The sequence below is a fragment of the Nelumbo lutea genome, chromosome 4 (genome assembly GCF_056320005.1).
Source record: "Nelumbo lutea isolate HS-2025 chromosome 4, American lotus-T2T, whole genome shotgun sequence".
Classification (NCBI taxonomy): Eukaryota; Viridiplantae; Streptophyta; class Magnoliopsida; order Proteales; family Nelumbonaceae; genus Nelumbo; species Nelumbo lutea.
In genome coordinates this window covers 99,893,893-100,182,250 of record NC_142687.1, presented here as the reverse complement: position 1 = coordinate 100,182,250, position 288,358 = coordinate 99,893,893, and the positions used below count along the sequence as shown (strand labels likewise).

The 288,358-nt window shown below is 37.6% G+C and overlaps 5 protein-coding genes, 1 non-coding gene and 1 pseudogene across 15 annotated transcripts in view; 4 read left to right on the top strand and 3 right to left on the bottom strand.

Annotated features, from left to right (window-relative positions):
• LOC148862184 (auxin response factor 17-like) overlaps positions 1–8,567 on the bottom strand; it is a 12,250-nt gene extending 3,683 nt beyond the window's left edge. For both annotated transcript variants that reach the window (XM_088984746.1, XM_088984747.1), the window contains exons 1-9: positions 7,304–8,567; positions 6,540–6,652; positions 5,762–5,860; positions 5,624–5,680; positions 5,380–5,535; positions 5,206–5,290; positions 2,736–2,826; positions 1,337–1,501; positions 1,135–1,257 (exon numbers count right to left, since the gene is read on the bottom strand). In XM_088984746.1, the coding sequence (XP_088840872.1) occupies positions 1,135–1,257; positions 1,337–1,501; positions 2,736–2,826; positions 5,206–5,290; positions 5,380–5,535; positions 5,624–5,680; positions 5,762–5,860; positions 6,540–6,652; positions 7,304–7,346 (932 nt within the window). In that variant the 5' untranslated portion in view covers positions 7,347–8,567. The remainder of the gene's footprint in view (positions 1–1,134; positions 1,258–1,336; positions 1,502–2,735; positions 2,827–5,205; positions 5,291–5,379; positions 5,536–5,623; positions 5,681–5,761; positions 5,861–6,539; positions 6,653–7,303) is intronic.
• A 64,190-nt stretch (positions 8,568–72,757) lies between these two features.
• On the top strand, positions 72,758–90,994 carry LOC148862182 (Galactosyltransferase family protein). 3 transcript variants are annotated; one of them, XM_088986217.1, is made up of 8 exons: positions 72,758–72,871; positions 73,052–74,536; positions 87,233–87,465; positions 87,952–88,242; positions 88,827–88,955; positions 89,371–89,544; positions 90,291–90,398; positions 90,489–90,994. In XM_088986217.1, the coding sequence occupies exons 2-8, from the start codon at positions 73,633–73,635 to the stop codon at positions 90,693–90,695; spliced, it is 2,046 nt and encodes a 681-aa protein (XP_088842343.1). In that variant the 5' UTR covers positions 72,758–72,871; positions 73,052–73,632; the 3' UTR covers positions 90,696–90,994. The 3 variants fall into 3 exon arrangements, with proteins under 3 accessions (XP_088842343.1, XP_088842342.1, XP_088842341.1); XM_088986216.1 differs by having other exon boundaries at positions 72,758–72,923; XM_088986215.1 differs by having other exon boundaries at positions 72,758–74,536.
• On the top strand, positions 74,696–74,797 carry LOC148862183 (U6 spliceosomal RNA). The gene has a single exon (XR_016097012.1). It is a non-coding gene; the product is annotated as a U6 spliceosomal RNA (small nuclear RNA).
• Positions 90,995–98,080: 7,086 nt separating the features above from the next.
• LOC148862181 (CSC1-like protein ERD4) lies at positions 98,081–203,273 on the top strand. 2 transcript variants are annotated; one of them, XM_088982979.1, is made up of 7 exons: positions 98,095–98,172; positions 98,292–98,696; positions 101,865–102,007; positions 104,718–104,990; positions 152,830–153,674; positions 201,495–201,750; positions 202,709–203,273. In XM_088982979.1, exons 2-7 carry the CDS (start codon positions 98,429–98,431, stop codon positions 203,090–203,092), a joined length of 2,169 nt encoding a protein of 722 aa, XP_088839105.1. In that variant the 5' UTR covers positions 98,095–98,172; positions 98,292–98,428; the 3' UTR covers positions 203,093–203,273. The 2 variants fall into 2 exon arrangements, with proteins under 2 accessions (XP_088839106.1, XP_088839105.1); XM_088982980.1 differs by having other exon boundaries at positions 98,081–98,696.
• A 3,849-nt stretch (positions 203,274–207,122) lies between these two features.
• Positions 207,123–210,612, bottom strand: LOC148862180 (phospholipase A1-Igamma1, chloroplastic pseudogene; annotated as a pseudogene). The gene has a single exon (XR_016112477.1). The product of XR_016112477.1 is annotated as a phospholipase A1-Igamma1, chloroplastic pseudogene (transcript).
• Positions 210,613–213,797: 3,185 nt separating this feature from the next.
• On the top strand, positions 213,798–256,981 carry LOC148862179 (imidazoleglycerol-phosphate dehydratase 1, chloroplastic-like). 4 transcript variants are annotated; one of them, XM_088984282.1, is made up of 9 exons: positions 213,798–214,121; positions 214,211–214,341; positions 214,478–214,582; positions 214,696–214,788; positions 235,483–235,557; positions 240,976–241,038; positions 246,838–246,947; positions 256,170–256,241; positions 256,667–256,981. In XM_088984282.1, the coding sequence occupies exons 1-8, from the start codon at positions 213,893–213,895 to the stop codon at positions 256,195–256,197; spliced, it is 834 nt and encodes a 277-aa protein (XP_088840408.1). In that variant the 5' UTR covers positions 213,798–213,892; the 3' UTR covers positions 256,198–256,241; positions 256,667–256,981. The 4 variants fall into 4 exon arrangements, with proteins under 4 accessions (XP_088840408.1, XP_088840412.1, XP_088840410.1 ...); XM_088984286.1 differs by having other exon boundaries at positions 213,814–214,121; positions 214,220–214,341; positions 256,689–256,981; XM_088984284.1 differs by having other exon boundaries at positions 213,814–214,121; positions 214,220–214,341.
• A 3,079-nt stretch (positions 256,982–260,060) lies between these two features.
• Positions 260,061–264,672, bottom strand: LOC148862178 (uncharacterized). 2 transcript variants are annotated; one of them, XM_088982958.1, is made up of 7 exons: positions 264,512–264,672; positions 263,794–263,968; positions 262,828–263,550; positions 261,529–261,973; positions 261,308–261,389; positions 260,888–260,974; positions 260,061–260,452 (listed from the first exon to the last, which is right to left on the bottom strand). In XM_088982958.1, the coding sequence occupies exons 1-7, from the start codon at positions 264,626–264,628 to the stop codon at positions 260,249–260,251; spliced, it is 1,833 nt and encodes a 610-aa protein (XP_088839084.1). In that variant the 5' UTR covers positions 264,629–264,672; the 3' UTR covers positions 260,061–260,248. The 2 variants fall into 2 exon arrangements, with proteins under 2 accessions (XP_088839084.1, XP_088839085.1); XM_088982959.1 differs by lacking the exon at positions 260,888–260,974 and having other exon boundaries at positions 264,512–264,670.
• Between the last annotated feature and the right edge of the window lie 23,686 nt (positions 264,673–288,358).

The window sequence follows — 288,358 nt, the reverse complement described above, 5'->3', positions numbered from 1 at the left end:
GTAGCATCTCCAATTTTTAGAATGTAACAAAAGCTCACAAACATAAAACAGCGTAAAACAGGAGTCCTAACTACCATATTCACAGCTTTGAACAATAAGTTGGCACATAAGGTTGCACTCCTCAAAGCTTATTTCACAATAAATAAATAAATGATTAGTTACAGCAAAAACTTGACCATAATTATCAAGGCATCTAGGTGATTCTGGGTGACAGTGGTGTGCCTAGTCACCCAGACAATAAGATTTTATAAAATAAAAAACTAAATTTTGGTTGGTTTCCCTAGTTTTATATACCAATCAGCATACATATTAATTGGAAAATAGCATTTCTCTTTATTAAGAACATTACAATTTCCTATCAAAACATGACAAATCATCATATCTAAAAGGCAATAGCATTTTAAATATATTAATTTCAATATTTTCAAAAAGAATAGTAATATAATATGGATTTAATAGAGCAATTCAAAATCAAATTAGCAACTGAAGAAAGCTATTATTTCTTTTTGATAAAAATTCAAGATAGAAAGTATAAGAGAAAAAGACAAGGATGAACCAACTATTCTATTAAATGTAAAAGAGAAAAAAATAAAAGAAAAATAAACCTCTTTATCCTTCTTTCTTTCTCTTCCCAAAACCCTTGAATCTTTTAAATTTCAATAGTAATATAAGTTATTTATGTAGTATGTAATAAAATGTATAAATACAAATATTATTAAGATGTAGCCTATAGTAATAATATTATAATAAGATGCCTGTCTTATGATTTTTGTCACCTAGGTGGGTGACATAAGACATTGATAAGGTGCCCAACCAAGGGAAACTAATCGCCTAGGTGATACCTTGACATTTAGAACCTGACTCACTTTACATTCATAAGCATTTTTCAACATCACAGATACAAACATTATTTTTGTGGTTTTGCCCAGGACATTTCATAGAGCACCCTCAGATGGTGTCCAAATTCAAATACCCACATCATCTTCCTCTTTATGCATACAGGACATGGTGGACCAAAGAGCATTATCAAGCTCCCCATGGAAAAGGGAAATAAGAATAAAATAAAATAAATGTTAAACACGTAGAGAATAAAAAGGACAAAGATAAGAAGGTAAACTTAAGAATGAGACCAACCGTCGGACACTTGATTCTTCAGTCTCAAACAGCATCCTGAAGCGCATACCAACAGAAACACGTGTGTGATAGACTGCTTTGACATATTTGGAAAGAGGTATAACAAATTCTGATGGGCTTGCCCTGAAAGGAAGGAAAGGCACAATTGAACAAACAAAAAAAAATGAAACTTCCAATTTTTCCAAACCAGAAGTCACTCTACCTTGGGTTATAAAATATAGTGAAACGACTGTTTGTTGCAGCTGCATGAGCTGCTGCTGCAAGGAGCCCTATGTGCATGCTGTCACTTGATAGAACTGATGAAGGCATCACAGTTTGTGGCCGATTGGCCCGCCGGATTCCAAGTAGTAGCTGGTTCTTTTCGTTCCTTTAAGGAAACATACATTAGTGTCAGCAGTTAGTAATACCATAGATCAATGATCAATAACTGATGTAGAGATTCAAGATAAGCAAAGTCAAAGTGGGAAGGTGATGATAGAACACTTTTGTTGACAATCCATAGATATCAAGAGATTGGAGAACTATCCAATCAGGTAAGTTTTTCAGTATCAAGCATAGTTTTCAAAGCGCCAAGGCAAGGCTAGGCAAGAAGGAGGGGGGGGGGGCGCTCGTCACATGGTCACCTAGGCAAGTACCTTAAATAAAAATTAAGGATCCTAGAGTAATTACCTAAGTTTCATAGTAACCACGAACCAGCAACCTTAATAAAAAATAAAAAACAAAAAGTATGAACTTTGTATTAAGACATAGAACATCAATATATCCACAAGAAAGAAAAAGAAGAAAGAAAGGATAATAGAGAAAATACAAGGGCTGAGCCACCATTTTGGTCCTAGGAAAAGAACAAATGGGTAGAAGAAGAAGAATGTACCAATTGGACAAAACTTCAAGTTCTTCCTTGCTTATCAATTTCGATTTTGAAGTTCTCAAGGGTTCAACACATCAAACACCAACATGTGTGTTGATTGAACCCTAACAAATAAGAAAATGATAAAGAGAAACTAGAATATAAAACCTACGAAATGAATAATTTAGTTTAATAAATATGTACGTTATTATTGTACAATATAATCTAAAAAATAAGGAATATACAAAATAGTTCACAGTGCCATGTAAGAAATAGCATGGCATTTAAGAATTATGACTTCAAGGCCTCTAGTCTTCTCCTTCATCTTTTCTTTTCTTCTTTTCCTATAACAAAAATAGGGGGTTCAGCCCCTATATTTTTTGAATTTTCTTTTCTTTCTTCATTTTCTTTTCAAGAATATGTTGATTTTCTATACTTTCACATGAACTTTATACTTTTCTTATGAAAATTATGGACAATTATTAAGGAAATATGGTTGTGGAACATAGGGAATTACCCTATGCTATATATTTTTTACTTAAAAAAAAATCCATCACCTAGGCAACGCCTAGGCGCCCCCTATCGCCTAGCCTCGCCTTGGAACCTTGAAAACTATGATCAAACTCCCACATGCAGAGAACATCAACAGTAAGTAGAAAGGTTATTCCTCTGGGTGATTCTTTACCAATTCAAGCAGTCCATGGGAAACAAAAAAATGAAATCACTGATAGGAAATTTAAGGAAAAGAGCATACCAGATAAAAAGGACAGAGTCACCAGCAACAAGTCTTTTTGCACTTACAAACACACTCCAACCTGTTGTAAGAAGATGCCTCTTGGGCTGACCTGCATTAGAAGTGAAATCAACTAATGAATATTTGTTTCTCTCTTCTTTACAAACCCACCACCTTCCTTTTTTGGTTATTGAAGTTTGCATTGTTTTCTACAGCATATAAGAGAAGTGGTCACTGAATGATGTAGCCAAGGCAAAGAAAGAGTTGGGATACCATTGGCATCATAAGATTACCAATTGTCTGAGATTTGTAGATGAGATTCATGACAGCAGGAAAACGATTATTGCTCATTATTATTTCAAGAAGTATGCTTACTTTACTATGTAACTAAGGTTAATGAAATTAAGGATATATATTTTCTAAATATGCAACTGCCAAAGATTTACATGAATATCTTTTAGTCATTCATGTCCTAAGCAGTGTTTTAGAAAGAAAGTGATACCTTTCTCAGCCTTTTGGCTAAGATCAAGTTTTAGAAAATGCACCTAGGTTCATAGGTGATGATCATTTTGCAGGGAACACATGACCTGAACCTAGGAGGATCCAGTGCCTGGTGTAATGATAAAATCTCAGGCTGAGAAGAGTGAGAACGCAGGTTTAGGTCTGAGAGCAACTACTATATATAAAACAAAGGTTAGGTCCAAATCCGGTCTACCCACCTCTCCCAAAAGCCAGATCAATGTTGGGCAATGGGCCTAATGGCCCCACCTTACCTAGTGAGAGTCTCACCTGGCTTGCTATTGTAGCTTGATGAATTAACTTTGATAAGAGCACTTCATTTTCTCCCTTATAGTTTTTCTTACAAGTTGTATGGTATGAGAATATTCCAGAAATAATGGCACCAACATCTTAAAAAGCACAAGATTTTTTAATTGTTCAAAACCACACAATATTTACATGGAAATTTAAGCTGAATTGCTGTGGTCCAATTGAAATTGGCGACTCCATTAATGCTGAATTGCACTCACATAAGGGCTGGGTGTAGCTGTGTGTTTAGGCTATAGAGAGCTTGATATTGAAAGAAATCAAAGGTTGTAATTGGATGGTTGAAAGGTAAGTTGCTTGCATATACACCCCCCCCAGCACAGGGAGGCAAGTTCTTCAGCATCCAGGTTGAGCATCTAGTTTAAATAGGTCAATGGAAGTACAAATTCCTCTGCTGGTTCCCTTGCAAGGGAAGATGTTAAACAGGATTTGTCCATATTGGGAGGCATCTGACTTGGAAAGCAGACAACTGTAATAAAAAGAATGCTGAACTCTGGTATACATACACCGATACACACACACACACACACTCAGATTTATAGGAACTAATAAGAAATACTTTAGAGGAGGCCTAAGAGTTTGTTAGAGCTATTAAATAGGATTAATTAGGACTAATAGGACCTCAAGACTGAAGTTGTTATACATAATACATATACACATATATATATAAAGGGCAACCCAGTGCACAAAGCTCCGGCCAATGTGGGGTCTGTGGAGGGACAGATGTATACAGCCTTACCCTTGCAAATACAGAGAGGCTGTTTCCAATATTTGAACCCTGGTCACCCAGGCCGCAATGGAGCAACCCAAACATTGTGCCAAGCCCCACCCTATACATACATACAGTCATACACATACATATATATACATGTATGTATGTATGCATGTATGCATGTATGTATATGTATATTATGTATGTACAAGGGGCTATTGCCTGATACAATGGTAAAATCTTGAGCTGGCAGACATGAGAACGAGGTTTCAATTCTATTCAATTAATTGTGATCATATCTATACTTCAAAAATATTGTAATTGTTATCATAAATCTTACAGAAAGTTGAATTGAATCATGAATCTTATCATAAATCAAAGATTATTAATTTTTTTACAAACCTGTCAAAAAAATGAAAAACAAATATTACTAAGAAGGATAAATGTACATAGAAAAGAGATATTTCCCTATTTATTTTAATCCATATTTAGCATTTGTGTCCTTAAAAGTTAAAACAATAAAATTTACCACTTCTACACTAGAAGACGATATAATCAACCTCCATTTGAAAGTCAATTAATCCACATACAATTGTATAAATCATAAAATTCATGAACCAAATCATAGGATTCAAATGATAATCATACAACTTTACGGAAAAGGTTTCAGACATACAAGCAGTCCAAAATTATCCAGAATACAACAAAAAATCCCAACTCCAACCCAGTAGTTCCACCAGCAACAAAACATTCAACATCTCAATACTTGAAAAATGTTACTAACATGAATAAGTTGCCTCAAGAGACAAGAGTGGATGCTACACACATTTTAAAAACCAAATAGATAAATTTCAGATTTAAGAGTTCACCAGACATGTAAGCATAAAGCAGCAGGAGTGACAAACAAGAAAGTTCACAAATAGAATCATTTTCTAATAGTATCAGAAAACTAACCGCGAAAAATATGTCTGAATTTCCATTCATTATCATGGAGATCCCTTGCAATCAACTCTTGAGCAGGAGGTTGCAGGGAGAAGTCCTAAAGTAGTGATATACAATAGTCAAGAGACCAGCTTAGATGATAAAAGATGTATGGAAAACTTCAAAAAGATATCACATATAACCTACCAGTGGGGGGAAGACTTTTTCAGCTGCTCGGCGAGGCACAGAGAATCCTCCATGAGTACTAGTGTCACTTGCAGTCAATGTCTTGCAAAAATAGTTTGTTGGCTGTTTGCTGGGTGCACCCAATTCAGCAGGTAGGTATGCATCCTTTTGCTCTTGCTAAAGAAAGAAGAGAAAAGGTAAATGAATGTGCACAGGCAAAAAAAAAAAAAAAATCATGAACAGAAATCAAGACAAAGGATGTTACCAGACTCAGCGGTTGCAAGGTCATCTGAGCATATACTTCATCAGTCTCCACATCTGCCTGAATTTGACAAATTTTCAAATTTTAAAGAGCAGGCTTTAAGAATATCCAGAATCAATAGTTCAGCAGAACAGAACTTACATGCATGGTCACATTGTGAAGCTGACAGATTAGCTGTGGTGGTAAGTTTGGGTAATTAGGGATATGGGCATCCACCTCCTTGTTGGTAGATGCAGCCACCTGCATGGGACCAACAACAATTTTCTCAGTATTTAACATTAAAGAGGTGGACTTAAATTACCAATGAGACATTCTGTAATATGCGTGACTTTCTTGAGTAACATATAAGGCAATGGCATAATGATGTACGAATGGCCATAAGCTTTTGAATGTAGAATTAGTGTGTGGATAGAAGAGCAGTCTTTGCAGGGTTGTTATCCTGATGAAATGAATATAGGCATGAAATAAACAGTAGAAAAAGTAGAGTAAGATGAGCCTTAAGCTCAAGCTAGGGAATTGTCACTATAAGAAGTTGGTCAAATAGAAAATGGAACTTAGAAAGTGCATACAAACATGGAACTCTGACCTGATTACTTCCAGCACTATTCAAGGATTGCAAATGCAAAAACTGCATACATACATGCATATAGAGACAGACATGGATAAAAGATATCACACATACATCAATGTTTCTTTCCATAATAAACAAAATACATATAAACCAGCAGGCAGCTAGGAAAAATGCTGCTTTGTCATAAATCCTAACAATTCAGCAACGATCTTGCTCCAAACAAATATAAATTATTAACATTGATACCAATCTATTCTTTTTTTTTTATTTATTTCCTACCAATCTATTCATATTCCATCAGATAGGCAATGACAATGACATTTGACGAGACCATAGATGTAGACTAACCTGCTCACTGTGACCCTGGGGGAAGTAGACCACACGGCTTCCAACAGGAGGCAAAGAAACAAGAGGTCCCGCACATGCATGCCATAGCTCAGAATTCAGACATCTCTTTTCCCCTGCAGAACATTTCGCAGAGACTGATGAAGAAACAAACTTGGTTTTGTACATTTAACAAAAAGGGGTAGGATAGTTAGCAATAATATCAAAGACCAAGGTCATGGAGATGACCTCCCCTATTTCTCTGCTAATAGGACAATTTTCTGTCTAGATATATAATTCAAACGGCGCTATCGTGACCACAATCCCCCCAAATATAGCGAACGATAAAATTTTGCAACAGAACGCCGGCCGGAAGGCTGAATTTGGAAAGAGCACAAATGCATATAAAATAATACAAACTACAAGGTTTTGCACTCTATCTACATATTTGTATTTTTACTCCTTACAAACGGAACCGAAGTAAAAAATTAACTTCAGAGAGGAATTGGCAAATTATCACGGTAAAAAGCGCTTGGCTGGAGAGACCGTGAAATCCTAAGAACCCTGTCATCACACCAAAAACCCAACAAATCATATTCTAACAAAGTAGGGGGAAGAGGTTACTGTGGTGGTAGAAGAGGAGGAGGAACGAGAAGAGGAGTGCCCACAATCAATGAAGCACGACGCCCGAGGGTAATTAACCAGAAAGAGGAAAAGAAAAACAGAAGTGCAAATACAAACTCGAAAACCACCAAGATATACAAAATGTATGGCGACTGTAAGCTTACCTTCCTGCGTCTGATGGGTGAAACCCGACGAAGAGAGTCTCATTTCTGCGGGTTCGATGAGACTTCCGCACAAGTCTGGTTACTTGCCAACCAACTCAGGATCCAAAAGGGTTGCCGCTAACCTCAATAAACAAGCAAAATCTTCGTAAACAGACACCCCTTCAAGCAAAAACCCGCTACCTCCCCTTCCTTCTCACAGAGAAAATCAGCTTCCCTCACTCCCTTCTCGCCACAAACTACCATAACTCTGCTTCAACCCCTCGCCCAACCACAAAGCCCGTCCAAAATTCCAATTAGTTCTTAGTGTCCTCGCTCTGTAAATCCTCCAATCCACCAGAAATACCAAACGAGAAACCAGACGCCAAACATCCGAAACTGAAAGAGAACCAGCTCCAACCCCCTACCACCCCAAGGTTCACCCAAAACCGGGTCCGCTACAAAATATAATTCTCTTCAGCCTCATTCGTTCCAGATCGTCTCCGGCCAAACCCCAAGCTTACAATCTCCAATCCACAGCTTCACGCAACGACCTTCATGCAGAGAACCCACGCATTTCAACTAAAATCCAGGTCCCGCTCCCAAAATAAAGCAAAAATGAAATCACCTTCACCACTTCCAAAACACTCTTCTTCTGATCCTCTCGGCTACCAAGACCTCTTCCTAGGGTTTTCAATACTCACCAGTCACCACCCACTAACCCCTTCCTTGCCTGCCCTTCAGGATGCTAATAAGAAAAAAAAAAACAAAGCCAAAGACATGCATTCCAGTACAGAACCCCCCCACCCCCCCAAAAAAAAAAAAAAAAAAACAGAACAGATGAAACACACAATCCCTTCAGATCTCAGCCTTTTAGACTCCAAACCATGAAAAAACCCACACCACCCGAAGTGCACCAGAAATTCTAAGCAAGCTCCACTTCAGGCCAAAATGGCTTCTTAAACCCTAGGTACTCTAGATCTCCACCTGAAGTACACCGAGACAGCTCCGGATTCGTCAATTCTGGCAACGAATCGTGCATTTCAGGACGAATTAGACATCCAGGATGGGTTTAAGAGGAGAATGATCGGAATTTACAGAGCATTTCTAGACGCTCCATCACCGAAATTCCCCTTTTTAGGTTCTTTTCAAGCTTAGTCTTTTTTTCTTTCTATTGCTTTTTTCAGTAAGAGAAGCGAGCTGCTGCTTCTGCTAGTGCTGCTGCTTCTGCTAGTGCTGCTGCTTCAGATCTCTTCCTTTACCTCTCTCTCCTTTAAACCAATGAATCACTACAACCGCCATTATTTTCCGCTGGTTTTTTATACTTAGAGAGAGAAAGAAGAGAGATAGAGAGAGCGATGAGGAGAGAGAAACAGAAACATAGAGAGAGAGAGTCAAATTAATTTCTTTTATTTGTTTAAAATAATTTCTATTTTTTGCTTTTACTGTTTTCGACTTTATTGTTCATATAGTTCATACGGACAACTTACGTACTAGTTCAAACATGGATAAATTACCAAAATACCCTCTATTTCTTAATCTGCTTAACAAGAGTAAAATCGACGCAAAACGACGCTACGGCAAAATAACGACGGAGAAGTAGCTTTCTGCACGGTCGCCTTGCAAAAGCGCCATCTGGAAAAAGGTGAAGTGGCTGAACTGAATCACTTAACGTTTTTCTCTTCCGTGGATAAATCAGCAACAATAGCATTTCCTGTACATTCCCCGCCATCACAGCGTGACCCAAAATGGCCCATTTGTGGCTACCAAACATAAATATTCTTTTCTTCACATATCAGGGTCACAGCTTGGACCGGGTTAGCCCCAACCCAACTCAAAAAAACAAAAAAGTCAAATAAGGTTGGGGCGGGTTAATGTTCTGATATTTTTTTTTTATTTTCTTTTTAGGGTTGAAGAATATGAACCTAATTTTACAAATTTTGTATAGATTTCCCTACCTTTTCTTACATTTTCCTTCAAACCAAACATAACCTTAGGGTTAAAGCTTTGGACAACCTGATATAATACAATTTTAATATGAGTTCAAATTTATATGTATAAATATGATATAAATATATATGTCATCATCAACAACTTGGGCCGAGGTTTCTGTCAAGATTTTAATGGGCCCAGCCCAAGGCCTGAATCCGAAGAAATGTAAAATGCTAATTCAAACCAACCCCAATTGTATCCTTAATATGTGTATATATATTTTCTGATGTATATGTATCAATAAATTTAAGTTTAATTTAAATGCAAAAAAATAAAAAAAAATGATACAAGCATAATAGGACAAGATGTCCAAAAATATAAGTGCAAAAAGGGTAGGGTAAAAGATGAGGTAAAGGAATCTTAAGAAGGGCTCCAATAAGTAATTAAATGAGAGACAATAGACTAAAATGGTTTCGTCAAGGAGACCATGTAGACCACTTGATATGGTCCAATAAGCATTCATAATTTAACAATTGATAGGGCATTGAACCGAAAAAAAAATGGCAAAAACAAGACCCTTGTAGCTGACCCCATATACTTAAAGACAAGGCTTAGATGATGATGATGACAACAACTGTATAGTAAGAAATATATATGTATGTATGTATCTATATATCTATCTATCTATCTATCTATCTATCTATATATATATATATATATATATATTTGCACAAATACCATAATTATGTACTTGTAAAAATATCTAATTGCATTACTAATTTTGAGACTAAGGCTGAGTTAGGAAAGAGTACAAATGCAAATATGTACTGTGCAAATACATACAAAATAATGCAAAATATAAGGTCTTGCACTCTACATATTTGCATTTATACTCCTTCCAAATTGAGCCTAATGCTACATTTGGAAACAAAGCAAATGGAGTGTAAACCCCGGTTCAGGGTAAATTTGCAGTCTAGTTCACTTTTGCTTGTGTTTGGCAACATTAAGTTTATGCATTGACAAATGACAAATCAATGCATATATCAATTAATTGACAAAAGCTCTCATTTCCTTGCCCAATATGAAATTGTGTGATCGAATTCAGTAATGCATTGATCTATATTATCAAAGAAGCCGACGATGTCCGCTTTAATTAGTCGATCAACCCACCTCAACATGGGCATAGAATGTTAGAGCCCCACGCCCTTTTCTTAAACCATGTGAGTAGGTTAGGAAAATGCTTTCAAAAACAAACCCTACTTAACAACAGGGAGAGAGCATCCATCACAACTAGATCAATCTTATGAGGTTGTCAATTTCATATAGATCAATGCATTACTGAACTATGCCTCCAATTCAAAAGGCATACCATAGGGCAGTCCACTATCTCCTATTCTTATGAATGTCTTCATGCGCCAATTCGATTTAATGATCTAATCCATTCTAGAGCAGGAGGACAAACTCAGGTATGTTAGATACGCGGACAATATGCTCTTCGGTATTCTACAAGGGGTAGACTCGAAAAGCGTAAGTCAATGCTTCCAAAAGCTGTTTCGTGAAGCCTTGGATACCACCAAGTTAGAAGCAACTAGTCATGAGCTCATTAGAGGGACTACAACCCTTTGTGCGGCTCTAGTCTTAGGAGTGTTGGTGTCCATCAAGTGGGAGGGAGCCTTAGAGATGAGGGCGCCCATCAAGCGCTTTAAGCGAAAGCTAAATCAAGCGCTTGACAATGGCATAAAGGAGATGCAAAAGAAGCAACTCAACCACTTTTTGAAGCTCCCTAGGGTTTTCATTTATCTCTTGCTCTACTCCTGTTGTTGCAATGCCAAAGAAGTGCTACTTTATTTAAAAGATCTATGGTTGAGTCAAATCAAAGCCTTTCAGCAACAATGCAAAGGCAAGGAAAAAGAGAAGAAGATTAATCTTGACCGTATGATGAGTTATTGCTACAATGGGTTTGAATGTTGTATGTTTCACTAGAGTTGCAAGATTCATGACGACCTGATGGTCAGACCCCAGTTGAATCGAAATTCAGTGGCCTTTCCAATTTAGAATCAGTTTTCAATTTTTTTTAATTGGGTGACCACAAGTGATTCCGATCAACCATTAAATGATATATTACTATTAATTCACAACACTATTTGCATTTTTCACTATTTTATATGGGAAAATCTATATTGTTAGAAAGACATGGTACTAGAAGAGCTTTGACCCATCAAAATCCATCCATGAATTTTGATAAATATCACTTCATTGGTTACCACATTTATGATACTGGATGATTGGTAAAAAGATTTTTCAGATATGATGCCTTTCTGGTATCAAAGTTGCATATTGATCTTTGTAGGTAAAAGCAAACACATTTAAATATCATCATATCAAATCATATCGGATATTAAAAAGTGAAGTAGTGGATTCGAGTTGAGTTGAGCCGAACATTTGAGTATTCGAGCTCAGCTCAGTTTGATTGCAAAATTCATAGGTTCGAGCTTGATAATGAACCGAACCATAGGGTTCTTATCGATTTGGAGTTCTCCACAGACTACATAATTCACAGGTTTGAATGTGAAGTTTTGGTTTATTCACCCTTAATGGGGGCAATGCCGCAGGGTTCTTGTCGATGCAATCAATCCTTCCAAGTTCCAAGTTCCAATTGTAGTTTGAAGAGAAGAACCCCAAATAAGAAGAAGAAGAAGAAGGAGCAAACCGTTGTCGCTGGATATTGGTTGTGAAAGCACTGAGAGCGGTGACTACTTAAAAGAAACCAAGAAGCCTATGAGTTCTTGTCGTTCGACTCTATTTGATACTGATTGTGTTTCGACTTTCATGGATTTTGTAGCAGAGAGTGAGAGAGATTCGGAGGCGTCAAAATGCCTGTAGAGGAGAACAAAACTCTGAGAGCTGAGAGCCTGAGACCGAAAGGCTCCTCCCACTTTCGAACAATATTGGCCTAACTAGGCGAGAACTGAGAGCCTGAGACCGTTGACCAATGAGAGTTTGTGAGAGCAAAGGAGAACGAAACTCTGAAATTGAAGTATGAAACTGAAAGTGAAGAAACTAGAAAGAAAGGGTTTAGGTTTTGACTTTTGATCGAAGAGGGATATTTTCTCCCTTTGTCTCTAATCTATTTTTACAAAGAAAAAGCATATTATGTCTAGGCACAATGATGTAATTGTGCCCCTACCAATAATTTTTCTAAAATAGTATGATACATATACACTTATATACATAATACATATAATTTAAATATATATATATATATATAACATACATATATAGAGGCTCGATAGGCTCGCAAGCCTAACGAGCCAAACTTTAAAATGTCTGAGCTCGGCTTGATTGATAGACGAGCCATATATGAGACTCGAATTCGGCTCGAAGCTCAATATGGGTCAAGCCGAGACGAGCTTGAATAGCTTTTGAAAAGCTCGGTTCGTGTCCACCCCTAGTGGATACCCATATTCAATCCAATCATTCTTTATTTTCTCCACATTCCCCCAAGTTCCAAGCTTAAATTTCTGGTTGGACATGAGAAAGAAATGATGGAAATGGTGTAATATGAGAATGTAGCTAAATCATTCCACAAGTTAATAATAGGAGAAAATCTATTATAGAAATCTTAGTGAGCTTCCTAGAAAGCCTTTCCTTAGGCTGTGTTTGGTTGCAGTGCAAATAAATTTTCACCAAAGCAAAATTAAAGTAGTGCAAATGATTTGGATGCAAATTCTGATTTATTTTTGTTTCGAAATTTATCTTATTTCATTTGATTGCAGTACAAATGATATAAAATAAGACCTGAAACAAAATTAGACCAAATTTTGCATTATTTTCTTTTGCACTCTCATACATTTGTATTAATGCAAATAAGATTGCACTGCAACCAAACACAACATTAGTAAAACATGAAGAAAATGCATGGAACCTGGCCGAATATCCACAGTTAGTAGCTATCTCATCTCAGCGCACAAAGTCTGTCTATGGTTGCATTAATTGTGGGAATACCCTATCTTTTCTCCCTAATCTAAGGACTACAAAGAAAGTTACATGGAGGTGAGATTTGAAGAGCAATGATGTAAAAGGCAACACTAACTAGGCAATCATGTAGCTATTTAGATGATAGGAATCTAAGCATAGCACTTTGAAAAGAAATCACAAAGATGGTGATTTTGTTTTCAAAGTGCAAAAAGCACAAACATTTCCAATTCCCTCCTGAATTCTTATTGCCTGTATTGAACTCGTTTATTGCATTAATGAAACCCATAGGCCTTTATTTTTAAAGGAAAAATGAGGATACATTGCTAAAAAGCATGCTCCTATAGGCTATAGTCAGCCAAATTTAGCTTGTCAACACCCATTTTATCCCCAGCTAATTAGTTCTTATTAAGGTTTACTAAGGTTCATGTTCACTCTAATCATAAATATCTGCATCTATATATAATAGAAAAAGGAAATGTAAGTGAGGGGTCCTCTCACCATAGAGCTCACCCATACCTCCTCCTCCTCCTCCTCCTCCTCTCTCTCTCTCTCTCTCTCTCTCTCTCTCTATTTTCCTCTTAAATCTCTCTTAATCCCTTTTGGATCTCTCTAATAAAGTAGGGGAGTAAATTAGATGAATTGGGTTAAGGGTCAATTCTAAATATGAACCCTATTTTCCCACCCAATGCATGGGGTGAACCAGTCTTCTTCTTCTATAAAAGTCTAAACATAGCTCAAATCAAATTCAAATTTGAACTCAAACCTAGTATTATTTTATCCAAGTTGAGCTAAGACATGACAAAGTTTGGCTCAATTGCACCCCTACTTTGAGGGTAGAAAATGTAATTTAAACTATTACACTTCATTTAGTTCTCTCTCATTAAATTGTTAACTCCCATTCTCCCTCCTTAGAGCCTTTATTTGAAGTATTTTTGTTTATCATGAATAAATTCTACTAATTAAATCTATGCCTAATAATCTTAACAATACAAAACCTATGTGTTCAAAAATCAAATTTGCTCCTCATAGAGCACACCTCACACCAATATCACTGCACATCACAGCCCTACATTGGGAACATCTTTCCATGAATAGCAAAATCAAGTATGGGAGATGTTCTCAATATTTGATTGAAAGCATTGTGATGAGCAAATCCGAATTCATTTGTTCAAAACTAACATGAAAATTAAGTTGTCCTTTTATCTGTGTGGTGGGTACATATTTCAACTATCTGGGTCAAATGGGTTAATGAATGGTCTCATAGTTAATTACTAAAAGGTTTAAAAAATAAATAAAAATAAAAATTACAAGAAAAAAATAGGCACATCTCTAAAATATATATTTGCCATGTTAAAAAAATATGATAAATAATAAGTATTTTTATTCATGATGGAAATAAAATATAAAATTTAAAATTGACCTAGAAGCAAAACCATTTTCCTATTCAAGTGATGGGTCAATGCTTCAACCTTTTAGGTCAAATTGGTCAACCTACATTGTCATAATTAAATAACAAAAATTTTAAAAAAGATAGAGACAAAAATTATTAAAAAATTGTAGAAAAACATTTGGGTACATCTCTAATATTATGTATTTCATCATGTTAAACAAAAATGAGTGTGATAAATCAGAGTTATTTTTATTAAATAAAATATAAATTTAAACTATCTCAAAAAGAAAAACTATATTCCATCTAATTAGTGGATAGTGAAACATACGGATGTAAATTGGGTGAACTCAATCTAAGTATGGACCAACCCAACTTGAAATTTTAGACAAATTAGCTTGGATTTTTGGTCTCAAGCTAGGCTTTGGCCTAGGCTAAAAGTTTATTGAGCTCTTCCATTTTTCAAGTTGTGCCCAAGCCTAGCCTTAGGTAGCTTGAGCTTGGCTTAATTAGGGTGCAATAGAGACAAGCGAAGTTGAACTTTGGCATGTCTTGGCTCAACTTGACTAAAATGCTACTAGGTCCGAGTTCAAGTTTGGTTCAAACTATATTTTTCTGGTTCGAGCTTGATTCAATTAAATATTTGACAAGCTCGAGTTTGGCTCAAAAGCATGAAAATGAATAATTTTTTTTTTATTTTATAAATATATGATATATTTTTTATAATATATAGGATATTCTTATATTATATATAGAATATATAATATATTTTTTACATTCTATAATATGTATGTATGTATGTACGTATGTATGTATGCATGCATGGATGGATGGATGAGTGTGTGTGTGTGTGTGTGAGTGTGTGTGTGTGTGTGTGTGTTAATCGAGCCAAGCTCACAAGCTTTCAAGTTGAACCTTTTGTTAGTTGAACTCGAGTTTGAATAACTAATCGAGCTTACCCTAATATTTGAATTCAATTTGAGCTCGACTAGAATTGAACTCAAATTGAGCCTACTCTAACTCGAGCCTGAACCATTCAATTAGAGCTTAATTTGTTTGCAGACCTAGGCTTGACTACACAATTTGCACCCTAATGATCCAACCATTTGGGTAAAATGCGTCAACTAATGGTTTCATAATTAAATAATAAAAATAAAATATAGATAGAATTTCAAAAAACAAAAAAATATATATAAAATGCATCTAAAATACTATAAAATTGTCATATTAAATGAAGATAAGTGTGATAATCAAGATTTGCTTTTACAATTAATTATGGAAATGCAATAGAAAATTTAATACTTACCAAAAATGAGATTGTTTTCTCTTTCAAGTCAAATATGTCGACACATGATATCATAGTTATATAATAAAAACTCAAAAATATAGAATAAAAATTATAGAAAATATAGAAATTTGTCAAGAATCTTGTGTGTATCTCTAATATTATATGTGTATCATACTAAATAAAAATAAATATGATGAATAAGAAATATTTTATAAAAAATAACAATAAAATGCAAAATTTAAATCCACCATCACAATATGCTTTAATTGGGATTCTAATAAGGATACTTTATCTGAAATTAATTATAACATACAACATGTTTACATTTACTAGTATAAAAATAGTGAATCATTTCTTTAATTTTGCCATCCAGATTATCTTGTTAGTTTGAAAGCAACATACAAATCCCAATGGTTAATTTAATTCCTCAATCTTTTGAAGGGATGTGAGATGTGTGTTCTTTATGTATCAAAAGGTTCACATGCAGCTTAAACTCTCTTGTCAAAGCATCTCTTCATTAATGAATGAGCAATGTCTAATCATTCTTACATCAGTCCTTTCTCAATGTTGGGAAATAATTACTACTAGATGCTGTCAACTATGATGTTCTCATAGGAAAGTGAATGAGAACATCATGAATGAAAAAGTAAATAAATAAGTAGACAAATTTTGTGAAGAATGAATCCGGTCTGAGAGCTACATTTGCAATCCTAATAAGACGAAAGGAGAGAAATGAAGTGATAGTTTTGAAACAAATTATGAAAATTGGCAACTAAGTTAGATATTACTTCGATTTTCTCTTTGTTATTTAAAAGGTTTAATCACATCTAGGGATAGATATTACTATGATTTTCTCTTTGTTATTCCCATTGTGTAATATATCTTTAATTATTGTATTGTTTAGCTATTTCTTCCTATTTCTTGCCACATTTTAGAAAACTGGTATTAAAATAGTTGCTCAAATAATGAACACATGAAATTGAAATTTGAACCTCATTAGCAATTTATTATTTTATCATAGGTGTGAACTGAACTTTACTTATTTGAAAAAAAATATTATATTGAAAATATTTAAACCAGTAGTTCATATTTTCATGCCTTTTATGAGGGTGTCTTTGTCGCAGTTTTCTTTATTTTGAAAAGGAAAAATTCATAATACCGGAAGAGCTTTGGCCAGAGCACCCCCTGAGTTTTCATGAATATACCACCTGTATTAATTAATTGGTTATCTTTTTATGATACAGGTCGATTGGCTTTAATTTTTTTTTTTTTTTCTGGTACTATAGTCAAAATACTTTTAAAGAAGCAAAATCATTTATACCGGCAAACATCCCTTAGGAGTGGTGATTAGGGAACATCCTCCCCTAATGAACAGGACAAAATGTTTATTTGGAAAGAGAGATGAACCCCATGTACTAAATTTTAAAATACATATATATACTTTTTGTCTTTTTCCCAAAGGATGTGTCCCATTTATCAAAAAAATTGATGTGCGCTAATCATGGAGATCACATCTGCTAGTGACAACACTTCCTTTGATCTCCAAAGAAATGTAGACACATGATGTTTTGAATTTATGGAATGTCCATGTTTAGTTGAGGAGTCTCAAGGGATTTTGCTCCACAACCCCTCTTTTGAGATTTGCAGTTATGATATTAATTTAAATTTACATATAGGTTCTGTTTGGAAACAATACAAATGGAGTGTAAAGCTCGTTCAGGGTAAATATTAATTTTGGTTCAGTTTTGCCGGTGTTTGGCAAGAATACAATTATGCATTGATAAATGACAAAAAAACATGTTTTTCAATACATATTTACATTCAAAGTGAGATGTAAATGTACATCGATAAAAAAAGAAGTAAATTTGCATATAATGTGGGCTTTTGTTAAAAAAGGAATATACTTTTTTGGGATTCATGTTTACATTCATTACAGCGAAAAATCTGTTTGGTAAGAAGATCAATTTGTTAATACAAAACTAACCCAATTTTATATTTACATGAACCAAACCATTTTACACTGCATATTTACCTTCACAATGGGGCCATATTCAATACAATTAAGTTTGAAACTGTTTTCTTAATTTTATTATCATGTTATTATATTCCATCATCATCATCATCATCATCTTCACATTTTTTAACCACCAAGTTATTGTTTGAGCGGTTCGTTTATATTAATACTTGGTTTGGATGTGGAAAGCAATGACTCATGTGAAGACATCTTTGACAAACTAAATTGGATATGTATATGTAACTAAAAAACTAAAAGAAGAAAAATATCAAGAACAAAAGAGTTGCTTTAAGAATCAATATTCCACCTACTTTTGCTAAAGAGTGTGAAGCGTTGGTCTTACTGGAAGCTATTAAGCTGGCTTTATTCTTACAATTTGATTATGTTATTTTTGAGGGAGATGCACACTTATGGTTACATCCTCTCTCTGGTTGACGTGATTTATTCAATGTTTTGCACTTTATCCTCTATATCAATTATTTTATTCAGTGTTTTCAATCCATTATTGATCCAGACGGTCATACCGATGAACCAATGACTTAGACAACTGATTAGGTTATGGGTTTTTGAGTGTCTTAAATGTTTTTTTATGTATCATGATAAGGACTTTTTAAATTAATCATAACTTTAGAGTTTAAATCACATCCCGATGATAATATTCGGAATGATGATGTTATCATTGGGAGATGTTCCTAATATACGACGAGGATGTGTTGTGGGACATTGTGGGAGCAGTTTTGTGGGTGGCTGATTCGGTCTCATAACGTCAATTTGATCTCATCACCATGTTGCCACATATATATCTGATTAGGCAATTAATATTTTTTTCCTGAAAAATACTAGATCTAAATTTTTCTTAATTTTCCCAGCAATTTTGATGAATGGCAAATAAATTAATCAGAAACATTTTTTTTTATCACAAAATTTACTTTCGATGAAAAGGCAGTCACCATAAATTTTATTAAAATCTTCAAAGGCGTAGAAGCCTTATAAATAAAAGCTTTATCCATCTAAAAAAAGCTATTCAGCAAGTCTCCAGCTCACAATATATAAACAATCAAAGTCTGGAGAACATTAGGATTCATACCATTTTCTTCATTATCTACTAGAGCTTCAATTAGGAGGTTGTTACTTGAGTCGGTAGATGCATGAACCTCAAACATGGTGATTCAAAGTTTCAAACCATGTTTTCTATTTCCCCAAATTAATAACAAACTGGGTATCTGGGCTCTCCGAATACTGCTTTGTGATTTTGAGATTCAGCTTTTTTGCTTTTGATGAGATGCAATGGATGTGGTATGGTGCTGATCCTCTTATCTATTCTGAAACTTGGAATTCTTGTTGCAATTGGTTTCAATCAACATCAAATGCTCATGAAAATAGTTTAGATAAAAGGCTCCAAGTGAGTAAGGAGTCCACCATATGGAAATCGAAGGCACGCAGTTAGAGAGGGTGTAGAAGGGGTCCCACCTTCCTTTCTTCGTCCTTAATTCATGGGAAAGTTTCGGTCCAAATCCAAACTAAAACCAATTTTTTTCTTGGGCTCTCTTTTTTTGAATTAAAATAAAAGAATAAAGCTTTGGAAGGATAATATCGCTTTGAGAAAGCTAGAATGGTTGGTGGGGTGATGGACTGTGGAGTGATCACATGGCCAAGCCTAAAGGTCCCTACATGGTGGCCCACCAAGGAAAGGTCTCTGCAGGGTGGGCCACTCAGATTGGCCATATCATCTACCCAATGCATGGCAGAGTTGATGTGTTTGGTGTGGTTAAAACCAAACAAAAGGAGACCCAAGTGACCACCAGCCCAGGAATTTAGAATATTGCCCCTTTCTCCTCAGTAAATGGGCTATAATCAACAGAATTCACTAGACCACCATGAGTATGAAAAAGGGAAGCATTAGTGGGACATGGAATTTCATGTTGCCTTGATTTGGGGTACAAAAGTGATATGCGTTCCCTGTGGCCAAACGTACAAGGTAAATACATAGATGTGACTCCGAGCTGGTTTGCTAGTTGGGTCGTTCAGCAAACGAGGTTGAACCATGCATCTAAGGATTTTTTTCATGCGGTAAATTGACTTTGAATTCTCTTGTTATTTATATGTATATCTATATCTATATATATTAAATGTGTCAAGTAGAATTTTTCTGTTTTTTGTTTTTTTTTCAAAGGTATTTATCTTTTTTTTGAAATTTTTTAATTTTAAAATTGAACATAATAACTTAAGTGGCCGATCACCATTAACACTTCTAACTCCCCTCGCTAACTTACCATTGATTATGCTATTAACTCTCTCATTCAATAACTTATGCCACTATTTCTCTTTCCTGGATATTACTCCATTAAATTGACTAAAATTTATTAATTTCATTATCTATATCTATATCCTTTTCAATTTAATTATAATTTTATATACATTAGATGTATCAACATTTAAATTGTAATTATTAATAAAAATTAATTATATTGAAATAGAGATATTCAATGATGCATTATTTAGCTAAATAAATATTATTTACTTCACCCAACAAATAAAATTGACGTTTTAAAAATTGACTTGGAGGCTGAATGGTTTTTGCATATAGGCCACATGTCAATGGTTCGACTGTCCAAGTTGATGAGTCAAATCATGACATGTCATTCATATATATATATATATATATTGTAGAATGTAAGGTTTATTTGTTTTTAATTTTTTATAAACATAAGAGCCAAAATTTGAAATTTAAGGTCAACAATTGAGTCTTTTTTTTTATTTTTATTTTGTATAGACAACCTAACAAGGTTATCCTTCAAAAGTTTGCAATACATTGTATATTGTAACTTCTGATCTAATGATTGGGTCAAAAGGGTTAATGGTTCAAAACACAAAATTTATAAGGGAGGTATTTACACTTTTTTTTCCAAAATTATAATAAGATCAATCATAACACAAAGGTGTTTTTATAAATGTAAGAGGATGTTTTTTATAATTTTACCTAAAAATAATATGAAAATAATAAAATAAACCAACAAAGATTAATAAAAAATCAACATTAAGACACAAAAAGTAATACAAATTTATCAATAGCATAGGAAATTGGCCACTCTCACTAAAGTGCAACTTAGATTGTGATTGGATAAACTAAACATAACTCAAAAATAATATTTAAATTAGACTTAATTGGGCACTACTTAATTGAAAATGTCATGAAGCTCCGCCTTCAATTTTATTTATAAACAAAGCTTGTGCATCACATGGGCCATGACTACTTCTCTATTAATAATGGAATGATAAAATGAGATTCATGTAGCTGATCTCGTATAGTTGGAACAACGCTTAAATGGTGATGATCTTTTATTAATGGGTCAAGTTCAAAAACAATTCCTGTCACGTAACCAAAATAGGTCTTTTTTTATTAAGTTTAATTAGGATTAGGGTATCAATATCTTAAAGAGGATTGGAAATTCAATTTTAAAATGCATATCAAGATATAGGAAACTCTTAGATACAGTGGAATGATATCAATAACACTAAATCAAACAGAAACATACAACTTTATAATTTATGTAAAGTGTAAAGTATACCTCAAACCTTGGTGTTGTGCGCCAATTGAGTAGTGAGCTATTTGTGATGTTGTATTCTCAAAAAGAAAAAAAAAAAGGAGAATTATGGCCTGGGAAAAGTCCCGATTAGTATCTTATACTTTGGGCCTAGTGCCATTTTGGTTTCCCGAATTTTAAAATGCAACAATTCAGTATTTGAACATTTAAAATGTGCCAATTTAGTATCTATCGTTAACCAACCATTAATTGAAATTTAAAAAGACACAAGTGCCCTTTGAGTATCATCTAATTTTTTTTATCAACCATCCAAATGTTGACAAAAAATGAATAGTCTCAAATTCTTGTCTCTTTTATTCAAAATAGTTGGGGTCACCAAAATGGCCATTGAGATGTGATAAAAATTTTATTGAATAGATGAGAAAAGGATTTGGGATCGTTCATTTTTCTGTCAACGTTTTGGACTGTTAATGAAGAAAATTAGATGACACTTGAAGGCTATTTGTGTCTTTTCAAATGCCACTTAAAATCTGGTTAACAGTAGGTACTAGATTGGCACGTTTTGAAAGTTTAGGTATTGAATTGTAGCGTTTTAAAGTTTGGGGACCAAAATGCACTAGGCCCAAAGTACAGAGTACTAATCAGGAATTTTCCCTTGTAGTCCCTATGGAGGAATAGGTGTTAGGTGTATTCATAGGTTGGTCTGGTTCGTTTCCAAGTTATTTAGCCAACCGAACTGATCTGGTCGGGTTAGGGAATTAGTCAATCAAAATTGATCAACCAACGATGAAAAATGGCCAACGGTTTGGTTGGTCGATTCAAAAAAAAAAAAAGAAATGAAATTTAAATTTAAAGAAATATAATGATATTATTAAAAAGTAAATTCAAATAAATTAAAAACTATATATATAATCGGATCGGTTTACAAATGATCAAGCAAAAACTGACGTGACCTCTTGGGTTAGCATAAAACCTAAACCGACCGATTCGGGTCGATTTGATATCAATGTGATGAACAGCCATAGCAGGCATACGTTTAAATACAAAAAAAAAAAAAAAAAAAAAACCCTTAGTGTTGTGTTTGTTTGTTTGATAGAAAATAAGAGAAACTAAAAGTTGAGACAAGAGAGAGCTTTTAAGGAATTTCACAAGAATCCTTAACAACTTTTCCTCGGCTTACTGTTTCTCTCCCGTTTACCATCAAACCAAGCAGAACCTAAGCGAGCCTGAGTGTAATTATCTAGTCAGACCAAAAAGCCCAAGTAACGATACCCTCGATTCAATTTCGGATTTATACATGGGTCTAGGATGAGCCGAAATCGGATCCATTGGTCATACTTATCGTTTAGCCGCGTAGGAAAGTTGTCTAGTTGGCCTTGGCCCGATTAGAGAACCGTTTTTTTAAGGGTGTATGGTAAAAGAGGGGGGGGGGATGGTGATATTTCATATCTGTAGAGAGAGGGAGAGGACGAATAAGGGAGTCATTTTCAGGGTGGAGCCCAGGAAAGTGTCAAGTTGCAGAGGAGGAGTACCACCATTAGCTTCACTGGTCGCAATCAGCGTACGACGGAGAAGAAAAAACACCCACACAATAATTTTTTCTAGTGGCAAAAACGGTAAATAAAGGCCGGGTCTCTGTCCAAACTGTACAGTTCACACGAGGGTTGCTTCGAGACATTGACCACTGGGTCACAGCCCCTAAGACAGGAACCGGTCGGTTATTTTCCATGAAACCATGAAGGATGGATGGATGGTTGGTTCAATGTTCAATGTTCAATCTTCATTTTTTTTTTCTTTTTTTCTTTTTTTCTTTTTTAAATTTATTATAGGGTTCATGTGCTTTTGCTTCGTAGAAGCCAGACAGGTGTCACATATGGACCCTGGGTACACACTCGGATTGGCCCATCTGGGAGATCCTTTTTGGTCAAAAACTTTTATGGATTCATGATTGTGATATTCGACCAGCCAATTTTTAGGGTTTTCTTGTTCCAAGGGGGCACGGCTGTCTCGCCACTGTCACCCATCAAAACCCAATCTGGACCCTTGTTTGTTGTACCTGTTACAGGTTGAATGGCTGTAGTGGTGGTGGTGGAGATCCAGGAGATGGCTCTGTAGCCATGTAGAGCCATCATCTCATCTTGCCACGTGGCAAGTTTAAGCCCTGTTGTTGAATTAACTGATGTTTTGCACTTTATGCCCCTTTACGTTATTCTTGGTACTTGATGATTAATGCTCTTTCTTTTACTTTTCTTTTTTCTTTTCTTCATGTTGCCACGTGCCCTTTTATTAAAAGTCGTGGGACCTATCTTCGAGCGGGTCCCATTGTTATCATATGATAGTGTGGTATTTGGTGCAACAGGTGGCAATTTAGTGGGGCCCTATGTCCTAACTCCTAAGTTTGAAAAGAATGATGAAAAGAGAATCCTTCTTTTTTGGTGCAAAAGATTGAATTTGGGCAGCAAGACCGATAAAAGGATTTGAGGCCCTATTGGGTAACTATGTGTTCACATTTAAGGGATCAAGACCTACCATTAAATGGGTCCCACTGACCTTAACAGATTGATTGGGCCAAAATCCAGATTGAAGGATGACTGAAAGAAAGTGTATCTTTACTGCCAAACAATTGCCCGTGACAAAACACCAACCATCACTTGATCCTGATTCTGAGTTCGAATAAGAACATGTGGCAAGTTAGATCCCCTTGGACTCTTGGAGGGCAGTTTCGTGTCTTACAACCCTAATCCCAAATCCACCGCACTCACTGCATTTGACATCTATCCACGGTGTAGATTCATCTCACCTGTACGATGAAGTTATGAATTTTGGGATGGGCTGCACAGTTATTTTCTCAAAATTGTTTGGATGAAATTCCTCCACCCTCCTGAAATTTGTGGATTTAGTCCAAAATTTTAGATTTATATTTTTACATAAAATTAATAAAAATGAAAAAAGGGTCATTTCCTAATGTTGATCTTAGCCATCTGAGGTCTTGGGTAAGAGTGAAAAGAATACAAACCAAAGTAGAAAAGATTTAAATATAGAAAATACTTTAAAATATTCATAAAACATAAAATTATCAAATTTTTGTTAATTCATTCAAAATAATAACAATTCCAGATTTTCAGTCCCCAAAATGGATGAATTTAAAACTTGTGAAATTTAAAAATCGGTTTCATATGCTAATAAGCTAAAAACATTTTAACAACCATATCCCTCCATGAATTGGCAGTACTCTGTACTGTGTACTCCCTCCACAAATCTGGCACTTTCTAGCTTGTTCACAAGAATCCCTTGGCGATATAGTTACAACCTTCATTAGGAAATTAATTTGATAGTATTTAGTTGGCATATTCATCCTTCATATCTCATAGGTATGTATGATGCATTGAGGGTTTTTACGGGTCGGGTTGGGTCGGTTTATTGATGTTTTTCTAATCTATTCGACCTGGTTGGTTTATCTAGAAATGAAATCAAAACCGACCCAGTATTAAGTAAAACCGACTTGGTCGGTTTGGGTCGGTTTTGTGAATGATTCTCTCGGTGTGAATGGTAAAGGATTCAATTCTAAGAAGCAAAGGCTGGATGCCTAAAAATTTAAAATGATTTGATGGATTAAAGCTGAAATTTTATATATAATTTGTATATTTTCGAAATAAAGCTGAAATATATATACATAAGTCGGTTCGGGTTGATTTGGTTTCGGTTTTCATATACGAAAACCGAAACCAAACCGAATAATCAGTTTATGTTTTTTTGTAACCCGAAACCGACCAATACTAGAGAAAAACTGGCCAACTCAGATTGGATCAGACCAAGTTGATCGGTTTGGATCTTGTTATGAACAGCCCTAAGGGATATGAATGATACATGATCGTTGATGATCTTCATATTTAATGAACTGTTTGGTAATGGCCAAAGTAGCTGAGTCGAATGACTTGTTGCTTTGTCATCTAATAGATAAAATAATAGTCGTTCAATCATCAATGAATTCAAATCTTTTTGATGGTTCAAATGGCCCTAAATTTGTATCTCCCCCTAACCGTATATTGGGACTTCCTCTCACAAGATCGGTCCCCACAATATTTACAACCGTGCATGAATGAAAACATAGAAATAGGGAGGGAGATGTTTCCCATGCAGGGAGTGCAAGAGTTATGAGGTTAGTGTGAGCAAGGAGAAAATCCCAACTCATTTGTACAAGCCTCCAAACAAGCTATCTACGTACACATCTTTGTTTGACAGCTCCAAATGTCGCTAGATGATGCAGTGCAAAATTATACTTGTAAGGGATATATGTATTGTACTGACACCCAAGAGAAACTCCTATAGATAATGCAGAGCAAAATTACACTTGTATGGGATATATGTATTGTACTGACACCCAAGAGAAACTCCTATAGATAATGCAGAGCAAAATTACACTTGTATGGGATATATGTATTGTACTGACACCCAAGAGAAACTCCTATAGATAATGCAGAGCAAAATTACACTTGTATGGGATATATGTATTGTACTGACGCCCAAGAGAAACTCCTGCTACTAAAGTCCGTTGCTATTCAGACATAAATAAATGGTGTATCGATGCATTGTATGAAAATGCTACAATATAACTCAAACATGAAGGATTCAGTGATATTTTTAATATTGTTAATAAGAAATGTTTAAAGAATTAATCGATACGTCCAATGCACATGTTCAGTTCAGATGTTACGATGCCATTAAACATTCTTTATTTTTAATTTTGTTTTGATGTTTTAATAGGGGGTCGGTTTTAGTACTCTTTAAGTGATTTGATATAAAATACGTCTTATACAAAGGTGAATCGGCGAATCAGTAAAAAATAAATAAATTGTGTGACATTTTTAATATAATTAATTGAAATTTTGATTTAATATGCAACAAATATTAGAAATGCACTGCAGTTAAACTCTCGTTGATCATTGATTTCTTTCTTCTACTTCATTTTGCCACTATATCTGCTGTGTTCAAATGAAAGTAATGCAAATTCCGGTTGCATTTTTCTTTAGATTTTACACTCAACTCAAGTGATATTTCAGGCAAAAACAAAAGTAGATTAGAGTTTACACCTGCTCTGCTCTTAGGCTCAGTTTTGGAAGACAAAAGTACCATAAACCCTCTAAACCCCTAAGTCCTAAACCGGCTCTTGGTTTTATACTCAAATTAATAAAGATTTAAAAATACCGTATTTACACTCGAATTCAAGATTTAAAATACTCTAGACAAATGACGCATCAATACACTCAAATGCATTTCTATCTCAATCTAAACCTCAAAATCTGACCAATGCAATCGCCCATTCAGCATTGCACCACTGCATTTGGAGCTTGTGTGAGTCAATGAAGCCTCCCCCTTCTAAGAATGAATTTTGATACAAGGACAGCTTTTGGGGTATCAAACAAAAGTGACGTCCGGAGTTTACTCCTAATTCCTCACTCCTTAGAATGGGTAAAATTTTTAAGTGATTTAGGCTTAAACTGAGGTAAATTTAATAGTGAAAAGACAATCATACTCTCACATAAATAAAAATTAGTAATATATATATATATATAAATTTTTTGATACTTTATTACTATGTGGGGAGTTCTTTAGTGTTTTTAAAAAATACCTTTTTGACTGTATTATTTATAAAATTACAGAGTGCTCAGATCGCCAAGCTTTCATTTGAACTCTCCAGCATTAATGCACTTGTCAGTTTATGATGGGCCCAAATTGTTACCGTGGACCACTCTCATCTATACTATAAACATTATAAAAGTAAGAAAATAATTTTATAAAAAAGAATAAGATCGTCCGCGTGCACTGCACATGTCATTTAGAATAACGGCTACAGTCGTCAACAACTGGGGCCAACAATCCCTAGATGGGCTGAGCCTAATATACTATAGCTAGGTGGGCCATAAGCTGATGCATTGCACTTTGATACTTGGATTGTGGGGAGCCTACACTTTTTCTTTCTTTTTTTTTTGGGTGGGGGGTGGGGGTTGGGTGTGAAAACCCTACAACAAGTTATACAACATTTTATATTCATTCTATAAAAAAATAAAATAATATATTTAGCAAAGAAAAGGAAAAGATAAAAAACAAAGCTAAACTGAAACAGGTGTTTGGGATTCATAGAAGTCGCTTAAACACTTTTATGGATTCTTATAAAAAGCAATTTTTATGGATCAGATTGTGAATTTGTCTAAATTCTGGAGTAACAAAAATGAGATATGCCCTTTTATCAATTTCTCACTACCCAACTTGGTTAACTTAATTTATTAAGATTAGCTGTATATACTCAGTTTGGAAAGTAGTAAATATAAATTTGTACAATGAAAATATAAATAAAATAATATAAAATACAAGATTTGAACTCTACATATTTGTATTTATACTCCTTCCAAATTGAATCTATAAGGCTCAGTTTAGAAAAAGTACAAATACAAATATGTAGAGTGTAAAACCTTGAATTTTGTTCTATTTTGTATGTATTTGCATTGTACATATTTGTATTCGTACTCCTTCTAAGTTGAGCCTTACAAGGTTTTATGCTCCACATATTTGTATTTGTATTTCTTCCAAATTGAACCTGTAGAGAAAGGGAAAAGCCTCTATTCAGATCTTTATCAAACTCCCCAAGTTAAAGATTTTGTTAATTTGACTTAGAAAAGCCTTTCTTAATGGGCTCCAGCTTGTATATATTTCTATTATCATGATTAAGTTTTTAAGTCCCAACTCACTTATTGAAGCAGGTAAACCTAAACGTATATAAAAAATAAATCTCCCTTTGTGTTTTGGGCTTCTTAGGTTTGATATAGGCATTATTTGATTAGGCTTAGTTTGATTGTGGTGTAAATTTCATTTACATTGACTTAATGCATGGGAGTGCAAATAGGTTGAATATAAATTCTGGTTTACTTTTGCTTTAAATTCTGGTTTACTACTTTTGCTAGTGGGAAGTAGTAAAATGATGTCCCTACCTTATATGAAAGAGAATAGTGGTAGGAGAAAGATTATTTCTTTAAAAATGAGGTAGGAAGCTAGGTGATATAATCCCTACTATATATGAGAGAGAATTGAGGTAGATGGAAAGTGGTGCAAATTTTGTATCAACCTTTCAGATGCAAGATTTGCATTGCTAATGAGTGAAACTGTGACAAAAGTAAAATTTGTACCAGATCATGAGTGAAAGTGTGACAAAGGCTCAGTTAGAAAGGAGTACAAGTATAAATATGTAGAGTGCAAAAACTCGTACTTAGTATTATTTTGTATGTTCTTACACTGTACATATTTGTATTTATACTCTTTCCAAACTGAGTCAAAAGAATGCATTTTACATCAGATATCAGTATAAATCAAATTTATGAACAAACGGATGCAAAAGTAAACTTAGTGCAAAATTTGTATTTAATTCAAGTTTGCATTGCAAACAAACAGGGCCTTAGAGACCTAAATAACCTTTTACTTGTAGGGAGAGGAAATAAAAAACCGAAGCTAGAGTCCCTTGATGCGACCTCTCATTCAATTAAATCCAGTTGAAATAAACTGCCAGGGATTGTCTCCCTGATATGGGTCTTGACTGTTGCCTAGCCTGTTGACAGGCCACTGATACTCGAGAATCAAACTTCTAAGTTATGCACCCAAGAATGAACTGAAGAAAGCAGGGATTTAATAACTTTTCTGTTCTTTTATGTATTAATTGTTACATGAGTGGAGTTGAAGATTTTGTTAATTAAGACTTAGTCTTTAGATTTGGAAATGCAAACCTCATGCGATCTAAAAATATATTCACAAGCGAAGCAATTAAAAGTCATTAACATATGCCTTTAAATGGTGATTCAAGCACGTGGGGTTAGAAGGGGGAGAGAGAGAGTTCTTGATTTATAGTAGAAAAAGGGGTAAAGCACCATTTAGAATTGGCTATATTATTGTTGGAAAAGGGGGTTCTAGTTCTATTAGTGTAGTTAATTAAGGGTGTCAATGGTATTCGAAAATCTGATTTCGAATTTGAGATCTGATATAATCGAATCAAATTTGGATATTTCAGATGTTTAATCAGTTGAATTCAGATATCTTATTCATATCGAATAGCTAATCAAATTCTTATCAGATACAACTTGATTCGATTCGATAAATATCTGAATTTGCCCAATTATTTAATTCTTATATGTAATATATAAAATATTTAAATGTCTAATATAATTTTTATATATAATAATTAAATTATATGAATAATTTATATATTTATATATTTTATATAAATAAAATATTTATTTTATATATTTATTAATTGTTTATAATAATTAATTAGTCAAATTCAAATCAAATTGAATATTTGAATATTTAATCAGATTCGAATTCAGAAATTAATTTTCAAAATCCATCAGATATTGATTTTTCTAATAATTCGAATTTGGATATTATTTGATCCGATTTGAATTCAATCCGTTTACACCCCTACAGTCAATTTAGGGCATCAATCCATCAACAAATGGAACCTCATTCCTTACATATACTTACTATTCTATAGTTTTTTTTTTTTTTGTTCGAAATTCGTCTGCATGATGACGAATGTTCTCAAACATATTTAGATTCCTAATATATAAGCAACCTCCGCCTATACAAACATTTTTAATGTCTTCGTCACTGATTTTATGACAATGTATAGTCTAAAGCTATTTTATAACTCCCATGAGCTGCATCAAAAAGTCTTCTGAATTGCAATTATGATTACCTTATTCCCCTAAACTATTTTAGATAAAAAAAATCAGGTTATCCCATTCCCCATTTTCAAGGTAGAAAAGTTATTTATCCACTTGAAAAATAGGTATCGCTTACCTGATCAATAGGTATCTTGGTCAATGAGAATCAAAATCTTATTGACCTATTTTTCTTCCTCTCAAAATCCAAAAAGTGATCAGGCTGGTGTGTATCTTTTGATGTATATCATCTTGGTGTGTGTATATAATATGATTACTAATATATTGAATACTTTGAATTGTTTAAAATGCACAAATTCAAATGAAGTAATGATAATTAAAGTACAAGTATAAAAATTATCAGACAAAAACAACAAAAAACAAAAACAGTATAGATTATTGAGCGTGTTGATATTCCATCTCCTCTTGCACTCTTATTATTATTATTATTATTATTATTATTATTATTGTTGTTGTTGTTGTTGTTGTTGTTGTTGTTACAATAACAATAATAATTATTATTATTACAAGCTATTGTTTTTTGGTTATTTATTGTATTCTTAAGTAAAATAAGTTCTCTAATAATTATTGTAATAATAATTATTATTATTACATAAATAGATCAGATTGGATTCGGTAAAGGGTATATCTGATCCGATTCGATAAGAAAGTCGACTGATCTGAATCCAATAAAAATCCATTAGATTTTCAAGAGTATGATTCGAATTCGAACTTGAATATCTTATCGGATATCCAATTCAATTTGCATTGTAATAAAAATTTATATGATATAACATAAATAATTTATTATGTTGTTTATATAATATAATAATATATAATATATAATTATGTAAATAATATATAGAATATACATAATATATAATATTTCATAGCTAACGGGTCGTCATATCAAGTTGTGACGGATCAGATCGTGGTATATCCAAATTCGATCAGTTAACTAAATGGATCAACTTTTCTGACCCGATCTGATTTGTCAGGATCAAGGGGGAATCTGAAACCGGCTCTTATTGGATCAGATTTGGATTCAAATTGGATTTAATCCGACTTATTTGCAGCCCTACCACAAGGGTTGGAATTATCATTTTCATCAACATGTGTCAATATAATATTACAAAATTATCATATATATAATTATCGCTTCCACAAGCAAATATAAGTACTTTATTAGTTAAACAACTCACTAAATATTGTAACCCAAATAAATACTTAAAATAAGTGTAAGTGGTTTGGAAAGGACCTTTCAAGTCCCAAACACCAAAAAGTATTTATTCAAATAAATAATTAAAGATAAGTACTTATAAAAATAAATAATTATTTCTTTTTCTATTTTTTTTATATCTTTTAAAGGGCTACACAACTGGGGATCATCCCCCAACCCAGGTGTAGGCGAGATCTAATCCCAAGTCTCAAAACCAAAACCGATTATAAGCCACACACATGAAACAAAACTGTGAACTTGGTGATATGATTCAATAGCATTAGGATAACCATTGATGGAAGCCAACAAACAAAGGAACATGGCATAGCCATTATTTAAGATCAAAATATAGAAATCTAAATGCTCCCTTTCTCCTTATGGCTAAGTGGCCTTTTACACACAGTATGTCAATGGAGATGCCCATAAATGCTGATTTCTGATCCACTCTTAGCTAAAACCGAAGCTTTTCCTTGTCGCATTCAGTGATTTTGGGAGGGGTCTGATAGTTACAAGAGAACAATCTCTTAACATTTCATGTCCTGCCAGCTTCTAGACTTCTATTTCAGAACCTAAAAGTAAAGGTGATGGTCCGTGCAACTAATCCTGCATGGCTGGACGTTTGATTCATGTCATTCAACACATCTTCATTTGTTGCATTTCCATTTTCAGGTGCTGTTTGCGTGTATGACCTGAGTTCTTGTTGGTATTTGTGAGGGGAATGAGGATGAGATGTTGATGCAGAGCACAATTAAAATGTGATTTTTTAACACAAAGTACATATTTGGAGCTCAAGTTTATGTCATTATTCGTGGATGTTAATGCATGTATCTATGTTTTTTCTTTTTTTTTTTTTGCATGTATGAGGTACATTGCATTGCATCAGGATAAAGATGCATTTGATGAGTGATGACTGCAAATGTGTATTGTTACAAATGCATCTGGGATCTGGGAACTGGAACCGCATTTTTTTTTTTCACAAATTGGTCCCTCTTAGACCCAAATCATATTCTCACGTTTGCCAGAATTAGATTTTACCATTTCACCATGATCCTAATAATCCTAATAATATGAAAATCCAAGTATGCAAAGAGAGAGAGAGAGATAATTTAAAATAAAGTTATTCAACCATTTAATAGATTGTCAATGCTCATTTTTTTTCCCTTCTTCCTTATCTCTTTCACAATCTAATCCAAAGGCTTTCAATTCATTGTGCTTATGAAGTGTGTCTAAGTTTTCTGTTTGAGATCAATTTTGTTTCTTTCCATTATTGTTAATGTTTGAAGTAAGTTTCATTTTTCCTTTTTCTAATTTTCTTGTTTCCTCGGTGCATCTTTACCTTCTTACTACTAAAGCAATAATAATAATAATAACTAAGGCCCCATTTGGCACAAAAGATCTAGCTGCTAAAAGACGCAGCCCCAAAGAAATGCAAAAACTCCAGTTTGGGCTATTATCGCGAAACTCCAAATGGAGCTTTTCAATTTATTTCTTCTCATCTTCATGTGGAAAGGCGTACCTCCAACCAAAAAACTGTGGGTTGCTAAGATCTTTATGTAAAAGCCCACTACATCTTTTTGTCATCAGATCTTTTAGAAGATCTTTCAAAAAAGATTTACCAAATGACACCTAAAAGTAGAAATACTAGTTATTTTTATCAAAAAATCTACAAAGTTGATGGAGGCCCATCCCAAGGCCCATCTCACCCGTAGGGGCGGCAGCTCCTAGGATAAGGTCAAGAGTCCAAGATAAGTCAAGAAAGGATAATTCAAAATCCATCAAGACTTAATCAAAGACTCCAAGACTTATCAAGAATCCAAGATTATCAAGACTCTTCCAAGATTAGTAAGAACTCAAGACTCCAATCAAGATCCAACAAAGACTCCAAGAAGCATCAAGAAATCCAAGACTCTCAGATTCATGCATAAGGAGAGCCAGGGAGATCGGACGGTGGAATATCAAGCCCAAGAAATCCAAGAGGGTTCGACCTTATCAAGACAGCCCAAGAGGATCAAGATCAAGATTCATGTCCTTTCCTAGTCCTTTTACAATTTCCAAATGTATTATAAATACTGCTATTTTCCCAAAGTTATTCATCAATTCATACTTCAGATTTTCAGAATTTCTTCAATTCCTCTTCTTCCTATTTTCGCCACCTTTTTCTCTCTCCTAGAGAAATCGGTGTTTTTCGCTAGGTGCTAGCGGACGCTCGGTGCTTGCATAGCCAGCTCCAGTTCTCATTGCTTCCACGCTGCGTCAGGTGGTATCAGAGCAGGGAATTCGCCCAGTCATGTCCAACCCAGACGGTAGCAGTCGCAACCCACCCCGTGACGGAGATCATGGGTTCCCAGCTGTTTGGAGAGCAATCGAAGAGCAGCGTATAGCCACACGTAACATCGAATGGCAGTTGGCAGAGGTGACTGAACAACTGCAAACTTTGTTACGGGAGGTTGTCCCATGAATCCGGGAAAATCCACAGTAGATCGCAGGAGACAACCACGACAGACCACCCGTCGCTACTGCGTCCCGACGTCCAGTTCTTGATGACGACAGTGATGATGATTTTGAATTTGGTGGTGCTCCAGTTCTTCCCGGCAACGACAGAAATGGTAGAAATTGGCACAATCAAGGTAATTTCAAGCCCCGTTGGAATAATGATGAATTTAAACTCAAGGTAGATATTCCTACTTTTAGTGGAGATCTTGGTATAGAGGGACTTCTGGATTGGATCACAGAAGTCGATAGGTTCTTTGATTACATGGAAATACCAGAGGAACGAAGGGTAAAATTAGTAGCTTTCCGATTAAAGGGAGGCGCATCTGTTTGGTGGGAACGGATGAGAGAAGGAAGGGGTCTTGTTCGAACTTGGAGGCGCATGAAACAATTAATCAGAGGTAGATTTTTACCCCCTGACTATGAACAATATATGTTTGAATCTTATCAGAGGTGTGCGCAGGGTTCTCGCAGTGTTAATGAATATACATCTGAATTTTTGAGATTAGCTGAAAGAAATCAATTATCTGAAAGTGATAACCAGCAGGCAGCCCGTTATCTAAGCGGTTTAAGACATCGGAGATAAAATTGGTGTACAGATGGTTCTTAGTGTGCAGGAAGCAAGGAACCTAGCCTTGAAAGCAGAATTAATGTTCCAGGACAAGGCACGCAGTGATAATTATCGCCGGTACAGCGGGAGCGACAACAGACCGGCAACTGTCAACAGGAACAAATCAGTTCCGGCAGTACCACCTTCTCACCTAGCAAGTACAAGTAACGTCGGTAAGGCTACTACAGGAGGACATATTCAAGGTAATCCTTCCAACCCTCCTAAACCCAGTAACCCTTATGCAATGCCTGCTCCTATTAAATATTTTAAATGTAATGAGGTTGGACATAGATCCAATGACTGTCCCAGGAGGAAGGCAGTTAATATGGTAGAAAGGGAAGATAAAGAAGATATTGAGGAAGAAGTATATTGTGGACCTGTGGGGAGGATGAAGAGGGTCCATATGAACATGAGGAGTATACTTGTGTGGTAAGAAAATTAATGTTGTCCAAAAAAAATAAGGATACTTCTCAACGGCACAGATTATTTCGTACCATATGTACTGTCAAGGGAAAATTATTTAATTTAATTATTGACAGTGGTAGTCAGGAAAATATTATTTGCAGGGATGTCATCCAATAATTACAACTGATTCCTGAAAAACATCCCAACCCATACACAATTGGGTGGATCAAGGAAGGAGGCGGCGTACGAGTGGAAGAACGCTGCAATGTACCTTTTTCAATTGGTAGGTACCATGATGAAGAAATTATGATATTGTAGATATGGATGCTTGCCATATTCTGTTAGGGAGGCCTTGGCAATTTGATACAGATGCAAGGCACATGGGTAGGAAGAATACCTACCAACTTGAAAAAGAAGGTACACGTTATACTTTGTTACCCATAGCAGAAAAAAATATTACAAATACTCCAAAGGCACATGAGAAAAATTTCCTTATCATCACCCATCATCATGCGAAATTTGTTAAAGAATGTAAGGATACTCATGAGATACATTTGTTAGTAGTAAAAAGGAGAAGATGTTAATAATGAAAATACAATTCCAACTGAAATACAAGGACTATTGGATGAATTTAATGATGTAGTTCCAGAGGAGTTACCAAATGAACTCTTTCCCATGAGAGATATACAGCACCATATTGATTTTGTTCCAAGTGCTAGTCTACCTAACCTCCCACATTACAGGATGAGTCTTAAGGAGAATGGAATTTTACGAGAAAAGGTAGAAGAATTATTGAAAAAGAGACACATTCAAATCAACATGAAGGGAAAATAAATTATATGCTAATTTGAAGAAATACATCTTTATGAATGATAATTTATTATTCCTAGGATTTATTATAAGCAAGGGTGTGAAAGTAGATGAGGAAAAGGTGAAAGCCATTAGGGAATGGCTGACCCCATCCACTATCACAGATGTCAGGCGATTTCATGGGTTGGCAACCTTCTATAGGCATTTTATTAAGAATTTTAGTAGTATCATGGCTCCCATTACTGAATGTTTGAAAAATGGGAAATTTCAATGGGGAGAAGAACAAGAGCAAAGTTTTGATCTCATAAAAGAAAAGTTATGTACTGTTCCTGTTTTTGCCTTATCTGATTTCAATAAATTATTTGAAGTTGAATGTGACGCCAGTGGAATTGGCATAGGGGCTGTATTGTCCCAAGAAAAAAGACCCATTGCCTTCTTTAGTGAAAAATTATGTGAAGCCAGGAGAAAGTGGTTTATTTATGACAAGGAGTTTTATGTTGTGATAAAAGCCTTGAAAACATGGGAACACTATTTAATTGCAAAAGAATTTGTTCTTTACACTGACCATCAAGCACTAAAATATCTTAGTGGGCAAAAGCAATTAAGAAGTGATTTACATGCCAGATGGTCTGCTTTCCTAGACAAGTTTCCATATAAAATTGTGTATAAGACAGGACAGCAAAATAAGGTGGCTGATGCACTTAGCAGGCGTGTAGCTCTCATCAAGACCCTCAGCATTGAGATTGTGGGTTTTGAGTGCCTAAAAGACTTATATGCCTAAGATGGAGACTTCCAACAGGTATGGGAGAAATGTGTGAATAAGCAATCAGCAGAAGACTTCTTTATTTATGATGGGTTCCTTATGAAAGGGGAACAGCTGTGTATCCCCCGCACCTCCCTCCGTGAAAAGATCATCAGGGATTTGCATGGGGGTGGATTAGTAGGACACTTGGGAAGGGACAAAACAGTAGAAGCCGTTAAGGGGCGATATTACTGGCCGAAATTAAGAAGGGACGTGTCTACCATCGTAAGCAGGTGCTATGTTTGTCAGACCACTAAGGGACAAACCCAGAACACAGGTCTCTACATGCCCCTACCCGTTCCTACTACTATATGGGAAGATTTGTCCATGGATTTTGTGCTAGGCTTGCCAAAGACCCGGAGGAACATGGACTCCGTCTTCGTGGTGGTTGATAGGTTCTCAAGAATGGCTCACTTCCTCCCTTGCAAGAAAACAACAGATGCATCCGCAACAGCCAAATTATTTTTCAGGGAGATTGTTCGCTTACATGGGGTACCCAAGACCATCACTTCAGATCGTGACACACGGTTCCTCATTCATTTTTGGATGACCTTGTGGAGGTTGTTTGATTCATCACTTAATTTCAGCAGTACAGCCCATCCGCAGACAGATGGACAAACAGAAGTGGTAAATCGAACCTTAGGGAATTTAATTCGCAGCATATGCCGGGAACGACCGAAACAGTGGGACTTCGCCATAGCACAGGCTGAGTTCGCCTATAACAATGCAATGCATAGTTCTACAGGCAGATCCCCATTCTCCATCGTGTACATGAAGGTCCCTAACCATGCGCTGGATCTAGTAAAACTACCGAAGGTACCCAGCGCCAGTATCTCAGCAGAGCAGATGGCAGAACAAATCTAGTCCGTCCAAAACGCCGTGAAGCAAAAGCTAGAGCAATCCAATGCCAAGTACAAGATGGCCGCAGACAAACACCGCCAACCTCAAGTGTTTGATGTAGGTGATGAGGTTATGGTCTTCTTTAGGAAGGAAAGAATTCCCGTAGGTATCTACAACAAGTTGAAGCCTCGGAAGTATGGTTCATACAAGATCGTGAAGAAAATTAATGACAATGCCTATATAGTGGATCTACCAGATCATATGGATATATCCAAGACCTTCAATGTTGCTGACCTTCACCGGTACCTGCCAGAGATAACACTTGCCTATCCTCGTCATGACTCGGGGTCGAGTTCTCTCCAAGTGGGGGAGAATGATGGAGGCCCATCCCAAGGCCCATCTCACCCGTAGGGGCGGCAGCTCCTAGGATAAGGTCAAGAGTCCAAGATAAGTCAAGAAAGGATAATTCAAAATCCATCAAGACTTAATCCAAGACTCCAAGACTTATCAAGAATCCAAGATTATCAAGACTCTTCCAAGATTAGTAAGAACTCAAGACTCCAATCAAGATCCAACAAAGACTCCAAGAAGCATCAAGAAATCCAAGACTCTCAGATTCATGCATAAGGAGAGCCAGGGAGATCGGACGGTGGAATATCAAGCCCAAGAAATCCAAGAGGGTTCGACCTTATCAAGACAGCCCAAGAGGATCAAGATCAAGATTCATGTCCTTTCCTAGTCCTTTTACAATTTCCAAATGTATTATAAATACTGCTATTTTCCCAAAGTTATTCATCAATTCATACTTCAGATTTTCAGAATTTCTTCAATTCCTCTTCTTCCTATTTTTGCCACCTTTTTCTCTCTCCTAGAGAAATCGGTGTTTTTCGCTAGGTGCTAGCGGACGCTCGGTGCTTGCATAGCCAGCTCCAGTTCTCATTGCTTCCACGCTGCGTCAGGTAAATCAAAATATATAATAATTGGCCAAATGCTTATGTATGTATGTTTTTCATCTATGTGGAATTCCTTTCATGGGTTCTTATTTGTATGGCTATATAAAATGTTGCATTGGCAGCAATATCCCCTAAATATTTTAGTGAAATTATAAACAACCTCACTTTACAAATTTTTATTTATCTTATTTTATTTTGCAAAACCCTCACTTATCACCCACCTATCCCCTTGAATTGTGTTAGATAAATAGTAACAAATTTGGGAGGTAAAGAATCAATGATTTGCCCAATACTTTACTGTGCCACTTTTTTATGAAGTAAGAACCAACCCAATAAGTCATTTTAGATTTACCACTTTATCTAGTTAAGAAGGGCCCGTAAGATAATATCTGTACCCACTAGACAACCCTAACTACTATAAGAACAAGAGTCTGTTATTTTTTTATTTTAACTTCCAGACAATTAAAATATTAATTTTTTGAGGCTTTTTTAAATGAGTTTGTGCAAGTCTTTATCTTACACTAACATGTTTGGACGCATGCTTCTTTTATAGTGTATCTTTTCATGGGTCCACCATGTTTGTAGGGTGAAGAGTTATCCAAGAGTTAACATAAACTCATTTACTAGAATATTTTTCTCTATTTATTTTCTTTAAAAAATCTCAAATAATTTTTTCTTTTATATATATATATATATAAAATCCCAATGGTCAGCTGTTAGTGATCAAGGAGGGTCTAGACTCCCCCAAGCTCTACAACCTAAAGCTAGTTCATTTTGTGGGGGAAATTGCCACCATACATTCTTCTTCCTCTTGAGTAAATCCTTTTTAGTTTTTCTTTCTTATGTAGATTATTACCTTTTTCCTTTTTCTTTCTTTTTCTCCTTTTAGACTTTTCCTCTAATATGATTCTGATTCTTAAATGTCAAATATGAACCTCAACTTTCTCTCTTAAAAGGAATTTATTTCAGTGATGAGTTGCTTACAATGAGTCCTTTGTTGTTATCGGATCGGAATCCACTTAACACCCATCTTATACTAGTATTCTTCCCATCTGCACCAATCCAATGGGTAAAAACCTCCCAATAATGCGTGGGGCCCTTAGTTGAGTCATGATAGGAATTTTAGAGCTCTATTTTCACCATGGTTGCTGGGTCTACTTTGTTAATGCGTGTATACAGGTTGTTGGTAAGATATTTTTATTTGGTCACGTGTTGCACCACGTGTCCAATAATGGTTTTACATAAAAATTCTATGCCGCTCTTGCAGCAGAAAAAAAAAATGTAGTACAAACAGCTCCTTCCTGCTATGTATATTAATAATTTGGCAAGGCGTGTAGCATCCAATGTCTAATGTTTTTTCCTCTCTATGTTATGTCTATAAATGGATCATCAGCTTGAACTTGGACCAGGAAAAATCAAATTTAATTCATTTAACAGTTCGATTTTAATAACAGAAAAACTTGTAACCAATCAATCGGTACCATTAGTTTTTATGGAGGGGCCGGGTTTGATTGGTCAAAGGCGGGGTCCGATATCATTTGGTCATTGTGTGCATTTTGAACCAAACTCGTTCCGAATCCAACCCATTTTTAAAATGGTAACCAATCAAGTAGATTTTATGGATGGGGCGGGTTTGATTGGTCAAAGGCGGGGTTCGATTACTGTGTGCATTTTGGACCAAACCCGCTCCGAATCCAACCCATTTTGGGTCATTATTTTGATATCTTCTACTAGCTGAATCGTACGTTAGGGAGTCTCACTTTAGTACCCCAATATTAAAATGTAACATTGTATTGCTTGAACTTCCCAATACTTTAAAATTGAATCGGTTAAAATGTAACATGGTTTTTAAAATTGAATCGGACAATGAATCGGTTAGGCGTCCAGTTCCTGGGTTGAATGGTCTGATCGTTCGAATTGAACGGATGACCCGTTTTGACATAAAAATAAAAAATGACCAAAATTATTGACGGTTTGAACAGTCCGGCCACCCGAGTTAGCGATTTGTTGACTAAATCAATGGTTTTTTGGAAAATAATAGTTCTAGGGTAAAATGGAACCAATCAGATTTTTCTAGTCCGACCGTCCGGTCTGGTCCGGTCCCGTTTTGAAAACCAAGCTAGATAATAAAATTATCATACCACCATCCTCTCTTTCTCTCTTAGCTCTTGATGGTTGCTCCATCTATAACTTATCCATAATTTTCAAAGGCCAAAAAAAAAAAAGAAGTTAGATTGTGATGAAAGCAATTTGTAAGAAACTTTATTATTATCAACGGGGATTCAACTAAAAATAATGATATAACCAGAAATAAGGACTGGTTTCTTAATTACGGCCTATTCATTTGCTCTGAAATCTGACATCTGAAAGTGTAATATCAATATCACTAATATTGATATTGGTGAACTTTTCTTTCCTTTTGAACTCTGAATGTAGAGAATGTTATTCTGAATTCTATCACCAAATTGATATTGGTGAATTTTTCTTTTCTTTAAACTCCGAATGAATACAAAGAATATTGTTATGAATTCTGAAAATTATCAAATATCTATTTTGAATTTGAAATTAACTCAAATTTTGAATTAAAAAAAATAATAACTGGTTTTTTACCTAGTCATTTCTAATTTTCTACTTCATATTGTTGGTACGTTCTTTTGAACTTCTATTATTACTGCAATGAAAGAAAGAGGAGAATCTCTAAAAGTATAGGGTTTTGATGAAAACAATCCAAGATGAGCAGAAATTAACTCCGTATTATCAGCAGAACTCTATTAATTGGTTGTGGTATCTTACCAATCACCACTCAGTGGAATTTCTTTTTAGTGAAGTCTATTAACAAACGTTGAGATAAGATAAACTTTCTTCAACCCTTAAACAAAAACTGTGAAATGAAACTTGTGTACGGTGCCTTTCTAGCATGCCCCAAATCCCACTTGCCTTTTATTATTCCTCATCTGCTTCTTCAAACTAAAAGGATAGTTCGGTCAAAAAAGTTGGATTTTTCCATTTTTTTTTTTCACCCAAATCTTCTGTGCTTTCTCCTCATTGCTTTCATATTCGGGTCTTCTACCAGTGAGTTAATTATCTGCCAAGTTTGGATTTATTTTGGAACAATCTGTCAGGGAGTTTAACATAATGTTTTGATTCAGTCTCGAGGAATAAGACGATGAACAGTAGTGCCTTTTTTTTCATCTTCAATTTATGTGAAGGGTTATTTTGGGATGGTGAAAAATCCAGAGAACCAAAATTGGTTGTCACAGTGTCATTTAAAGGGCGGTTTTCTTTGGCCTTTTTGAATGGTTTATCCAGAGCGCCTCAAAAGAGTTGAGCTAGTTTAGCTGAATTTTCAGTTTACCCCTTCCAAATGGGCCTTATATCAATGGAGAGTTATCCACTTACCCCCTTACAATGGGAACCTTAGTGAAATGTCAAAGGTTTCAAACTTACTAAATTAATGGCATTTTATTAGATTTTCAAACCAATGAATAAAAACATGATATTTTCTTGGGTAAATTACAAAGACCCCCTATACTATGGGATTAGTGACAAATACCCATTGAACTTTTATTTGCAACAAAAACCCTTTTAATTTTTCACTTTGCCACAAATACCCCCTCTGTTAGAGTTCTAATAGTTAACTTTAAAAAAGATTTTCCTTCAACTGTTAATTTTATTTTTAAATCTCCAAACTACCATTTTCTTATTTATTTGAGTGATTTATGATTTGATTAGCTTATATATATATATATATATATATATATATATATATATATATATGTAATTTGATTAATTTTCTAAATCCCCAAACTATCATTTCTTATTTATTCGTTTGTTTTTTTCGTGACATTCATGTGAGTGAAATAAATCAAAGATTAAAAAAAAAACTTTTTTTATGCCAATGAAATGGTTTTTGTTATTTTAGCTAGTTTTATTTGGGGGTAAATGGAAGTATTTTTGGTCAATTAAGATTTAAGAAAAAAAAAAGAGAATTAAGTGAATATTTTAATGATTTAATGCATTCCATCACCTGATTTAGCGGCCAGCGAGTATTTATCACAAACAAAGCAAAAGTTTCTTTGTTACAAATGAAACTTTAGGGGGTATTTATCACTAACCGCATAATACAAAGTGGTTATTAATTTACCCATTTTTCGGTTAAGTTAGCAGCAACATTAGATGTATCAATTCAATTGAATCATCACACTAAGAACCCCTGAATATCTGATGTATTTTAGACTGGATGGTTGAACTGTTTGACTCACTTAAATTAAAAATGTAAAGAATAAGAATTTAAAAATTGAAAATAATTGTAGATTATAAAGATATTTTCCATCACAGAGAGCATGACACATGTAATGCATGTGAATGGATAAATTTGACCTAGTAAACATTTTAATAAATGGGCAACCGGAAAATGCCGGTTACCGGTGGTTCTGGTGGTTTCCAGTTCAGTTAGAATCTGACAACAATATGACATATATGGCTTTTAACCAAAGAAACCCTTCATTCAGTCAAAACAAAATATATGGTTGTACTGATTTAAATCCATCCTAATTAATGACTGTGCCTTATAAATTGGGTCACCATGTTGGATTCCACCCCTACATATTAAACCCGACCGGTCCACTGAGCAATCTGGTACGCATTGGCACCTTTATTTATGTTGGAGCCCTTTGGAACCACGTGCCCTGAAAAGGTCCAGTTAATGAATCATTGAGCTTTATGTGCAGAAATAACTTAGGTTGTTTGCTTAAACAACCCTAAAATTAGGGTTGCCCTAATGGGGGCATGGGGTGGGTGCTCCCTTGTACGATCATGGAAGATTTGTAAAAAAGTATATGTTTGAGGGCAATAATGAAATTGTGTAATGTGTATGGATATGTGGAGCGTTTGGGTCTTTTGCATATGGATGCTCATTGAAAACTTAAAAATTGAGCCAAATAGATGAAATCGAACAAAAAATTTTGATTGGTTCAGTATTCTTGAAAAACTAAGGTACCAGTTCAATTTCACTTAACCAATATAAAAAACCATCGGTGGTTAATCAAACTTATAGGTATATATATATATATATATATATATTTTAAGTATTTATATTATATATTTATATATTTATTTATAATATATACATAAATATCAAAAAACCAAAAAAAATGAAACATTGAACTGGTTGAAAACTGAACTGATCAATCGATTAATTGATTGGCTTTGGTTCGATTTTGCATGGTTCATGGTTTTCCAAAAACTGATGATACCGATTTGGTTTCGATTCATGGTTTGGAAAATAGGTCCATGATTCAGCTATCGAACCATGAGGACCCCTAGTGCACGTAAATAAAAGAAATTGAAGAAGGAAATTTTTTTTGGGTTGTCATCAAGTACCTAGAAATTAAGAATTGCATTAATTTTCTTTTCCACTTCTCTCTATCGATATTTATAAAAGTGATATGGCCATATAGGTAAAAAAAGCAATAGCACACTAGCTACTACTAGATTTGCAGGTTCCACAAGTTTTGTGCCTAGATTTTGATGCATCAAGGCTGAGCAACATAAACGAATCGGGATCTATTTCTCACAGAGTGCACCTCACACTAACCTTACAGCCCCATCCCGCCGTGTATTGGGAACATCTCCCCATGAATAACAACATAAAGTACAAGAAATATTCCCAATAGGGGTGTCAATGGACTAGTTTTGGATTGGACTTTGTCCAAACCAAAATCAAATTGGACAGATTGGATGGAACTCGACTTCAATTAGTGCAAGGCCCATTTGAACACCTTTTATGGCCTTGCATTGGGAATATCTCCCCATGAAATGAAGTACATAGGTATGGAGATATTCCCAATGCAAGGTTGTAAAGGTTGTTCGAATGGGCCTTGCACTGACTGAAGTCGATCTCTATTGGACAGATGAACAAGACATATTGAGTTGGACTGCTAGTCCAAAGTATTTATTCGATTGGATTGGACATGGTCCATCCATAATGAATTTATATTGGATTGGGTTGGATTGAGACAATATCAGGTCCATTGATAGAAGATAAGAATATAGGCGTGAATGGGGCCAAGTTGGGTTAAAACCAATCTAAATTAAAACAAATTGGTCTAGACAATTGGACTGATCCAAAACATTCATTGGATTGGATTGGACCTGGTCCATTTGTAATGGACTCACATTGGACCGGATCAGATTGGACCAAATCCAGTCCAATTGACACCCCTAGTTCCCAATAAACGGTGGGATGGATCTGTGAGGTGCTCTCTATGAGGAGAAGATTTAGACTCAGCATAAACACTCTTTGAACCACTGCGCATTGTTAGTCATCTATAGCACCATCATGGTCTACACTCACGCCGAGCCTAGATCTACTCCTCACACCAATCTCACAACATGTCTCATCCGCACATCAAGAACATCTTTAATACTTGTTTGTTGTTATTCATAGGGAGATATTCCCAATACATAGTGGAATGTGCTATGAGATTAGTGCGAGGTGCTCTTTGCAAGGAGCAAATCCTGATTCACTCATGCCATGTTCAGTTGGCCAAGACTCACCGACTCGGTCTCACTCCATGGGAAGGGTCTCACTTAGTCTTGAAGATTGTGGTTTCTGTCAACTCATCCAATGATCATACCAACCTTATCTATCACATCTCTCATGTGGAAAAATACTATTCCAGAGTTGTGAGCATTGTAGTATGTAGTAATGTTCAAAGACTAAGGGCATGTTCTTTTGCTTTGAAGTCTGACATCTGAAACTGCAATAATTACATTAAGAGGCATATTGTTATTGATGAGCTTTTCTTTCCTCTGACTCTAAATGCAGAGAATGTTGTTCTGAATTTTGAAAATGATCAAATATCCATTTTGACCCCATATGTGAGAGTTTTTGTTTGTCTTTTTGGGGATATAATTGAAAAACACAAAGTTGTATGATTGCACTTTAAGAGATAAGAGGAAACAAACAACCATTTTTTTCTTAAATTTAAAAGATTATTTTTAAGAGATAAGAGTTAAGAAGAAGCGAATAAACCCTAAGGGTCCATTTTGGGAAGGATGAACTGAAGATTCAATTAAGCTGGTTCAACTATGTCTATAAATGGATTAGATTCAGATTGGATCTAGTTGTATCCACATCCACATGTAATTATGAAACTTTTGATCCACATCCCTATCCAATTATCATGTTGAATTTCATATCGGATTTGGATTTAATTTGCAACCATTTTAAATACATCAAGAAATTAATATAGTTTAAAAAAACTAATTATTTTTAACTTATATATGTATAATAAAGGTATATAAATACCAAATATTAAATTTATCAATTATAAACTTTATATAATTATACATAATAACTATACACACACACATACATACATAGAGTTATAATTTTTTTATTAAACTCAAATTTTAATTGGGTTGGATGGGATCAAATGTGCATCTAATCTGATTATTAATTGAATGCAAGTTTTAATATCCAAATTTGGGATAATTGAATTTGAAGCCAAATGGGGTATTGGACTTTTAGAGTATATTGATAGCCTTAGGTTCATGTGCTTTGAAGCACTCTAGATAAATTATTGAAAGGGGTGTCTAGAGTTGTTGCTCGTTACATTGGGTACAACAGGTTATCAATCCTAAGTCAACACACCGAGATAAAGCAAGAGTGACCAACATATAGGTTTCCATGACTAATGAATCAAAATCACCTTCTAGAGGATTCTTTTCTATAGATTCTAAGTACTATGAGTAGAATCCTACCTATTGTTTTTTTATTATCCCACTTCATCATTTTCTTGGTGGCCTTGGCCAAGTGGGCTTGGGCCAAGTCCATCTACTTCTCCCAACTTTGGACAACATGGTAGGCTATTGGATTCTTCCCTATGTAGCCAACCAAAAGCACCTGGGGTGTCATTGGCTTCCATCATGTGGCAAGATCAATGGGTCTTTGGTTGGTTGCATAACATATACTAAAAGCATAACTTTATCTCCCACTGTCTTTTTTGTAATCATAGGGTTTATTTGGATTTTTCTCAAAGTTAAACTATTTGAAAGGGGTGATCATCAAAAACTAAAAAACTAAAACGAACTGATGCAATCAAATTGAAAAATCTAGTTAACCAAACCAATTGATTTGGTGTTTTGGAAAAACCAACTAGTTTGGTTTCGGTTGACCAGTATGAAAATCATCAATTAACCAAATCAACCAATATATATGTATAATTATATATTTATCTATGACATATTATAAATTCAAGAAAAAACAAAAAACAAAATCGAAGAACCAAACTGATAAAAAACTAAACCAATCAATTGGTTAACTGATTGGTTTTGATTCGATTTTGATTTCAAAATTTTCAAAAAATAGATGATACAGGTTCGGTTAAAAAAAAAGTCCCATGATTCAATAAACTGAACCATGAACACTGTAATGCTTGACTATTAAGTCAAATTGTATGTTCCAACTTTTGGAAGTTTACTTCATCCCATGGATTGACTTGTTTTGCTTGCACATCATGTGTTCCTGTTGTTTAGCAACAAAGCCTTCAAGCTTTTGCATATAGATATTTTCTGTAAAATCTCCATTTTGATAATGTTGTTTTGATAAATCATTTGAATATGTGCCTAAATATATACTCTATACTTGTTTTGAGAGAATGCATATTTTTAGGGAGAATATTGATTGAAATTTGCTATACGTGCAACATTGATGTGAACCTATAATTGTTTATAGAGTTCGGTTATGATATGGAAAAAATATGATATCTGAAAAACTTCTTATAGATGGATTTTGATTGGTCAAAACTATTTCCATACCATATATTTTCGGCATCATAGATTTCCCCTTGTTTATATCATTTTTCATAAATGGTTTGTATTGTCAAAAGGGAGATATTAATCACCATTGAACATGCAAGCGTTTTGTACACATGGATATGAGTTCCATGTGTAAGGAAAATTGGTGTGCTCACTTATGATTGGTTATATAGCCCCTTACACACGTGGCAAGTAGCAAATATTAGGTGTTTAAAGAGGTTGAAGCACATCCTATCAAATGATTGAAAAACAATTGATTTTGGCTCTTTGGATTTCTCATTGAAGATATTTTATAGGTTATTCGTATTCGCAAATCATATAAGGCATGTATTGGAAAGCTAGATGATGATATGCTTTAACCCTCTTTGGATTTCTCCTCTTCTCATTGTAGAAGGGCAACCGTGCATGGCAAGATCATCAGCAAAAGCTAAGATCTGAGAAATAATAAGAGGCTTATGTAAACTTTTTTTGTATGAGTTACAAAGCAGGTTTTTTGCTATTAAATGCAAAAAATATTCTTTTGAAAATAGGAGTAACTGATAAAAACATCACCTGGGATCTTCAAGCGCTGTACTTGAATTATTATTACTTTTTGAAAATTTAAAGTTGCTTTAAGTAAACAGAGAAGTAGTTAAGCCAGCTCATGAACTTGCAAAGAGAGTTAGGCTTAAAACCACTTATGTTAATAGTACCAACCCCGCAATGTACTTAATATTTTTTGGATGGTTGTAAAAGGGGGACTCAATTGTAGCCATGATGTTTTTAGTAGATCCTTTTTATTAAGAAAAAAAAAACCCTCTTAAACAGGCTTTCAAATAGTGATTTCTAACATTATGAGTAGGTCTCACCTAGACAACCCATAAGTTATGTTTGGTGAGAACCTCTAGAATCCCAAAATAGTTATTGTTTCTCAGCTAGAATTAGGGCTTTTTGTGAGGGATTTTGCGTTGTTTTAGCTATATTAACTATTACTTCAAAAAAGATACCTGACTTAGCTTCATTAGAAAATTTATTTTGTAGCTTCTTGCCTTCTATAAGCCTATTTTCGACTTTATGGGATTTTTCCAAATACGACTTCATAACATTCCAAATTCTTTAGCTCATGCAAAGCTTAAAATTGTTGAAAGTCCTCCCAAAAGGGAACTTAGTGACATTTTCAAAACAGCTCAATAAAATAAATGCAAATCAATCAAAATTTCAGCCTTGACAAATGAACCAATAATATTAGTAGTGTGTTGCATGTGCAACAACCTTTCTTCAGATAACTCATATGCCAAGAGTAAAACATCATTTAATATTTTAATTATATGAAGAATTATGTAAGCTTGCAAAGGTATCAATTTGTACAGGTTCGAATTGGAATTTGATTCATTTACACTTTTAGTTTATTAACATAACCAACATCCAAGTCTGATCTAAGTCAGATCATTCAATGGATAATATTTGAATTTTGAATCAAATTTGATATTAATACTATAAAAAACGGAAACTGATATTGACAAGATTACTCCACCAACTAGAGTGTGACATGTAGTGGCTTCGGAGGGTAGTCTCATCCTTTCGTAGGTCTCGGAGAGCAATTACAAAATTTCATCATCGATCTTAATGGTAAGCCCCCTTTGAGCGTTATAACCTTAGTCAAACACTTGGGTGGCTCATTAAATGAAAGAATGAAAGAATAACACTCGGCCACATGGTCACTATTCTTAATGGAGTCAATAGTCAATGGAAGCCAACATGTGAAATTCTTATAAAGTCTCCTTAATACCACATTTAATGGGGTCTTGTCTATAAATAGAATGGAAAGGTAATTGGTATCTCTCTTATGCACTCAGATTCTCTTCTTCTGGCTTTCACCTCAACACCTCGGCTAACTTAATTGTCAATGTCACTACCTTGGGATAATATCAAAGGGCCTCTATCGTCTTTTGCACTTATAAGTGAGGCCTTCATCCATATTTTCTTTGGATGTTCTTGATTTACTCTTATTGCTAACTATGATAACATCAATTGGCATCGTTTGTGTGAATGACATACATTTGAATCAATATGGTCTATTAGCGAGATGTACATATTGATGACTCCAAATTAGAGACACTCCTTTCTTCAAGGCGAAACTCCCCATCAACTTCTCAAGCTCGTGTTACTCAAGAAAAATTCCACTCATTGATGGAATGTCTCAGCAAACTAAGAACCGGTCGAATATGTAATATTGTTGGCATATCCTCCCCAAATCAATGGTGACCTGACCTCTATAGTGCAATAGTCTCACCCATCATGGGAACTCTCTCTCTCTTGATGGCCTCATTCTCCTTAGGGGATAAACTAACTTACCCCACTGGACCTGGACCAACATAGACTTGTACGTAAGGACCTCCACCATGGAGGGCCGACTTGAAATCATAGTCTCCAACTCTAATCCTAGTTCAGTAGATCATATGCCTCTCAGTCTGATTAGAAGACGTAATGAAAAGGAGAAGACTTATTGAGAATTGGAAAAACAAAAGCAGAAGATGAGCTGAAGCAAGCTGGATGATCACTCAAGCATAATGGATGGAGGAGCAAATGGCAAGACATTCGGTGAATCGCCCTCTTCTATTATAGGCGATTCAATGATCAGGATGAATCTTGTATCAGCAACGAGGATTGCATCGTTTCATCTCCCTATACTGACAAATGCCACATGGTGTAGCTTGAAAGGGTAGCTATGAAATTTCACCCTTAACCTTAATTGCGAGCCCTCTCTAAGCATTATAATCTCACTCAAGCACTCAGACTTGTTAAGTTCTAGAGTAACACTCAACTACGTGGTCATTGTTCTTAATGAAGCCAACAATCAATTCAAGTTGACTTGTAGAACCATTACAAAGCACTCGGGATTTTATACCCACTATCTACCTGCCGTCAATTGGAGCCATACATCTCTATTATGAATTAAGAGATGTGTGGCTGCAACTCAGAGCGGGCAGAAACTGGGTAGGAAAAGTGAGTAGGAAATCGGGACTCGTTTCAAAATTCCCCTAATACCACATTTAATTGGGTCTAATCTAAAAGCAGCATGTATCTCTCTTACTCTATTTCTCTTGCTCTTGCTTGCACCTTGTCACCTCAACACCTTGATGCTCTAATCACTTCAGTTGACTTAATCGTCGGAGTCATTGCCTCTTGACGTCTTTTTGTGCTGGTAAGTAGGACCCTCGGCCGTATTTAACTTAAAAGTTCCCGATTTACCCTCATTGCCAACATTAATGACATAAAAAATAATTGTGTAAACAAAATTTTCTTATGGTGTCTTGATTCTCTGATATATGACAAATGGCTAACAATGAACCATCATGGAAAAAGGGTCCACGATTCATATACTTGGGTTCTTAGCCCATGAACCTAAGTGTATAGTTTCTCTCTCTCTCTCATAACTGCAGTTTCTAAAAGGGATGATTGACTATTGCTCAATCATTCAATTCATGGAGAGATCCAATGCATCTTGGTCTAGAGTATTCTAAGTCAATATATAGCTAGATTAGGTTGGCACTTTTCAGAAATTGGGTTGATGGATTGGACAACTTAGCTTAGACCAATTCAATCACTTCTATAAGGGAATGCATGTGCTTTATTTATTTATTTTTCCTTTTTTTTGGTAAGACGGTGTGATTGGTTTTTTCTCTATATTCTATTTAAAACATGGTTTGAAAATTATTTTATAAATATATTATTTGGTCTAGTGTAATGGTAAAATTCCACCTCATCACAAGCATGAAAACATGATGAATTTGTGTCTTACAGTTGTCACTTTGTGCAAAAAGAAGAAAAAATAAATAAAGGGAGGAGGAGGAGGTTAGGTTCATATCTAGTTCATCACTCCCACAACCCCATATCAAAGTTCAAAGCATCAATACTCTCAATAAACAAGATTGTATTTTGATTGAAGCTTTTGTTTTTTTGATTTGGTAGTTTGAAAGTAGATGCATCACTACAGTTATTAAGGTTTTTTTTTTTTTTTCAAATCGTCTAATTCCTATCCATCTTGGACCCTGAAAATCAATATGTATTTGTTGATATCCACTGATAGCGCTATTTTGAATATTTCCTTATATATAATTGGAACCAACATTTGGTAATGGTCTTTTTCTTGCTACCATGGCATTTGTTTTATATACTCATCTGAATATCGTGTTCTTGAAGATTCCACACTATAACCTTGAACACATGAACTTTAAATTTAGCAGAGATTAATTAGTTACAAATAGGAACAACTTATTGTGAAATTTGTTGCATTGAATGCTCATTCATGAAATGGGTGTCTGGTCATTCTGTACTAGTGAGCCTTATTGGCATATACATATATAATATGTATGACTGTCACACAGAGCAAAGATCAATTGATCTACTTGGTTGATAGTTTCAGATTTTCCTAAACCTAAGAATTCTTTTTTTTTTTCTTCTGAAAATGGGTTTTGGGAAGGTATTAAATGAACTTTACTTGGTAAGCTTGAATTGTAATACTAGTTTGGATGAATTTGTGCCACTTTCTAAGAATCAGAATTTATTCCTTAGAGGTCATCTTAAATGTGTGAAGATTAAACTTTGATCAAATCGAGCTAATTTGGAAATTTGTTTGAAAATAGAGTGCTACAATAGCTTTGTCATGGATAATTATATATAGAATTACGCTTCATTTCTTCAAATAAGTGCTTATTTGAAGAAACCCAAATTTTTAGGCATATCTTTAAATACAAATAAGTGATTATTGAAGAAGTACTTATTTGCATTTGACATGTCATTTTAAAATACCTATACTATCACTGTTTGAAATAAGTATATTTTCACCGAATGTTTATGAACACTTATTTTTCAAATAAGCACTTCCAAACACTGCCTTGTGGAATTGTAACATATTACGACGTTTGTTGATGCCTCATGGTTTTTCAATCAAACTTTGGTGGTAGGTAGCCCTTTTCTGACAGCTCTCATTTTAGTGGCAAGTAGCTCTCTCCACAATGCTTCTAACCCTAGCAATCGGTAGCCATTTCCATCACGTCTCTTGCTTTGGTGGTAAGTAGCCCTTTCTTTTTGGTGATTGTCACTCTACTCACTCACTCTAGGTATCCTTTTTGTGATTTGGACCTAAGATTTGGTATTAGTCTCTAATACCAACTGCTATTTACTTTTTTTCCCGCAACTGTTATTTAACAATACATCAAAAGCCTTAAAATTATTGAAATGTATTATGTATGTTAAGTCAATATGTTTAAGTTTTAGGATCGTAAACACTATATTACTTATATTTATTTAGCTTGTTTTATTTAAGACATATGTAATAGTAAGATTTAGATGGTGTTTGGTAAAAATGAACTTTGGTCTTTTGAAAGCAGCAACAAAAAAGAAAAAAAGATTTAAATTTGGTTTTGGATTATGAATAGCTGGATATGCTTTTCTACTTTGTACCATTGAATGCAGTTGAAACTTGAAATACTTAAATACCTAAGAGAGTGCTTGGTATAAGATTAACCCAAATTTGTTCTTGGTATAAATTTGTATTGATCAACCCAAAACTCAACCATTAAGGCTGTGTTTGAAAATGATGCAAATAAAATATAAATCAGGGTAAATTTGCACTCTGGTTCACTTTTGCCTTTGTTTGGCAACATGGCATTTATGTATTGATAAATGACAGAAAATGCATTTTTCAATGCATATTTACACTGAGAATAAGATGTAAAGTACATAAATAAAAAAGAAGTAAATTTGCATTCAAGTGGCTTTTGATAAAAAAAAAAGGCATATACTTTATTGGAATTTGTATTTGCATCTATTATAGTTAAAAGTCTGTTTGATAAGAAGATAAATTTATCGGTGCAAAACTAACCCAATTTTGCAATTTATATGAACCATTTTACACTCTACATATTTGCATTCACACTTATTTACATCATTTCCAAATGCAGCCTAAACAACACCACTGTACCAAAGACAAGCTATATATTGTAACATTTCTATTGGTTTCTCTAACATTCAGTTGAAAACCCACTTGACGTATGTTTCTTCCCTTAGTCCTTATATTCTTCGCTTGTTCGTGGCTTCTTTTGTTATCTGACTTACTAATTAGATCATCCCAATACCTATTCACTCCACTTAGGTTCAGTTTGGAAAGAATACAAATGCAAATATATACACTGCAAATACATACAAAATAATATAAAATATAAGGTTTTACACTTTTCAAATTAATATTTGTACTCCTTCCAAACTGAACCTTAGTTACATTTATGGCAAAGCTTAGGTTTTCTTAGTTTTTAAATGCTGGGCTTCTAGTTTCTCTGGCTTTATATGTTGATGAAGAAAAAAAAAAAGAAAATATGTGATAATGAATCTAGACTGCAGGTCACACCACTATATATCAATAGCATCTATACTATGCAATAACGCTATTCACGGGTCGGGTTGGGTTGGGTCAGTTTAGTAGTGTTTTTTCAACTGATCCAACTTGGTTGGGTTACCTATAGACCAAATCGAAACCGACCCTCTATTAAGTAAAACCGACTTGATCGGTTTGGGTGTCAACCAACTCCAAGCTTGCACAATGCACATGAAGGAAAAGTGCTAATATTATATATAATATTTTAGAATATATTTTCTTGAAATATATATTTAAAATCAAAACATATATACAAATATATCAAAGTATATATTTTCTAATTTCTGAAAATATATATTTGATATATTTCAGAATATATATTTTTTAGATATATATTTATTATTTAAACCTAAAATATCTATATTTGACAGATATTTTTTCAGAATATATATTTTTTCACATAACTCAGTTCGGTTCGATTTTCATATATGAAAACCGAAACCGGACAGAATTATCGGTTTGTTCATTTTTGCAACCCAAAACCGACCGATAGTAAAAAAAACGGCCAACTCGAGTTGGGTCGGACTGGATTGGTCAGTTTGGATTTATTTGTGAACAACCCTACTATGCAAGATGAAAAGATATGGAGATTTTGAAAATCTTTTGACTGAACCCAAACTCAGTGATTGGATTTTTTTTTTTTTTTTCTGTTGAGAAGGATTTCATTCAAGCAGAAACAGCATATACAATCAAGCAAGCCTTTTAAATATGTAAGACAGTGGTTCTGTGACCGCCGGCATGCAGATGTTTGGGCTGGGCTCTTTACGGAGGCGGTTTTGCATGTGTAGCGAGTGGCCAACAGCTAAAGCGGCGGTTTTGCCACCATTGGTCTAACCTATTTTTCTTGGAGTTAGGAGTGTTAATAGACCAATAAAATATATTGAATTGAAACCAATAGTCCAGAGTTGATGGTCCAAAGTATTTATAGATTGAATTGGATCTGGTCGGATTGACCTAATATCCGATCCACTGATAAAAGATAGAATACAAGTGCCAATAGACCATATTTGAGTTGGAACCAATCTAAATTAAAACACAGATTAAATAGTCCAGATATTGAATTGAACTGGTCCAAAATAGTTTAATGTATTCATCAGAGTGAATTGGACCTGGTCCATCTGTATTGGACTCATATTGGATTAAAACAGATTAAATCAAATCCAGTTCAATTGACACCCCTCTGAGGCTCTCACCACTGAGCAGCCACAGAAGGAACCTAATTAAAAAACAGTACACAGCACAACTAAACAGGGACAACGAAACAAAACAACAACCAGAACAAAACACTAAACACAGACACATTAAAACAAACAACTCGAGTTGAAATCATCCAATCCTCGACTCTCTTAAACCACTAAATCAACTAGCCAGGTTAGGACCTCACCTAGCAGCTGTACCATGAGCTGCTCTATTACCCTACTGAATGAAAGTCTCCTTGGGACACCCTTCCCCAGTTTACACAATAACAAGATTTGACTACAATCACTATCAACTTTCTACTCTAAAAGCTGCAAGCTTCAAGATGAAAATAGTTGGGCAACCTCCGATTGCAAGAATTGATACTATATGATATTATTATAATATTTTAATTCTATTTTTATGGCATGGATGTGAAACTAAAGCAAATATCAGCATTAATATTTGGCTCTGTTTGATGTATCTTTACATGCGGGCTGTCAGCCTTTTAAAAATCTGATGGCTCATGTTTGCATCTTCCTCCAATTGATTGGAGGAAGATCTTTTTTGTCAAAAAACCATGGCCCGAAAAGATGCAAGAATTTCGATTCCAGCTTATTTCAGGAAGCTAGAAATAGAGTTTCTCGCATTTTTTGCCTTCCCAGCTTCTTGCAAGAAGTTTGATTTGGGCTTATAAAAAACGACTCCAACTAAATGATCTTTGAACTTGCAAGATCTTAAAGAAAAAGCTCACCATGTATTCTAACTTTTAGATCTTTTGATAAATCTTACAAAGAAGACTTGTCAAACGACACTGACCTACTTTACCACCTCTCCCCCTCTCCCAAACAAAGAAAGAAGGAAGAGAGGAAAAAAATATGGTTTTCAAACTGTAGTTGATTTGGACAGTCGGACCATTTGGCCCAGGAACTATTCAAGCAATCAGTCTTATTTTACTCGAAACCCGGTTCCTAGTAAAAAACCATTGAAAAAGTCAATGACTCATTGATCGACCTGTTCAACGATTTTTTTTTTATTTTTTATTTTCTATTTAGTTTTTTGTCAGTACAAACCATTCATTCGAATCGGATGATCGGATCATCAACCTAGAAACCGATGATCAAAATGATTCCATTTCTAGATCGTTTTTTAGAAGAATGAGAAAAAAGAAAGAAAGATGATGATTAGACCTTGTCTCCTCCCTATTTCTACCATGTGGAGGAATGATATGGCCAATCCATATAATTGGACAAATGAATTGCCGAGGTCCCATGCATCTCCATATTTTCCCCATACCCAATCCATAATAGAGCTTTGACCAAGTGGTGATATTAGTTAAAGTTTTATTTATTGCCCCTCAAACGCAATGGTCAACACACACTCCAATCACAAATAAATACATGTACATCTGTTACTCTGTTAGGGTTGGGTGTCGTCAGTGATCTGTTCAATTACTAGATGTACAGATTCCTTTGGTTGGCCCTTTCCAAGCGCCCATTTGTACCAGTATGGCCTGATATGATGCGTTTGTTTGCAATTGGGGTGTTAATTAGCACAATATACACATCTGGAATCCCTTAAAAATGACTCAATAGTCAGGAATCTACCTTGTATAGAAAATAAGTTTGGAGTCCAAAAGAACCTAACTATTTAATTATCCCTACCCATATTACATTTGTCAAACAAATTTCAGCCCAAAAGACCTTGTCATGACTTTAAAATGAGAACGGATTAACTGAACAAAATGACTGTTTAGGGGGGCTTAATGATCGATAAAACCCCACACCAGTTATAAATATATGGGTCCACAACCATTCAATCTCTCACTTATCATTTATGCATGGCGTCTTCTGTTGCCAAGTTCCGTTAGTTAGGGAAGCATCCAAATATAAGTTAAGGGGACTAAAAATGTTGCCACTGTAGAAGGCCCCACCCACACCAAGGCCACCCCTAATCCATAAACGGTTTGGATCAGTCATCTTATCCATCCAAGTGGCAAAAGTTGGATAGGTTGTGTAGAGAAACTCCCTTGTTGACCTGATCAGAAGAGCTTTTTTAATTTTATTTTCTTAATAATAATAGGATGGAGATGAACTACTTTTGAATGGGAACACTATTTGCTTTTTAGTTGGTAAGAGTACCAATTCTCATCATTTAAGGTTCTCATTCAAAACAAAAAATGAAAAATTAAGGAATGGAGCAAAACTGGAAGGATATAAGCCAATCATAATGCTTATTTTTTTATAGCTATTCATGTTTTTAGGTGATTAATCATTAATTATTATTAGGGATACAAATAAGATTGCCCCACATAAAAAATTTCAACTACATCATTCCCATTGAAAATTTAACAAATTCAGCCCAATCTGACCCAAGTTGCATAAACAGGCATGAAGTCAAATTGATGAAGTACTAAATTAAGATTGGTGCATTATAGGGCAGACAGTTTGAGAACAGGTAGACACCAATGGAGATGCAATGCCAAGGGAGCTTGCTTAATGTGGACCCCATATAATTAATCATTTGCAAGTAAAATAGTGAAGAGTTAAGTGACAAGAAGGGTTGAAAGGGACACTAATAATGATGATTAAAAAGAAAAATGGGTTAAGTGTGTTTCCTCTCTCTCTCTCCTTGATTGATCCCTAGAGCAAAAGATGCCCGACAGTAAAACCTAGCCTACAGTTTGACCGGACTTTTGTTACTTTATGTTTTTCTTCTGGTTTGTTCAATGCATATGGAGAGGCAAACAAGAAAGCAAGCAATCTTTGTTTCTTTTCTTGATCTTATTTTGGGTGACAGGGAGTCTCCAACAAACATCCTCATTAGAGCGCATGTTCTCATGATGCCCCTACTGACCAACCTCTTTGTATCATCATATCTGCATCATCTGGGTCAGTTTAAAAAACAAAAGAAATGAATGATAAAGAGTCCCTCCAAGTCTGAAGAAGTCAAATCTCTCTCTCACACAAACACTGTGAAACCCATTTGGCAATGGGCCCATCATTGTTGGTCACCCATAGTGGGCCCACCTCTATATGGCTTCACCCATTTGTTCAAACTTCAATCAACTTGATTTTGGAGTTCAGAGAGAGAGAGAGATCTAGATGATTGAGTAAGAAGAAATAGGTTTGAGATCTTCCAGTCTCCAAAGAACCCAGCTAGATATTGAAGCCCACATGGAAGCAATATCAAGGATTAAAAGAATAAAAAAAAAAAAAAAAAAGGTCTAGTGGGGGAAGGGTTGTCCCTAGTCTCGTAGAATATACAGTCAAAACTCTGGAAGTCACTAGGCTCAAAATAAATAGTTGGTTTTCAATTTGAAAGGGAAATCTGCTTACATAAGAGAAATCCAACTACAGCCAAATGGGCCCTAATTTCTCTTCGCATGGTAACCGCTGAGACTTTTCCCAAATCCCACTTAATTGTTTCTCTTATTGCTTATCATTACATTAATATATTATTTGTATATTGTGGGAAGGCTAACATGTATTGTCAAAGAGAGAGAGAGAGATGCTTATTGTAATGCAAATGAAAAGCGCATTGAGAAGAAGGTTGTGTATATTATACTACAACTTGGACAGGCTCGTAGGGACTGGACCAAGGTAATGGACTTGGGTATCTTGGCCCACCCTAACTTCCTCACACCTTCATAAGTTGCGAAAATTCTAATATAGTTCTAAAGAGATCCCACCCGAATTTCTAAAATAGTATCCTATTTAAAACTCTATTGCACACAGAGAAAGGAGACCCAATAAGTCTTTCTTGTGACAACTTGTTTGATGACCCAAAAGACAACCAAAATTTGGCACCATTTTTGCTAGAATACTCAATAACTCAAGGTTAAAAATATCACAACATATTAGTGCATATGGACGAATATGTATTGGTTTTCAGGGTCAACGATACACTAAATACTTGATCCTCTCTAGAGATGGCCTGGTTCAAAGCTTGAAACCTAAAACAATTTCTATCTATGTATCTATGGGATGCACATAGATATACTTAAATCATCCATATAAGAAGTGACTTGTTGCAAGTTGAAAGGGCTGAATGGTAAAACAAGATTTATGTGGGATAAGGCTAGGATGGATGATTATGATGATCTATGTGTATCTCCCCTTTGAATCATGTTATCGTGTATATGAGTACTTTGAGCCTTGAGAATATTGTGTGAGCAAGATAGGTGAGCCTGAAGAGTTTTGTCAATGTGGGAAAGGAGAGGAGAGTCCACTTCTATTAAAACTTTGGAACTTCAATAATAAATTCAAAAAATGGTTGGAAGCTGAAAATATAGATAAGGTAGGGCCTAGGAGGAACCAAAAGAAATCACCCAAGAAAAGAAAACTAAGGCGATACATTAAGAAAACCATTTTCCAATGTGGTGGGCATGAGTTGACTTGTGACTCGGCCTGAGTCAGCCCACCTCACCTTGGCTTAAATAAAAAAGCTCTCCTAGAAATGGACGAATTCAATGGTCCTTGCATTGGGCAAATCTAGAGAGTTGTTATTTTCTTATTCCTCTCAATCTATATTGAATCTCAGCAGATCTATTACTATATTCTAAATTGTAGTTGTTTACCTCAGCCTACTCTATCTTGCTTTCTTACCTCCTTTAGATTTTTTTTTTTTATTTAATAAATAAAAAATAATATAAGGGCTATTCACAATTGATTCAGTTTTCTTTTTATTAGGAAACCTGTAATCACTCCCCTATAAACTATGGTTATCTTTTAACACCAGGCCGTGCATCGCATGGGGCTCTTCTAATTTCACCTAAATCCACGAAGATATAATTAATGTAACAGAGAAATAATAGTATTCGAACTTAAAAGTTAAGGCTCAGTTTGGATAGAATACAAATGCAAATATATACAGTGCAAATACATATAAAATAATACAAAATTTAAGATTTTGCAATTCTATATATTTGTATTTATACTCCTTCCAAACTGAGCGTAAAGTATTAAGATATTGTAATAATTAAGTTTGTATTTTATTATGAATTGCACGCTAGTGAGTTTTTCTTTTTTTTTTTTCTGGTAGGCATTGCATATTAATTATCTCCACTTGTTAAGAAGATTTTATTATATTCAAAATTGTGTAAGCTACTTTTCTTTTATTTAATCGCTGATTATAGTAGTTTTCATAAAATTAGGGTTGTTTATTGTTATGATTAACAATTTGGACATAATTAAATTAATTTTATGTCCAAAATAATAGAATTATTGATCAGAGAGAGGGGGGCGAGGATGCAACTTGGTGGGTTTGACTGGGTTTAAGGCCAATTCAGACCCAACCAATCATGACCTCAGAATTGGGCCCAGCCCTACAGGAGGCCCATGTTCAAGTTTGCCAATCCAAGCTCACTGGGCTCAGGTTAGAAGGGTTTGTATAGTTGTATCGCTCTGGTTTCAAGGCCCTTATTCATGTATACATGAGAGTCATTGTATGATATAATACTTCGGATGCTTGCCTCAGTCTCAGACCACCATGTTAGAAATTTAAGGGTAAACTACTTCTGTTAAGTTTGAGTAGAGAGCAAGCGTAAAATTACAATCCTAACCTAATTTTTCACACACACTCTCTCTCTCTCAAAGTGTTTTTTTTTTTTTCATGTTTGTGCATTAGTATGAGACTGGCATGAACATATAAATATTAGTGTACATAACAGTGTGAATATATACATGACATACCTACACAATTTGCATATAGATTTTCTGGTGAAGTTACCAAAACTACCTTCACCAGAAAATCTGAATTCTCAGTTCAATAGTAGTAGATTTTTTTTTCTTTGGAAAATCCTCTCAAACGGGCACATATTATCTGACGAGTGACGATTACATGGCTCTCTGTTTGATTTTAGATGTGATATTAAGCATGTGCTTGTGATGATGTGCAATCTAGTAGCTCCCTATTAGAGGGCAGTTCGGATGCTGAGTTGGCGAGTTCATCGGGCTGATCTGCAAAAAAGACAAAATCAGAATGCTTGGACTGCTTTACCCGGGGTGGGCACTCTGATGCTTAAATTAACAAATTGAAAATTTTGGAGAGAACTAAAAATCAAAAGAGCTAGAGATCTACGAGAGCTAAATCGCACATACCTCTTAAAGTTGGAAATGAGACCTTTACATAGGTATTGTTTGGTGTGAGCTCCACGCACCACTTTTGAGATCTCTGGGAGGACATGGCTAACCGGTCTAAAGTCCTCGGAAGTAGTTTCACATGCAAACTAGGCTTTTGTGCCTTCCTTCAAAACATTTGGTATGGGAGCAGACTTCCGGAGGACCCAGGAATGATGGGACACCAGCGGAGGAGGTTGGCGAGCATGTCTCGCAAGTCGCCCCCTGGACCTCAGTTAGGTTGGCAAGTTCTCGAGGGAGGTTGCCCCCCACACTGAGATCACTTCAACTGGTACTAACGAGATACCACAAGTCAACAAGTCCTCGTGGAGGTCGCTTCTCACGTCGAGGTCCCTTAAACCGATAATGATGAGGTACCACAAGTCGTCCCTGGACGAGGTGCTTCTAGCCACCCTACCGAGGTGCCCAAGCTATGTATAAGGTGTCACAGACTGATTCCAGGGTGTTTCTCCTTGACACAGTGAGATACATGTCTATCTGCATGGCATTGAGGTGTCAAGTGGTGAAGACAAATGCCATGTGTCGCCAGGTTAGCGGAGGGCCAAATCTCCCATCATAAGTGTTAGATAGTTTTGTATGCCCTTAGCTTCAATCAAAATGATGTACTTTATGAGTTTATTGTAAATGAATAAAAGTGCATATTTGATTCATGTTCTCTTGGTATGTTTCTGTGTAATACCCTTAAACTGGACAATTAATGAGACTCGTGTTAATTTAGAATGTTCACAGCCAGTGGACCTTGGAGATACCGGGGTGAGACCCTAGGCACATACAGTGTAGGATTAATTGAATCTTTGAACTGGACCAGATTTCTAGTATTGCCCTGGACCTTGGAGATTGATGGGCAAAACTGGAAAGTTGCACCCGACCCCTAGACTCGATTATGATACTGCACTAGGTGTCAGATTAGACTGTCTTTGATGTACCAATCAGTGAGATCTTTCGTGGGGGTCAAAACCTGGGTATGTTGGGACAGTCTGAGAATTCATCTGAGTGGGTGATCATAGTGACAAGATTAGCCCCTTTGTCAGACAAAGGTAATGATCGGGGATGCACTCTCACTAATGGAAACTAAGACTGTCGGCAACCGATTTCAATCGTTGAGATTTGTTTTGAAAAATATATTTTATATGAGATATAAAAGTATATATATTATGGTTTCGAAATGATTTGCAAAAGGTTTTAATTCCCGGGATCCATATAAGCAAAGAGTGCAACACTGTTCCTTGCAGCCGAGGGAGAGGTCCTCTCTTGTCGAGCAGTGTATGATCATTATGGGCTGAGAGGTTAAGTGTAAGACCATTGAGGATAATACCTGATGAACTAATCTTGCATCTGCCCACAGTCCCTAGGTGTTACAAGGTAGCTTGGCCTAGGGACCACTTAGGGTAAGTGTTGGGCCCATAGAGCCCATCTGATGGGTTTTAGGGGGTGCACTGTCCATAACAGTGTATTCGGCCAGGCCTTGTAACAAAGGCTGGGCTGAACCCATGTGGCTGATGTGTAGATCAATGTTTGAGTCCCACACCATACAAGGAAGCCCAATTGGGCAGCAGTTTGGAAGGCTGAATGAATACATAACCTTAAATGGGCCTTAAGCCCATTTCGAACTGGGCTAATTTGATTAGTCACTTAAGGGGCGAATTCTGAGATGGATCAGCTGATAGGATTGGGCCCACACCCTATCCACTTAGAGAGTCCAAGATCTAAATAAGACTTAGATCTGGAAACTTTCTAATTAGATTAGGAGATGGTTTATCTAATCTGTAGATAAGATAAGGGTTATCCCTTATCTTAAAGGGACTTCTAATCCAAATATGATTTGAGTTAGCAACTCCTAATGGGATTAGGAGCTGATTCCTTTGGGGAATTCGATTCCTAGTTGAAGGGAGAGAAAAAATTTTGAAATTCGCCCCCTTATTCCGCAATCTTTGGGCGTCCATATGATGGATTTCCTATCCCTTCAATAAGTTCTTTTCCTTTTTCTTAATATTTTTGCCTTTTGTGTCCTCACAATGTCCTCACAACACTTGCACCCATGTATTGGGAATATCTTTGCACTTGTATGTTTCTATTTATAGGGAGATATTTCCAATGCATGGCTGCAAGGGCAGGAGGACCATGGTTTTCTAAATCGGACTGGAAAAACCGGGAACGGGTCAGGTGACCAGTTCCATTTTCCCCAAAAACCCGATTTCCCCCCAAAACTGTTGATTTTGGACAACGAACCGCTGAACTGGGCAATTAACCGTTCAAACTGTTCGAATGGTTTTGACCATTTTTTTTTTTATTTTTTATTTTTTTGTCAGAATGGGCCAAGCATTTGGTTTGAATGATCGAACCGTTTGACCCAATAACCATACCCCTCACCGGTTCGGTCTCCCGGTCGGTTTTAAAAACCATGGTGACGACAATGTAGAGACTAAATCTGAATTGGTTCCAATTCTTAAATCCCTTTACTTGCTCTCTTTCATAACAAACCCATTTTCTTTAAAATTCCTCTCCTATCTCTCCTTTCTCTCCCACCGCCAAAGCCTATTCTCTTACATTGCAATTTTTATTTTTGTATTCCTGTTATTTACGCCTGTGTACCTGTGCAAATGCAGGGGCTCTCCTGCCAACAAATATTATAGTAGGTTGGATGGGCTCCGGTTTGATTGGACGAGAGGCTATAATATGCTTCAACCCTAATCCAACTTGAGTTAAAGCTTCCTGAAGTGATCAACTGCAAATTGAAGGGACGAGAAGGGGTAGGGGTAGGGGTAGGGGTAGGGTTAGACAAAAAAAATGGACGTAAATCATAATTAGAAATTATGATGGTGTTTGGAAGTGTGGGCATTTATTGGGACCGATTTTCAAGAAAAAATGCCCATGCTTTAAAGACCCGTTTTTCATAAAAAAAGAAAAAAATATATAATTTAATTTTATCTGGGAGTGTTTCTGCCACGACAGTGAGCAACATTATGTTGTTTGGTGAGGTGATTTTCATCACTGTTTTTCATGTATGTATTGACAGGTAAGCACCACATAGAATACATGTAAACGTGAATCAGTTAACCGTTGGGGGAAACGGTTCATCGATGCATGAAACGCCAAATTTGACGTGACGTTTCATGCATCAGTGGGGTTTTGATTTACAAGGCATGCCCGGTTTTTCAATAAACGCCTAAACCAAACAATGAAATATATGGTCGTTTGTTGAAACACCTATGTGGATCTGATGTGGCATTGATTTTTTGAAAAACGGCCATAGTTCCAAATATCCCTATTTAAGTGCTCATAATTTAACATTGGATATGACTTGCAGAACGGATTGATGAAACAGGATTCATGTAACGAGCCCCATGTAATTAGAATAAGGCTTGGATAATGATGATCCATCAAGTCTCAGTTTTCAGGCCAAGACAAAAGCCAGAAACCAGAAATCCAAGTCTAGCCCGTGCAAAAGCTAGGTTAGACAAGTGCTCTAATTTTGTGAGTTGAAACTCTATTCTCATTTAAGGCCTTTTTAACCTTAAAACCACGTAGAGGTGCAACATGGGCTATCGGTTCAGGCCCATTGCAGTATAAACTCCTCAAATCAGATACCCGACTTGTAACCCTAAAACCACCCAATAATCATTTCTCATTTTTCCCACTTCAACCAGCCCATTCTATCCAGTTCTTGAAACCGTGTGGTAAACCTAACAAGCTAACCATGTTTTATTATAGGTTAAATTACTAAAACCTCCCGTGAAGTTTCTGGTTGTTGCTGAAACCTTTTCTGAAGTTTAGTAATTGCAATTACCTCCCTTGAACTTTTTGACATAGTTGCATGTAGATCCTCTTTGTTAGGATCTTCTAAAAAGAAGTATGAAAATGTCCAAAATACCCATGTGGTTACTTCTGACCAAAATGCATATTCTCCAAATTTTATCCTCATATGAATTGCTAGTCCAAACCCTTCCAATCTTTTTTTTTTCAAATTGATTTATTTTTCAAGTTTGCCCTTTATATCAATCATTCAAAGGCAAAGTTGCAACTTTAAATTCTATGTTTATTTATTGTTTATAAAAATTGTATTGTTTTTTTTTTCTGTTAAAACCAGATTCAATAATAATTGCATGGGTATTATGAACATTTTTATACTTCTTTTTAAAAGATTCTAATAAATAGAGTCTATTTGCAACTGTATCAAAAAGTTCAGGAGAGGTTATTACAATTATCAAACTCCAGGGACATTTCAGCAATTTACCTTTTATTATATTTGGATAAGTAGAATTGGGTCACTTGTTAACTTTCCACCTCTAAAAGAAATTATTTGCATATCATACTATTGGCTTTCGAAAAAAAGAAATGAAAATTGTTGGGCAGATTAAGGTAGAAATCATAATTTGAAGCCCAGCCCATACTCTCTATCTCATGGAAAGCCCATTATTTTGCCAATTTCTTTATAAACTTCAATGGTTTCAATTGCTTGAAACCCATCTAATACCAGATGGACTACAGAGTTGATGTGCATTGGGCACTGGACGCTTGGCCAATCCATATAGTACCCTAGCTAATCAAGTTGTTCTGTAATCTGTAGAAGGGGAAGAATAGCTCAAGGTGTATTTAAGATTTTTCCATATTTGGGCCAGAGCTGATACATTGAGTTGAGCATGAAATGAACCCCACCTGGCCCTATTCAAATCATTGCATGATGCTGCTTTTATTATTTATTTATTTATTTATTTGGTAATACATCCAAGGAGCCATTTGGAGTAGAACAGCACCACATTTATAACGAGTCTGGATCTTCAGTCCATACAAATTCTGTCCATGTCTACCCACATAACATCTCAGTCATACATGAAGAGCATTCCATCCTCTTACATAGTATTATGTAGGGGGAGATGTTTCCAATTTATGGGGGTAGTGTGTTGTTGGTGGACGTGAACAGAACTCTCGTGGACAGGAGATCCGGAGTCATTTATAACTCCCCTTCCCCAAGTTTGGTGTAGTGGGATTCTTATCCCCATCTCTGCTGGAATAAACCAGCTAACACGCTAACTGAGCCACCCCTCAGTTAGTACTGTGGTTTGTCCTATAGAAGAAGGGTAGAACTTGTATTAGGAAGGAGATGGTTAGAAAATTTTTCTTGCACTATCCAGTCCAGAGGCCTGATGGACCTGCCCATGCATTTCCTTATGAGTTTTGGGTCAGGTAGAGCCTGGCTTTAACATTTGCATCTAGAACTAGAGAGCTGATGAGCCTGGCCTCTTGCTGAGCCAAGTCCAAAGTGGGATTTGGGCTAGGCTAGTGTGGGCATTCTGGAATCAAATAAAATAAGGTCCCGCCTACTTTTGAATTATTTCAGCCTAAATATCTATATCTATGTTATTGCTATAAAAAGTAGGAAAAGCCTTGAGTTTTTAACTAAAATACCCCAATTTTTAAATCCATTCTCTATTGTAAAAGCAGAAAACATAATTCATCCTATTCCCTCTCATTAAGACCTGTATTTCGGGCATTAAATTCAATTCTATCTCATTTAATCTCATATTTAAGACATTAATGTTTCTTACCATTTACTTTCACTAATTTTCATAAAACTCACTAATTAAATCTATACTTCATAATTTTAACAATATAAAAACCTATGTTTTTAAAGCTAACCCAAAAATGAAACTATTTTTCCATATGGGTAGTGAGTCAATGGTTGGACCTTCTAAATCAAATAGGTCAACTCATGCTGTTAATCCTTAAATTTCGCAAAAAGGGCACAACTTTAATATTTATTTATCATATTCAACAAAAATAAATATGATAAATATGGAGATATATATTAATGACGAAAATGGAATATAAAATTAAAACTGACAAAGAAAGTAAACTATTTTTCCAACCCAAGTGGTGGGTTAGAGGTCCAACTGTTTGGGTCAAATAGATTAATCTATCATGTCATAATTAAATAATAAAGTTTTAAAAAGTAAACAGAAATACAAATGTATAGAAAAAATTGGACACATGTCTAATATCATATATCATCATAATAAACAAAAATAATTTTGAAAAACAAGCAATATTTCTATTTATAATGAAAACAAAATTCAATATTCCAAACTGATTAGAAATGAAACATTTTTTTTTTGTTTGGGTGATGATTTAGTGGTTCAACTGTTTGAGACAAATGGGTCAATATTTCTCACTCTGAGCACTTATCACAAATATCGCCTAGCTAATTGCCTTCCTACTTAGAGCTACTAGAACCTAGTTTTGATGCTTAGGCTTGTACTAAAATGTAACATCAAACTTGGTCAGGAACTCTTGCCATTGAGCTTTAAGATCCTTTTGTGTGGTGAATGAAAGTGAAATAGCAAACAGATAAGCAATCAACTTCATTGTAACCCCAAGATCTCCATGATGTATTTGACTATTTAAATTTTCTAATATTTCATACATGTATAAGCTTGATTTACATGCTCAAAACTAAATTCTTTTATTTAAAAATTTTAATAAATTACACGACCAAAGTTGCAAAATTGATTCCTCCAATAGAAGTCATGTTGCTTCCTTCATTTGCAGCGTTCTAACACTCAGTTCTGGATCTATTGGACACTAGAGTGTAGATTGAATCTTCCTTTAGGGATAAATGGATTGGACTTTTCTAAGCTTTCTATTATTAAGATTTCTATTATCTTGTATATTAAAAGGAGAAAAGTTCTTAAGGGGGGGGGGGTGTGAGATCTTATTAAGATTTCCATTATCCAGGATTAAAGAAGGAAGGAAAAAGAAGGGAAAGGAAGGGAAAAGAAAGATTTTCCCCATCCATTGTTTGGTTAACCAATGGAAAAGGTAGGAAAATTTAATTTTCCCTTATTTGATGAAAAAAGCTGATAATCAAATTTTGATGAAAAATTATTAGATAATTATATATAAAATACTCAATGACAAATACATAACCAAAACATGTGGAACCCAAACCAAGAAAGCTAAAAGGAACAACGTGGGCTGTACAACAATTACAGATGAAAGATACACCCATCTTCAGTCATTTCTTCAACTAATCTCCATTCCAAAACGAGATAGAGAAAATGTATATAATATTTATATACAAGTATATCAAAATTGTCATGCCTAATGACAACTAGAACAATTGACAATAGAACATAGTTCAAACAATTAAAAATTTATCAAAATTATCATGTCAAACTATAAGGTAAAAAGCTGGTTAAGTTCATAGACCCATGCCAATTATGCATAAATGGCATGCTAGCTACACGATCAACCAATCCTTGTTGGATTCTAGCATAATTTCATAAATGTCAAGTCATGAAACCAGTCCTCGGATAAAAAATCAAATGCACTCAACAAGAATGAGGAAGATATTCCCTCCAAACTCATAACATCTCGGAAGAGAGCATCTATCAAATAATCCATATCCATGTGCAAGAGCCTTTGCAAGTTTTTTCAAGTTTTCTACAACATTTCCAAGTTTTTTTTCGAGTTCTAGTTTCCTCTTTCCTTTTCCTTTTGATGACGATGATGGATTTGTTGCTCTTGCTCGTGGTGAGAAATATCCAATTTCATCACCAATGTCATCTAAGGACGTGGGAGCTTGACTATCAATACCATAAGTCACAAAAGTTGAAGTTACTTTGCATCCGTTCAATTCCCTTGCAATAAAAGCTCCACTTATAGTAAATTGATCATTTTCACAAACAAGTGTCAAACCATTATAGTTATCAAAATTTTCCCTATGATATTGTCTTGCCTCTCAACGATACTATGAAAAAAGTCCATTCATCATGTTAGATAATGATAACAAAAGAAACCTAATCAAGCATTATATAAAATTACATACCTCAATATAGGAATTTCATATAGGGTTGTCAACGGGTTGGGTATGGGTCAAAACCAGTTGGGATCGGAACCGACTCAACATGAAATGCTGAGGACCCAAACTCGGAACCAGACCCGACAGGGTCTATGATTTTTGGACCTGGAATCGAATCGTTCGGTTCTTGGGACAATCGGATTTGACCCGACAGACCCGATTATAATAAATAAAAAATTTGTTTAATATATATTAAATATTCTATATATATTATATGTATAGTATATATATTATTTAATATTATTGGGCCAAGTGAATCAGTTCGGGACTAAGTGGAACCGGTTTCAAACCGATAGTAATTGGGACCCTATATCAAGACTCAGAATCGACCCATTGGTTCCAGTTCCCTGAACTAGAACCGGCCCAATCGGGTCTATCAGGTTGGACCCGACCAATTGGTAGCCCTAATTTCACACCTCTTGCTTAGGATCCATTGTACGTGCTTGATCATTTCAACTGAAGGATGTTGAACGACATATTGAGCGAGTGAATGGGCCACCCTACTAAAGGATCGAGATGTATAAATGAGCTTAGCATTAAGAAAATCTTGTAAGAGGTCTCTACATTTTAACACGATAATGTATTAGCTTCAATACACACGACCCAAGGGATATGGGCTCTGTATCCCCTATGACTGGTATTGATATGATATGTCTAATACAAGGCATATCATGTCGATATTTAAATCCTCGATAGAATGCTAAGATCTCATGGTGGAACAAGTTGTCACCAATACCCAAGGTTCCCAAAGTGGAAGAAATTTAGGAATCTTGTTCATAGTCCAAACTTGTTCAATTTAGTTCAATTCTTGTCCAAAGACATTACAATTGTTGGATGAGAATATGTCGATATTTAAATCCTCGATAGAATCCTAATATCTCATGGTGGAACAAGTTGTCACCAATACCCAAGGTTCCCAAAGTGGAAGAAATTTAGGAATCTTGTTCATAGTCCAAACTTGTTCAATTTAGTTCAATTCTTGTCCAAAGACATTACAATTGTTGGATGAGAATATGTCGATATTTAAATCCTCGATAGAATCCTAATATCTCATGGTGGAACAAGTTGTCACCAATACCCAAGGTTCCCAAAGTGGAAGAAATTTAGGAATCTTATTCATAGTCCAAACTTGTTCAATTTAGTTTAATTCTTGTCCAAAGTCCTTACAATTGTTGGATGAGAATATGTTTAAAATCCTTCTCTGTGCTGACCCTAACCCCGGAGAAAGGAAAACCCAATCTCTCAAACGCCTAGAACCCCATGGCGACCTGTGACCTTCCCCGTAAGCTTCGAACCACCTAGACCCCTCAAACACCCAGAACCCCTCGACAACTTGTGGCCTCCCCATTATTAACAGCAAGAACCCATCAATCTTGCACAATACTTTGCAATCGAAATCGATGACTTAATTGTGTGATGGTGAGTAGTAGTCCCAATAGACCTTGCTAGCCATATAGAATTTTGCTTCCCCCACCATAAGCTCTAGAACACTCAATATGGTGAGGGAACCAGCTACTAGATGTCTGTATGGCGGTCGGTGGTGATGAGAAAACAAGATTTGGGGCTCATTCCTTTTGTTGTTTTCAAAAAACTAATCAAAACGACCCTTCGTTTTGATAGTGAAAAAACTCTCATAAGAAGTTGTCTTTCCTACAAGAGCATTTCTATTCTCATCTAACTATGATTTCTCCAGGTACAAGAGCACTGCCACCTTTTACAACTTCTATTCAATTCAGTGAGAGAGAGAGTGTACAATCAATTAGGGGTGGCAATAAGTCTACTCAAGCTTGACTTGGCTTGGTTTCAATTGAGCTTCGAGCTAAGCTCGAACCCAATTTATAGGTTCGTTTATTAATTGAGTTGGGCTTGAGCCTAATAAAGATTGGCTTGTGAGGCTCGCGGGCTGAGCTTAAATAGCTACATACATACAATAATCATAACAACAACAACAACAACAACAATAATAATAATAATAATAATAATAATAATAATAATAATAATAATAATAATAATAAATTATAAAAAATAATATATATATAATATTTTATTTTTATATATAATAATAACTAATTATTATAATTCATAATTTTTTAAATATCAAATAAAAAATATTTTATATATATAATTCTTTTTTTTATTTTTATAAAACATTTTTCTCAAGTCAAGCTCGAGCTTACGAGCTTTTAATTCAAACCGAGCTCGAGCTCAAGGTTCTAGCTCGAACTGAGCTCGAGCTCAAGGTTCTAGCTCGAACTGAGCTAGAGCCTTGTAGCTATTTGAATTCAGCTCGGCTCGAATCCACCCCTACAATCAAAGAGAGAGGGAGGGATTGTGTACCAACATCATTTCAATGGTGTTTGCTATTGTAGATGTTTTGACAACAGGGAGAGAGGCGGAGTGTGTACTAGGTTGAGTGAGATAGGGGAGTGTGTCTTAAGAGAACCCAAACCATCGAATCCGATGCTTCTTCTAGCTTCTCCATAGCTAGAAGACGGTGACAATGCAAACCTATGCGGTGTGGGGGTGGAAGCTACTTCTTGGCTACTCCTGAACCCTAACCTTACTAAGCTCATGAAAACATCAGATTTGAAAACCAATGTAACTGTCCCGCTCACGGGCAATGATTCTTACCTAGCTTGCAGAAGAGGGACAAAGGGTAATATTTTTTAAAGACAATTATAAAAAACAACAGGGGTGGTTTAAGACAATAGTTAAACAATAAGAATGCAATTTGTCAATTAACTAAACAATAAGGATAGTTTAAGAAATTTGCTTTTTTTTTTTTTGCACTCCAAGGTCTCCTGAAGTTGTCAAAGGCTCATTTGCAAACACTCCTAAGTCATTGTCAAATGTTTATCCAAGAAAACCATAGAGCATATTGCATAGCAATGCCTAATTCGTTTTTGTAATGCAATGAGCTCTCTTCCTTTTGCAATATCTTTTTTTTTTTTTTTTGAATTAGGTTTTAATTTTGGACAAATCCTAATGGAGGTTTTGGAATAAAAGGAGTTTAAGGATATGAATTTTTCATGCTCTTGTAAGTAGAGGTGTAAATCGGGTCGTGCTGCCTATGGCGTAGTACGGCCCAATCTGATTTTGGACCAACCTAGCACGATGGCACATGGACCGTGTCAAGCCTGGCATGATGGCCCATGCTGTGCTGGGCCTAGGGTTTTAGGTTCGTGGGCTGGACCGGTATGGCACGACCAAACAGGCCGTACCGCTCGCGACCTGCATGTCGGCACGACCCATATATACTTTATATATATTATATATATAACATTTATATATTTTATATATTTATATATAATATATAAACTATAGTTATATAATAATATATAGTATATAATATATTAATAAAATAAACAATTATTTTCAATTTTATTATACTAATTTATTTAATTATTATATATATAAGTAATTGTATACATCAAAATTCATATAAAATTAAAATTTTAAGTTTTTTTTCAACTTTTTAAATAAATAGACAAAAATAACTTTGGTCCGATCCATGGCCCGGTTTGGGCCTAGGCTTGGCCCACGGGCTAGCTCGGCCTGCGGCATGGCACGATACGACACGGCATGGGCCTGCATGGGTTGGGCTGTAGGCCGTGCCAAGCTGACTCCCAAACTATTCACTGGGAAGGGTGGCATGACCCGTGACGGCCCGTAGTCCAACACAACACGACCCGCACTTTGCACAAACCGTGCCATACCGGCTTGGCATAGCCCACTTTACACATCTGATTCTAACAACAGACTCAATAGTGCTTGGTCAGAGGAGAGGAGGTTGGAGGGCTTTTGTTGTTTGATAGATAAAGGGCAAAATTGGGTTTTAAAGAAGTTATAACAATCACGTGCAAACACATGTGACGGAATTCGACGGCGAGGTAATGGTAGGGGCAGGTTTTGTTAATATCCTGAAAAGCTAGAGATATTTTAACAGATTTTATAAAATATTAGGGGTGTATAAGCCTATTTTCTAGAACTTGTGCGTAATTTAAGAGATTTCCTCCTAAAATTATGCGTTTTCAGACCGTACAATTAAGTGAAATTTAAAATAAAATTAAAAATAATTAAATAAAATTGAGAAAATAGGGAATATTTTGGACTCTGGTTTTGTCGTGCATATCCCTCTTGAGTTCTGAAAGCAACAGAGATGGATTTTCATGGCGAAACTTAAAATGGAAGGGAAAAATTTGGTGGGTACTGGGGTTTCGAATAAAGAAATGGTCCTCAGGCATTAATGGAAATGTAGAGTTCCTGTTTGTTTCTGTACTGCAGTTTTCTTCTTGTGACTTTCACATGTTCTAGGGTTTCATTTCATTCAGTTTCTGTTCTTTTTGGCACCTCACTAATCTGATTTTAATTCCTGGAATCAGTGCTTTTGGAAATGGTGGTTCTGGCGTCGGAGCAGATTTCTTTCTCGTAATTCCTATGGGTTTGGGTTTGGGTTCGTGAAGGTTGTTGAAGGATCGGTGGTTGATATCGATTTCAATTTGTCCGAGATTGGTTTTTTTATCGGTTTTGTCCGTAGATGGCAGCGGGTTGGGAGACATTGGTGGATTAATGCATGAAACTTGTATTCTGAAATTTCTAGGGTTCATGCCACTTTTTTTTTTGAAGCATTTGGTGACCTCGTACAATGTTGCTGAAGTTTCTGTTGGTTGGTAAAGTTGGAGCCTTTTGAATCTATAAAGGCTTTCTACCTGGTTCTTCCTTTTTTTGGGTCGTTTTCTATAACGTTTTTACTGAATTTGTAGCTCCATTGATAGATTGGTCTGGTGGGTCCCTTTAAAGAACTAGAGTTTCTCAATTGGGTGTGGCTTTTCCAGTTTTTCTGTTTGTGGATTCAGTTAATTTTTGATTTTTTTTTTAAAGTATGGTTTACAACTAGAGAGAATGATTTGAAGGGATTTCAGATACCTGTGAGGAACTGGAGGTTCTCTTTCGATAACTGAAGATGAGGAGACCCAAGGGCGACCCTCCTGCTGGGAGGAGATTCAAGTTGTCTCATCTTCTGTTGGTTGTAGGGGCATTATACTTGCTTTTTATGTCCCTCAAGCTTCCTCGTTTCTTGGAGATTGCAACTGTGTTGAGCGAGGATGACAGTTTTGTTGGGATGGATCGATTGACAGAAGCTGAGGAAGGTGGGGATATAAGCAAGCCCCTCTTTAGTTCAGTTTACAAGGATACTTTTCATAGGAAATTGGAAGATGATCAATACAATGCTGCACCACAAATGCCTAGGAAGGAACCATTTCGAGAGCAACAGGGTAAGTCCCTGTCTATCAAGCCTCTTCAGTATCACTATGGTCGGATAACAGGGGAAATTATGAGGAGAAGGAATAAAACAATGGATCTCTCTGTGCTAGAAAGAATGGCAGATGAGGCATGGACATTGGGCCAGAAGGCATGGGAAGAGATTGAGAATTTTGATTCAGAGGAAACTAATCAGAGCTCTCTGGTTGAAGCAAACCCTGAGCCATGCCCTTCATCAGTATCAGTGAGTGGAGAAGAACTTGGTAATGGAGAACATGTCATGTTTCTTCCTTGTGGTCTTGCTGCAGGCTCTTCTATAACGGTGGTTGGGATACCTCATAATGCTCATGAGGAGTTTTTGCCTCAGCTAGCAAGGTTGAAGCATGGAAATCCTAAGGTCTTCATTTCACAATTTATGGTTGAATTGCAAGGGCTGAAAGCAGTTGAGGGAGAGGATCCACCAAAGATTCTTCATTTGAATCCTCGATTGAAAGGTGACTGGAGCCATCGACCAGTCATCGAGCACAATACATGCTATAGGATGAAGTGGGGAACAGCTCAGAGGTGCGATGGATTGCCATTCAAGAATGATGATGACCTGCTGGGTAAGCTCTTCTCTTGTTCCTTGTCAAGTTATTTCTTTTCTGCAATCAATTTGTTAGCCAACTAATCTACAAGTAAAGACCTTCTAGTTTTTTGTAAAAGGATTTATTATAAGGTAATAAGTTGATTCAGAGGCAATGCCAAATATGATAGAGAACTAGGTCTCTTTGGAGAAATCCGATAAAATGGAATTATACAGGGAAGATTAGCATAGTCCCTGCACAAGAATGATAGGAACAAGTCAAGAAATGGTCCATAATCTTTTTCTTGTATAATGTTGTAAGTGATATCAGTCAGAAAAAAGAGCTTTACAACCAAAGCACATATTTTGGTTTTGTCAAAGAATAATGATAATAATTCAGAGCAGTGAGGTGAAGTATACTCATACCAAGATGAAAAACTGATGAAGGCAACTCATTAGATGAAGTGGTTAAAATAGACGGATTTTTCATATAGTGCAAATTCATTGCCTATGTAATTCTTGATGGCATAGATTTTTTTCTTTGAATTAGAAAAAAAGAAAGAAGAAAAAGATTGTAATTATCCAAAGTCTAAACCTGGTTTAAAGGTGCTGAGCAGGGAAGGAAAAGGATGAGGGTATAGTGATTAGTATTAATATGAGAGAGATACTAAATTATGAGGGTGTTAAAGTTCCTACTGGAGGGAGATTTTTTTGAAACAAGTTTATGATACTTTAATTTATGCAGAGGCTTATTAAAGAGGCAATCTGAAAGTGCACCTATAAGTAGTGGGCTGTTTGAGGATATGTGAAAACAGAAACACCTGTTTTATGTTTGGAAAGTGGGGTTTTATTGTATTGGGGATATGGATGGTTATATAAGTTTGGTTTTGCAACCTATTCAAAAAACAAAATGCTGGTTCTGTAGGGAGAGCCGGAGAGGTGACAAGTGTTTGAATGATTTTACTCTTCTCCTCAGTGGTTTCATATCCCTAATGCTTGTATTCTCTTTTGCTTTTAAATAAAATTTTCTTCTACTATAAAAGGTGATTGGGAACTACTAATAAGATCCTTTTGGGTTGGCACCTCAGTCAATAACAAGCTTGGCCATATGGACTGGCTTGTAAAGATAATTTTATAATTAGTGATACCTGCCATTCTAAGGCCATTGATGATTGATCTCAATGTGGTGTTTTTTTATCATCAAAGGAGAATTTTATTTGAAATTAAAGTTAAAAAGTTTTACAACTTTGTATATGGGACTAGAAGTCCCACAGTATTACATGTTTCGGTCCCTTTTTACATTGCAGCCGAAAACGATTGTTGCCTCAAAGCCCCTCGTTTAGCAAGATAATCAGCTAGCCCATTTGCACTCCTTCTAACCCATTTGAATTCTGCCTCTATCTCCCTTGCAACCTTTTCCACTTCCCTTATCAATTGTTTGAAAGTCCACGGAATAGTTCTATTGTTTTTAACCCAAGAGATGATCACCTTGGAATCCCCTTCAACCTCAATATGCCTCATTCCTAGTTGCTTGGCTATCTTCAATCCATGTAGCAATGCCATTAACTCAGCTTTTAGAGAGTTGCCCATGTCAATAGGTCCAGAGAATAATGCCAATATTCTCCTTTTAGAATTTCCGATTACTCCCCTGATACCTGACAATCCCGGATTTCCAAATGAGCTTCCATCAAAATTCAGTTGTACAAGGTAGGTTAAGGTAGTTTGGTCCCAGTAAAGGAGGGGCGGGAGTAATGGGTGGGCACAAAATTTTACCAGCTAAAAAACAAAAAAAAAAAAAAGAAAAAAGAAAAAAGAGCCTACAAAATTCATTTAGCTAAGTCTAGAACCTCTATGCTTCAACCTATGTAACAAGGTATTGGTGTGCACCACTGATTTTTCAATATAATGGCTTTGAAAATCTGAGTTAGACATTAATGTAGAATTGCTTGCATGTTGTTCCCATGTGACAAACTTTATAGACATGGGATCTGAACACCGTTTATTACTTGATACAAGATATTTTATTGTAAGTACAAGAAAATGAAGATATACATGTAAGAAACTAAAACTTTATGTTTTCTTCATTGTTTAATAGAGTTGCTAGTGTAGTTAACTAGATATGTCATTAATGCGATTCAGGTATTACATGGTTTCACTTGTCTAAACTGATCCTTTGAGAATTGAAACTCCCCAAGGTACCTATCTTGGAACAGATTAAAAATAAAATGCCCATCATCACAAAGAAGAATACATATATGGATTGGGTACCTGGGGACTGTCTCTTTGCTTGAATTTCTTATGCAAAATAATGCTTACAAATGTAAGCTTTTTAAAAAGCTGAAATAAAATAGTAAGAATCTTGTAATAATACAAACCTAAGTCTTTATCTTTTCTCTAGCGCTCTTCTTTTTTCGGATTTGAGCACATCTACATTTTTGCTCAAAACCTACATGTGTAACAAGGAACATAGTAGAGATATAGTGCAAAGGCACTGAAATCATCACAATAATTGACAAGAAAAGCCCATTATCCTGGAGATTCAAAAGAGTTTCCAACTTTCCATTGTCGATACAGTTTATACTTTATATTATTAGTATCCTTTTTATAGATGGTATAAATTCTACATGAATTCTTTATTTTTCATTTTAAATAAATAGTTCTTATCAGTTACTATCCTAATGTGGTTGGTTAAGGGGTTTTTTTTTGGGAGTATTAGTTAGTGTTTAAAAGATGCTTCTAGGCACACAAGCGAGGCGCATTTTAAGGCATGCACCTCATCTAACCCATCATAGTCCCTTTTAAAAGATGTGCACCTTGTGCGGTTCTACCTCAGCCCAAATTCCTTTTTAAATGTTCTGTTTTTTTTTTGTTTTTTATTTTTTATGGATTGTTATGTGTTTTACCCCTTTGTAATGGTTTGTCAATTTCTAAATTACCTTTTGTACTAGTAATGACCTTAGTTCTTGCAAATAGGATCTCAAGTACCTTTTTAATACCCGAAGCCTTATTTCTTGCAAATATGATATCAAATATCAAGTTTCCACTAGAGAAGCAACAATGATACAACTAATATCTGATCATTAATTGTAAAACAAAATGAATTGGGTCTAAAATCACAAAACCAACCCCTCTATATATCATTGTCATCATCATCATCATCTAAGTCTTGTCCCAACTATATGGGGTTGACTACATAAATCCCGTTTCTCCTTTTCTTTTTGCTTAGTGCTATATCTGTTGTTACATTATGAGTGCTTAAATCGTTTCTTACTACTTCATCCAATTCACCTTTTGGACAAATCCTGGGTGAGTGAGTGGTGAGACACATTCTCAAACTTAAATGGGTAAGGACCATCTCTCTCTCGAAAGACACAAATGAGCCAATGATCTGTGGTAATTGTCACAAGAAATCTATCCAGTTTAAAGCAAATGGGTTTCTCTTGGAAATTGGACCAAGTGTATTTTATTTCCCCTAAAGAGACTTCTTTAAGCTCATATGACCCAATAAAGCTATTATATTTTCTCATATTTGTTGTCATCCTTTGCCTAGGATTATTAGACTCATTTGAGAACTTGATCACATTAAAGTCTCCGACCAAACACCAAGGTCTACCTCTTAAACCTCTGATATTTACCAACTCCCACATCATATTTCTCTCTATATAAGAGTTAGGGCCACAAGACATTTGTTAGTGCCCAAATAAAACCATCATCCACATTCTTAAATTTTAATTAGATAGTAAAGTTCCTGCTAATTCCTCTAAGCAATCCATTGATTCTTCTTGCCACAATGTGATTGTACCTCCAGATGCACCCCATGATGGTGAATAGGCCCACTTAATTCCCCTCAGCCTTCACTCCCCAAATGCTTCTGACCCACTTCCTTTGGTGTGGTCACCAAATTTGGGGACCCAGCTTCACTTGGTGCCCTTCTCTCTCCCTCCTTCGTATTCTCCAGCTCCATCGTCCTCTTCACCTTTCCTTGTCTTGCATTTCCTCCTTTCCTTGTGTGTCTTCTTTTGTGTTGGAGACCTTACTTGACTCCCCTTCAGTGGTATCATCATTCCCATGTTCCTTCTCTCCTTCCTCATCCATGCCCTCGTCCGAGCTGTCCTTCAATTCCATGTCTACAAGACCATCCATCTTTTTTGATGAGCTTCCCTTGTCCACTTCTGATTTGAGAACCCATTTTACAGTTTTTCCACCTGAGGTTCAGTTGTCAATGATTTTGATTTTACGAAGTATATGTTATTTTTTATTACTATTAGAGTTACAAATCCCTCCAGTTTAGGTTGGGGGTGCTTTCTTTTCTTTTTAATAAATTTTTTATTTATATAAAAAAACTAAAGAGGCATAAGATCAAAAACCACAGAACCACAGACTCTTTATGGTATGGCCAATTGTCCTAATGTGCTCCTTACTTTGTCCCACCCTTGATTCCCCTGTAATCTATTCTATGTAATCCCCAACAAATATTGTGTTATGCATGTCTTGTAATTTAAGCCAATAAGGTTTTTTTTTTTAAACATTTAATTTCTTTTAAAATTTAGGTTTACACTGTTTCCTTTATAGTTTTTTTTTTTCAAAAATTTGTGCCTTGCTTCAAAAAGGTGTGCCTTGCCTTGTATCTTCTGACTAGGGTGCCAGAAGATCCTTGTGCTCTTAAAACACTGGTATTGGTTTTTAGGAAAGTTGTAATTGTAAGTTGATTATTAGTGGGTACAATTAACAAATGTTTTCATTATTGTGGAACTTTAGATATGGAATGAGAGTCTATTTAGAGAGATTTTTTACTTCACACCATCTTGTTCATTCTTCTTTTTTTCCCCATTTCTTTCATGCATTCATGGGGGTGGGGGATAGAGCCGTGGACAAAGGATTGGATCTAGAAGCATTTCTATTTACCATCAAACTAGCCCAAAGTTTTGCATGTTATAACATGATTTGTGCAAGTTATAACTTACTGATTAGGATTTTATTTAATTTAGAGTTTTACTTGAATCAGGATCTTGTTACATAGCTTGTTTTAAGTCAAATTATTTTCTTTTTTTTTTATCAATAAAGTCAGAATTATTTTCATCTAGTAAGGTAGAGTATTGGAGTCTATAAATAAATGTAACCACCATCATTAAGGTAGAGTATTGATAGTGGCCAAGGCAATCCAGGACTATTAGGCATTGGGGGGGTTTTGAGAAATGAGGATGGCAGCATCATCTCTTTATTTTCAGGTCCAGTGGGTATAGAGGACTCTACAAGGGCTGAGTTGTTGGTTGCAGTACAAGGAATTCAGATTGCCAATCAACTTGGAGTAGAGAATCTGCTAATTGAAGGCGACTCCAAGGTGATTGTGGGTTGGCTGATGAACCCAGATTCAGTTGTTTGGAATTATAGGGACCTCATAAAAAAGTTAAATACTTGGCAAGGCATATAACTCTTAGAATTCAATGGGTGGGCAGGCTGGCAAGTACTTTGGCTGACTCTCTTGCTAAACAAGGGTCTTCTAGGGATGGGTTATTTTGTTTTTTGTGATCCTTTGTATTGATTCTCCAAGGGAAGCTTGGAAAGTTCTATTATGCTTGGTTATTGAAATTAATTCTTCAACTATCCAATAAAAAAGTCACCACCATCATCTAAGCCTTGTCCCAACTATGTGAGGTCAGCTACATGGAACTTGTTTTGTCATTCCATTATGTTCACATGAGATGACAAATTGTGGTCCATGACCATGAGAGTTTGGCAGAAGTTTTAATGCTGGCTGCCAACCTGACACAACCCTCCTCCTTTATCTGGATTTGGGATGAGCATTGTAAGACAAACTCACAGTGGAAGAGTTGGTCTATAATTAAATGTCAGGTCAATCAAATTATTATTTTTATCTTCTCTCTAATGTAATGAGAATTGCTGGCTGTACACCTTTTTTTATTGGGTTTCTGAAGATCTATAATTGAACCCTTGTTCTTAAGTGCAGATCAAGATTATAGTGGCCCTGTAATTAAAATTAAGATCTTGATTTCTTCCATCAGCCTTTCATCAAGCAACCCTAATGTGTCCAGTTTCTGCCTACCTTGTAATGAACCTAGTTGGTTCTGTTTAGTGCCTACAGAAAGTTCCTGCATTGCTTGTGATAATAATTAATCCTTACTTCTATGCCACGATACCTATGGTTCCATGATATTTTCAATGTCATTCGAGACTATTACAATTTTTTGTTATAAATTTTGATTCAAGATTAAACCTATAAAAAAAAATGATCCAAGATTAACTGTACCAAAATGGAAAAGCTTCTATTAAGCAGAACATATGGAACATGCAAAAACACTAGGAAACATGGATTTCTGCCTTGTCACCAGCCTTAAAATGGACATTCATTTGCAGAAACATGGAGACTCAACAAATTTTCTAAGCCTGGGTTGGGGTTAAGGGTGGATTTGAGCCGGGCCGTGCCAAATATCTGACTATTTGCACTTGGCTCACCAAAAAAAATGTTAGGCTTGAGCTTGAATTTGGCTCGTCTCAGAAGTTCATACAAGCTCGTACATTTGAGCTTGGCTTGGCTTGAGCTTTATTGTGAGCCAAACTTCCTATAAAAAATAAAAATTATACATATAAAAAATTAATTTTATTTTACATGTGTTGTGAGGATTATTTAATTGTTATTTTATAGTTGTTGTTAGTGGGTTGTCCTTTTAAGATGCTGTCAGTTAGTTATTTTCTTTCTTTCTTTATTATTAGTTTGTTTCTAGGGAGTGCCGCCAGGGGCATACTTGTAATTTCCATTCTATTTATATTAAGTTAATATAAATAATGAACTGGCGGCAGCCAACATAGGTTTTTTCTTTTTCTCTCAATCATGTCTTCCTCTTCTTCTCTTTCTCTCTCTCCATGAATGATTACACGGTATCAGAGCAAGGTTCTGGGCTATAAAAGAATTTCGGTCTCTCCTATTTGAACCTGCTTTGTCCTCTTTTCCTTCTTTGATTTCTTGGACATGGAAGACAGAGAAACCCTAGCAGACTACTTGCGGCTCTTCCTTTGGGTTCTTCCTTGGTCGTAATATCAAGGAAACCCTAGTCAAAGCAGGGTGATGCAGATAGAAACTCCCTTTCTTCTCTGTTCGATGCTGTGAAGTCAGTTTTTGGTTGGCACCTTCGTACAGGTGCTGGATAGGGTATGTGTTCTTGTTTTTTTTTTTTGTTTTTGGCCAATGGTGTGAAGGCCTTATTCCTTGGTTCTATACATTTGTTTGGATGTTGGATTGTTAGACTGTATGGGTTGTAGTCGGATTGATAGTATACTATTCTAACGTCTGCCTTGGCTGGTGTTGGATTGATTACCGGGCTGGTTTAATGACTGAACCATTACAGAGTTGATTTCAATAGTTTTTTTTTTTTTCTTTTTTCTTTTCCACATCTCAGAAGTAAATTTCTTGAGGGTTGGTATTCTATTTGTGGCTGTCGTGTAGTTGTGTGGGATTTGGACTGATTTCAGCAGTATTCTATGGCAAACTATGATTCAACTTCATCGGGGGTTACACCGACCTGTAGCACAACTGGTAGGAGGTGAAAATATGATGCTTCCCATGCCCATTACCCCTTTAAATGGTCTAAACTACTTGGAGTTGGCTAAAAGTGTAAAACTTTATGTAATGGCAAGGGGAAAAGTTGGTTACATAAATGGAAGGGTGAAAGAATCCAAGAGTGAGACAGTTGAACATGATAGGTGGGACCAAGAAAACAGTATGGTGATGTCTTGGCTTCTTGCAGCCATGGAACTTGATGTGAAGAAGAACTTTATGTGGGCAGACACTGCTAGTGAGATCTGGGAACAGGCCAAAATTACCTATTCTGAGCAAAGGTGTTATTCCAAGGTTTACCAATTGCAAGCTGAATCCTGAACTTGTAAATAGGGAAATTGTAGTTTGTCTTCCTATTATTCAGTCCTTACTTCCATATGGAAAGAATTGGATCATTATCAGGCTATAGAGTGGAAACATGATGACGATGCTAAGGCCTGCAGGAACCTGGTTTTTCAGCAGTGTGTGTTTGCCTTCTTGTTGGGACTGAACCCTGCTTATGAACCCTTGAGAGTTCAGATCCTAGGAAGCAAAGAGTTGCTGTCGGTTCACGAGGTATAAACCCTTGTTCATTCGGAAGAAAGTAGGCGGAGTGTGATGGTTAGAGCCGAGGGGGAGCAACAAGTTGCTTTGGCTGCAATGAGTAATAGCAACATGGGGAAGAAAAGTGACACCAAGAAGGCTGATGATAAAGACAAGTTGTTTTGTACCCATTGTCGGCGCTCACGGCATACACATGACACATGTTGGGACATTCACGGGAAACCCAAGTGGGCAGTGAAGAACCAAGAACAGGGTAAAGGGCAAGGTCAAAAGAAGATGAACACAACACATAATGCAACACATGTGGCAACCCAAGATACTCAGGTTGCCGGTACTACTCGGGACCACCTTAATAATTCTGACCCCAAGGAAGATATAATGAATTCCTTCAGAGACCACTTGGAGTCTTATGGTAGGGCTTTGCGACAGATGGATAGCTCAGTCACTGGTATTCCTACTTCATTTGCATCTACATTAGGTAATATGGCTTCTGCATTCCATGTCACTCTCACTGGTTCCCCTTGGATTATTGACTTAGGGGCCTCTAGCCACATGACCGGTAAGCCAAACTTGTTTCAAACTTGTAGCCTTTTGTCAGGAAGGGATAAAGTGAGGCTTGCAGATGGCTCATTCTCCTCCATTGTAGGCCAGGGATCAATATCTCTTCCCCATGGCCTTAACCTGAATTGTGTATTGCATGTCCCTCAACTTCCTATAAATTTGCTTTCAATTAGTAGTATCACAAGCTCTTTAAACTGTAGTGTAACCTTTTTTCCTAGCTCGTATGTTTTTCAGGACCTAACTTTTGGGAGGACGATTGGTAGAGGGAGCCTAGTGGATGGTCTCTACATTCTCGACAATAAAGCTGGTCTCTCGGTGTCATCCTCAGAGTCACATAGTTAGTCAAATAAGAGTCACTTTTTTTTTGTGGTATAGTCGGTTAGGTCATGTTTCTTTTGAAATAGTAAAGTCTTTGTTTCCTGTTTTATTTAAGTCATGTTCAGTGTCAAAGTTACAGTGTCAAACGTGTCAGTTGAGTAAACAATGTAGAACAACTTTTCACTCAAATAATAAAAGATCAAGTGTTCCTTTTCATATTGTGTATTTTGATGTATGGGGGCCTACTATTGTAATCTCTGAGGGCGGATATAAGTATTTTATCACATTGATTGATGACTACTCTCGCTATACATGGGTATTCCCTATGTGTAGTAGAGATGAAGTTCTAAAGATTGTGAAAGACTTCCAGAGGATGGTATTTACGCAATTCCATGTTGAAATACAGATATTCCAATCCGCCAATGCAAAAGAATACTTCCATGGTGAGCTCAATGAGTTCTTTGCCTCCCACGGATCTATTCATAGGAGCTCATGCACCAGAACACCACAACAAAATTGTGTTGCAGAAAGAAAAAACAAACACCTCCTTGAGGTAGCTCGCGGGATGATGTTACACATGAATGTTCCAAAAAGATTTTGGATGGATGCTATACTTGCAGCTGCTTATGTCATCAATTGCATGCCCTCCAAAGTGCTGAATTACATAGCCCCTCATCAGTTGTTGTTCCCTCAGTTCCCTTTATTTTCCATTCTCATGAGAGTTTTTTGTTGTTGTGCCTTTGTCCATGATTTGTCTCCGTCTCGAGGTAAGTTAGACCCTCGGTCCATTCCTTGTATCTTGCTGAGGTATCCCTCATCTCAAAAAGGGTATCAGTGCTTTGATCCTGTTAGTCATAAGTTTTTTTTTGTGTTTATGGATGTGTCATTCTTTGAGTCTGAACCATTCTTCCTTGCTTCTCTTCAGGGAGAGAGTAGTAGTGTGGAAGAGGAGAAGCAGGTTCAGGTCCGCCAAGTCTCTCTTTCTTCTATTCCGAACCTTGCTCCCTTTCGTGTCTTCCAACGGACACGTCGTAGAGATCAGCAATATGATAGAGATGTGGAGTAGCCAAACATTGAGCAACCGACACCGTTAGACTCCCAGGAGGTAAGTCCAATCCCTGTTGCACCTATTGATACCCCTATTACTGTGGATGACCTTGACATTCCTATTGCTCAAAGAAAAGGAGTCAGGTCATGCACTACCAAACACTCCATTACCTAGTTTGTCTCCTATGATCACATTTCCCCCTTATACCGAGCCTTTTTATCCGCAGTTGATTGCATCTCTGTTCCCGGAAATGTTGCAAAAGCCTTAAAATGCCCCGAATGGACAAATTCCAAGGAGGAGATTAATGCTCTTCATAAAAATCAGACTTGGGAATTGGTGTATCTTCCAAAGGGGAAAGACCCCGTGGGGTGTAAGTGGGTGTTTACGGTTAAACACAAGGCAGACGGAACAGTTGAAAGGTACAAAGCAAGATTAGTAGTTAAAGAGTACACTCAAGTGTACAGGGTTGATTATGATGAGACTTTTGCTCCAGTAGCTAAGATGAACTTAATTAGGGTTCTGTCATTAGCTGCTAATTTTGACTGGGAATTGCATCAATTGGACATAAAGAATGCTTTTTTGAATGGTTACTTAGAGGAAGAAGTATACATGGTTCAACCCCTTGGATTCTGTGCCAAGGGAAGTGAAAATAAGGTGTGCAAGCTAAGAAAGTCTCTTTATGGTTTAAAACAATCTCCCAGAGCTTGGTTCAGTATGTTTCACATGGCAGTTCAGCAGGTGGGCTTCAAACAATGTCAGTCTGATCATACACTCTTTGTGAAGAGATGTCAGGAATATGTTGCTGTATTGGTAGTGTATGTGAATGATATCATCATTATAGGAAGTTGGAGTTCAGAAATACAAAAATTGAAACAATTCCTTGCATCTAAATTTGAAGTGAAAGATTTAGGTCCCCTGAAGTATTTCCTTGGAATTGAAGTCGTTCGCTTAGAAAAGGGTATCTTCATTTCTCAAAGGAAATACACCATTGATCTATTACAGAACACAAGCAAATTAGGTGCAAGGCCAGCAGATACTCCCATGGATGTTGATCACAAATTGGGTGACTGTGATGGTGAACCTGAAAGATGTGAAATAGTTCCAAAGGTTAGTGGGAAAGCTGATTTATTTGTCCATGACCCGTTCAGGCATTGCCTATTCAGTTGGGGTTCTAAGCCAATTCATGCACTCTCCTAAGAAACCACACATGGAGGCAGCAGAGAGAGTTCTTAGATACTTGAAAAAGTATCCCGGAACAGGTTTACTATTCAGTAAACATAATCACCTAAAGGTGGAAGTCTTTATAGATGCTGATTGGGTAGGTGCTGTGGATGACAGAAAGTCCACGACTTGGTATTGCACATTTGTGGGAGGAAACCTAGTGACCTAGAAAAGCAAGAAGCAAAGTGTGGTAGCAAGGTCAAGTGATAAAGCTGAATATAGAGCTATGGCACATGGGGTGGCTGAAGTCCTTTGGCTAAAAAATCTTCTAGGGGAGCTTGGGTTCATAATCCTATGTCTCTTTACTGTGACAACAAGGCAGCCATAAACATCGCTAGCAACCCTGTCCTACATGAGAGGACCAAGCACATTGAGGTGGACAAACACTTCATAGGGGAAAAATTGGAAAAAAGGGAAATCCGCATCCCTTATGTCAACTTCAAGGAACAACTCGTTGATGTCCTCACATAAGGGTTTCCATACTCGCGGCACAATGAGTTATGTGACAAGTTGGGCATGATAGACATATTTAGCCCAACTTGAGGGGGAGTGTTGTGAGGATTATTTAATTGTTATTTTATGGTTGCTGTTAGTGGGTTGTCCTCTTAAGATGTTGTCGGTTAGTTATTTTCTTTTTTTCTTATTAGTTTGTTTCTAGGGAGATCCGCCAAGGGCATACTTGTAATTTTCATTCTTTTTATATTAAGTTAATATAGATAATGAACTGTCGGCAGCCAAAATAGTTTTTTTTCTTTTTCTCCCAATCATATCTTCCTTTTCTTCTCTTTCTCTCTCTCGTCTGTCTCTCTCCATGAATGATTAAAACATGCAAAAAAAAAAAAAAGTAATCATATTTTACATGCAATCAGATCGAGCTCGATTGGTGAATCAAAAGTTAAAGGAAAGCTCAATTTGGCTCGAAGCTTGATTTTGAACCGAGCCGAATTGAGCTTTTCATGAGCCGAGCTTGAATAGCTTGTGAAAAGCTTGATTCGTTTCCACCCCTAGTTGGGGTAAGGCTGTGTGCTCAAAGTCTTTAGAATTAGTTAAAAAAAACCAAAAAATCACTTATGTTTTCCATTGGAGCTTGCCTTGAACTTTTGATTCACCATGCTTTCACTAAATGCCATATCACATTTTCTTTCTTGCTAAGCTTAGTGTCCTCGTCTCATAGGCTTATGATTCATCATGGTCATCTATGTTCTCTCACAATCTTTTGTAGTTATTAATGTATCCACTTTATTTTGGTTTAACTTTAATGCATCCATTTTGTGGCATGATAGATATCCCAAGCATATGCATGGTGTAAAGGAGAGGGAACCTTTAGATATTCTATTCTTTATTTATGTTATAATTTACAGTTTCACTGGCAGTAAAGCCTATCATTTTCTTTTTTATCTACTGATGATCTCTCTCTCTCTCTCTCCCATTTCTCTGAGTTTTTCCCTTATTTCTTAACTTATGCTGGACAGTTGATGGATTTGGAAGATGTGAGAGATGGATGCGGAATGATATTGTAGATTCAAAAGAGTCCAAGACAACATCATGGTTCAAACGATTCATAGGACGTCCCCAGAAGCCAGAAGTGACATGGCCATTTCCTTTTGTGGAGGGAAGATTATTTATCCTGACCATACAAGCTGGTTTGGAAGGATACCACATCAATGTTGGTGGTCGACATGTGACTTCTTTCCCTTATCGTATGGTATGTAATTTATAACATCCAAATGTATTTGTACAAGGAAACTGATTTGCCAAGATGGGTGAATAAGAATTAGTTGGCTCCCAGTTGGGTTATAAATTTTTGGTGCGGGCAATGAGTCCCAAGCTGGTTATATGCCTCCAATATAGGTAATGCCCTAGAAAAAATGACCAATCAAATTACCTAACCATCTGATCTATCTCATTATGGTGGGGTCTAAAGAACATAAAGAATGCTGAAGAATGGTGAATTAGATAGGTGGCCAAGACTCCATGTTGGGACTAACCAGCAGTTGGTCCTGCATCCTTTCATCATGTTTGACTCATATGGTACAGTTACTGGGATACCTTTCCCATCCTCCTGTGATGTTGCTGATGTTCCTCTCTTATATCAATTTTCACATGAATTTGAAATCTATTTTTTATATGCTTTCCTTTGTATACTTTGCACTGAAAATGCAGTTCTGACTAAGTGTGGTTCTTTCCTTAGGGGTTTACTCTTGAAGATGCAACAGGATTAGTAATTAAAGGTGATGTTGATGTGCATTCTGTGCATGCAACGTCTCTTCCCAGTTCTCATCCTAGTGTCTCACCTCGGCAAATCTTGGAGATGTCAAAAAAGTGGAGAGCTCCTCCTTTGCCAAGCACTCCTGTTGAACTTTTTATTGGGATTCTCTCTGCTACAAATCACTTTGCAGAGCGTATGGCAGTTAGAAAGACCTGGATGCAATCTTCTGCATTCAAGTCTTCAAAAGTGGTGGCTCGTTTCTTTGTGGCATTGGTAAGTTGTTGTCCATGTTATGTACCTAAGTTTAACCAGTATGATACTGATTAACAATATTCTGCTCCTATGTGTTAGGAGAAAAGATTACCGTGATGGAAATGGAAATGCAGATTCCTCTACTTCCTAGGTTTCGCAGTTTGGCTCTAAAATATAACTGCATGCAATCAGGAAGCAAATCTGTTGTTTTTTGCCTGTGTTTTTGTGGATTCTGGAATCCAGGGTCTAAGGGTCAATTTCTGTTTCTGCTCCTTGAATCCAAACAGTCTTGGTAGAATTTACTTCCCATTTGAACTTAGGTTTGGAAGAGGATGAAGAGAGTTGACCTAGATAGTATCAAAACTAAGAAAATGTGTTGTTACCCCAGTACCATACATTCATAATTGATGCATCCTTGATCAGACCCATATGGAATCAAGTTCATGACTTAACTGGACTCGGTGTGAAAAAGGAAAATGATACGCTATTCTGGTTTGAGCCCTTTGAGACACTATTCTTGTATTTATGCTGGTGCAAGTATTTTGCACTTTGAATGTTTATAGGGTTCTGTTTGGTTTCTACTCATCTGTAAGATCAAAATGTAGAATCCAAGGAAGGAGGTGAATGCAGTGCTAAAGAAAGAGGCAGCTTACTTCAGTGATATTGTGATTCTGCCATTTATGGATCGCTACGAACTTGTGGTTCTTAAAACAATTGCCATCTGTGAGTTTGGGGTAAGTTAAATTCCAGTTCATCTCCTAGCCATGGTTTTAAATGTCTGAAGTTTCAGGAAATTTTGGTTGTAACAAAGCCACCAAGCACCAACAAAATATCTAAAGTATATTAAGTAGTTTTATTTTGGCTTGAATTTTGCCTAAATTTTTGGGAATTTGGCCATTAATTTTCCTGAAAATTGGAATTTTAAATATAACATTACTATGGAATACAAAAACTACCAAAGATTAATTTAACATTTACCATAAAAATTTCACCACAGCCCAAGGGTCGTACATGCCCAAAATTCCAACATTTAAAATCTTTCTTTCTAGCTGTCTTATATTGAATCAGTCCTGTGATGATGGTTCCTAACTTCATCCTGTTCTCTCTTGAGTTTTTCTCACCCTAAATGTTCCAATCGTTCTTTTGCAGGTTCGCAATTTGACTGCTGCATATGTCATGAAATGTGATGATGACACATTTGTTAGGGTGGATACTGTATTAACAGAAATTCAGGGAATCTCCCAGAAGAAGTCCCTTTATATGGGCAATCTCAATCTCTTGCACAGGCCTCTCAGAAGTGGAAAATGGGCGGTCACTTATGAGGTATGTGATCAGGATCCGTTTATTAAAATGTTGAAGCAATATCCTATTTCAAATTGCTGATTTTAATAATTCAATCTAGCCAATATTTGCACTGAGCCACAATGTTTTCGAACCACTGTTGACCCAGAGAGTTGGACCATTCGGCCCAGGAACTGTCCAGGCAACTGGTTTCCATTTTACCTCAAACCCGGCCCCTGGCCAAAAACTGTTGAATTGGTCAATAACCTGTTGACCCGGGTGGTCGAACTATCAACCCGTTCAACGGTTTTTAGCCATTTTTATTTTAATTATATTTTTTATTTTTTGTCAGAATGGGCTGTCCGTTTGAACCAGACAGTCAAACCTTTGACCTGGAAACCAGTGGACAGAACGGTTCTGGTTCCAGGTCGTTTTTTATGACATTGCTGAGCCATATCACTACTGGATATCCAAAATATGAAGCTGATAAATGGAAATCTTCAAATTTGACCTGGAAGAATTTTTTCAGTAGGTTTCTTTCCATTACACTGGTGTGATAAATGCAGAGTTACTTGCTATTTTCAAATGGAACTTTGGAACCTCAAATGATTTAATTTGATATTTGAAATATGGCCACCTTAAAATTTGCTTGACAAGTTGCGTGAGAATGCCTCCCTTGATAGTAAGTAGAAATTGGATGAAAAGAAAGTTTCTAACAGTGCGGAGTATGCCTGCATTAGATTTCAAGTAGAATCCTTTTTCTGTCTGATGCATTATTTTAATGACAGGAATGGCCGGAAGAAGTATATCCTCCTTATGCCAACGGACCTGGATACATTATTTCAATCGACATTGCCAGATTTATTGTTGCTCAACATACCAATCATAGCCTAAGGGTTTGTTAACTCGGGAAACCATTATTTCCTTTAATTGTGCCTATTCCTTCTGTTGTTTTCCTTCTGACTGAATATACTTTTGTTCTGCAGTTGTTCAAGATGGAAGACGTGAGCATGGGAATGTGGGTTGAGCAATTCAACAGTACAAAGTTTGTCCAGTACTCCCACAATTGGAAATTTTGTCAATATGGGTGCATGCCAGATTATTATACTGCACATTATCAGTCACCGAGGCAGATGATCTGTTTGTGGGACAAGTTAGCAAGAGATCGGGCTCACTGCTGCAATTTTAGATGACATTCAACAGCTTTGATCATTGAAGATTTCTTGTAGCCCTCCCCCTCATTTCTTCCCACCGTTTTCCCCTCAAATTTTTTGGCGCGGTGTAATATTTCATGCAATTTTGGTCTGCTTCTGGGTCTTTACGTGTTGATCGGTCACTGCATTTACTTGGAAGAGTGTTTAGGTCATGGCCACAGTCCCTGCATGTGGCTCAATTGCAACTGAGGCCATTGTAAAAGTATATTGTATATGGTCTTAGGAGGTTGACGTTTTGATGTAACACTGTAATAGAGAGAGAGGGAGCCGTTCTATTATGATCATCTTTGTGCTGATTACCCAATGTTTTTACATGAACTAGTTCAATATTTGCACGTACATTTGCATTTTATCGGATGTAATACATCATGTAATTATACACGAATCACGATATAGGCCTACCCTTTAGGCCTTTACTTTGGGGTGGTAACACTGTTTTATAAATAAATATATGGGAAAAAATAGTCTCGTAAAATGATAGGATACCGAGTGGTGGCTCAGTTGGCATTTTAGCTGGGTAGTCCAGCGGAGATGTGGATTCGAGTGACACTTAGTGTATCTTTTTTATCATTTTTGTTATTAAATTGGATGTTGGGTATTTTTGTGTATCGCACAGGTTCATGCTAGTAAATAATATAATACTAGGAATCATAGGGGTTAGTAGTTAAATAGATATAAACAATAAGAGCGAGTAATTGCTAACAAGAAACCATTTATAATAAAATAGTACAATCAAATATTGCAGCCTGCTATCAGGTTAGTGGCAATGTTGTTATATAAACAAATATAAACACTAGAAATAAATAACTACAAAAATTTAAATGGCAGTGAAAAGTAAATCAATAGTAAAATAATGGCAGTTGTACCGGTGGTGTATTCTTGAAATAGTAGTTGGAGAGAGGGAAGACTAATCACTAATGGGTAGATGAGAAAAAGATCAAACACAAGAAGATAGTTGAGACAAGGACTAGCTATTCAAGTTGAATCAACTTGAGATTCAAGCTGTTCGCTAAACTACTACCAAAATCCCAAGGATAAATCTAACTGCTTAAAATGTAAATATAGTTGAATAATAAATAAATAATAGAGACAAACAATTAATAAATGTTAAATGTAAATCCATTAGAATAAATGGTTAGCAATTGGAAGAGGTTGGTAAGCGATAAAATCCAAATTGAGAGTTAATGCAATTAATAAATGGTAGTAGGGTTAGTAGCTTAGTAATTGCACTAAATGATCTTGTCTCTTGCATATCAATAGAAAGAAAATAATAATAATAAATGCAATATCTTCAAGATCTCAAAAGCCCAAGTTATTATAGTTATGAGAGAATGTTAGTAAATAGATAAACTACAAAACTTGAAGAAAATAAAACATACTCACAAAAGCACACACATTTTTATAGAGCTTTGGCCATCCCTACTTACATCCTCTACATCAAATTACCATTGATGATTTCCACTAACCAATTAGACTTCCTAGGCATCAACAAAGCCTTTACAACTAGCAGGCTTTCACAGGTGCTTGCAAGACTTAAATTAGTTGGACTTCATAGGTTGCAACAAGACCTATCTAGTAGGAGTTCTAGGTGCTTGCAAGGTCTTGTATTTGGGCTTAACAAATGTGATAACAAAACCTTAATGGTGTTCAAAACTTGAACACCTACTTGCTTACAAATATTTATTTTTTAGCATAATAGTAGGTTTACAGCAAGAGATGCCTCTGAATAGGCATATATACAAAACTTAAATTATTCAGTTGCTAGGGTTTTTCTACAAATACTCAACTCAGTGAAGAGATCTACAATAGATAGGGGAGATTGTACAAGTTCAAGGGCTTCTCAACTTTTCTCATCCTTAAAAATATTGAAGCTTAGGAATATATTCAACAAAATAATTCTAGTTAACTTGCTCTCTTTGAGAAACAACTATACATATGTATAAGAAAAGCACAAATTGTTTTTTTAGCTGAATTTTAATCTCTTGCCTTTTATTTATAGAGGATTAGTGAGCAAGCGATTGTTTCAAATTTCCTTTAACATGTTAGAAAGATTTTCGTAGATGACAATAGCCTTTTGAGCATTCACAGTCAAATTTCTTCAAAGTAGTTGACTATCAAAATTGCTAATTGGCTACTTCACAAAGGGAGACATTTTTTCTTATAAAGTCGATTGGTTCCCCTATATTAGTCGATTGATATCATTTTTGAACTTAGTCTGTCTGAATTAGTCAACTATGATTCTTTGGGCAATCAACTACTCTTTTCAAATAGGGCATATTTATACCAAGGCTGTCACGATTAGTTGACTATGCCTTTTGGGACAATCGGCAATGTCTCTCAATCAAGCTAAACTTGCCTCCGTTGTCACAGCTAGTCAACTATACACTTCTAAGTAGTTGACTACTCTAAAGAGCTAGTATAATCTTGCTTAACAACACTTAGAAACCTTGGGAATTCTTATCCAAAGATTTGGGTTCTCTTCCATTGACTTTCAAAATATATTTTTCTATAATCACGTATTTAAGTCCAAGAAAGCTTAGGAACCAAACCCATTCTAGCCATTAGTCTCTAAGGTTGCTTATACTAAGTTTAGTCTTGTTGAAAATCAAGAAAGTGCATCATATGCAACTAATTACATCAGGATCCTAAATGATTGACATAAATTCAGCATAACTTGACATAGTCTTCTCTTTAATGAGTTGTTGTAGCAGTTGACCTTTGAGTAACTCCAAAATCATTTAGTTCTTCAATAGCCTTAATATGTGATGAGAATAAAAATTATCATATTTTTATCCATTAATATTCAGTCTTTTACACTTATTTAGTACTTAACTGGACTCACGATTCTTGTATTTCGATTTAGGGCACGAAAGAAGGAGTAGGGTGAAAAATAAGACTAATCGGGTAATTTTGCATAGTTTTGGTGCCATGCAGTAATCTGGGCATAACTCTCCCATCCGGACTCCGATTAAGATGATTCAAGATGCATTGGAAAGAGAAGGAAAAAATATACAACTTTATTGCTTTGAGTTTTGATAGATTTGGAATGCATCGAGGTCAAAATCGAGCTCGAAGTCTAAACCAATTCATAGAGAAGCCTAGTTCGCAGCAGAAACCCAATTCACAGAGAAGCCTTGCAGCAGCCCAATACGAATGCAAGAATAAGACACATCAAAGAGTCCTATCAGATTCAATTTTCTATTGTATTTCTAGAAGGATAAAAGAGATTAAGATTACCAGTTAGGAGATAGGAATAGATTAGATATAATCTAGGCATTATCTATTAGAGAACTAAACTCCCAATGAAGAAAGAACTCCTTAGAGGAGCATGAGACAACTCCCTCCTAAGTTTATATAAAGGGGGTGGACTAGCACCCAAGGCACCACTCAACCTTGGGGGAGAAGACCTCAACTCTTCTTCTCTCTTCTCCTCTCTTCTTCGTTCTCTGATTTTTTTTTTTGGAGTTTTCACCATGACCATGCGTGGCTAAACTCTTGTACTTGGTCGAAGGAAGTAAAAGCCTCAGAGTCCACCAAACTGTGAAATCTAATTTAGTTTTTATTGTTTAAATTCATGCTTGGGATATCGAATGTTCTTCTATGTTTATATCTATGATTGTTTCGTTTGATTGCTAGGAAGGCCTACTAGTTTATTATTCGTTACAATCTATTGCTAGATTAGATATCAAATCCGTAATTGTTTGATCCCTTTAATCTGCGAAGCAACTAGGGTTTAATGATTTGCTGCGTCAGAAATTGTTAGATCATAGGAAGAACAGTCGACTAAATTAAATGCAATCGCTTGTGCTTGTGTTGTTTAGATTCATCGATCTCTAATACTTAATGCTATTGCTGGATTAAATCTTTAACGCTAGTTTAGGGGTTGTTCAGTAGTAAGGGTTAAGATGATCACTTGTTTTCCGATTAACTGATAGTAGGAAGATGTAGAAAATTAATTCCTACGATGAATATTCAAAGTCTGAATTGATTTATCTTTGCATCGATGAGCAGTAGTGTAATTCTGATGGTGGATGTTATCCTAGACCAAGATTTGTTCATTGATTAATTTCAGCACTCAAAGTTACCTATACTCTCATTTAAATTATGTTCTTTATCAATTCTGATTTTCTTTATTTTAAATCTGATTTTCGTTACACACACCCCACCTCCATTTTTGATTCACGTACCACATAATTTGGGTTAGATACTCTATGTGGGAACGATCCCTACTTGCACTACTACATTGTTTTAATATTTTTTGGAACAAAGAAGCTTAGTAAAGATTGTTGTACACTTAATCACACCATTAGTACTATTAATGAGTTTATTATTATCAAAACACATAGGGTCAATGGTACTTATTCTGATTCTCTTGTTACTCATTGAATCTAAGCTTCTTGGGCCATCTAAGGAAGGGCTTATTGCGAACCTCAAGTAATTAAGTGTCTACAAAGCATTCAAGTGTGTAGTGGTAATAACTTGGAGCCTTTTACGACTGGATTAAGGTTGTCGACTTGGAACAAGCTCCTCCTATGGTCGTCTCTGTCTTGATCTCTACGGTTATTTCTGTCTTTTTTCCTTTGATCAGATCTTTCCTCTTCCATTGCTTAGCACTTATGTCTTCTTGGCATTGATGTAGTGATGTTGAGGTCCTCTTATTCTTATTGTTGCTTATGAAGTGGTTCACGAATAGGTTGGTGAATTGGTCTCACAATCCAATTAACTTGGGCAGTAATATAGAAACCACTATCAAGCTACACCCATGGATGTAGCTCGGAAAATTGACTTGTAGTAATTGTTAAGGAGCATGAGGGCCCTAAAGTTACTTATAAAATGGTTCATGAACAGGTTGGCAAATTGGTCCCACAATCTAATCGACTCAGGTGGTAATTTAGAAACCACTATTGAGATACCTCTGTGAACATGGCTTGGAAGGACCTATAGGTGATTGGACTGTAGTAGTTGTAGAAGAGCATGAGGGCCCTAAAGTTTTGCAAATGGTCTATAGGGTTTCTTTTTCCGTTGTAGGCCTTTATGGTTGGTGTCTTGAAGTTGGATGCGAGTGGCTCTTCTCGAATATATGCAGTGAATAGTGGATTCTTAGAGAGTTGTTGTCCAAGGTTGAATTACGTTTTTCTTTCTTCATCGATCACTGAGAGTCAAGCTCACATGTCTTTGAGCACTATTTTTGAGGACTAGTTGTGCATGTCTATAATTGAGACAGTCCTGAAGATTATTGGAGGGGGTTTTTATTGGATCGTCCCGAGCATCGTACTGCTATTGTTCTGGCTACAGTTGTTGTTGCTTGCTTGGTCATCTGGATGGTGAGCGGGTTTTGGATCCCGACCTTGTTGTTGAGGTGCTTCATGGCTACAAGACATTGTCAACCCATTGTTGAAGACTCTAGAATTGTTCCTAAGTGATGGGTTGGTTCTCTTGCGATGCTTGTGGAGGGTTGGGTTGTTGGTTTTATGGTAAATTCTTTGCAGATAGACTTGCTAAGAGTGAGACAAGGCTTGTGAATCCCTATTAATGTGTGTATAAGTCTTTGAGCAACAGATAGAAGAGATGGAGGAGTTTGTAAGTCAGATGAGCCAAGGAGGTCGTATGAACCAAGCAACTTCTGAAGGCACTTGCAAGCAAGAAAGATAGAGAGTCTTGGGGTGTCTTTGGGGGAAAACTCTCTGCTCTGATGTTTAAGTTAGTAAGTGCACAAAGAGACATCAAACCGGAAAGTAAAAGACGAGGTATGAAAGCCAAGAAAGGGCTAAAATATGCACACTGTTTTTTTTTTTTTTTAGGGATGTCTCACTTATTTATAGAGGAGTCATTGTGCTCGTCGAGGAGTCCTAATCTTGTTGGGAGATGACTGCCAGGTCTGACCTAAGCTTCTCATCATTTATGCTTATCGGTGTGAAGGCGTATTAGAGGCATTTGGGTGAGACCAGTCGGTTAGATTGACAGTCCGGACTGGTTTGGGTCATCAAGAAGTTACTTGATTGTTTCATTTAGGGACACGTGGTAGCTTGGAATTAGACTTCACAAATGGGTCTAATCACATTCCCTAACAAGCCCCCTCAAACGCATGGGATGAAAGATTTGCATGTATTTGGCATAACTAGTGTAATAATAATATGAGGATGTATCCAGATCTCCAAATGATGATGATGTTGTAAGCTAATGATGACATGCCATTGTAGTAATCCTTCTACATCTTCACGAGAGAAAGCCTCCATAGGATAGAAGTTTTAATCCATGCCCTATAATTTAGGGGTAATTTAAGGGATTTACCCCATGTATTTCTAAGTGGTTGTCTTCAGATAAGAAAAATTTGGGGATTCCTTGTCCTAAACTTGTTCCATTGCCATTCCTAACCAAACCAAGAGTCAATATGCAAGTATTGTAAACACGTAACCATGTTTAGGAATACTAGGAGTAGGGGGTGTTAGACAATGTTAGTGGTTTATAATTGCCACCTCAGCAAAAATATATGCATTTCTTTCGAATCCGGATCACCTGCCAATAAAATAGGTTTCAAACCTCTACCAACAAAGATTTCACACCACACATCTCATACATGATGAATCTCACTTTTATGATGAAATGCGACGGTGATTAGATCAAATTGGTAGAGGGTTGGAACGCGTTTTATTAGCACAAGATCCTGACTCATTTCTCTCTGTTTTTCACACACGTATTTGCAGTTTGCAGCGGATCCCAAACCCGTCGCGTGGAGTGAAGAGTGAACTGACCATGTCAACGCACGGGGACGGGGTCATCGGCAATTGAAACAAGAAAACAAACTTATGAATGTCAACTGGTCAAAACTCAAAACGTCCCGTGTTGGCAGGAGAGTAGAATAGATATGTCAACACCTGTCAGCTTTGCTTCCTAGGTCGTAGCTCGTAGGGTAGCCCCTGAGGGGTATGCCTTAGTTTCCTGTAATTTACAAAACCACCCTTTGAGTTTGATGTGCACAATCAAAAACAAATAACCGGGTCAGACCAGACCAGACCGGCCTTGCACCCAATTTGGCCCCCAACGACAAGGAACGGTTTCTATTTTCCAGAAAAGAATAGCCTTCTGGTTCGATTTGTCTCTGCTTCCTGGTTTGAACCGAAGAACCAACCAACCGGGTCTGACAGAAAGAACCGTTACCTGAGACTTCGGTTCTACCTGCCAGAGTCAGGACACCGGACATTATGTTATATAAAACAACGTCTAAGGTCAATACTGTCAGTTTGTATTAAAATTACCGGCAATTCGGACATTTTAGGTGGTTTGACAGTTAAGCAGGGAGGACATTTCAGTAATTTGAACCCATTCACACAATCATATCACAACCACACCCTACCACTCTCTCTCTCTCTCTCCGTCTTCCTTTCGTCAGTTCGGAACTTCGGATCTCCTTTCTTCCCCTTTCTCTCCTTTTCCCTTCTCGCCTCTTTTTGCAGAGGTAAAACTAATAAATGAAAGAAGACCTGAGAACAGCTAGCTAATCATCTCTACAGTTTTTTTCTTTCTCCATAAAACATGTATTATAATAATAACAACTATCATCATCGATCTCTGCAGCTCTCGCTTTCATTGAACAATTCAATGGCTATTGTTTTTGGATTTTAGAGAACCTGCTTTTCTGGGTTCCACCCACCACGGAAAAAGGAAGAAAAAGCTGAGGTAGAACAAGAAGTGAAGCACAAGGGAATAGGAGCATGGATTTAAGTTCATTTCTGACGTCTCTCGGAACTTCATTCCTAATATTTGTGGTGTTGATGTGGATATTCGCATGTCTTTCGAGCAAACCCGGGAACGATGTTGTATACTACCCAAATCGGATTCTCAAAGGCTTGGAGCCTTATGAGGGTGCAAGGACGAGGAGCCCATTTACTTGGATTTGGGAGGTTCTGTGTTCCACTGAAGCAGATATCATTTCCATGTCTGGCATCGACACGGCCGTTTATTTTGTCTTCTTGAATACCGGTTAGTCTCTCGTTCTTCCACTTTCCTGTTTTTTCTTGTTTAATCTTTTTTTTTTTATGTTAAACGGATTTGAATAATTCTTTTTCTTCTTTTATTTATGGTGATTATATTTAATTCTAGGCCTCTCTCTTTATCTTTTAGTGCTGCTGGTGTTTATTTGTTTTTCGTTTACTTGTAAGGTTGGGTGGTGTCAGAAATTTTAACTTATTTTTTTGTTGTTTTTTAGTTTAGATGGATTACTTTTTGTGATGATTTTTTCATCATCAAGTTGTTTGTTCATTTTCACTCTATTATACTGGGACGGGTTTTTGGAGGTTCCATTTTTTGGTACCTTTTATATGTTCTTTTGAAAATTTTAATTGCAATATATTACACTCCCTCCTTTTTGTTGGATTTTTGACTTTCTTGTGACTTTTTTTTTTAATTGTTTTCCCCACTCCCTTCCTTTAGAAGTTTTGTTCTTTCTTTATTGGCGTTTCTAAGTTTTTTTTTTTTTCTTTTTGTTTGACCAGTTGTACCCAACATAGATCATATGATATTATGACTTATGTACCATTATAGGTCTGCGTTCTGCATTTTCTTTCGCAGTTAATACTATGAAACAAAAATTATATTGCAATTAATATTCGCCCTTATTTTTATTCAAAAATTCACTTAATAGTGCTTTTCTTTACTCTTTAGTTTTCTATTCTCTAGTTTTTTGTTGGGACATTTTCTCTAGTAAATAGTGTTCTCTTCAGTACTTGTCTTCACATTTTGGTGAGGTTTTCATGCCGAGTACTTTAAATTATTGTCTATAATTTTCCAAGAGAAAATGTTTTTGATGTTTCTCAAGGTATCTTTTTTTCATGTCCACTACTAATTTAAAGTATAAACTGCTCAGAGGTATTGTTCTCTACTCATACATTGTTTCATGTGTTTTTTTTTTTTTTTTTTTTTGCTGTTTCTAGTTAGTTATTTAATTAGGTGGAAGAACAGAATGAAGATTCATTTTTTAAACTTTTGTGGCCTATCATCAGTAGCATATCTTATGTAAAGAAATAGGATAGGAAGATTGACCACAAGTTTCCCCCATCATATGATTGGAGGTGCCAGAATCAATGATACAGAGATGATTAGGTGAAGAACAATAATAGGTAAACTCACCAAACAGGCTGAAAACAGAAAACGCAGAGGACAGAGCTGCTTGATCTTCTCCTTTGTCATAACGTTAGGAGCATCTCCCTTTGCCAGTACAGTAGAGGATGATATGCCATCTGATCCTTTAACTGAGGTGTGATAGGCCCTGTGCTGATTTTTCTTTCCTCCAGAATAGTCCCCTTTTGGTGGTCCAGTGGGGCATTAGGATATAATATGTCCATGATTCTTATAGTAGGTGCACATGTTCTTCTTCCTACAATGAGACACCACATGCCCAAATTCCTTACATTCATAATATTGTACTTTAGATAAATCCTTCTTTGATTGGACTTATCTACCACTAGAGACACAATCTCCACCCCTTCATTCTTTGCATTCATACAAACCTGAGTAACCATTTTAGTTTCTTCATGAAGGATCTCACCAAGAATACTGTCAGGAGATGGTACAATGTCCCTACACAAGATATTTGATATTATCACCTCATTCATACAGTAGGCTGGTGATATCTCTCCTGTGTGAACTAATTCATACTCTGTCCAAAGATTAATGAAACCAGCATAATACTCCTGGATTTTTCTTTCACTCTGGCTATATGAGAAGTTTTGTCTCAATTTGATAATGTCTCGAGATGTTTGATTGTTGATAAACTTTTTCCAGATAATCATACATCTCATTGGCTGTTTGGAGACCCATCATAGAGATAGCAACATCTATAGTAATAGTACTAAGAATCTGGGATGCGATTTGGGCATTATTAATCCTCCAAGTTTGCAGCCCTTTCACATCAGCTTCATTTGGCTTGGTGGTAGTGCCATCAATGTACCCCCACAAACCTTTTCCCTCAACATAAAATTGAAAATGAAATTGTCATAGAGCATTATTGGTCCCATCGAACTTGATAGGAAGCACAACACCTCTTTTTGAAGTCATCAGAAGGAATGAAGTTAAATAAAAAAAAAGCACTGGAAGGCAAAAAGATGCTGAAAATTCCTTGGCAGTCCAGAAAAGGAAAGTTCACAGGTATATCAAACTAAAGAAGGGATTGAAATCCTAGTAAACCAAATCCGAGTTTCGCCAAAATTATAGGCTGAAGGAACAGCCTAGGGCGACACGAGATTTTAAATCTTAAGCCAAATGAGAGAAACGATGTAAACACTAACCTGAATGACATCTTTTCTCAAAAAACCAAATCTCCTTGTTCTGATCGAAACAGCTCCAAGAAGATGCCAAGAACCAGTGCAAATAGAGAAAAAGAAATCCCTATTTGGTGCACAATAGAGGAGGGAAAGCTGAGAATAATAGCAGAGAAATCAAACCTGCTATGATATCATGTAAGTGCAGTTCGAACAAGAGAAGACCAGTGATTTAAAAGGTGCACCTGAGGCATGCCTAGGTGCACAGGCGAGGCTCATTTTAGGATATGTGCCTTGCCTAGGTCCTAGGCACGACACTTTCAAAAGGAGTGTGCCTTGTATGCCTTGCACTTCATCCCAGAAGCGCACCTTTTGAAAATTTGTGCATTTATTCTAGTTTTTTATAACTTTAAGTGTCTTTTAAAAATATCCTTTTTTAGGATGAATGAATGAACAACATTAGAAAATATGGGGTTGTTGGAGCTTTGGTGAGCGAGCGAAAAGTTAAAAGAACATGCTTGCTGAAACATGCTAACAAAGAATAAAGAATATATTCCTTTAACATAGACCAATCTGGACAGTAGGAGAGAAATTTAGAGAGAAACACAATTTTTGAATAATTGAAGACAGAAAAAAGACATAGAAGCCCTTCCCAATGATGAAACTGTGATCATGTTAGAGGTCTTATCTGATATTCTACTGTGTACTATAGAATCAACAATTTTGTTATAGTGCTTCCACTGCACAGCAGAAGAGAGTCATGGTTTTCAAAAATGCTAAAATTATTCTTAGAAAATATGTTGGAGGACATGCTATATTCTTGGTACTTCATTTATTTTTAGAATTAGATCTATGATATTATAAATATTCATCTGCTTAATCAATGTTTCAGTTTTGGGTATATTGGTTTTATCTGGGCTTGTGCTGCTCCCAGTTCTTCTTCCAGTTGCTGCAACTGATGATAGTGTGTCAAATCAGAGCACTGGCAATGGAACCTTCAGCAACCTTGACAAAATATCCATGGGAAATGTTAAAGTAAGACTTTTAGCTTTTTCCATGAATTTATATTTTATCCTTTATGCTTCATTTATCCTTATTGTTCTTTCCTTCTCAATAAGAAAAAAAAAACACCCATTTATTGATTCTATATATGTTGGAGATCCCAAGAACCTTTTCACCAAGATTAGATCTAGTAAATTGCAGATTAGTACCCTGTACTTTGGGGCTAATCTCACTTTAGTACCCGAACTTGAAATGTGCCACTGCAGTACCTGAACTCCCAAAAACTGCCAATTTAGTACCTGCTGTTAGCAATCTGCCAGTTATTGGTATCACATGAGGACATTTGTGACTTGATTTTTTTTAAAAAAGCCAAGACCATTTTACCTTGATTGTCTAAACCCCCCTTTGTTATGGATTTAATAACTGGAGAAAGAATACAACAATGACAATCTAAACCCCTCTTCTCCGGCAATGTCAGAGGAGGTAGCAATGTGTTTATTGAAGTTTTTGCAATCAAGATTCTCCAGTGCTGGTGCACACTTTGAGAGTACTTTTGTGAGAGAGGCTTCTGATAGTCTGTAGAAAGCTCTTCTAGTGGTTGACTAGTTATGTAGATCAATCTTCTGAGCTTTTGCGGGGAAAGACATCCAGTGATGTAGAAATTTCATTGGTTCTGTCAGTTCTGCTCATTTACTCATCAAAGTTGACAGAACAATGGTTCTAGAAGTTTAAAATTAGAACTATTTTCATACAAGAAAAAAGATCTCTCTTCTCCTTTTTTTTTGTGGATGAAACAATAGAAAATGATGTGTATCAATTATGAGCTACACTTCTTTCAACTGTTATACTGTATTATATTCTTGTATACAAGGCCCCATTGAGCCTTTCAGAAGCATTCTTCCTCAGTCTAATGACTCTTTTGGAGAACAAAGTTCAAGTCTAATGGAGTTTTGTTTCTCTTCATGGGTTGCTATGCAAAGAAAGAGTCCCAATGACAACAATTGGAGAAGAACCTAACCTCAACAAAAGGCCCATGGCTTGCTTTATTTGTGTTCTTGATTGATTATGGTTAATGTATTTTGTTTGTATTCTTGATTGAATATTACTGATCTTTTTGCTCCAGGTTACTGTATAAAACTTTGAAGTCAGCACAGAGATAATCTCAAACCTCATATCCACAACCAAAATCCATTAAAATGGAAAACAAGCTGAAGACATGATTCAAATTCATCATCTACTAATGTAATACTACAATGCGTTGTTACATGTCAGAAATTGTTCCTAAATTTTTTCCACCCAATTAGTTCTACAGTTCTACACATAAAGTGAACCTGCAACTCTCTATCATTTGGTCTCCTTGAATTGTTCTTTGGATCGTCTTTTTCCTTTTGTGGCTCGTTGAAGCTGGTCCATAATCAGAATGGCACATTGAGCAATCTGTCTTCCCCAAGCATGGCTGATGATCTAGATCAATATTTCCACACCGCTTGCAATCACCTTCACCAGACAATTTGTTTTTCCTGCAGAAGTGGCAACAAATTCTACAAATAAGGTCATAGATGTTTCCCCTGGTTTTGCTGTCACAGCGGCCAACCAAAATATTGGGAGAAAGTTTTCTTAACTCTGAAACATCTACATTCATAGAAGGCACATTTGCTGGCCTCTCTTCTTCTCCTTCTCCTTTACTAAATAATCTCTGAGGCTTTGATTCTTCATGAGGTAAAATAACGTCACCAAATTTTCCCTTCAAACAACCAGAACAACACAGAATTTAGTTCAGACTCGGGGTTGACAGATTTTCCATTCAGTCAATCTGAAGAGCATAAAGCTGTGCACCTGTACATAGACTGATTTTGTAGGGTATAAAGGAGCTTGGCTCTCTGATATTCAGGCATTTTGGAAGCTTTCATAATCTCTTAAAACTCAAAGGGTATTTGTGTCCTTTCACATGCCATCTAACATCGGTTAACAATTTTGACTAAACTGGCAGTTTTTGAGAATTCAGGTACTGCAGTGGCATGTTTGAAGTTTGGGTGCTAAAGTGAGGCTAGCCCCAAAGTACAGGGTACTAATCTGCTATTTACCCTAAAATTTATCTATAAATTGCTAGTTTCCCATTCTCTTGAGCATTCTGAAGATGTGTATAACCCTGTTTTGCAATTCACTGTCTATGTGATGACAAGTTCTTAGGAAGAAAAGTCTGGTTTGGTAATTCAGTAGGAAATATCAGAATTCCAAGCATCACTCTTTAGTGGTCACATCTAGACACTAAAAGAGGAGAACTGTTAAGGCAGTTCTACCCATCATTTCTCTTTATGTTGATCAGTTAACCAAAGCATTACCTAGGCTTTTTGTAGGCCACCTAGGTGAGTGGACAACTAGGCTTGGTGGTTCTTAAGTTTGTAAAACCAATGTCTGCAGAGAAGGTTGGTGTTTGCAAACTTTTCCCATTAAACTCCAGTATTCAATCATTTTTCTAACTATCTTGTGGTGTTCTTGAGAAACATATTTGCTTGCCAACCAATTCAAGAAGATTTGTTTGTAGTTTCCGACACCAGGGGTTCCTCATTCATGGTATTAGAAGTTTTAGTTGGTTTCTGTGATGCTTGGTGTTGCTGTACAAGGCTGTATTTTATATGGTGGCCTGGTGACATTTGAGCTATAATGTGCCATTGTTTAATGAAATTTTGTCATGTTTCCTTCAATTTTGATTGTTCATGTGTTCTTATGCATTTATTTCCAGGCAAGAAGTCCAAGGTTGTGGGCATTCTTTTTAGGCACCTACTGGGTTTCATTTGTTACATTTTACATGTTATGGAGGGGGTACACACATGTATCTGAGCTGAGAGCCACTGCTTTTATGGCTGCAGACGTGAAAGCAGAGCAATTTACAATTCTTGTTAGGGATATACCTCCAGTTGAAGGTCAAACTCATAAAGAACAGGTTGACTCATTTTTCAAAGCAATTCATCCAGAAACATTTTACAGATCAATGGTGGTTACAGACAACGAAGAGGTATGATATGTTTTCCATTTTGACTAGATTTATGTTATTTTTACATGATTTGGTCCATAACTCTGTATACATTTTTAAGGTTTTATGGGAAGAGTTTTGTCACTGTGAAGAGACACAAGACAGAATTTGTGCTGGAGCGCTTAACTGTGGGATTCTGAGGGAAAGAGATATAATGTAATCTGAGTGGCCCTAAAAATAAGTTAACAAAATTAGCCACTAATGCTGTATTTTTGAAGCCTTAATAACACCAGTACCCACACCAGTCCATACTCATGCCATCTATGCCTATTAACACTAAATCTGGAGGATCAGCACAATCAGATGGTTGAGTGCTCTTATGAAACTGACACTATTGCAAGGGTTCTTTGCGATGTTGCATTTTCAGAATTATTACTTTATGTTGATGGTTTTTATCCAGATATAAGTTTATGTGAAAGTGTTAGAATGTAATTCTGATTATAACTGGTCAAGAAACCAGTGATACAAATATTTTGACATTTTGGAAATGTGAAGATTGGTTAGGTAACATGGATGTTGATGTTTTGTATAACATGCTGGCTACAGTAAATCCATACAGCTTATTTCTTATATTTATAATATATGTTTGGAAAATGATGTAGGGCATTCAACCTTGAAATATAGGAGTATGTTCAATAAGTCTTATGGACATGAAAAGAATAAAATAATATTCAGTGCCTGAGAGAAAGGGATATATAATAACAAAGCTTTTCAAAGTAGAAGTTGTGGCATCCAACACAAACGTTTTGAAAAAACAATATTGTTGTTAAACAGATACTGGGAGTTGGCTTTTCTTTTTTATATTTGTTGTATCATCAATTAAAAGGTATATATGAATTATTCGTACCTGATTTCATGGTTTCAGCTTTTTGCATTTTTAGCTGTCCACAATGAATTTCTGGCATCTTTTTTCTTGATCTTTGTTTTTGTATATCCTGTTAATAGATCTAAATGTATTAGTAATTTTTAATGTGGCAACTTAGGTGGGGAGACTCCATAGGTTTTCAAGTATTCACCATCTTAGTTTAGTTGCATTACTCTGTGTAGTTATTTTAGTAACCCTCTATTCTGGGTGTCTTCAGAATAATATTTTTTGAAACTCTAATGGCTTATTTAAGGGAAAATCTGTCCAAGTTTATGTTTTATACTAATGGAGGGCTTGATTGTAATTCTATGTACATTAGTATAAAGCTTAATGAAAGGGGCAATGTCCCATAATTTTTGTCTCTTTCTCTCTCTCTAAGAAGAAAAAAAGTGAAGTATTTATTGATATTATGTATCAAACATGTACAGGAGATTAGATGTACAGTGAGCCACTGTACACAGTGCAGCACAGCCAAAAAATAACTAGATTAACCCTACAGAAACTCCCTTAATAAAACAAATTTACAAAAATAAAACAATCATGCTAAAAGTTACAACAGCTTGGGGGATCCATCCACCCGGAAATACAAATGTCCAAAAACTAATTTACAATAACCATGGTGGGGGATGTCCTTGAAACTGTCATTCAATGATAACCAGGAATGAATCAGTCCAACCATCCTGCCCTATAGGTCTCAAAAATCCGCTGGTTTGTTTCCCTCAAAACACCCCATGTAATAGATTCTGTGATTGTTCTCCATAATGTCTTACCTCTTTTATTTAATCCTTCTACTTGCCAACTTTGCAGGTGGCCACTCAATGACCTATGAAAGTGCCAGCAGAGGTTAAAACCTTCACAAAAATGATTATATAACTCTATAGCCATGAGGCAGTGATTGATTAAATGATCTGTTATTTTGTGTCCATTCCACAAAGCACGCATCTTTTATCTGTGATCTGCAACCCTCTTCTTAACGGGCCATCTGCAGCAGGGAATTTATTCAGAACTGCTGTTCACATCAAGAAAGTCACCTTAAAGGGGATATAACAAATCTGAATCTGCTAGTGTGGTAAGCCCAAATCCACCTCTTCAAAAAGCTTCTTGTAGAAGGATTGGACTGTGAAACTTCCAAATGCATCCAATCTCCATTTTCTTACATCAGCCTCACTTGGTTGGCGGGATTGCAGTTTAGCATTTCAATTAAATATTCCATCTCTTCTATTCCCCAATCATTGAAAAGCCTCCTAAAGGAGAGGCTCCACATGACCCTACCATCAACAACTTCATATAAATCTGCCGCCCTTGCATCTCTGTTATCTGCTAGCACAAAAGACTCAAAAATCTATTCATTAGAGCTTTTCCTTCATACTAGCTGTCTTTTCAAAAGCTATCCTTGGAGCCAACTTTAAGGGCCACACCCTGCTGGAATTTTTCTTGGAACCTCTCCAAATGGAGCAGCCATAACTTCCATTCGGCTGGGCATTGAATCTCCAAAATCATTTGCCAATTATGGTCTGATTCATCACCCTCAGCTTTTTAACCCTCAATTCCTCCTGATTTTGATGCTTACAGACTTGATCCCAGTCAACAAAATGGATCTTATTACCCTCCTTTCCTCTATAAAAGAACTTTCTTTGCAGTCTCTAACCTATCAGCTACCTCTGTTGGCATATGAAAAAAAGGTTTGCAATTGAGATAGAGCACTATTTAGGACTGTAAATTTTTCCCCCATGGAAATATTTTGATTTCCATGTGGCTAACTTCCTCTCCGTCCTATCAAATACTGGATTCTGAATTGCCTTTCTGTGCATTTAGCCCCTAGAGGTAGGGCCAAATAAATGGTGAGCAGGCTACACACTTTACTCTCAATAATGTTGGCCAACTCTTCCATTTTAGGAACCTCCTCCGTAGGTATCATTTCACTTTTATGCAAATTTATTTTCAGACTTGATATTGCCTCGAACCATTGTAGGATACACCTAAGATTTATGACTTATTCAACTTCTGCTTCCAGGATTCTTAGTTTGATTTAGTCTAACATTGCAGTACCTATGAGGAGGATGCAGACAACTTATGAAATGTATTCTTACTTGAAGAGAGTCCATCACCAGTCCAATATGTCAAGACAATATCAGATTGAATCAAAGATATTTTCTTATTTTTAGGGAGATAAAAGAATACAGGAGTATTATGTTTGGTTTCTACTTGTTGGCAGAATATGAGTTGGTTCCTATTAATCGTTTTGATTCTTCAAAGTGTGTTAAGTGTCTTTAGAAGCACTTTGGGAAGAGGAAGGTGAATTAGTTTCTCATGAGACTTGGATCTGAACATGAGATAATAAAATTTAATATTTTATGCAGAGGAACTCTTCCAGATTTCAACTAAGTGTTGGGAGAGAACGACTTAGGGAGGAGACTAGAATCCTAAATGCAGCAAGTATTGAAGGAAAATTAGTTACATCTAGTCCAACACTGCATTTATTGCACACAAAGGTATGAAGCTAGACACTAAGGACTTGTCCAAAGTACAATTCTACAAGTGCAAGGAGTTTGAAAGTGGGAAATATCTTTGATTTCTTGCAAAGGATATAAATCCAGATATAATGAGTGCAATCATCAGTAAAAATAACAAAATATTTAAAATCCAACCATGAGGTAATCGGAGATGACCAAACATCTAGTTAAAAAGGTATGGTTGCGTGTTGAGCAGAATTAGAAGGTAAAACATGATTCTTACTCAAACAACAAATAATTTAAAAGAGGCAACAAAAGAACGTAAACAACCAAAAGCAAACAAGTAACCTAGTTTTGTAGCAAAAGGATGACCAAGTTGTCTATGCCACAAGTGTCACAACTTATTATGATTAGCAGTCTCAAAACTATAAACATTAGAAAGAAAACAAGAGCTATAAGAGGATGGATCCTGGTGCTTCTTAATTTCTAGAGCAAATAATCGATCTTGTCTACACCTCTCCCAGTGTGTTGTGTCAATTTGAGCAAGAGAAAGAGATGGAGTAAAAGAGAAGAGAGACTGTTTGGTTAGTCTCTTTTAGTCAACCCAACCCAAAAATGATGCATTTATATTAATAATAGTAAATGGACAAAATTATCCTTACAAAAGAGATGAAGTACAAGATACAGGTTTGTACAACTCAACCTATAGAGTATAAACTCAATAGTATACATACAAGAAGAGATAAAATGACAAAACTACCCCTCTTCTCTACGCTCCCCTCTCAAATTGATGTTGAGGAACAAGCATCAGTTTGTCCATAATATGTCTGGTCCTAGTCATGGCTTTGGCAAAGAAATCAGCCAGCTACAAGCTAGAAGAGACATGTGGGAGAAAGATGTGACCGACAAGAAGGAAATCCTTGATGAAATGGCAATCCATCTCAATGTGTTTTGTATGCTCATAGAAGACAAGGTTGGATACGATCTTGATAGCACTCATGTTATCAACAAAGAGTGGAATGGCAAATGAGTGATCAATATCCATATCACAAAGTAGAGCTTTGAGCCAAATTATCTCACTACATACAGATGACATTGCTCTATATTTCGCTTCAATAAATGACTTAGAAACAATTTGTTGCTTCTTGCATTTCCAAGAGACTAAGGAATCTCCTAGAAAAATACACCAACTAGTAGTAGAAGGGCGAGTGTCAGGACAACCTACCAAGTCAGCATCAGCATAAGCTCTAAGCAACATAGTTGAAGAGGATGAGAAGAAGAGTCCATGTGACAATGCTCCCTTAGCATAACAGATGAAGATAATCCGAAGAAGAATCCATTATTTAACTGCAGTGATAGCCAGAAGAAAATGGACAATCATCATCTAAGCAACATCAGCAAAAGTCTCATCATAGTCAATGTCATATTCTTGCTTGTAACCTTGAGAAACTAAGCAAGCTTTATTCCAAAGTACCATCTGATTTAAGTTTCACAGAATAGACCAACCAACTAAAATAGTCTCTCTTCTCTATTACTCCTCTTTCTTTCTTTCTCTTGCTTGAACTGACTTGGTATTGGAGCAAGAGAAAGAGAGAAAGAGATTGAGTAACTGAGGAGAGAGTCTGTTCAGTTGGTCTAAGATTAAATACAGGTCTGTGCAACTCTACCCATAGGTTATAAGCCCAATGGTATACATGCAACAAGAGATAAAATGACAAAAATACCCTATTCTTTATACACTGGTCCTATATTGAGCAACCATCATGTGAGAAAGAGACAATGTTACTATCTTCAACAAGTTGACCAACAAAAATTAAGTTGGTAGCAAGTTTATGAACAAACAATGTTTTCAGTAGGTGAAAAATATGAGGATTTTGTGGTAGACAAAAAAGATCATCACGACCAAGAATATCAAGTTTATCACCATTAGTAGTAAAAATGTGCTTATTTAAAGGATGAGGTTTAGGTGGCTGACCAAATGAGGCCCACATCATATGGTTAGTTCAAGAATCCTTTCCTCTGTCATAGCACTGGAAGCATCTTCAATTGCAGATATAGAATTGGATGAGATGTTGTATCTGAGTCTTCTATGGAAGTTTGATAATCTTTATGTTACCCTTTCTTCTAACTAGGTACACCTCCCTCTGGTGGACAAGTAGGACATTTGATGATAATGTATCTCTGTTGCTTAGAAGTTACAGTAAGTGCAAGTATTTTTCTTCTTGTAGTGTGAATGCACATGAACAAATTCTTTTCGTTTGTAGCACTGGACTTGAGAGAAATCTTTCTTACCCTTAGATTTAATTGCAAGAAAGACAATATTAAAATTAGTGTCCCTCTTCCAATCAGGAGTGACCAACCTGGTTTCCTCTGTCAACAGCACCCTAAGAATAGTATAGATCTAGTAGGTTCTCCCTATTGAAAATATTGAAGCTAACAACTTCAAATTTAGGTCTAAAATGCATTAAGAAATGCATAATCTTCTGTCTGTCAAAGTGTGTCTTCATGAATTTTACATAACAAGCTAAAAGATTCTCTGCCAAATGCACTAACTCCTATTGAGTCCATAGGTTAATGAACTCTGAATAGCATTATTGAATTTTCCTCTCTCCTTGACGATAAGAAAATATATCATCCTTTATTTGATATTGCCATGAAATATGGGGTTGATATTTCTTTTCAAGGTACTAATACATATGCAGTCTGATACCCACAGATGGTAATAGCAATGTAAAACTTCATTTGATCCAATAATCTATGAAGCAATCTTAGCATTACCAATTTTCCACTGTTGTCGAGCTTTTGCATCTTTAGTCCCTTTTCCACAACATGAAACTAGAAGTGAAACTTCCACAAGGCATAATTAGTTCCACTGAACTTAATAAGGAGAACATCAGTCCTTTCCAAATCCATAACAGCAGAGGTTCAATCAATGAAACAAAAAAAACAACAGCAAGATAATAGTTTATCAACTTCAATAATCATTCAGTAGACTCACAAAATGGAACTGAATAGAAATTCAAACTTTCAGCAAACACCTTCCAGTCAGATTGAGAAAGTCCCTAGAGAAGACTAACGCCAAGCAGGTATAGGATGGAACTCTGAAAGTAAAACTAAATAGCTGAAAGGAATTAGCAACCACAGCAAAGGAAATAAGCCACGCAACAGGTCTGGTCACTGATAAAAAAAGGTAACTGTAGCAGGTTGTCACCCCAAGAGAAGGATCAAAACCCTCCCAAATCTGATCCTATTCAAGAACAGCAAGGTACAGTAGATAAAGTAGGTTTTGATGATCCAAAATCTATGTTTTCAGTAGGATCCTACACCTCTGAGGTGAAGAAAAAGAGAAACCTCAAACCTGGTTGTGCAGGTAGAGGAAAATATCAGGTGGGGCTGATTGAAAGAACCTTGGTAGCACTCCACGAACAGAGAAGAATCTGATTCTTCTTTTATCAGAGAAAACCTAAAAGGTGATCAGTCCAAGAGGAATAGTTAGGTCAAATCATAAGTTCAAGTACCACAGACTTTGCGTGAACAGTAGCCATGAGCAATAATTGTGAATAGTAACTTGATTAATTCTCCAAACTGATTCCAACACCGGACCTGCTTTGATACCATGTTATAGTCAGATTGAACAAGAGAGAAACAAGAGAGGAAGAGGAAGAGATGTGTTAGAAAAATGAGAATAACACCTAGAAACAGAATATTTATATTAATGGAATGAAAGGACCATTCTGTTCTATCATAAAGAAGTAAATACAAATAAGTTACAATTATCTAATATACAAGATGCATAATACAATGGTGCTCCTAGAGAGCCAATAAAGATAAAAAGACAAGATTATCCCTCATCTCTTCCATGGTGGACTGAATGAACTAGTATGCTTGAGTGAAACTTCATCTGTTGCATCAAAGTTATGAAAGAACACTTTGATAGGAGGAAGATTATGCATTTGAGACCTTAAGGTGATTAGATCAAATTTTCTTAGCAGGGATACCATTCCTAGCTTGGATGCAATCTTGGGAGAACTCCTAAGGGAAGAAACAAGGTTGATCACCCAGTCCACTATTAATGGGAAGCAAGATTTTGAGGTTGAAGCCATAGTCCTTCCAAATAAGTCAAATCCAAAGAAGGATTTATCCCAAGTGTAGTGTTGTGAATCTAAGAAATATGGTCACGTGGTTTCTCACTGTTAGAAGAACATGTGTACCTATTGTAAGCAGCAACGGCACATAATAACTGATTTCCTACTTGGTTGCCTAAGTGAAATGGATCCAATTTAAAGAAAAATTGGCATAGAGCCTATCAAACTACTATAGAGGGGTCAGAAGGTAATACAATTTCTTCCACTTCCACCTCCACTTCAGTTAAGGGCGGGTCTTCAAGTGTAGTTACTAAAAAGAAGATGATGATATTGGTAGCTAAAGCCATTTCCTTTGTGTTTTTATCCATTAGTCTATTTGGTGAGTTGTCATATTAATGTTGTTCCTCTCCCAATAATCTTTGGGTAAATCGATTCTGGTGCCTCTAATCACATGACAAGGACATATTCTGGTCAGCCTCTTAAACCTTACTCAATAAACATATCATTATTGCTAATGGTAAAAAACTTGAAATCATTGGATGTAAACAATTCCACCTTCCTTAAACTTTTCTTTTTCCTAAACATACTACTAATTTAATTTATGTTGGTCAATTGGTCGAAGATGGTAACATTGTTTCTTTCTCTTGTGATGGTTGTTTGATTCAGGACCAAGGGCATAAGCTGGGTTTGCTGTTTGCCTTGGAATTTGAGAAGACATAAGATCCTTCCACTCCATCGTGTTTGTTTTCTACTACTCCTAGTTCAATGATTGTTAAAATAATGTGTGGTATCTTTGGTATAAACGCCTTGGCCATGGCCACCCTTATGTTGATAAATTTGAGTTTTTATTTGATTTTGGATGTTTCTTTCTAAAGTTACTTATTTTGCGCACATTAATGAATCATACATTTCATGTTGCTTAAGTTAGAGTCATGTTTTATCATTTCCTTCTTTTGTTGAGCATTTTACTACTTATAAATTGATATATAGTTTCCAGCACCCAATTTTTGCTTGGTTCTTTCCCTTCACCCTACCAAAACCTTGAAAACCAGAAAACCCACCAAACTTCCTTAAGTTCCCAAAAATCAAAGATCTGAGCAAGGAATGCCAAACACCCCAAACACCCAATCAGACTGCTCTTGTCGCTTTAGAACACTTGGAAACCATAAGAAACCAAATCTTAACATAGGATCCCTTAAATCAATCCTTAAAACTGCTAGGTTCTAATCCAACGATCTAGATCAGCCCTCCTCCATACGGATACCATTAAATCAAACCAACAATCCTGATTATAGCCACGAGATACCCAATTATACCAAATCAAAGCCCTGAATTCCAGGATTTCACCACCCAATCCATCATAGATTCCATTCCAAGAGAAAATGGTAAATCTGGATAGGATGGAAAAAGAAAATAACCTATCAAGAGAAGGCAGAAAGGAGGGAGCAGAGTTGAAAGAGGAGCTAGAAAAGGTGGTTCATTCTGAAGAGGTTATTTGGAGACAAAAATCAAGAGCATTATGGCTGAAAGGTGACAAAAGTACTTCATTTTTTCAGGCGGCAACCAGAAATAGAAGAAGAAATTTCATTTTATGGCTGGAGAAAGACGATAGGGTGATTGATGATCAAAAAGTGATTGTGGAAACAAGTAGAATGCTTTATAAAAGTTTGTTCAAAACTACCCCAAGTAAGAAGTGTTATTTGGCTCATATGGAATTTGACAAAATTGGAGATATGATGGACTGATTTTGATAGAGAGTTTGTTGAGGATGAGGTTTAGGGGGAAATTAATGTAATGAAGGGTGATAAGGAACCTAGGCCAGATGGGTTCAACTTATCTTTCTACAAAACTAGTTGGAACAATATTAAGGCTGGTATGATGGCACTGGCTGCCAACTTGGGTTCGTACAGAAGAGAGAACAGTTTTGTGGGGTGTGTCTCTTGTGTATCACATGCCCAAACAAGATATTTTATATACTAATGAAATACAATCGGTGATAAAGGACCATTGTGCCTTTCTCTAGTTCAAGAAAGGAGAAAGACGATAGGGTGATTGATGATCAAAAAGTGATTGTGGAAACAAGTAGAATGTTTTATAAAAGTTTGTTCAAATCTACCCCAAGTAAGAAGTGTTTTTTGGCTCATATGGAATTTGACAAAATTGGGGATATGATGAACTGATTTAGATAGAGAGTTTGTTGAGGATGAGGTTTAGGGGGAAATTAATGTAATGACGGGTGATAAGGAACCTGGGCCAAATGGGTTCAACTTATCTTTCTACAAAATTTGTTGGAACAATATTAAGGCTGGTATGATGGCACTGGCTGACAACTTGGATTCGTACAGAAGAGAGAACATTTTTGTGGGGTGTGTGTCTTGTGTATCACATGCCAAAACAAGATATTTTATATACTAATGAAATACAATCGGTGATAAAGGACCATTGTGCCCTTCTCTAGTTCAAGAAAGAATATAAGAACTAACAAGAGAAATATACAGGGGTATGGTAGATAGGATAGACAAAAAAAAGATACTCCCAAATAAGAAAAGCAAGAGATCAGCCCTTCTCTTTACACCCCCTTCAAACTAATGCCAAGAAAGAAGCGTTGGTTTGTCAGCTAGAAATTTGTGTTGAGGACAAGTTATAGCTTTGGTGAAGATGTTTTTATGCTGAAGTCCAGAACAGATATGAGGAAGGGAAATTTGGCCTACAAGAAACTGATCTTGAATAAAATGGCAATCAATCTCAATGTGCTTTGTACATTCATGGAACACAGGATTTAAGGCAATCTTGATTGAACTAACATTATCAACATGGATAAGAACCAGATGAGAGGTTGGAATACGTAGGTCCTGAAGAAGAGCTTTTAACCATGCAATCTCACTACAAATAGATGACATAGTGTGATACTCTGCTTCAGTAGAGAATTAGATATTGTTTGTTGCTTCTTGCACTTCTATGAAACAAGAGAATCACCCAAGAAAGCATACCATCTTGGTGTAGACCTTTGAGTGTCTGGGCACCTTGCCTAGTCAACATTAGCATAAGTAGATAAGTCCAAAGAAGATGACAATGAGAAAAATAGTCCATGAGACAAAGTACCACGAAGCTATTTAATAATCAGAAGGACAATGGGTATATGTGGTTGTTGAGGAGAAAGGAGAAACTACCTAACCACTTGGACAACATAGGAGATATCAGGACGAGTAAGATAAATAAGACTACCCATAAGCTACCGATATAATGTAGCATCTGTAAAAGGTTCACCATCATCTTTAGAAAGCTTCAAATTGATCTTAAGTGGTGTGTCAACCTGCTTATCATTTGTAAGATGAACCAATGTGACTAAGTTTGTACCATACTTCTGCTGGTTGACAAAATAACCCCAAAAAGGAGTTACCTCCAAGCCTAAGAAATATGTAAGAAAACCAAGATCATTCATCTTCAAGGTCTTATCAAGGAGACCCTTCACATGAGTTATACCCTGAAGATCATCTCCAATATAAGAATGTCATCCACGTAGAAAAGCAAAGAGTAATACCCTATTGCTGAGTGAGGATAAAGAGTTAATAATCTTAAGGACTTTGAATAAAGTCAGCATCTGTTATAACGGAATGGAATCTCTCAAACCAAGCTTTGTGAGCTTGTTTGAGTCCATATGGAGATCTCTTCAAACGACAGACCATGGTTGGATCATCACAATATCCTGGAGGGGATTTCATAAACACTGTCTCCTCCAAATGTCTATGTAGAAAAGCATTCTTGACATCCATTTGATGGATGTCCCATTGTTTGACAACTAAGATGGCAAGCACAAATGTGAACTATGGTCATCTTGGCAACAAGAGCAAATGACTCCTCTATATCAATGTCATACTCTTATCTGTATCCTTGTGCCACCAAACGGGCCTTGTACCTATCAAGGCTGCCATTAGAATTCAATTTTGCAGAGTAGACCCATCTGGTGCCAATAATAGAAGCATCAGGAGGATCAAGAATCAAATCCCAAGTATCATTTTCTAAGAGGTCCTGAACCTGAATTTCAACATTCATAGCTTCTTTCCAATGTGGAACAGCCATAGCTTGCTAGTAAGTCTTAGTAATCTTTGTCGATGACAAAATAGTAGAAAATGAGCTATGGGGTGGAGAGAAACCCTAGCTGTTAGGAGGCTTATAAACACGAGTGGAACAACATAATGGTAGTGGAGAAGAGGGTAAGGCATCAAAAGAAGAGGTAGGAAGAGAACTTACAGTGTCAAAGGAGGGATCTTGAACCAGTAGTGTTGGAGTTGGGTCTGTAGGTTCTTGAGCAGATAACACCTTTTGACATACTGAATGAGAGATGGAACAAGAATTGATTAGGAGTCCAAAGAACCTACAATATCAAAGGAGCACAAAACCAAGAAAGGAGCAGGACGCTTTGCAAAATGACTAAAAAAGGAGATATTTTTAAGAAATTCAACATTTCTATATATCTTGACTTGACGAGCTTGAGGATCATTGCAAAGAAATCCTTTGTGGTTGGAGTTGTATCCCATAAAGGCACACATGGCAGATTGAGGAGTGAGCTTAGGGCCTGTTCGTTTCCTGTTAACTCTTATCTCTTAGGAGGAATCTTTTAACTTTAAGAGAAAATTGGTGGTTTGTTTCCTCTTATCTCTTAAAGTGCAATCATACAACTTTTTGTTTTCCAATGATACCCCCAAAAAGACAAACAAAAACTCTCATATATGGGGTCAAAATGGATATTTGATAGTTTTCAGAATTTAGAGTTCATAATTAAGAACAACATTCTCTGCATTTAGTGTTATAGAGGCAATGCATTGCCCCCACTGGAAGGAAGCTATGAACCAAGAAATGGAGGCCCTAATAAAGAACCAGACTTGGGAGGTTGTTCCTTGCCCCAAAGATAAGATTCCTATTAGGTGTAAGTGGGTTTATATTGTTAATCACAAGGCAGATGGCTCAATTGAAAGATAAAAGCTCGGATTGTAGCCAAAGGATACACTTATGGCCTTGATTATTTGGAAACCTTTGCTCTAGTTGCTAAAATGAACTCTATTTGTGGGATCATGTCTCTTGCTGCCCATTACTCGTGGCCTTGATATCAAATGGATGTAAAGAATGCCTTTCTTAATGGGGACTTACAAGAGGAAATGCATATGGACTTACCACCTGGGGTAAGTTTTCCTAACAGTGATGGAAAAGTGTGCCACTTGAAGAAGTCTTTGTATGGGCTAAAGCGATCTCCAAGAGCATGGTTTGATAGGTTCAGGAATGCCATCTTAAAGATTGGTTTTTCTCAATCTCAGGCTGACCACACCTTATTTATTAGAAGAGTTGATGATAGAGTAACAATGTTGATAGTATATGTTGATGACATTGTTGTGATAGGTGATTATATCATAGGTATCTCTCAGTTAAAGTCATTCCTTGCTTCTAAATTTGAGATTAAGGACTTTGGTGATCTTCGATACTTTCTTGGCATTGAAGTTGCATGACCCAAGAAGGGGATTTTTTTGTCACAAAGGAAATATGTACTTGATTTGCTTCATGAGGTTGGGAAATTAGGGTGTAAGCCTGTAGAAACACCAATTGATCCCAACCACAAGTTGAACTTTACTAAAGGAGAAATTCTTCCAAACAAGGGGGTATATTAGAGATTGGTGGGACGCCTTTTGTATCTTTGTTTGACTAGACCTAACATTTCCTATGTTGTTGGAGTGGTTAGCCAATATATGCATGAACCCAGGACATCTCATATGCAGGCAGTTAATAGAACTTTAGCCTACCTGAAAGGATACCCTGGCAAAGGGATATTGTATTCCAACCATGGCCATCTAAAGATTGAGGCTTACATAGATGCTGATTGGGCAAGGTCCATCGATGACAGAAGATCTACATCCGGTTATTGTGCCTCGGTTGGAGGCAATGTGGTTTCTTGGAGAAGTAAGAAACAATTTGTGGTTGCTCGTTCTAGTGTTGAGGCAGAGTACAGGGCAATGGCTCATGGAGTGTCTGAACTACTCTAGTTGAAGACCTTATTGACTGAGATGGGCATCCAAGCATATCTTCCAATGAGACTATATTGTGACAATCAAGCAGCCATAAATATTGCTCACAATCCTGTCCAACATGATCGTACAAAGCATATTGAGGTGGATAGACACTTTATTAGAGAAAGAATTGCTAGCAGAGAGATTTTCCTTCCTTTTGTAAGGTTAGAAGACCAACTAGCTGATTGTCCCACTAAAGGTGTTCACCATCCAAAGTTTGCTAAGAACCTTGCCAAGCTGGGCATGATTGACATATATGCTCAGCTTGAAGGGGAGTGTTGAGAATGGCTAGACAGAGGTGTTTTTGGTTTTTTTCTTCTTTCTTATACTCTCTCAGTATTTGGGCACCCATATTGGGGCCTTCTTGTAATTATTATTTTCTCAAATTATAAAGTAATCTTTTGAGGGTGTGAACAGTGAACAACACACACCTCTCGACACTTACTCTCTTCTTCCTCTTCTTCTTCTTCTTCTCTTCTCTTCTCTTCTTCCTCTCTCTTGAAACCCTAGTTTCTACAACTAGGTGGATATGTAGGACACTCAAAATCTCAGATAATGTGTTCCTTATGCTTGTAGTAGGTACATATATATATATATATATATATTTTTGAAATGAGAATCTACATGACCATACTCCTTACACTCATAGCATTGCACTTTGGATAGATCCTTTTTAGGCTTGGACCTATTTGCCAAAAAAACTACTTTTTCCCCCATATTCTACTTCCCTCTTTAGTTGACTGAGTTACAAGTCTTGTTTCCTCCCTTAAAAGTTCTCCCAAAATCACGTCTAGGCATGGAGTGGTATCTCTACTCAAAATATTGGATCTGATAACCTCATATTTCCAGTCGCAAGTGCATCAAGAAATGCATGATCTCTCTTCTATCAAAATGTTCTTTCATCACCTTAACACAACATGCTGTAAAGGATTCACCCATATGAATCAGTTCATACTCTGTCCACAGATTCACTAAACTTGCATAATATTTCTCAACTTTCTTCTTTCCTTGGCTATAGGAGAAGATCTCAGTCTCTATCTGATACTATCCGGAAAGATTAGATTGTTGATAAACTTTCTCCATGTACTCGAACATCTCCTTTGTTGTCTTCAGGCCCCTCATTGGAATAGCTACATTAGTCTCAATCGATCCGAGAATCCAAGAAACAGTTTTGGTGTCATCAATTTTCCATGTTTTAACCCCCTTACTATCAGATTCATTGGGTTTGGGTGAAGAGATATCAATATGACCCTACAGACCCTACCCCTCAACATAAAACTGGAAGTGGAACATTCATAGTGAGTAATTACTACCATCAAATCTGATTGCAAGAATATCTTTCCTGTCTATAGCCATTCCAACAAAGAAAACACCAAGAAGGCATACTCCAAAGCAAGAAAAAAAAAGTATTAAAGCAAGTAATAAAGGAAAAACTTTCTGTAATCCAACATAAATGAGACTCAATGATGTAAATGACAGAGATGAGGAGGTTCAGCACTGAAGAAAACAGTTTTCACTAGGAAATAACACCCAATATACTAGAAAAAAGAGTAGTAGTCCAAAGATGGAAAGTACAGGTTCAAACAAGTCTAGAAGATGGGTCAAAACCCTAAAAAGCAAGTGGTCCAGCCACTAATCTGAAAATGTGAGGAGCTAAAATAACTGGGGCAAAGAGGGAAGGATCAAAACCTTCAACAAATAACCATAGAATAATAATTCTAGAATGTAAAAGTTCAGAAAGGTAAGTTGCAGGCCTGTCGATGGTAGGAAAGGGATCAAAACCCTTCAAATCAGGTATGAACTCCAGTCCAAGTGAATGGATAGGTTCTAGAGCCTAGGGTGACTCAGAATCCAGGAGCACAAGGTGATTGGATCAAGATGCTGAGTGAAAAGATAAGAAACCCAACTAGAAAGGTGAAAAACCAAAAAAAAAAAGTCTGTGATCGTACTGACCAGAACAACCTTCAAAGGGTCCTCAAAATAGTCTTTGACAATTGGGCTAGAAATCTTGAATGTTAATCTTTTGAGCTTGAATAAAAACTGGTGTAGAAGACCTGCTCTGATACCATAACAACTAGGGTTTATACAGGAGAAGAGAACAATTTTGAGGGGTGTGTCTCTTGTGTATCACATGTCCAAACAAGATATGTTATATTCTAATGAAATACAATAGGTTAGAAAGGACCATTGTTCCATTCTCTAGTTCAAGAAAGAGTATAAAGAACTAACAAGAGAAATATACAGTGATATGGTGCATAGGATACACAATAAAAAGATACTCCCAAATAAGAAAACCAAGAGATCATCCCTTACAAAATCAATGTAAAAATGATTTTAAGGTGGTTGAGATCAATATTCCATGAGATGGTGGTTCCTGTTGAAAGGGTTAGAATGTTGAAGATTAATTAGTTTTATGATGTTTTTCTGAGTAGATGTTTTATGTTAGTTGTTAGATAGGAGGTGGGGACCACAGTAGTTATGTGAGTCCAAATTTTATTATATTTTTGAGTGTTATATATGTTGTTTTATGTTTTGCCACCCTATAAGGGCATAGTTGTCTTGTACTATTCTATTATTTTAGTATAAATAATAAGTGAAGGGGGCGGCCGGTTTATTGCTCTATTTTCTTTCCAACTTCTCTTCTTCTCCTTCTCTCTTCCTTCTCTCTTCAAGAAACTACTTTTCTTTTATATTTTTTAATTCAGCAATTTCTACTTGGAGGTGGCAAGGAGTCTTATGGTGTGCGCTTCAGTTCCTGTGCAGTTCTTACAGCCGTGCATTTGATTAACCGTGTTCCTTCACGGACTTTGGGGTTTAAGGTGTCATTTAGCCTTCTTTTTCCAGATGGAGAGATATTTCATATACCTTTGAAAGTTTTTGGTTGTGTTTCTTTTGTTCACATTCTTGGCCCTCATCGTAAGAAAATGGACCCTAAGGCCAAGAAATGTGTTTTTCTTGGGTATGCTTAGAACCAAAAGGGGTATTGCTGTTATGACCCAGTGTCGAGGAGCAGATTTGTCACTATGGATGTTACATTTTTTGAATCCACATTCTTCTTCTCGAGTGGTTCTCCTCAGGGGGAGAGTTTTGGGGAGGAGAACTCATAATCAGTTCCTCTTCCTGTTTCTGTGGTGCCTCCATTAGTTCAGCCAACATCTACATTAGTTCAGCCAGCACCTCCACATCCATTTTCATTACCTGAGCCATTACGGGCAGCCTCACAGAAATATCAGCGCCGGAAGATGATGGTTGACTCCACACATCCTCAACCCACACCACTCTCTGCCAGTCCTTCTAAAACTCCAGATTTGGCAAATACAGTTCCAGGTATTCCTCTTGAGCCTGAGTCTATTATGTTTTCTGATGATAATGCTTCTGTCCCTAACACTATTGTTGCAGCTGATCTCACTGACCTTGATCTTCCCATTGCACCTCATAAGGTGAAGAGAAAGTGTACAGCCCACTGCATTTCACACCATCTTTCCTATAGTGCCTTATCACCCTCCTATCGTTCTTTTCTTTCTTCATTGGATTCTGTGTTTATACCTTGGAATGTTACTAAGGCTCTCTCCAAACTTGAGTGGGAAACAACAATGTAAGATGAGATGGATGCTTTGATCAAAAACCAAACTTGAGAAATAGTTAATCTCCCCCCAGACAAGGAGACAGTCGGATGTAGATGGGTATTGACAGTGAAGTATAAGGCCGATGGCAAGATAGAGAGGTACAAGGTAAGGTTGGTAGCAAAAGGGTATACTCAGACCTATGGTGTTGGTTATTTGGAAACCTTTGCACCAATAGCTAAGATGAGTTCAATTCGTATCCTTTTATCTCTAGCAGCCACCTATTCATGACACCTGTTCTAGCTTGATGTAAAAAATGCTTTCCTCAATGGTGATTTACAGGAGGAGGTATATATGGACATTCCAACAGGCTTTTATGAAAATGTTGGTAAAGGAAAGGTGTGCAGACTAAGAAAATCTCTATATGGGTTGAAATAGTCACCTAGGGCTTGGTTTGACAGGTTCAGAGGGGCACTCATCCGTTTTGGATACACACAGACACAGTTTGATCACACCCTCTTTGTGAAGAGGAGAGATGCTTTGGTGTCAATTCTGATTGTGTATGTGGATGACATAGTGGTGATAGGAAATGATCTGAAGGAGGTTGATGATCTCAAAAAATCAATACAGCAAGAATTTGAGATCAAAGATCTTGGTGATCTCAAATACTTCTTAGGGATTGAAGTTGCAAGATTCAAGCATGGGATCTTAATTTTACAGAGAAAGTATGTACTTGACCTACTACGGGAGACTAGGAAGCTGGGGACCAAACCAAGAGACACTCCTATTGATCCAAATCACAGAATTAATGGTGTGGAAGGTGGGTTGGTAAAGAATGGGGGGAGATATCAAAGAATGGTGGGCCGACTGCTGTATTTATGTATGACACGACCAGATATTTCTTATGCTGTTAGTGTTGTGAGTCAGTACATGCGTGCACCTCGGGTTCATCACTGGGAAGCTATTGAGAGAATACTTGCATATCTGAAAAAGCACCCTGGCAAAGGCATTATTTTCTCAAATCATGAGAACTTGAACTAGAATCCTATATAGATGTAGACTAGGCAAGATGCTTAGGTGACAAGAGGTCTACATCAGGAGTGTGTACCTTTGTAGGTGGAAACTTGATCTCCTGGAAGAGTAAGAAGCAAGCGGTTGTGGCAAGGTCAAGTGCAAAGGCTAAGTATAGATCCATGGCTCATGGTGTCTCAGAACTTCATTGGGTTAGGTCTCTTTTGGGTGAGATTGGGGTAAAAGCAGAAGAACCTATGATGTTATACTGTGACAATCAAGCTGCATCAATATTGCCCACAATCCTATTCAGCATGATAGGACAAAACACATTGAAGTTGATAGACACTTTATAAGAGAAAGGGTAACAACCGGAGAAGTTTGTTTGCCTTATGTCTCTTCAGAGTTGCAGCTGGCTGATGTTCTCACTAAAGGGGTGGCAAAGAACAAGCTTGAGCATGATCTACGCAAGTTGGGAATGTGCGACATTTACTCCCAACTTGAGGGGGAGAGTTGAAGATTAATTAGTTTTATGATGTTTTTCTGAGTAGATGTTTTATGTTAGTTGTTAGATAGGAGGTGGGGACCACAGTAGTTATGTAAGTCCAAATTTTATTATATTTTTGAGTGTTATATATGCTATTTTATGTTTTGCCACCCTATAAGGGCATAGTTGTCTTTGTACTGTTCTATTATTTTAGTATAAATAATAAGTGATGGGGGCGGCTAGATTATTTCTCTCTTTTCTTTCCAACTTCTCTTCTTCTCCTTCTCTCTTCCTTCTCTCTTCAAGAAACTACTTTTCTTTTATATTTTTTAATTCAACAGATTTCTACTTAGAGATCAAATTAGACGTGGCCGAACTAGATCTAGTGGCTGGCCGAATTTTTAAGTTTTTCTAACCCAACCTAGATAATTCCCGATAATTTAAAATTTGAAATTTCAGAATCCATCTTGCACTAAACCAAACTAGATTTGAAACCCAAATTAATTTCTGATGATACTTGATACGGAGTCCACAAAAGCAGCTTCGAAAGTGGTAGCTCACGCTCCATGTTAGACTCGAATGAGCCTCCAACTGAAGATGGCAAAGTTGCAAAGCGAAGCCGATTCAGCAATCCCTTTTCTACAAAACTGATCTCCAAACTGTCTTGGATATGTTGCAGCAATTTAAGCTGGAATGCGTCTTAGGTTTTTGCGAAAAACACAGCACAGGGTTTATCAATTTCAGCCCCTACCACAGCTGGTTTGAACTAGGGTTTGTTGAAGAAAAGGGAGAAGAGAAGAGAGCAAGAGAATGGAGGGAATAGATTGAATCGTCCCTATCCTCTTAGTCCCTTATATTGAGCACTCGCCTAATCCTATTAGGAGCTGATCCAAACCAGATTTGCATTAGGACTTTATCTTTAATTGATAAGCATTATTTTCTTAAGAGAATGGGTGCTCCATTCCTAGATCCATATCCATTTTCGATCCAAATCCCATGACAACTTGTATGATCACTTAACTAATCACATAAGAAATGGACCTTAGCCCATTTTCTTCAATGGCTCACTAATTTAGGCATTGCAAGGCCATATAGGTATGATCATTGTATGGCTGGGGACCCACAAAGGTCTCACATAAGTCCACAAAGGTTCAGCCTTACCCCTGAAAGAGGTGAGGCCAAATTCATTGCCCAAGGGCAATGAACTCCTAACTCAATCAACTTGGGCTCAATTTGGACCCAACATTTAAACATAAATGATACTTGGATTCAACCACCCTATGAAGATCCAAGGATGATGGACTTATGTAAGATGAAGTTCATCGAGTAATCAGCCCTGTAACAGTCTCTTACACCTAACATCTTGGCCCATAATCATCAAAACACTATTCACAAGAAAGGACCTCTTCCCTGACTGCAAAATGCAGTGTCACACTCTTTGTTTAGATAGATCTTGGGATTAAAACCTTTTGCAAACCTTTGTCATAAAATAGTAACATAACATATAAATGCATTTTGTAAATTAGTTTCAAATACAATTGTATTGAGGATTTTTTGTAGAGTTATGAGTTAATTTTATTGATTATTTGTTTAGATAGGTAGTGGGGACCACAATACACTTGTTGGGACCTTTTAGAGTTCCTTTTTTAAGTTCTTTATTGAGTTTTTATGTTCAGCCGCCATATAAGGGCATACTTGTCATTGTACCTATTTTTTACCTTAAGTATAAATAATAATGAGAGGGGGTGGCCAAAACTGATTGCTCTCTCATTCTTTTCTCTATTTTTCTTCTTCTTTTTCTCTCTTCTCTCAAGAACACTTCCTTTCTTCATCTTTTCTATAGATTTTTTATTTCTACAAATTTCTACTTGGTATTAGAGCAGGTTTTGAGGCTTTTCTGTGCTCCCATCATGCAGCCATAGATTAATTAACTGCATGGTGAATAAGAGGACTGATCGAAGACCTAAAAAATGCCCAAATTTTGGATTTTTTGGTGGATTTAGAACCCCTTGTGGCATATCTAGGGTTGATCACCAAAATCAGGAAGAACTAGAGAACAGGAAAAAATCTTGATTGTAGGACTCTTCAATTTTGACCTAGGAAGGGGCGATCTAGATTTCTTAGATTTCTTGGTAAATTCTAAAGGGGGCGGTTCAAGTTCTAGTTATTTTTTAGGTCTATGGAGGGAGCGGCAGCCTTTTCTATCTACTACTTCCATTGAGACTGGAATCCTAGTGGAAGGAGGTTTAGTACCAAAAAGGGGATTAAAGCCTCTGAAGGAGGTACATTTATTTTTTTCTCACCTATAATTTCTTTACTAATCTATTCTGAGATTTATGGAGGGCTAGAGCATTGAGTAAAGCTCAACCAGTGACATGGGGCTGGGTGGAGGACTGGGTGAAGTAGTTTCTGGAGAATCTTTTGAACTTGAGATCATTACCACCATTAAGTTAAATGGTACAAACTATTTAGAGTGGGCACAATTAGCTGAAATGGCTATTGGAGCTTGTGGGAAACTAGGGTACCTTATTGGGGATGAGAAGAAACCTGATACAAATTTCTCCTAGTGGGTACAAGAAAATTACATGGTGATGAATTGGCTGTGTAATTCAATGTTACCACATATTGGGAAGAATTTTTTGTGGAAAAATACAACAAAGGATATTTGGGATGGAGTGACTAAGACTTATTCCTAAAAACAGAATGTAGCAGTTGAAAAACAGTCCTCTTGATGTATGGAACTGCTTGAGATTAGATGCAAACCAGAAAATAAACAAACAAGAGATGATTAAGAGGAAGAAGAGAGAGAGAGCTGGCAGCAATAAGAGTTAGAGAGTGAGAGGTTCGAACTAAACCTCCCTCTAACAATCTAAACATTTTATTAAGCTAATCTTTGAAATATTACAGAGAGGCCCTTGAGTGGGCAAGAAATTACAAAAAAAAATAGAACATTATAGACTATGGGCCCAGAATAAGGCCCACTACAGAGGGAAACATAAAATAACATGAAATGATAGTCTATGGGCCATTCGGCCCATCTCCTCTACACTCCCCCTCAAGCTGAGCATAGATGCTAATCATGCCCAGCTTGCCAGTGTCATGTTGAAGCCTTGCCTTGGAAATGCCCTTCGTGAGGAAATCTGCCAATTGTCCTTCAGAAGTAATGAATGGAAGACACTTCACCGGAGGAGACTCTTTCTCGAATAAAGTGTCTATCAACCTCAATATGTTTGGTTCTATCATGTTGTACCGGGTTGTGAGCAATGTTGATGGCAGCCTGATTATCACAGTACAACATATGGGTTTGTCATGATCAATCCCAAGTTCTTCCTTTAAGGACCTTAGCCACAAAAATTCCGAGACTCCATGTGCCATGGCTCTATACTTTGCTTCTGCGGAGGATCAGGCCACAATTGACTGTTTCTTACTCCTCCAAGAGACAACATTACCATCCACCAGACTGCAATACCTTGAAGTAGATCTTCTATCATCAATATTTCCAGCCCAATCAGCATCAGTATAGGCTTCAAGTTTCAGATGACCATGCTTGGTAAATAGAATTCCTTTTCCTAGAGAGCCTTTCAGATAGCACAAAATCCGTTCTGCTGTTACCATATGAGTATCTCTAGGAGCATGCATGAACTATCTAATACAACTGACAGCATACGCAATATCTGGCCTAGTCATGCACAGGTGCAGAAGCTTCCCAAGAAGTCTCTGAAAGACCCCTTTGTCTTCCAACAAAGTTCCATTCGAAGCTGAAAGTTTGTGACTCATATCAATGGGAGTTGCAGCTGGTCTTGCACCCATTTTTCTAGTTTCAGACAACAAATCAAGGACATATTTCCTCTGGGAAATAGGAATCCCATCCTTGGATCTAGCAACTTCTATGCCAAGGAAGTATCTAAACTCCCCCAGATCCTTAATCTCAAATTCTATACGGAGGAAAGACTTAAGGGCCAGAATGCTTGAGGCATCATCACCAGTCACTATAATGTCATCAACATACACAATGAGATACACTGCTAGAGATCCACTTCTCTTCACAAAAAGAGTATGATCTGACTGTGTCTGAACATAGCCAAATTTAACAAGTGCAGCTCTAAATCTCTCAAACCAGGCTCTAGGAGATTGTTTGAGGCCATAAAGTGATTTCTTCAATTTACATACCTTTCCTTGCATATCTTTCCCATACATTCCTGGAGGGAGACACATGTAGACCTCCTCATTTAAGTCACCATTCAGAAATGCATTCTTTACATCTAACTGATAAAAAGGCCAATCAAAGTGAGTTGCCAGAGATAAAAGAACCCTCACAGATGTCATCTTGGCAACAGGGGCAAAAGTCTCAAGGTAGTCCATTCCATATGTCTGTGTGTAGCCTTTTGCAACAAATCTGGCCTTGTACCTCTCAATAGTCCCATCAGCCCTGTATTTAATGGTAAAAACCCACTTGTACCCAACTGGATCCTTCCCTTCAAGCAAATCCATCACCTCCCAAGTACCATTTTTGTGTAGAGCATCCATTTCAAAGTTCATGGCATCTCTCCATTCTGGAATCCCAAGAGCTTCTGATACAGACCTAGGAATGGGGTTAGAAGCAACTGAAGAGAGGTGGGCAAAGTATGAAGGAGAAAGTAGGTCATAAGAAAGGTGTTTGGAAATGCAGTGTGCAATGCACTTCCGCTTTCCTTTCCTAACAACAATGGGGACATCAAGATCTGGGAAGGATGATTCCAAGGGGCAGTACCTATTATCTCATCTGTGATTGGGAATGTATGAGCCTCATCTGTTGTAGGACGAGGAGGTAAAGAAATAGGGGCACTAGGACAAGAGGAATGAAGTGGCTGATCCTCCTTTGATTCATTTGGTGAGGATACAGACTTGTCAAGAGACTCAACTGGGACAGGAAGAGGAAGAGCAAAAACTTGTGACAGACTCTCCCCCTGTTGACAATGTCCTTCCTGAGAGGAACCATAAAAAGGAGAAAGTTCATCAAAGGTAACATCCATAGAGACATGTCGGGTGCCAGTCTTTGGATCAAAACAACAATAACCCTTTTGTGTGGGAGAGTAACCATGGAAGATGCATTTGTGGGATTTTGGTTCAAACTTATGTCTGCACACTTGGAATGTGAACATAACAGGTACAGCCAAACACACGAAGAGGAATTGGGAAGAGATCCTTGTCTGGATGAAGAAGACTGAAGGGGGATTTAAACCCTAAAACCCTAGATAGCATAAATGAGATAGGTAGCAGTAAGTACAACGTCACCCCAAAATCTTGTGGGAACATGTGAGGCAAACAAAAGGCTCATTGCAACTTCAACAATATGTCTATTTTTCCTCTCAGCAACTCCATTTTGTTCAGGGGTTCTAACACAGGAGCTTTGGTGAATAACCCCCATGTCAGAGAGATACAAGGATAAACTCTTCTCAAAATACTCTTTTGCATTGTCAGATCTGAAAACCTTAATTCTGGTATCAAATTGAGTTAAAACAAGCTCATGAAATTTCCTCACAAGTCTTGGGACTTCATCCCGGGATTTCATTAAGTATATCCAAGTGAATCTAAAAAAGTCATCAATAAACAAGATAAAATATTTGTAGCCCCCCATAGAGGATAAGTGGTAAGGCCCCCACACATCAGAGTGCACAATATGAAAAGGAAAAGATCTTTTATTGCTCACAGGGTAATTGTTTCTACAATGCTTTGACAAATGACATGACTCACAATTGAGACTGGATACACTGACTCCCTTAAACAGTTTGGGAAGTAAATGACTTAAAGCAGAAAAAGGTAAATGACCCAACCGACAATGACTCAACATAATTTGACTGATAGACTCTAAAGAAGTAGAACGAAAAGCAAAATTCTTGGGATGATCAAAGCATTGGCTAGGGGTGTCGAGCAAGTATATTCCATTCGCTTCATGGCCACTCACAATCACCATCCACGACTTCAGGCCCTGAAACACACAGTGAGAAGGGAAAAATGTTACACAACAATTCAATGACTTAGTCAAGCTACTTACAGATAATAAGTTGGTATTTAATTTAGGTACATGAAGAGTGGAAGGTAAAAGTAAGGAGTCTGTAGGCTCGACAGTTCCCTTGCCAGAAATAGGGGCAAGAGAACCATCAGCTAAGGTGATTTTGTCACGACCAGGAAGCAAAGTGGAAATATTGGTCATGTGATCAGAAGCACCTGAGTCTATGATCCAAGGGGTATTGGGATTACTTGAGGTGGATGCATGGTTAGCAGAAGCCCTCATACTTGAGTGAGCAAATGCGGTGGTGGCTGGATTTCCAGAAGCGTTGGATGATGAAGTTGCACCTTCAAGCTGGCTGATCATCTTTCCAAACTTCTCATATTCAGCTTTCATGGCTGCCAACTGTGCACTGACAGACTCAACCTCTGTATCTGTACTGGTGGCTGCATGTGCACTTCCTGTCTTTCTACTATCATTCTTCTTCTGGAATCGGATAGGGACAAGACTGGGATGCAATTTCCAGCACTTGTCCTTGGTGTGTTTCGGCTTCTTGCAATATTCACACACCACTTCCTTCTTTCCTGTGCCACTGGGAGATCCTATAACCCCTTTGGGTTTAATTCCCATATTTGCAAAATGATCATTGATACTGACTCCTTGAACCTGCACTTGCCTCCTACTCTCTTCACTACTGACCAAAGCATATGCTTGAGACAATGAAACATCTTCCTTAGACAAAATGTTTTGCTTTGTGATGTCATAAGCCTTGTCAAGAACTCAAAGACCCTGTTCCTTTCAACTAATTTCCTGTATGTTTCAGCATCATTAGGGGTATCCCATGTCACAACCTCTATCAAATCAATCTCTCGCCATAGAGATTTCAGGGTTGAGAAGTATGTTGCAAGTGACTTCTCCCCCTGCCTTAGATTCTTCACATCACTTCTCAGTTTGTAGGCTCTGGCAACATTCAACTTCTGGGAGTAAGTTTCTGCAACACTATTCCAGATTTCCTTAGCCGAGTTCATCCAAAGATAATGCTGACTAATCTGTGGCTGCATTGAATTCATAAGCCACTCAATCACTGTGTAGTTTTCTTGCATCCATCTCTCATAAGATGGATCATCCTCTAGAGGAGCTTTCTTGCTCGCAGAAATAAAACCCCATTTTCCTCTGCTACAAATATGGATTTTCACTAATTGTGACAAAGCCAAGTAGTTGGTCCCATCAAGTTTAACTGTAGTTACAGCCAACATAGAATCGGCTGGGGTTTCCAAAGTCTGTCCATATTCAACAACATTCTTGTTTTCAAGGTTTGAGAAATCCATCATGCAAAGGCTCCAATTAGGATTTTAATAAGTTTTCAAAGGTACCGGGATTCTTGATGAGCTTAGTTTGAGCTGAATAGGCAACAACAACCAGCTCACAGAATTAGTTCAACCTTGATAACTGTGACAGTCCAGCTCGGTGGTAGCTCTTTGTATACTGTTTCAGCCTTTAAGGGACAACCAGCAAACCCCCAATCACAAAGTATTTCAGGTCCCCAACAACCGTTGTCCCAAAGAGAAGAAAAAAAAAAGTCCACAATCCTTAAGAGACCTTTTGTCAAACACTCGGTGTGCAGTAGTTAACAGCTTATTGTCAACTAGAAGAAACCACTTCAATAGTGTTCTGTATAGGTCCAAGAAGAGGCTGGGCTGAAAATGAGACTAGTACCACTTAGTCCAAATCAGTTTCAGCTGCTTGGCAATCCAATAACAGCTGAACTGCTCTTCCAAAATAACCCAAAAATTTCTGAGTTGAATCAGTCCAGCAACAGTAGGGCAGAATGGAGGAGGGGTTTGAATGCTTTAACAGTCCTCCCAGGCAACAAAAATAACCCAGCAAAAAACTGAGAAAACTTACAATAAGAGAATCTCTTATTTGAACTTCAAACCAGGCCGAACACCTTGCTCTTTGAGATAACATCGAAATCCTTTTCTCTGATTTCAAATCAGGCCAAACACCTTGCTCTTTGATTCTTCTTGGTCACCCAACCCTTCTTCAAGTGTGTAGAGACTTGGGCACCCTCCAATGACCTCCAAGAATCAAGCGAATGACTGTAAACTTTTAGCCCTAGAACCTCCTCATGCAGTTGGTTGAACTAGAACCACATGAGGGTCACGCCAAGCAATGGCCCGCTCTGATACCAAGTTGAAAAACAGTCCTCTTGATGTATGGAACTGCTTGAGATTAGATGCAAACCAGAAAATAAACAAACAAGAGATGATTAAGAGAAATAAGTGAGAGAGAGCTGGCGGCAATAAGAGTTAGAGAGTGTGAGGTTCGAACTAAACCTCTCTCTAACACTCTAAACATTTTATTAAGTTAATCTTTGAAATATTACAAAGAGGCCCTTGAGTGGGCAAGAAATTACAAAAAAATAGAACATTACACAGTATGGGCCCAGAATGAGGCCCATTATAGAGGGAAACATAACATAACATGAAATGACAGTCTATGGGCCATTCGGCCCATCTCCTCTACAATAGCCAAAACCTACTAGTTGAGGAATCAGGTGATTAATACAAAACAGGAAGATAAGACTCTTGCTATGTATTTCTCTATGTTGAAAACACTTTGGTAGGAGATAGATCACTTAGAGACTGTGGTTTGGGAGAGTATGAAGGATGCAACAACCTATTAGAAGTTGGTAGAGAAAAATAGTGTCTTTGAGTTCTTGGCTAGACTAAACCCTGAATTCGACATTGCTTGGCAATACATCCGTTCCAGAGAGAGTGTAACTCTTTCTCAAGCTTATGCCTTTGTGTTTAGAGAGAAGAGTAGGAGGAATGTCATGTTGAGATAGCCTGGAGGTGACCAGTCGGCTATGGTTAGTACAATCAATCCTAAGGTAAATGGAGATAGGGGGAGTAGTGAGATCGGGAGGGAGGATAAGAAGGACCTGGTGTGTGATTACTGCAAGAAGCCTAAGCATACCAAAGACACCTGTTGGAAGCTTCATCCACATCTCATACCAGCTCGGGTCAAGAACAAGAAGGGAGATACAAATGTGACAGTTACCGTAGACTCTCTAGGACCTCTTAACCAAGCTGATTTGGAGTCTATTGCAATGGCAACAGTTAGAACTGAATCGAAAAAGTATGGACAGTTTATGAGTAAGAAGGATTCGACTAGTTCTAGTTCTTCAAGTGGTTAGCAGAGTGTAGGCACTAGTCACACTACTTCCTTTGCTCATTTAAGTAGTTCACATGTTTTTGCACATTATTCCTCCACCTCAGGTAAGGAAGGACCTCCCTAGATTATAAATTCGGGAGCATTTGAGCACATGACCAGTATGTCTACCCTTTTCAGTTCTTATCAATTGTATTTTGGTAGAGATAAAGTCTCTATAGCAAATGGTTTTCATGTTCCCTAGACTTCATACTAACCTTCTTTTTGTAAGAAGTTTGACAAAGAATTTGAATTTTCCAGTGACTTTTCTTTCTGGTAATTGTGTTTTGCAAGACTTGGAGTCAAAGAGGACAATTGGGAGTGGTTATGAGGTGAATGGAGTCTACCTTCTAGATAAGCTTCCAAGACATCAGAGCCATCATTTTAACAGCAGTAGTAATGGGTCAGGGTCAGTGAGTTAGATTATGCTCTAGCATAATCGTTTAGGTCATCTATCTTTTAGTTCTTTGAAATGTTTGTTTCCAAAGTTCTTTGAGTCTATTCAATCTTTTAGTCTGGAGTGTGAGAGTTGTCAACTAGGAAAGCATTGTAGACATTCTTTTAAACCATGTAATAAAAGAAGTTCTTCTGCTTTTGATATTGTTCACACTGATGTATGGGAACCTTATCATATTTATTCCATGGGTGGTTACTGGTATTTTCTTTTGTTTATGGATGATTATACTCGGTATTCTTGGATATATTTGATGAAATTTCGTGATGAGGTACCTATTTTAGTGCGACAATTTTACCAAATGGTTCTCACACAATTTGGATGAGAATTAAGATTTTCATATTAGATAATGGTAGAGAATATTTTGAGAAGGATTTGACTACGTATTTTTTGGAGCATGGGGTGATTCACCAGAGTAATTGTGCTTATACACCACAGCAGAATGGAGTAGCAAAGAGGAAAAATATACACATTGTGGAGGTGGCAAAGAGTCTTATGGTGTGTGCTTTGGTTGTTGTTCAGATTTTGGGGGATGCGATTCTCACAGTTGTGCATTTGATCAATTCTTACGACTAAGATATTTCATGTACCTTTTATAGTTTTTGGGTGTGTCTATTTTGTTCACATTCTTGGTCCTTATCGTAGGAAGTTGGATCCTAAAGCCTAGGAATGTATTATTCTTGGGTATGCTCAAAACTAGAAGGGGTACTGCTGTTGTGATCCAATGATAGGGAGTAGGTTTGTTACTATTGGATGTTACCTTTTTTGAGTCTACATTCTTTTTCTATGGTAGTTCTCCTCAGGAGGAGTTTTTTTTTTTTTTTTTGGGGGGGGGGCTTATAGTTTGTTCCTCTTCTTGTTCCTCCATTTGATCCATCAGTTCCATTTGTTTTTCCACCATCATCTCCATCATCAGTTCCATTTGTTGCTCCACCATCAGCTCCGGTACCACTACCTAACCCACTATGGCATGTGTCTCAATTCTTTTAGCACAATTGCAAGAGGGTTTACTCCAGTAAAAGAACCTGCACCACTCTTCATTGGTCCATTTGAGATTCCAAGTTCGATTGATACAGTTCTAGGTATTTCCCTTGAGCCTGTTATTGCTTCTGATCCTATTGATGATTTTCTTGCACCTAATACTGATGATGTTGCAGCTGATCTTGATCTTCCCATTGCACTCTACAAGGGAAAGAGGAAGTGTATAGCTTATTGCATTTCACACCATCTCTCCTATAGTGCCCTTTCGCCCTCCTACTGTGCCTTCCTTTCTTCACTAGATTATGTGTCTATACCAAGGAATGTTAGTGAGGCTCTCTTCAAACTTGAGTGGAGAACAACCATGATAGAAGAGATGGAGGCTTTGCTTAAGAGTCAAACATGGGAGATAGTTGATCTTCTCAGAGAAAAGGAGACAGTTGGTTGTAGATGGGTGTTCACTGTGAAGTACAAAGCCAATGGCAGCATTGAGAAGTACAAGGCAATGTTGGTTGCAAAAGGGTATATTCAAACCTATGGTATAGATTATTTAGAGACCTTTACACTAGTGGTTAAGATGAGCTCAGTTTGGATTCTCTTGTCTCTAGCATCTACTTACTCATGGCCACTCTTCCAACTTGATGTTAAAAATGTTTTCCTTAATGGTGATTTGCAGGAGGTATATATGGATATTCCAGCCGACTTCTATGAGAATGTTGGTTAGGGAAAAGCCTATAGGCTGAAAAAATCATTATATGGTTTGAAACAGTCACCTAGAGCATGGTTCCACAGGTGTAGGGGAGCATTGATCCGCCTTGGATACACATAGACTTAGTCAGATCATACTCTATTTGTAAAGAGGAGAGAATCACTGGTGTAAATACTAATTGTATATGTGGATGACATAGTTGTTATAGGAAATAACTAGAGGGAGATTGATGCATTCAAGAAGAAATATTTTCTGTAGCAAGAATTTGAGATTAAGGATCTAGGAGAACTGAAATATTTTATGGGGATTGAGGCTGCAAGATCCAAGCATGGGATTTCATCTCTTAGAGGAAGTATGTATTGGACCTATTATAGGAAACTGGGAAGTTAGGAGTTAAACCAACTGATACTCCTATTGATCAGAACCACAGGATTAATGTTTTGGATGGTGAATTGGTTAAGGATGTGGGGAGATATTAAAGGATGGTGGGTCAACTACTACCTACGCATGACATACCCAGACATTTCCAAAGTTGTGAGTGTTGTGAACTAGTATATGCATGCTCCTCGGGTTCAGCACTAGAAAGCCATTGATAGGAGACTTGCATACTTGAAGAAACATCCAGGCAGAGGTATTTTATTCTCAAATCATGGGGAATTTGAAGCTGGAATTCTATACAAATGTAGATTGGCCAGGATGTCTAGATGATAGGAGATCTACATCAGGGGTATGCACCTTTGTAGGAGGAAATCCTGTTTCATGGAAAAGCAAAAAAACAGTCAGTAGTTGCAAGGTCAAGTGCAAAATCCGAATATAGATCTATGGCCCATGGTATCTCAGAATTAGTTTGGGCTAGATCCTTGTTGAGTGAGATTGGGATAGATGCAGAGGAGCCCATGCTGTTGTATTGTGATAATGAAGCTGCAATCAGTATTGCATACAAGCCAATTTAACATGACAGGACAAAGCACATTGAAGTTGAAAGACACTTCATAAGAGAAAGGGTAATAGCCGGTGAAGTCTGCCTAAAATATATCTCCTTTGAGTTATGGTTGACTAGTGTCTTCACTAAAGGGGTTGCGAAGAACAAACTTGAACGTAACCTACGCAAGTTGGGAATGTGTGACATTTACTCCCAACTTGAAGGAGAGTGTTGAGGATTTTGTGTAGATTTATGAGTTAATTTTATTGATTATTTGTTTAGATAAGTAGTGGGGACCACATCACAATTTCTGGGACCCTTTGGAGTCCTTTAGAGTGCCTTTTTTAAGTACTTTTGAGTTTTTGTCTTCAAACCCCTTATTAGGGCATTCTTGTCATTGTGCCTATATTTTACCTTAAGTATAAAATGAGAGGGGGTAGCCATAACTGATTGCTCTCTCATTCTTTTCTCTATTCTTCTTCTTTTCTCTCTTCTCTCAAGAACACTTCCTTTTTTCATATTTTCATGTTTTTTTATTTTTGTAGATTTCTACTAGTTGAAATCCATCGCCGACAGTTTAGGTTTCTATTAGAGGAAGTGTAAACCCTGGTATTCACTTTGTCTAACAAAGGGGTCGATCCTATCACTATGATCACCCACTCAAGTAATTTCCTAAATTGCCCTAATATGCCTAGATATTGACCCTTGATGGATCTCACCAATTAGCCTATCAAAAGAAATTTAGTCCAAAACCTAGTATAGTATCATAATCAAGTCTAGGGTTAAGAATAACTTTCCAATTTTGCCTATCTATTTCTAAGGTCCAGGGCATAACTGAAAATTGGTCTAGGTTCAACACTTCTTCCAGACACCCACTAGTTGTGCTTGGGGTCTAACCCTAGCAGCTAAAGCAAGTTGCTTCACTAATTCGATAGCACACCAATGTCAACCCTGTCAAAATAAACTCCCAAAGTTTATCCAATGGCTGAGAACATTCTAAATTAACAAAAGTCTTATAAGTGTCTAATTTAAGGAGTAATTCACAAAAATTTATACCAATTTGAACATAAAACAATAATGTACTTATGTTATTTATTCATAAATGTTTATGTACATCAATCTAATTGGAGCTAAGGACATACTCTATCCAATAGTTCCTACTTAGATGACACTTGTTGAAGGAAGGGAAATCTTGGATGGGGTGATGGTTGCAAGTGAGTGTTTAGATGCAAGATTAAGAAGTGGTAGGGGAGAGGTTAATTTTTAAGATGTATATTGAGAAGGCTTATAGTCATGTGGAATGTGGTTTACTGAAGGAAGTCTTGGGGAGGATGAGTTTTGGAGAAAGATGGAGGAGCTAGATGTTTTGCTTATGTTTTTCATTTTCATTTTCCTTTTTGGTGTTGGTTAATGGTGTCACAACACAATATTTTCAGGCTTCAAGAAGTATAAGGTAGGGTAATCCTCTCTCTCCACTATTATTTGTGTTAATTGTAGGTACTAAGCAGGCTGGTGTCTAAGGTGCAGAGTTGGGAATGATAGAAGGCTTCAAAGTTGGCAAGGAAGGTGTTCCCATCACTCATCTTCGATTTGTAGATGAAATATGATTTTTTTGAATGCTTTTTAGGACCAAGTTTTGAAGTTTAGGACCATTCTTGAATGCATTGAAGTCTTTTCTGGTCAGAAATTAATAGAATGAGATGATTGGAGTTGGAGACATTTCTCAGTCTTGATTAGAGGAGTGTGCAACAACTTTGGGTTGTTTGGTGGCGAAATTTGGGAATCTCCTTTCACTTATTTGGGGCTTCCAATTGGTGCAAAAGCTTCAATGTCATCTGCTAGAAGCCAGTGTTCAATAGTGTGGAAAAACTCCTAGGATCTCTCTCAATTACTCCTAGAATCTCCCTCAATTAGGGATTGATTAAATCTTTCCCTTAATCCTAGGATATGACTTTCCTAATTTTATTCAAATCTAATCTTTCCTAAATTTATTCAAATTTGTAATCAATCAAATCAAATCTTTCTAAATTTGCAGCAAATCATATCTTTCTTAATTTGCCACAAATCATATCTTGTTGACACTTCCCCTCAAGTTGGTGCAAAGATATCTATCATGCCCAACTTGCTAACTTGAAGTTCAAATGGTTGTCTCAACAAGCCCTTAGTCAAAACATCTGCAACTTCCTGCGTGGTTGGTACAAACAGAGTGCAAATTATTCCTTCTTCAAGTTTTTCCTTTATAAAGTGTCTGTCAATCTCAACATGTTTAGTCCTGTCATGTAGAACTGGATTATGAGCAATGTTGATAGCTGCCTTGTTATCACAATACAGTTTCATAGGAAAACTCACTAGTCTCTTAAGATCTGCTAGCACCCTCTTTAGCCAAAGAACCTCACACATTCCTTGAGCCATTGATCTGAATTCAGCCTCAGCACTGCTTCTAGCAACTACACTTTGCTTCTTGCTTCTCCAAGTGACTAAATTGCCCCAAAGAAATGTGCAGTACCCCGAAGTTGACCTTCTATCAGTGATTAAGCCTACCCAATCCGCATCTATATACACTTCAACCCCTCTCTTCTCATTTTTCTTGGAGTCCTTTTCCTGGTGTGCCTTTTAGATAAAATTCAATACACAGCTTCAAGATGTTCTTCGTACGGGGAGTGCATAAATTGACTCACCATGCTCACAGTGAAGGCAATGTCAGGATGTGTATGTGACAAGTAAATCAATCTTCCTACCAGCCATTGGTAACTACCTGCATCTACTGGAACCCCATCTTTAACTTCTCTGAGTTTAGCCTTAACTTCTATCGAAGTGTTTGAAGGTTTGCATCCACTCATTCCAGTTTCTTTCAAGAGGTCTAGAATGTATTTTCGTTGCGAAACCACAATGCCCTTCTTTGATCTAGCCACTTCTGAAGGTTTGCATCCACTCATTCCAGTTTCTTTCAAGAGGTCTAGAATATATTTTCGTTGCGAAACCACAATGCCCTTCTTTGATCTAGCCACTTCCATTCCAAGAAGGTAACTTAGCTGGCCTAAGTCTTTAATCTCGAATTCCTTGGCTAAGCTCTGCTTTGTTCTACTCATCTCTTCAATATCATCTCCAGTCAAGATTATGTCATCAACATAGACAATCAGAACCGGTACCTTGTCTTCGGTGGATCTTTTTGTGAAAAGAGTATGATCAGATTGTCCTTGACTATATCCTTGACTTTTAACAAACCTTGTGAATCTTTCAAATCAGGCTCTGGGAGACTATTTAAGTCCATATAGAGACTTTTTTAGCTTGCATACTGTAAAATAAGAGTAAACTGAGGAAGAAGAAGAATTTGTTGTATTATTCATCAATCTCGTATGTATATATACAAGTTACAAATTCTATGTTAGGAAAGAATATATTAGGAATGAAGACTAATCAAATTCCTACAAATCTGTCCTACAATCAAGGTAAATCATATCTCCCTAGTATTTATTTCCTATTTTAGTTATACAGTCTGTAACATCACATCTCCCTAGTATTTACTTCCTATTTTAATTATACAGTCTGTAACATCTTCCTATTTTAATTATACAGTCTATAACACTCCCCCTCAAGCTGGAGCATAGATATCATGCCCAACTTGTTACAAAGATAATCAACCCTTACCCCATTAAGAGCCTTCATGAAGATATCTCCCAGTTGTTCTCCTGTTTTCACATAACCTGTGGAAATCAAACCTTGCTGAATCTTTTCACGAACGAAATGGCAATCAATCTCGATATGCTTAGTTTGTTCATGAAAAACATGATTAGATGCAATGTGAAGAGCAACTTGGTTATCACACCACAACTTGGTTGGTACTGAAGTTTTAAGACCTACTTCAGTCAGAAGCTGATATATCCACATTATTTCACACACAGACTTGGCCATAGCTCTATATTCCGATTCTGCACTCGAACGTGAGACAACATTCTGCTTCTTGCTTTTCCATGAAACTAGATTCCCTCCAACAAATATACAATAGCCTGAAGTAGACCTTCGATCTTCCTTGGATCCTGCCCAGCCAGCATCTGAAAAACATTCAATTCTAGTATGACCATGATTGCCATACAAAATTCCTCACCCAGGTGCTCCTTTTAAGTAGCACAAAATTTGTTCTACAGTTATCCAATGATTAATTGTTGGAGAGGACATGTACTGACTCACCACACTAACTGAATACGCAATATCTGGACGAGTTACAGTAAGATAATTCAACTTTCCAACCAATCTTCTATATCTCTCAGGATCTTCAAATAATTCACCATCTTTTGTGAGCTGCAAGTTAGGAATCATTGGAGTGCTACATGGCTTAGCTCCCAACTTTCCTGTCTCAGACAACAAGTCAAGTACATATTTCCTTTGAGATAAGAATATTCCCTTCTTGCTTCTTGTTACCTCAACACCCAAGAAGTATTTCAACATTCCCAAATCTTTGGTATGAAATTGAGTGTGGAGAAAGGATTTAAGGGATGAAATCCCTGTAGTATCACTCTCTGTAATGACAATATCATCCACATACACAACTAACAAAATGATGCCAGCAGCAAAGTGCTTGAAGAAAACTGAATGATCAGAATTACTTTTCTTCATACCAAAATTCTCGACTACCTGACTAAACTTTCCAAACCAGGCACGGGGACTCTGCTTCAACCCATACAGAGACTTATGAAGATAGCAAACTTTCCCATACTCCCCCTGAGCAAGGTAAATCATATCTCCCTAGTAATTACTTCCTATTTTAGTTATACAGCCTGTAACATCATATCTCCCTAGTATTTACTTCCTATTTTAATTATACAGTCTGTAACATCTTCCTATTTTAATTATACAGTCTGTAACACATACCTTAGTTCCAAACTTCTCAGTGAAACCAGGTGGAAGATCCATATATAATTCTTCTTCCAAGTTTCCATTCAAAAAGGCATTCTTCACATCCAGCTGATTCAGTGGCCAGTCAAGGTTAGCTGCAACAGATAAGAGTACTCGAACTGTATTTAGTTTTGCCATTGGAGAAAAAGTCTCAGAGTAGTCCACTCCATACGTCTAAGTAAAGCCTTTAGCTACTAGGCGAGCCTTATATCTCTCTAAGGATCCATCTGAGTTGTACTTCAGAGTGAACACCCATTTACAACCAACAACTGTCTTTCTATCTGGTAGATCCACTTTCTCCCAAGTATCATTCTTTTCCAAAGATCTCATCTCCTCAAAAACAGCTTCTTTCTACTCAGGAACATTTAGAGCCTCTTGGATACTGTTAGGAATGGAAACACTAGACACTTGTGAAATAAAGGCACAATATGAAGGTGAAATATTTTTGTAAGATACAAAATTTGATAGAGGATGTTTTGTACAAGACCTAACACCTTTCCTAAGAGCAATGGGAAGATCAAGCTGACTGGAAGAATTAGAATTACCTGGAGGAATATTTTCAGGTATTTTTGGAGAATTATTATGAATTTCATGATCCACCCTCAGATCAGATTCTTGTTGATGCTGCGGAATAGTGCCTCTCCTTTTTAGTTCTAGATGTTCCCTTGAATATACAAGGCCTTTATACTGTTTCACACACATCTCTGTTGTTTCAGCTTTTTTATTTTGAGATGGCATCACCGAAGGTTGTTCATTTTCAATATTTAATTCATTTGTTTCCACTTATTTTGTATTTTCTGCCTCACTTTCTTTCGGTGACTGGTTGTGAGGAACATCATTATGGACAAATTCAAACGTTAAATCAGAACCAACTAAAAGACCATCTTCACTAGTGTTGCTCTCCCCCTGAAGATGGGAGTGTTTGTAGTAGGAGGTTCCTTCAAAGAATGTGACATCCATAGTCACAAACATCCTTTTCAAAATTGGCTCAAAGCATTCGTAACCTCTTTGATTAGTGGGATAGCCTACAAAAATACATTTATGTGCTTTTGGATCAAGTTTTGAACGTTTAGGATCATGGTTATGAACAAAGGCCACACTTCCAAAAATTTTTAAGGGAATGTGTCACTAGCCAAGAGTTTGGAAAACAGTCAATGAAAACCTGTATGGGTGTTTTAAAATCCAAAATTCGTGTAGGCAGTCTGTTAATCAAATAAGAGGTTGTTACAACGGCTTCTCCCCAAAGAAACTTAGGAACCTTAGTTTGAAAACTTAGGGCTCTAGCAACTTCAAGGAGATGTTTGTTTTTCCTTTCAGCCACCCCATTTTGTTGATGTGTATTATTACATGAACTTTGGTGTACAATTCCTTTCTCAGCAAAAAAATTCCCTAACACATTGTTAAAAAATTCCTTTCCATTATCACATCGAAAAATTTTAATCTGAGTCTGAAATTGTGTTTGGACCATGTTATAGAAAGTTTTAAGCACAGTTTCAGCATCTGATTTCTCTTTTAAAAGGAAAACCCAAGTGACCCTAGTATGATCGTCAATAAAAGTAATGAACCAATGCTTTCCAGAAAGAGTTGTTACTCTATAAGGACCCCAAACATCATTGTGAATCATGGTAAATGGTTTTGATTTTTATATGGTTGGGATGAAAAAACAGCACGATGATGTTTTGCTAATTCACAAGACACTTAAAACACGAATGATTTTTATTCATGAATAACTTGGGAAATAGATGCTTTAAATATTGAAAGCTAGGATGTCCTAACCGATAATGCCACAACAAAACTTCTAAGACCAAAAATTAACCCGACAATTATGATCAAGGGTTAGTTTGTTGACAGATAAGAGATTGTATAATAGGTTAGGAACATGTAGAACATCTTTAAGGTTTAGAGAAGGAGAAATAGACATAGTTCCTTTCCTAGCAATAGTAGCAAAGGAACCATCTGCAATTTTAACCTTTTGATTCCCTGCACAGGGTCTATATGTAGAGAAGAATTGTGAAGTGTCGGTCATATGATCAGTGGCACCTGAATCTAATATCCAGGAGCCATTAGATTTGGTACAATCAATGGCTGCAGTGAAAAAATTACCTGACTGGGCTAGAGAGCAGGATGGGTTAGAGTTTCTTAACGATTGAGATTGAAACATTTTATATAAGTGCTCTATTTGTTCTTTTGTGAAAGGAAGAGACTCTGAGGATGATTGCTGCCCTGGATCCGAATTGCTTACTTGAAGCGCGCGGACATCTCCCCCTGACTTGTTGTCACTGTCTGATTTTTTCTTCCAACCTGCTGGTTTCCCATGCAACTTCCAACAGGTTTCCCGAGTATGCCATGGCTTTTTACAATGATTACACCAAGGCCTTTGCTTTCCTCCTCGTTTATCCGTCTATGTCTGCACCTCGGGCCACAAGAGTAGACCCTTCATTCTCAGTTTTTGTTTCATTAACATTCTTCAACATCACTTGCCGCCGTGCTTCTTCTTTACGCACTTCTGAAAAAACTTCTCTTATAGTAGGCAAGGGCTTTCGCCCTAAGATACGTCCCCGAACCTCATCGAGTTCTTTATTCAAACCAGCCAAGAAGACAAAGACCCGACCTCTTTCTATCTTCTTTTTATACCGAGCACTATCACTCGGACTTTCCCATTCTTCTTCAAATAAATCCAGCTCCTGCCAAACAGCGATCATCTCATTATAATAAGCAATTACTTCACGCTTACCTTGCTGCATCTTCCACATTCGGGTATTCAGTTCAAACAGTTGTGAATGATTGTCCAGATTTGAATGGTTTCCCTAACAGCTTCCCACACATCACGAGCAGTCGACAGGAACATGAATGGTTTTCCAACCACAGGATCCATAGAGTTGATCAGCCAGGCGGTAACCATAGAATTTTCAGAACGCCATTGCCTGTTCTTTGGATCATCAGTGGCTGGCGGTTTTACTTCGCCATTCAAATAGCCGAGTTTCCCTTTGCCGTCGATCACCAACCGCACGGACTGAGACCACTCAAGATAATTCTTTCCATTCAATTTGTGAATGGTAATCTGAAGAGAATTCTCAGAGAGAGAGATGGCCACTAACTGAATACCTCCCTCCAAAGATGTCACACCACTGGTAGCATCCGAAGAGGCTGAACCAGAGCCAACCATGGCCGCCTTAAAATTCATGATCGGACCCTAAAGCTCTGATACCATGTGGAAAAATAAAGAGGAAGAGAAGAAGAAATACTTTTGTATTGATAATGTGTTGAAAAAACATGTTGAGCATACAACTTAAATAAGAAAAGATAGGAGAGACAAACTCCTAGGATCTCTCTCAATTACTCCTAGAATCTCTCTCAATTAGGGATTGATTAAATCTTTCCCTTAATCCTAGGATATGACTTTCCTAATTTTATTCAAATCTAATCTTTCCTAAATTTATTCAAATATGTAATCAATCAAATCAAATCTTTCTAAATTTGCAGCAAATCATATCTTTCTTAATTTGCCACAAATCATATCTTGTCGACAAATAGAATTTATCAAAGATTAGCAGGATGGAAAGGAAAGTATCTCTCTCTTGGGGAGATAATTGCATTAATAAAAGGTGTTTTATATAACTTCCCATGTATTACTTGTCCTTAAAGTTCCATCATTTACGGTGAATTCAATTGAGAAGATGCAAAGGGACTTCCTTTGGGGTATTAAAGGGATAGAAAAGAAGTATCACTTAGTAAAATGGGATTGGGTTTATAGGGATAAAAAAGATGGAGGGTTGGGAGTTAGGAGAGTGTAGTTATTTAACAAGGTGATTTTGCATAAATGGCTTTCGAAGTTTGGGGTGGAAAGGAATGCTCTTTGGAGAAGGGTAGTGGCTCAATTGGTGTGGGGGTGAGACTGCATTGGGTTAAAAGATGTGTTAATTCCTTTGTAGACACACTTGCCAAACAAGGAATGCGAAGGAATCAAATTTTTTGGTCTATCTTATAATTCTGTTGTTCCTCATGGGGAGAGTTAAGAGAGTTTACCTCTCCCTACACCTGTACTTGTTTCTCATTGCTTAATTCTAATAAAATGGTTCTATTATTGATAAATAAAGGGTGGTGGCATGTGAATATGGGGTTGTGGACTTTGGATGGGATACAAAGGAGGTCAAATATTAATATGGGGTGTATGTTTGGAAAGGTAATCTACTTTCCTGAATTATGTTTGTTTCAAGGTTGGAGATAGTTCATCTATAAGGTTTTGGGAATATTATTGGGCAGGGATTAGTAAATTTTGTGACTTATGCCCTTGGTTGTACAATTTAAGTAGGAAAAATGTCTATCGCAAATTCCATTAAAATGCTCCAAGAAAAGGTAGTATGGGGCCCGAAATTTAGAAGGCCTTGTTTGATTGGGAAATTTAGGAACATTTAAAGTCATTGTCAAAGCCACAGCCAAGGGAGATACAAGTTGAGAGAAGAAATGTCAGAAGGTGGAAGAAGTTCAAGAATAGGGTTTTCTCTATGATTTTTTTTAATCCACTTGCAAGAAATCAAGTTGAAAAGTCAAAAGTAAAAAGAGTGTGGGGAAACCCAATTCCCCCTAGGGTGGATGCCTTTACATGGTTGGTTGCATTGGATAGCATTCTCACATAGGATCATATCCAAAATAGAGGAGTTCAGATTGTTGGTCAATGTTATTTATGTAGCGCTGCTAAAGAGAACATGTTGCATATTTTCTTTGGCTACTTCTATCCAAAGTATATTTGGAGATTTGATTTTGGTTTCTTTAACATTGAGATTTGGGAACCAAGATTGCACATAAACAATTTTGCTCATTGCCCTACATTTAAGAGGAATATTAAGGTGAAGGTTGCTTGGAGTTATGTTCCTTTTGCCATTTGTTGGGAAATCTAGAAGGAAAGAAATAGAAAAATTTTTTAAGACAAAGCTCGAGATATCAAAGGAATCACTTAGAAATGGCTTTTAGTTTTTGTTTGATTTGGATCCTAGGAATTAATGTCTTATATCTGAATGTTATGATTTTTTTGTATTTCTTTTAATCTTGGTCTGTTTGTTTGGTAATTCCTCACCACCTCTTTTAAAGTACTCCTTTTTCTATTTTTTAATAAATTTTTTTGTTTACTATAAAATAGTTTCCATTCCAATACCCCTAATTGACTCAAACCTTTGGCTCTAGAAAGTATTTGTCTGCACACCACTAATCTAATTGAAACTTACCCTTAAGCCTAGAAACTTAGCCCTTGTCACCCATCCAAGTTTCATGCATAATCTCCTCCATTTGACCCTTGAATGAACCTAGATTCCGTTATGAGACACTAAATTGTCCAGTCCAACTTCACTTAGAATGCTTTGAACTATTACATCCTCCATCCTGCACTCTTGTTCAAAGAATAGTTTTTACTTCCACCAAACTCAAATTCCATTCCAGCCAATCTCATGGGCCAAAGACCCATAATATTTAATCCACTTTTCTGACACCACTCTTACTAGGGATTATCATTCTTGGCCCAACCTGACCTAGCCCATGTGAATTAACCCTAGTTGTTTCTAGGTTAAAGTAGAGAAGAAGAAAGAAAAGAGAAAGAAGAAGAAGGAGAGGAGAAGAGTGTTCGGCCAGACTAGAAGAGAGGATGTTCAAAAAATCTCTCTCCTAGCCGACCCACTTGACTTTTATTCATAAAACTTAAGTTACAAGAAAGACAATTTTGTCCCTCATAGAAGATGGAACACATACTTAAACTCAGATACAATAGACATTTCACTTTCAATAAAATACACCAGAATGACCAAAATACACCTGACCGAGCATTCTAACACTCCCCCTCAAGCTTGAGAGTATATATCATATAGTCCCAGCTTGTTACAAATGTAATCTATTCTTCCCCAAGACAATCCTTTTGTGAAGAGATCTGCCCACTGATTTCCTGAGCTCACATGAGATGTAGTTATTACTCCACTTATCACTTTCTCTCTCACAAAGTGACAATCCACCTCAATATGTTTAGTTCTTTCATGGAAGACAGGATTGGATGAGATGTGAACAGCAACTTGGTTATCACAGTATAGTTTCATGGGTTTGTCAATTGAGAAACTCATCTTCTGTAGTAGGTTCTTCAGCCATACTAGTTCACATGTGGTATGGGCCATAGCCCTGTACTCTGCTTCCGCACTACTTCTTGCCACCACTGTTTGCTTCTTGCTCTTCCAAGTTACAAGATTGCCACCCAGGAAGGTACAATACCCTGTGGTTGACCTCCTGTCTGATATAGAGCCAGCCCAATCAGCATCTGTGTACCCTACTATCTCAAGAGTTCCTCCCTTTTGGTATAACAAACCACGACCTGGTACCTAACAATTCTTAGAGCAGCTTCCCAGTGAGGAACTTGGGAATGTTGCATAAACTAACTCACCACACTCACAACAAATGATATATCCGGTCGGGTAATGGTCAGGTAGTTCAACTTTCCCACCAACCTTCTGTATCTTCTAGGATCATCAAACTCTTCACCTACATCCACACTTAACTTGGCATTGAGTTCCATAGGAGTCTCTGCTAGTTTAGAACCTAACAACCCTGTTTCTTCAAGTAGATCAAGAACATATTTCCTCTAACATAGGTTGATCCCCTGTTTTGACCTCGCAACTTCTATTCCTAAGAAATACTTTAGCTTCCCCAGATCTTTCGTATTGAAGTGGTCCTATAAGAATTTTTTCATCCTGTCAATTCCATTGTTGTCACTTCCAGTTATGACAATATCATCCACATACATGACTAGCAAGATTTTTCCATCTTTTGAGTTATAGCTAAACACAAAATGATCAACCTGACACTGTTTCATCCCAAAGGCCTTCACCACTTCACTGAACCTGCCGAACCATGCACGAGAAGATTGTTTCAGTCCATAGATTGCCTTTTTGAGCCTCCACACCTTACCAGCCTCCCCTTGAGCAACAAACCCTGGTGGTTGCTCCATATACACCTCCTCAACAAGATCCCCATGTAGGAAGGCATTTTTTATGTCAAGTTGTAGGAGAGGCTAATCATACATAGTAGCCAATGAGATCAACACCTGAACTGAACCAATTTTAGCCACAGGAGAGAATGTCTCCATATAGTCCACACCATATAACTGAGAATAGCCCTTGGCCACTAACCGTGCCTTCAATCGTTCCACACTGCCATCAGGCAGATGCTTCACTGTATAGACCCATTTACACCCAACAGTGTGCTTACCAGGAGGAAGGGTGGTGAGTTCCCACGTATGATTATGTTGTAGGGCAGAGAGTTCTTCTTCCATGGCTTGCCGCTACCTTGGAGAGGTAAGGGCTTCCTGTACTGTCTTGGGAATGGGAACCGATGAGAGTAATGATATAAACTTGCAATGAGAAGCATAAAGGTGAGCAGTGGAAACATAGTCTAAAATGGGAAGAGAAGTACAAGTATGTTTACCTTTCCGCAAAGCAATAGGGAGATGAAGATCTGAGGGAGAAGGAGCAGTAGCAGGATCTGTCGACGGGTGCTGAAGTGGAGGAGGAGCCGAAGCACTTCTGTGGGTATACACTTGAGTAATTGGCGGCCTCTCTGTAGTAACAGGCATATGATGTGCATGTACAGTAGGAGTGGGAGCTACGGGAAGGGGGTCCACAACCGGAACAGGAAGAGGAACCACAGAGGGAGAAGAAGAGACCCCGGCATCGGAGAAAAAAGTAATTGATTCAAAGAAGGTGACATCAGGGCACACAAATGATTTATGAAACTTAGGGTTATAACACTTGTACCCTTTCTGAGTCCTTGAGTAGCCAAGAAAAATACACTTCGTAGCTCGAACATCTAGCTTGTCTACTCTAGGCCCCAAGTGTTGAACAAAACAAACACAGCCAAAGACTCTTGGGGTGAGAGGAAAGGGAGACAAGGTGGGGAACAACACGGAGAAAGGGGATTGACTTCCAAGGATTGACATGGGCATCCGATTTATCAAAAAACAGGATGTAAGAACAGAATCACTCCAAAAATACTTTGGGACATGCATATTGATCATCAAGGACCGAGCAGTTTCAAGAAGATGTCTATTTTTCCGTTTAGATACACCGTTTTGTTGTGGGGTGTAGGCACAAGAAGTTTGATGAATTATTCCATGATGGTTTAGGTATTGCTGAAATGATGAGGATATGTATTCTTTGGCATTATCGGAGCGAAGTATTTTCATATGAACACCAAATTGAGTGCGTTTTCAGCATGAAATTTCTGAAAAATAGAGAACAATTCACTACGGTCTTTCATAAGATAGATCCATGTCATCCTTGAAAAGTCATCAACAAAGATTACCAAATACTTAGACCCATTGTATGAAACCACTTTAACTGGACCCCATACATCAGAATGAACTAAAGCAAAAGGATTTGAGACACGACTATCAATTCTTTGACTAAATGAGACTCGATGATGTTTTCCCAACTGGCATGACTCACAATCTAATGATGAAACATGACTCAAGGAAGGAACTAGCAGCTTCAAAGCCTTGAGAGAAGGATGACCCAGTCTTCAGTGCCATTGGAGATGAGTAAGAGACAACTGAAAAGCCATTGGAGGGCCACCACCATCAAGTTAATACAAACCACCGGCTTCATGCCCTCCACCAATCTTTGTCCCCGTCTTGAGATCCTGAAACACACAAGAAGAAGGATAGAAGGTTACAGAACAATTAAGGGACTTGGTTAATCTGCTAACGAACATAAGGTTAAAAGGGAACTTAGGAACATGTAGAGAAGATGGGCCGAATGGCCCATAGGTTGTTTATTCTTTCTTGTTATTTATGTTTCTTTTCTGTAATGGGCCTTATTCTGGGCCCATCCTGTCTATATTAAGTTCTTTGTAAATTCTTGCTCACCTAAGGGCCTCCTTGTAATTATTCAAATATATCTTAATAAAAGAATGTTAGGGTGCTGAGAGAGTGTAGGTTCGAAACTCTCATTCTCAGACCCTCATTGCTGAACTCTCAAGCTCTCCTCTCTTCAGTTTTCTTCATGCTATCAGAGCATATCTGAACCTGAATATCATAGGGCTGGAAGCTTAGTCACATACTGCCTGATTCTTGGAGGTCAATGGACGAGCCCAAGACTAGAATCTCTTGGGGAAGGGGTTCGGTGGCCAGGAAGAATCAGAGAAAAGAAAAGGGGGGGGGGGGGGGAAGGAGAAGGGGAACAGCTCGGTTCTGTTTCCAAATAGTTGGGCCGAACCTATGGTTGTTTGAGGACTGTTAACAGCCCTCAAAGATTGCTGTAAGTGATCAAATTATAACTTAGGTCAAGGGTTTGATGGGCCATTACATAGACCAATTCGGCCCATACTTAAAAAATCCAGATTGGATTAGATTAAAGCAAGAGAAGCCCACTCAGTTTTGGACAAGCATATGGGCTAAACTGCTTTTTTGCAGTTGGTCCTATATACCAAGTTAGCATTGATACCAATTAGAAAAGTTTAACCTGTGGAGATACTCTCTTGAGACGAACCACCAGAAACTGCATTGCCAACAAGGTCCCAACATGTCTCTTTGGCATGTTTGGTCTACCACAATGAGAACACCTTAACTTATCTTTGTCAACTTCCTCAGCTCTCTTCATCCCTACACCACCCTTTTTATTTCCATTCCCTTGGGTAAGAGAGCAACCTGCTACTCCCCCTCTGGAGGATTCATGGTTATCCTCCTACTTTCCTCTGACTGAACCAGAAAGTACACTTCCTAAAGTGATGGGAGCTCCTTACTCCCTAAAATTTCAACTCTAATGGGCTCATAACTAAGGTTAAGACCAGCCTAGAAGGCAAGCACGAACTGCTGGTTCACAAGTTTTTTATACTCTCTTGCATTTGACTCATTCTTTTAATCAACTGTTTGATAATAATCAAGTTCCTTCCACATCAAGGTAAGGGAAGAATAGTAGGATGACAAACTTTTCTCCCCTTGTTTACAAGTGGATGACTCAACCTAAAGTTGATAAATACGAGCATAGTATCCCTGCTTAGAAAAAAATAGCCTTAGCTTGATCCCAAATCTCCTTTGTTGTATTAGATCACATAAAGTTCGTCCTCAGGCTAGGGCAAATAGAGGTAACAAGCCAAGACATAATCAAATAATTGTCTTAATCCCACTTATCACGAGTAGGACCAACCTCCTTGGGTTGAGGAGCATCACCAAACAAATATCCAATCTTTCCTCTTGAGCCCATATACAGTTTAACACTTTTTGACCACTCCAAGTAATAGCTACAGGGAAACTCCAACTTTCAGCCCCTGGACCATATTCTGACTTCTGATGACTTTGGTCCTTTGGATATGATTGGATCATTAGTAGACATTGCCAAACACAACAAAATGCAACAACCACACTTAAAACTTGTACCAAAAGATGAAAGCAGCAACAACAAAGGAAAAACAGGACTGTCTGTCTGCTAACAGCACACATAGCAGCTAGAAGACACAGAACTTCTTACACAATGATCAAATCAGTAGTCGAAATAACTTCAAACACCACCAATCCAAAAAAGAAAAGAAAAACACATCCATCTGATTCTCACAACTTATATACTACCAAAAGCTTGACCTTTTGATAGTACAGCCACAAGTGCCACCACCATCCAGATAGTATAGTCCTCCAGCTTCATGCCTGCCATCAATCATCCTCCCCATCTTGAGATCCTGCCATCAATGCCTTGGTTAATTTACAAACAGACAAGAGACTAAAGGGGAATTTAGGAACATAAAGAACTGAGGGTAATGATGAATCAAGAGTTACATTGCCAGTACTAGAAACTGAGGAAGTAGTACCATCGGCCAAAGTAATAAATAGATTGTGACGTGGAAGAGTGGTAAGGGAGGAAAACACATATGGAGACCCAGTCATATGGTCTAAGGCTCCAAAGTCAATAGTCCATGTAGATGGTTTGGACTGAGAAACTAGACACATAATACATGATTTGGCAAGGATCACAATACCACTAGAAGAAGATGATAGACATTGTTTTTCATACTCCTTGTATTATAAAAACTAACTCCTTGTCTTTTCCTGTTGCAGAAGTAGATGTATCATTGATAGTAGATTCCTCCCCAAATAGATGCATGATTAGCCCATGTGGAAGGAGGACCATGTGTCCCTCTCTCCCTCAATGATTTCACTCACGAATAAAGCCACGTCCACCAGTATCTCATCCTCAAACACCACTTCCATCCCTACCACCTATCTGTCCACCTCTACCACCACCCCTTACTCCAGTACCTCTGCCACGTATACCTCCTCTTCCACCTCTATTAGCTGCCATAGCTGAGTTTTCGGTTATTGAGGTAGAATCAACATGTGAAGTAGAAACTCTCCTGACCATAGTCGATTATAATCAAACCCTTTTTGAAGATTGATTATAGAAGGGAAAAAGTTGTCCATGGCGTTCAGTAACAGAGTTCTCTAATCAGTTGTGTCAATATGCTCTGATACCATCTTCAAAATAAATAAAAATAGAATAAAATAAGTGGTAAAAATAGTAGAAGTCTCCCCTAGAAGTCTCAGTCTGAAAGAGAAAGAGTAGAGATAGACGCAAGAAGAAGTGAAGAACTAGGGCTGAAAGTAGTAGACATCGAGAGTCTGTTCATCTCTCTAACTGCCGCCCACTTTTATTGATTTACTAATAAATATCAAATTAAAACTTTACCCCTAACTAACAAAGAAGAGAAATATAACATAACATAATATGAAATCCCAACTACGCCCCTACTGACCGTAAATAGAAAATAAGATAAATAAAGACACTTCAACAGTATAAAATTATAAATCCATTACAAAAGAAATATATCAAAATTAAGCACCAAGTTATTCTTTTGTAGACCATGTATCATTTTTCCTTACCAATTATTAGGTATGTTGCTGAGTTTTTCATCATCAGTGTTCTTCCAATAGCGCAAAGACCACAGTAATTCTTTTGTAGACCATTTTCCTGTACCATTTACCATTTTTCTCTGATCATATGAAATCCTCTGCGTTAGCTATGCTTACCTAATCAGTGAAGTTTGTTGTAGATTCATGCCCACTTTATGTTCATACCATGCAATCTAGTATTTGAAGTTGTTTGTTTTATTTGTTTGGCTTTATTCAGGTTAACAAAATATGGGAAGAACTGGAAGGATACAAAAAGAAGCTCGCCCAAGCAGAAGCCGTATTTGCAAAATCAAAAACAACAAGCAAACCGGAAGGAAAAAGACCAACAAACAGAGTTGGCTTCCTTGGTCTCATAGGACGAAAAGTAGACACAATAAATTACTGCAATGAGAAGATCAAAAAACTTACCCCAAAACTAGAGGCTGAACAGAAGCTGACCATCAGAGAGAAACAGCTATCTGCTGCCTTTGTCTTCTTTAATAACAGGTTGGCTGCAGCTTCTGCAGCTCAGTCACTTCATGCCCAGATGCTTGACACGTGGACTGTGATAGAAGCCCCTGAACCCCGCCAAGTAATATGGAGTAATCTTAAAATGAAGTTCTATTACAGGCAGATACGGCGGTATATGGTGTATGTTGTAGTGGCATTGACCATATTCTTCTACATGTTCCCAATTGGTTTCATCTCTGCATTCACAACTGTGAAGAATCTGGAGAAGCTCCTGCCATTTATGAAGCCAATTGTGCATCAACAAGTGGTTAAGACAATTTTGGAAGCTTATCTGCCTAATATTGCACTTATTGTATTCTTGGCATTGCTGCCAAATTTTCTTATGATTCTATCCAAGGCTGAGGGGATCCCTTCTGAAAGTCATGCCGTAAGAGCTGCCTCGGGAAAGTATTTCTGTTTCACTGTCTTAAATGTATTTATTGGAGTTACAGTTGGTGGCACCTTGTTTAGTGCATCTGAGACCCTTGAGAAGGATCCCAACAGTATTGCCAATATGCTTGGAGTTGGCCTACCTAGAAATGCGACCTTCTTTCTGACCTTTGTGGCTTTGAAGTAAGTTTTTTTTTTTCCCTTCTCCATTCCTTTTCTAATAGTTGACTTTCTCCACCCAAGAGAAAATAATTTTCAGATTTATCTTAATAATGTGACCTTGAATCTTAAATTTAGAGCGATTGCACAAATATAAAGCATCAAATATAGGTAGGGAATATAAAGGTCCATACTACTGTATCATAAATTCCCATTAGTTCTTTTCTCCATATTGGGATATCTTTCTATTTTTCTTTCTCTTTTTTGTCTTACCTATTTTACTCTATTTATTTTAGTATATGTGTGCACCGATTTAGAATAATTAATTAGAGTACATATACTATAAATCAATTCAGCATAGAATAAGCTTCTTTAGTGAACACATCTGACAACTGATTTGTCTTCACAAAGGGAGAAAAACTTCACCAAACATGATTCCTTTTCATATAAAGTGGAGATAAACCTCAATATGCTTTGTCCTTCTATATTGCACTCAGTTGTGACTTGTGAGAATATTAAGCACCACTTTATTATCACAATAAGCACCAATGGCTTCTTTATTGGTATATTCCCAACTATTCAAGTAGTGATCACAACTACAAGGCCTTTGATACTCCATGCGCCATGGTTCTACATTCTACCTTTGCACTAGATTAAGCAACAATTGACTGCTTTTTACTTCTCCATAAACCATGTTTCACTCCTAATATCATGTATGACTTGAATTTCGGTAACTCCATAAAATTTTGGGAACAAACCTGGGTGGGGAGTGCCCCTCTAAAGGATCAGTTTCCGTCTTTGTATGCTCTTTTTGATTTGAAAAATGAGCCGATCTCGTCTTTCACCACCCCGTCTTCTTCCACTTCTGGGATTGGGTGGAACTTTGGTCTAAGAAGGGATTTGAGGGACTCAGATTTCAACTGTATTTCGAGCCTTCTTGCACTTCTTGATAATGTTGTCTTAGACCCCACTAGGGCGGATTCTAGAATTTGGACACCTACCCCCAATGGCATTTTCTCTTGTGCTTCGTTCTTCAAAGTCTTAAGTCAGTCCACCAGTCCTACCTTGTCCCCTTTCCCTGTTGGTGAGGTTTGCTGCAAAGCTATACCTCCTAGGGTTGGTAGTTTTTGTTGGGAAGCCTATATGGAAAGAATCAACACTAGTGATCTACTCCAAAAGAAGAGACCCAATACTTTCTTGTCACCTCAGTGGTGTGTTCTGTGTAAAGCAAATGGGGAGACTAGTTTTCACCTAATGGTGTCCTGCCACTTTGCGAGGTCATTGTGGGATTGGGCTTTCTCCTTATTTGGATGCAGCTGGAATCCCCCATCAGACATGTAGGGCCTTTTCTCACCTTCCTTTTTCAAGTGGCAGTTAAAAAGGGGAAGGACAATGTGGAGAGGACTAAGGGCTGCAGTATGTTGGACACTGTGGGAAGAAAGAAACTCCAGGATATTCTCAGAAACTCAGAGAGGAACAATAGATATGAGGGCTATCATACATTTTAGGGCGGTATAGTGGCTGAAATCTTTGGAAATATTCACAGATTACACTGTGGATGACATGTTGAGGATGTGGGGTGAAATTGCAAATTGCACACAGACCAAGTCAGTAATGAGTGTGGCTTGGACCCTCCCACCTAGTGGGTTCTTGAAATTAAACTTTGATGGATGCAGTAGGGGAAACCCGGGACAATCAGGGATCGAGGGTTCTTTTAGAGATGAAAATGGGGTCATCTCTGCTATGTTCTCAGGCCCAATTGGAGTGGGTGACTCCCTTAGAACTGAGATATGTGCAGTTATGGATGGAGCCCGGAAAGCTAAGGAATTGAACATCAAGAAACTTATAATTGAAGGGGATTCAAAGGTGGTGATAGGGTGGCTGACTAAAGATCAAAATGATTTATGGAAGTATAGTAATGAGAAGAGGAAATTCAAATGGCTGGTGCGGGAGAAGGAAGTTAAGACATGTTGGATTAAAAGATCAGCTAATTACCTAGCTGATGGTTTTGCAAAACAAGGGGCAGAAAGGGATTTTTTGTTTTGGGCTAAGCTGTAACGTTAGTGTCTTTGTATCTTTGCTTTTTCTTTTTTCATTCTTGAAGTTCTTTGTGACTCTTGGAAGATAAGTGTGTTTGTCTTCCACTTGTAAATTTTCTACTGATGAATTAATGAAAGTGTTATTGATAAAAAAAATGATATTACCCCTGAAGAAAACTGAAGAGAAGAGAGTTGAGGGTTCGACAATGAGGGTCTGAGAAGAGGGTTTTGAACTCTTGCTCTCTTAGCCCCCTAACACTATTTTATTAGATATATTTGAATAATTACAAGGAGGCCCTTAGTTGGGCAAGAATTTACAAAGAACTTAGTATTGACAGGATGGACCCAGAATAAGGCCCATTACAGAAAAGAAACATAAATAACAAGAAAGAATAAACAACCTACAACCTATGAGCCATTCGGCCCATCTTCTCTACACTCCCCCTCAAGCTGAGCATAGATGTTAATCATGCCAAGCTTGCTGGTATCATGCTGAAGTTTTGTCTTGGGAATGCCTTTGGTGAGAAAATCTGCCAACTGTCCTTCAGATGTGAAGAAAGGAAGACACACTTCACCCGAAGGGACCCTTTCCCTAATGAAGTGTCGATCAACTTCAATATGCTTGGTTCTATCATGTTGCACTGGGTTGTGAGCAATGTTGATGGCAGCCTAATTATCACAGTACAACATCATTGGTTTGTCATATTCAACTCCAAGTTCTTCCATCAAAGATTTTAGCCATAATAATTCAGAAACCTCATGTGCCATGGCCCTGTATTCTGCTTCAGCAGAAGACCGAGCAACAACTTATTGTTTCTTGCTTCTCCAAGAAACAACATTACCAGCTACCAAGCTGCAATACCCAGAGATAGATCTTCTGTCATCGATGTTCCCGGACCAGTCAGCATCGGTGTAGGCTTCAAGTTTCATATGACCATGCTTGGCAAACAGAATACCCTTTCCTGGGGAGCCCTTCAAATAACATAGGATTCTCTCTGCAACTGCCATATGAGTGTCTCGGGGAGCATGCATGAATTGGCTAATGCAACTGACTGCATATGCAATATTTGGCCGAGTCATGCATAGGTACAAAAGTTTCCCAAGAAGTCTCTAAAAGATTCCTTTGTCTTCTAACAATGTCCCTTATGAGGCTAAGAGTTGATGACTCATATCAATAGGAGTAGCAATTGGTCTAGCACTCATCTTTCCAGTTTCAGAGAGCAAGTCAAGAACATACTTCCTTTGGGAGATAAGAATCCCATCCTTGAATCGAGCCACTTTTATGCCAAGAAAGTATCTCAATTCCCCCAAATCTTTAATCTCAAACTCTGTATGGAGAAAAAATTTTAGATCATGAATTCCTAAGGCATCATTACCAGTCACTACAATATCATCTACATACACAATGAGGTATACTGCCAGAGGTCCACTCCTCTTCACAAAAAGAGTATGATCGGACTGTGTCTGCACATAACCAAAGTTAACAAGGGCTGTTCTAAATCTCTCAAACCATGCTTTAGGGGATTGTTTTAGTCTATAAAGAGATTTCTTCAGCCTGCATACCTTCCCTTTCATATCAGTTCCATACATCCCTGGAGGAAGAGACATGTAAACCTTCTCATGTAATTTACCATTCAGAAATGCATTCTTCACATCCAATTGATAGAGGGGCCAACCATAGTGAGCAGCTAAAGATAGAAGAACCCTCATAGATGTCATCTTGGCAACAGGTGCAAAAGTCAAAAAATAATCAATCCCATATGTCTATGTATAGCCTTTTGCAACTAGCCTGGCCTTGTACCTTTCAATGGTGCCATTAGCTCTGTACTTGATAGTAAGACCCACTTGCAACCAACAGGATCCTTCCCCTCAGGCAAATCCACCACTTCCCATGTGTCATTCTTGTGTAGGGCATCGATTTCAGATCTCATAGCATCCCTCCCTTCTGGAATCTTAAGAGCTTCTAACACAGACCTGGGAATAGGATGAGAAGCAACAGAGGAGAGATAGGCAAAGTATGAAGGTGAAAGCAAACTATAAGAAAGGTGCTTGGAAATGCAGTGTGCAGTGCACTTCCGTTTTCCTTTTCTAACAGCAATGGGAATATCAAGGTCAGGGAAGGATGAATCCAAAGGTGCTGAAACAGTACCTGTTGTCTCTTCTGTGACTGGAAGTGTATGAGGCTCATGTATTATAGGAGAAACAACTTGCACATTTCTGGATCTTTGCCTTTGATACACCTTGGGATTGAGAATAGGATGAGGAGGTAGAGTACTGGGGCAAGGAGAGAATGACTGATCCACCCTTAATACATTTGAAGGAGAGGCAGACACATCAAGAGACTCAACAGGGACAGGAAGAGGAAGATCAAACACCTGTGTCAAATCCTCCCCCTGTGGACAATGTCCTTCTGGAGAGGAACCATAAAAGGGGGAAATCTCATCAAAGGTGACATCCATTGAGACATACCGATTGCCAGACTTTGGATCAAAACAACAATAACCCTTCTGTGTGGGGGAATAACCAACGAAGAAACACTTTTGAGCTTTGGGTTCAGATTTATGCCTTTGGACACTTGGAACATGTACGTAACAGGTGCAGCCAAAGACACGAATAGGAACAGGAAAAAGGTCCTTGTCCGGATGAAGAAGAGTGAAGGGAGACCTAAACCCCAAAACCCTGGATGGCATGCCGTTTATAAGGTAGGTAGCAGCAAGAACAGCATCACCCCAAAACCTAGTAGGAACATGTGAGGCAAATAAGATACTTCTTGCAACCTCAACAATATGCCTGTTTTTCCTCTTAGCAACCCCATTCTGTTCTAGGGTCCTAGCACATGAGCTTTGATGAATAACCCCCATGTCAGAAAGATAGCAGGATAGGTTTTTCTCAAAGTATTCTCTTGCATTGTCCGATCTGAAGATTTTAATCCTGGTATCAAATTGGGTTAGAACAAATTCATGGAATTGTTTTACAAGTCTTGGAACTTCATCACGGGATTTCATCAGGAATATCCAAGTGAACCATGAAAAGTCATCAATAAACATGATAAAATATTTGTAGCCACCCATGGAGGGTAAGTGGTAAGGTCCCCACACATCAGAATGCACAACATTAAAAGGAACAGAAGATCTTTTATTGCTCAAAGGATAATTGTTTCTACAATGCTTTGACAATTCACATGACTCACAATGAAGATTGGACAAACTAATTCTCTTAAACAGTTCAAGGAATAGATGACTCAAGGCAGAAAAAGACAGATGACCAAAACGACAATGACACAACATAATTCGACTAACAGACTCTGAAGAGACATATCCGAGAGCAACATTCCCAAGATGATCAGTGCATTGTCCCTGAGTATCAAGCAGGTATATTCCGTTCGCCTCATGGCCACTCCCACTCACCTTCTGAGACTCCAGATCCTAAAAAACACAGTAGGAAGGAAAAAAGGTTACACAACAGTTTAGTGACTTGGTTAAACTACTCACGGACAACAGATTTGTATTTAGTTTAGGTACATGAAGGGCAGAAGGTAGGTACAAGGAATCCGTAGCCTTGATGGTTCCCTTACCAGAGATAGGGGCAAGTGAACCATCAACTAAAGTGATTTTATCACGTCCAGGAAGTAAGTCATATGAAACAAACAAGGTAAACAGATTGGTCATATGGTCAGAAGCACCTGAGTCAATAATCCAAAGGATCTTGAGATTACCTGAAGAGGTAGCATGATTGGTAGAAGCCCTTATACCTGACTGAGCAAATGCTGAAGCAGTAGAATTTCTTGACGGGTTGGAAGGAGAGGTCACATCACTCAGCTGACTGATCATCTTCCCAAACTTTTCATATTCTGCTCTCATGGCTGCCAATTGTAAAGAAGCAGACATCTCTTCACTATCTGGCCCGACAACTATATTTGCACTTCCTGATCTTTTGCTATCATGTTTTTTTTTAAACCGAATGGGAACAAGATTAGGATGTAACTTCTAGCACTTGTCTTTGGTGTGCTTCGGCTTCTTGCAGTACTCACATATAACTTCTTTCTTTCCTGTGCCACTAGAAGTTCCAGCATTCCCTTTAGGTTTAATCCCCATATTGGCAAAGTGATCATTAATATCAGCCCTTTGAACCTGGACAGCCCTTCTGCTCTCTTCACTACTCACCAATGCATAAGCTTGTGACAAAGAGACACACTCCTTGGAAAGAATATTCTGTTTTGTGATATCATATTCTGGGTTTAGTCTAGTTAAGAACTCAAAAACCCTGTTCCTTTCAACCAATTTTCTGTAGGTCTCTGCATCATTGGTGGTGTCCCAAGTTACTGCTTCTATTAGGTCAATCTCTTGCCATAGGGACTTTAGGGTTGAGAAATATACAGCAAGAGGTTTCTCTCCTTGCCTTAAATTCTTTACATCACTTCTCAATTTATATGCCCGGGCCACATTGAGTTTTTGGGAATAGGTTTCTGCAACACTGTCCCAAATTTCTTTTGCTGAATTCATCCATAGGTAGTGTTGACTGATTTGTGGATGCATTGAGTTCACAAGCCACCCAATGACAGTGTAATTTTCTTGCATCCACTTCTCGTATGATGGATCATCTTCTGGGGGAGCCTTCTTACTCCCGGAAATGAACCCCCACTTTCCTCTACTACATACATGAATCTTTACTGATTGTGACCATGCCAGATAATTAGTTCCATCTAGTTTAACTGTGGCCACAGTCAATAAGGAATCACTTGGAGTCCCTTGAACCAGTCCATATTCAGCCTCACTTTTGTTTTCAAACTCTGAGGAGTACATCATGTAAACACTCCAAATATGATTTCAGATGACTTCTACAAGTATACTGAATAAGGACAAGCAATAACAGAGTTCAGTCGACCACAAGAAGGCAATACACTGAGTTCAGCCTTCAAGAAGTAAACAGAAACTTCTAGGCACTCAGCCGAAGTACCCTTTTCAAATCCGGACTTCAAAGTAAATACCACTTGGCACTCAGCCGAAGTACCCTTTTCACAAACACAGTGTGGGCAATAGAGACAACCCCACTGTCAAAAGAGAAAAGGCCTCAAGAACAGTTCGTACAAACCCTCAAAAAACATCCAGGTATAAGCAACAATCCACAGCCTTGTTACAGGGATGTTTTGGCAGTTTGACAGTCCAATAAGGAGTGAAAAACAGCCCAGAAATTTCTGGGTTAAACCAGATTCAATGGCAGCCGAAGGTAGTACAGAACAACCAAAGTATTTCGGACAGTTCAACAGTCCAAACACATTCAAAAGCAATACAGAACAACCAGAAGAAAACTGAACCCAGAAATCAGAGTGCAACTTACAGTTTCGAACCAGAAGAAAACTGAACCCAGAAATCTGAGTACAACTTACGGTTTTGGGCTTCAACAGAACCGAACTGTTCCTCTTCCCCTTTTTCTTTTCTCTGATTCTTCCTGGCCACCGAACCACATCTCCAAGAGATTCGAGTCTTGGGAACTTCCAATGACCTCCAAGAATCAGGCAACACGAGTCAAGCTTCCAGCCCTAGGATATTGAATTTCAGGTATGCTCTGATACCATGAAGAAAACTGAAGAGAAGAGAGTTGAGGGTTCGGCAATGAGGGTCTGAGAAGAGGATTTCGAACTCTTGCTCTCTTAGCCCCTACCACTGTTTTATTAGATATATTTGAATAATTACAAGGAGGCCCTTAGTTGGGCAAGAATTTACAAAGAACTTAGTATTGACAGGATGGGCCCAGAATAAGGCCCATTACAGAAAAGAAACATAAATAACAAGAAAGAATAAACAATGTACAACCTATGGGCCATTCGGCCCATCTTCTCTACAACCTCCAATGAAAGAACATTACCCAAAAGTTAAGCTTTTGTCTTCTAATGAACTTTCCCAACTTGTGTCTATGAAAATTTCCACCTCCATATTATCATGTTGTGAATTCCCTTGCCAAGATTCCCTTTTTAGTAAACAAAACTCCTCTTTGCATTTACTATGTACTATGATTAAAATCATTATCATCTAAGCCTTATCCCAGTTATATGGGGTTGCCACATGAATCTTGCTTTGCATGTTGAAAGTGTAAGGGCATTTATGTCCTTTCATGTTTTTTGTATTTGGGTGCCTATTCAAGGGCCCCTTTGTAATTTTCTTCAATATGTTAAGTGAAAGGATTTCAAGGTTTGAACAATAACACACCACAAGCTCTCGACAAAACCTACTTTAACTTGGTATCAGAGCATTGTAAGATCAAGGAGAGCATTAGGTTTAGTCGTGACTCATAGACAAACCTGCCGATGTTGGCACACTGCCAGTTCCGTACAGTCAGAGGCATCCATATGCGTTTCTGATGCCCATTGATGTGCCTCATTTTTAGAGGAATTTTGATATAGCTTTCATGGAGGTTTGAAGCTATTTATATTTTTCTTTGATTTTTTGGATGAAACTTGGCGAAAAATACAGATATTGAGTTGAGGGCTTGCATGCTCGCATGGTGGATTGGTTGCTGCTAAATCCTCTTGTGTTTGAATCGTGGTAAATTTCTGAGACTATAGGAAGTAGTCTCAGATTTTTTGGAGCCCTAAAACATTTATGGGAAATTTTTTCTTTCTCTATTTTGCCGCCAACACCTATTTTTCCTTGTTTTATTGTTATAGCTCGTGTTTAACCTTGAGGGAAAGGTGTTTGGATGTTCAGCCAGTGTTGGGATATTGTAGTGTTGGTGAGAAAGGTGTTTTTAGAGGGTTGGTGATCAATGGACTCACACAAAGATGTTTGCATACCTACCTATGTCCTCCCAAGAAGTAATGACAATGCCAAAGGGCATATTATTATTGTAAAACTTGATGGAAGAAATTTTCATGAATGGTCTCAGAAGAAAAACAGCCTTTTGAAAAGAAATGACAGTTTAAAAGGTTGCAGAAAATCAAAAGGAAGTAGCAGAAATCAGGTTTCAAGAAGAGAGAAGAAGAAGAAGGTGGTGGCAACTAGGGTTCAGAGAGAAATTTTTGAATATAACCTCCTTAGACCCCTAATTCCATTTCATTAAGTTAAACTTTAGTAATTTACAGAGAGGCCCCTAGTTGGATAGAAAATTAAAAAACAGCATAAGAAAGAATAAAGCCCAGATTAAGGCCCATTACTGCAAAGAACATAAAAGATAAAAAAGATAAATAGCCTATGGGCCATTCAGCCCATCTTCTCTATGCTCCCCCTTAAGCTGAGCATAGATGTCAATCATGCCAAGCTTGCCAGTACCATGCTGAAGTTTAGCCTTGGGAATGCCCTTGTGAGGAAATCATCTAACTGTCCTTCAAAAGTGATGAAAGGTAGACACACCTCTCCAGAAGCCACTCTTTCTTGAATAAAGTGTCTGTCAACTTCAATATGTTTAGTTCTGTCATGTTGCACTGGACTATGAGCAATGTTGATGGCAGTCTGATTACCACAGTATAACATCATTAGCTTATCATGCTCAATACCCAGTTCCTCCATCAAGGATCTTAGCCACAATAGTTCAGAGACTCTATGAGTCATGGCTATATATTCACCTTCAGCTGAAGATTGGGCAACCAAGAGACAATGTTACCTGTCACCAAGCTACAGTACCCAGAGGTAGATCTTCTGTCATCAATATTTCCAGCCCAATCAGCATCCGTGTAGGCTTTAAGTTTCATATGGCCATGCTTAGCAAATAGAATTCCCTTGTTAGCTTTGGCTATGTACAGAAACAATCTGATCATGCCCTCTTTTTAAAAAGGAGAGGATCCTTGGCTATTTACCTGATTGTGTATATATATGATATTGTTGTGACTGGTAATGATGTATCAGGGATTAATGATCACAAATCTTTCAAATCATGCCCTAGGGGACTGTTTAAGTCCATAAAGAGATTTCTTTAGTCTGTAGGCCTTCCCTTTCATATCTGTTTCATACATCCCTGGAGGAAGAGACATATAGACCTACTCATGTAACTCTCCATTCAAAAATGCATTCTTTACATCCAACTAATAAAGTGGCCTGTTTGAGTGTGCAGCTAGAGATAACAGAACACTCACAGAAGTCATCTTGGCAATAGGAGCAAAGGTCTCCAAATAATCAATCCCATATTTCTATGTATAACCTTTTGCAACCAGCCTAGCCTTGTATCTTTCAATGGTGCCATCAACATGATATTTGATGGTAAAAACCCACATACAGCCTATTGGATCCTTCCCTTCAGGTAAATCAACCACTTCCCAAGTGTCACTCTTGTGCAAGGCATTAATTTCTATTCCCATAGCATCCCTCCATTTTGGAATAGTAAGAGCTTCTGACACAGACCTGGGAATTGGGTTAGAAGCAACAGAAGAAAGGTAGCCAAAATATGAAGGAGAGAGCAAACTATAAGAAAGGTGTTTGGAAATGCAATGTGCAGTACACTTCCTTTTTCCTTTCTTAATAGAAATATGGATATCAAGGTCTGGAAAGGATGACTCCAAAGGGGTTGTATCAGTACCTATTGTCTCTTCTCTGACTAGAAGTGTAAGAGGGTCATTTGTTGTAGGGGAAACAATCCGCTCACTTCTAGTTCTCTATTGTTGGTACAACTTGGGATTAAAAAGAGGACGAGGAGGTAAAGGAGGTAGGAACACTGGAATGAGAATGAAATGATTGATCCTCCCTTGACTCATCTGAAGGAGGAAGAGTCTCAATAGAAGACTCAATTGGGATAGGAAGGGGGAGAGCAAACAACTATGACAGATTCTCCCCCTTTTGACAATGCCTCTCATGAGAAGAATCATAAAAGGAAGAGAGCTCATCAAAGGTGACATCCATTAAGACATACCAAGTGCCAGTCTTCGGATCAAAACAACAATAACCCTTTTGTGTGGGGGAATAACCAAGGAAGATACACTTGTGGGATTTTGGTTCAAATTTATGTCTTTGGACACTTGGGATATGTACATAACAAGTGCAGCCAAAGACACGGAGAGGAATAGGAAAAAGATCCTTGCTCGGATGAAGAAGACTGAAGGGAGAATTAAACCCCAAAACCTTGGATGGCATACAATTGATTAGGTAGGTTGCAATGAGAACAAAATCACCCCAAAATTTTGTAGGGACATGTGAAGCAAATAGGATACTTCTTGCAACTTCAACAATATGCTGATTTTTTCTTTCAGCAATTCCATTCTGTTTTGGGGTCCTAACATAGGAGCTTTGATGAATAACCCTCAAATCAGTGAGATAACAGGACAAGTTTTTCTTAAAATATTCTTTTGCATTGTCGGATTTGAAAATTTTAATTATGGTATGAAACTGGGTTAGAACAAATTCATGGAATTGCCTCACAAGTCTAGGAATTTCATCACGGGACTTCATAAAAAATATCCAAGTGAACTGAGAAAAGTCATCAATGAACAAGATAAAATATTTGTAGCCACCCATGGAAGGTAAGTGGTAAGGCCCCCACACATCAAAGTGCACAATATGAAATGGAGAAGAAGATCTTTTATTACTCAAAGGATAACTGCTTCTACAATGTTTTGACAATTCACACGACTCACAATGAAGACTGGACAGACTAATTCCCTTAAACAGTTCTGGGAATAATTGACTTAATGCAGAAAAAGAAAGATTATGATGGACTTTGTAGATGTAGACCCAAAAGTAGCTTTTCCAAGTTGTCCATGGCTCTGTCCATGAGTGTCCAACAGACATATTCCATTCCCCTCATGGCCATTCCCATTCACTTTCTGAGACTCTAGATCCTGAAAAGCACAGTGGGAAGGAAAGAAGGTTACACAACAGTTCAATGACTTAGTTAGGCTACTTACAGATAACAAATTTGTATTTAGCTTGGGTACATGAAGAGCAGAAGGAAGTATCAAGGAATTTGTAGCCTTGATGGTTCCCTTGCTGGAGATAGGGGCAAGAGAGCCATCGGCTAGGGTGATTTTGTTATGGCTAGGAAGTAAATCATAAGAAACAAACAAAGTGGAAAGGCTGGTCATATGATCAGAAGCACTAGAATCAATAATCCAAAGGATCCTACGATTACCTAAAATAGTTTCGTGATTGGCAGAAGTCTGTATACCTGAATGAGCAAATGCAGAAGAGGTTGAATTTCCTGGAGGGTTGGAAGAAGAGGCCACACCCTCTAGGTGACTGATCATCCTTCCAAACTTCTCATACTCTGCCTTCATAGCTGCTAACTACTCACTAGCTATCATCTCTTCAGTTAGGTATCTGTCACTATCTGGACCAGTAGCAATATTGGCACTCCCTACCTTCATATTATTAGAATTCTTTTGAAACCGAAGAGGAAGAAGCTCAGGATGCAATTTCCAACACTGGTCTTTAGTGTGTTTTGGCTTCTTACAGTACTCACGAATAATTTATTTATTCCCTAAGCTACTTGGAGTCCTTGCAACTCCCTTGGGTTTCACTCCCATATTAGCAAAGTGATCATTTAGACCAGCCCCTTGAGCTGGACAAGTCTCCTGCTTTTTTCACTACTTACCAAGGCATATGCTTGAGACAATGAAACACTATCCTTGGATAGTGTATTTTGCTTTGTGATGTCATACTCCAGATTCAGCCCTGTCAAAAACTCAAACACCCTGTTTCTCTCAACAAGTTTCTTGTAGGTCCCAGCATCATTAGTGGTGTCCCAGGCTACAACTTCAATCAAATCAATTTCTTGCCATAAAAACTTTAGTATTGATAAATAAGCAGGTAAAGGTTTCCCCCCTGTCTCAAAATTTTCACATTACTCAGCTTGTAAGCCCTGGTCACACTTAATTTCTGGGAATAGGTTTCAGCAACACTATCCAAAATTTCCTTTGCTGTATTCATCCAGAAATAGTGTTGACTAATCTACGGTTGCATTGAGTTCACAAGCCATCCAATAATAGCATAATTTTCTTGCATCCATTTTTCATATGATGGATCATCTTCCAAAGGAGCCTTTTGCCCCAGGAGATAAAACCACATTTGCCTCTACTGCAAATATGAAATTTTACTGATTGTGACTAAGCCAGATAATTATTTCCATCTAACTTGACTATGGTCACAGCCAGTAGAGAGTCTATAGAGGCTCCCGGAACTTGTCTGGATTCAGCAACATGCTTGTTTTCAACTTCTGAAGGGTTCATCTTCTTAAAATACTTTGAAAATAACTTCTAAAAACTTTGAATAAAAACAAATGAAGACAGAATAAAAAACTGTGTTGTGAGCCAACCTTTATGCAGCCGTACCAGCTACCTGCGTCACACCCAGAAGCCGGAGAAATAGAGAAATCTCAGCCGATCCTTGTAGACTTCACAGAACACAAATCCACTTGAATCGATCTTCAAGGTGAAGGATGAGCAGACTTTCAGTCACTGAGCGCCTAGGTCAAACTCTTTGTGGGGCCCACAATCAAATTTCTCCAGAAAATTAGGGTTTCGGGCAACACACTTGAATCTGTCAGGAGGACGACAAAATCGGTCCCCTTCTCTCCAAAAACCACTAACAACTGGGCTGAAACAGGTTTCTTTAACTATTCATACGATTCAGTTCTCCATACACACTGTGTATGGGGAAAAAGAGGTGAAAAAAGGAAAAGTCAAGCCTGCTCTGATACCAAGAAGAAAAACAACCTTTTGTAAAGAAAGGACTGTTTAAAAGATTGCAAAAAATCAAAAGGAAGTAGCAGAAATCAGGTTTTAAGAAGAGAGAAGAAGAAGAAGAAGGTGGTGGCAACTAGGGTTCAGAGAGAGAGATTTCCAAGCATAACCTCCTCTCTTACACCCCTAATTCCATTTCATTAAGTTAAACTTTAGTAATTTACAGAGAGGCCCCTAGTTGGGCAAAAAAATAAAAAATATAACATAAGAAAGAATAAAGCCCAGATTAAGGCCCATTACAGCAAAGAACATAAAAGATAAAAAGGAGAAACAGCCTATGGGCCATTCGGCCCATCTTCTCCATAGTCTCTGTTGGAAGATTTCTGTAATTATGTATTATATTTGATTTTGTGCTATTTTAAGTAGTTGAGAGATTTGTGAGTTGTACAAATTTTTTAGGAATCAGCTTTATCTTCCCTTTAATTAGGGAGATTTGTTACCTAGTTTGTATCCTTTAATTAGGGAGATTTGTTACCTAGTTTGTTTCCTAGAGAGAGCTATAAATTTCGATGTACAGAAGCATAATGAGATATCCCATTCTTCATATCTTTCTGTCTCTTCTTTATGGTATCAGAGCAGAAAAGACCTAGGGTTTGTTTCTGCATTTCTGTCCCTAAAAATGTTTGAAGTCACGTCCAGTTCTCAGCCTTCTCAGCCTGAGCCTCAGATTGTCCGGAATCTGCCTGAAAATCACTCTATTCAGATCACTACAATCCGATTAAATGGTGATAACTTTCTCCGGTGGTCACAATCTGTTCGCATGTATCTCAGAGGGAGAGGGAAAATTGGCTATATCACAGGAGACACGAAGAAGCCTGATGTGAAGGATCCAGCCTATGCTGTTTGGGATGCTGAAAATTCCATGGTGATGACTTGGTTGGTTAACTCCATGATTGAAGAGATAGGTGCAAATTATCTCTGCTATTCTACAGCCAAGGAATTATGGGACAATGTCTCACAGATGTACTCTGATTTGGAGAATCAATCCCAGGTGTACGAATTATCTCTACAACTTGGAGATATTCGCCAAGGTGAGAACTCTGTGACTAAGTATTTTAATTCTCTTAAGAGAATTTGGCAGGACCTGGACTTATTCAACGATTACGAGTGGAAGTCATCCGATGACTGCAATTATCACAAGAAGATGGTGAATGTTGGCCGAGTCTTCAAGTTTCTTGCAGGTTTAAACGTTGAATTCGATGAGCTTCGTGGCCGAATTATTAGAAGAAACCCTCTGCCCCCAATTGGTGAAGTATTTGCAGAAGTACGTAGAGAAGAAACCCGGAGACAAGTGATGCTTGGAAAGAAGGCTGTAGGTACAACCGGACCTGTGGAAGAGTCAGCCCTGATTATTTCCGAGGCCCAAGTCAGTCGAAAGTCAGCCCAAAATCAGCGGGTTGGAGACAAGAATAACCTACGCTGTGACTACTATGGGAAACCTCGCCATACCCGAGAGAATTGCTACAAACTGCACGGGAGACCACCCAATTGGAGGGTGAACAAACCTGGTGGACAAAATATACCTACAGCAAACGAGGCTGAATCATACCTACAGCAAACCTCGCCATACACTATGGTAGTCTTTCATCTATTGCAGGCAAAGGAAACATTAAAATTTTAGAAAAAATTACTCTGAAATCTGTTTTACATGTTCCAAAACTTGCCTGCAATCTTCTTTCTGTCAGTAGATTGTCGAAAGATACTAACTGCTCCATTCTTTTTCTTCCTTCCACTTGTGTTTTCCAGGACTAAAACTCGGGGAAGACAATTGGAACTGCTAGAGAGATAAATGGACTCTACTACTTTGATGAAACCTCTACTGGTAATAAAAAAGTTCATGGTTTAAGTAGTACGAGTTCAATCCCTGTCTGTGATCAAGTTATATTATGGCATAGAAGATTAGGACATCCTAGTTTTCCATATCTCAAACATTTGTTTCCTAAAGTGTTTAAAGGAGTTGATTGGTCAAAACTTCATTGTGAGTCTTGTCATTTGGCTAAAGATCATCGTGCTTTATTTCCAATAAAACCATATTCTGCTTCAAAACCATTTTATTTGTTACATAGTGATGTTTGGGGCCCATCTAAGGTTAACACACTTTTTGGAAAAAAATGGTTTGTGACTTTTATTGATGACCATACAAGGGTATGTTGGGTTTACTTGTTGGAAAGGAAATCAGAGGTTGAACAAAGATTTAAAGAATTTTTCCTAATGATTGAAAATCAATTTCAAACCAAAATTGGTATTCTAAGATCAGATAGTGGGACTGAATACTTTAACAAATACTTAGGAGCATTTCTAACCGAAAAAGGTATTATCCATCAATCAACTTGTCGTGACACACCACAACAGAATGGAATTGCTGAAAGAAAAAATAGGCACCTTCTTGAGGTAGCTAGAGCCATCATGTTTTCTATGAATGTACCTAAATATCTCTAGGGAAATGCTTTCCTAATTGCATGTTATCTGATAAATAGAATGCCATCTCAAGTTTTAAAATATAAAACTCCTTTACAGAATCTAAAAAATTGTTTTCCCACATCTCGAATAACTACGGATCTTCCTTTAAAAGTGTTTGGTTGTGTCTGTTATGTGTATATACCAAATGTTTTTCGATCAAAACTGGATCCAAAAGCTGAAAAATGTGTGTTTCTTTGTTATGCATCTAATAAAAAAGGGTACAAATGCTTTAATCCAGTTACAAAGAAATTTTTTGAGAGTATGGATGTACACTTTGTTGAGGACCAACCTTTCTTTCAAAAAAATTATCTTCAGGGGGAGAACATAAGTAAGGAAGATAATTTTTGGGAAACTTTACCTATTCTAGAAGAATTTATACCTTTGATTAATTCTGATAAGCAAGGTTCGGAAACAATTGTTGAAAGAATGGAACCTAGTGATGGTACTCTTAATCCAAATTTGCCAGATACTACGTTATCAGAGACAGGGGGAGAAGTACTTCAAACGGATCACAATCCTCATCCTGAGCTTCAGTTTTATACCAGGAAGAAGTTTCACAAAAGTACTACTGTTCCAGTTGTTCCTACAGCAGAAGTCCAATCCAATTTGCCGAGTGAAGATCCTACAACTCAGAGTAATCCTTCTTCTACCCCTATTCCGTCTTTATCTAATGATTTGCCTAATCTGTCTTCTTCAGATCTTGACATTCCAATTGCATTTAGAAAAGGTACCCGAACTTGCACAAAACATCCTATTGCAAGATACTTGTCATATGAGAAATTATCACATACTCATAAAGCATTTGTGTCCAGGATTTCTAATCTGTATGTGCCAAGAACTGTTCAGGAAGCATTAGATGATCCAAAATGGAGGTTAGCTGTGATGGAAGAGATGAATGCTCTTAGAAAGAGTAATACATGGAGTATTACTGATCTACCCCATGACAAGAAGACAGTCGGGTGCAAATGGGTGTTTACAGTAAAGTGCAAGGCTGATGGAAGTGTGGAGAGATACAAAGCAAGACTCGTAGCAAAAGGATTTACCCAAACTCATGGTATAGACTACCAAGAGACTTTTGCTCCTGTTGCTAACATTAACTCTATCAGAATACTTCTTTCCCTTGCAATTAATTTTAACTGGCCACTTCGTCAGTTCGATGTCAAGAATGCATCTTGAATGGAGACCTAAAGGAAGAAGTATATATGGACCTACCACCAGGCAGTTCGATGTCAAGAATGCATCTTGAATGGAGACCTAAAGGAAGAAGTATATATGGACCTACCACCAGGTTTTGAAGAAAGTCTTGGAAGAGGCAAAGTTTGCAGGTTAAAAAAATCCCTATATGGGCTAAAGCAATCACCAAGAGCTTGGTTTGAACGATTTGGGAATGCAATAAGGCGGCACGGCTTCTCAAAAAGTCAAGTTGATCATACTTTATTTTTCAAGCACTCCACCGAAGGTAAAATAACTATTTTGATAGTGTATGTAGACGATATTATCATGATTGGGGATGATTTATTTGAAATCAACAAGTTGAAGATTAAGCTTGAGGCTGAATTTGACATTAAAGACCTGGGAAAACTTAAATATTTTCTCGGAATGGAGTTTGCAAGGTCCAAGGAGGGAATCTTTATCAACCAACGCAAATACATTCTTGATTTGCTTATTGTAAAGCTGCAAAAACTCCAATGGACCCAAATATGAAGTTAAAGGCAGTAACAGTAAATGAGGTGGTTGATCGAGAACGTTATCAAAGATTAGTTGGAAGACTAATCTATTTGTCACACACAAGACCTGACATAGCCTTTGCAATAAGTGTAGTAAGTCAGTTTATGCATTCACCTGGACCTACTCACTTTGAAGTTGTGTTCAGGATTTTGAGATATCTGAAAGGAACTCCGGGGAAAGGACTCTTGTTCAAAAATAGGGGTCATCTCCAAGTCGAAGCCTACACAGATGCAGATTGGGCAGGTGATATAAATGATAGAAGATCTACTTCAGGTTATTGCACTTTGGTATGAGGGAATTTGGTCAGCTGGAGAAGCAAAAACAGAGTGTTGTAGCAAGGAGTAGTGCAGAGGCAGAATTCCGCTCTGTTGCACATGGCTTTTGTGAAGTGTTATGGATCAAAAGGCTCCTAGAAGAATTGAAGGTTCCTACACCAACACCTATTAAAGTCTATTGTGATAACAAGGCAGCTATTTCCATAGCTCATAATCCGGTTCTACATGATAGAACAAAGCATGTAGAAGTGGATAAACATTTCATCAAGGAGAAGATAGATAGTGGTGTGATATGCATGTCCTACATACCCACCATGAGCCAAGTAGCAGACATTCTCACCAAAGGGCTTCCTAGGGCACAGTATGAGAACTTAGTTAGCAAGCTTGCCATGAGTGATATATTCATGCCAGCTTGAGGGGGAGTGTTGGAAGATTTCTGTAATTATGTATTATATTTGATTTTGTGCTATTTTAAGTAGTTGAGAGATTTGTGAGCTGTACAAATTTTTTAGGAATCAGCTTTATCTTCCCTTTAATTAGGGAGATTTGTTACCTAGTTTGTATCCTTTAATTAGGGAGATTCGTTACCTAGTTTGTATCCTTTAATTAGGGAGATTTGTTACCTAGTTTGTTTCCTAGAGAGAGCTATAAATTTCGATGTACAGAAGCATTATGAGATATCCCATTCTTCATATCTTTCTGTCTCTTCTTTAGTCTCAATCAGCTAAGCTTACAATCAAAGGAAAAGGTAAGCTTGGGTTTATTAGCGGTAAGGAAGCTAAGTCGAAGAATGAAGATCCAAATTATTCCAAATGGGAGCAGGACAATCTGCTAGTTATGTCATGGCTGGTATGCTCTATGCAGCTTTACATCATCCGCAACTATATGTTCCTTCCAACAATTAAGGACATTTGGGATAGGTTAACGACAACTGGTTTTCAAGTGAAGAATACTACTAGAATCTATTAGTTGTGAAGAGAAGCATGTAATATGTGATAGGGGGAGAAATCGGTGGCCATGTATTTTTCTTCCTTACATTCAGTTTGGGAACAAATGGATCATTTAGAGGCTTTGGAGTGGAAGGATCCTGTTGATGCTGAACAATACAAGAAGTACGTTGAGAAAAACCAAGTCTTTTATTTTCTTGCTAGACTAAATGCTGGTTATGACTTCACCATGCAACACATCCTTATTGCTGATATTTTGTCACTCTCCACAGCATATTCTCTGGTGCAAAATGAAGAGGGTGGGAGGAATACCATGATGCAAGTACCTGTTGTTGAACACACACCTCTTTGTCCACAAAACCCAAATAAAGTTCTAGTAAACTTGAAGAGGTAGTTTATGAATATTGCAAGAAGCCAAAGCACACCAAGGATAGGTGTTGGAAACTAAATTCCCACCTAAAGCCTGGGAAGTTTAAAACTGGAAAGAAGGTAAATGCTCGTGTTGCTATAGTTAGTCATGATTCTCAGACTCGCATGCTTGAGGGAAATTCTTCTACGTAGGCATCTACTCATGATAGCTCTAATGTGATGAAAAAATTGAGAGGCATCTTACTCCATCTTGAAAAGAGTGGGTTGCCTACATCTGCTAGTTCACATACACCTTCTAGTGCCTTCTCAAAATCAGTCATTGCACTTGTGTGTCATGCCTCATCCTCTATTTCTTGGATAATTGACACAAGAGCCAATGATTGGTATGCCTTCCTACTTTACCACTTATAAACTTTTTTCAAGGAAAGGTAAGATTATTGTTGTTGATGGATCTCAAACCCCAATTTCGGGTTTGGGTGAAGTTAAACTTACCAACAACCTTTCTCTAAAATATGTTCTCCGTGTCCCACAACTGTATAGAAATATCTTATCTATTAGCTTACTTGCAAAGTCTCATAATTGTTTTGTAACCTTCTCTCCATCTCATTGTCTCTCTGGATCTGAGTATGAGGAAGATGATTGGCAAAGGACATGAAGCCGATGGAGTTTATCTTCTTGACCAGTCTCCAAAGTTAAGATTAACGTGTCAGTCTAAGTCCTGTCATGATGAGAAACTAAGTCAATGGAAATTGTGGCACCACCGTCTTGGGCATGTGTCTTTTGGTTTAATAAAGTTTTTGTCTCCTAGTCTGATTGAATCCTTGTCTAGTTTTGGTCTACAATGTGAAGCCTATTAACTATCAAAGTAATGTAGAACCACATATTTTGCAAGTAACAAGAAAAGTAATGTTGCTTTTCATTTAATACGTACTGATGTTTGGGAACCTTATTCTATTCCATGTATGGGTGGTTATAAATATTTCATTTAATACGTACTGATGTTTGACTGCGATATACTTGGTTGTATTTGATGAAAAGCCGAGATGAAGTTCCCTTAATTATAAAAGGCTTCTTCAATGTGATGGAGACACAATTTGAAAAGAAGATTAAGATTATCAGATCTGACAATGCCAAGGAATACTGTGAAAAGCACTTATAAACTTTCTTTGAAGAGAAAGGAGCAATTCACCAGAGTTCATGTCCTCATACCCCCAACAAAATGGGGTATCAAAGAAGGAAAGTAGACATGTGGTTCATGTCCCAACTTGGTTTTGGGGGGATGCTATTCAAACAGTTGTATATCTTATTAATAGACTTCCCTCGTGGACCCTTCATCTCCGGTCTCCTCATCAGCTTCTTTTTTCTAATGAGGATACTTTCCATCTTCCTCTTAAGGTCTTTGGGTGTGTCTGCTTCGTCCATGATGTGAGTCCTTCTTGGTTGAAATTTGATCCGAAGTCTATCAAGTGTGTCTTCTTGGGATATTCTTCAGTCCAAAAAGGGTATCGTTGTTATGACCCTTGCTCTAGAAAAAGGTATGTTTCCAAAGATGTCACATTCTTAAGTCTACTCCCTTCTCCTCCTCTCGTCCTTCTCTTCAGGAGGAGAATGTTAGTGAAGATCGGACTCCTTTTTGTATGTTTATTCCTAATCCGTTTGTAACTAATGTTGTCAACCATTCTCCTTCTCCTTCTCTTCCTCCTCCTAGTAGTAGCAGTAGTACTCCTATTCCTCGGTTTTGGCACCAATGGTTCATCAAACAGAAAAAGAGGATAATTCCAGAAATTGAATGTCCATTACAATTTGACTTCCCGGACTCAAGTAATTTGGATTCTAAACCTCTTCCTGTTTCTGATGCTTGTGTTGAACCTGTTACTGAGTCTCTTAGTGTGGTTTCTAACCTTAACCTTCCTAATGCGGTTCCTAAAGCAAAAAAGGACATGTGCTAAATATCCTATCTCAAATTATGTCTCTTATAATACCTTATCTCCCTCTTATTGTGCCTATATCTCTTCCATTGTTTTTTGTTTTTATTCCTCACAGTGTTATTGAGGCAGTGCAGTTTCCTCATTGGAAGGATGCTATGAACCAAGAAATGGAAGTACCTGGGAAAAATCGGACATGGGAAATTGTTTCTCTTCCATAGGGCAAGGTTCATGTTGGATGTAAGTGGATTTACACAGTGAAGCATAAAGTTGATGACTCAATTAAAAGGTATAAAGCTCGGCTTGTGGCAAAAGGGTACACTCAGTATTATGGCATTGATTATCAGGAAACCTTTGCTCCAGTAGCCAAGATGAATTCAATTCGAGTTATCATGTCTCTTGTTGACCATTATTCTTGGGCCTTGTATCTAATAGATGTTAAGAATGTCTTCCTTAATGGTGACCTTCAGGAAGAAGTTTACATGGAACTTCCTCCCGGAGTGAACATCCCTAGGAATAAAGGAAAGGCTTGTCATTTGAAGATATCCCCTTATGGCCTTAAACATTCCCCAAGAGCTTGGTTTGATAGATTTAGAAAAGTTGCCTTAAAAATTGGCTTCTTACAATCTCAAGATGGCCATACCTTGTTTATCAGGAGAACAAATGGAAAAGTGACTATGTTGATGATATTGTTATCATAGGGGATGATATCTTTGGAATTGTTGAGCTAAAGTCTTTTTTTTTTTGCTACTGAATTTAAAATTAAGGATCTTGGAAATCTCCAGTATTTCCTAGGGATTGAGGTCGCAAGGTCAAAGAGGGGCATTTATAATTCTTAGAAGAAATATGTCCTTGATTTGCTTCAGGAAGTAGGAAAATTGGATTGTAAACAAACTGAAACTCTAATTGATCCCAATCATAAGTTAGGAGTTGATGATGGAGATGTCCTTCCTGACAAAGGTGTGTATCAACTATCAAAGACTTGTCATTCGCCTTCTCTACTTGTGTCTAACTAGACCAGATATATCATATGCTATGAGTGTAGTCAGCCAATATATGCACAAGCCTAGATCATCTCATATGCAAGCAGTGGATAGAATACTCGCCTATTTGAAGGGATGTCCAAGAAAGGGGATGTTGTATTCTAATCGTGGGCATCTGAAGGTAGAGGCTAATTCTAATGCTGACTGGGCAGGTTTTGTTGATGATAGGTGGTCTACTTCTATCTATTGTACCTTGGTGGGTGGTAATGTTGTATCTTGGAGAAGTAAGAAACAATCAGTCGTGGCTCGATCTATTGCAGAGGCAGAATATAGAACAATGGTTCATGGAGTTTCCGAATTGTTGTGGCTAAAGAACTTATTGACAAAAATGGGAGTGCAAATTGGTACTCCAATGATATTATATTGTAACAATCAATCTACCATAAACATAGCCCACAATCCTGTTCAACATGGTCGTACAAAGCATGTAGAGGTTGATCGACATTTCATTAGAGAAAGAGCTGCTAGTGGAGAGATTTGTTTACCTTTTGTGAGGTCTGAAGATCAATTGGCTAATTGTCTTACTAAAGGTGTCTCCAAACCAAAGATTGACAACAGTTCTTCTTCTTCAGACCTTTTTTGAAGTCTGAAGATCAATTTGTTTATTACTGAATACTTGAACTTTTCCATTCCATTCTGTTTAATTCCATATCCATAGTTAAGTTTTGAGCACTTAAATCATTTCTACTATTAGAACTACTATTAGAAGTATAGCCAGATTTTTTTTCTTATTACTTGAGGAGGGGCAGTGATGCAATTTCACTAATTGTAATATTAGGCCGTGTTTGGTTTGAAGGAAAAGGTAGAGAAAGGAACGGAAAGGTAGGGAAACCTATACAAGGTTTGTGTAGGTTTCCCTACCTTTCCTTTCCTTTTCCTACTTTTTCCTTCAAACCAAACACAACCTTAATGTAAGATGATGGCAATTAGGATCTGCCATCATGCTAAACCTTATTATTCTTCTCTTCTATTCTCTCCATTTTCTCTATTATTCTCTACTACTAAATCTTCCTTTTTTATTTTCCTTTTGATTCTAAGATCGATTTAAAGTTGATTTCATGGTATCAGAGCACCATTAATCACCTAAGTTGATTCTCTATCTTCCAATAGTTCTGCACATAGGAATTTTCTCTCTTTACGCATAGAGGAAAAGGAAGACTTTCCTTAATGAGAGTAATTGGATCAAGGAGAAGAACTTATGTGCCTCAATGGTTTTCTTGGTGTGTATCATGTGGTGAACTGAGTCCTTCTATTTGGCAATTTGAAGAGGGTTTGGAACTTGCCTACTACTTCCATTTTGATACTGCATTCTTTTGACTTTGCAGATTCTTCGGATTCACCTTCTATTCCAGAGTTGCTTCGTGTCTCTTCCAGAAAGTGTCTAGCTGCTCTAGCTCCTATCGCCCTGCCCCCTTCATCACCAGAAGCTGATCCATCATTTCTAGCCACGAGTTCTCATCCTTCTCTTGATCCTGTAAGTACACCTGCACCTATCCATGATCCTCAACCATCCTCTAATCCCCCTTTATGTCGTTCTTCTTGAATTTCTCATCCTCCTGACCGCTATGTTTTTCCTTCAAACCATAGCTCCTTCTCTGTTGTTTTGCCTATCATAGATATTCCCACATCATACCGAAAGGCTATGGCTGTCCCACATTGGAAAGAAGCAATGGATATTGAGCTCCAAGCTCTTATGGATAATGATACTTGGGATATGCTTCCAGCCCCTCCAGATGCCTCTCTTATTGGAAGCAAGTGGGCATATTTAGTGAAACTCAAATCTGATGGGAGTCTTGATAGATACAAGGCACGTACAAGGGTATGAGTAGGAGTACGGGATAGATTATGATGAGACATTTGCCCCTATAGCTAAGATGACCACCGTTCGTCTGTTGTTGGCTATATCTGTAATTAAACACTAGGAAATTCATTAGATGGATGTCAAAAATGCTTTCTTGCACGGGGACCTCCAGGAAACTGTTTATATGAAGCCTCCACCGGGATACTACGACAGTTCTTCCCTGGTATGTCGACTCAAAAAGTCCTTGTATGGTCTTAAACAAGCCCCTAGGGTTTGGTATGAGAAATTTCGTTCAGTGATCACAGATGCAGTATTCACCTAGAGCTCTCTAGATTATTTATTGTTCATATCGAGGAGTCCCCAAGGAATTACATTACTACTTCTTTATGTGGATGACATTCTTATTACCGATGATGACAGTCAAAGTATTTCCTCTCTGAAACAGCTTCTCAGTCAGTCTTTCAAGATGTCCTCAGTCATCTCACTTATTTCTTGGGTCTAGAAGTTACTCACTCTCCCCATGGGTATTTTGTTAATCAACACAAGTATGCGGTGGACCTTGTGAGATCTGCGAACCTGAGTGATGACAAACAGGTTGACACACATCTTGAGATGAATCTGAAACTTTCGAAGGATGATGGTGACCCCTTAGCAGATGCCACTCTTTATCAGCAACTTGTTGGTAGTATGATCTACCTCACCATGACATGTCCAAATATCTCTTATGCGGTTCAAGTGGTCAGCCAGTTTGTTTCTTCTCCTCGACAACCGCACATGACTGCAGTCCTTCGCATTATCATATACATTCGTGGAACAGTTTCACATGGCATTTTCTTCCCTGCATCTCCCTCTCTTAGCTTATCCACATATGCCGATGCTGATTGGGCAGGATGCCCAGACACTAGACGCTCCACTACTGGTTGGTGTGTTTTTCTTGGTGACTCTCTTATACCCTGGAAGTGTAAGAAGCAATTGACCGTTTCCAAATCATCTACCGAGGCTAAGTATAGGGCTATGTCATCCATCTACAGTGAGATTATATGGCTAAGAGCTCTCCTTAATGATCTTGTCATCCCTAGTTCCTATTTATGCTGACAATGCGAGTGATATCAAGATTGCATCCAACCGGTCTTCCATGAGCGCACCAAACATATAGAGGTTGACTGCTACTTCATTAGAGATCAGTTTTCTACTGGCCACATATCTCTACTGCACGTGTCTTCTGCCCTACAGCTTGCTAACATATTCATGAAAGCTATGACCCGTGCTCGCCACCAGTTTCTAGTTGACAAATGGATGCTCATACCTCGGCATCAGTTTGAGGGGGGTGTAAAGACTGATTTATGTCTCTCACATCTTTGTTCCATTTTTGGCCCTTGGGACTAGGGATGGCAATTTTCCCCATCCCCGATGGGGACCCAATGGGGTCAGGGATGGGGATTGTTTTGGCGGGGCGGGGACGGGGATTAATAGGAATCCCTGATCGGGGTTAGGGTCGGGGATGGGAATTGAGGTCCCTGCCCTACCCAACCCCGATTATGTATATATATTTATTTATTATTATATTATTTATATTATATATATTATATTATTATTATATTATTTATATTATATATATCAAAACATATTTAAAATTTTATTTATAATTTAAAATATTTATTTATTTTAAGTAAATTTATTTTTCAAATAAATAGTGTTATATATAAAAAATTTTGGGGATTCGGGTCCCTACGGGGAACCCATCCTCGTCGGGGATCGGGGATGAAGGACAAAGTTTATCCCCGATGGGGATCAGGGATGGGGACGGGGGTTCCTTATATAATTGGGGTCAGGGACGGGGAATATGATCCCCGCCCCGAACCCGCCCCATTGCCATTCATGTACACTATCTTTTGTTTTATTATTTTGTAGAGAACACTGATGTGGGCCCACTTTGTCCGTAGGGTAGAATGTGCCCTAGTCATCCTAGGGTTAGCTGATGGTCAATCTGTTATTCCAGTTGTTATTTATATTTCAGTTTTATATTGTTTTATGTGTTATGTAAATACCAAGGGCAGATTTGTCCTTTCATGTAACTAGCATAACCTATAAATACTAAATAGAAGTGGCGACGGCAGAACATTCAGATTTTGTCCTTCCTTTCAACTCTTGTGTTCTACTGCTCTCTCTCTCTCTCTACTCTTTCTCCTCTCTCCTCTATACCTTTTTTCTCCTTTTTCGAACCTGAAATCTATTAGGGTTCAAGGCTGATAGCAGTCTTGAACATCTACTTTGTATCAGAGCAAGGTTAGGGTTTCTCATGTGAGTCTAGTTCAGCTGACCACATGAGAATCCCCTAGGGCTGGAAGCTGAGAAAGTGGAGTTCATGGACTGATTCTTGGAGAATGCCAGAGGGTTTAGTAGCTGTTGAAGACTTGTCACAGTTGCAGAGTGTTGGTGATCAGGAAGAATCAGAGAAGACTAGGGTTCGGGTAACCTTGGAAGGCAGCGAACAGTTTTTTTCTTGTAAGTTATTTATTTTCTAAGAGAAGTACAATCAGAGAGGATAGGTTGGACCCATCTGGAAAGGGCGGCCGAACCATTCTAGGGTTTTCTCCCTTCTATTCTCTAGGGTTTTACAGCAAACCCTACTGTTGGGTCGAACTGCCTTAGGGTTCTTTTCTCCTACTCTAGGATTTGAAAGTGATCTTGCGGAAAACCCTAATAAGCTTGCGGAAAGCCCTAATGTTAGACTGAACCTTGCGATTTACCTGGAGCTGTCCTCAAGTTTTGTTAGCATTGATCAACTTTTAGGGTTTCATATTAACCCTATTGCAAGTCTATCTATACAGTACTGATTGGAATGTGCAACTGAAATGTTTTCTTTAAGGACTGATTAAAACCCTAATTCTTCCAAGCATATCAGACATGCTTCTAAGCTGATTTTTTAGATCCTTTTGCTGTTTTCGAACTCTCTTAAGGGGTGAGAACTGTACGGACTGCTAATGTTGTATTTGCTAGTTGGTTTCAGATTTATACCTATTTTGTCAACAAGCACTGTGAATACAGATTGGTCCTACACTGTTTTGATTGTGATTGGTAGTCCAAGTGTTGTTTTCTGAGACTTGACCGAGATGGAGTTTAAAAACCAGGCAGAAGGCAGTTTTGGGAACAACAGTTATGGTAGTGTTTCTGAGACAGGTGGTCAGATTACAACCGTAAAGTTTGATGGATCAAACTACTTGGAATGGGCCCAATCAGCTGTGATGGCTATTGGGGGAAGAGGTAAATTAGAGTACTTCTTGGGAGATGTGAAAGAACCCCCCAAGGGAGACCCTACGTATACCAAGTGGATCCAAGAAAACTACTTGGTTATGACATGGCTGTGTAATTCTATGCAGCCTCATATTAGCCAAAATTACTTGTGGGCAAAGACAGCTAAGGAGATATGGGATGTTATGAAAGAAACTTATTCCCAACCCCTTAATGTTGCCAGAGCATATTAATTGAAATGTGAAGTGAAAAACCTTAAACAATGAGAAAAACCGATTTCAGTTTACTTCTCTACCTTGCAGTCTCTATGGCATGAGATTGATCACTTAGAGACTCTTGAGTGGGAGAGTCCTAAAGATGCACAGATATATAGAAAGCAGGTCGAGACAAACCGGGTTTTTGAGTTTCTAGCTGGCCTAAATTCAGAGTATGATATTGTGCGGCAACAGATTTTGACTAGAGACAGTGTGACTCTCTCTCAGGCATACTTCTTAGTACATAGTGAAGAGACCAGAAGGAAAGTTATGATGCAACCTCAGCCTCTCACACCAGCCTTTGTAGCTGTCAAACCCAAATCAGGGGGTGATTCAGAGAAGGGCAAGAGGAAGGAAGACAAAAAGGATGTGTATGTGAACATTGTAAGAAAGCTGTAGAGAAGATGGGCCGAATGGCCCATAGGCTATTACTGTATGTTATCTTTATGTTCTTCTCTGTAATGGGCCTTATTCTGGGCTCATACTCTTTTATGTTCCTCTTTTTGTAATTTCTTGTCCAACTAAGGACCTCTTTTGTAATTACTAAAAGATTAACTTAATAAAAGTGTATTAGAGAGTTAGAGGGAGGTTATGTTCGAACCTCTCATCCTCTAACTCTTCTTGCCGCAGCTCTCTCTTCTTCTCTAATCTTCTCTTGCTAGTTTTCTTTGTTTCAAACACAGTCCCTACTTCTAGGACTGTTTTTCAACTTGGTATCAGAGCAGGCCACTGCTTGGCGTGTCCCTCATGTGGTTCTAGTCCAGCCAACTACATGAGGAGGTTCTAGGGCTGAGAGTTTACAGTCATCTGCCTGATTCTTGGAGGTCATTAGAGGGTTCCCAAGCTTCTACACACTTGGAGAAGGGTTCGGTGACCAGGAAGAATCAGAGAACAAGTTGCTTTGCCTGATTTTAAATCAGAGAAAAGGGTTTTTCGAAGTCATCCTAGAGGACAAGTGTTCGGCCTGGTTTATTGTACAAACCAGAGACTCTCTTACTGTAAGTCTTTGCTCAGTTGTTTCTAGGTTAATTTTTCACTGTTCTAGACTGTTAAAAGGGCCGAAGTTTCCTTGGAAACAGTGCTACTATTCGGCTATCCTCTGGTCTGACTTAATCCAGAGATTTCTGGGTTGTTTTTATCTCTTTTCTGGACTGTCAAGTAGCCGAAATACCCCTGGAATCACTACTACTGAGACTGCTTCATTCGGCCACTGTTGCTGGACTGCTCCTACCCAGAAATTTTTGGGTTGTTTTTGGAGGTCCTATTCAGCTGATTATTGGGTCGGGAAGTTGCTGAGACTGTTAAAACTAAGTGGTACTAGTCTCATCTTCATTCCAGCCCCTTCTTGAAGGCTGAAACAGTAAACAGTGCCCTATACTTTGAAGGCTAAAACAATAAACAGTGGACTGTTAAGTATTGCACACTGAGTGTTTGACAGAAGGTCTCTCAAGGACTGTATTTCTTTTGTCTTCCTCTTGGGACATCGGCTGTTAGAATCAGAAATATCTTGTGTTTGGAGGTTGTTGGGTGTCTTTTGGAGGCTGAAACAGAAAAGAAAAGAACTATCACCGAACTTTGCATGATGGATTTCTCAAACTTTGAAAACAAGAATACTGCTGAATATGGGCAGATGTTGGGAACCCCAACCGATTCTATGCTACCTGTAACTATAGTCAAGCTTGATGGGACCAATTACTTAGCTTGGTCACAATCAGTGAAAATCTATATTTGTAGCAAAGGAAAATGGGGTTTTATTTCTGCGAGCAAGAAAGCTACACTGTGATTGGGTGGCTTGTGAACTCAATGCAGCCACAGATCAGTCAACATTATCTGTGGATGAATTCAGCTAAAGAGATCTGGGATAGTGTTGCAGAGACTTATTCCCAGAAGTTGAATGTTGCTAGAGCTTACAAACTGAGAAGTGATGTGAAAAATCTAAGACAGGGGGAGAAGTCACTTGCAGCATACTTCTCAATCTTAAAATCTATATGGCAAGAGATTGATTTGATAAAGGTTGTGACTTGGGATACCCTTAAGGATGCTGAAACATACAGGAAATTGGTTGAACGGAATAGGGTATTTGAGTTCTTGACAGGGCTGAATTCTGAATATGATATTACAAAGCAAAACATATTGTCCAAGGAAGATGTTTCATTGTCACAAGCATATACTCTGGTCAGCAATGAAGAAAGTAGAAGGCAAGTGCAGGTTCAAGGAGTTGGTATTAATGATCATTTTGCAAATATGAGAATTAAACCCAAAGGGGTTACAGAAGATCATAGTGGCTCAGAAAGGAAAGAAGTGGTGTGTGAATATTGTAAGAAGCCGAAACATTCAAAGGACAAGTCCTGGAAGTTGCATCCCAATCTTGTACCCATCAGATTCCAGAAGAAGAATGATAGTAGAAAGACAGGAAGTGCACATGCAGACACAGGCACAGATACAGAGGTTGAATCTACCAGTGCACAGTTGGCAGCCAAAAAAGTTGAATATGAGAAGTTTGGAAAGATGATCAGTCAGCTTGAAGGTGCATCTTCATCATCCATCCCTTCTGGAAGTTCAGCCACTATTGCCTTTGCTCACTTAGGTATAAGGGCTTCCGCTAATCATGCATCCACCTCAGGTAAACACAAAACCCCTTGGATCATAGACTCAGGTGCTTCTGATCACATGACCAACCTTTCTACTTTATTTGTTTCATATGATTTACTTCCTGGCCGTGATAAAATCACCTTAGCTGATGGTTCTCTTGCCCCTATTTCCGGCAAGGGAACTGTCAAGGCTACAGACTCCTTACTCTTACCTTCCACTCTTCATGTGCCTAAATTAAATACCAATTTGTTATCTGTAAGTATCCTGACCAAATCATTGAATTGTTGTGTAAACTTTTTCCCTTCTCACTGTGTGTTTCAGGACCTGAAGTTTCAGAAGGTGATTGGGAGTGGCCATGAAGCGAATGGATTATACTTGCTCGACACCCCTGGCCAATGCTTTGATCATCCCAAGAATGTTGCTTTTGGTTCTACTTTTTCAGAGTCTGTTAGTCAAATTATGTTGAGTCATTGTCGGTTGGGTCATTTACCTTTTTCTGCATTAAGCCATTTGTTTCCAAAACTGTTTAAGGAAGTCAGTGTGTCCAGTCTCAATTGTGAGTCCTGTCAGTTGTCAAAGCATTGTAGAAAAAATTACCCTGTGAGCAATAAAAGATCCTCTTTTATTTTTCATATTGTGCACTCTGATGTGTGGGGGCCATACCATTTATCCTCTATGGGGGGTTACAGATATTTTATCTTGTTCATTGATGACTTCTCTAGATTCACCTGGATATACTTAATGAAATCCCGGGATGAAGTCCCAAGACTTGTGAGGCAATTTCATGAGCTTGTTCTAACTCAATTTGGTACCAGAATTAAGGTTTTCAGATCTGACAATGCAAAAGAGTACTTTGAGAAGAGTTTATCCTTGTATCTTTCAGACATGGGGGTTATTCATCAAAGCTCCTGTGTTAGAACCCCTGAACAAAATGGAGTTGCTGAGAGGAAAAATAGACATATTGTTGAAGTTGCAAGGAGCCTTTTGTTTGCCTCACATGTTCCCACAAGATTTTGGGGTGATGCTGTACTTACTGCTACCTATCTCATAAACCGTATGCCATCCAAGGTTCTAGGGTTTAAATCCCCCTTCAGTCTTCTTCATCCAGACAAGGATCTCTTCCCAATTCCTCTTCGTGTGTTTGGTTGTACCTGCTATGTTCACATTCCAAGTGTGCAAAGACACAAGTTTGAACCGAAAGCCCACAAATGCATCTTCCTTGGTTACTCCCCCACACAAAAGGGTTATTGCTGTTTTGATCCAAAGACTGGCACTCGACATGTCTCTATGGATGTTACCTTTAATGAACTTTCTCCTTTTTATAGTTCCTCTCAGGATGGACTTTGTCCACAGGGGGAGAGTCTGTCACAAGTTTTTGCTCTTCCTCACCAAATGAGTCAAAGGAGGATCAATCACTTCATACCTCTTGTCCAGGGGACCCTATTTCTTTACCCCCTTGCCCTATCCATAATCCCAAAGTGTATCAAAGGCAGAGATCCAGGAATGAGCAAGTGGTTTCCTTTACAACAGATGAAGCTCATACATTCCCAATCACAGATGAGATAACAGGTACTGCTTCAACTCCTTTGGAATCATCTTTTCCAGACCTTGATGTCCCCATTGCTGTTAGGAAAGGGAAGCGGAAATGTACTGCACACTGCATTTCCAAACACCTTTCTTATGACCTGCTTTCTCCTTCATACTTTGCCTATCTCTCTTCTGTTGCTTCTAACCCCATTCCTAGATCTGTCTCAGAAGCTCTTGGGATTCCAGAAAGGAGAGATGCCATGGAAACCGAAATGGATGCTCTACATGCAAATGGTACTTGGGAGGTGGTGGATTTGCCTGAAGGGAAGGATCCAGTTGGGTGCAAGTGGGTTTTCACCATTAAATACAGGGTTGATGGAACTATTGAGAGGTACAAGGCTAGGCTTGTTGCAAAAGGGTATACACAGACATATGGTATTGACTACCTGGAGACTTTTGCCCCTGTTGCCAAGATGACATCTGTGAGGGTTCTTTTATCTCTGGCAACTCACTTTGTTTGGCCTCTCTATCAGTTGGATGTAAAGAATGCATTCCTAAATGGTGACTTACATGAGGAAGTCTACATGTGCCTTCCCCCAGGGATGTATGGAAAAGATATGCAAGGAAAGGTATGCAGATTGAAGAAATCTCTTTATGCTCTCAAACAATCTCCCAGAGCCTTTGAGAGATTTAGAGCTACACTTGTTAAATTCGGCTATGTTCAAACACAGTCGGATCATACTCTATTTGTGAAGAAAAGTAGATCCTTGGCAGTGTATCTCATTGTGTATGTTGATGACATTATAGTGACTGGTGATGATGAAGGGATAGGAAACCATCATATGGATGCCCAAGATTGCGGAATAAAGGGGGGGTGAATTTCAAAAATTTTTCTTTCCCTTCAACTGGGAATCGAATTCCCTATTTAGAAAATCATATTTTCAAGGATCATTCTTGAACCATAAACTGAACCAGATCTGAACCAAAAGGAGGAGGAGAGATAATACCTGATACAGAGAAATAATATCTCTCAACGGAGGTGTTCATGCCCAAGGTAGAAACCAAAATCTGCTCCCACTGAAGATGGTGCAGTGCAGGGTGGAGCAGAATCAGCAGTGTCCTTCCTAAGAACTTGATTCTTCCCAAGAATCACCTAGGCGGCTAGTGAATACAACTCCTACCAATCTTTTCTCCAAAAGATTGGAATCAAGATCTGATTTTGATTTCTCCCAAGCAATGGAAATCGAACTGCTATAGGCGGCGGCTGCAGGAAGGAGGCGGCTAGAGAGAATTTGCAAGGTGCAGAATTCTCTCCTCTGTGATCTCAGCTCTGAAGACAAGACTATTGCTGGTGATTGTGTGTCTAAAGGCTGCCGCCCCCTCTTCCTTTTATAGACTTAAAGGGATCAGCTCCTAATCCCATTAGGAGTTGCTAACCCAAATCATATCTGGATTAGAAGTCCCTTTAAGATAAGGGATAAACCTTATATTATCTGCAGATTAGATCAGTCAGTTCCTAATCTAATTAGGAAGTTTCCAAATCTAAATCTCATTTAGATCTTGGACTCTCTGAGTGGATAGGGTGTGGGCCCAATCCTATCAGTTGACCTTATCTCAGAATTCGCCCCTTAAAGACTAATCAAATTAGCCCAGTTCAAAATGGGCTTAAGGCCCATTTAGGGTTATGTATTCATTAAACCTTCCAAACTGCTGCCCAGTTGGGCTTCCTTGTATGACGTGGGACCCAAACATTGATCTACACATCAGCCACATGGGTTCAGCCCAGCCTTTGTTACAAGGCCTGGCCGAATACACTGTTATGGACAGTGCATCCCCTGAAACCCATCAGATGGGATCTATGGGCCCAACACTTACCCTAAGTGGTCCCTGGGCCAAGCCACCTTGTAACACCCAGGGACTGTGGGAAGATGCAAGATTAGACCATCAGGTATTATCCTCAATGGCCTTACACTTAACCTCTCAGCCCATAATGATCATACACTGCCCGGCAAGAGAGGACCTCTCCCTTGGCTGCAAGGAACAGTGTTGCACTCTCTCAAGTATGGATCCCGGGAATTAAAACCTTTTGCAAACATTTCAAAACCACATTTACAGCCCACTATATTTCCTAGTTTTTATCCTATGATCACCTATGTCCTACCTACAAGTCTGACCTTAGTTCCGTTGCCTATGTCCATATTCCAAGAACAGTGCAAGAAGCCCTATCCGTCCCGGAATGGAAAGATGCAATGCAAGTTGAGATGGATGCCCTGTTGAAAAATAACACTTGGGAGCTAGTTGATCTGCCCAAAGGAAAGAACCAGTTGGCTGCAGATGGGTATTTACCGTGAAGCACAATGCAGATGGATCCATTAAGAGGTATAAAGCTTAGTTAGTTGCAAAAGGGTTCACCCAGACTTATGGTATAGATTACTTGGAGACCTTTGCCTCGGTAGCCAAGATGACCACCATTCGAGTCCTATTATCCCTTGCAGCAAGTCACACTTGACCTTTATACCAAATGGACGTGAAAAAATGCTTTTCTGAATGGAGACCTGAGGGAAGAGGTTTACATGCATTTGCCTCCTGGGTTCTATGATGCAGAAACAGGTAAGAAGGTCTACTGGCTCAACAAGGCTTTGTATGGTTTGAAGAAGTCACCTAGAGCTTGGTTCAATAGATTCAAACTAGCCCTTGTGAAGTTCGGTTTCGTACAAGCCCAGTCAGATCGTACTCTATTCATCAAGAGGGTAGAGTCCTCCTTGACACTATATTGATGATATTGTGGTGACAGGGAATGATAGCCATGAGGTTGAGTCCCTTAAACAGCTCCATCAAGAATTTGAGGTGAAAGACCTTGGTGTACTTAAGTATTTTTTGGGTATTGAGGTTGCTAGATCCAAACAGGGGATCTTTATCTCTCAGAGGAAATGTGTCCTAGATTTGCTAGCAGAAACTGGAAAGTTAGGTGTCAAGCTTGTGGATACACCCATTGAACAGAACCACAGGATTAGTGCAAAGAGTGGGGAGCCTCTTGAAGACAAGGTTATGTTCCAGCGATTGGTAGGAAAGCTCCTATATCTCTGCCTCACTCGGCCAGTTATTACTTATGTTGTTAGTGCTGTCAGCTAGTACATGCATTCTCCTAGAACCATACATCTTCTTACGGCAAAAAGAATATTAGCATACTTGAAGAGATGCCTGGGTAGGGGTATACTGTTCAAGAACAATAACCACATGAAGGTGGAGGTCTATACGGATGCCGATTAGGCTGGGAGTGTTGATGACAAAAGGTCTACCTCAGGATATTGTGCTCTTGTGGGAGGTGTGAATAAACCCTAGTTGTTTCTAGGTCAAGGTAGAGAAGAAGAAAGAAGAAAGAAAAGAGAAAGAAGAAGAAGGAGAGGAGAAGAGCGTTCGGCCAGACTAGAAGAGAGGATATACAAAAGTACCTCTCCTAGCCAACCCACTTGACTTTTATTCATGAAAAACTTGAGTTACAAGAAAGACAATTTTGTCCCTCATAGAAGATGGGACACATAACTTAAACTGAGATACAATAGACATTTCACTTTCAATAAGATACACCAGAATGACCAAAATACGCCTGACTCGAGCATTCTAACACTCCCCCTCAAGCTTGAGAGTATATATCATATAGTCCCAGCTTGTTACAAATGTAATCTATTCTTCCCCGAGACAATCCTTTTGTGAAGATATCTGCCCACTAATTTCCTGAGCTCACATGAGATGTAGTTATTACCCCACTTATCACTTTTTCTCTCACAAAGTCACAATCCACCTCAATATGTTTAGTTCTTTCATGGAAGACAGAATTGGATGAGATGTGAATAGCAGCTTGGTTATCACAGTATAGTTTCATGGGTTTGTCAATTGAGAAACCCATCTCCTGTGGTAGGTTCTTCAGCCATACTAGTTCACATGTGGTATGGGCCATAGCCCTGTACTCTGCTTCCACACTACTTCTTGCCACCACTGTTTGCTTCTTGCTCTTCCAAGTTACAAGATTGCCACCCAGGAAGGTACAATACCCTGTGGTTGACCTCCTGTCTGATATAGAGCCAGCTCAATCAGCATCTGTGTACCCTACTATCTCAAGAGGTCCTCCTTTTTGGTATAACAAACCACGACCTGGAGCACCCTTTAGGTACCTAACAATTCTCATAACAGCTTCCCAGTGAGGAACCCGGGGATGTTGCATAAACTGACTCACCACACTCACAGCAAATGATATATCTGGTCGGGTAATGGTCAGGTAGTTCAACTTTCCACCAACCTTCTGTATCTTCCAGGATCATCAAACTCTTCACCTGCATCCACACTTAACTTGGCATTGAGTTCCATAGGAGTCTCTGCTGGTTTAGCACCTAACAACCCTGTTTCTTCAAGTAGATCAAGAACATATTTCCTCTGACATAGGTTGATCCCCTGTTTTGACCTCGCAACTTCTATTCCTAAGAAATACTTTAGCTTCCCCAGATATTTCGTATTGAAGTGGTTCTGTAAGAATTTTTTTAGCCTGTCAATTCCATTGCTATCACTTCCAATTATGACAATATCATCCACATACACGACTAGCGAGATGTTTCCATCTTTCGAGTTATAGCTAAACACGGAATTATCAACCTAACATTGTTTCATTCCAAAAGCCTTCACCACTTCACTGAACCTGCCGAACCATGCACGAGGAGATTGTTTCAGTTCATAGATTGCCTTTTTGAGCCTGCACACCTTACCAGCCTCCCCCTGAGCAACAAACCCTGGTGGTTGCTCCATATACACCTCCTCAACAAGATCACCATGTAGGAAGGCATTTTTGATGTCAAGTTGTAGGAGAGGCCAATCATACATAGTAGCCAATGAGATCAACACCTGAACTGAACCAATTTTAGTCACAGGAGAGAATGTCTCCATATAGTCCACACCATATAACTAAGAATAGCCCTTGGCCACTAACCGTGCCTTCAATCGTTCCACACTGCCATCAAGAAGATGCTTCACTGTATAGACCCATTTACACCCAACAGTGTGCTTACCAGGAGGAAAGGGGTGAGTTCCCACGTATGATTATGTTGTAGAGCAGAGAATTCTTCTTCCATGGCTTGCTGCCACCCTGGAGAGGCAAAGGCTTCCTGTACAATCTTGGGAATGGGGACCGATGAGAGTAATGATATAAACATGCAATGGGAAGCAGAAAAGTGAACAGTGGAAACATAGTCTGAAATGGGATGAGAAGTACAAGTACGTTTACCTTTCCGCAAAGCTATAGGGAGATGAAGATCTGAGGGAGAAGGGGCAGTAGCAGGATCTGTTGATGGGTGCTGAAGTGGAGGAGGAGCCGAAGCACTTCTCCGAGTATACACTTGAGTAATTGGTGGCCTCTCTGTAGTAACCGGCATATGATGTGCATCTGTAGTAGGAGTGGGAACTACGGGAAGGGGGTCCACAACTGGAACAGGAAGAGGAACCACCGAGGGAGAAGAAGAGACCCCGGCATTGGAGAAAAAAGAAACTGATTCAAAGAAGGGGACATCAGGGCACACAAACGATTTATGAAACTTAGGGTTATAACACTTGTACCCTTTCTGAGTCCTTGAGTAGCCAAGAAAAATACACTTTGTAGCCCGAGCATCTAGCTTGTCTACTCCAGGCCCCAAGTGCTGAACAAAACAAACACAGCCAAAGACTCTTGGGGTGAGAGGAAAGGGAGACAAACTGGGGAACAACACGGAGAAAGGGGATTGACTTCCAAGGATTGACATGGGCATCCGATTGATTAAAAAACCGGATGTAAGAACAGCATCACTCCAAAAGTGCTTTGGGACATGCATATTGATCATAAAGGACCGAGCAGCTTCAAGAAGATGTCTATTTTTCCGTTCAGCTACACTGTTTTGTAGTGGGGTGTAGGCACAAGAAGTTTGATGAATTATTCCATGATGTTCTAGGTATTGCTGAAATGATGAGGAGATGTATTCTTTGGCATTATCGAAGCGAAGTATTTTCATATGAACACCAAACTGAGTGCGTATTTCAGCATGAAATTTCTGAAAAATAGAGAACAATTCACTACGGTCTTTCATAAGATAGATCCATGTCGTCCTTGAAAAGTCATCAACAAAGATTACAAAATACTTAAACCCATTGTATGACACCACTTTAACTAGACCCCATACATCAGAATGAACTAAAACAAAAGGACTTGAGACACGACTATCAGTTCTTGGACTAAATGAGACTCGATGATGTTTTCCCAACTGACATGACTCACAATCTAATAATGAAAGATGACTCAATGAAGGAACTAGTAGTTCAAAGCCTTGAGAGAGGGCTGACCAAGTCTGCAGTGCCATTGGAGAGGAGTAAGAGAAGACTGAAAAGCCACTGGAGGGCCACCACCATCAAGGTAATACAAACCACCGGCTTCATGCCCTCCACCAATCTTTGTCCCCGTCTTGAGATCCCGAAACACACAAGAAGAAGGATAGAAGGTTACAGAACAATTAAGAGACTTGGTTAATCTACTAACAGACATAAGGTTAAAAGGGAACTTAGGAACATATAAAATAGATGCTAAAGACAATGAGGAGATATCAACATCACCAACACCACAAATAGGAGATGTAGAACAATTAGCAAGTGTAACTGTCTGAAATGTGGAGGTGCAAGAAAGGGAAGAAAATACATCAGGAGTCCCGGACATATGGTCCGAGGCGCCAGAATCAATGATCGAGGGTGAGGCTTTGGAAGCTAAACAAGTCATACCTGAATGGGCAAGTGTAGTTGTGTTCTGCTGAGTTGTTTAAAGGAACTGCTCATATATTGCCTATGGTACACTCACCATTTCCTGCCCGGAAGCACATGTGGGTGTGGAGGGGGTTGGTGTAGTTTGCTGGCTTTCAGTAATTGTGTTACTACTCTTAGATGTAACATGGTTAGCCCAAGTGTTGGGTGGACCACGCAAATCATAGCAGAAATTAACTGTGTGCCCCTCTAAGCCACAATGTATACATTTTCTCTGAGCATTACCCCTTCCTTTTCCACGGCCTCCCCCTGACTCACGGCCTCCTGTCCGGCCACTGGCCCGGTTAAACATGTGCCCACCACAGTTGCTTGGAGGGCCACTGCTACCACCACCACTTCTACTTCCACGACTACTCCCTTTAGTCACTACCAAACCCGATCTATCAGAGAAGGAAGAATGTTCCACTGGCTCAATGGATGTCCTCTTAAGACGGGCAAAAACTTCAAGTGAGGGGAGAGCTGATCCCCCCAATATCTGTGCTCTGACAGGCTCATACTCATCCTTCAAGCCCACAAGAAACCTAGTCACATCAAGCTGTTCACGTTGCTGTTGTTAGATCTGGACATCTGATGTGAGAGGGTGATACACATTTAGCTCATTGCAGATGTTTCTCAAACTTGCATAATACTCTTCTAAGCTTTAACTTCCTTGCTTCAAATTGAAGTACTCTTGGTATAACTGATATACCCTAGTTGTATTGTCTTGTCCAGAGTACAACTTTTTAGCATGATCCCAGATCCCTCACATGTTTTACTTTCCTCTTGGCCTTCAAGAACACCTCCACAGATTTTGCCCATGGTACATAGTTCTCACCATTCAACTTGATGGATGTCATTTGAACACTTAGATAATTTGAAGAGAGCATGATGCCTGTTTTGTTGTCATTCCCAACTACAGTTGAAGCCATCTCAATTATGTCTCCTCTGAATATACACCACAATCTCACACTTGTCACAAGACTTATCTCACTTACAATACCACCAATCCACTTTCTTCAACTGCACATTACACACTACACTCTAAAGCTGAAATCATTCAGTCAACACATCAAACACTTGGACTGCACACTACAGGACCATTTACCACCAACACCCCACTACTGAAATTACTCAGTCATTTCATCGAACACTTGTTCTGCAAACTGCAGAACTGATTACACACAAGGTCTAGGGGTTCACTTTTAAGCATTTAAAAGCATAGATATGTCAGCCACCACAACACAATCAACACCACACCACTGCTGTCGTGGACATCAGCAGTCTACCACTCTTCTTTCAGTACGCATGTGAGCAAGAAAACACACAAAAAAATGACTGATATGTGTATCAATTTCACCCAGAACCACAACAACTAACTTTCGAAGCACACAAAAAAAATCAGCATTCACAGTCCATTTCTGAACACTAAATAGAGGGTCTAGTATACCACTTCAACGACCACCACAGCACCGGCCAAAGGCATTCTTACCTCTGGGCCCTCAAAACGACAACTCCTTTTCAGCCCTTTATCGAGTCTTCAATCAGATCAGTTGTAGGATGATGAAACCTACTATGAAGCTGGCAGTGAACCCAAGAAGAAGACAGCAGCAAGAAAACGAACACCTGACCTTAATGCTTTGATACCATGTGAATAAACCCTAGTTGTTTCTAGGTCAAAGTAGAGAAGAAGAAAGAAGAAAGAAAAGAGAAAGAAGAAGGAGAGGAGAAGAGTGTTCGGCCAGACTAGAAGAGAGGATGTACAAAAGTACCTCTCCTAGCCAACCCACTTGACTTTTATTCATGAAAAACTTGAGTTACAAGAAAGACAATTTTGTCCCTCATAGAAGATGGGACACATAACTTCAACTCAGATACAATAGACATTTCACTTTCAATAAGATACACCAGAGTGACCAAAATACCCCTGACTCGAGCATTCTAACAGGAGGTAATCTTGTCTCTTGGAGAAGTAAGAAACAAAGTGTTGTCTCCCGATCTAGTGCTGAAGCAGAATACAGGTCAATGGCTAACGGAGTGGCTGAGATCTCTGCTTGAGGAGTTGGGTATTGAGTATGAGAAGCCCCTGATACTGTATTGTGATAATCAAGCAACTATTAATATAGCACATAATCCAATGCAGCATGACAACCAAACACATTGAAGTTGACCGACATTTTGTACGAGAGAGGGTCTCATCTCAAGAAGTATGCCTCCCTTACATCACATCCAGTATGCAACTAGTAGATATCCTCACTAAAGTCGTATCAAGAAAGAAGCTAGAGGCGGATCTATCCAAGTTGGGAATGATAAACATTTATTCCCAACTTGAGGGGGAGTGTAGAGAACACTGATGTGGGCCCCACAGCTGTGGTCCCACTCTGTCCGTAGGGTAGAATGTGCCCTAGTCATCCTAGGGTTAGCTGATGGTCAATCTGTTATTCTAGTTGTTATTTATATTTCAGTTTTATATTGTTTTATGTGTTATGTAAATACCAAGGGCAGATTTGTCCTTTCATGTAACTAGCATAACCTATAAATACTAAATAGAAGTGGCGGTGGCAGAACATTCAGATTCTGTCCTTCCTTTCAATTCTTGTGTTTTACTGCTCTCTCTCTCTACTCTTTCTCCTCTCTCCTCTATACCTTTTTTCTCCTTTTTCGAACCTGAAATCTATTAGGGTTCAAGGCTGATAGCAGTCTTGAACATCTACTATTTCCTGTAAGACAAGGGCATAGCTGTCCTTCCATAACATTATATTCTTTCATATATAAGTTAAATATTTTTGGGCGTGTGGTTCAAGACAGAACACACCCTTTTCACTCTCAACTCTTTCTTCTTTGATTTGATCCGAGCTGACATCAAGCACATACTTTCTCTACTAAATGAAGATCCCTTCCTTTGACCTTTCTACTTCAATTCTAAGGAAGTATTTGAGTTTCCCAAGATCTTTGTCCTCAAATTTGGAAGCAAGAAATACATTAGATAGGATATTCTAGAGCTATCACCTCAAGTTATAACAATGTCATCAACATACACTTTCAGCAAAGTCACTAGTCCATTAACCCTTCTTATAAATAGACTATGATCAGCCTATGATTGAGTGAACCCAATTTTAAGAATAGCCATTTTTGAATCTATCAAACCAAGTTCTAGGAGATTGCTTGAGCCCATAAAGAGATTTCTTCATATGACAAACCTTTCCCTCACTATTAGGGAGGGTAATTCCTAGGGGAAGATCCATGTAGACCTCCATTAAGGAAGGCATTCTTCACATCCATATGGTACAAAGATCATGAATGGTGTGCAGCAAGAGACATAACCACTCGAGTAGAACTCATTTTGTCCACAGGTGCAAAGTTATCTTGGTAGTAAATCCCATTAATTTGGGTGTACCCTTTTGCCACTAGCCTAGCTTTGTATCTTTCAATTGAGCCATCAGCTTGGTGTTTAACTGTATATACCGACTTTTAACCCACTAGGACTTTACCCTTAGGAAGTGGAACAATCTCCTAGGTTTGGTTCTTTATGAGGGCCTCCATCTTTTGGTTCATATCATCCTTCCACTGAGGGGACTGCACTACATATGCAATATGACGAGGAAGAGAAGTAGAGGAAATGGTAGAAATATAGGCATAGTAGGAAGGTGAAGGGTCATCATAAAAAACATAGATACGAATGGAATAGGCAGTGCATTTCCTTTTTCCTTTTCAAATTGCAATGGGAAAGTCAAGGTCTGAGATATAAGGCTTAGTAAAGTAGGAATAGGAAGTTTAGAATTAACAGGAGTCTTAGGCTCAAGTTGCTTTCAGAATCACTTGGAACCAAGAGGTTAGATTGTTGTGGACATTTAGCCACACGAGTAACCTTCCTTTTGTGCCTTAAGAACCATTGCTGCCAAGACCGTTGTAGAGGAATAGAGAGAGGAGGACAAGAAGCAAGAATACTATCACTGCAAGTGGGAAGAGAAGAAGATGAACTAGGAATATCCATAGATGCAAGAACTAGGAGACAAAATGGATACGGAGTATATTCAAGAAATGTAACATCCTTACACACATACCATCCACCAGTGTGAGGACCCAAAACTTGTACCCCTTTTGGACTAAGGAGTAACCAAAAAAAACATACTTGATAGACTTCGGGTTGAGTTTGAGGTGATGGCTCAAGTTATGAACAAAGCAACTAGAACCAAAGACTTTAAGAGGAAGACAAAAAAATGGGATCATTAGGGAAGAGAAGATGATGAGAAGACTGGAGATGAAAAGTTTGTAAGGGAAGTCTATTAATGAGATAAATTGTTGTTTTAACTACATCTCCTCAAAATTGAGTAGGCACACAATGTTCAAAGTATCACAAACGCCAAGTGTATCAGAAAGGCAAGTTTAAGAGACGTATCAACTATCAAGATACGCCTTGGATGTGCATGTGTATTGGAGAAAAATTAAGATATGCATAGATATGCATAGAAACACTATAAATACTTCAATAAATCATAAAAATACATCAATAACACTAAATATAAGGCCTCAATGAGGCGTGCATACATTAAATTAATATATTTTAATGGTTTTATGAAGAAATACACCATAGTCAATTATAATTTCATTAAAAAACCCTATGCTTAACTATAATTTATAAATTATAATTCTTAAGTTTTAAGGGAGCTTTCCTATCCAACCATGAAACATTCATTTTCACAATTTCTAAGTGCAAATATAATTAATAATTATTTTTTATTTTTTATTTTCATAAATTATAAAAAATAAAAAAATAAATAAACATTATATAACATATTCAAAAAATAATTGTTAAAGAAGAAATTTCAATTGCTCAATGGATATGATAGATCATCCATAGATCTATAATATAATCAACCCTTGTGATTAAATCATAAAACATAATTTATTATTCATTATTTTTAATTCTAAAATTATAAAAAAAAACAAAAAATTATTTAAGAGTAAAGTGCAATTGCTATATGGATATGATAGATAATCCATAGATCTAGAACATAATAAGTCTTTCTTGTTTTTTTATATTTTTTTCCAAATCTCTTCATAAAATTTCCGTAAATCTACTCGTAACACATAAAAAAATTTTATTTTGAACATATTTAATCTAGATCAACATAGATTTAAATATTTTCAATCATTCAAGGAAAAAATCATAAGATATTATGAAAAATTGAAAAAAAATTACCTATTTTTGTAATATCTTTCAAAACTTGAAAATTTTTCAAAAACATTGATGATTCACATGTGTATTTTTTGCGTTTTCTTTGCATATCTAGCATTTTATGAATGAGATTTGGAGTTTTAGGGTCATTTGGGGGTGAAAGAAGACTTGTTTCAAGGGAAAGAAGCTTTCTTTCCCCTTTGTTCTTAATCACCAAGATGGAAATGAGAATAAAGTGGCAGATGTTCTAAGTCTGATGCCTTACATACTTCATTCCATGAATGTCCAAGTCATTGGTTTTGATCAACTAAAGCAAGACTATGCTGGTTGTAAGGATTTCATCATCATCTATACTGACTTACAAGCTAGGAAGCAAGATGAGTATCCTTCCTTTTCACTACATAATGGTTATCTGTTTTATGATACCCACTTATGTCTACCAAATACCTCTTTATGGGGCTTTGTTATTTGGGAGTTACATGCTAGAGGTGTAGCAGATTATTTTGGTAGAGATAATACCATTGCTATGGTGGAAGATAGGTTTTATTAGCCTAGTTTGAAGAACGATGTTGCTCGTATAATGAACTTATTTCATCCTTCGCCTACAACAGAGTTATTTTCCTCCTGGCCAAGACTTAATGGGTGCAAGAAAGCAAAGATCGTGTGGAGCTGTATCCCTTTTGCGGTCTGCTGAGTCTTACGTAATGAGAGAAATAGAAGATTATTTGAGAACAAACGAAAGAATATTGAAGGTCTTTTAGCTTTGATTGTAAACCTGGTGTCAGATTGGGTTCTGGTGCACCCAGACTTCCTTCAGACTAGCAAAACAGAGATGGGGGAGAATTTTTGGGATGTTCTTGAGTTACAGTCTCGTAATCTTGACCAGTTCTGTTTTTACTGATTTTTCTAGTGCAGTGTAATCAGCTTGTTTTCTAGGTTGGGTGCTATCTTAACACCCCCGGGTTGTATGACTCTTTTCTATTTTAATGAAATTTTTATTCTGATTCTTCAAAAAAATAATAATAAAGCAATGTAGGACATGCCAACTTGCCAAAGGACGAAAGCAAACAATGGGCTATATATACCCCTACCTATATTCCTCATGAATCATGGGCCCATGGAAAGATTTATCCATGGATTTTGTCCTTGGATTGCCCAAGACTTCTAGGGTCACAATATAATCTATGTTGTGGTGGATTGTTTCTCCAAAATGGCTCATTTCTTACCTTGCAACAAAACACATGATGCTTAACATATTGCTACTATATTTTTCAAAAAAGTGTTTCGACTTCATGGAGTGCCTTCTACTATCGCATTAGATCAGGACACCAAATTTATGAGTTATTTTTGGAAGACACTTTGGAAACTAGTCAATACTTAGCTGAAATTCTCTACATCGGTTCACCCCCAAAAAGATGGTCAAACTGAGGTAGTGAATAAAAACTTGGGAGATCTTTTATGGTGTCTAGTCGGTGGTCATACTTCTAGATGGGATCTAGTGCTTCCAATAGCTGAGTTTTCTTATAACAGCTCAATAAATAGATCCACAAGAGGAAGTCCATTTGAAGTGGTGATTGGTATTCAGCTTAAGCAGCCAATTGACTTAGTTACCTTACCACAAGATGCATGTACTAGCATTGAAGCAAAAGCATTTGCTAGGCACATAAGAGAGATAAATGATGATGTCATGAGAAAAATTGCATTAAGCAATGATTTATACAAGGCTAGAGCTTATATTCATCAACAGTTGGAAAATTATCAAGAGGGAGACATGGTATGATTTATACAAGGCTAGAGCTTATATTCATCAACAGTTGGAAAATTATCAAGAGGGAGACATGGTTATGGTATGCATACAACCATAGTGTTTTCCTAAAGGTGTGTACAAGAAGCTGCACTCAACGAGTGCAGGTCCTTACAAAATCATCAAGAAGATAAGTTCTAATGCCTATGTTCTATAGCTGCCAGGTGACATGGGTATTTGTCCTATCTTCAACATCGAGGACTTGACTCCTTATCATAGACATGCAGATCCTTTTAAGACTCCTATACCTAAGTTTCCAACTATTGCATCTCTAAATGACATTCTAGAGGATGCTTTAGTTGAGAAAATAATATCTACTGCTACAGGAGGGTATCAGAAATTCCTTGTCAAGTAGAAAGGCAGGCCCATGTCTGAGAGTCATTGGATCATTGCTGAAGACTTTCATCATCTCAACCTAGATCTTTATGAGGCATACCATGCTTTTAACTCATTGAGGTCGAGTTCTTTCAAGCCAGGGAGAGATGATTGGAATCGATCAGCACTCTTGAAGACTTATTCTACAAAGAAGAAGGCCTTACAACAGGTCCTGATATGGCATAGTGATGGTACTTGGGATTTGGACTGAATTGGAAACCAAAGATATTTTGTTATTTTACAATTTTTCTGTGGGGTCCAATAATAGGGTTTGATTGTCTATTATAATTTGTTTATGTTTAAAATTTTAGAGTCATTGAATAAGTAGGATTAGAGTTATTGAGTCTAACAGTTGGACTCCTAGGACTATCATTATGAGTAACAATTTGACTCCTAGGTTTATTATGAGTTTAGAGTCTATATATATATGTGTGGACGTTTTACACAAAGGGCAATGAAGTTTATTGAGTTTTCTTCAGCTTATACTAACTATGGTGAGTGATTCTAGGCACCTTGTGAGTGATTACAGCCATCAACAGCCATAAAATTCTGATCAAAGAAGACCATTCAACAATCTCTAAGGACTAGAACTGAGCTGGTCCTACATCACAAGGTCCAAAAAGAGAGGAAAAGGAAGAAGAGAGAAGAAACAAGGTCCAGGGGAGGGAGAGAGAGAGAGAGATTTGAACTGCCTTCTCCCTCCTATCAACCTTTGTTTTATTAAGCTTGTAATAAAGACAAAAGTCACTACAGTACACTCCAAGAGTTACATATAACATAAGGCTAAGAAACAAGAGGGAAAAGACAATATTGCCCCTGCAGCTTAAACTTTAACACTCTGAACCAAACCAGACTTGGTCACCCTCTACAACTATTCCTTATAATTCTACCTATTTCATTAAAAAAAATTCCTGCCATAACCTATTTTCCCTATTTTGAAGTTTTTCACCATCCTCATCTTGGAATAAATCTAATGTTTTTTTGTGATTAATCCCCAAGACTTTTTCTAATGTAACTAATCTTTGCTTTTAGTAGTGCTCAACCGTTGAACTCTTTGATTGGTTAACAGGTCACAGGTTGGATATTAATTCTCTTTTTTCTGTTTTTTGTATTTTTAACCATTTCTATCATTAATAAAAGTAATTCTTATTTATCATACTTATTTTTGTTTTATGTAATGAATATGATCTGCCCAATTTTTCTACACTTTTTGTATTTTCTATAACTTTTTGTATTTTTAAATATTTTTATCTTTTTTATTACTTAATTATGATGTCAGTTGATTTGTTTGACACATATGGTTGAACCATTGACCCACCACCATGGAAAAAAGGTTCTATTTTCAGGTCATTTTTTAAAACACTGGTTTCTAGTTCTAGACCACCCTATACCCATCCTCAACCTCCCAAAGTCATCCTTTGGCCATTCTAGTCCCACATCAATTTGGTATCCAAGTAGGTAATACATCTCTCCTGTTTGCCATGACTTGACCTTCAGTGGGTCATAATACCATGATTGAATGGATCATTTTTTGTATTACCGTGCAATCTTGATCACTTGTTAGGAAAATTGGTCTACAAGAAGCATAAATTAGCAAGATATTGGTTAATTATTACTGCTTTTTATTTAGCCATGCTAATTACCTGTTAAAGAATTCTTGGCACTATAGGAAACTAGGAAGCAAATATTGTATTTAGTGGACCATTTTTTCTTGTGGTTGGACATAGAAATTTCTTGTTCCGTATATTCTAGTTTGGAGGGTTACGCTACTGTTTGATAAATATCCAATTATATTTGTTTCCCTTGGTTACCAGGTTCTCTGTGGGCTATGGGCTTGAGCTGTCCCGATTAGTTCCTCTGATAATCTACCACCTTAAGAGAAAGTTTCTCTGTAAAACTGAAGCAGAATTCAAAGAGGCTTGGGCTCCTGGAGATCTTGGTTATGCAACAAGGGTTCCCAATGATATGCTTATCATAACGATCGTCATCTGCTACTCTGTAATAACTCCTATCATCATTCCCTTTGGCATGGCGTACTTCAGCCTTGGATGGCTTATTGTTAGGAATCAGGCAAGTCTAGAACTTTCAATGCGTTTTGGGTTCTAAATTCTAGAAACAATTGAAATCTGCTTTCACAATCCTCAACATGCTAGAATAAATATTGATGCAGTTTCTCAGCCATTATGTACAAGTCTAGAACAACCTAAGTGCTACAGTTTTAGGTAAATTCTAGGTAATAAATTTATGATTGTAGATTTGGTCACTCTAACTGGAAAGTCTGTTGATATCAAATTTAGAGATAAGCCCGTGACTTGGTGGTGATACTCTAGGTCAAATGTCAATCCAGTAAAATGAATCCGCCAGTCCCTTGAACAACCAAGGGTCTGTTTGGTTTGCAGTCAGTCTCAAAATCGGAATTGGAATGGTCTATTCCCATTCCCATAGTCTGTTTGGTTTAGACAAGAATAGGAATGGAAATTAGAATCAACTGGAATGGGACTTCATTCCCAAGGGAGGGGGAGGGAATGGCCATTCCCTCAAATGGGAGAATTCCATTCCACCAGGAATGGGAATGGGATTCCAATTCCGCCCAATCAAACAGTTGGAATCAGAATGGCCCGTTCCAATTCCGATTCTAAACATCTATTCCCACAAACCAAACGGGACCTAAAAGACATGATACTTTTCCTGGATTGACATTAAAAGGGCTATCACTTAATGCTGGTCCCAGCTATCTGGTCCTGAGAGAGATGGAGTAGATACAGGACCCACCTATTAAGTGGCCCTTCTTGGACTTGAACCTGAATTTTCATGTTTGTCAACCTGAGATCTTACAATTGCAACATTCCAGAAGAAAATGGATGGGTGATTGGATATGATCCATTTGTCAAGACCAATATATTAGTGGTAATTCTTCAGAGGTAGTGCTGCTGGTAATGATATCCTCGTTAGGTATCTCTAAGAATGGGTGTTAATCAGTTCTTTGTCTGATTTCCCAACATTAATCTAAGACTCTTTTCTTGTACAGGCTCTCAAAGTTTATGTTCCATCATATGAGAGCTATGGACGGATGTGGCCCCACATGCATTCACGTATTCTTGCAGCTCTGATTGTGTACCAAATTACCATGCTTGGTTACTTTGGAGTGAAGATATTCCCGTTCACACCTCTTCTGATACCCCTTCCTGTACTGTCCTTAGTCTTTGCTTTTGTCTGCTCAAAGAAATTCTACAAATCCTTCCGCTACACACCTTTAGAAGTTGCCTGTCTGGAATTAAAGGAGATCCCAAACATGGAAACTATCTTCAGGGAATATATACCACCTTGTTTGAGATCAGATAAATTCGAGATTGATGAGCACTTCGAAGATGCCCGTTCATCTCAAGATTTTAGAACGATATTATTTGTTTAATTTAAACGTTTTGCAACTTTTATAGTTGTATTTGGCCCACATTATGTATTATTTGACATCTTATAGCATGGAAGCCCCTCTAACACTCAGATTGTTAATATTCTGCTCTCAGAACCATCTGTTTTAGGTAAATTTGATTGTGATGAATTTTTATTTAATTTTGTTTTTCACCAGTTCCAATGTGAAAGATGTCGGTATGTTTTGGTGCAACGTGTACTAGTTCCATTTAATTCTATCATTTCTCAAACAACTGATGCATCATTTTTAGCTGAAACAGCTCGATAACAGCAAAGGGCCCATTTGGGAGGGCTGAGTTGGTTCACCCAAGGTGGTTTAGATGTTTAAAAGAAGCCATTTTGGTTCAGCTGCATAAATAACAATAAGCTATGTTTGTTGATAACTTTCTTAGCTGCCTAAGAAGTCAGAAGTCAGAGAAGTCGGATAATCTTGGCAAGGCGCTCTGAATGAACTATTCAAAGAGGCTGGAGTAGACAGCCCTTCAGCTCACTGATCAATACCTGATTTCATTATCCAGAATTTTCACCAAACATAGCTTATATAGGTTGTCTTTCTGGGCCCCGCACATGGACAGCCAGAAGCCACTGTGCTTCAGCCCTCCCAAACAGGCACCAAGTGGCTGAACTGAATGGTTTATTATTCTGTCTGTTAGTAAGTTTTTAAGGATACTGTGAGCTCCTTAATGGCCGAAGCTGAAAGTGGGTTAATTACCATACCCTTGAATATTTTATTATTTTATCCACCAAAAGACAAAGAACTATGTCATTCTGTTCAGCCATCTGAGTTGTTATGGCTCAGTTTGGAAGGAGTACAAATGCAAATATGTAGAGTGCAAAACCTTGTATTTTGTATGTATTTGCACTCTACATATTTGTATTTGTATTCCTTCCAAACTGAGCTTATAAAACAGCAAATGCATCAATTTATCGTAGAAAACAAAAAGGTTCTTTCTGCTTAAAAATAACAAAGGAACCAAGTTTGACCGACATGATTAAGCACTTCAACTTCCAATAGAATTATTTTTTCCAACCATTTCCATCTTCAATTAGCTTGTCTGCACTGGTTGATAATATGCCATTAGATAATTTCCAACGGTGCAGATTGTAAAACTATTTCCAGGAAAACTTAAATCAAAATATCATCACTCATGGATTTCTCAAAGAGAAATTAGTGATTTACCCCAGTGGTTCTTCAAGCTCTCCAGAAAAATGTTGATAGATAATATGGTTAGAGCCATCCAATCTGGATAATTATGGTGTGACAGTAAGTGAAAAAGAATTGAATACCGATCCATCTCCATTCATGCATAGTTCATTATGTAACACTTCCTCTCTTTTATATCTCTTGCAATTTGGCAGGTTTTCCTATGCAAAGAGTAAAAACTATAAACAGTTTGAGTTTCACCATGCTGTTGGATCTCTAAACAGCTTCTGAGGCTGCCTGCTAAGTGTTATCAATTAAGAGAGACAACAAGCAGGGGATGCACTTTGGTAGCTGGGAAATGACATTGGCCAAATAATCTCCAGGAAGTAAAAATCCCTTCAAAAACCACTCTATAAAAAATGATATCAACCTCTGGCAAATGTCTATGCTGGAAGAGTATGAACCCGGAAGAACATATGCCTTTCTAGTGTCATAGTTGGACTCACAAAAAATAACCATATGGTGAGGCTTCATAGAAGAAATTTCCACACACACACACACAATATGCATATATGAATAACACCATAGATGGTTTGGAGTTTGGGCCTTAAGATATTCCTTATTTACTAAGAAAATAAGGGTAGCCCTCCATGCTTCATCATTCTGGAACTTCACTTATTTACTAAGAAAATAAGAGGAGAAACAACCTCTTTCTTTTAGTAGAACATGGAAGAAAAGATGCTACACAGACAGGGTAGCCCTCCCTAAGAGTCCATAAATAAAATATGAAAAGCTCTCTCTTAATGCTAGAAAGGTTAATTAGTGGAATGGCCACAATGAACAATCCAATATGCAGTTTGATTTGCATCTTTGTGAACGTGACAGTACTTGACCTCCAATCCCTCAGCCCAAAGTTAATCTTCAACAATCTTGGATTAAGTTGACAGTACTCCATGGTCATTTGCTTCTCTCCTCCACACAGTCAATGACGAGCTTCGAGTCTCCCTCCACTATAATCTTCTTGAAGCTGAATTTAGTTGCAAGGATATGGATTTCATTTGCTACCTAAGCTTCACTAACACAAATACTAATAACCCAGCCTAGCCAAGGGAATACATGTTGGATAAGACCACTCAAGTAGTTGCAATTCAATAAATTCATTGATCTGCAAGTTTTTGCAAGAATCAAGATTCAAGTGGGTCCTTAATGAACTAAGCAATGCACCCATACTGCTGAAAAAGGGTAAGCATTGGTTGGATAAGATGAACTGCTTCCTCAAGTAGTATTGCATAACCAAGGAGGTCAGCCATTCAGGCGTAGATATTGGAACCCTGTTGAATATGACAAAATGCTTCTGGATTTTAAATATTTTGATCCTTCTACAAGTCCCACATGTGCACACAGTGAATGAACACCTAAGAACATAATTCTATGTGGTCCATAGATTTTTCTGTATAATCTTTTATAGAACAATTAATTTTGGTACTTCTTCCTGAAATCTATTTTGAGAAAAATTAAGGTTTAAAATTTTGATACGATACGCTTAATATGGGGCGTATTGTATCGTATTTTTGAAAAATAGATACGAGATACACATGGAAATTGGGCATCTCATCTTTTTTTCATATGTATCGGACCGTATCAGCGATGTATCAGGGCGTATTGAGGGCATATCAATAGCATATCAACGAAAAAAAAATATGGCCAAAAACTAAAAAAAAAAATAGAAGAAAGCAAGCTTCTTTTCCCTTAAATAAGCCTTATTTCACCCTCAAATGACTCTAAAACTCCAAACCTCATTCCTAAAGTGCTAGATTTGCAAAAATTTACAAGAAACAAGTGTGAATCGTTAATTTCTTCTTTTTTTTGAAGATTTTTCAGATTTTGAAAAAATATGCCAAAAATAGGTAAGTTTTTTTTTTAATTTTTTATAATATCTTGTGATTTTTTTCTTGAATGTTTAAATTTATGTTGATCTACATTTCTTACATTCAAAATCATAAATTTTTTATGTTATTAGTAGATTTATGGAAATTTCATAAGATATTTGGAGAAAATATAAATTACCAAAAATTTTGAAAATGTATTTTTTTTCTGTCTATAAAGTAAATATGTTTTAGATCTATGGATTTATCTATCATATCCATAGAGCAATTGATTTTTTTTTAATATATAGTTGAATATATTATAATTCTATGGATGATATATGATATCCACAAACCAATTGAAATTTCTTCTTTAATAATTATTTTTTTAATGTTTATATTTTTAGAATTAAAAAATAATTAATTATATTTTATCATTTGATCACAATGATTGAATATATTATAATTCTATGGATCATATATCATATCCACAAAGCAATTGAAAATTCTTCTTTAATAAATATTTTTTGAATATATTATATAATGTTTATTTATTTTTTATAATTTTTGGAAATAAATAATTATTAATTATTAAATTTATTTTCACTTAAAAGTTGTGCCAATGCATGTTTTATGGTTGGATAGGAGAGTTGGGTTTTCTCATTCCATAAAACATTAAAACTTAATAATTATAATTAAGTATGGGATTTTTAAAAAAATTATAATTGACTACAATATATTTCTTCATAAAACCATTAAAATATATTAATTTAATGTATATACACCTCATTGAGGTCTTATATTTAGTGTTATTGATGCATTTAATTTTATGATTTATTAAAGTATTTATAGTGTTTCCAACCGTATATATGCATATCTTAGTTTTTCTCTGATACGTATGCGTATCCAAGGCGTATCCCGATACGTCTCCTAAAATTGTCTTTCCGATACACTTGACGTTTTAGATACTTTGAACCTTGAGTAAAACCAGCCTGTAATTAGTGAAATTCATACTGCTCAAGAAAATCTGTTACTTTTCTGCTTACATACAAGGAGATAATGAGTTACAAATACTATGTCCATCTTTAGAATTTGGATATGGATTTGCAGGTGTTGGTTCAATGCTGCCAAGCCTGAAAAGCTTCTTCACTTCCAAATTAATAAGAAATCCCAAAATAATCATTGTCATCTTTCTCGAGCATCTCTTTGCTCCATAGCCACTCCCCCCCCCCCCCAAAAAAAAAAAAAGTTGATAGATGCCTTCACTTCGTTCCTCATTAATTGTTTCTGCCTTTCTGGGCATCTCACCAGAAGCTTGAGTATTTGATTCTCTTGAAGGTGAGGGTATGTCTTCAGGGTCTCTTTTGGGCTTAACCCATCTCCCATAGGAGTTGAGAACTAGCCCCTTGTAGGCCAACTGGTACCAGAACTGTGGAATCCTTAGCTCATCCACCAAGAACCCAGAAGCCTTGTTCACCAGTGCAATATCTCTTTTAGCATCAGCCCGGAATCTGGAGGTGGCACTGAGGTAGCCATCGACCAGATGGAGGTATGTCTCAAGGTTGTGGAACCCCAGCAAATCGAATCCACGCTTGAGGTAAGGTGATGCAGTTACATCAAGCTTCAGCTCAGTCCCTACATGTGTGTAGACCCATTCTAATGGCCCAGTAAGTTCATCAAACCTCTCAAGACCCTCATTGAGCATAAGACCAGGCATCTTAGGAACCACATCTTGCTTCACTACAACACGCATTGTCTTCACTCCCATCTCATGAAGCTTTTCTCTGAAAGCAATGTTGCCAACTCGTGGTGCCCCAAAGGAGATGACACTGATATGGAGGTCAGGGAGAGAGGAGGCAGCTTCATAAGCATTAAGGAGAGCCAAAGCACCGCCCAGGCTGTGGCCGGTAACGGTCAGGCTCACCTCTTCACCTCTGTCTCTGTAAAGGCTAACCAGTCTTCTTACTTCTTTCATCACTTGTTCTGAAGCGCTTGACTTGTTATATCTAGTAGAGTCACTCTTAGAGGTGTAGATGCTGAGGAAACCATGCTCAACTCTCACGTCCCCATCTCCAATTGGCTCTAGCTTCCTCTGAAAATCCTCGTACCACTCTGAAGGTGCCACAGTCCCACGCCAAGCCACCACGATGTCTCTTCTGCCAATCCTACGCGACTCCTCGTCATCACTAACTGCAACGAATTCCATCCAGTTGGAATCCTTGCTCCATGTTTCATCCACCAAATGGGACCTCTGCAACCAACGAGGCATTTCTATGTGGGACATGGCGAAGATGTACTTGCTGACCATGTACCCACTCTTACTAAGTCCTAACTTGTCAAAAAGCTTCTTGGGGTTGTACCTGCAACTCCCACAATACTCGGAGAATGAGTCAAAGTCGAAAGCATCATATGCGGCCTGAGCAAATTCCCCATATTTGATGATCTCCCGCCGGAGCCAAGGGTGGAGTGGATCCAAGAGGTTGCTCCAATCCCATGATCCATGAATTTCAAGCCATTTTGCAGATATGTCTTCCTTGGGGGATGATGTTGGGGTCGTCCTACTGCCATGGCCAAGAGAAATCTGATCTACATGGTGAAGCTCCTTACGCTCTATGTGTAGATGGAGGAAATTTGAGAGTGATTCAGCAAGACGGCCGGTGGTGACACGGTTGCTTTTCTCATGCTGATGGGGTGGCTCGATGGCAATGCTTTGATGGGCATGGATCAGGCACCGGCGGTTTGAGGTGGCGACGTTGCCAGAGACAGGAAGATGTTGATAAATGATTGATGATGATATGACCTGCATGAGTGTTCAAACTAATTCCTAAGAAGATAAATGATCTGTTAGCTATAGCCTATAGGAAGAGTTGGGCTTTTGGATTTTGGAGCTTTGAGAGGTTGAAGACTGAAGTAGAGGATGGAGAGACGGGAGAGGGGATATATACATAGGAGGAGGGGATGGTGGGAGTCTTGAGATGAAGATTCAAGGATTGCACGGTTTTGACTTTGAACGTTCAAATCTTGAACAGGTGCTGAGAAGTGAGAACCCACGAAGGTTGAAATTCAATGTTGGGTAAATTTCAAAGACTCCCTGTACTGGGGTCCGTGACAAAAACCCCCTTGTATTATGACCGTGAGACAAAGACTACATTTTCTTTCTGTGCAAAAAAGCCATTGTAATAATTTTTAATCCCCATACTATTATTGTAATAACTATTCGAACAAGAAAAACATTGTTCATCTTTTCCAACCTCACTCTCCCTCTTTCTCCCAGATCTCTCTTCTTCCCCTTTCTATTAACAACGTCTGGATTGAACCCATTTTTACGAGTTTGGTCCAATCGTACTGAACGAGTGAGAGGTGATACAAAGCTAGCGCCGAGTCGTGTCGAACCCGCTCGCTTTCGGACCCAAGCAGGTGCAGAAGCGGCGGCAACAGCCCTATCGCCGTTTTGTTTCTGTAACTCTGTTCCCTTTACGGTTTTATTCCTCAGTACCAACAGCAGGACTCGTAACCAACCTCCCACATTTCTCTCGTTTCTCCCCCCTGTTTTTCTCTCAAGTCGTTAACAGTAGCGGGAAACTACTTCAAACAACCGAACCAGAGGGCGGAAGACGTGAGAGAGCTCGCTCAACTGAACACCAACCCATCGAGAGTGGGGCAGCAACTGGTTCGGCGGAAGTTCAGAGGGGGGCAACAACTGGTTCGGCGGTGACAGAGGTTGCGACAACTGTGGGAAGGAGCTGAAATAGAAAGAGAAAACGAATCCGCTGTCGTGGAAATCGATGACGGGTTTGAAGGCGGAAGCGGCGGTGAAAGTGGAGGAGGACATCTTCAAAACAGGGACGCCGCTGCAACCCTTCGCCGGTGGAAGCGGAGGCGTCGATTACGGGTTCGAATCCGCCGCCGCTGCAATCCTCTGATCTCTGATCCCCATCTACCGTTGCTTGGACCTAAGCTGCATACTGCAAGTTCCAGAAGACATCTTCAAAAGAGGGACGGCTGGATGATTATTCAGAATAAGTGGTGAGGACAACTGAAATAGAGGTCGCGGCAGCGATGGAAGTCGGTGACGGGTTTGAAGGCAGAGGCGGCGGTGGAAGTGGAGGAGGACATCTTCAAAAGAAGGATGCCGCTGCATTCCTCCGCCGATGGAAGTGGAGGCGTCGGTGACGGGTTCGAATCCGCCATTCCTCATAATGCCCACTCCACCCTGCATGCTACTACCAATCTCAACTTGGGCAGGATAGACCGAGAACTGTGGGCAGCTCTCATCGCTCGTGACATCAGAGCAGGATGTGGCAAAGCCACTCCTCTGTCCTTCCGCTTCCGAGAGTTGGGAGAGAGAGAATGAGAGAGGACAGTGAGGGTGGGGAAAAGAAGAGAAGAAAGGGAAAATTATATGTTAAATAGGTTCTAAGAGAAAAAGGGAAAAAAAATGTAAATAGAAAAAATTTAGTGGGGGTATTTTAATAATATAGCATATTTCGTTATCTGACTTAACGAAGAAGGGGATCTTTGTCTCACGCTCATAGTACGGAGATTTTTATTACAGACCCATAGTAAAGGGGATCTTTATAATTTACCCTTCAATCTTTAATATATCTGACCATCGGTGATTGTGATTATCAAATTACCCCCTGATGTGGAGAAAATTGCCACCAATTTGTCTAAGCATTTTAGCAATATTTATTTGATACATAAGATGAATATTGTGGTAATTTAATTGCTCCGACTTACTCGGTCCTGGGAAGGGTTGGCTTCCAGCTGGCAAGAAGATCGATTTATCTTGACGTTTGACTTCAAAGACGCTGAACTTGGAGCTAGCGCTTATTTGGTCTATGAATCCATGTGTCTTGCTCTTTTATCCTTTCATACCTACTCAACGACTAGAAAATAATACAAGTAAAAATATAATATTTTTTAAATAATTCTGGGTCGGGTCCAAAATGCCCTAACACATTACTTGGGTCGGGTCGGAGTAGGATCCAAACTTTTATGCTTGCCTAAGAGTTGATATTAATCTGTCCAGGTCCAACGAAGATTAGGTGAGCCGGTGAGGATTAAACAGCCGGTGGAAACCATTAAAATATAAAATTAACTATTTATATTAAATTAAAATAAATTTTAATTAGTATAATACAATTAGGGTCCGTTTGATTTGAATTCGGAATTTTCTTTCTCCAACACCTCAATTGGTCAGAGGCACAAAGCTGGACTAAAACTGTACACATTCTGCAGTATTTGATAAAGCAGATTTCTATGAACAAAACAAGCTATACGTTCAAATTAAACATAGCAAATAATGAGGAACTTCTGAAAATGTAAAGGGAATTTGTCTAAAATTCACCATGAGTTTTCAACATTTCTCTTAAACTCACTACAACTTTTTAAAATGTCTAAAATTCACCATGTCAGTAAGTTTTTATTTTCCAAAACTCACCTTCGTTAATGCTTCTTAATAGAGGTGTCCATGTCAGTATAAATAACAATTTTCATGACCAAATTACCCTTGAATGTTGAGTTAGAGGAAAAATGGTCCATTTCAGTTTTCAATTTTCTTTTTTTTTTTTGCATTTTTAGTGTTTTGTTATAATTTCTATTTTTTTACATTTTTCTATTTTCTACAATCTATAAATTTTCCTGTATTTTTTGTTATTTATTGCAATTTTTGTGTTTTTCTATAATTTTTGGTGTTTTTTCTACAATTTTTAATTTCTGATTTTGTTTTCCAATTTCTATAGTTTCTATAATTTGAAAATAAATTTTTATTTTGTTTGCAATTTTTATAATTTTTTATATTTTTATGTATTTTATATTTGAAAATATTTTTTTTGAACTTTTTCCTTTTTTTCATGTCTAAATATTAAAATGGTAATATATTAACACTTGTTAATTTATTTTGTATATATTTTATATTTTTGTATGAAGGTTAAAATGGTAATATATTAATACTGTTAGTCTTTCTAAGGTCAAGTTAGTGACATGGTGAGTTTTAGACATTTTGAAAAGTTGTGATGAATTTAAGAGAAATACTGAAAACTCATGGTGAGTTTTAGACAATTTCCCAAATGTAAATAAATAAGTACACGTAGAGAAAAACAAGCATGTAAGTAGGTTGAAGCCAATATCAAAAGGTAAAATACACAAGGTTAATCTATAAGCAGTACAAAATCAAACCAGACCTCATGTTCCAACTTCAATTCACTTCGATAGTGTCTACTAGCACATATAATTTCTATCCATGTCTAATAGCATCACACTTGGATTCAAATATACATATCTAAAGGGTAAAAACTACAATGGTTCTAGAAAAGAACTCACACCAATGGTCTTGCAGATTTTTCTAGGATCATTAGGATCCTCAAATGGATATGCTCCAACCAACATGACATAAAGTGTCACACCACACGACCAAACATCTGCAATCTGCAAATGAAGAAATGCCAAAAATAAAAATAAAAAACCATGAAGGTTATAGTTAAAAAACCTAGATCAATGATATAAACATTACATGCATCTCTTTAATTACTAAAACCATCTTTGAGTTTTGTTTTGTAATGGAAAACTCATTCCTGAGGTTGTAATGAAAGACATATTTAGGTAAGTGAACAACACAGGCTTCCAGGCCATTTAAAATTTAAAATCCAAACTACAATCTGAAAAGGCTTTTTTTTTTATCACACCTTTGTTGAAAAAAATCAAGTTATGAATTTCCTGGTGATGTGAATATTGAACACGGTCATACAATAAGAAAAGTAGGATTATCCTCATTTCCTTCAAGCTGAGGTCCACCTTACTACCCTATGACTAGTATAGTAGTATGAGCTGTATTTCTTCCCCCTACTAGTCCACCACCCAAAAGAAAAAAAAAAAAAAAAAAGGAAAAGAAAAAGCCTCTCCTAAACTGGTTTGCAAAAATATCAGTGAAATGGTAATGGATGAGATGGTTTTGATGAAATGTACGTAATTGCATGTTTGGACCATCACCTAAGTATTGTTCATATTTTTTTAGATTCATATGATATCGGATTGAGTCAGATATGGAACTTTTTTGTCGAATCCAATTCAGATATCCATCCGTTTGCGACCCTATTCAAAAGTTCCACTATTCAGAGAGGGTAGGGGTGCTAATGGTTCGGTTATAGGGTTTTTTTTTGAAACTGAACCAGTCCCATCAGTTTTTTCATATCTCAAAACTGATACCACTGGTTAGATGGTTGATCAATTTTGGTTTTTGATATTTATAACATATACTATATATATAATATTATATTATATATAATAAATGAAATATAATATATTAAAAATACTATAAATATACAACATATGTAATATATTTATAATATATTAGATATTTTAAATAGATAAATATAAACAAATAATTATAAATATAATATATGTATATATTTATATATAATATATATCTTTACTAAAAAATATAATATATATATATATATATATTATATAATATATAGATAATATGTGAGATATATTAAAAATATATAATATACATATAAATACATATATCGATCGGTTCAGTTAATTGCTTTTTTTTTTTTAAATTAATCAAAAATCAAATCGGTCTTTCAGTTTTTCAAAAATATCGAACCGAAACCGAACCGATCGATTCGATTAACCGTATTTTTCTGTTCGGTTCGATTTTTTCGGTTTCTTATGAGCACCCTTAGGGGGACGGAGGAAACCGCCAACTCGCAAACGGAGGGGTGAATGGTCGCTTATGAACTGCTAAACTCTAGTGGTTTCAGTGGCAATGGAGCGTCTCTCCCTCTCCGGCTTTCTCACTTGCCCCTTATCTCAGACGCTGAAATCCAGGGTTAGGGTTTTGTCACAAACAGTTCCCTCCACTCACCTGCAATCGTCTTTCCGCTTCTTCTCCACATATCAGACCAAGCAAAAACAGATGGAAACTCAGAGAATGATCTCTTGTGCCTCTCAGGGTGGAGAAAACGGCTCCACAACAACAACGGCTCCCAACGCAGGTAACTCTTGGTTTCTAAGAAATTATAGGTTTTGTTTGTCTTGTTTTCTTCTTCTAATCGGCTTGAACTATAACCATTATCCTTTTTAGTCTCCGTAGGTCGAATTGCAGAGGTCAAGAGAGTTACTAAAGAAACAAATGTATTTGTGAAACTAAACTTGGACGGTTCCGGAAACGCCGATAGCAGTACTGGAATTCCTTTTCTTGATCACATGCTGGATGTGAGTGATTCCTGACTCTTTATTTGGTAGATTTATTTCTGCATTTCAATATTTTTTGAGGTCTTTCAAACACCCTGTAACAGCTTGGAAAACTAATATTCCGGTAATTTGTTCTATTTCTTGTGTTTTAACTCAGCAACTTGCGTCGCATGGGCTGTTTGATGTGCATGTAAGGGCTACCGGTGACATTCATATTGATGACCATCATACAAATGAAGATGTTGCCCTTGCTATTGGAACGGTAATCACCTATCTGCATTATACGCATAATTGCATATTGGAAATTTCTCCAAAATTGTTTGTTTGCCATTTGATTTCTCAGGAGTCATTGGTTTGCATTGCTTGGTGTTGCAGACATTGCTTCAGGCACTTGGGGATAGGAAAGGAATTAACCGGTTTGGAGACTTTTCAGCTCCACTCGATGAAGCTCTCATACATGTTTCACTGGTATAATACTAGGTTTGGATTTGCCATAATTTGATTGTTAGTGATTTCTATTTATAATATATGATATTTCTTTGAAGCAATAAATAGTTTTTAATTGTTATGGAGCATTAGAAGTGAAGGTCGGGTCCTATGCTTTTATTTATTCTTTTTTTTTTGAGAAATGATAACTGTGTTAAGGGAACAAAAGACGTACTTGAGGGGATGTACCAAATAAACAGTAACTACAAAAACCAAAAAAAAAAAAAAGCGAAGGTATAAACTTTCACTGTACAAAATGCCATGCCCACCCCAGATATAGCTAAACTCCCAGCTATAGAGTTTGCACAACTTGGTATCCACCACACTTGCACTCTTATCCAGCTGCAATTTCCCTTGATTTCATTTAGGTAGTGAAAAGATTCTAAAGCCTGCATCCTTTAGTCTGGATGGGTGACTGTGCAAATTTCCTTCAATGGTGAGGTAGGAAACATGCACATGCTTAGTTAGGTGGATGCCTGAGAAGAGCTCTCACTTTTGCCTTTGAAGAGTTTGGCTCCCCAATGTAGCTGCTGAATGCCCAAAGAGCAGATCCATCTCCTCTGTAAAAGATACCTTCAATGCCTGCATGCCTATTGAACATTAAGCTACCATCAAACTTAAGAAGGTTCTCCATCTGGTGGATGGAGGGTGACTGTATGTCTACCTAGCTTGTTAGAGAAAGACTATACTATAGAGGACTGCCAATAAGTGCCTTCTCATGTCATTCGTTGAAGATCCTTTGAAGTTGTCCATGGCTAGCATCTAAGATATAATGAGGTGAAGGACCTGTCTACACAAACTCACAAAGGATTACTCTTTTGAATCAAAGAATCTTTTTTCCTTTCTTCCCACAGACTACATAACCACATGGATTATACTTTCTAGTACATCTTTCCTCTAGTTCAAAGCTTAACATCCTTCCATTGATGGGGCATGTTAGTAACATTCCTTAGGGATATCCAATGAAAACCAGTCTGATTTGTGAATAAATACTATAGCCATCTAGTCTCAAAGCAGAAGAGGTGAGTGGTCAGCTCCCCTTCTTTTATCTTTTAGATAGTAAAGTTTTATTTATTTATTTTTGATAGGCAACAGTATGTATTTAATAGCTATAAAGCTTCAAGTAAACTCCACTTGCTCTAAACTGGAGTGCTAGACAGATTTCTAGTGTCAGTTAAGTAAAGAAACAATTGGTGGAGGAATCAAATGGTGGAAGACAAAGGGTTACCTCAAGCACGACGAGATTTAACATCTTCATTGAGGATCATGGGTTAAGAAACATCCCGTTAGGTCAATCTTGCTTTACTTGGTCTAATCTTCAAGCTAACCTTATATGTTCTAGACTGGACAGATTCTTGGTGTTTCTTGACTGGGAAGAACACTGTCTGAATTTGATGGGAAAAACATTGCCTCAAGTTACTTCAGATCACTGGCCAATTTGCTTATTTAAAAGATCCAATGCTGGAGGTTCAATTCCCTTTAGATTTGAGAATATGTGGGTTACTCATCCAGAATTCAAAGAAAAGGTTAAGGAGTGATGGGTTACCCACATACTATAGCCTATGTGGGAAGGTCAGAAATTTCTAAAGAAGTGGTCAGAAATTTCTAAAGAAGTTGTAGATCTTGAAGGGAGAAATTAAAGAATGGAACATAATTGAGTTTGGGAGATTGGAAGAGAAAAAAGCCAGAATTATTTCACAAATTGAGGAGATTGATAGGAAGGAGATGCAAGGTGGTCTAGACAGTCATGATAGGGAGAGAAGATTGTCTCTAAAAAAGGAGCTTGAGATTACCTTATTGAGAGAGGAGATCAGCTGGAAGCAAAAATCAAGGGAGAGATGGATTAAGAAAGGGGATGGAAACACAAAATATTTCCATGCTTTAGCTAATGGTAGAAATAGAAAGAGTTCAATATCATCTTTAGTTGGGAGGGGGGTTCAATTAACAGATCAAGGTGAAATTGTCAAGGCCTTTGCAGATCAGTTCAGATCAATTTATCGTAGGCCAATCAATGAGAGATGGTCTTTGGATGGGCTTGAATGGGATTGTTTGGAAGAAAATCAAGTGGAAATGATGGAAAAAAGGTTTGAGGAGGCTGAAATTATGGAAGCAGTGTTCTCCATGGATAGATTTAAGGCTCCTGGGCCTGGTGGATTCATAATGGCTTTTTATCAAGATTGTTGGGAGGTAATTAAAGATGATCTGATTAAAGTTTTTAGGGAGTAATCAGCTCAGGAATGAATTTAACCTTTTTAATTTTGATTCCAAAGAAGAAAGATGCAACTCGTCTAGGGGATTTCAGACCTATAAGCTTTGTTACTAGTATCTATAAGATAATTGCCAAGGTGCTTTCTTTGAGGCTTAAGAAGGTCCTCCCCCCCTCTCATTTCCCAGTTCCAAGGGGCTTTTATCCAGGACAGTCAGATTGTTGATCAGATTCTAGTTGTAAATGAATGTTTGGAGGCTCAAAAAAGGTTAAAAAAGAAAGGAATAGCAATCAAATTGGATTTGGAGAAAGCTTATGATTTAGTGGATTGGGGTTTCTTCTTGATCAACATTATGAGGAGATGTGACTTTGGGGATTTATGGTGTAAATGGATCAGAGGTTGCTTAGAAACAAGCCACTTTTCTGTTATAGTTAATGGGTTGGCAATTGATTTCATTGAGGGGCTTAGAGGCCTTAGACAAGGTGATCCACTCTATCCCTTTCTGTTCACTCTGATAACTGAAGTCTTAAGTAAGCTAATCTCTAAGGCTAACTTATGGAGCTGGTTAAGAGTTGGGTAATTGGAAGAAATAGAGTTCTGGTCTCCCACTTACAATTTGCAGATGATATCTTTATTTTTTGTGATGGGGAGGGCAGAGAAGGGATATAAAACTTGAAGCTAGTAGTGAAGCTCTTTGAAAGGATCTCTAACTTGAAAATCAATTGGCCTAAAGGTGTATTAGCTGGAATCAACTTGAGGGATGACGCTTTGAGAGAAATGGCAGATTCTTTGGTTTGTATGAAAGGAGATTGGCCTTTGTGTTACTTAGGATTATCCCTTGGTGGCAACCCTAGATTTGTTAGTTTTGGGACCTCAGTAGTGGAGAGATTTGAGAAGAGGCTATCAAGCTGGAAAAGGAATTATATTTCATTGAGAGGGAGAATAACATTGATCAAATCCACTTTAGCAAATCTCCAAGTGTACTTCATGTCAGTTTTTGAATGCCCCAAGCAGCAGTAGTAGAAAAGATTGAAAAGATTATGAGAGATTTCCTTTGGGAGCTCGGGGAGGGGAAGAAAGATCACTTGATTAGCTGGGATAAGGTGGTAAAGTTGAAGGAGGAAGGGGGATTGGGTGTTAGAAATGTTAGGTTGAAAAAGTTGGCTTTATTGAGTATATGGATTTGGAGGTTCCCTAAAGAAAATGAGAGGTTATGGAGTAAAGTTTTCTTAAGTATCCATGGATTGTCAAACAATGGGTGGGATGCAGGCTGCTTGCATAGAGCTACTTTGGCTGCTCCTTGGAAGGCTATCCATGACATTCTTCCAGTGTTCCTCACTCATATAAGGTATGATTTGGCTTTGGGTCAGAGAATAAGGTTTTGGGAGGATATCTAGATAGGGGAATCCCCCTTGTCTGAGATTTTTCCATCTCTTTTTGAGCTTTCTAGTTTTAAAGGAAAGCCGGTGTGCCATTTTATCAGCTCGTCCTCTTCCCAATTAGGCTTGAATTGGAACCTGGGCTTTACTAGAAATCTTAGGGAGTCGGAAATTCCCAATGTTTCTGCTTTGCTTAGCATGTTGAATTCAATGGTCTTAGTGGATGGTGGTTCAGATTCCAAAGTGTGGGCACTTAATCACTCTGGTGTTTATTCTTGCAAATCCTTTTTAAACTCTCTTGTTGCTACCTCCCATTCTCAGTCTTTCCCTGTTAAGGAAGTATGGTCTCTGCCTATTCCTCTAAAGGTCAATGCTCTCTGTTGGGAAGTGTTTCATGGTTCTATTAATACCTGTGATATGCTCTAGGGAAAGAGACCAAACTGGTGCTTGTCCCCTAACTGGTGCTCCTTATGTAAGTTGCATTGTGAGACTGCTTTTCATCTTCTAATTTCTTGTCCTTTTGCTATCTCTATTTGGGAGTTTTCTCGTCTCTTTTTGGTTGCAGGTGGCTCTCTCCTGATAACTTGGAAGGATTATTTTCTAGTCTATTTAGTTGCTCTAAAAGAAGAGGCAGGATTTTGGGGAGATGCACTAGAGCAGCAGTGATATGGACAATTTGGGAAGAAAGGAGTTTAAGAATCTTTGAAGACAAAGAAAGGAGCAAGGAAGCTGTGTTAGACATTATAATCTTAAGGGTGGCACATTGGGTGAAAACCTTAAAGCTTTTTGCAGTCTTTAAAGTTGAAGATTTTTTAGCTCATGGGGATCAATTGCTCACTCATCATCTTGAAGACAAAAAATAATTGAGGTTTGTTCACCTCCATGTGCTGGATGGAAGAAATTAAATTTTGATGGCAGCTGCATGGGCAATCCTGGACCTTCGGTTATTGGTGGGGTAGTCAGGGAGGAAAATGAAAATATTCTAGTCATGTTTTCAGGACCTATTCAGCATGGAGATGTGGTGAGATCCGAACTGTTGGCAGCTGTGTATGAGGTGGAGAAAGCTAAAGAATTGGGGATTGACAGATTAATTATTGAAGGTGATTCCAAAATTGTTGTGGACTGGTTGAAAAAGGGGGAAGGAGTAATATGGCAGTTAAAGAATGAATTCAGATGTTTCAAGCAGGTTTCTAAAGATATGATAATCCAAATAAAAGTGGATTAAAAGATCTGCAAACAGTGTGGCAGATGGGTTAGCTAAACGTGGAATTCAGAGACAGTCCATGTTTTGGTTGGGCTGTTTTGTAAATATTGATAGTGGTTTTGGGCTTTATCTTTGCCCACAACTCCTTATTGTACTCCTTTTTATAATTAATAAATCCTTTTTTGTGGTGTTGATAAAAAAAGAAAAAAACAAGAAAAGGCCTCACTTATGCCTTTTGCAGGTGGAGTTTGCTAACAGAAGTATCTCTTCTGTTTGATTCCTCAGCCTTTGCCTCGCCTACCAAAAGAGGGAAGTTGATGTGGAAGTGTATCAGAGCAGCTTCAATGTGGACTCTTTAGGAGGAAAGGAACAACAGAATCTTTCAAGAGAAGGAAAGAAATCTCTCAGAAGTCAAGGATTGCATACTGACAAGGACGATACATTGGTTGAAAACTTCAACTTTGTTTCTTCCGTTCTCCTTTGCTGACTTTTGGGAAATTGGGCTGCAGTAGCTTTGAGTTCTTCCTGCAAGGAAGGGGTACTTGCAGATTGGGTCTGCCCTCCTGAAGGCTTTGTCAAATTGAACTTTGATGGAAGCAGCCAAGGTAGCCCTGGTCCTTCTGGTATAGGAGGGGTGCTGAGAGATAAGGACAGCAATCTCTTAGCTATGCTCTCAGGACCAGTGGGTTTAGGAAATTCCACTAGGGCAGAATTACTAGCTGCACTGCAAGGAATTCAACTCGCAAATCAACTTGGAATAAAGAGACTACAAATTGAAGGTGATTCTCAGATAGTTGTGAGGTGGCTAGCGGACCCAAAATCAGCAGTTTGGTGTTTCAGGGACATCCTCAAGAGAGTGTTTTGGCTAATAAGGAATATGACTGTCAAAGTCCAGTGGGTACAAAGGTTGGAAAATACTTTGGCTGACTCTCTTGCCAAGCAAGGAGTCAATAGAGAACATCTGTTCTGGGCTGCTTTGTGATATACTATTTTGCCCCTTCCTTGACTCTATTAGCATGCATGTTGGGTTACTTCACTTGTACTGCTATGTCTTTGATTGTTGATCATTGAGGTTGCAATTTTCTGTTTTTGAGGCTGCACTTCATGCCTCTTTATGTTGGGCTATGTGTACTGTTACATCCTTTGATTAATGAATTAACTTTCCATTTATAAAAAAAGCTGTTTATAGCTATTGGGGGGTATTTTTTTCCGTTATATACATATAGCCATTATATAACGACTAGAAAATGGCTAATTTTGGCTGGGTCGGGTCGTGCTGGCATGAGTCCACATGGCCAGGCCTGCGGGCGGTTTGATCTGTTTCACATCTCTAAACCTCACAACTTCTGGGCTATTCTTCAAGGCACTTGGGCAGGTGCAGTCAATCTCCAAAAGTAGTGAAAACCAGGCCACACAAACTCTAAACTCTGCGGCCCTTCAATTATCTCTTGCAGTTGGCTGGACTAGCACTGCATGAGAAGATAAGTCTTGATTGAAACTTGGCTTTGATACCAAATTGTCAATCCAAGAGATTATAGATCTGATTTCTTATGTGTATGTGCTTAGTTACAGCAAGAGATTGGAAGAAATAAGCAAAGAAAAGTGAAAAGTAGAGGGGAAAAAGAGTTAATGAGAGAATAGGTTTGTGGGGTTCAAGAGAATACCCACTCCTTTTATGTGCAATAGTAATGAAATTACAAGTCTGCCCCTTATATGGTGGCAATAAGAGACTAAGAGCAAAATAAATAAAACACAAGAATACTCAGGCCCTGCCCATTTGCATAGGCCCATGACTAAACAATAAAAGAAAACAGACAAGTAATAGGCCCAAGTCCACAAATGAGTGGAGTTACATATTTACATTCACTCTTCTCCACACTATTCTGTGAGGATTTGGGGTATTAAGGGCACAAAATCTCAAATTGTTGATAGAGAAGATATCCAATCTCAAGGTTAATTTGTTAGAGAGTTGCATTGTTGGCGTTAATTTGGGGGTGGGTCAACTAGGTCATTATGCTTCCATATTGGGTTTTGTGGTAGGTCTGTGGCCTATGGAATGTCTAGGCCTCCCTTGAAGTGGCAATCACAGAGCCAGCCAGTTTTGGGATCCCGTGGTGGATAAGTTTTCAATTGGGGGCTTGGTGCTGGGATTATGTACATGGTGTCAGCTGGGAAAACAGAGATCAATAAACTAAACTCTACTATAGAGGAAACCGTAAAAGTTGTTCAGGAATTTGAAACTGAGCTTGAACAAGAGAAAACAGTTAGTCATTTGTTCATATCTTGACTGTGGACCATTTGAAGAGTAGAGGATTTAACATGGCTAGTATGTGTTAACTGTGCAAATAACAAGAGGAGACAGTCATTTGTTCATATCTTGCACAATTTCTGGTTTCGTATGGAATCTCTTCACAGCATTTTTTGGGGAAAGAAATTTTCAGCCAAGGTTTCCTTAAGAAATTTTCTCATCATGGGAAGTCGAGATGCCATGGAGTCCGAAGGCTTCTCATCGGTCGGAAAGTGGAGAAAAACTGAGTGGAAAGGAAAGAGATACTATTGGAGGAGATCTTCTACCAAAAGGATTTCACGATAAAGATAAGAGAAGGCAGGAGAGGAACGGTTCTGGTGGGCGAAGCTGTGCCTTGGTTTCAAAGTTTTCTGGATGGAGCAGTCCATGTAAGCTGCTGTGAATCCTGGATTGTTTCATTCAGACAGCCGCGGAGAGAGTATGTTGCAGAGAGAAGGAAAAATGCCAAAGGCTGGTTTGTAACATTGGAGGAAAAGTTTGAGAAGAAGAAGAAGCAAACCATCATTATTCCTGAAGGTGACAAGACACAGGGATGGACTGAGATGGCTAACATACTACATATGAGACTAGCCAATAAGGAGTCGATGACGGTGAAGACACAGGCAGAGAAGGTAGATGGTGGACGCAGCAAGGAGGAAATGATCGAAAGAAGGAAGAAGCTGGAAAAGTTGGGTTTAGAAGAGCCAGCTGAAAGTCAAGATGACCCAATGGTGGCATTCACAATACCAGAACTAAAAGTTTCAATGATAGGGGAGAAAGGAGCATGGGAGAAGAAAGTAATCCTCTCTACAATGAAGGAGGTCAAAGATTGGAAAGGGTGATTAGAGCAGGTGACGAAGAAACTCAGGCTTCATGGAACTGTTATTCTCTTACCTTTCAGTGAAAAGAAAGCAGTTCTAGATGTGGGAGAGGAAGCAGTTGAATTTACCATTTTGGAAACAAAGGAAGGATTTGTGAGAATCGAAAGATGGTGTCCTCTGGCTAATGAGGTGACCTCTGTCGATGGGAGTTTCAAACTGAAACTGCTGGGCCTACCCTTTCATTTATGGCAAAAATCCATCCTGGATAAGTTAGTTCTGGCGATGGGTGGTGTTCTCTTGTCGTGCAAGACCTTAGACTTGAGAGCAGTCAATCTAAGGGTAGCAGGTTTGAAGCCGGAAGCCGTGCAAAGAACACTCAATCTGTGCGCAGAAGGTTACTGGTACAAGATCTGGGTTGTCTCAGAAGTTGAAGCGTCACAGTGGTATGGGAGGGAGAAGCTTGAAGAAGATGATGACATGGCAAAGTGGGTAACACTTGGCGAGAAGAAGGAGAAGATGTATGGACACGCAAACATTTCTGGGGAGGAAGCCTCTTCTAGAGAAAAGAACTCTTTTTTGGAAGCTGAAAAATCAAGTATGAAAAGCCGAGCAACCTTTATGAAAAAGTTTTCAAATAAATTTAAATTTAAAATAAAAGAAACACTGTTGCTGGTCCGTCCTATGCAGAACTGGTCAAATGGGGAACTCGGTCAGACCAGGGGAGGGGCCGATTCAGAGCTGATTTTGAACACCATATGACCCGCTCTGACCTGACCGGACTAATACTGGGTCGAACCGCAAGGAGACCCATGGTGCTAATGTTGGCTCATGTGACTCTTTAAGTGGTTACGTGAGTCGGGTATCAAAGGAGGAGTTGGTAGACCTTAGTAAGGGTCTATCTTCTTCTCCACAGGCGCTGAAACCAGATGCAAGTGTACAGTTCGAAGGCGGACAGAACTCATCGAGGCAGAACATGCGATGGCTTCCAGTTGTTAAAGCTAGAGAAGGCAACCAAGAGAAGAGGGAAGAAGACAAACCAAATCCAAGATATACTAGGAATAGTAGAGATGAATTTGAAGGAGAAGATGACGGCTGGGTAAGCTGCGATCTATCTGAGAATGACATAGGGGACGGATTGGGAAGCAGGAAGCTAGACTGATGACCGTAAAGAACAGCTGGAAGACACATTTAGCACAGATATTCTTTTCGTTGAGAACGCAAAAGATGCTACTGAAGTGCTGAAACCATCTACAGACAGTGGGATGATTAACGAAGCCGAGTGCTACCTGGATGCAAGGGGGGAAAATTGAACCAAAGGCGAGAAGGATTCAAGCCAGAATATGAACGAGGGGCAAGGATCTAGCGGGAAGACAGCGGTTAATCACCAGATCTCAAACATGGATACATCAGGTGGGGATGAACGACAGAGCCTTGTAAGTACTAACAAGGGTGAATTAAGTCTAGGTTGTGGCCTGCAGTCATTCTCTGTTGTCGACTGGTCAAACCCAACTGATTGTTGACTTGTCCACTCCTTCCAGACTCAGGTATGGCTGTGTTTTTGAATTTGGTTACTAACGTCCGCTCTGCTCATGATGTTTGTCTCCCAGATTCCAGTCCTGCTTCCTTGCCGAATACCCTTGGATTAGAAGCTGATAGAGGTGGGGTTGGTGGGGAGATACAGGAGGGGGGTGAGAGGGAGCTGAGGGTGTGGAACTTAATAATAAAAGAGCTGGATAATTTGACTAGGGTGGAAATGGAGAAGGAAGAGGTGATAGAGAGGAAGAACAGTGAATCCAAAATAGTTGAAGGAAGGGTGGAGCAGGAGAAGGAAAGCAAGAGGCACAGAGAGGAGGGAAATAAACAAACTAAAAAGGGAGATGAAGAAGAGGACTCTCTAGCTTAATTTGTTGAAAGCTAGGGTGCAAGGTGAAAAATCTGAATGAGCTGAAAAGGTATTTGGAGATTAAAAATGAAGCTGGGAAAAGGAGGAAAAGAAGGTCAAGTGAAGTTGAGAGGCTGAAATTGGATGTGGAGGGGGATAAAGAATTTAATGAGAGGAAGGGTAGGGGAAGAAAAGGAGGTTCTTAGGAAAGAAGGTTTAGGAGAGGGGCAGACTATATTGGAGTAATGAAGATTGTAAGTTGGAATGTGAGAGGCTTGGGGAATGCAATAAAGAGAGCTTTAATAAAGGAGGTCCTAAGGAAAGAAAACCTAGTTATTTTTTTAATCCAGGAATCTAAACTCATGACTTTTAATAAAAGGTGGGCTAGAAGTGTGTGGAGAGCAAATGGATTGAGTTGGGTAATGAGTCCATCTTGGGGTTCATCTAGAGGAATAGTCACATTATGGAAGGATGAAGTGTTGGAGGGAGTGGAAGAATTAATGGGAAGATTATCGGTCTCTATTAAATTCAAGCAAGTAACAGATGGGTTTGAATGGGTCTTAACTAATGTCTATGGCCCTACTTGCTACAATCAAAGGAATGATCTGTGGGAAGAGTTGGAAGACATTAGAGGTCTGTGGGATGGGCCTTGGTGTTTAGGAGGGGATTTCAATGTGATCAGGTTCAGTGATGAGTGCAATAAGGTAAGACAAAGGAGTACTACCAGTATGAGGAAGTTTAACGAGTTTATCAATGCCTTTGAACTCAAGGAACTGAATCTCTAACATAATACTTTTACCTGGTTTAATCTCCAAGTTGATCCAATTTGCTCCAAACTAGACAAATTCTTATTTACCACAGATTGGGAAGAGCACTAGGGAGATTTGGTGTCAAGGGCCTTGCCGAGAGTTACCTCCGATCATTGGCCAATTATGCTAAGCAAGGCTGATTTTGGAAACAGTGGTCCTTCCCCCTTTAGATTTGAGAATATGTGGCTTCTGCACCTAGATTTTAAAGAGAAAGTGAAGTAGTGGTGGAATGAAATTAACCCGAGGGCAAACTGGGTAGGAATGAAGTTCCATTGGAAACTAAAAGAGTTCAAGTCAAAATAAAGGAGTGGAATACTCTTCACTTTGGGAGGATAGAAGAAAGGAAGCAACGATTGATAAGACAGATTGAGGAATTAAATGCAAAGGAAGAACTGGGATGTCTTAGGGAAAAGGATAAAGAGGTGAGGTGGGAGTTGAGGAAAAATCTGGAGGACACAATTTTAAAGAAGAAATGAGTTGGAAGCAAAAATACAGACACAAATGGGTAAAAGAGGGAGATATATTCAAATGGGTACAATTTTAACCCAATAGATTGAGATTACTGGGGCCTTTGTGGAATACTTCAAATCTATATTTAGAAGGCCTCTAAATTAGAGATTAAGGATTGATGGGTTGGATTGGCCCAGGTTCTCTGATGATTTGATTGAGTGGTTGGAAAGAGAGTTTGATCTGGAAGAAATAAGGGAGGCCATCTTCTCTATGGATAGATCTAAAGCCCCGAGCCCTGACGGTTTCACGATTGCTTTTTATCAAGACTGCTAGGAGATAATTAAGGCTGATATCCAAAGTGTTTTCTCGGAATTCTTTGAAAGAGGGGTGATAAATCCAGGCCTGAACTCGACCTTTATTGCCTTAATTCCAAAAAAAGGAGGGAGCTTGCCACCTTAAAGAGTTTAGACCCATCAGTTTGGTAAATAGCCTCTATAAGATCATTGCTAAGGTGTGCTATCCCGGAGAATTAGAGAGGTGCTTCCCACAATCATATCCCCTAATCAAGGTGCTTTTGTAAAGAATAGGCAAATTGTAGACCAAATCTTAATAGCAAATGGGAGTGCAAAGGATTTTAAAAGAAGAGGGAAGAAAGAGTTGGTATGCAAATTGGATTTGGAAAAGGCTTATGATTTGGTTGATTGGTCCTTATTGCAAGAAGTACTAGAGTCCGTTGGTTTTGGGCAGAGGTGGTGCAAAAGGGTGTATGAGAACGTGTCACAATTTTATACTGGTGAGTGGTAGGGTGATAGATCATTTTCCAGCTACTAGGGGTATTAGGCAAGGAGACCCCCTCTCCCCCTTCCTGTTTACCTTGATTGCTGAAGTGTTAGGGAGGCTTATTGAGAAAGAAGATGCTTGAGGATTGGTAAATGGTTGGAGAGTTGGGAGGGATAGGGTTTCAGTCACTCATTTATAGTTTGCAGATGACACAATTCTATTTTGTGGTGGGGAGGAGATTAGGTGGGTTAGTAATTTAAAGATGGTTGATCAAGGTGTTTGAAAAAAGTGACTAACCTCAAAGTAAACTTTGATAAGAGTTGTGTGATTGGCATTAATATGAGTGTCAGAGAGGTGGAAGAAAGGGCCCAAGTTTTGGGTTGTGAGATTGCTCAATGGCCATTGAAATATTTGGGGCTTCCACTAGAGGATAACCCTACCAAGAGGAGCTTTTGGAGCCTGGTGATTGATAGATTCACAAAAAGGCTAGCCTCTTGGAAGAAAAACTACCTATCTTTGGGTGGTAGGATAACTCTGATAAAGTCAACCTTGGCAAACCTTCCGGTTTACTTTCTGTCTGTGTTTAGAATTCTTGAGGGAGTGTGTAGAATTTTGGAGAATTTAATGAGGGATTTCTTATGGGAACCAAGAGAGGAGAAAAGGGACCACAGAGTTAGGTGGGACTTGGTTACAAAAGCCAAAAGTGATGGTGGTCTGGGTGTGGGTAACTTAAAGAAGAAGAATGAAGCTCTTTTGGGGAAATGGTTAGTTGAAAAACAGCCCTAGAAGTATGGGACTGTGCAAGAATACCAGAAAAACAAACAAGAGAAGATTAGAGAATGAGAGAGAGAGAGAGAGCTGCGACAAGGAAGGTTAGAGAATGAGAGGTTCAAACCAAATCTCCCTCCAACACTCTAATACACTTTTATTAAGTTAATCTTTGAGTAATTACAAGAGAGGTCCTTGGTTGGATAAGAAATTACAAAAAAAAGCATATAAGAGTATGGGCCCAGTATAAGGCTCATTACAGAAAAAAAACATAAAGATAACATAGAGTAACAGCCTATGGGCCATTCGGCCCATCTTCTCTACACTCCCCCTCAAGCTGAGCATAGATGTTAATCATGCCTAGCTTGCTAGTGTTATGTTGAAGCCTTGCCTTGGGAATACCCTTGGTGAGAAAATCTGCCAATCGTCCTTCAGAAGTAATGAATGGAAGACACACTTCACCCGAAGAGACTCTTTCTCGAATAGAGTGTCTATCAACCTCAATATGTTTAGTTCTATCATGTTGTACGGGGTTGTGGGCAATGTTGATGGCAACCTGATTATCACAGTACAACATCATCGACTTGTCATAATCAATCCTGAGTCCTTCCATCAATGACCTTAGCCACAACAATTCAGAGACTCCATGTGCCATGGCCCTATATTCTACTTCTACTGAGGATCAGGCCACAACTGATTGTTTCTTGCTCCTCCAGGAGACAACATTACCAGCCACTAGGCTGCAATACCCTGAAGTAGATATTTTGTCATCAATATTTCCAGCCCAGTCAGCATCAGTATAGGCTTCAAGTTTTAGATGTCCATGCTTGGTAAACATAATCCCTTTTCCTGGAGAGCCTTTCAAATAACACAAAACTCGTTCTGCAGCTGCCATATGAGTATCTCGAGGGGCATGCATGTACTGGCTAATACAACTGACAACATATGCAATATTTGGCTGAGTCATGCACAGGTACAGGAGCTTCCCAAGAAGTCTCTGAAAGACCCCTTTGTCTTTCAACAATGTCCTATCTGAAGCAGAAAGTTTGTGACTCATATCAATAGGAGTTGCAGTTGGTCTAGCACCCATCTTCCCAGTTTTAGAGAGCAAGTCAAGGACATACTTCCTTTGGGAGATAAGAATCCCATCCTTGGATCTAGCAACTTCTATGCCAAGGAAGTATCTCAACTCCCCCAGATCCTTAATCTCAAATTCTGTACGAAGGAAAGACTTAAGAGCACGAATTCCTGAGGCATCATCACCAATCACAACAATGTCATCAACATACACAATGGGATATACTACCATAGATTCACTTCTCTTCACAAAAAGAGTATGATCTGACTGTGTCTGAGTATAGCCAAATTTAACAAGTGCTGTTCTAAATTTCTCAAACCATGCTCTAGGAGACTGTTTGAGGCCATAAAGAGATTTCTTCAATTTGCATACCTTTCCTTGCATATCACTTCTACACATTCCTAGAGGGAGAAACATATAGACCTCCTCATGTAAGTCACCATTCAGAAACGCATTCTTTACATCCAACTGATAAAGGGGCCAATCAAAGTGAGCTGCCAGAGATAAGAGAACCCTCACAGATGTCATCTTAGCAACAGGAGCAAAGGTCTCCAGGTAATCAATTCCATACGTCTGTGTGTAGCCTTTGGCAACCAGTCTAGCCTTATACCTCGCAATAGTCCCATCAACTTGGCATTTAATGGCAAAGACCCACTTGCAACCAACTGGATCCTTCCCTTCAGGCAAATCCACCACTTCCCAAGTATCATTTTTGTGTAGGGCATCCATTTTGGATTTCATGGCATCTCTCCATTCTGGAATCTCAAGAGCTTCTGATACAGACCTAGGAATATGGTTAGAAGCAACTGAAGAGAAAACAAAGTATGAAGGAGAAAGTATATCATAAGAAAGGTGTTTGGAAATGCAGTGTGCAGTGCACTTCCGTTTTCTTTTCCTAACAACAATAGGAACATCAAGATCCAGGAAAGATGGTTCCAAAGAGGTTAAAACAACACCTATTGTCTCATCTATGATTGGAAGTGTATGAGGCTCATCTGTTGTAAGGGAAACAATCTGCTCATTCCTGGACCTTTGCCTTTGATACACCTTGGCATTGTGGGTAGGATGAAGAGGTAAAGAGATAGGAGTACTAGGACAAGAAGAATGAAGTGACTGGTCCTCCCTTGATTCATTTGGTGAGGACACAAGCTCATCAAGAGACTAAACTGGAACAGGGAGAGGAGGAGCAACCACTTGTGACAAACTCTCCCCCTGTTGACAACGTCCTTCCTGAGAGGACCCATAGAAAGGAGAAAGTTCATCAAAGGTAACATCCATTGAGACATATCGAGTGCCAGTCTTTGGATCAAAACAACAGTAACCCTTTTGTGTGGGGGAATAACCAAGGAAGATGCATTTATGGGTTTTTGGTTCAAACTTATATCTCCGGGTACTTGGAATGTGAACATAACAAGTGCAACCAAACACATGGAGAGGAATCGGGAAGAGATCCTTGTCTGGATGAAGAAGACTGAAGGGGGATTTAAACCCTAGAACCCTGGAAGGCATACGGTTTATGTGATAGGTAGTAGTGAGAACAACATCATCCCAAAATCTTGTGGGAACATGTGAGGCAAACAAAAGGCTCCTTGCAACTTCAACAATATGCCTATTTTTTCTTTCAGCAACTCCATTCTATTCAGAGGTTCTAACACAGGAACTTTGATGAATAACTCCCATGTCAGAGAGATACAAGGATAAACTCTTCTCAAAATACTCTTTTGCATTGTCAGATCTGAAAATCTTAATTCTGGTATCAAACTGAGTTAAAACAAATTCATGAAATTGCCTTACAAGTCTTGAAACTTCTTCACGAGATTTCATTAGGTATATCCAAGTGAATCTAAAAAAATCATCAATAAACAGGATGAAATATCTGTAGCCCCCCATAGAAGATAAGTGGTAAGGTCCCCACACATCAGAGTGAACAATATTAAAAGGAAAAGAGGATCTTTTATTGCTCTAAGGGTAATTGTTTCTACAATGCTTTGATAACTGACAATACTCACAATTAAGACTAGACACACTGACTCCCTTAAACAATTTAGGAAATAGATGACTTAAAGCAGAAAACGGCAAATGACCCAAACGATAATGACTCAACATGATTCGACTAATAGACTCTGACAAGGTAGATCCAAAGGCAGTATTCTTAGGATGATCAAGGCATTGTCCAGGAGTGTCAAGCAAGTATATTACATTCGCTTCATGGCCACTCTCAATCACCTTCCGAGACTCCAGATCCTGAAAAACACAGTGAGAGGGAAAAAAGGTTACACAACAATTCAATGACTTGGTTAAGCTACTTATAGATAACAAATTGGTATTTAATCTAGGTACATGAAGGGTGGAAGATAGGAGTAAGGAGTCCGTAGCCTTGACAGTTCCCTTGCCAGAAATAGAGGTAAGAGAGTCATTGGCCAAGGTGATTTTGTCATGACCAGGAAGCAAATCATATGAAACAAACAAAGTGGAAAGGTTGGTCATGTGATCAGAAGCACCTGAGTCTATGATCCAAGGGGTCTTAGGATTACCTGAGGTGGCTGCATGGTTAGCAGAAGCTCTTATACATGAGTGAGCAAATGCAGTGGTGGCTGAATTTCCTGAAGGGTTGGATGATGAAGTCACTCCTTCAAGATGGCTGATCATCTTTCCAAACTTTTCATACTCAACTTTCATGGCTGCCAACTGTGCACAGGCAGACTCAACTTCAGCATCTGTACCCGTGGCTACATTTGCACTCCCTATCTTCCTACTATCAATTTTCTTCTGGAATCGAACAAGAACAAGCCAGTGATGTAATTTCCAGCACTTGTCCTTGGTGTGCTTTGACTTCTTGCAATATTCACAGACAACATCCTTCTTTCCAGTGCCACTAGGAGCCCCTATAACTCCTTTGGGTTTAACCCCCATATTTGCAAATGCATTAGTGCCAACTCCTTGAACTTGTACCTGTTTTCTGCTTTCTTCACTGCTGACTAAGGCATATGCTTGTGATAATGAGACACTTTCCTTGGACAGAATATTTTGTTTTGTGATGTCATATTCAGGGTTTAGCCCAGTTAGGAACTCAAAAGCCCTGTTCCTTTCAACTAATTTTCTGTAGGTTTCTGCATCATTGGGAGTATCCCATGTCACAGCCTCTATCAGATCAATTTCTTGTCACAGAGATTTCAAGGTTGAGAAATAAGCCACAAGGGATTTCTTCCCCTGTCTTAGATTCTTCACATCACTCCTTAGTTTATAGGCTCTGGCTACATTCAGTTTCTGGGAGTAGGTTTCTGCAACACTATCCTAGATTTTCTTAGCCGAGTTCATCTAGAGATAATGTTGACTAATCTGTGGCTGCATTGAATTCATGAGCCACCTAATCACGGTATAATTCTCTTGCACCCATTTCTCATAAGAGGCATCATCCTCTAGGGGAGTTTTCTTGCTCCCAGAGATAAACCCCCACTTTCTTCTACTATAAATATGAATTTTTACGGATTGTGACCAGGCCAAATAGTTGGTTCCATCTAGTTTAACTGTGGTTACAGCCAACAAAGAATCAGTTGGGTTTCCCAAAGTATGTCCATATTCAGCTGTACTCTTGCTCTCAATATCTAAGAAGTCCATTATGTAAAAAACTTCAATTAGGGTTTTGACAAGCCTCTACTAATGTTATGATTTGATGAACTCAGACTGAGTTGAATCGGCAACAAACACAGCAACTCACAAACTCAGTTCAGTCCTGACAGCCGTGAGAACCAAGTTTGGTGGCAGCTCTTTCAAGAAGAAAAAGGCCTGATTCAGCCTTCAAGAAACAACCAGTAGACCTCCAAACACTATGTATTCTTGGTTACCAACAATAATTTCCCAAAGAGAGCAAAAATACAGTCCACAGTACTTAAGAGGCCTTTTTACAAACACTATGTATGCAGCAGTCAACACCCCACTGTTAACTACTAGGAATCACTTCAAGAGCACTCCGTATAGGTCCAAGAAGTAGCTGAACTGAAGTAGAGACTCGTACCACTGAGTCTAAACAAGTTTTGGCCACTTGGTAGTCCAACAAGATAAGAAAATAACCCAAAAATCTCTGAGTTAAATCAGTCCAGCATCAGCCGAACAATAGAGCAAATATAGAGGGGTTTCGAGTACTTTAACAGCTCCCCAAATCAGAAAAATAACCCAGCAATAACTCAGCAATAATTGAAGCAACTTACAGTTGTATGAATCTCTGATTTGGGCTTCAAATCAGGCCGGACAATCCTTCTCTCTGATTTTCCTGGTCACTGAACTATTCTCCAAGTGAATAGAGTCTTGGCCACCCTCCAATGACCTCCAAGAATCAGGCGAATGAGTCTAAACTTCCAGCCCTAGAACACCCTCATGTAGTCGGCTAGACTATAACCACATGAGAGCCACGCCAAGCTCAGGCCTGCTCTGATACCAAGTTGAAAAACAGCCCTAGAAGTATGGGATTGTGCAAGAAAACCAGAAAAACAAACAAGAGAAGATTAGAGAATGAGAGAGAGAGAGTTGCAGCAAGGAGGGTTAGAGAATGAGAGGTTCGAACTAAACCTCCCTCTAACACTCTAATACACTTTTATTAAGTTAATCTTTGAGTAATTACAAGAGAGGTCCTTGGTTGGACAAGAAATTATAAAAAAGAGCATAGAAGAGTATGGGCCTAGAATAAGGCCCATTACAGAGAAGAACATAAAGATAACATAGAGTAATAGCCTATGGGCCATTCGGCCCATCTTCTCCACAGGTTATGGAGATTGAATAAAGAAAGGGAGAATTTGTGGGCTAAAATAATCCTAATATTCATGGGCAAGAGGTAGACGACTGGGACACGGGGATCTCATCTAGGGCTACAAGGGCGTCTCCTTGGAAGTCTATTCATGCCATCCTTATTTTCTTCCTTTTATCAGGTATGACCTTTGTTCTGGTATGTCTGTGAGTTTCTGGGGACATATTTGGGTGGGAGACATTCCTTTGGAAGAGCAGTTTCCCTCTCAAGGTTTAAAAATGAGCCTGTAGCTACCTTTCTTACTTTGCCTGATTCTGCAGTTAATTGGAATCTAGGTTTTAGAAGGGCTCTTAGAGATTCTGAATTGGATTCCATCTCTAACTTGCTTAAGATTCTGGAGGAGGTAGTTATTGACCCCTCTAGAGTTGACAGTAGGGTGTGGTCTCTTGTTTCGTCGGGTATTTTCTCTTGCTCTTCTTTTTTCAAAAAATTAACATAGTCCAGTCTAATCCTTGGTTCTCCTCTCCCAGTCTCAGAAGTTTGGGGTAGACCTATCCCTCCCAGAGTAGGTGCCTTTTGCTGGGAAGCTATCCTAGAAAAGTGTAACACTTGTGACTTACTTCAAAAGAAAAGGCCTAATTGGTGTTTATCCCCGCACTGGTGCATTTTATGCAAGAAGAATGGTGAGGACTGTTATCACTTATTAGTTTCTTGCCCTTTGTTTCAAATATCTGGTGTTGGCTTTTCTCTCTTTTTGGTTGCAGATGGTTTCCCCCTCCAAGTATGCAGAGCTTATTTAGTACTACATCAGTGAGGGGTTTTAAAAAGAGAGGTAAACTCTTGTGCAGATGTGCTAGGGCAGCTGTTTGCTGGAGTGTGTGGAAGGAAAGAAATCAAAGAACTTTTCATGAGAAAGAAAAAAGCAGGGAAGCCATTATTGAATTAGTATATATTAGGGTGGTTCATTGGGTCAAGTCTATGAAGATATTTGAAGGTTGTTCAGCAGGAGACATCATTCGAAAGTGGGAAGAAGTGGCTCGGTCTGCTCCTTTGACTTCTTCTCCCAATCCAGCTTGGACTCCACTAGCTTCAGGATACATTAAATTGAACTTTGATGGTAGCAGTGAAGGAAATCCAGGTCCTTCTGGTATATGTGGAGTGTTCCGGGATGAAGAAGGTCAAATTATTGCCATGTTCTCAGCACCTATAGGCTGGGGGGATTCATTGAGAGCTGAAATTTTGGCAGCTTTGGAAGGGATCAAAAGAGCCAAGCAGTTGAACATCAGAAATTTGTTGGTGGAAGGAGATTCAAGGCTGACAGTTAACTGGTTGCTGGGGGAAGATTCTAGTCTATGGAAGTTCTCAAATGAAAAAAAAAAGAAAATCAACCAGATTACTCGAAACATGCAAATTCAGGTTCAGTGGGCCAAGAGGTGTGCCAATTCTTTGGCAGATTTTTTGGCCAAACAAGGGGTGGGAAGAGCAAATCTTTTTTGGGCTGTGTTGTAATATGTTCCTTATTGTTAGGGAGGGTTAAGTGTTTTTACCCCTCCCTTTATACTGTATCTTTCTTTAATATTTTCTAATAAAAGTTACTGTCATTGATAAAAAAAAAGATAAGATCAAGAACATACCACATACAATATATACCTAGTGATGAATAAAACAGTTGTGGGGAGTTTCCGAGGTTAAAAATCTCAAATAGCAGGATAATGCCATTGAAATACATTCTAGTAGCATTTGTAAATTTTATTATGGGCTGCCATAGTGTTTGGCATGTACTTTATGCAAAAGATCCACCCCCTCCAGGACTTTAATGTGTTTTTTTTTTTTTTTTTTTTTTTTGAGAAAAGGTAGTGTAGAATTTCATTAAAAAAAATATCCATGCACAACTAGAGGTTGTACAATGGGAAATTTCAAAAACACCCAGTGCCCAAGTAGTCCCATAAAAAAATCCTTGCCTGTTTACAAAAGGATTATCATATTACAAAAAAGGAATCCAAACTTTTCCTTTGGAAGTTTTATGAAACACCATCCATGAGTGAAGTTTTCCTACTATCTCCTGCACCACAGGCTTTGCTGTAATTGCTTTTATACCCTTAAGATTGTATATTTTCTTTGCATGTAGAAGTAGGGGTGTGCTCCTTGCCATTTTCTACTATGTTCCTTGGAAGCTCTAATTTATCATGAACTATATTGATTGTGTTGATCTGTTTACATCCATCTTCCAACTTGAACCTTTCGCTTATATAAAATCACTTTCTCTTCAGGATTTATCTGGTCGACCTCATTTGAGTTATGATTTACAAATACCCACTGAAAGAGTTGGAACATATGATACCCAGGTACTTGTCTTCATCTTGTGTTTACCTGCACATGAACACTTTGCTTCTGTTGAATTGACCACTTTCAATGCAAGTGGAGTGTATAAAATGGTATATGATGCTTAGTAAAAGATGAGATTGTTTCTTTAACAGTTTGCAGTCTATCAAGTTTATTGTCCCCCCACTGTCTTTATATTACCTTCTAGTGTTCAAATTTTCCTTTCCTGCCATATTTGTTTTGATGCCTTAGCTTTAAAGGCATCCACTTCTTTTTCTTTTTTCTATGTTGCCTAATTGTTTTTATATCTAAGAAGGAATGATGTTTGAAAAATTTTCTATTTTTGCATGTCTACAAATAAAGTAACTATTCCGTTTGGAGTTGGACATGTTGTACATATTGCATCTGTTAAATTATGGCTTCTTTCTTGTTATATTGATCGTTGTCATTGCTTTCTTGTCTATGTTACATTCTGAGTGAATTATTTTAGTTTGGGCAACTTTTTGTTTGGGGTTGAGAGTCTCCTTGTACTTTCTTTTAGAGGGTAGTTTGATGTAGTGTTTTAAAAGGCATGGGAAGCATACACACCTCTAGGCAAGGCTGGAGGCGCCCCCAAAACGCCCTGAAGCGTATGCCAGAGGCATTGACACCTTTGAGGTTTCATGAGGTGTGCTAGAGGCGTACGCCTCATGTGCCTCAAGCAGACCTCATATAGAAAGACAATAAAAAAAGAAAAAAGAAAGAAAAAAGAAGAAAAAGGAAAGGACAGGAAAGGAAAAAGAAGGGGAAAAGAAAAATGAGATCCTTCTTCCTCTTCTTCCTCCTCATCCCCCTCCTCTTAAGGAGGCTTACGCCTCTTATGTTATGAACTACGCATCATGCCTCTAGGTACTGGAATGCCTTGTGTCATGCCTCTATGTTGTAAAATATTGAATTGATGGGTTCACAATGGCTTTTTATCAGGGCTGTTCGGACATTTTGAAAGATGATCTTTTGCAGGTTTTTGAGGAGTTTTACAAGAGAGGAATTATCAATCCGGGTGTGAACTCCACATTTATAGCCTTAATTCCTAAAAGGAAAGATGCTTCCCACCCGAAAGATTTTAGGCCAATTAGCTTGGTTAATAGTTTGTATAAGATCATTGCAAAAGTATTGTCTTTGAGGCTGAAGAAGGTTTTGCCAGATATCATTCCACACTACCAAGGAGCTTTTGTGAATGGAAGACAAATTACTGATCAGATTTTAATTGCTAATGAAAGTGTGGAAAACTTTAAGAGGGATAAGAAGAAGGGAGTGGTTTGTAAGTTGAACTTGGAAAAGGCTTATGACTTGCTGGACTAGGAATTTCTGAGGAAAGTTTTGACTAAATTTGGGTTCGGGGCTAGATGGTGTAAGTGGATCATGGGTTGTGTCCGGAATTGTCATTACTCAGTGCTAGTGAATGGGACAATGGTAGACTTCTTGCCAGCCAGTAGGGGTATAAGACAAGGATACCCCCTTTCTCCTTTCTTGTTCATTCTAATTGCAGAGGTTTTGGGGAAATTGATTCACAGAGCTGATTCTAGGGGGCTCGTTAGAGGCTGGAGAGTTGGGAGTGCGGAAACCCCTCTTACTCACTTGCAGTTTGTTGACGACACGATTCTGTTTTGTGAAGGAGGTAATGTGAGCTTTATTAGGAATTTGAAGTCGATGATACAACTGTTTGAGCAAATATCCAACTTGAAAGTTAGCATTGGGAAAAGTTGTGTTGTGGGGGTGAATTTGGAGGAGGGAGAGATCAGGAAGAGTGCTGAAGTGTTGGGGTGTGAAGTCTCGGGATGGCCTTTGAACTACTTAGGGTTGCCTTTAGGGGATAATCCCATGAGAGAGAGCTTTTGGAACCCGATGGTGGAAAGGTTCGAAAAAAGACTGGTGTCATGGAAAAAGAACTACCTCTCTCTTGGTGGGAGAATTACTCTTATTAAGGCCATGCTTGCTAATTTACTTATCTTTTTCCTGTCGGTGTTTAAAATCCCAGTGAAGGTTGCTAATAGATTGGAGAAGTTAATGAGAGATTTCCTGTGGGAACCGGGAGAGGAAAATAGGGATTATAGAGTGAGCTGGGAGATAGTTTGTAGGAGTAAGACTTGTGGTGGTTTGGGGCTTGGAGTATTAGTTGATCTGTTGGGAAAGTGGTTGTGGAGATTCCCCTTGGAGAAGGAGAAGCTTTGGGCTAGAATAGTGGCAAGTATTCATGGGCTGGAGCATAATGGATGGAACGCTGGAATCAGAGCTAGGACCACAAGCAATTCTCCTTGGAAAGTCATTCATGCCCTGCTACCAGTTTTCTCCCCTAATATCAGGTATGATTTGAATTCCGGTAACTCCATAAAATTTTGGGAACAAACCTGGGCGGGGAGTGCCCCTCTAAAGGATCAGTTTCCTTCTTTGTTTGCTCTTTCTGATTTGAAAAACGAGCCAATCTCGTCTTTTACCACCCCGTCCTCTTCCATTTCTGGGATTGGGTGGAACTTGGGTCTAAGAAGGGATTTAAGGGACTCAGACTTTAACACTATTTTGAGCCTTATTGCAATTCTTGATAACGTTGTCTTAGACCCCACTAGGGCGGATTCTAGAATTTGGACACCTTCTCCCAATGGCATTTTTTCTTGTACTTCTTTCTTCAAAGTCTTAAGTCAGTCCACCAGTCCTACCTTCCTTCCTTTTTCTGTTGATGAGGTTTGGTGTAGAGCAATACCTCCTAGGGTTGGTAGTTTTTGTTGGGAAGCCTATCTGGAAAGAATCAACACTAGTGATTTACTCCAAAAGAAGAGACCCAATACTTGTTTGTCACCTCAGTGGTGTGTTCTTTGTAAAGCGGATGGGGAGACTAGTTTTCACCTACTGGTGTCTTGCCATTTTGCGAGATTAATTTGGGAATGGGCTTTGTCCCTTTTTGGTTGCATTTGGAACCCCCCATTAGACTTGCAAGGCCTTTTTTCCCCTTCTTTTTTCAGGTGGCAGATAAAAAGGGGAAGGACAATGTGGAGAGGACTAAGGGCTGCAGTGTGTTGGACACTTTGGGAAGAAATAAACTCTAGGATATTCTCAGAAGCTCAGAGAGGAGCAACAGATCTGAGGGCTATCATACAAATTAGGGCGGTACAGTGGCTGAAATCTTTGGAGCTTTTCACACTGTGGATGACTTGTTGAGGAAGTGGGGTGAAATTGCAAGTTGCACACAAACTAAGTCAGTAATGTGTGTGTGGCTTGGACCCCTCCACCTAGTGGTTTCGTGAAACTAAACTTTGATGGGTGTAGTAGGGGAAATCCGAGACAATCAGGGATTGGGGGTGTTTTTAGGGATGAAAATGGGGTCATTTCTGCCATGTTCTCAGGCCCAATTGGAGTGGGTGACTCCTTTAGAGCTGAGATCTTTGCAGTTATGGAAGGAGTCCAAAAAGATAAGGAGTTGGACATCAGGAAACTCTTAATTGAAGGGGATTCAGAGGTGGTGATAGGGTGGCTGCTTAAAGATCACAATGGTTTATGGAAGTACAATAATGAGAGGAGGAAATTCAAGTGGCTGGTGCGGGAGATGGAAGTTAAGATACGTTGGGTTAAAAGATCGGCTAATTCCCTAGCTGACGGTTTAGCTAAACAAGGAGCAGAAAGGGACTCACTTTTTTGGGCCAAGCTGTGACTGTAGTGTGTTTTCTTTCTTTCGTTCTTTTCTTTTTCTTTTTTTCCTTTTCTTGAGGTTCTTTGTTGCTCTTGGAAGATAAGCGTGTTTGTCTTCCTTTTGTAAATCTTCTATTGATGAATTAATGAAAGTGTTATTGATAAAAAAAAAGGAGGGTTGCACATGGGGAGACATCCAAAGATGTACAAGATATGAGCAACAGCTCTTCCCTTGCAAAATGGAGGAAAACATTAGCTGTGAAAAGAGCTAAAAGGGCCATTATACAGTGTTGGTCCTGCCTATTCAGGGTCTTGGGAAGTGTAGACTGGCTACAGCTCTAACCTTTGGCAGTTTTTGTGCAAAATTGCCGCTCTCAGACTTAAACCCATGCTCACCTGTTATCCTGAGATTTACCATTGCACCAAGAAATGGCCAAACAAAGAGTTGTTACTTAAAAAAATGGATTTTATGGTTAGTGTGGTTTGTCTCTTTATGCACAATCCCAGAATGTCTTGTATTGCAAGCAATGAGTAGAATTTGTGTTACTTCAAGGATTGCTTTGGTAAGGGGATATTATATTTTAAACATGATCATCTTGAGGTGGAAGCTTACACAGATTTCAATGGGGCTTGTTCCATTGATGATAGGAGGTCTACTTCAGGCTATTGTACTACTTTTGGAGGAAATTTAGTCTCCTGGAGAAGTAAAAAGTAGTCTATTGTGGTCCGGTCTAGTGCAGAAGCTGAATATAAAGCTACGACTTATAGAATTACTATGGTTGAAAAGCTTATTGGCAGAGATTGGAGCACAGTTTGATACACCTCTGATGTTGTACTTTGACAACTAGGCAAGTAGAGATATTGCTTGTAATCTAGTTTGGCATGATTGCACAAAACATATTAGGTGGATAAATATTTTATCAGAGGAAAAATTGCTAGTGGAAAGATATGCTTACCATTTATTGAAATCTAGAGACCAGCTGGCTGATTGTCTCACCAAAGGTGTACCTTGACCTAAAATAGAAGACAATGTTGGCAATCTGGGCATGGTTGGCATCTATGCTTGGCTTAAGAGGGAGTGTTGAGCTGATTGTATATCATTACATTCATCTTATGGTTGGGGCACCTAATGAGGGGTATACTTGTAATTATAACTCTCTTATATAAATACTAATCATTGGGAGTGTGAGAACCAAGACTCATTTTCACCCTATTTTGAAAATTTTCTTCTCTTCTTCCCTCTTCCTTTCTTCTTTGTCTTCTTTTCTCTCTCTCTCTCTCACATCTAGCTAGACAATTATTTTGAGTTACTGAACAACTGATTTCATCCTTAGGGGCTGGTAGGTGGTGGTGAGCCTTGATCATTATAGACACCACATTATCCAATATTGATTTTCAGTCAAAAAGGGAAGGATTAGGATTAACTTGGTCGGTTGTTCCTTGGGTAACCATGAATCAATGGTGTAGGCAGGAGGTTTTTGGGATCATGATCGGAAAACTCTTAGGAGCTTCTCTCGGTTGATTGGAGAAGGCAATTCGGTAAGACTAAAATTTTTTATACTATTATAAGGTCTCAAGTTGACTTTTTCAGATTGGAGTGTTTTGATGGTTTGAAGCCTTATGTTCTTATGTTGATCATATGCATACTGCATCATAGAACCTGATGCTCTTATGTTGATCTTTCTTGTTTTTGTTTTTTGTTTTTTGTTTTTTTTTTTTGTTTTTACCTAAGCCTTTGGTTTTACTAATCTCTATGGTTTTGAAAATTTTGCTTTATGCAGCTAGTGGAGCATTTTTTTCAATCATTGGTGAATACATCTGGTATGACACTTCACATCCGACAGGTAAACTCAATTCTTGTAATAAAGGGAAATATAACTATTGATAAACAAAATAATGAAGGGAAATAAATGAAGTACATATTAGGTCTTCTTTTGTACTTTGGAAAATGAGAACCCATATAATATATCCAAGGTTCAAAGTAACAATATGAATATGATACACCCCGTATTGGACGTATTGTATCGTATCTTTAGGTGCCTGATACACCTGTTTACAGGTGTTTTCAGGAACCCTTTTTTTATTAAATAATATATATATATATATATAAGCAGTCTTAAAACTGAAATTTGAAAAAAAACTAAAAAAATAAAAGGCATGTGGTTCAAAGTGCTGATACATAGGGGTGTATCGATACTTTGACCCATGAATATATCAACGAAAGAATTCCATCTTGTATGCTCTTTTAGCTCCATACTAAGTTAATGTGTTAATCTGAAAATGAATCCTGTCTCCTAGTTTCGTCTTGGCACGTTGACAACTATGTTTAGCACCCAGCCTTGTCTTTGTTCCTTTAGGTTTATGCAAGAGCCTGGTTATGTGTACCTACACCCTAATCACATGTTTTGACCAAATCACATGTTTTTTTTTTTGGTTTATAAAGCTGTGTTGGTGTTTATTGTTGTCATCCTTTTTGCTTGTTGCATGCATTTATGTCGGGAAGCATGAAAAATAATGTTCAATTTAATGGTTAAGAGTTAAGATGAGTGAATATAAGAGAAATGAAAAGAAAAAAGTTTGAGTGAATCACAATGGATTTGGTGTTGTCCACTTTTTATTTATATTAGGATATCTAATGATAGATGGTTTTACAACTCCACCTACATGAGCTTGTCTTATGCCACCAGTCCCAAGCTTTGACAAAGAAGGGTTGTGTTAGGTTGGCAGCCGGTATTAAAACTTTTTCCAAACTCCTATAGTCCTGGATCCTGAATTCTCTTTTCATGCTCATGTTAGGGTGTTCCTTGAAAGCAACACATTACACCTTAACCCAAGTGTGGTGAGAAATGGACAAGGGCATGGTAGGGCGTTCCTTGGAAGTGATGAATTACAGCTACACTTGGTTGTGGTGAGAAATGATTATGGTATAGCGGAGAAGTAAATGATAGAAATTGTATTAAAAGGATTGGACATAGAACAATGTTAATTAGACTTATTTTAGGTGAGGAAATCATTAACATAATTAGTGTTTATGTACCTCAAATGGGTTTAGAAGAAAACATTAAAAGACAATTTGGGATAACTTAGAAGGATATAATTAGTCCAAGAAATGAAGTGTAGGATATGATTAATCCAAGAAATTCTAATTAAAGAGAAGATTTTTATAGGAGGGGATCTGAATTGGCATGTGGGGAAATGAAGTGTAGGATATGATATGGTGCATATGAGGGATCTAGTTTTGGGTTGAGAGGAATGAAATGAGGGAGATAACTCTAGAATTTGCAATAGGTTATGATGTGGCAATAGTAAACACATTTTGAAAAGAAGGATGGGCATTAAATAACTTTTAAAAGTTGATCAAGTACAAGTAAAATAGATTTTTATTCTTATTAGGTGAACAAAATGGATGATGCATAAGGATTGCAAAGTTATTCCAAAGAAAAAGTTAACCACAACCTAGATTAATGGTGGTAGATGTGTGCATTAGAAAATGGACAATAGGTGTCCAAGAATTAGGTGGGCAAACCTAAAAGGAGAAAAAACTAGCAGAATTTAGTGACAAGTTTAAACATGCAATTAGGGAAGTGGTAAAGATTGCAAAAGAGGTTGAGGCTGAATTTAAGTGGGTCCGAAGGAGTGCAAATGGGTTAGCTGATTATCTAGCAAAACAAGGGGCATTGAGACAACAACTATTTTGGGCTGCTTTGTAATGAGGGACAGAAAAGAGTGTTTAAATGGGATCATCAATCCCATCACCAAGTTGTATAAACTATTCCCAATCTGAAATTTAAATAAAACTCATGCTTACTGATAAAAAAAGGAGAAATAAAAAAAAAAATTAGTGACAAGCTTATAGCAAAAGGAAAATGGAATTTTGGATGAAAAGACTAATGATGTATGGCTTGAAATGGTTAACTGTTTAAGAAAGTAGCGAAGGAACAGAGTTGGGATTGAAAATTTGAAGCTGGTTGTTAACTTTTTTGAGAGAATGCCTAACTCGAGAGTTGAGAGTGGGGGGTCGGCCTTTAAAATATTTAGGGTTACCTCTAGGCGATAACCCTAGATCAGTTAGTTTTTGGACTCCAGTGGTGGAATGAATTGAGAAGAATTAGCGAGGTGGAAAAGGAATTATATCTCTTTGGGTGGGAGACTTACTTTGATTATTCCACTTTTGCAAACTTCCCAGTCTACTTCATGTAATTTTTTAGGATGGCTCAGGTTGTTGTGAAAAGAACTGAAAAACTGATGAGGAACCTTTTGTGGGAACCAAGAGAATGGAAGAAAGATCATTTGGTGAGATGGGAGAAGGTGACCAAGAAGAAGGAGAAGGGGGTTTGGGAATTGACATTGTGAGTATGAAAAACTTGGTTCTCTTAAACAAGTGGCTTTGGCACTTTCCTGAGGAAAATGAGAAACTGTGGCAGAAAGTTGTAGCTAGTATTCATGGGCTGTTAAGAAATGGATGGGATGCTGGTTGTCTGCACAGAACTACCCCTATTGCACCTTGGAAAATGTATACATGATATCCTTCTCCTTTTACTTAATCATGTGAAGTATGATTTGGCATTAACAATGTTTTAAAAGCGCAAGGGATAATTTGCACCTAAGGCGCAAGGCGCAAGGCGAGGCGTGCGCTTTTTTAAGCAAGGCGCAAAATTACAAAAAAAAAGCTAAAAAAGTTAAAAAGTCAGAAAATTCAAAAAAATGCCAAAAATAAAAAAAATGCAAACAATTCAAAAGAATAATAAACATAATATTAATAAAAAATATAAACTTAAAATTTAAAATAAATGTTTTAAAATATAAAATTAAAATACATAAGCATAACATGTAAAGCGTTTTCAAATGAAAATTTAAAAATAAAAGCAAATATTTAAATCATTTCTTCTTTAATTGCATTGCTTCAAGTAGCTAATGTGATATAAAGCATATTGCATTCTTGATTCTATGAGTCGCCTTTGTACCATGCCCCTCGAGGCAAGCCCAAACAAGTCTATGTTAGGGTCTGAAATTCTTATTTCTCACATAAAAAATAATGATTTTATAACTTTCATTGCCTTTTTAGAAGATATTTTATTGCAATGAATGAGTGAACAACATTAGCAAATAGGGGTTCTCGGAGCTTTGGTGAGTGAATTTTTAAAAAGGCGCACACCTGGGTTGAGGGGCAAGGCGCATTGTGCACCTTTTGAAAGGGGTGCACCTAGGACCTGGGTGAGGCGCATACCCCAAAATGCGCCTTGCCTATGCGCCTAGGCGTGTCTTAGGTGCACCTTTTAAATCACTGGGCATCGATACATAAGATAAGATTTTGGGAACATTTGGAGTTTAGGCTAGGGTTAGGGAATAAAGAAGGGGAGGGAGGTCGAGTTGGATAGAGTTGTTTTGCTTTGTCTCAACTAGTTAGGAGGAGGAGAGGGATAAAGTGCTGATTAAGAGCTTGGTTGATAGGGAGGTTAAATTTGGCAAGAGCTTAGGTTTATTTTTCTAGGGAGGTGACGAGTTTGCTAGAAGAGCTTTTGAAGTATTTGAAAAGAGCAAAAGGGAAGAGAGAATGAAGAAGGGAAGGAGGAAAGGTCTGGGATGAGGATGGCGACAGGTTTGACGAGACATTTGAAGCTGAAGACTAGATGCTTTTGCAGGGGGATCTTTGTTTTCACTGTGTTTGATTGTATCTTTGTTGTCCTTCTGTAGCTGGTTTTGGGTGTTAACTTAGCAACAGTGATTTGAAAGGCATGCCTAGGCGCACAGGCGAGGCGCATTCTAGGATAGGCGCCTCACCCAGGTCCTAGGCGCAACCCTTTCAAAAGGTGCATGCTTGGTGTGCCTAGTGCGCTTTGCGCCTCAGCCCAGGCGTGCTCTTTTTGAAAATTTGATGCATTTTTTTTTTTTGAGTCTAGCAGCTGGGCTGGGGGCTCCACCCCCGGACCACCGTGCCATGCCCCTTGAGGCCAGCCCAAACAAGTCCATGTTAGGGTCTTAAATTCTTAGTTTTCACACAAAAAATAATGATTTTATAGCTTTAATTGCTTTTTAAGAAGATACTTTATTATGACGAATGAATGGACATCATTACCAAATAGGGGGTTCTTGAAGCTCTGGTGAAATCATTATTTTTTGTGTGAAAACTAAGAATTTAAGACCTCTAACATGGACTTGTTTGGGCTTGCTTCGAGGGGCGTGGCACATAGGCGACTCGTAGAATTAGGAATGTAATATGTCACATTAGCTACTTGAAGTAATGTAATTGAGAAAAAAGAGATTGTTGGTTTTATATTGTAGAAAATGTTTTAAATGTTTGATTTCATTTTTAATTTCTCATATGAATATGCTTTACATATTATGTTTATATATTTTAATTTTAAATAATAGGTTTTTTAATACATTTAAAATTTAAGTTTATATTTTTATTAATATTATGTTTTATAATTTTTTGCTTTTTTTTTGCATTTTCTTGAATTTGTTGACATTTTTTTTATTTTTAGCTTTTTCTTTTTAAATTTTTGTGCCTTGCTTAAAAAGGCGCACGCCTCGCCTTGCACCTTGCGCCTTAGGCGCAAATTGACCCCTGTGCCTTTTTTGTGCCTTGCACTTTTAAAACATTGCTTAGCAGCGATATCTGGTTGTAATCACTTTTTCCTTTTCAATCAATAAAAGTTTATTTTTACTCATTTGACCTGGCCACAATAGTCTGCTTCTTACTCCAGGTCACTAGGTTACCTCCAACAAAGGTATAATAATCTATAGTGGATCACCTATCATCCACAAATATGGCCAATCCAACATCTGTATAAGCCACTTTCACCTGACAAAGAGAATACCTCTCTTAGGATGTTTCTTCAAGTATCTAAGTATCTATTCAGCTGCAACAATATATGTAGTTCTGGGTCCATGCAATACCTAACATCACGAAGCATCTTCTCACTCCAAGTCTACAAATAGGCCCGATTCAGGTATTGTATGGTTTGATTCTCAATTTTCTTGTGTCTTGGAAAAGATTTAGAATGCACTTTCTTTAGGAAATGAAGATACCTTTGCTAGACTTGGCAACATTAATCCTTAGAAAGTATTTTAGAGGACCTAGATCTTTGATGTCGAAATAAGATCTCAAGAATTCCATCAACACTCATATTTTAGACAATTAGTTCGTGGTGATAACGATGCCATCAACATATACAATCAATTTTTCCACTTGGTCTCAATAACAAAGTATGGTTGACTTGTTGTACAACCTTATTGAACCTATTGAACTAAGTCATGGGTGACTACTTCCGCCCATACACAGATTTTTTTAGGTGGTAACACTTGTTTTACTGCTCCTGTATGAAAACTAGGAAGCTGGGCCATATACACCTCTTCTTTGAGATCCCCATTCAAGAAGGCATTCCTTATGTAAAGCTAGATTAGGTTCCATTGAAGAAGGCATTTTTGTTTTACTTCACATGGTGTCTGCCTTTCAGATGAGTTACGCCCCACAAAATGAGTCTTGCCAGGGTTGGCTTCTAAACACTACTTATATGCATAGATAATTTCCATCTTTAAGCATTGCATCATTTGGTTCAGTCCTAGTTTTCGTTCAAGTGTTAAAAAATTTCCTTTATTCCCAAACAAACTTTGAAAGAATTCACCTTTCCTTGGTGCAGCTTGCTGGAAAAAATTCTCACCATATTGTTGAGGCAACATTTAAGGCTTTTGCAAGAGCTCTTCGACAAGCAACAGAGTATGATCCACGCCGTCATGGGACTATTCCAAGGTCTGTATGATGGGTCTTCGTTTGAATTTTCATTAATTTCATTTGCATCTTAATCAAAATTTGGCAATTCTTTTGTATATCTGGTTTAGTATTTAAAGGTTTACAAGGATATGCACTTCTATTTTTACCTTCTTTATTTTTAATTTTTTATATCAGCAATTATAATGGATGTTACTCCTAAATTCAATCATGTTGTTATTCCACGATGGTGAATGGGAGTGAAAAGGATTTATTTCCAGTGTGAAGAGGCACTAGGCAGGGGGATCCATTATCCCCATTTTTATTCACCATCATGGTAGTTGTCTTCAGCAGATTAGTAATGAGGGCAGATAGCTTAGATCTTATAGAAGGGTGAAGGGTTGGTTGGTAGGGAATAAATAGTCTACCCTTATTTGCTATTTTCTGATGGCATAATCTTTTTCTGCCTAGATAAGGGTGAAGATGATCTGGTATACCTTCATCTGTTGGTGAAATGTTTCAAGAGAATCTAAAAAATTTAAAGGTGAAATTGGGAGAACTGCCTAATAGGGTAAATCTCTAGGGCAATATCATAATGAGATATATTGGGTTGCTTGATGGAGCAATGGTCAATTAGATATTTAAGTCTGCTTTTGGAAAGGAATCATAAGTCCTCTAATTTTTGGTCGCAATTGTTTTGATGTAGGCCTAAAAAGAGCATCTTTGCCATCCCCTTGGAAATCTATTGTTTCTATACTGCCTGCTTGAAGGTTTAGGTTTGCCTGCTTGAAGCTCACGAGTCATGCTAAAGTATGGTGGACCTTTAGCAATGATTAGAAAACAGAGGCAGGGGTGAGCATTCGGTTTATTCGGTTAAAAAACTGAACCGAATAAACCGAATTTTTAAAAACCAAACTAAATTTCAGTTAAAACCAAATTTTAATAATATATACTCTATTATATATATTATAACATATAATATATATTATATATTATAAATATATTGTGAAATCAAATTTCAGTATATTATATATTAATATATAAATATTCAAATATATAATATATTATATATTAATATGTAAATATATTATATATTACATATAATAATAAAAAGTTTGGTTAGCCGAAATTCTAATTCTAAAAACTGAAACCGAAAACCGAATTAGCCAAAACCGAATTAACTGAACCGATTTAACCAAAAACCAAAAAAATCAAAACCGAAATTTTTGGTTTGGTTTTTCGGTTTTAACCGAATATTGCTCACCCCTAAACAGAGGTGAATATCCTATTACAAATGGGCAGAGATGAAGAGGTGTTTGCTAGAAAAGTACGTTCCATAATACATTTAGGATGATCTATATATGGAATTGACTAATCTCAAGCAAGGTATGCTATCTATAGTCAATATTTGCATGTGATGAATTATATATTAGATGTGACATTACAAAAAGTGTGAGGGACACGTTAGCTTGTTTCATGAATGGGCTAAGGGATGATATCAAGAAAGAGTTTGAAGCCAATGAGTTTGAAGCCAAAAAGTGCAGTTCAAATTTATGACTTAGACCATGCTTTTGAATTGGCTCTCAAGATAGAGAAGAATCAGCAGGTTACAACAAAGAGTTTGAAGCCAATGAGAAGGTACGAAGTTGAAGATAGAGAAGGTGATTCCTTGCATGTTGATGCCTATCCTAGAGCTGAAGTTGTAAATGAAGCTAAAGAATAGAATTTAAACCTATCAAAGTTGTAGTATTGAAGATAAAGAGGATGTAGGCTAAGAAAAGATGGGAATTGTTGATGGAGCTTGAGGTTAATGCTCAGGAAGCGATAGAGTGGAGCAAGTTGAAGAAATTCAGGTGCAATATACAAATGTTAAAATGTGTTGGTTGTAGTAGATCTTAGTAAGGATGTAAGTCATGACTTTACCTTACAAGTTCAATTGGAACCAATTAAAAAATTACAAGCAAACATTGCAGCAGTTCCACCAACATCAATAATGGAAGAAGTCCAAGAGTTTGCTGAAGAATCAAGGGTATTAGATGCATAGAGGTGTGGTGGTTCCTAAACTAGAGATTGAAGGAAAAGCTTCGAATGCTGCAGTTGAGATTTTGGATATGAAAGTTCATAGTGATAAGTAAAGGGAAGATTCACCACAGTTTAAAAAAAAAGTTCATGCGAAGCAGTGTTTCACTGTTTCAGATAGACATTGCTTTCAAATCAAGATCCATTGAGGGACTCTACAATCCAAGTGTGTTGAAGTAGCTATTGGGAACTCTTACTCCTTTTGTCATTGAGGTAGATCAACTTTATTTTTTGATCAATAACAAAAGAATTTATAAAAGATTAAAAAGATAGATGCAAGAGGTACAATATACACACAGACATTGAGAGACACAGGCTTGTGTCTCCCTCTCCACCCCTTGCTTGGCTAAACCATCTCCCATAGAGTTACTGGACTACTTAATCCATTGGACCTTTACTTCCATATCTTTTGTTAACCATTTGAACTTCTTTTTTAGAGAGTCGAAAATCCACATCCTCTGATCATTGCATCCCAACCAGCTCACCACCAGTTTGGAATCTCCTTCAATAACTAATTTTCTGATGTTTAACATACTTGCTCTTTGTATTCCTTCCATCACAGCTAGCACCTCTGCTCTAAGGGGGTCTCCTTCCCCAACTGGTCTTGAATAAAGTTCCGTAACATTACCTTTGTCATCTCTGAACACACCTCCCATGCCTGAAGGCCCTGGATTACCCATACAACTTCCATCAAAGTTGAGTTTCATGAATCCCTTATCCGGTGGGCACCATATTGGATTAATTACTGATCTACGAGGTGGTGATTCAGCCACTGCCTTCCAGATCCTAAGAAGATCGTCCATAGGTACATTAAAGAATTTATCCATGGATTTGAACCAATGTACCGTTCTGAACAAGACAGTTTCAATTATAGCCTCCTTGGATTTTTCCTTGTCCTGAAACAATCTTGCATTCCTTTCTTCCCATACAGACCAAACAACCGTCACCCTTACACATTTCCACATGATCCTACCCCTTGTGTTTGGTATTCAAAGAATGATGATGCAAATAGGCTTGAATGTTATTTGGAGGAGTCCACCTACACCCAAATAAAGAGAGAAACCATTCCCAAATACAAGTAGTAAAAGAACAAGAAATTAGCAGGTGATAACCGTTCTCACCATTGGGCCTAAGACAAAAAGCATTTGGGGGGGAATAAACACCACTGTGGTCTCTTCTTTTGAAGTAAATCACATGTATTGATCTTTCCATGAATGACTTCCCAACAAAAAGCACTAAACTTGGGTGGAATAGGCTTTACACCAAACCTCTTTAATTGGGAGAGGTTGTGAAGACAAATCGGAATTAGACAAGGCTTGGAAAAATGAAGCACAAGTAAAGGAACCGGAGGGGGAACAAGTCTAAATTCAGCCATCAGGTTTGGAAGGATCCAGGAAAACATCTTCTAATAGTTGTAACAGGTTAGAGACATGAGGAGTTTCTGAATCCCTTAAACCTCTACGGAAACCCAGATTCCAACCCAACCAATGCCATTAGCAGAGCTAGAAGGAACAAGGAAATTAGAAACTGACTTGTCTTTGAAGCGTCTAAGAGCAAAAAGAGACAGGAATTGATCTTTTAAAGGGGAGGAACCCAGCCACGCATGTTCCCAGAATTTAATTTGGTCCCCACTACACAGATCATACTTAACTTGTTTCGAATGCTGCTACAGTAGTCCAAACCAGGAAGAGAAGGAAGGAGAAGAGGAAGGAGAAGAGAAGAAGAAAGAAAATAAGGGTCTGTTGAAATCTGTTGGATTACCCCTACTGTCGACCCCCTTAATCTTCATTAGATTCTAATGATCTTTACAAAGACAAAAATGCCCTTACTTAAGTGTGGGGTAGTGACTCTAATAACACTACCACATAAGCAAGCTACTTAACAAGCATAAGAAGACTAAACTACCCCTATTCGGCACACTTTAACACTTCCCCTCAAGCTGGAGAATATATGTCATATAATCCCAGCTTATTACATAGATAGTTCACTTTCCCTGAGCTTAGAGCTTTTGTAAACAAATCTGCCCACTGGTCATTAGAGCCCAAATGTTTTGTATTTATCTCTTCAGCAAGGACCTTCTCCCTCACAAAGTGGCAATCAACCTCTATGTGCTTTGTTCTCTCATGAAATACAGGGTTGGATGAGATACGGAGTGCAACTTGGTTGTCATAGTACAATCTCATAGGTTTATCCATGTGAAATCCAATTCCTTGTAGGAGATTCCTCAACCACACTAATTCACAGGTAGTGTGCGTCATGGCCCTATACTTGGCTTCAGCACTGCTTCTGGCCACAACCGCCTGCTTTTTACTCTTCCATGTCACAAGATTTCCTCCAAGAAATGTGCAATAGCCTGTAGTAGATCTTCTGTCATTCACTGAGCCTCCCAGCCATCTGTATACCCAACTACTTCAAGTTTTCCTCCTGATCTATACAATAGCCTGCGGCCTGGAGCTCCTTTCAGATACCTCACAATTCTAAGGACTGCATCCCAGTGAGGTATACGAGGGTTCTGCATGAATTGGCTCACCACACTGACTGCAAAGGAGATGTCGGGTCTCGTGATAGTCAGATAGTTCAGCTTTCCCACTAGTTGTCTATACCTTCCAGGATCTTCAAATACTTCTCCTATATCACTACTCAACTTAACATTTGGTTCCATAGGGGTCTCGGCTAGTTTTGCACCTAACAATCCTGTTTCTTCCAATAGATCGAGAACATATTTCCTCTGGCACAGATTTACACCTTGCTTTGACCTGGCAACTTCTATTCCCAAGAAATACTTTAATGTTCCAAGGTCTTTTGTTTGAAAATGATTGTGCAGAAATACCCAATTTTCTGCACAATTTATCACTACCAGTAATGACTATATCATCCACATAGACCACTAATAAAATCTTCCCAGCTTCTGAGTCATAGCTGAACACTGAGTGATCAACCTGGCATTGCTTCATTCCAAACTCTTCACCACTTCACTGAACTTCCCAAACCAAGCACGTGGAGATTGCTTAAACCCATAAATTGCCTTATTCAGTTTGCACACCTTACCATCCTCCCCTTGAGCAACAAACCCAGGTGGTTGCTCCATATATACCTCCTCCACCAGATCACCATGGAGGAAGGCATTCTTTATGTCAAGTTGAAAGAGAGGCCAATCATACATAACTGCCAGGGAGGGCCATGTAGGTCATAACAGAAATTCACTGTGTGCCATTCCCTACCACAATGAGTACACTTCCTTGCAGAGTTATTCTTCTCTCTGCCATGGCCTCCCCCTGAGTCACGACCACCCCGACCAATCATGGAGCTGCCACGGCCACCACGGGAGGCATGTTCTCCCCCTCTTGTACTGTGTCCACCTCCTCTAGCTGTCACAAGTGCTGACCTATCAGACTGAGTGGGATTCTTTGTCTGTCCAAAGAAATTCTGCGAAGCCGTGAGAATACTTCCTCAAGTGTAGAAAGGGTGGAGCTCCCTAATATTTGGGCTCTAACTGGTTCATATTTTGATTTCAGCCCCACCAAGAATCTTGTAACATCTAGTTGTTCCCTTTGCTGTTGCTGAACTTTAATATCTGGAGTGAGGGGATGATAGACATCGAGTTCATTCCTTATATTCTTCATCCAGGCATAGTACTCTTCTAGCGTTTTGTTTCCTTGTTGCCAATCAAAGTACTCCTGATAAAGCTGATATACTCTTGTTGTATTATCTTGTCCAGAATACAACTTCTTAGCATGTTCTCATATATCCTTAGCTGTATCAAGGAACATGAAGTTGGCACTGATTTTGGGTTCCATACTGTTCTATAGCCAAGTCTTGATTTGAGCATCTTCTTGTTTCCAATCATCAAACCCTGGGTAGTCGGCCGATGGTGTTTCATCTTTTATGTGCTTCACTTTCCTCTTTGCCTTAAGAAAAACTTCAACAGATTTAGCCCATGGAACATAGTTCTCCCCATTCAGTTTAATGAGGTCATCTGTACACTTAGGTAGTCAAAGGAAACCACCACACTAGGTTTCTGATCATTATACCCATCTCCCATTGCTGCCATTGAACTCTTTCACAATTGCCTTTAACCTGAATTCTCAGCAACAAGCTGACTGTTATCCAAAAAAAAAAATTGATATTCCAGCACCTATAGCAACTCCTAAACACAACAGTGGATACACACACCCTGTTCTTATTCACACTACTGCTGATTTCACAACACCACTGACCACATAGGCATCAATTTAACACTCACTAATCACATGTAAGCCCTCTTACATCCACTCAATAGGGATTGTGCAACATAAGCACCACAACATAGTTAAACCTGTTACACCCAGTTCAGACTAGTTTAACAGTTTTAAGAGGGCACTACACACCCACAAAAAAACTCAGCTAGGTCACAGCATTACACCTTACACCACTCGGCCACTCACAACAGCCCTAACACCACTCAGCAACTCACAGCAGCCTCTACACCATTCGGCTACTGCACACACAGCCCTTTCTAGGGAAACAATGAACCTAGTTCTCTAGGTTCTGATCGATACTAGTAGATTCTTGTAGGGTTTCTACCCAAAAATATCAGTAACACAAGAAGAAGAGATAACCGACCTTCCTTTGAGAATATCAACCAACCATTCACTGCTGAAGTCACTTTTCTTGATGAAGGTTATGCACAGCAGAGAGAGACGACCTGGGATGTTTCAGACTTAGGGCGAACCAGTTCTCTCCATAGACTGACTAGAAACGAAGGAGGAGAGTCACGAACACTGCTGAGGTGCTTTACCAACTGAAGTAGGTCAGGAGCATGGCTCTGATACCATGTTTCGAATGCTGCTACAGTAGTCCGAACCAGGAAGAGAAGGAAGGAGAAGAGGAAGAAGAAAGAAAATAAGGGTCTGTCGAAATCTGTTGGATTACCCCTACTGTCGACCCCCTTAATCTTCATTAGATTCTAATGATCTTTACAAAGACAAAAATGCCTTTACTTAGCAGAGTGACTCTAATAACACTACCACATAAGCAAGCTACTTAGCAAGCATAAGAAGACTAAACTACCCCTATTTGGCACACTTTAACATAACCAAAGAAAGGAAGGAAGGTAAGATACCACTGATGGCCTTCCAAGGAGAGGCACAAGTTGCTCAATTTAGTGCTCCACCATCCCATCCATCAGCTGAGAGCCCATGTATACCCTTGTCCAAAGCTTCTCTCTCTTGAGGCAGTCTCCAAAGCCACTTCCCTAACAATGCTTGGTTTCTTCTATGTAAACACCCTAAGCCTAGCCCACCTTCCTCCTTACTTCTGCTAACCACTTCCCACCTAACTCTATGATCCCTTTTACCTTTCCCCGGTTCCCACAAAAAATCTCTCATCAACTTCTCAATCTTCCTGCACACACAGGCCGGTGCCTTAAGGACTGAAAAGTAATAGATTGGCTTAGCTAGGGTTGATCGGATTGAAGTGATTCCGCCTCCCAGCAATAAATACCCTTTTTTCCAACAGTCAAGCCTCTTAGAATCTTTTCTTTCTCAAGTTCTTCAAAAGTTGAGGATGGGTTTTTTTTTTTTTTCCCTGAACCAAGGGAGAATGATGCAGGAGCTGAAGAGTCAAATTTGGAATTTTCTGAAATTTTATGTATTTCTATATTTTTTGGATAGTAAGGGTACTTTCTTCATTTTGTCCGATCTCATGTGGGCTTGGTCCATCGCATCTTGTTCTTCTAGTTTAGTATATCTTTCAAGTTTTAGTTTATTTTCATTAGTAGGTAGAAAGTTATTGTGTTTATTGATATACAAGACAAGGAGTGCTATTTTTATAATTATGGTGAACAGTATTCTGAGCCACACAAGCCACTCTATAGTCTATAAATAGATGCATTCTCTTCCTTCAGAAGCTAATGAATGAAGATTTCTTGAGAGCTCATTTGCAAGTTTGCTGTATGGAGTATTCCTACAAACCCTAGAGTAGTTCTAGGACCCTTGGAGTGATTCTTTGGGATTTCCTTCTCTTTTCTCTTTTTCTACTCTTTCTCCTCTTTAGACTCTCTCTTTCTAGTTTGTGCCTGTTTATTCTAGCCCTAGCCTTGCTGCATGACCTAAAGAAGGAAGACTAAGAGAATTGAATTAAGGACTCACACCCTGTCGTCTACCCCATGTTGATTCAAAGATATATTTTTTAAATACTCAAGAAATTGATGAACTCTTCAATTTTAGATTCCATCAAAACCCCCTTCTTAGTCCCAAATCTCATAAGATTGGTTCTTCCACTCCATAAGAGGACACTAGTTCGAAAATGCATTTGTTACTTTTGAACATGGAGAGATTGAAAATTCTAGGAAACTTTTGATTCAGTGGACTCTCACCCCACCAAATATCTCCCCAGAACTTTACCTTTGTACTCAATATTGAGTCATATCTAACATATTGAGAGAAGGTAGGCAACAATGACATGACGTCCTTCTGAGGACTTTTCGAGTTGGCGTTTCTAGGAGACCCAGAATCTTAACCATTAATGTGCAATCCACATGCTCTAATAACATAATCCATAGTGATAGTGTGTCAATTCTTTTGTGAGACATAGCCATCTTCCCAACGGTGCCAGAGTTTTCTCTGGGATCCATAGCCTCAATTTGCTTGTGGGATCCATAGCCATCTCCCCAACAGTGCAAGAGTTTTCTCTTTCAATTTTCCAATCCCTAGTCCACTCTCATGCCATATCAGTTATTAAAAGAAAAAAAAGACTAGATGTCATATCTATATTTTTGGTAATAAAATAAAAGAAGACTTGATTAAGAGAGAGAGAGCATTCTTGTGTCGATGGCCTTGGATGTAAGAAACTAACAATAGCTTGCAACAGTCTTCACCTAAATGCTTTGGTATAGCAGCCCAGTGCATCTTTTACAAAATCCTCTCTCTACTCCACATCTATATAATCATCTTAAGACCAGTTCTTGACAAACTTAAATTTCAATATTTTCTTTCCTCCCGTACTCTTAATTTAATTATTGTTTTTCACATTCCTGTTTAAGAAGAAAAAGAAAAGAAGGAAAGCAAGAATGCATCACTTATAAGAAAAGCAAGCATGCATTTAACTATGTATACTTGTTCAATCCATTTTGAATGTAAAGTAAAAAAGACTGAACCTCATGATGGTAGTGGATTCTAATCATTCTTTTGAATTTGATTTCCACAGCTCAAAAGGGGTTTTGTCACGTTCATGATGTTGTAAGGCAACATGTAAAGGTCTACTGTACAATCCTCTGAGGTAATAGCAAACAATGCAAAGATCCTCTTTATTCTCTCAAAAAAATTACATCCGTTTCATTCTGTCATCTTCTATGATTTGCACTCAACTTACTTAAAAAAGCAAACAAAAACTTGTTTTCAGTGTTTGCTAATAATTGATTGATTGTCAATGTTGGGACTTGGATATTTTTTCTGCCTAGGGATTCATAATGCAGCAAAAACTCAGCGCATAGTTTTCACCTTGTAGCGCCACTTTGAAAATCTTTTATAAGATGCACTATAATAATAATTTGAATGCTTAAGTTTAACTTAGATTTTCCTAATCAGACTAACATTTTTTGTAGAAATGTACAACTCAGAAGGGCGAAAATTAAATGAAATAGAAAGGAAAGAACTTAATCCCAGTATTATCTGACTTCTCATAATCATCTTGGTGATTTTTAGGTGTGTTATTTGGTTATGGCAGCATGTCAAATATCAGGTGGACACAATTCCCAGTTTGGTCGATAGGCCATTTCTACAAAAACCAAGGTTGTTACTAATAATATTGTTATTAAAGGGTAGGCTTGTGGAGTCTTTTATCAATTTGCAGGATTATGGCAATGACACCATATAAGGAAGGCACAATGTTTTTGTATCCAAATGATGAGCCTCCGCATTGTACCATCTTGTTAAATCAATAATAAATCCTATTGTGTAAACTGCACTTTGATGATTTGAAGTCGTAAATATATGGAAAAATTCAATCAATTTTGAGTATTGAGAGGTGTCATTTCTGGTTGTGGAATTAAACTGCTGCTGAATCTCTCTCTGTCTCTCATCCATGTACAACTTAAAGGTGGTATGTATCACATTGTGTCGTGTGTATTGTACGGATATTGAAGGTCTCCGAAACATGAAAATATTAAGAGTTGGGGAGATAATGACAATTTGAACTACTATCTTGTTAATACTCGCGTGGATTTCAGACTGAAAATTATAATTTAAAAAAGGGAAAATTCCTGATTAGTACCCTGTACTTTGGGCCTAGTGCTACTTTAAAATGCACAATTCAGTACCCAAATTTTTAAAACATGCCAATCCAGTGCCTTACGTTAACCAGCCATTAAGGCATTTGAAAAAAACACAAATGCCCTTTGATTGTAATCTAATTCTCTTTATCAACCATCAAAATGAAGTTTCAAATTTTTGCCTCTTCTATTCAAGGGGTCACCAGAATGCCCATTGAGATGTGACCCTAACTTTCTTGATAGAAGAGGCAAAGATTTGAGACTGTTCATTTTTTGTCAAGGTTTGGATGGTTGATAAAAAGAATTAGATAACATTGGAAGGGCATTTCTATCTTTTTAAATGTCATTTAATGGCTAGTTAGCAGGGAGTTCAGATCTGCGCCCCACAAGGGGGTGCCCCACAACGTCCCATAGTACATCCCCACTGTGTATTTGGAACATCTCCTGATGATAGACCACAATCGATGATATCATCATCGGGAGATGTTTCCAATGCACGATAGGGATGTTTTGTGGGACGTTGTGGGGCACCCCCTTGTGGGGTACAGACTGAACTCGTTAATAGGCTGGTTAACGGTATACTAGATTAGTATGTTTTGAAAGTTTGGATACTGAATTATCGTGTTTTAAAGTTAGGGGACCAAAGTGACACTAGGCTCAGGCCCCAGAGCCTTGTTCTCACGTCACTTTAAAAAATAAAATTTTGAAAATTGCATTACCTGCCATTTATGAATTTGGTAAATCTTACCGGAAATGGAACATAATTGATATCAGTGTTTGCTAATGCTGACGGGATGAAAAGTAAATTGGTCACTCACACCCGCATGTTTTATCAATCAACCAAGCATTTGAATAAACGAATGGGGTGAGTGATGGTAGACTTGGCAGTACCATTACCGTTAAATTTATCCTGCCGAAGAATGAATAGTATTTGGAACAGAGCAAATAAAAGCATAATGCAATTTCGAGTCCTTTGAAGGTTCGAAGTATAGGTAAGCATGCGGTTCGATTCAAATGAACGAAACAACACTTCGAAATATTTTGAAGTTTCAAAATTTATCATGGCCTTGAGGCTTGCCCAGGTTCAGCTGGGCCCGCACCCCAGGCCTGATAATAGATGTCTGGGCCGACCCATACGAATTAATATATTTATATATTAAAAATTTAAAAATTTAATCCAACTTCATAATCAAAATTACAATATAAATGTATATATTATGTAAAATATATTATAACATACATGGCATATATATATATATAAATATAAAAGGACCTGCCACGCAGCCCTCTTCATCATTTTTGACAACATTTGGTCCCCTGTACTTTAATTTCATGACAAAGAACCCCTTCCAACCGAGGAGTAAATAGAATACACCCATGTGCACAAGCCCGGATCTCCTGTAAGCAAAATTTCTGCTCACATAGAATCCAGTCACATAGGAAATATCTTCCATACATATATGTTAAATTCATGGGAATAGTTCATAAACCCAAATCCATAATCCTCCCAGACCTTGGTGAAGGCAGGATTTGATCTTAACAACGAGCCAGTTGGCACCTTGTTCATTAGGCATTTCTAACGCCTTAAAACTTCCTTTTCTCGCTTTAAATGAGAATTTTACTTTTTACCCATTCGATATTACTGGATCGGGGTGATCATTTCTAACCTGGCCAGGCCCGACTCAAGCCCAGCCTATATGCTCGGCTCATTCCATGATTACTATTGGATGAGATATTTCTGGTCAATGATCATAATTCCTAACAAAAGATCTGAACCCTTGAACTCAATACGTTAATTTTGAAAACCCAAGTGATGCCAATGGTTTCAGTAATCTATGCTATGAAAGTGGTATAATAAATGAAGTGCCAAATTATCCCAAAGATCTGGGCCCTACTTAAGATCAATGCATTTAGCTCAACCATCCAAATGATGTACCTAGATTCAACAAATTCAAGCTATAAAAAGGTGTACCAAAATAAAAATAAAAAAAAAACTATCAAAATGGTCTTCTAAGCGAAAAGAATTGGGTCATCCAAGCACCATATCAAGATTTCAACTAGTCTCAGCCATTCATGTAAAGCATCAAAGTTCATAAAAACAAGGTACCAAAGAGCACCTAATATCTAGAACACCAAAATGGCATCCTAAAATTAGTCAACTAATTCCAACCATACAAATGATGTACCATATTAACCAAAAATTTGGGCCATCACAATGATCTCCTATGATCAACGCATTAATCTCAACCATACAAATGATTTAACCCAAAAATTCATCCAAATGATGTGACTAGATTTAACAAAATCCAGGCCAACCAAACCAAATCAACACAAAACAAGATGGCCATGAAAATGGTCCAATCAGTGCAAAGAATCAATCTCAACCATGCAATTATTTCACCAAAGAATCAACTAATTGCAATCATCCAGCAGTTACAAAATTAATTCTTTCACTCTGACATTGATATGAATGCAGATCAATCTCTACACACATAAATTCTAACACACTGTTCCATTGCAATATATTAAAAGCTTGCGCATCTTATGTGTATTCACAACTGAGCAATTCTATAGGTTATATAAATTTCCATGCTTATCATAATTATTCCACCATATCCTAGTGTTTTATATCTTAGCATTTCCCCTCCTTATTCTGATTCATCGCTTAAAATTGCCTTTCCAGAGCTTTTCCAGAGCTCTTTGCCACATTGACACTTTCAACCTTGATTACAAGCATTCAATGTTCTGTATCAATTGAAGCAGTTCCAATGTCTCTTATCCTTTTATTTGGACACTCAGACCAAAATGATTTGTCATGGAAGACGCAATTTACTACAATGGCCACACCAATTGCTATATATTTACTTTTCGCGTATACAACTTACAAACAGAGATAACTCTCCAAAATTGAGAAACATATATTCATCATGTAAATAAAATCAAAAGAGAGTAGTTGACTGTTATGACTTGCCACTGGTACGAGAAGAGCAACTTCCATAAACTGTCTGAAATCTTATTACAACCAACTACAACAGGTGAAATGGGATGATGGAATATGACCAGTTTGGCGAATGTACTCTGCTTGTGCTGAAGTTCTTGATGCTTGCCGATTCCTTTTGGCTTCAGCAGCAGCTCTCTTTTGTTCTGATCGTTGCTTTGCAATAGCTATCTTCTTCATAATCTTCTCTTGAGCTTGGGCTCTCATTTTTTCTATCTGGGTCTGGAAGAATGAAGATGTTACAAATTAAGTTGCATCTTAGGGACCTCATGGACTCAAGGTCTATTTGAATGTAATACAATCTTCCTAAACAGAACATCAGATTTAGGTAACATAACATTCATTTAACTAATTAATTGCATGTTAAGCAGGGATATTATTTTAAAACTGGAGAAATAGTTGATAATAGCTCCAATATTCATCAGCTCTAAATAAGTATAAGCTCTATTCTTTAAATGCAGAACTATTTTTCCATAAGTTTCTAACAATTGGGCATTAGACTTATTTTGTTTGCGGTGCAAATTTCATTTGCACTGTTGAAAATTCATGGGAGTGAAAATAGGCTGAGTGTAAATTCTGGTTTACTTTTGTTTCAGATTTGATTTTTTTATTTGTTTATGAGAAGTAAAATACAAGGTAAAATAATGTGGTCCTCACCTTATATATATGGAAGAGGATGGGGTAGGAGTAGGGAAATGTGATTGGGAGTGACGTAGGAAACAAGCTGATGTGGTCCCCAGAGATCTGAGGTAAGAGAAGGTGGTGCAAATTTTGCATCAGTTTTGAGATGTATAATTTGCATTGCCAATGAGTGCAAATGAAACAAAAAGAGCAAATTTTGTACGAGATAGGAGTGCAAATCATAATTACAAACAAATGAATGCAAAACTGAACCAGGTGCAAAATTTGTATCTGGTTCAGATTTGCAGTGCAAACAAATAGAGCCTTATTGAGCTGGTAGTTTTAGTAATTTAGACTATTTCAGAGGTTCTTAAGTTATTTGGATGGATGGGGTTTCAAACACTGCAATAGAATATTTCCAAGTCTAAGAGTTCAGACAAGGTGAATGTAATATACCTCTAGTCTCCTCATTTCTGCTTCTATTTTTGCCTTTTGCTGGCTTTCCCATGCTTGAATTTTGATTTCTTCACGCTTGTATCTGAAATTTTAAGTTACTTGTTTTCAAAAATATGACACTTTGTTTCATAGAAAATCTTCTAAAAAAATAAATGTTAAGTATCAAAATATTTTGCTACTTTTGCTTTACTTTCATAAAAGGAGAGAGTTTGAAGAGACACCTGGCTGTGTGTTTGGATTTTTCAGCTTCTTCCCATGCAGCTGCCCGGTTTTCATATTCAATCTTAATCAGATGCTCTGGATCAACAGGTTCAGTTGGAGGAGTCTTCTTTTCCATCCCATCCTTACTAGCCCATGCTGCAATGCTCATCTTGCCAAGTTGAACACCAAGAGCCACAATTTCTCTACGTGTCTTAAGTTTCATCTCTTCCTCAGATAGGTCCTTGTTATATCCTTTTTGGGATTCTGCTTCATCGTCTGCGGTGGCCCCCACAGGTGTAGATGCTGGTTCACCTCTTCTGGGAGTAGATGGGATTGAAGATATTGGGCTTCGGAGTGGGGTTGTGGCTCCTACAGGAGTTGCAGTCCTTGAAGGCTCTTGACTTGGGATTGGTGTCATTTCTGTTCCCATATCTCTCATTGATACTGCTCTGATGGTAGGAAATACTGCATGGTTTAGAGGTTAGATTCAGTATGAAACAGAGAAACTTCAAGAGAACTCAATAAAGACTAAATTTATATTGGAGAACCAAACCACCTTAAAAAGAGAAAATTGATAGAGCAGTTACCAGATATTACAATATTGACTTTTGTTTAGAAATGAGCGGAAATGAAAGAGGAATTAATATTTAACATAAATATGGAGATCATAAAGATAGTTAGAAAGGTACACATTGGAGAACCAGAGTTATTTTACTGTCCACTATAATTGCATATAATATCGGCATTAAAAGTCTAGAAATAACTCCTACAGGTTGAAGAACAATCATTTCAGAATTCAGATCAATCCATGCATCATATTTGTTATTTTTCTTCCAAAGTCATTTATCGTATCTTTTGCAACTGTTGCAGGAATATGTTACATTGGGTGGTTAATTAGGTAGCATTTCTAAGTGTCCCTATTACTCAGCAAGTGGTAAAACAAATACCGCACTGACATATAATATATGTAGGTTGATGGGATCTTCCACTGATTTACTTGTGTACTTCATTAACGATGCATGTCTGATTGGATAATTTGTGATATCGCCTGCTCAAAAAAATCATACAAATAACATCCATACATGATTTGATAACAATGTTTTTTGGCATTACCTACCTAAAGAAGATCATGAATGCAACATCAGATAAGTATCTGCCACCGAATTTTAGCCCATGAAACATAAAACATAATGCATAATGCAGTAAGAGTGTAAAACTGTGCTCCTTATGTACTTTTTGGAAAAATCAGGCTTCAAATAAGAAGTTGAAATATCTATTCTAAATATATAGTTTGGTCGTGAAAAAGAAAATAAAGTTACCTGTTATATCTGTTGTGGGTCTCTCTGACCCAGATAATTCCTTATGATCAACATCCTTGTCTTGACTAAAAGGACACGGATCGACTGAAAAATTTGTCACATTTGCTGCACCTGAAATGGGATGAGCCCCAGAGCTAACAAAAGAGAACTTCTCCATCCCTATTCGTGGAGTTGCATAACAGGAATCAATCTGTTTTGTATCAGATACGGGAATAACTGATACCTTGTGGTCAGAGCTTGTCAATTCCGGAACAACTCTCACTAAATTGGTAGCTGGTTGTCGAACTTTTTGATTTTGCAAAATGGTTTTCTTAGAATGATTTGGATGCGCAGGGTGCCTGCTCATTATCCATTTCTCTGCATCATTCCACTTAGATGGCACAGAACGAGAAAAGGGTCTCATCATTGGATTGTACAAGCACCTCTCTCCTTTATGAAACTCAAAGCTAGATGAACTAGCGTTGCTGTCATAATCTGGATTATCTTCTTCTACAGGTTTAACAGGGTGAACTGTTGAGCTACTGCTACCAGATCTTGAGAATTGCTGAATTTTGATCCGACCCATGTCCCCAGTTTCCTTAGGAATTAGTATGTCCTTTGGCTTGGAAAGAGTATCGCCTTGACCCGAATTTGATACCTCCTTGGAAGATAATTTCACTGAGGATGCTTCTACTCTGGGAGCTGCAATATGAGAGGAAGCACTTGGCAGATCTTTCAGGCCACCTGCAAAATAACCAAGTTCAGATACAGAATATGATTCTGTTTAAGGTTTCAGAACTCACCACTCAGACTCAAGGAAGATCCCAAGCTCTAATGAACTTGACTAAGTTTTTCCAGTACTCAATCAAGATTTCAAATTATACCGATACAGAGAAGTTCTAACTTCTCCACCCCAAATTTGACATTTAGATAAAAAAAAATGCCCAGGTTAAAAGGTTTTATTTGAGAGAATTACTCAATGCTGACCTTCCTCCTCAAAATCTCCATTTTGGGGGGCTAATAGGCTATTCTCCACGAATTCTGCATCTTCTAGTCTACAAGGAGATGTTCTGGAAGAATTGCTATTTGTTCCATCCTTTTTTCTCTGATGGTGAGGTCCCATAAGCTTTAGCCTCAATTTACTCGGAGAAATTATGCCCATCTGCATTGACATTTAACATAAAAGGTCATGCTCAAGAAATTAACCCAATGCCAATGTCCATAATCATTAGATAAAACACTAAACATTCATTTCCTGGTCTTTGTTCAATATCCAAATGGGTAGCAAATATGTAATCTAACTTAGAGAACTGATATTGTCGTTCTAAACTCAGAATAAGCGACGGCTTCACCACACAAAGAAGAAGAGGCTACCAAATGCAGAATGCTCCTAAACATAATGTTGATACTAATTAGAGGATTCAGCTTTGAGTTCAGAGAAAAAAAAAATCCCACAGGAAAACCATCACGATGATCAATCTGTCTATTATCAACCATGAAGTATTTCTGTTTTCATTTCACTTCCACCAGCCCCAATCCACTACCCACATTATAAAAAATTAAAAGCAACACCTATCACAAAACAGAACTCCAGAAGTAGAGATAGCCTGAAACTTCATGGATTCAACCAACTTAATGCTGCAACTAAAAGAGAACCCAAGAGGTTGGGATATCGTTGTCCTCTATATGAGTAAGAAAACCATACCTGAACTTTATCAATCCGCTCATACTCCATGATTCCGTCCCTCTCTCTCTCTCTCTGGAGTTTCGACAAGAGAAAGAGAAATGCAACAAAGCTCTGAAATTGGGGAGGAAATCTCATTGCTCTGGTGCATTTTGTAGCTGGCAGGAGTTACAGCTGATGTGGCTGGACTGAATGACTTATTGCATTGTCTTTTAATGATTGTATTAAGTCATTCAGTCCAGTCACCTGGGTCGGCGATCTTTTTGAAAATCCAGCTGGGTATTGGCTTTGGAGCCCCGCTTTGCGTATTCCTCGGCGATTTTCAAAGTGGTTTGTTTTGTTCTATGACTAGTGAAAAGTGCTTCAGTTTCCATTATTGTTTTCTTTCTTTGCTTCTATGACCAACTTTTTGAACAGTCGAGAGCCAGAGGTGAGTTACCCAGTTTAGCAACTGAGAAAGGCGAAGGCGAAAGCCTTGTGTTGTGTTGTGTCTCATTAATAATAATATTAATCTATCTCTTCTCCATTTGGGCTTTGACGCGTCTCTTCATCCAACGTTTGAACTTTTTTGAGCAACTGTAAATCAATCTGTCAATTCTTTGGACACGTCTAATTAAAGGCTATAGAGGCTATTGGATAAGTCTTCCGATTAGAATAACTCTTCCACTCAAGGCAAAAAAGATTCCAATCCAGAAATAAACAGGTGTAATGTGCTGCCAAAAGAAAAGACCATATTCAGAAGCAATTGCCCATAAGGGAAGTAGTCTTTTTAGCAGTTGTGCAACTTTTTGAATTTGATTGGATATTCGAATGGAACAAAGCTCCATAAATATGATGAGTATTTCAATTCCCTGAAGAAACAAAGAAAAGAAAAGTTGCTTTTGCTTTTGCTTTTGCTTTGCATGGGACCCACTGCCTTGTGGGCCATTGTGGGCCTGACTTACATTCATTCCCTCTTTGGGTTATAGTCTTATAGATATGATATGGCCAATTAGAGGCACATAATTATAGGGCTATTGATGGATGGAACTCAGATTTCTTACAATATCAGGAAAACCGAAAACCCACATTCCTAAGTAGATTTTATCTTCCAGACAGGTTACAGGTCCACGGGTGATGCATATGCTTTGGCAATGAATAAATGAGACAACCTATTACTCTATACTATTACCACAGAATGCCGTACCTGATGTGCAAATGCGAACTTCTCATAAGCTTGGAAGAGGATTAGGACCCTATCTTCTCTAAATACCAGTTTGAATTTTGTATCTTTCTTTTATTTTTTTGTTTCTTTTTGAATTTTGGGTTTTGGGTTAAAGAAGCATACAAAACTAGAGATTGACCCCGTACTAGGTACGGGGCAATATTCTGATATTTTTGTCACTCATGTATTTTGATAAATTTTGTTTGATATCCATTTTTTAAGTTTATTACTAGCCAGCGATGCATAGGTTTTCTTAAGCGAAAGTGAAACAATAAAAACACATAACAATAGACTTTTTTTTTACTTAAAATACATTAAATTAGTGAATAAATATTAATCAATAAACTATGACAAAAATGCATAATTACTGAAAATACAATAAAAATAATAAATAATTACCAACAGTACAATAAATAAAATATATATAGTTACTGAAAATAAATGTAAATATCATAAATACAATGAGTTAAATTAAATTAGTGTAAATAACAAATTAAATTCCACAAAATAAGTTAAATTAAATTTCAAAAAATATCTTAATTAAAATTAATAATATTAAATTAATTTCCAACAAATACAATGTATTAAATTTCAACATGTTAAATTAAATTAATGAAAATCAATAATTAAATTCCACATAATACATCAAATTAGATTTTAAAAAATAAAACAACATAAATACATAATTACTAAAAATAAATATAATCTCTAATAAATATCAATCAATAAAATGGACATAAAAGTATGCAATGAATTTATAGAGAGGACTCTTTATGGGAAGGGATAGGAATGAGATAGACTGAGAGAGGGTGCTGCCTTGGCATAATGGGAGGTGTGGAGACCTATATCTTAGTAGAGGAAAAAGGATAAAAAGGGGACTTACGAATTTGTATAGAGGAATGGAGAGAGAGGTTGCTGACTTGGCATAATGGAAGGTTGGAAAACTATATATTATGAGAGGAAAAAGGAAAAAAAAAAGGAGTATAACAAATTCATAGAGAGAGAGAGAGAGAGAGAGAGGTTGCTAAGTTTGCATAATGGAAAATAGAAGAAGAAAAAGGAAACATATATCTTAGGAGAATCCAACTAATTCATATGAGAATAAGGAGTTTCGAAACTTTAAAGGGTAGTCCAAGGTTATGTTTGGTACCATTGTTGTTTCCATGTGAAATGTTTGGGTGGATCAATACAAATTGTTGTTTTAACCTTTCAATTATAAATGCCAATGATCAGTTGTATGGTCCTACCCATGCAATTTGTAGTTGAAGTGACTCATATACATGTGATGTGACAATACATACTTCTCACCCGTTTGAATTTATCAACCCAAAATGTTTCAGCAATGTAAAATTAAGCTTATTGACAAATGCCTTAGAAACTAAGGTTTTAAAATAGAGTATATGACATGTAAGTTTAGTACTAATTAATGGAAGTATAAATTGGGATACATTTAGGATTGGAAACCAAGAGATAATTCAATGTGACCATTTCCAATACCTTTGTTTAATAATTCATAATAAGGGAGAGATTGTGGAGGATGTCATCCAAAGAATTAAAGTAGGATGAGCAAAATGAAGGGGTGCATGTGGACTTTCAAGTGATAGGCGAATATCACTTTGACTACTAGGAAAATTCTATAAAACTGTTATAAGGCCAACTATGCTGCATGGAATGGAGTGTTGGGCAGTTAAAAAACATGTCCAGAAAAGTGGGTGTGAAAGGAAGGCAAATTCTAAGATGGATGAAAAAAAAAAAAAAAACAAACTAGAAAGGATAGGATCAGGAATGAAATCATCTATAGAAACCTAGGAGTATCCCCAATAGGTGATAAAATAAGGGAAAATAGATTAATATGGTTTGGTCACATGAATACAAGACCATCGGCAACATTATTTAAAGGGGCTAGAAAGGCCAGGGTAGACCAAGAGGGACATTAGTAGAAGTAGTAAGAAATTATTTAAACACTAATAATTCAACAATAGATCTAGCTTTAGATAGAATGGATTGGCGAAATAGGATTCATGTAGTTGACCCCATATAGTTGGGATAAGGCATAAACAATGATGATGAACCCAAAATGTTTCAACAATGGTACCAAACACAACCCAATTGGCCTTCTCAAAAATGTAAGACAATTATTTGGAGATGGAAAGCATACAAAAAAATTCTTGATAATGGGTTCACCATCACAATCATAAGGCCAACTTTAATTATCAAAGAACCAAAGAAAACAAGACAAGTTTAGCAAAAATGAGGCACTAAAACCTAATGAGCTTCTATTGATAGGTGGTGTACAAATTGGTGTGACTTGGTTAATCCTTTTTGAACTAAAAATGAATCAGGCCATAGTTAGGGTTTAAGTCATGAATATAGCATAGAATAGTCTGGTGGTTGACAACTGACCACCTATACTTAGAGGTGAGCAAATGCATAGATTCTACTCGAAACTTGAGCTAGCCTTGAACCAACGGCATTACTAGGTGGGGTTTGCTTTCATGTTCTTGGAACCAATCCCCACCCAAGCTAGTTCCAAGGTCTAGGGATTTACCTACTTGAAACAACTCCACCCAATCTATTACTAGGTAGGGTTTGCTTCCAAATTCTTGGAACCAACCCCCACCCAAGCTAGTTCCAAGGTCCAAGGGTTTTCCCTACTTGAACCAACCTTAAGAACTGACCTTGGTTGGCTTTGATGAAACCAACCTTATTGACCTTGGTGGAAGTAGCCTTGGAACCAAACTTATCTTGAAATAAATCACAAAATACTTTGAGGATGTGAAGATTTGTACCTAAACATTCGTAGTTACAAAGACCATGGTCTCACTTAACCATTGAGTCACTTAAGTGATTTTTCTTCAATTTAATATTTGGATGTGTAATTTAAAAGATACTATTTACAAAATGTAAAATTATTAACAGTTAAAATTTGAACTACATACTAATATATTAAAATAATTTATAAATTAAACTACATAATTTAACCAATTTTGTTAGTAAAGTGAATAGAAGTTTGAACTATATTATTATTATTATTATTATTATTTAATGAAAATCAAATTTTTAAAGAACAAATTCCACTTAGGGGGGGAGGGTAAAGAAAGAACAAGATCCATGGATAGGCCTTGGAGCTGACCCTGGAACCACCAAGACCAGAGCTAACCCTAGAATCAATCTTGATAGGATAGGTTTCAGTTATGCCTTTGGAACTGAACCAAATCGAACCAATCAATGTTCATCCCTACCTATATTGACATGGCATAACTGTTTAACAGATGAAAAATTCAAGAAAGCTTCTCATTTAAAAATAGAGAAATTATGGTAATTGGTAACTCTTTTTTTAGAAAGATCTTCCACAACCCAGATGACCAAAAGATGTAATGAGCTTTTGGAGTCTTCTCTTTAAAGGAAAAAAGGCCATTTGGCAAATGGCTCAATCTACCAAGCTTTTAAAAACGCGTTTAGAGGCTATTTATCACATATAAAAACCAGAAAGCTTTATTTGAAGCTTCCCGAAATTAAGTTTTTTTGGTCTTCTTGGGTCTTTCTACACACGTCTTTTGATCTTACTAGCTTTTGGTTACTAAATGGAAAAGACCAATCTTCAATCTTTTGAGATTTCCAAAGCCAAAAAGACCACGCAAAAAAACTTGCCAAACACTGCCAATATGAATCAAGACTAGGGGCTCATCCCTACCTATAATGAAACTGTTTAACAGATAAAAAAAATCTCCTGTTTAAAATGAGAGAAGTTATATGAATAAGGACTTTAATGAAAGAGGACCTTAGGGTCTGTTTGGGTTACAGTCAGAATTGGAATCAAAATCAGAATTGGAATGGTCTATCCTCATATTCTGTCAAGTTCAAATAGGAATGGGAATGGAAATTAAAATCAATAATAATGAGATTTCATTCCTAAGAAAAAGGCAAAAAATGACTATTCCCTCAAATGGGGGAGTACCATTCCAACAAGAATGGAAATGACATTCCAATTCCACCCAACCAAACAATTGTAATTAGAATAACTCATTCCGATTCCAATTCCAAACCCCTTATTCCCACAAACCAAACAGGGCATTAGAACTTTACAACCTCTTCCTCCCACCTATTCTAGACGTACAAATACTTTCAAAGACCGACCATTGCGACTCCACCTTCTAATAATATGTTCATGAATCCACATTCGGTTTGTCTGGTTTATGATATCAACAAAAATCCTTCACTCCTTGGAATTAATGACGCATGCGTCTTTCAATACGAATCACAGCACGTCCATGTTCTACAAACCAGCATTCTATTAAGGCTCGATTTTTTTTTTTTGTTAATTAATTTCAAGTTGGCGTTCAACTTGAATCATGTGGTCAGTGGACTGCTCCGGTCCAATTCAAACCAGAGTCAATGGGAGGACTTAAAAGAGAGAAAATTTTCCTAGATGATATGAATGGTTCTAATGGCATTCTTTAGTTGTCACTATAATTTCTCTCTTCTCAACCCCTGAAGATGCACCCTTTAAAAATAACTATTACCTATCTGTGATTTAAAAATAATCATAATTGGCATTTACTCCTAATTATGCCAGAGAGAGAGAGAGAGCGCCAAACACAGCCTTAATCTTTTAAACCTTTTATTGGAAGCACTTAGGCTGGATTCAACCAAATAGACCCTCGAGTTTGAGCATCCGGAAAAGCTGAAACTTTTTTCTATAATTGGTTTTGCAAAAAGCCAAGCTGCTCCCCCCACCCTTCAGATTCAAAGTTCAATCCTGTTTGGTTAAAAAGCATTTAATCTTTTATAAAGTGGGTGGATTCGAATTGCTGTACAAACCCTACTTTTTGGTTAACAGACACATTTTTCTTCAAAAACACCTTCCGCCGATTCGGCCATTTTCTATTCAAAGCAGAAATCCGTATCAATTAATTAATAATTTTCGAAAATTCAATTCCTCGGCGAGTTTTGTTCCAGACTTGTTAGCAAACTCTGTTTTTCTTTAGGTTTTTTATTTCATTTTCGTGTCTTTTAGTTTTCCCAAGCTTATTCCTTAATCAGTCAAACATACTTTCCAACTTGCATCTGCATTTGGTAGTGCGCAGAATTCTATAATCTGACAATACATCACCCACCATACTCATAGATGCCCCAACTCTTGTTCAATGCCTAAAAAAAAAACAAAAAACTAATTTACCTAATCCATCAACAGAGATCACAGACAGTGGAGCCCCAAAGCCCTAAATTTAGCTCCCCCAAATTCTAGTGTCCCATTTCCAATACTGCTTGTCCCTTCTCCTTAAACTACATTTGCAACCATTTATCAGCATTAACATGTCTTTATCTTAGCCCACAGCCGTAGAAAAGATGGCCCACCAAAACATTCTTTTATTAATTAATCAATAGTGGAGTGTTGGAACCTTGCGAATTCCATTATTCTATCATGTCCTGTACGCTATAAGCAAAGGGCGTCTTTGTTTAGGGTCTTCCTCCACCCGGGCCTTTGAGTTTGAGCCATTGAGAAATGACAAGTGTGGTGTGTGGGTGGTGAAATTTGAACTGCCCTTCACAAGCTGGTTTCATTTGCCACGTGGCAAGATTGCAAATTAAGTAAAAGGTGTCTTTGTCTTTATTAAAGTTTTTCGTCGTGGATGGTGAAATTTGAACTGTCCTTCACAAGTTGGTCCCATTTTCCAGGTGGCAAGATTTAGAGGATTCAACTTGATGCTTAATGCTCCTTGGTTTTGTTAAACAAGCATCAAAAGAAAAAGCCAAGTTTGTTTATGTCAGACGTACGTTGAAGCAATGGGTATGGGTGGGTCTAGGTGTATGTTCATTCATCTTCGCTTGCAATGTGCAAATGCTTTCAGATTTCAGCTCCTCCTGTATCACACTTCTTTAATACAGTTAAGGCGGGTCATGGTTGGTGCCTTGTGGTGTGATATCCTCATTACATTATGACATTGACTATCTTAAATGCTAGCCTTATAGTTTTTTTTGTACACATATGATTTTGTTTTATTCTCACTGGGGATCTGCTATCCATGCAATTGGGATCTGCTCCTCACTCAGGGCGCCTCACAATGACCTCACAAATACATCCAGTGTGCATTGGGAATATCTCCTGTAAATAATAACATATAAATAGGTGAGATATTCTCAATGCACGGTGGAATATGTCTGTAAAGGAATCTGGTGTGAGGAGCAGATTCGATTTCCTCATAAACTGTTCTCACATATAAACCCATGAAATACTACCGTCTGTATTAAGAACATTTTCATGAATAAAAAGAGAGAGATTCTCAATGTACAACTGTAATTATTTATGAATAAGGATGTAGGAAGAACTTGTGAATAACATATTCGAGCCCTTCTATTCTCTTCACCGAGTGTAGATGGAAAGGTGGTTTTCACATCAAATCAACAAAGTCAGACGAATGGGTGAAGCATGGTTAGGTTACAGAGGAGCGAATCCACTATTCCACCTTGACTTGTGTTATATAGGACTGGAAGCCATGTTTATAACAGTCGATTCTTGTTTGTCAAAAGCTGGTTAAGTATAAGGAAGTATTGATAATGGCTGAAATAAGTGCTCAATGTGGAATAAAAAAGGATTTGGATTGAATGAAAAAAAAAAAAAAGATATGTAAATCTTCACTTCATTCCACCTCACAAAATTTTAATTATTTTCAATTTTATTTTTCAAAAATTTTATCTATGATATAGTATGATATCGTATTATCCCGTGTTATTATGTTGGATTCTCCTCACCTGTTACTAAACCTAGCTACACAAACAGAGAAAAATTTATATGAGGTGAGGGATTGCAAAAGTTTTCAAATGGCTTAAATCAAAATGGTTGGAGTTGAACTGGTTCTGTGGGGATCAATGCAGGCCAGCTGGGTGGGTTGGATAAAGAATATAGGGTTCATTTGGTTCATAATCGGAATTGAAATCTAAATCCTTCAGAATCAGAACGAAATGATTTGTTTGATTCTGAAAAGAACAAAAATAGGATTTAAGATCAACATAAATGAGATTTCATTCACAAGAAAAGGGTAGAGAATGACTATCCCCTTAAATGGGAAAATGCCATTCTAACAGGAATGAAAATAGGCCTATTCCTACAAACCTAACGGGTCATATATAACCAAAAAACCTAATATGGATTTGGCTTCTTAAAAATAACCTTTTTAATTAATATAGTTGGAAGTTGTTTGGAGGCCTTCAGTCAAACATGAGGTTTGACTGGATGAGTGAGTATGGAAGGTTCTAAATCCATTATTCTTTCTCATGTGGGCCGCTCTTCACAATTCTTCTCATGCAAACCCAGACTGTGTTGAAAGGGATTTGGTATTATTTAGACTTTAGACAGAAAGCAATTGAACTTTATAGAAGTATGTGGTCCCTAAGGAGGCCATGCGACAGACACAGTTAGAGTGAGAGAGTGAGAGATATGATATTTTTTCCTAATGGGTGGAAGTTTTGTCAGAATTTTGCTCACAAAAAGGATGGATTTCAGTTAGATGAGATAGCATTAGGAGTGGTCCAAATTTTAGGACAAATTAAATAATGTGAATCGTTTGGCTTCATATAGCCATATAGTCTCTGATCAAATAAATAAGCATAATTGACGCAGTTAATTTTGTGGGTTTAATGATGGTAGAGGGACCCAGTTAAGTAATTGCAGGTCTGTCCACCTTGGACCGGTGACCTCGTGAGCTTTTTAGTGGGGTTGTTTGACCATTGCCATGGCCGAATTCGGGCTGCAACTTGGGACGGGACGGGTTAACCCGAACCCAACCCCCCCAGAAAAAAAGGTGAATTACTGAATTGCGTTGGATTGACTGTTGTACTGTTGAGTTAAAGTTGGAGTTAGGATTGAGTTTGAAAAATATGAATCGACTTAGTCTGTGTTTGGTTTGAAGGAAAAAAAATTAGGAAAAGGAAGGAAAATGTAGGGAAACTTTTACAAACCTTGTATAGGTTTTCATATGTTTTCCTTCCTTTTTTTTACCTTTTCCTTCAAGCTAAACATAGCCTTAGTGTCATATTTGTATGTATAAATGTCATATTGGATTTTTGGCTATAATAATTTTTGAACTTTGTCAGAAAAATCACTTTAAATTTTAAAGAATTAAAATGGCCATCTTTCTTCTCAAACTATAATGTAAAGACCATTTTAAATACAAAACAAATGATATTAGAGACATCCTTGACAAATCCGTTAGACAATTAATAAAATTCTAAAGTATATTCATGTCGCATTTAAGTTTAAATGGGCAACTTTTGATGTTAAAAAAAAACTATTAGTTAAAATTAAACTTTATTTACCTTGAAGTAAATTACTTCATGGATTTTATCAAATTAGAGTCATTAAATTAACAATAATTAATTTAATAGTAAATAATCAACAATAATTAAGACTAAATTATTACTTAAACACTAAATTAACTAAACTTAAACTAAAAATCACTTAATTTACTTAATTAACATAGAACCTCAATTTGCTTAATTAGATTTGATGTTGCACGATCTGGTCGCTCCTTACTGAAAGGTAGTTTGGACGTCGAACTGTTACATGGCCGGGTCGAACTATAAGGCAGAAAGATAAGAGCGTGGGGTACTTTACCTGGTGTGGGCATTCTGATGCTTAAGTTAGTGAAGGAGGTTTGAGAGAGCTGATAGCTTGTGAGTAATCGAGTGTGAGAGCTAAATCACGCGTACCTTGTGAGGCTGGAGGCGAAGATAAGATCCATTGGCGTAATTAAGTTGATAAGGCTTATCCAGGTCGTCTAACAGGAAGTCAATTCCGCACCCAAAGATGGAGTAATTAAGTTGATAAGGCTTATCCAGGTCCGTTCGATTCGGGCAGGATGAAGATAAGATCCATTGGCGTGTGACATGATTCCGAGGAGATTAGAGACACTTGGCTCGTTTCTAAAAGGAGGCTATGTGGCACCTTAGCAGGTTAGTGAGTGTGGCAAATTACTCGAGCCCCGGTCTTGGCTGTATGACCCGAGGTGCCCTAGGTGACTAGGACAACTGAGGTGTCTAGGATTGCTGAAGTGTTGCCAAGTCAATGTGCCGCTCCACGTGTCATCGTGTCACTGGATGAGCCAAATTATTGCTCATCAAGATTGATTTACGTAATTTACTTAGGGGCCATTTGGCAAGTCTTTTTTGAAAGATCTTCTAGAAGCTCTGACAGTCAAAAGATTGAAGACCATTTGGTTAAAGCGCATCTTTCTACGTGAAGACAAGTTGGAAAAAAAGGCAAAAAGCTCCATGTAGAGCTTCAAAAAAATAGCCCAAAATGAGCTTTTCGCATCTTTTTTTCAGGGCTGCAGTTTTTGACGTCTAGATCTTTTCCCAACCAAATGGGAAAAGATCAAAATGCGGGTTGCCGAGCTTCTAAAAGCCAACAGTCCATGTGAAAAGATGCACCAAACAGAACCTCATTTACCTTAATTAGCTTTGATTATTTAATTAATCTACTTAGCTTAATTTATTTAATTAACTTAATCAAATAGACAATTCACTTACCTGAGTTAATTTAGTTATTTAGTTTAATTAGATTAATTTCTTTAATTGCTCCGTTTACTTAGCTTAATTTACTTAATCAATTAGTTAATTCGCCTACCCGGACGGTCAAATTGTTCGACCCAAGAAATGATCAATTTTCTGGTTCCATTTTATACTTGCTTCGGAATTTTCTTAAAAAAATGTTGACTTGGTCTACAAATTGTTGAACTGTGCAATTATACCGCTAAATTCCCAATGAATGGTTTTTGGGGTTTTTTAATTAGTTTTTATTTTTATTTTTTAAAATGTCATGGGATGATGCATTTGGACTAGATGATCAAATCATTGACCCAAAAACTGGTGGCCAAATGATTTATTTTCGGGTTAGTTTTTAAAGTCTTGCTTAATTGGCTTAATTTACCTATTAAAATCAATTAGCTTTATTTATTATTTTATCTAATTAACTCAGTTTCCTTAATTAATTTAATTAGCATATTTAATTAATTGCTTAATTTGCATAATTGGCTTAATTATCCTAATTAGTGTAATTTATTTAATTTACTTAATTAACTGTATCCCATGGTGGACGTTGAAGTAATTTAGGGTCTAAAGCGGCTTTTTCAAATTTGATAGTGCCACATAAGTATGCTTTTATTATTTTATTGATTGTTTAATGGATCTGTCAACTATGTTTCTAACATAATCTATTTTTGCCTTAAGGTAGCCTTTCCATCATAGTTTAAGGGAGAAAATAGCCTTTTAATTATTTAGGGTCTAAAGTGGTTTTTGGCAAATTACAAGGATTGTTGGAGGCAAAATTCCTATAAACATATATTTATGTATACAAATATATAATTAGAACTATTCAAACCATTTGGAAAAAATGTGCTTTTATCCTATGGTCCATTTGGAAGAGTAGGAATGGAATGAATGAGGATACATTCCAAAATAAATTGGTAGGCTAATCCATATCATTGGAACAGCTTGAATTCAACTCAAATTCTTTGAATCATACTCAATCCAAATAAGGAGTCAAATTTGGGTTATTTGGTCTCTACTTAAACACCATTTTAGTAAAATAAATTTTGACGCATCAAGAAAGGACAATGGAAACACTGCGATTGGTTGCTAGGAATGCCAAGGACAAGATTGTTCATGCAATTTCCCCATACAAGAAGAAGAGGATCTATCAATGTAACAAAAGTATTAGCAACTAGAGAAGCCCATGTCATGGCTAAAGAGTGGAGGGATTATAATATCATTATAGAAGGAGATTCCATTGATAGTTGAAGGCTTGCTTAGGAAGTGCAATATTCCTTAGAGTATTGGTACATTGATAGAAGACATGGAGATAAATTATAAGTACGTTTATAGAGAGGCAAAACTAGTTTACAAAATTAGGGCACTTTTGGTACTTTTGTGGATTTGTCCGAATTTCTTGCATCTAGAGACTTAAAGCATATTGTTTCTTTTGATTTTTGGGGAAGAGCTATCTTATGTCTTGTGTAGCTCCTTTCTTCTTTACACACACAAAAAAAAAAAAAAAAAAAAAACAGAAGAATATACAAGCATTTATCCATGTATATGTGTAACAATGCATCCATAAATGTATGCATGCATGTATGTATATAAGTGTATAGATTAAGTTCCATTGAAAAATGAAAACTTAATATAGTTAATTAAATTTAATTATTTTAAAATCAATTTATATTCCAATTAAAAATGGGGAAATTATAAAACCTCTTTGGGTTTTCTAACAATCCTATGAAACTCTCCTATGTATTGACCTTAACATAAACCTCCCCTATTGTTTTGAAAAAAAGGTTCCAATACCTTCCTTTCATTAGCATTCCAAATAAAAAATGCTGATGTAATGCATTAATTTTCTTTTAAATATCAACTTTACCCTTAACCAACTTCATTCGCATGTGAATATACTAAAATACCTTGAAAAAGTATTTTATTCCTTTTACTTCACTTCAGCCTTTTTATCTTACTTCGTCCAAGAAGAGTTGGGAGAATTACTCTTGGAAAGTTGTTTGACAAAGTAAATTAGTGAAGGTTAAAGTTGAAACTTTAAATTATGTATGAAATTGTGTATGATAATACCTTAATGATGATAAGGGTATTTTAATGACTTTACTCAAAACTGAAAGCCAAGGGAAATGAAGTATTTACACTTTTTTTTTCCAAAACTATTGGGGAGACCTTTATTAGGGTAAAAAACACAAAGGTGATTTATAGAATTATTATATGAGGATTTTTTTTTTATAATTTTACCTAAAAATAATACAAAAATAATAACAAACCAATAAAAATTAATAAACAATTAACATTAAGATATAATAAAAGAATACAAAATTTTGGCCACTCTCACTAAAACACAACTTAAATTGTGATCAAATATACTAAACATAACCCAAAAAAATAATACTTGAATTAGACTTATATGAACACTGCTTAATTTAAAATGTCATAGAGCTCTGTTCTCAATTTTCCTTATAAATAAAGCCCATGAAAGAATATGGGCTATTACTGAGCGGGATAAGGTGCTTATCAAGCATCTCTGTTACTATATATATATTTTTTTCAATTAGTTTTCTAAACAGGAGAATAACAATGATGCTTATCAAGTATCAAACGGAAGGATTAACATCTGTTTCGCTAAATAATAAATACTCCACTATATATTGCTGCAACAAATACTCCAAATTATGTCAACACATATTGATGTAGTCGCTCATGGCAGATTAGTAGCGTGCCCACACATGGCAGAGGGAGGTGTACAGAGCGGACCCAATAGGAACGCCGTGCCGAGCAAAAGCTGGCGTGCGATGCGGGCCCAATGACATGGCTGCACGTTGCGGCTTCGGGTGGCTGTACTCAAGGTCAGACTGCATCTTGTCTGTTTGCCCTCACCTACTTCCAGGTGGTCTCAAGTATAAATATAGGGGATGACCCTTAAAGGTGAAAGATATAGACATTCTGTTACTTAGAACTCAATTACTTTCATTGTGACCTCATCTGAGTTATCCTAACTCAGGCCTCGTTAACCTCTCATCACACTCTCACTAACTTAATCGTTGGAGTCTCCGTCTCGAATTAACACCCGGGGCCTCTGACGTGCTCTCTTCCTCTACAGGGATGACCTACAGGCCCTTGGCCACAGTGGACGTCAGACTTATTGCCCTAGGCCCATCCAAGGCAGCAACACCTATGAAAGTGAGAGGATAGAGGTTAATAACCAACTTCACCCCTTGAACGTTAAGTTTTCTCCCCTTACAGAGACCTTCACAGCTCAGCCGATGTCCATTCACCATTTGCCACGTGGACTGCGAATGGCTCAGTTTGCTAGACAACTAAGCCTAGTTGGCGGACCATATTGGAGTCAATAAAATTGAAGGACGTAGTACTACTGTTCACTAGAATAACCATGGCGCAGCCGACTGGTCCATAACCATTATTTTTTGGGCTATCACCAGGCCTGTAAGTGGTTGAAGTGAGATTTTTGGTAAGTTTGGGCCCTGGACACTCTTGTAAGGCCCAAAATGCATCACCTGCTCTATTTTCTCAATGTCACCCTCCAACTCATCTGTCTGTAGCAGGAAGACTTGTTGAGTCTTGCACCGGTGGCCAGGTGCAAATTTCTTATCGTAGACTCGTAGTTGTAACATAATTCCTTCTTGTCTCGTGAGTGCATCTGTTCATCCATTAGAATTTTGGTAAAAATTAAACCCGAACCTGATTTATGAACAAGTCTATTCACGTGGTGATTGTACACGGTTGAGACGTGCCCCGCAGCCCATCTCAACCATAAATTTGGGAACATCTCTCCATACAAGTATGGAAAATACTTAGATGCAGAGATGTACATGTGAGGAGACTGTGGACATTCACTGTTGGGCGTCAATCTGAACTCCGATGTCACATATGTCTCTGGCAATTTTACGCAGATTCGCCTCAATCTTGTTAATTTTGTTTTCCATCATCATTGATCTAGTCTACTAAACTTAGGGTTTAGGGTTTAGGGTTTATGGTTTATGATTTTAGGGTTTATGGTTTTAGGGTTTAGGGTTTAGGGTTTAGGATTTAGGTTTTAGGGTTTAGGGTTTAAGGTTTAGGGTTTAGGGTTTAGGGTTTAGGGTTTTAGGTTTTAGTGTTTAGGGTTTAAGGTTTAGGGTTTAGGGTTTTAGGTTTTAGGGTTTATGGTTTATGGTTTATGATTTATGGTTTAGGGTTTAGGGTTTAGAACCGTTCTAACCACCAGTTTCTAGGTTGATGGTTCGATTATCCAATTCCAATGGATATTCTGTTCAGATAAAAAATAAAAAATTGTCAAAATCATTGAATAAATCGATAGTTTGATCGTACGAATCAACAGGTCATTGATCAATTTAATAGTTTTTGACCAAGAACCAAATTTGAAATAAAACGGAACTAGTTGTCGGGCTGAATGATCCGATCATCCAGGTGAACAGAGGTTCGAAAACCATGCCCTTTTATACCATTCTTAATTAATTACAGTTAGGTGGGTAAATACCTGAATAGGCGATACAACAATTCAAACTTGAGCTGGGAGTCGGGGGCGTCTCCTGACTCTCCTGTATACATGCCATATGGGTGGCTTCCCAAATCCCATTCGTGGTCACAGTTGGGCTCTGGGCTGTCTGATAGGCCTGGACCTGGCTTGGCCTGCTTGTGCAAGTTGGATCTTGGGCTTGGTCTCGTCTTAGGGTTGGTCTTGGACATGGTTACTTATGCTCAAAAATTTATTATCGGGTGTTTACACACTTCAATACTCTAATAATTCGTAGATACATTTGTTAAGATGGATATTAACATTTGAATATATTAAATAGACCTAAATGTAAGCATCCTATGTATCAAAGGCCTAAAAGTAAAAACTGGCATGTGTTATTAGGATACACACCAATATGTTGTGATACTTTGGACCTTGGTCTTGGGTTGGCCCTTAATTAACATGATCCAAATCATATAATTTATACCACTGCTTTATTTAGGAGAGTCAAAAAGGGGTTCGAAGAAAGAAATTTAAGAGAAAATGAGGGATTTAATGGGGGAGGGAGATGATGCCACACACATTGACTATTGGTGTGTGTGGGGGTGGGGAGGATGAATTTTAAGAATAACTTTAATTGATAGAGTAATGATGGATTTGATTAGAGAAGATTAAGACCCAAAAGGTTTTTTTATTATGACTTCTTATATTTATAATGGTTTAATTAAAAATAACACACCTTGTTATATACTCTTTTTCTTTCTTGTTTAATATATTATCTTTTTAAAAATAAATAAATAAATAAATAACCACATGTGAGAAATGAGAAGAAGAGATCCATGTGAGCATTAAGGTGAGAGGGACTCTTAGCCTCCCTCACTAGACCTTCATGTATTACAGATACTTAGTAAAAAAACCAAGATATGTTCTTACTATATAGAATGGAATGGATGATAGGTGGACACCGAATTTTGGACATTATTATCCATGCTTATGTAAATTTTTGAACAAAAATACCCCTAAGTAATAAGACAAGGACAATTCGGCAAGGTTTTGAGTAGTGGCCAGTTTAATTGTGCATGTGTGAATGCTTATTAATACCTTCCCCATAATGTATTTTATTCCCTATTAAATAAATAATCTATTTTATTCCCTATTAATGTTGAGAGTCACAAAAAGTACCCTTTCGGTAAAATTCTCATTTTTCATAATTCTACGACTTTGTAGTGATCACTTGATAGATATCAAAAAGGGGTTATGAGAGGTCACACCATCAACATATGTTTTGATCGATTAATCATGATATTTTAGTACTGGTTTTGTATCTTTGTACTTGTCCATGGTCTCACTAATTCCATGAAGGATGATGCTAGTGACTAAATGCCAATGATTGTGAATTCTTCCCTTATTAGTCTTTAAAAATGCTAAAGGTATTCATGATAATATAGTGTCAGATATCCTCATCAACCCTGCTACAATAATATTCCAAAAAGGCAGAAATAAATATTTACAACATCCTCAAAGAAAAGAGTTGGTATTTGGAATCTTCAATAGATATTTTCTCCATCTTTTCTAATCAGATTTATTCTCTCTTGTCTTCTATAAAATCAAGGTTCAAAATATCAACATTTATTTATATTGGGTCAGGCCATGATTTAAAAGGTAATCGGGTTTTAAATCGTTCCCTCTGAACTGGTTTAAAAAATAAATAAATAAATAAAATTTTTAAAAAATACTAATACGATGTATAAGGCTGTATCAATACTTCAATAATCAAAACGTAAAACTCTTCCATACCTTTAACTTCCCAACCCAGATGTGCTGGCGACAAAATCATCCGGAGCAGGATGGACAATCTATCACTATTGAAAATACTAGTATTCCATAAACATAAAGTGTGGGTCCTATGTGTAACAAATATTGACGTATTCACTGGTGATAGGTTGCTCGATCCGCTGTATATAATTTTGTTTCCAGCCTATCTGCCTGCCCCCTGTACTTTTCCATGCATCTAGGGTTTCAAACAGATTTTATCGTGTCAGATATGGAGTATATCCATTCATTTATATTTGAATTAAATCTAAATTGCAATCTGATATTCAATGGCATTAATAAATTAAATTAAAAATGATCAAAATATTATATTTATAAAATAAACTAAAAGTAGACTTCGATATTGTATATTTTTAACCAAATATACTGAATAAATGTTATGAAACTTGAAGCAATGATCTTCAGTGGAAACACAACATTCAAACCAACTTTTCTAAATATATCTGATTTGATAGGTGTGGATTCATATCTGATCCAATTATAAATGTATCAAATTCAGATCACCCTTATCCGGATAAAATTTGAATTCAAATTCAGATAAAGGGATATTATTTGCAGACGGAATAAATCAAAGGTATTTTTTGGTGAGCCCGGATCTCCGGCCCATGAGAACCCTGTCCACGTTTATCGCAACCACACATGAAGAACATTTCATCCTCTGCATAGTATTATATAGGGGGAGATGTTCTCAATTCACGGAGGGTGGTGTATTGTGGGTAGGCGTGGATAGGAGATCCAGAGACTTTTTTTGGTGGTTGTAAATACTAAGAATATGACATGTCTTCTTCTGTTGGTCATGTCTTTGAAGATCCTAAGGATGCTCATAAAAATACTGAAGGCTGTGTTTGGTTTGAAGAAAAAATAAGTAGGGAAAGGTTTTGAAACCTATACAAACCTTGCATAGGTTTCCCTACCTTTCCCCTTCCTTTCACTACATTTTTCTTCAAGCAAAACATACCTTAAGTATCAAGGCAGCATCCTAAACATTTTCATCAATTATTTTAAATATTCTTCTCTCCCCTTCTATTTTTCTATTTTGGAACCCAAGATTATTACATTACAACCATTAGGTCATTTCCTTGTCTAATTATGCTTGTTGATCAACTTATTCCAAAAAGTTATGGGATATTGGAAAGTATTCATATACAAAACAAGTAGACTAGTGTAAATAGATTTTCTTGTTTGTGCAAAAGCATTTTTTTTGGTAATTATAGAATATTTATCATAACAAGTGGCCACTGAGGCTCAATTTGAGAAGGGTGCAAATACAAATATGTTCAGTGTAAAACTTTTTTTTTTTTTTGTGTGTGTGTTGTTGATAAAATAAGAGGGGCCACACAAAACAGGGGTAGCATATCCCTGGAAATCGCTAGAACAAATATAAGCTAAAATCCAAGGAAGACCCTGGAGGTTGAGATTAAGAAAACCTAACCTACACGTATGAGCTTCATGGGCTAACCAGTCAGCAGCTTGATTATTAGCCTCGCGGTTAAGTAATGCCCTTCTCAAAGTGGTTCTTTAGCTCCCAACGATCTTTAAAAATCAATGTTCTTAACCTCCATGGAGAGGGTCCAATGCTTTTTGCAAGCAAGAGGTGACAAGCTTTGAATCACCTTCAATGATTATGGAGTGGTCCTTGAAATTTAAGACGAGGTTATGGGCTTTCCAAGCAACTCAAGCTTTCAGCCATGTTATTGTTGAATGCCTAGATAAAAAGTTTTAACATCAATAACTTTTCTAAGGTGGTCCCTGATAATAGCTGTCAATGAATAGTTCCCATTATTGATGCAAGAAGCATCAAAATTTATTTTCATAGTATCACTGTTAAGACTTTTCCAAGCAATAGGTCTCCTTGGCATTGTCTTCTCTACCATGGAGTTTCTCATAAATATTTAAAACCTTGTATTTGTACTGTATATATTTGTATTGATACTCTTCCCAATATGAACCTAAGGATCAGTTTAGAAGAAACACAAATACAAATATATAGAATATAAAACCTTATAAATTGTATTTCTAAACCTTATATTTTCACTGTACTATATATTTGTATTATTTATATTCTTCCCAAACTGAGCCTAGAGAACATATTAAACTGACATAAAGCATAGTACAAATACTTTAATGGGCCAATGGCTTCTGCATCCCGTATGAACCATAATCAGTCAACAAGACCATTTCAAAACTAAATACCCAAAACATCCTTACAAGATAGAGGTACTGTAAAGACAGTCAATCCTACCTTCTATGACATCCCATCAAGTAATCAAAATGTAGAGAATGTTATTTCCTTGTAATTGTTTAACCATTTAATTTAAATTCATTAAAGATAACGCGAAGACTTTGTATGTTTGTCATGTCCTCTCTCTTTCTCTCTCTTCTGTTCTCTTGTCCAACTTTTTGTAACATTATAATCATTTGGGGCCACGTCTCTTTATGCCTAAGAGTAAGAGAGGACCTTGATATGCTAATCCCACAAGGAAAATGATATGAGAACTTTTAAAGAATTCATACAAAGAATGAGGGAAGCCATTGAAAATACATTTTTTTCTCATGCAATTGAATTATTCTTTGTTAAAGAATATCAACTTATTCAAGGACCTCAACTAACAGTTTAAGCTTTTAGATTGAATGATTATTTGAGATGGTATCAAAGCCATTTGACCAAATGGTCTAATGCTCGATCCTCATTACCCCATTAAACCTATTCAAGGACTTCACATAACAGCTTAAGCTTTTAGGTTGAATGGTTCTTTGAGATTATTGACAACTTTATTACTAGGAATTTTATCAAAGCAAATTATCTTTTAGGAACATATTAGACATGAAACCGAAATCACATTTGGCCAACTAGATAAATCCAAAAGATTAATAACTGAAACTTCCTGATGGTATACAAATATATGGTTACATTTACAGAAATTCCAATAAATATTCTTCACATTTTGTACTAGCTTTCCTGCATCCAAGGCCTTTTTGTTGCACCCTTCCAGGTAATGAAAATGTGAGACTCACATTGTATACTTTAATATTCGTCCAACAGTCCCCCTCCCCCCAACTATTTGAGATCATTTCCTGCTAAGCAATTTAGTGACACCCTAATTAATTACCACTCTTAGTAACCACAGTTTCCAGTCACAAAAGTTAATTGGGGCATTATTTATTTGGACTTTTTTGGGATTGTCTAATAATATTTTGTTTTCACAACCAAATATATAACATGTTTGGTTGAAAGAAATTCATGGACTGAAAAGAAAAAGTCAATAAAAAAGGGCTGGGATTTCATATTCATCTAATTCATCGATACTATTTGAATTTAATGCTAAAATATTCCTGGGCTAACCAAATTCAGATTTAATGCATCAATAAATTAGGGCATAGTGGCAAATTATCAGATGAAGTTATAACAAGGGCATTGCTTTACTTTCTCCCAAGCATCTTAATTGGTTAAAAATTGAAGGAGCAATGGTTAGACAAAGTGAGGCTTTCTGGTTGCTTTTTTTTTGCTCTCTCTCCCTTTCTTTGTTTATCCTTTTTAAGATGTCTTGTTCATGGCCGGCCAACCTACTGCAAGGAAGCTACAGTTTCTGAAGAAACTTCAGAAGAAAGGCAGGTGCAATGGGGTGATAAAGTTTGAGTTGGTTTGTAATCAAACATTTTAATTTAACCCACATACCATCCCAAGTTGTAGTTCTTATCCTTGGGTTTTTCAATATGAGAATGCCAATAAATAGATCTTCTAAGGTTATGTTTGGTTTGAAAGAATTATAAAAGTCTACCTTTTCCTTTCTTTTCCTATATTTTCCCTCAAACCAAACATAACCTAAATGCTTGTGATAATGATGACGGGCTCTTTCTTTTCTCAACTTAGTGACATGTTTGCACTTTGACCATTTAATAATTTAGGGTCGTTTTTCAGTTTTTAACATATATATAAAATCACAGCTGACATGCATGCAACTACGCATGGCTTAATATATCAGCAGAGCTTTCATTATGATCACTAAAAAGTAAACAATACTGTTGCTTAAAGGAAAAGTGGTGACTTTCTTTCTATTGTTTATTCTGATATCCGCATCTTTATTAATTAAGATTGTAAACTGTTGAGAGTTGGAGATTTTAAGACAGGAAGACTAGAGGCCAGTTCATCATAAATGATATTTGTTGGTATTCTGGCAACAACTTATATGTTTTGAGCTCCTATGAATCTTTGCCTTAATTGAACTATAATATCGAACAATGGTGGAGGTGTTCAAACATATAACCAAACTTAGTTTTTTTTTTTTTTTTTTCTGAGTTTTTCAATACAAATAGTGCCAATCAAGGTGGATTGTTAGGTGAGATCTTTGAATACGTTGATATTTTTTAATTATAATGGGAGTAATAAAGATTGAACACTAGACTACTTTGTCAAAATGGCTCTGATACCATCTCAAAGAATCATTCAACCTACAAGCTTAAACTATTAGGTGAGGTCTTTGAATATGTTAATATTCTCTGATAGTTTTCGAAGAAAGATGACAAAAGTATATAAAAGGTTGGCTTTTGCAAATTGGGTTTAAAGGGAATATCATATTGGGAAGGTTTATGAAAAGATGAGTTATGATTATGAGATGTGTGACATGCAATAATAAAGGACTTAGCTTGCTTTTTGGGTGGTTCTTTCATAATGGAGAGATTGCCCATTTATGAATATTCTTCCTTTCTTCTTTTTTATATTGTTTTCATCAAAATTTCCATCCGAAAATGAGGCCAACTAAATTGGAGGACAACCAAGAAGCACCTGATCCATATATCTCCCGGTCAATTTAATTTGGTTTTCTAATCTCTTTCTGATTAATAAACCAAATGCTAGATTTTTCAAAGGATTCTAAGCGGAAACCATTTTTCTATGAATGATGTTGATCCTTTGTTTTTTTGTTTTTTTCCTTCACCCATTCTTCCCTTTATGGTTTTTGAACCTTTGTTGATTCGGACGGTCAAATTGTTCGGTATGGGAACCGTCTAGGCACCCGGTTCTGTTTTACCCCAAATCCAATCCTTGGATAAAGACTGTTGAATTAGTCAAAGATTCATTGACCCAGGTAATTGAACCATCGACCCATTGACATGTTCAATGATTTTTTACCATTTTTTATTTTTAATTTTTGATTTTTTTGTTAGAATGGGCCATCTATTCGAACTGGACAATCGAACTATCGACTCGAAAACCGATGGCCAAAACGATTCTATTGCCAAATCATTTTTTAAAACCATGCTTTCCTTGCATGCACCGTACCTAATTTATAACTCAAAACAAGGAAGCAAAAGAAAACAAGATCCATTTGGATCCCACTACTAATTTGAAATATTGAGGACCTACCAAATCAAAATCCTCCAAACTTATCTTTCCCACTAAAAAAGATAAAGTAGTACCAAGTAAAGTGGAGGCGAGAGAATAGCTTGAAGTCTATGAAAGAAAAAAAAAGCTTGCATTGTCTTCGTTGAGGAAGCAACTATGTTCTTTTCCACACCAGCACCTTTTAACACTTTCTCCAATTTTCTTCACTCCTTGTTCAATATAGTTTTGGTTATTTATACGGTAAATATCTCAACATCCCCTCACAACATAAACCAGTTTTAAGCCAAATCAATATGGATAATATTGTATTTAAACTCGAGCCTGAAACAAAGATGTTGTCACGGGGTCATGTGTTGATACATCGTCGTTTAATTTGATAGGCCATGTTTGCGAATGCTTAAAGATAAGTGTTTATTTGGGCTGGGATCACATTATTAAGCACTTATCGAGATTTGAGAAATAAGCCCAAAATAAGTGCTTATTTTAAAAATAAAAACTTATATTTTAATCCAAATTTCCAGCTTATTTCTTAGTCAATTTTTTTCTTCCAAAATTATCCTTATTTGAATTTTAAAATACCACTTACAAAATTATCCTTAGTTGAATTTTGTAAAAGTTTTTTTTATAAAAGTGCTTTTGCAAAAAACACTTTCATAAAAGTGTTTTTATAAAAGTACTTTCAAAAAGGACTTGTGTAAAAATATTTTCATAAAATTGCTTTTGTAAAAATACTTTCATAAAAGTATTTTTATAGAAGTCCTTTTATAAAAATTTCATAATAAAAATACTTTCGTAAAAGTGTTTTTATTAAAATACTTTCGTAAAAGTGTTTTTATTAAAATGTTTTCATAAAAATACTTTTGTAAGAACGTATTATTTTGGATACGTCCTCTCAACATATTACCGTTCTAGCTACAAACATTGGTCGCTCAACCTCCTGTTATATCTCCAGTATTTATGGAAGTTGCAACTACATTGAGAGGCGTGATCTTTGGGATTATTTAAATTCTTTGTTTATTATTGTAACCTCCCTTGAGATTCTAGGAGTAGATTTTAATGTTGTAGCTAGTTCTAGTGAAAGGGTGGGCTCAACTCTTATGTGGGACTAATTGACCTTGGCTATATGGGAAGCAAATGGGTCCGCTATAGCTAGATTGGATCGGTGCCTAGTTAATTTAAGTTGGCAGGTTAAAATCAGCATATCTTCACGAGTTGAAATCAGCCCCCCACAAGATAGTTTTCTATAACGTCCCACAGCATATCCTCGCTGTGTATTGAGAATACCTCCCAAGTCCCGATGGTATTTTATCATTCCTGGTATTATCATCAGAATACACAGCGGAAATGTGCTGTGGGATATTGTGGAAAACTATCTTGTAAGGTGTGTTGTGAGATGTTCTGCCTGGAACGAGCTCATAATAGGGAATTCTGTCTTTATTCTGTCTGAATTACTTTCTGATAGGC

Bases quoted from the DNA above. Each gene is read 5' to 3' on its own strand.
- LOC148862181 (XM_088982980.1), top strand. From the start codon at position 98,429: ATGGATTTAAGTTCATTTCTGACGTCTCTCGGAACTTCATTCCTAATA. The intron at 104,991-152,829 runs GTATGATATGTT...GGCTTTATTCAG, and splicing joins TGGTTACAGACAACGAAGAG to GTTAACAAAATATGGGAAGA. The intron at 153,675-201,494 runs GTAAGTTTTTTT...CTTGGTTACCAG, and splicing joins CTGACCTTTGTGGCTTTGAA to GTTCTCTGTGGGCTATGGGC.
- LOC148862179 (XM_088984282.1), top strand. From the start codon at position 213,893: ATGGAGCGTCTCTCCCTCTCCGGCTTTCTCACTTGCCCCTTATCTCAG. The intron at 214,583-214,695 runs GTAATCACCTAT...TTGGTGTTGCAG, and splicing joins TTGCCCTTGCTATTGGAACG to ACATTGCTTCAGGCACTTGG. The intron at 246,948-256,169 runs GTCTGTATGATG...TGATTTCCACAG, and splicing joins CGTCATGGGACTATTCCAAG to CTCAAAAGGGGTTTTGTCAC.
- LOC148862178 (XM_088982958.1), bottom strand. From the start codon at position 264,628: ATGAGATTTCCTCCCCAATTTCAGAGCTTTGTTGCATTTCTCTTTCTC. The intron at 263,551-263,793 runs GTCAGCATTGAG...GTTATTTTGCAG, and splicing joins TGGAGATTTTGAGGAGGAAG to GTGGCCTGAAAGATCTGCCA. The intron at 260,453-260,887 runs GTGAGGACCACA...TCATTCTTCCAG, and splicing joins TCCTCTTCCATATATATAAG to ACCCAGATAGAAAAAATGAG.
- LOC148862182 (XM_088986217.1), top strand. From the start codon at position 73,633: ATGAGGAGACCCAAGGGCGACCCTCCTGCTGGGAGGAGATTCAAGTTG. The intron at 74,537-87,232 runs GTAAGCTCTTCT...TATGCTGGACAG, and splicing joins GAATGATGATGACCTGCTGG to TTGATGGATTTGGAAGATGT. The intron at 88,956-89,370 runs GTAAGTTAAATT...GTTCTTTTGCAG, and splicing joins TTGCCATCTGTGAGTTTGGG to GTTCGCAATTTGACTGCTGC.